The sequence below is a fragment of the Musca autumnalis genome, unplaced genomic scaffold (assembly GCF_047663935.1).
Source record: "Musca autumnalis isolate F117 unplaced genomic scaffold, ASM4766393v1 scaffold_3, whole genome shotgun sequence".
Classification (NCBI taxonomy): Eukaryota; Metazoa; Arthropoda; class Insecta; order Diptera; family Muscidae; genus Musca; species Musca autumnalis.
The window spans coordinates 156932461-157220818 of record NW_027411866.1 but is presented as its reverse complement, the minus strand read 5'-3'; positions in this window follow the sequence as shown (position 1 = coordinate 157220818).

Sequence of the window (288358 nt, the reverse complement as noted above, 5' to 3'; positions counted from 1 at the left end):
TATATTATATTCGAACAAATGCCCAACAGCTTAGGTTATATGGGCCCAAATATAGGAAAAAGTTAAAAGTTTGTACATATTTTATTTATTTTTAGTGGTATAGGAATTTACACTCGGAGCCGAACGGGAGTCGGAGCCGGAGTCGTGAAAAAACTGGTCTAGAGTCGGAGTCTATACCTCAACTCCGAAACCCTGGTTAATTCAGTAACAGAAATGTGTCAATTTATTTAAAATTATTTACTGTTTACATCAACATTATAGATTTTATTTTAACTTTTTCTTCTGAAAAAATAGGAGTGTGAAAGGAAAAGTCCAATAAATATATTTTTATTCGAATTTACGACCAAAACTGTAAATATTTTAGTTGATAGTAGTAAATCCAATAGATTTTGAAAACAAAACTCCTTTGGTAGTAGCCAAAAACAGGTTATTATCCTTGTGACGAATTTCCCGTTAATTGAACAATTATTGCGCAAATCAATGGATTTTATAGATAAAACCTTTAGTGATGAGAGTTGTTTAACACTCTGGATGTTACCTCGAACAATGATTGGGACAAGGGAGACTTCTCCATTCACATTAGCTCAATGACATGGGACCTACTGTTTATCGCCGAGTCCGAACGGTGTGTCTTAAGATACCACTTGTAGAGAAGTTTAACATATAATGATTGGTATGCCATACATTTGTATATTTTGATCTTTAACCCAGGTTAAGTCAATTCCCATTAGCACTTTATGTAAGGATCAGCTAAATAAGCGTATCTATAATGCATTTATCCCTCGACCAAAGAATGTTTTGAGACCCTCAGCATCTTATCTTGGCGCAGAACAACTAGTTTTTTCATATTTGAGAAATTGCATGATTGGCGCAGATATGATACATTTTTTACACGCTTTCTTAAAAAGAAACCTTTTAAGTAATACTTTTAATGTTGTCATACGTTTGTTAGGTTTTGCATCGTATAAAACACAGTTTTCTAATCGAACTAATCTAAATGAAGTATTTTTGAATGAAAAACGGGCTAAAGGACACATATACTTACTTACTTAGCTGGCCTTTTACAGAACATTTGTTCCATAAGCCGAACTAAGAAAAAATCTCCAATCCTCTCTGTTTGCTGCTGTATTTTCCCAATCTGGGATATGTAGCTTTGTGATATCTCGTTTCACTTGTTCGCTCCAACGAAGCTTTGGCCTTCCAGATCTGCGAGAACCTCCATGCGGCCCGTATTTATACGCCTTTTTAGCGGGTTCATCATCACTCATTCTTATAACATGGCCTAGCCATCGCAATCGTTGTATCTCGATTCGTTCAACTATATTGATGTCATTGTATAGTTGATACAGCTCGATGTTCATACGACGCCGATATTCGCCGTCAACACAGATTGGCCCGTAGATCTTTCGAAGAATTTTTCTCTCAAACACACAAAGCACTGCCTTATCTGCTTGAGCAAGTACCCATGCTTCGGAACCATACATTAGCACGGGTAGTATCAGTGTTTTGTACAGTGTTATTTTTGTTTGTCGAGAGGTGGCTTTATTCCTAAACTGCTTACTCAGCCAAAAGTAGCATCTGTTAGCCAACACTATTCTTCTTCGTATTTCACAACTGATGTTATTTGTTGTGTTTATGGCGGTGCCGAGGTAGACGAAGTCCTTTACTACCTCAAAATTATAGGTACCAACATTCACAGATGGTGCGGTGTTTATGGACATATTACGCGTCGATACCATCAACTTGGTTTTTACGCCGTTTACTGCCAGACCAACTTTAGCAGATTCTCTTTCGACTTTTGCAAAGGTGTCAGTTACTTCCTTTACCGATCGACCCATGATGTCAATGTCGTCGGCATAAGCCAGTAACATGTGGCTGTTCGTGTATATCGTTCCGTTTCTTTTGACCTTCGCGTCTCGTATGACCTTTTCCAGCAGGATGTTGAATAGATCACACGACAGGCCGTCTCCTTGTCTGAAACCTCTTTTGGTAGTAAACTCTTCGGAGAGGTTCTTTCCAATTTTAACTGAGGATCTCGTCTCAGTTAATGTCATTCTACAAAGTCGAATGAGCTTTGCAGGAATACCAAAATCAGACATGGCTTGGAACACCTTTGAACGTATAGGGCTGTCGAATGCTGCTTTATAATCGACGAAAAGATGGAAGGTGTCGATCTGCATTTCTTGGGTCTTTTCCAGGATTTGTCTCAAGGTAAATATCTGGTCAATGGTGGATTTGCCAGGTCTAAATAATTTCATTGACCATAGGCTTTAGTCTCTCACACAATATGCCAGATACTATCTTATATGCAATAGGGTCCAATAATTTCATTGACCATAGGCTTTAGTCTCTCACACAATATGCCAGATACTATCTTATATGCAATAGGGAGCAGACTTATGCCCCTATAATTGGAGCACACATTCTTATCACCGTTCTTGTGGACTGGACATAGGATGCTCACGTTCCAATCGTCGGGTACGCGTTCTTCCTGCCAGATGGTGCTAACTAGCTGATGCATACACCTTATCAGCGTGTCGCCTCCGGTTTTGAACAGCTCGGCTGGTAGGCCATCTGCTCCTGCCGCCTTATTATTCTTCAGCCGGTTTATTGCTGTCCTTACCTCATCTTGGCTGGGCGGTATACATTCAATACCATCATCTGGGATTGGATCTGTGGTATCTTCGCCGTCTTCACTGCTATCGGATACCAACAGTTTGGAAAAATGTTCTTTCCATATCCTGAGCACACTATCTGTATCAGTTACCAAATTACCTTGTTGATCTCTACAGGAGGATATTCCTGTACCAAAGCCATCAGTTTGATGCTTCACTCTTTGGTAGAATTTTCGGACTTCGTTCTGTCTCCTGTACATCTCCATTTGTTCACACTCCCTCTTTTCCATTTCTCTCTTTTTCCTGCGGAAAAGACGTTTCTCCTCTCTCCTTTTCTCCCGATACCTCTCTCGTGCGCTACGCGTTGCTACTGATTGTAAAGTAGCCCTATATGCCGCATTTTTTTCTTCGGTAGCAGCACGGCACTCCTGGTCATACCACGGATTCTTTGGTGGAGGTCTCTGGTACCCAAGTACTGATTTTGCGGCTGTTTGCATGGAGTGGGCAATATTTTTCCATTGTGCTGATATGTTATCGGGACGAGAAGCGCTATCATTAAGCAATTGGGTCAGTTGAGTGGAATGTGCTGTGGCTATCTGTTGCATTTGCAGCTTGGCGATGTCCAACTTTCGTGTTGTGTCTGTTCGTGCTTTATTTGCAACGTTTAGACGGGTACGTACCTTTGCTGCAACGAGGTAATGGTCCGAATCTATGTTTGCTCCTCGGAACGATCGTACATCCAACACGCTCGATGAATGTCTTCCATCTATCACAACGTGATCAATTTGATTTATTGTTCTTTGGTCTGGAGACAGCCAAGTGCCCTTATGAATATTGAGATGCTTAAATCTGGTACTGCTAACTACCATGTTTTTTGCCGCTGCGAAGTCTATTAGCCTCATTCCATTGTCTGATGTTTCACTATGTAGACTGAATTTCCCAACTGTTTGTCCAAAGATATTCTCCTTTCCAATTTTGGCATTAAAATCGCCTAGAACAATTTTAATGTCATGGGCAGGACAACGGTCATATGTTTCTTCTAAGCTCTCGTAGAATATATCTTTGGTCTGTTCGTCCTTGTCTTCGGTTGGGGCATGAGCGCAGATAAAGCTGATGTTGAAGAATTTTGCTTTAAATCGAATTGTAGCAAGTCTTTCATTCACTGGGGTGAAGCTGGAGACCAGATGTTTTAACCTCCGACCAACTACAAAACCGCAACCAAACTCATGCTTTGTGTCATGGCAGCTATAATACAGTGCGCCACCTTTAGGTGTTGTTGTGACATCATTCCCAGTCCATCGTATTTCCTGTATGGCAGTAATATCGGCTTTGTACTTTCCAAGTACGTCTGCCAATGCGAAGACTGCACCTTCTCTATAAAGAGTGCGAACATTCCAGGTGCAGATGCGCAGATCATGGCCCTTAAAACGTTTGCGGGGTTCGTCAACTTTAGAGGGGTTTGTTTTTCTTTTCTTTCGTTTTTTCATAGTAGGCTGTTTTTTTCTAGGGGAGGGTTACTAACCCGACGCCCAAACCCAAGTTTTTAACGTTCTTATGGGTGAACGCGCGGCACATGTTAGCTCACTACCTTTAACGGGTGTTAAAGGCAGTTCCCCTGGTGACACCACGGGGAGGACAGTGTCCACTTGAGATGAAAGAGGGACCAAGATAAATCATGGGCTTTGCCATGTTAAAACCGGTCAGGACCGTTCCTTGGTATCTTCCATCCCCTACGTCACCCAAATACATACACACATATATGGGATTCCAATCATTATGTACAGTTCGCGGTAACATCCAGAGCATTAAACAACGCTAATCAATAAAGGATTTGTTTATAAAATCCATTAAATTGCCCAATTAGTGCTCAATTTATGGGAAAAATCGCTGCAAGGACAGTAGCCTGTTTTTGGCCAACTCCAAAGGACTTTTGTTTTCAAACAGCCTTCAAATCTATTGAATTTAGTACTAATATCAACTAAAATATTTTCAATTTTGGTGTTAAACTCAACTAAAAACATTTTTATTGTCCTTTTTTGAATAAAAAGTGTAAAAACGATTTATAATGTTGCTGTAAATAGTAAATAATTTAAAACAAATTGCAATGTCAACAATGTTAAGCATTCCATTATTTTGAACACCGCTGTACATAAACAATTTGTCTGAGAATTCAGGTTTTGTTTCATCTTCATCAACTCCATTTAGGGTACCTATGTATATATGAGGGCTATAATAAAACGGGTACCATTTACTAAGAACACAAAATACCAACATCCGGCGAAATTCGTAAGAAAATAGGTTTGTCTGGTTACCCTAAAATTATTAACAATTTGTACCAATTGTTTCTGGAAGTCGAATCGAGAAAGACATTTTGACCGTTTTTTTTACTGAGAGTTCGCAAATTGTTGCCGGACAAATTTCTTCTAACAAGCAATTGAACCTCTTCTTCTACTAGCAGAGAACAAATCAGCTGTGTTAATTATTCGGTGATTTATGTTTTCTCTGGTCATATTCTTTTTTTATTTTTAATAAAATTAAAAATTTTTGCTTGTTTGGTTCCTTTAATGGCGGACTAATTGTTGCGTTTCGGCAAATCAGATGCATTTCGGCATTTCGAAAATATTTCATTGTGGTTATATACATATTTTGTACCGATAGAAATAACTAATAATGAATAGAAATTCAAATAATTTGCATGCAAACAAATTTATAAATCCCAACATTATTCATATTCAATTACACAACAAGTAAGATATTATAAGTCAGCTCTGCTAAGGGTGATATACCCTCAGCATCTAACCAAAAAATAAACAAACACAATAATTATGCCGTAAAAAAATATATATATTTTGTATTTTGAAGGTATCGGAATGTAAGGCTATACCAAATCAAGTGTAGTAAGCTAACTTCTGATTTTTGAAAAAGTTTGAGAATTATGTTTTGGAAATTTTGGACCATTATCTCAGGAAGTATGGACTTACTCCGAAAAATTGTACCGTTGCAATAGGTACAGTGAAAAGAACCTTCTTCAAAAAATTCAAATAGATCCGAGACTGGTCCTCAAACTGCACTTTTCCCAAATTTTGTGTAGGAGGTACTCGAAGGACGGGACCGATATAGTCCATATTCCAACCTGATAATGTATCAGGATGAAATAATAGGATGTGCAAAGTTTGGACCAATCAGAAAATCCCCTTGAGAGTTATCTTGCGAATTTGCCATTTTAGTTGAGTTTCTTGCTTGTTTTTTAAAGTTTCTTGGACCTTTTTGGCCATAATCTCTGGAGGTATAGACTGGCCATTGCAATTGTACCATCGTAAAGGGGGCAGCACAGTGTTGCCGCTTCCATACAAAGGTGGACAAAAATAGAAGGAGTTGACCTAGGTTGATGCATTTTTGCACAAGTACTTATAAGGTCATAGGAATAAAAAAATTCAACTTTGGTCCATATCGGTTAAGATTTGGTTATAGCACCCATATATATCTTTTCCCGATTTTGCTATAACTCGGTCAATTTTGATCGAATAGCCTTGAAATTTTATATGTGATATTTTCTTATGCCCGAGTAGTTTCACCGAACAGGGGCTTGAGGAACAGTCCATGTTAAATTTGAAGGCTACTCATCAAAATTGAGCGAATTATAGCAAAATCGGGGAAGATATATATGGGAGCTATATTCAAATCTGAATCACACATAAAATTTGAAGGCTATTCGATTAAAATTTACCGAGTTATAGCAAAATCTGGGAAAGATATATATGGGGGTTATATCCAAATCTGAACCGATTTTTGTGAAAATCGGTGTAGCTATTCAGGGGTCTAAGAAAATAACACGTACTAAATTTGAAGGCTATCCGATCAAAATTGAACAAGTTGTAGCAAAATCGGGAAAAGATACATATGGGGGCTATATAAAATCTGAACCGATATATCTCAGAAGGTTGCAGGAATGGGTAGAATGTTTTTACACATTTCGCTTCGGAAGATATGTCCAATTAATGGAAATCAAGAGCCAAGGTGGCAATCAAAAGATATACTCTACTAAATATTAAGAATTTATATTTTTTTTTATCAAATTTAAATTTTTAATTCTTGATAACGGTACTTTGCCCATGTGCAGTTGATGTCAACTTTTTGTACTAAAATTTTATATTTATAGCCCACCCATCAAATCCCCATCCAAAACTTTTAATATTATCAACAAACCTTTCAGAAAATATTATTTTAAATGTAGTCTAATTTTCATATGATTATCGCTTTAGATTACCTGGGAAATATTTTTCATATTTAAAGAGCTATAACTTCATTATGGGCGCACATATCGACAAAATTCTTTCAGATTCGTTGTATCGAATGTGTTTACTGTAAGAAATAAACATAAACATATGTAAAAGTTAACATCACATTTTTTTCATTTTTGTCCACGCGGCAACACTGTGGGCCGCAAGGACTATCTGCTGAAAAAATCAAAACGATTCGATAGGACTTTTAAATTTCACTTTTCCACATTTTGTGTGGAAGGTACTCGAAGGTGTGGACCGATATAGTCTTACCCGATCTATATCTGGACGAAATAATAATATATAGAAAGTTTGGACCAAATCGATTGCGCACTTCGACAGTTATCGTTCACACAATTTTTCAGAAAAATTTTGAACTTTTGTGGGGGAGGTGCCAGAAGGAGCGAACCGATATAGCCCATATTCGAAATTAAACTAAGTTTGGGTAAAAAATTACGAAGCGCATAATTTGGTTAGAATCGGTAGATCCGTTCAGGAGTTATCGTGCGCACTAGCCAGCTAGACAGTAAAAGAGACAGATGAAAGGACAGGGCTAAATCGACTCCAAATTGTTGAAATGAATTTGGTCCAAACATACTTGGGCTCTAAAACCATTTTTTCGATGGACACATCTTTGGTCGTACTTTGTATATTTTGTATTAACCTAAAGGCTGAGGGTATAAAATAGGTGGCGAAGCGACCCCATGCTGCAATTAGACAACTGAACTGAAAATGTCTCTGTCATGATTGAGACTATTGTAGTATGAGAGGAAATTGGAGTTCTCTACACAAAACCCATTATATATTAGGCAGTAAGCCTGTTATCTAGCAGACACATTATTACAATTTGCATCAGGGGAAAGGTAGTTATTTTTCCACATGTAGGCTACTTTGCCGGTATATGCCCTCCAGGAATTTAAATATGTATGTACCAAAAATACAATTTGGATATTTTTCATACAAAAGTAATGATCTATGTCACCAGCTAAATAATATCAGGTCACCTTCAACAATTTTAGGCATCTTCTTCGACCTAAACCCTTACCTAGTGCAAAATTTCGTGACTATTGAGCTATGTATAATTGCGACCTCTAGTGTGCTTATGATTACACTTTAAGCAAAAAACTGGATATATTAGGCTGTAACTCTGTTATCTGACCGCGTAAATCAATATAATTGGCGTCAATGGAAAGGGCAAGAGTTGGTCTTCCAAATATTATTTACGTGTTCGGAATGTGTCTTCCAGGAATAAAGATATAACCGGTATATAAAAAATTTTCAAAATTTTTACACAAAAGTTATGGTCCATTTAACCCTCTAAACATCATCCGATCACCATCTCAAATTGCAAGCATCTTCTTTGTCATATACGGTTACCTTTTCGAGGCCATCGGGCTATTATTGTGACCACAGATTAGCTACAAAATCGGATAAAAATTATGTTTTTGGTCCATTTGACCCGCTAAATATATCACGATCATCACAAATAAGAATAGGTGTCTATTCTGGTCTAAACCCGACCTCCATGCAAAAATTTCGTGATGATCGGTCTATAAGTGCGCCCTGGAGTTTGATTACAATTTATAATGGACAATATATAATGAGGTCTCCGACGAATATTTCACGGTGTTACATGAATTTTTTCCAAAACAAACTTATAATACCCTTTCCACATAGTCGTATAGGGTATAATGAATCAAAACACCACAAAATTAATTACAGTGCAGGGCTTAAAAAACTCAGTACAGGCGGGGACCAGTGATCTGACTACGAGTCACTCATCGTCGATATCATGCGATCGTGAGCATAAATCTCCCACGATTGTGGGTGCCGTGACATCTGTGGTCGGAAGTAACGCTACAAACACACAAGCTAACGTAACAGGGGAGGAGGATAAAAGGCAGTTCAGGGAGAGGCTTAACTTGACCCAACTATCTGAGGGGCTGCTCCCACCCTGAAACCGAATCCGATAGCTCCGGAAAAATTAAAAACAAAAAATTAAATAAAAAACAAGCTCTACAACAGAATAAACAACGGGACGCTTCAAAGGATGCCTCAAATACCCCTCCACTGATTCGTAAGCGGAAAAGAGAATAAAGAGATAGAAATTTTAAAACAAAAACTCCTCCGAAAATCATTTAAACATATATATTTCAGAATTTTCTGAAAATTTCATGGAAATTGATTCAGAGGTTTTGGAAGTATAATGCATTGAAAAGAGCGAGAATTCAGATATAACGTAGAATGTGTTCGGGTCTTTCGACCCCAAATAAGTACGCAAAATCGGACACACGACCAGAAATTAATTTTTAAGCCGATTTATTCATAATTTTTGCAAATATTGCGTTTTTTTAAGAAATAAGGAACCCCGTTTTAACGTAATTAAAAGAATTTATTTTGAATCGCCAGTTCACCAGTCGCCACCCCTGTATTTTCTCTAGCATTTCAGGTAAATCGGTTTAGCCGTTTTGGATTGATTTATATAAGATATTGCAAATATTAAAAAAAAAAATAGCCCAATCGGCCCAGGTGTTCTGTCATTTTATATATTTTATTTTATATTGGATTTAAATAAAGAATTAGCAGATCGGTGTATAAATCGAACAAAGTGGGCGTAAAACTCGAAATCGAAAAAGTTGTCGTGATAAATTTTTCTTTCCGTACACGCAGAGAAAAAATATTTTTCGGTTTTGTTGGAACAAAAATATCTATTTTGGTTCCAAAAATGTGTTTGTTTTGTACAAACATTGTAATCCAAATCCAAAAATACCATCTTTTGTTCCGAACATAGAAAACAAATACAACTTTCGAATTTCCGCAATATTGTAAAAATCGTTAACAATACCGATTTTACGAACAATCATAATCTAAATTTTTTACAAAACATATTGTCAGCCCTGAAAAACAGATACTAAATTTTTTGATTTGAGTGTATATACTTCTCATATACACTTTTCACATAACTTGGATATAAATGTCGCGTATAATATTGCAATCATTGATGAACACAATACATGTTTTGCTACTTTAGCTGACAACAAAGACAAACAAAAAGCCACAAGCAGCCACCACCACAGCATAAGGAATAATTAAACACCATAACAAATATGAAAAGGAAAGAAGAATGAAACAAAACAGAAAAAAATAAAAACAAGAGTCTCATTGTTGGTATACATCACACAAAAACAAAGATAAAGGCAGCATGTCATACAAACACCCCAACTCACAAACATTGTTTTTTCAACACGGCATCGAATAGCTAGAGAAGAGAAAAACAATTTCGAAGAAAAGAGAGAAATATTGTTCAGTTGACACAAACTGTTTTTGGATTCACAATACTACGTAAGGAATCCAACAATATGTTAACAATACATATTTTGCTCTTGGAATATTGTTGGATCAAACATTTTTTTCTCTGCGTGTAAAAACACAAAATTTATCCAAATCGGTTCAGCTGTTACCAATTGACAAACGAAAGATGTTTGATTATAACCTCAGCATTTATGCTAACGACGGTATATACACATTCGAAATAATGGTTTTAGACCCCGTTTCAGAAAAATTGGAGTCGATTTATCGATGTCCGTCTGCCTGGCTGACTGGAACGCACGATAACTCTCTGACGGATTAACCGATTTGGTCAAAAATGTCTCTTTGGTTATTGGTCATAGACTTCTGTACCATTTTTAAACCAACCAATTTGAAATCTAGCATTAGTCCTTTAAATGATTTCATATGAACATTTCTTGGAATCAAAACTTTCCCATATATTAACATTAAAAAAGCTTAATTAGGCTTGCAGGAAAAAATGAAAAAACAACGCCATTGACGTATTATTTTCCTTTTCACACTCAATAACACTTTGGATGTGGTAATTATTCCCGAATATTTAATGGTCCTCACTCCACTCCCACCATTTCGTACGGCAACCGTTGACAAACATAATAAATTATGCTGATGCAAAGCAAACAATGAATGGCTTTTGAAATTGACAGAAGTTTGAGTTTTTAATTCGCATCGACCGGAAATTGTTTATGGCGATAATGACGATGTCAACAAGGACCATCTTCGTCCTACGAAAGGAAAATTCAAAACGGAGAAATCTTGCAACCACAGATATGGTCTAATTACGACAGTGTTTAATGCGAACGTAAATATGTCTTATGTACTCTCATATGTATGTAAGCAAAAACATTGCTTTCTGTACGAAAACGAATTCGCAGAAATAATAAATATGCATAAATAACAAGTCCGGAGTACAGCTTCAGGGATGTGGATTAGTATTTCAAAATTATGATAATCTTAAAATAAATTTTGTTAACAACAAGTAAGTAAATAAGTCATACTGATTTTCTCTATACTAAAACTGTCATAATTTTTTAATAAACCCTTTCGTTCCCAACCACTTCACCCATCGTAATTCAATAGACCGCTTGCGTTTTGTCACAAAACAAGTCAGCAAACAACTGCAATTAAAGCAAATGTATTTCACTCTGATGAAATGGAAGGAGAAATGAAGCCAAAGAAAAACAAAGACACAACGAATAAAAGCTAAAGCCAAAAAAAAAAAAGAAACCTGAAATGTTTTCAATTGACAATCTGACAGGAAGAATATCCTAATGATTCTAAGATTACACATGGTATAATTGTCAAATCCATTCAAATGTAGGCGTAAAAATATATTTGTACACTCTCACACCCACACAGTTGTTAACACAATTTCACATAAAGATACTTAAATGCATGCACACACACGTATATATATGTACATATACTCGTATATGGTCTTAATAGCATCCAAGGCATCCATCTATGTTTGTATGGTGTTGGAGTGTTTTCTTTGTCGTTTGGTTTCCTTTTTTCATTTGTAAATCTTTTCAATCTGCTTTACTTTTGTCTGGTCTGTGTATTTGCTGCCTTTGACTAAATTTTTCAAGTGACATTAACACATTTTCAGACAATGAAAGTAGGCCGTATCAGACAGTGGGTAAGATATAATATGTTGTAGAAATTACGGAATTGACGAGAAGCCTCCTCCAACGGAGGTCTTCTATTCTATAGAAGCCTCCTCCAACGGAGGTCTTCTATTCTATAGAAGCCTCCTCCAACGGAGGTCTTCTATTCTATAGAAGCCTCCTCCAACGGAGGTCTTCTATTCTATAGAAGCCTCCTCCAACGGAGGTCTTCTATTCTATAGAAGCCTCCTCCAACGGAGGTCTTCTATTCTATAGAAGCCTCCTCCAACGGAGGTCTTCTATTCTATAGAAGCCTCCTCCAACGGAGTTCTTCTATTCTATAGAAGCCTCCTCCAACGGAGGTCTTCTATTCTATAGAAGCCTCCTCCAACGGAGGTCTTCTATTCTATAGAAGCCTCCTCCAACGGAGGTCTTCTATTCTATAGAAGCCTCCTCCAACGGAGGTCTTCTATTCTATAGAAGCCTCCTCCAACGGAGGTCTTCTATTCTATAGAAGCCTCCTCCAACGGAGGTCTTCTCTTCTATAGAAGCCTCCGCCAACGGAGGTCTTCTCTTCTATAGAAGCCTCCGCCAACGGAGGTCTTCTCTTCTATAGAAGCCTCCTCCAACGGAGGTCTTCTCTTCTATAGAAGCCTCCTCCAACGGAGGTCTTCTCTTCTATAGAAGCCTCCTCCAACGGAGGTCTTCTCTTCTATAGAAGCCTCCTCCAACGGAGGTCTCCAACGGAGGTCTTCTTATCTATAGAAGCCTCATCCAACGGAGGTCTTCTATTCTATAGAAGCCTCATCCAACGGAGGTCTTCTATTCTATAGAAGCCTCCTCCAACGGAAGTCTTCTATTCTATAGAAGCCTCATCCAACGGAGGTCTTCTATTCTATAGAAGCCTCCTCCAACGGAAGTCTTCTATTCTATAGAAGCCTCATCCAACGGAGGTCTTCTATTCTATAGAAGCCTCCTCCAACGGAAGTCTTCTATTCTATAGAAGCCTCCTCCAACGGAGGTCTTCTGTTCTATAGAAGCCTCCTCCAACGGAGGTCTTCTGTTCTATAGAAGCCTCCTCCAACGGAGGTCTTCTATTCTATAGAAGCCTCCTCCAACGGAGGTCTTCTATTCTATAGAAGCCTCCTCCAACGGAGGTCTTCTATTCTATAGAAGCCTCCTCCGACGGAGGTCTTCTATTCTATAGAAGCCTCCTCCGACGGAGGTCTTCTATTCTATAGAAGCCTCCTCCGACGGAGGTCTTCTATTCTATAGAAGCCTCCTCCGACGGAGGTCTTCTATTCTATAGAAGCCTCCTCCGACGGAGGTCTTCTATTCTATAGAAGCCTCCTCCGACGGAGGTCTTCTATTCTATAGAAGCCTCCTCCGACGGAGGTCTTCTATTCTATAGAAGCCTCCTCCGACGGAGGTCTTCTATTCTATAGAAGCCTCCTCCGACGGAGGTCTTCTATTCTATAGAAGCCTCCTCCGACGGAGGTCTTCTATTCTATAGACGCCTCCTCCGACGGAGGTCTTCTATTCTATAGACGCCTCCTCCGACGGAGGTCTTCTATTCTATAGACGCCTCCTCCGACGGAGGTCTTCTATTCTATAGAAGCCTCTTCCAACGGAGGTCTTCTATTCTATAGGAGCCTCCTCCAACGGAGGTTGCTATTCTATAGAAGCCTCCTCCAACGGAGGTCCTCTATCATATAGTAGCCTCCTCCAACGGAGGTCTTCTATTCTATTCTATTCTATTCTATTCTATTCTATTCTATTCTATTCTATTCTATTCTATTCTATTCTATTCTATTCTATTCTATTCTATTCTATTCTATTCTATTCTATTCTATTCTATTCTATTCTATTCTATTCTATTCTATTCTATTCTATTCTATTCTATTCTATTCTATTCTATTCTATTCTATTCTATTCTATTCTATTCTATTCTATTCTATTCTATTCTATTCTATTCTATTCTATTCTATTCTATTCTATTCTATTCTATTCTATTCTATTCTATTCTATTCTATTCTATTCTATTCTATTCTATTCTATTCTATTCTATTCTATTCTATTCTATTCTATTCTATTCTATTCTATTCTATTCTATTCTATTCTATTCTATTCTATTCTATTCTATTCTATTCTATTCTATTCTATTCTATTCTATTCTATTCTATTCTATTCTATTCTATTCTATTCTATTCTATTCTATTCTATTCTATTCTATTCTATTCTATTCTATTCTATTCTATTCTATAGAAGCCTCCTCCAACGGAGGTCTTCTATTCTATAGAAGCCTCCTCCAACGGAGGTCTTCTATTCTATTCTATAGAAGCCTCCTCCAACGGAGGTCTTCTATTCTATAGAAGCCTCCTCCAACGGAGGTCTTCTATTCTATTCTATAGAAGCCTCCTCCAACGGAGGTCTTCTATTCTATAGAAGCCTCCTCCAACGGAGGTCTTCTATTCTATAGAAGCCTCCTCCAACGGAGGTCTTCTATTCTATAGAAGCCTCCTCCAACGGAGGTCTTCTATTCTATAGAAGCCTCCTCCAACGGAGTTCTTCTATTCTATAGAAGCCTCCTCCAACGGAGGTCTTCTATTCTATAGAAGCCTCCTCCAACGGAGGTCTTCTATTCTATAGAAGCCTCCTCCAACGGAGGTCTTCTATTCTATAGAAGCCTCCTCCAACGGAGGTCTTCTCTTCTATAGAAGCCTCCGCCAACGGAGGTCTTCTCTTCTATAGAAGCCTCCGCCAACGGAGGTCTTCTCTTCTATAGAAGCCTCCTCCAACGGAGGTCTTCTCTTCTATAGAAGCCTCCTCCAACGGAGGTCTCCAACGGAGGTCTTCTTATCTATAGAAGTCTCATCCAACGGAGGTCTTCTATTCTATAGAAGCCTCCTCCAACGGAAGTCTTCTATTCTATAGAAGCCTCATCCAACGGAGGTCTTCTATTCTATAGAAGCCTCCTCCAACGGAAGTCTTCTATTCTATAGAAGCCTCCTCCAACGGAGGTCTTCTATTCTATAGAAGCCTCCTCCAACGGAAGTCTTCTATTCTATAGAAGCCTCCTCCGACGGAGGTCTTCTATTCTATAGAAGCCTCCTCCGACGGAGGTCTTCTATTCTATAGACGCCTCCTCCGACGGAGGTCTTCTATTCTATAGACGCCTCCTCCGACGGAGGTCTTCTATTCTATAGACGCCTCCTCCGACGGAGGTCTTCTATTCTATAGAAGCCTCCTCCGACGGAGGTCTTCTATTCTATAGAAGCCTCCTCCGACGGAGGTCTTCTATTCTATAGAAGCCTCCTCCGACGGAGGTCTTCTATTCTATAGAAGCCTCCTCCGACGGAGGTCTTCTATTCTATAGAAGCCTCCTCCGACGGAGGTCTTCTATTCTATAGAAGCCTCCTCCGACGGAGGTCTTCTATTCTATAGACGCCTCCTCCGACGGAGGTCTTCTATTCTATAGACGCCCCTCCGACGGAGGTCTTCTATTCTATAGACGCCTCCTCCGACGGAGGTCTTCTATTCTATAAAGCCTCTTCCAACGGAGGTCTTCTATTCTATAGGAGCCTCTCCAACGAGGTTGCTATTCTATAGAAGCCTCCTCCAACGGAGGTCCTCTATCATATAGTAGCCTCCTCCAACGGAGGTCTTCTATTCTATTCTATTCTATTCTATTCTATTCTATTCTATTCTATTCTATTCTATTCTATTCTATTCTATTCTATTCTATTCTATTCTATTCTATTCTATATATTCTATTCTATTCTATTCTATTCTATTCTATTCTATTCTATTCTATTCTATTCTATTCTATTCTATTCTATTCTATTCTATTCTATTCTATTCTATTCTATTCTATTCTATTCTATTCTATTCTATTCTATTCTATTCTATTCTATTCTATTCTATTCTATTCTATTCTATTCTATTCTATTCTATTCTATTCTATTCTATTCTATTCTATTCTATTCTATTCTATTCTATTCTATTCTATTATTCTATTCTATTCTATTCTATTCTATTCTATTCTATTCTATTCTATTCTATTCTATTCTATTCTATTCTATTCTATTCTATCTATTCTATTCTATTCTATTCTATTCTATTCTATTCTATTCTATTCTATTCTATTCTATTCTATTCTATTCTATTCTATTCTATTCTATTCTATTCTATTCTATTCTATTCTATTCTATTCTATTCTATTCTATTCTATTCTATTCTATTCTATTCTATTCTATTCTATTCTATTCTATTCTATTCTATTCTATTCTATTCTATTCTATTCTATTCTATTCTATTCTATTCTATTCTATTCTATTCTATTCTATTCTATTCTATTCTATTCTATTCTATTCTATTCTATTCTATTCTATTCTATTCTATTCTATTCTATTCTATTCTATTCTATTCTATTCTATTCTATTCTATTCTATTCTATTCTATTCTATTCTATTCTATTCTATTCTATTCTATTCTATTCTATTCTATTCTATTCTATTCTATTCTATTCTATTCTATTCTATTCTATTCTATTCTATTCTATTCTATTCTATTCTATTCTATTCTATTCTATTCTATTCTATTCTATTCTATTCTATTCTATTCTATTCTATTCTATTCTATTCTATTCTATTCTATTCTATTCTATTCTATTCTATTTCTATCTATTCTATTCTATTCTATTCTATCTATTCTATTCTATTCTATTCTATTCTATTCTATTCTATTCTATTCTATTCTATTCTATTCTATTCTATTCTATTCTATTCTATTCTATTCTATCTATTCTATTCTATTCTATTCTATTCTATTCTATTCTATTCTATTCTATTCTATTCTATTCTATTCTATTCTATTCTATTCTATTCTATTCTATTCTATTCTATTCTATTCTATTCTATTCTATTCTATTCTATTCTATTCTATTCTATTCTATTCTATTCTATTCTATTCTATTCTATTCTATTCTATTCTATTCTATTCTATTCTATTCTATTCTATTCTATTCTATTCTATTCTATTCTATTCTATTCTATTCTATTCTATTCTATTCTATTTCTATTCTATTCTATTCTATTCTATTCTATTCTATTCTATTCTATTCTATTCTATTCTATTCTATTCTATTCTATTCTATTCTATTCTATTCTATTCTATTCTATTCTATTCTATTCTATTCTATTCTATTCTATTCTATTCTATTCTATTCTATTCTATTCTATTCTATTCTATTCTATTCTATTCTATTCTATTCTATTCTATTCTATTCTATTCTATTCTATTCTATTCTATTCTATCTATTCTATTCTATTCTATTCTATTCTATTCTATTCTATTCTATTCTATTCTATTCTATTCTATTCTATTCTATTCTATTCTATTCTATTCTATTCTATTCTATTTCTATTCTATTCTATTCTATTCTATTCTATTCTATTCTATTCTATTCTTATTCTATTCTATTCTATTCTATTCTATTCTATTCTATTCTATCTATTCTATTCTATTCTATTCTATTCTATTCTATTCTATTCTATTCTATTCTATTCTATTCTATTCTATTCTATTCTATTCTATTCTATTCTATTCTATTCTATTCTATTCTATTCTATTCTATTCTATTCTATTCTATTCTATTCTATTCTATTCTATTCTATTCTATTCTATTCTATTCTATTCTATTCTATTCTATTCTATTCTATTCTATTCTATTCTATTCTATTCTATTCTATTCTATTCTATTCTATTCTATTCTATTCTATTCTATTCTATTCTATTCTATTCTATTCTATTCTATTCTATTCTATTCTATTCTATTCTATTCTATTCTATTCTATTCTATTCTATTCTATTCTATTCTATTCTATTCTATTCTATTCTATTCTATTCTATTCTATTCTATTCTATTCTATTCTATTCTATTCTATTCTATTCTATTCTATTCTATTCTATTCTATTCTATTCTATTCTATTCTATTCTATTCTATTCTATTCTATTCTATTCTATTCTATTCTATTCTATTCTATTCTATTCTATTCTATTCTATTCCTATTCTATTCTATTCTATTCTATTCTATTCTATTCTATTCTATTCTATTCTATTCTATTCTATTCTATTCTATTCTATTCTATTCTATTCTATTCTATTCTATTCTATTCTATTCTATTCTATCTATTCTATTCTATTCTATTCTATTCTATTCTATTCTATTCTATTCTATTCTATTCTATTCTATTCTATTCTATTCTATTCTATTCTATTCTATTCTATTCTATTCTATTCTATTCTATTCTATTCTATTCTATTCTATTCTATTCTATTCTATTCTATTCTATTCTATTCTATTCTATTCTATTCTATTCTATTCTATTCTATCTATTCTATTCTATTCTATTCTATTCTATTCTATTCTATTCTATTCTATTCTATTCTATTCTATTCTATTCTATTCTATTCTATTCTATTCTATTCTATTCTATTCTATTCTATTCTATTCTATTCTATTCTATTCTATTCTATTCTATTCTATTCTATTCTATTTATTCTATTCTATTTCTATTCTATTCTATTCTATTCTATTCTATTCTATTCTATTCTATTCTATTCTATTCTATTCTATTCTATTCTATTCTATTCTATTCTATTCTATTCTATTCTATTCTATTCTATTCTATTCTATTCTATTCTATTCTATTCTATTCTATTCTATTCTATTCTATTCTATTCTATTCTATTCTATTCTATTCTATTCTATTCTATTCTATTCTATTCTATTCTATTCTATTCTATCTATTCTATTCTATTCTATTCTATTCTATTCTATTCTATTCTATTCTATTCTATTCTATTCTATTCTATTCTATTCTATTCTATTCTATTCTATTCTATTCTATTCTATTCTATTCTATTCTATTCTATTCTATTCTATTCTATTCTATTCTATTCTATTCTATTCTATTCTATTCTATTCTATTCTATTCTATTCTATTCTATTCTATTCTATTCTATTCTATTCTATTCTATTCTATTCTATTCTATTCTATTCTATTCTATTCTATTCTATTCTATTCTATTCTATTCTATTCTATTCTATTCTATTCTATTCTATTCTATTCTATTCTATTCTATTCTATTATATTCTATTCTATTCTATTCTATTCTATTCTATTCTATTCTATTCTATTCTATTCTATTCTATTCTATTCTATTCTATTCTATTCTATTCTATTCTATTCTATTCTATTCTATTCTATTCTATTCTATTCTATTCTATTCTATTCTATTCTATTCTATTCTATTCTATTCTATTCTATTCTATTCTATTCTATTCTATTCTATTCTATTCTATTCTATTCTATTCTATTCTATTCTATTCTATTCTATTCTATTCTATTCTATCTATTCTATTCTATTCTATTCTATTCTATTCTATTCTATTCTATTCTATTCTATTCTATTCTACTATTCTATTTCTATTCTATTCTATTCTATTCTATTCTATTCTATTCTATTCTATTCTATTCTATTCTATTCTATTCTATTCTATTCTATTCTATTCTATTCTATTCTATTCTATTCTATTCTATTCTATTCTATTCTATTCTATTCTATTCTATTCTATTCTATTCTATTCTATTCTATTCTATTCTATTCTATTCTATCTATTCTATTCTATTCTATTCTATTCTATTCTATTCTATTCTATTCTATTCTATTCTATTCTATACTATTCTATTCTATTCTATTCTATTCTATCTATTCTATTCTATTCTATTCTATTCTATTCTATTCTATTCTATTCTATTCTATTCTATTCTATTCTATTCTATTCTATTCTATTCTATTCTATTCTATTCTATTCTATTCTATTCTATTCTATTCTATTCTATTCTATTCTATTCTATTCTATTCTATTCTATTCTATTCTATTCTATTCTATTCTATTCTATTCTATTCTATTCTATTCTATTCTATTCTATTCTATTCTATTCTATTCTATTCTATTCTATTCTATTCTATTCTATTCTATTCTATTCTATTCTATTCTATTCTATTCTATTCTATTCTATTCTATTCTATTCTATTCTATTCTATTCTATTCTATTCTATTCTATTCTATTCTATTCTATTCTATTCTATTCTATTCTATTCTATTCTATTCTATTCTATTCTATTCTATTCTATTCTATTCTATTCTATTCTATTCTATTCTATTCTATTCTATTCTATTCTATTCTATTCTATTCTATTCTATTCTATTCTATTCTATTCTATTCTATTCTATTCTATTCTATTCTATTCTATTCTATTCTATTCTATTCTATTCTATTCTATTCTATTCTATTCTATTCTATTCTATTCTATTCTATCTATTCTATTCTATTCTATTCTATTCTATTCTATTCTATTCTATTCTATTCTATTCTATTCTATTCTATTCTATTCTATTCTATTCTATTCTATTCTATTCTATTCTATTCTATTCTATTCTATTCTATTCTATTCTATTCTATTCTATTCTATTCTATTCTATTCTATTCTATTCTATTCTATTCTATTCTATTCTATTCTATTCTATTCTATTCTATTCTATTCTATTCTATTCTATTCTATTCTATTCTATTCTATTCTATTCTATTCTATTCTATTCTATTCTATTCTATCTATTCTATTCTATTCTATTCTATTCTATTCTATTCTATTCTATTCTATTCTATTCTATTCTATTCTATTCTATTCTATTCTATTCTATTCTATTCTATTCTATTCTATTCTATTCTATTCTATTCTATTCTATTCTATTCTATTCTATTCTATTCTATTCTATTCTATTCTATTCTATTCTATTCTATTCTATTCTATTCTATTCTATTCTATTCTATTCTATTCTATTCTATTCTATTCTATTCATTCTATTCTATTCTATTCTATTCTATTTTATTCTATTCTATTCTATTCTATTCTATTCTATTCTATTCTATTCTATTCTATTCTATTCTATTTCTATTCTATTCTATTCTATTCTATTCTATTCTATTCTATTCTATTCTATTCTATTCTATTCTATTCTATTCTATTCTATTCTATTCTATTCTATTCTATTCTATTCTATTCTATTCTATTCTATTCTATTCTATTCTATTCTATTCTATTCTATTCTATTCTATTCTATTCTATTCTATTCTATTCTATTCTATTCTATTCTATTCTATTCTATTCTATTCTATTCTATTTCTATTCTATTCTATTCTATTCTATTCTATTCTATTCTATTCTATTCTATTCTATTCTATTCTATTCTATTCTATTCTATTCTATTCTATTCTATTCTATTCTATTCTATTCTATTCTATTTCTATTCTATTCTATTCTATTCTATTCTATTCTATTCTATTCTATTCTATTCTATTCTATTCTATTCTATTCTATTCTATTCTATTCTATTCTATTCTATTCTATTCTATTCTATTCTATTCTATTCTATTCTATTCTATTCTATTCTATTCTATTCTATTCTATTCTATTCTATTCTATTCTATTCTATTCTATTCTATTCTATTCTATTCTATTCTATTCTATTCTATTCTATTCTATTCTATTCTATTCTATTCTATTCTATTCTATTCTATTCTATTCTATTCTATTCTATTCTATTCTATTCTATTCTATTCTATTCTATTCTATTCTATTCTATTCTATTCTATTCTATTCTATTCTATTCTATTCTATTCTATTCTATTCTATTCTATTCTATTCTATTCTATTCTATTCTATCTATTCTATTCTATTCTATTCTATTCTATTCTATTCTATTCTATTCTATTCTATTCTATTCTATTCTATTCTATTCTATTCTATTCTATTCTATTCTATTCTATTCTATTCTATTCTATTCTATTCTATTCTATTCTATTCTATTCTATTCTATTCTATTCTATTCTATTCTATTCTATTCTATTCTATTCTATTCTATTCTATTCTATTCTATTCTATTCTATTCTATTCTATTCTATTCTATTCTATTCTATTCTATTCTATTCTATTCTATTCTATTCTATTCTATTCTATTCTATTCTATTCTATTCTATTCTATTCTATTCTATTCTATTCTATTCTATTCTATCTATTCTATTCTATTCTATTCTATTCTATTCTATTCTATCTATTCTATTCTATTCTATTCTATTCTATTCTATTCTATTCTATTCTATTTCTATTCTATCTATTCTATTCTATTCTATTCTATTCTATTCTATTCTATTCTATTCTATTCTATTCTATTCTATTCTATTCTATTTCTATTCTATTCTATTCTATTCTATTCAATTCTATTCTATTCTATTCTATTCTATTCTATTCTATTCTATTCTATTCTATTCTATTCTATTCTATTCTATTCTATTCTATTCTTCTATTCTATTCTATTCTATTCTATTCTATTCTATTCTATTCTATTCTATTCTATTCTATTCTATTCTATTCTATTCTATTCTATTCTATTCTATTCTATTCTATTCTATTCTATTCTATTCTATTCTATTCTATTCTATTCTATTCTATTCTATTCTATTCTATTCTATTCTATTCTATTCTATTCTATTCTATTCCAACGGAGGTCTCTATTCTATTCTATAGAAGCCTCCTCCAACGGAGGTCTTCTATTCTATAGAAGCCCTCCTCCAACGGAGGTCTTCTATTCTATTCTATAGAAGCCTCCTCCAACGGAGGTCTTCTATTCTATAGAAGCCTCCTCCAACGTAGGTCTTCTATTCTATAGAAGCCTCCTCCAACGGAGGTCTTCTATTCTATAGAAGCCTCCTCCAACGGAGGTCTTCTATTCTATAGAAGCCTCCTCCAACGGAGGTCTTCTATTCTATAGAAGCCTCCTCCAACGGAGTTCTTCTATTCTATAGAAGCCTCCTCCAACGGAGGTCTTCTATTCTATAGAAGCCTCCTCCAACGGAGGTCTTCTATTCTATAGAAGCCTCCTCCAACGGAGGTCTTCTATTCTATAGAAGCCTCCTCCAACGGAGGTCTTCTATTCTATAGAAGCCTCCTCCAACGGAGGTCTTCTCTTCTATAGAAGCCTCCGCCAACGGAGGTCTTCTCTTCTATAGAAGCCTCCGCCAACGGAGGTCTTCTCTTCTATAGAAGCCTCCGCCAACGGAGGTCTTCTCTTCTATAGAAGCCTCCTCCAACGGAGGTCTTCTCTTCTATAGAAGCCTCCTCCAACGGAGGTCTTCTCTTCTATAGAAGCCTCCTCCAACGGAGGTCTCCAACGGAGGTCTTCTTATCTATAGAAGTCTCATCCAACGGAGGTCTTCTATTCTATAGAAGCCTCCTCCAACGGAAGTCTTCTATTCTATAGAAGCCTCATCCAACGGAGGTCTTCTATTCTATAGAAGCCTCCTCCAACGGAAGTCTTCTATTCTATAGAAGCCTCATCCAACGGAGGTCTTCTATTCTATAGAAGCCTCCTCCAACGGAAGTCTTCTATTCTATAGAAGCCTCCTCCAACGGAGGTCTTCTATTCTATAGAAGCCTCCTCCAACGGAGGTCTTCTGTTCTATAGAAGCCTCCTCCAACGGAGGTCTTCTGTTCTATAAAAGCCTCCTCCAACGGAGGTCTTCTGTTCTATAGAAGCCTCCTCCAACGGAGGTCTTCTGTTCTATAGAAGCCTCCTCCAACGGAGGTCTTCTATTCTATAGAAGCCTCCTCCAACGGAGGTCTTCTATTCTATAGAAGCCTCCTCCGACGGAGGTCTTCTATTCTATAGAAGCCTCCTCCGACGGAGGTCTTCTATTCTATAGAAGCCTCCTCCGACGGAGGTCTTCTATTCTATAGAAGCCTCCTCCGACGGAGGTCTTCTATTCTATAGAAGCCTCCTCCGACGGAGGTCTTCTATTCTATAGAAGCCTCCTCCGACGGAGGTCTTCTATTCTATAGACGCCTCCTCCGACGGAGGTCTTCTATTCTATAGACGCCTCCTCCGACGGAGGTCTTCTATTCTATAGACGCCTCCTCCGACGGAGGTCTTCTATTCTATAGACGCCTCCTCCGACGGAGGTCTTCTATTCTATAGACGCCTCCTCCGACGGAGGTCTTCTATTCTATAGACGCCTCCTCCGACGGAGGTCTTCTATTCTATAGAAGCCTCCTCCAACGGAGGTCTTCTATTCTATAGAAGCCTTTTATTTATCCCTTACTTTATTTCATTTCTTTTGATTCCCTGTTAATGATGTTGGTGGCAATAATGACAATGGCGAAACGAAACTGCTGCTGTGGCTGTGGCTGGTGATGACTTTCCCAGATAATACCATTTGAAATAGCAAATGTCAACAAATACTTCTATAGCCATATCGACATAATGTCAAACAAGATTGTAACCGACATTTGTTTAACGTAATTCCCATATGACCGTGCCAACGACGACCAACCTATCAGACACAATCATCATCATATGATGTGTTTTAAATTGAGATTTAAAGTGCTTTATGGGGTGATGCTGTACAAAAATACCACAACAACCATAACAAACATATGTATTAACATTGTAATCAAAAGTAGGGCTGGTTATGGGAAATCTGTAATGTGACATTAATTGGCAAGATGTGAGGTGAATATAATTTTCGAAAGATTTCGGAAACTGGAGGTTGAGTCATAGAAAAAAAGCTGATGGCGTCAAAAAATCTAATTCACAGAATAAAATCAAATAGAACAATTGCTAAAATTGTTAGGCATGCCTGCTAACCACACCTTAAACAAGAATTGTAAATAAATAAAATAAAAAGTAGGTACATTAAAATTTTTGTAGGGTATCCTAATTCTAACAATAACTACCATATTTGACATTATTGCTTCTGTGTTTATATAGCCTCATATGCGGTATCGAACAAATATTTTTTGCTACTGTTGCTAAAATGTTGAATGACCAATCGTCGAATTTCCAACCCTCAAGCAATAACATAGATGGAAGGATGATGCTGCTCCTGCTGCGATGTGATGGTATGATTAAATGTTTAGAAGTTTAAAAGTCTATTTTATACACGGTTATCAGATACACTCAGGCCACGTTCGGTTGATACAAAATGTCTGTCTATATATGGCCAAAGGATAATTGTGTTGATATAGCAAATACAGACATAAAAGGAAAACAAAGGGAGCAAAGGGCTCCCACACAACTCGCCACTAGTAACTGAACTAGGGTTGTTGAATGAAAATAGTGTTTGACTGACAATGGCAAGGGGAGTTGGGGGTAGAAAAAAATACAATTTTGTTATTAAGCTTTTATCTGAAACTATTTGATAAAAACGCCAGAGGATATTGTGTGTAAATGAAAACAAGATTGTTAAAGTAAAATAGACAAGGGATAGTAACTTTGAACCGGCACGTTTGATGTTATTTCTTTTTTTTTTGTATTTTTTTAAAGCACAACTCATGTTGACCCATTCTCTTCAATTGTGAGGTTTTTCCAATAATTGTTTTAAATCATAGTAAAAACAGAGGTAATACTCAGGACTGGGCCTCAACACCAGCATCCCTGTACGCAAGATTTTTATTGATCAGCATTTATTTTAGGGAGATACTTTAAATCTACTTAGATGGCTCTGCAACATTTGTCCCATAAGCTGAACTAGGAATAGATGTCCACTTTACCTGATATATTGCAATCTCTTCCAAGTTTAAGCGGATACCATGGTCTACGCCATCTTTCACCTGTTCTTTCCATTGAACTCTTGGCCTACTAGCTTTTCGTTTAGAGGCTTGTGGTTCAAATGCATATGCATTTGAATTCTGATGGCAGGACCATGCCAAAGCTATCGTTATTTAATTTCATTTGAGTGCAGTTCGTACCCCATTAGTTTTTAATTACACTGTGAACACAAATTTTGGGCAGTGATAATTCCTGTTGGAGATGAAAGCCCTTGGTGAGTATATTAAGAATCCCAAAGGACAGATCCGCCGTGAGTCGAACTTCCGCGTTATGGCGTGATGAACTTTTTGCTAGAGACCTTGCAAGGCATCAGGAATTGGCGTTATATCTTTGTTCACTGTTGTTTTAGCTTATTTTTGAGATAATATTTCTGCAGTCAAATCGAATGAGGATTATTTAGTAGAGCTTATCAGGCATGTCGGATGTGAATGGCTAGAAGACAAAGGCTCAGTTAATTCAATTAATTAAAAACTTTCATAAATAATGACCTTCGTCCTAAATTAGTCAGTAAATTATTTAGAAACTGCAGATAAAACCAATGTTACAGTATTCAATAAATTTCATTACATGTTACATTACATGGTTGTTTAAACACATGCATCCCTCCGCAATTTTGCTAACAATAGCCTCCCGTGTAGACCCTAACATTTGAACATACACGGTTTTGTAGTCGGACACAAACGCTCTGTGCCTCCGAACTCATTAATTAGTAATAAGTGAAGAAAGTAGTTTTGCCTTGTAAAATTTTTGAGAAATAACCCACTATTTTTCTGCCTACTGAATGGTTTGCAGAAAGGGGCTTCTTTATATTAACTTGCTTTGGGTTACTCGGCACATGTGGCTACGATTTTTTTGCAATCCCGCAAACCATTACATCTAAGGCAGAAAGCACTGGAGGAAGCATTACAACAGCAGTTGTAATGGACAAACGCCCATCAAAAAGACGGATGGTTCACTGACAACGCAGACCTTAAAAACGCCAAGCCAGAGAAGCAATAGTTAAAAAGCATACATACCGTAATACATCTATTTCAGCAAAAGGGAACTTTAGCAGAAAAGATATAATCACGAATTTGTAGGGAGGTTCAACGAAATTCTCACTCACACAAAAATTATGCCTATCGAGCCCCTAGGGAGGTAACGAATGATGAAACCTCTTGCTGGAATAAGGATACAACTTCGTCCAAGGCGGCTTAGTCACAGGCTTCAAAAAAGCAAAGAAGGTATCCAAATCATCCCGGACGGTTTCACTTTAACTGCTTGATATACCACAAATACAACACCCCGAAAAAATGGTGATGGAAGTAATTCTGCTAATGGACAAAGCGAAACCATCCCAATTGTGTGCAAGCGCGAGCAGACGCAGCAATGATGGGTCTGTGACGGGGCCAACTGTTGCAAAGGTCGGCGGTCCTCAGTCGACCAATACCAAATCACAACCAGTAATAGTGGAGAGTACCTTATGTCCGAGAGAAATCCTCCTTCTGTGAAGAAGTTGATCCATTCGTCAGAGTCGTATGCCTCGGGAACTTACTACTCTGTGAACCGAAATTTTGGGTGTCGAAAATTCCTTTTTGGGGTGAAAGCCCTTGAAGAGTGTATACTTAACCCCAAACGGCAGATCCGCCATGAGTCGAACTTTTGAGTAATGACGTCATCGATTTTTCCCTGGAAACCCTTCAGTGAAATCTAATAAGGACATTTTTCGTAGAACATGTCGACAAAAACAAGGTAAATGCAAAAAGGACCATGAAAACGCGACATTATCGATTAGTTTTCAATGAGAGCCATACTTATAATTTTTTGAGCGACATTTTTGCAGAACATGTCGAAGCTGAAAAATTTCATCTTGTTGTACTTTTATGGCGGTTCTTGAAATAAAGGACGAAAAGGACATGGAAGGAAGTGAGTTAGAAGGTTGAAGTGTTCTACGAAAAAGATCCTTATTAGTTTTGACTGACCAAAAATAAGCCAAAACAACAGCGAACAAAGATATAACGCTAATTTCTTATGGCTTATAGGGTTTCCAGTGAAAAATTCATTACGCCATAACTCAAAAGTTCGACACACCGCGGATCTGCCCTTTAGGGTTCTGTATATACTCATCAAGGGCCCTCAGCCCCAAAAGGAATTTTCACCACCAGACCTCGAGCTCCATTTTATTGCACAGTGTTATCAACGGGAACTTATTATCAACGAAATTCTCACTCGCACAGAAGTTATGCCTATCGAGTCCCTTTTGCTGGAATAAGGATACAACTTCGTCCAAGGCGGCTTAGTCACAGGCTTCAAAAAAGCCAAAGAAGGTATCCAAATTAACCCGGACGGTTTCACTTTAACTGCTTCATATGCCTCATATCCAACACCTCGCAAAAGGGTGATGTAAGTGAGTCGGCTAATGAACAAAGCGAAAACATCCCAATTAGGTGCAAGCGCCAGCAGACGCAGCAATGATGGGTCTGTGACGGGGTCAACTGTTGCAAAGGTCGACGGTCCTCAGTCGACCAATCCCAAATCACAACCAGTGGTAGTGTAGAGGACCTTATGTCCGATACAAATCCTCCTTTTGTGGAGAAGTTGATCTATTCGCCTGCATCTTATGCCTCAGTGGCGCGAAATATTAATGACAAGATCATTACTGGAGAGACCAAAATCTATTCAATCAGTTTATCTTCTTCGAAACCTTATGCGTCTGCAAAGGCGAGTAAGGATAACGCGAAACTCAGATCTTCGCTGAAAGTAAATCGAAGCATTTTGATACTTCTGATGATTTCCGCCTAGCAATCATCGACAATGTTGATCCCAATGGCCACATCAACGATTGTAATTGGTTGCTGATGGAAGGTCATCTTAGGGACATTCTCGTCTTCGACATCGTTGACCCGAACAATGTACGCTCTGCCAGGCCGCTCTACACAAGGAAGTCAAGGTTAAAAAGTCACAAATTCATATGTCCCGCGAAGCTTTTCGCTTGTCTGCAGGATTATTACAATGTAAGTGTATACGTTTTATTATACAATATTGTTCAGTTGTAATGTTATAATTGAGGGAAAATTAAAAAACAAGAGTTATTGCGAATTTATGAAGTGGATTTTAAACAATTTCGTTCTTTTAACTTTATTTCTTATATTAAGCAATTCTAGTGGCAGCTCGTTTAGTGTTGTCGGCAGACTCACTGCTAGGGTTCGTCTGTTCTTATCTTCCTTCAGCTCGTCTTCTTGTATTTTGGGTGTGGTGAATGTGTTGTAGTAAATTAGTATCGTCAGAAAATTCGTGTAATATTGTGGTTTTGTAAAGATTTGTGATGTTTAAAATGTGTAGGTTCCTGTAATGTGCGTTATCGTTATCAGATTGGTGTTGTTGTGTTATTGCCGATTGTATGTCATTATCTCGAGTAATTGTTAGTTGATTTGCAGGTTGGTCAATTCCGATTTGGGGTTGGTACAAGTCTCGTTTTCGTAATAATTTGTGTAGGATTTTCACCACTCTGTTTTGTGCGGTTTGCAATATTCTGCGATTTGAAGCATTACCCCATGCGCTTATACCATGTCTTAAGTACGATTCAACAAGCGAGAAATAAGCTTGCCTTACGACCTGGTAAGGGGCACAATTACTCAAATGGTAGATTGCGTATGAAGACTTTCGTAATTTCTTCCTAACATTTTCAATGTGTGGTTTCCATGTGAAATGACTATCAAGAAGGATTCCAAGATATTTATATTGGCTTACAACTTCTATCTTAGTTGTGCACGTTTCAATGTCTTCGTTGAAGTTGGGATTTGTGTGTAGACAGTTGTAATTGTGAAAAGTTATGGATAGGTTTTTTTGAGAAATATGTTTAGGTCTGAAGTGCATTAATTTTGTCTTGTTGGAGTTGATAACCAAACCATTATCATGACACCATTTAGTCACCACATTTATCTCACTTTACATTCTTAATTCGGCCAATTGGATGGATTTATCAGTCACTATTAACGTTGTATCGTCGGCATATGTAAATGTTGTGCTGTCTTTCAGATATTTTACCATGTCGTTGGCATAAATGATGAACAGTATGGGTCCAAGTTTTGAGCCCTGTGGAACTCCATACTCAGACCTGTAGGCATTACTTGTATGGTTACCTACCCTTACTTTGAAACTACGGCAACTTAAGTAGTTTTCGAACCATTTTAGGCTATGTCCTCGAATTCCATTTTTTTCGAGTATATCCAATAATTTTTTATGTGATAGCGTATCAAAAGTTTTGCTGAAGTCAATAAGCATAGCTATGCTATGCTTTTGTTCGCTAAGATTTTGGTTTATTACGTTTGCAAACTGTCCCAGGAGTTGATTAATATTTTTACCTTTTGGAAGCCATACTGGTTTTTGTTTATGACTTTATATTTTGTTAGGAAAGTGTTTAATCTCCGCGTAATAACTTCACCCAACACCTTTTCTATAATTGGCAATATGGAAATTGGTCTATAATTTTCATATGCTGACTTGACGCCGTTTTTGTATATGGGGCGAATTATAGACATTTTCAATAAATTAGGAATAATACCCTCTCTCATGCTTCTATTTATAAGGTCAGTTAAAGTTTGGGCAATATATTCAACGTTGTTTTTAAGATCGATTGCTCTAATACCATCACTCTTTCTCGTGTTTATGTTTTTTATAATATTTTCCACTTCCTCAATATTAGTGTCTTCAAGAAACATTGTGTTTGGAAGGCTTGCTGGAATGCTTGGTAGAGTCTTTTTCTCACACGTATGTACAATAGTTTCAACGTTTCTTTGGAATTGTTGTGCAAAGTTTTCAGTGATATCTGTTATGCTCTTGTTAGCGAAGTTTGTTTTTATTGTTTCGTCGATGTTGGGGGTTTTCTTTCCGATGATTTGGTTTATGGTCTTCCAGGTCTGTCGCATATCACTTCTATTATTCACAAATTCTCGGTAATAGTAACAGTTTTTGGCAAAAATAATTCGTTTGTTTAGCTGATTGTTGAATGTTTTGTATATTTTTTCGTTAGCTGAATTTTTGTTTTTGCGATAATTTTTATACAGGATATCTCTTATGTTGCAGCTGTTTATCAATTCATTTGTTAACCATGGAAATCCATTACTACTTTTAGTTTTTGTTTTTCTTGTCTCAGAGCATTTTTCATAAATATCGCAAAATGTTTTGTAAATCTTATTAAATAGCTCATCAGCACCACCATTAGATATGTTAAAATTTCTCCAATCAATGTTTTTTATAAAGCTATTTACTTTATTATTGTTGAATCTAATCTTATTTTCATTATCTGTTCTCTTTGCCATGGTATCTGTTTCGATGCATCCAAATAATGTATAATGATCGGATATTGTTGTAGCGATTATAGCGGATTTAGAAATGTATTTCACATTATGCCTAACGAACATATGATCTATACATGTACTACTTCCACTACGTTCATCCTCTCTAGTTTCGCCATTAATAAGACAATTTAATCCATTTGACGCACACATATCCAAGTATTTTTTAGCAGATGTGTTATCAATGCTTATGTCGAGATTCACATCTCCGGTAAGGATAATGCCGTGTTTCTTATTGATTGCATTCAGCGATTGATCAAGTTCATTAATAAAGCTGTTTATGTTTAGATTGGGTGCTCTATAACATGGCATTAATGTGATAACTTCACCCTTATTAATTTGTAGTTCAACTTTTATGGATTCAAAGTAGTTTGTACTTGAGCTTACAGTTTTAAAGTATATACTCTCATGTATGTATACTGCTATCCCTCCTCCTCTTCCTTCGCGGTTTAAAAAAGTGGAATTGTAGCCATTTATTTGATAAAATTCTGTTTCGTTATCATTTATATTTGTTTCAGTGAGAACTATAATTTTTATTTTATAAATTAAGTTTTTTATTCATGTTAAAAATTCAGTGAAATGTTTTCTTATGGACCTGATATTCATGCATAATATTGAGATTCGATGGTTTATATCATGCTCATCAATTTCATCAAAATTGTTCAAAATGATATTTTTATTATTCATTTTTACATTTATAATTGTTGTTTAGAGACTATTGTAGATAATTATCTTTTTAACTTTTTCATAAAAAAGTTAAGAAAAAATAGGCTTTGTTGATTTGTTACTTGTAATTGAAAATGTTCGTATTAGACTTCGAACCACAAATATAAAATAATATTGTTTATTGTGATCTTGTTATCAGCTCAATATCAGCAGCGTTATTGATAATAATTTGTTGCGAGGTTTCGTTTTTTTCTAGCATAAATATGCCCATTCCTGACCCATATAAATTTCCAGCCATTTTCCTTGGCCTTGGTTTTGGCCAACCATAATAGTCTCCTATAATTCGATGTTAGTTCATCGTTAACGTATATGTACTTATTTGTGGGTATGGTACTGTCATTTAAAATGTTTTCATCTACCCTATGCCCCTTTAATTTAGCCATTATCTCCTTATTTTTGCTCAGGGTAGAGAACTCCACTATTATCTTATTCCTTGATTTCACATGGTATGCATTTTCCATATCAGCGCCGGTAACTTCGACGCCCACTGAAGCTGCAATTTTTGTTATTACAGTCTCCGCATTCATGTTGACAGCGGTAGTGGTGTTTATTTCTACATTTCTACGTATATTTTGTTGCTCAAGTATATTCATTCTCTTTTCCATCTCCCTGATCCGCATACTTTTTTCTTCGTCTTTCCTTTGAAGTTCAATGACCTGAGACGAAATATTGGACAGCGTCTCATTTATCTTACTGAGGTTTGAGTTGATACTCTCTGTCATGTTGTTGTTTGCGAGAGTAAATGCATTCATGTTTACCATCATTTGCTGCATGGTAGCCTTAATCTCTGCCATGTCTGATTTGAGTTCTACGTATTGAGTGGTGTAGTTGTTGTGATATTGAGAATCAGTTAGTGGTGTGTAGTTGTTGTTGGTGATATTTGCTGTCTGCCTATCTTTAAAACAGAGCTGAGCAAAATCGAGAGAGAGGCAAATTTAAGGGAGAATTAATATTTAATTTTTCCTGACGTTTCAGCACCTATTTCAAAATTTTTTAAACATTAATGTTGCTTAAAATCGTCCACAATACAAATTATTAAAAAATATAAATAAAAAATTGCATAAACTTTTAATTGTTTATGGTTCACAAAAAACTAAGAGTACGTTTTCACAATTTGCCTATGTGCTAGCACACAGGCGTGCTCACCCCTGCTTTAAAACGTTTGCTGTTGGTGTTGTTTTCATCATCTTCTCTCTGCTTCTGAAATTGTTTCATCATCACGTTGGTTTTGTTGTGTATGTTCACTTACTGTGTCTTGCATATCATTAGTATTGGATAGCGTGTGTGTAGTGTTGTTGGGAGATTTTGCCCTTGCTCTGCAGTTTTCGCACGTCCACTCTAATTTTCTACTTGCACCCATAGTCTTGTAACTGAGTTCGGAGAGACCACTGCAAGCTGCAAAATGATATTTCTTGTCGCAGCAGCGGCACCATACACAAGAAGTCGACGATATTGCTGCGTTACATTTGTTACAAACAACCGTAGGCACTTGTAACAACTCCATTTTTGTTTTTGTTTTTTTTAGATTTTGCAGTCAAAAATTATGAAAACAAAAAAATTTAACTCCAAAAATGAAAAATATTGATGCGATGCGCGAATTTTGAAACACTTCTGTTGGCTTTGATAGTCACAACTGAACTCAATATATCTATCTATCTATCTACATCATAAAGGACAATCGTGTAGAGAATTTGTACTGCTATAACATTTTCTTAAGTTCCATTTTGATAGGGGTTGCTGTTTCCCAGCAATATCGTGAAAAGCTAAAAATATGGGCTTTGACAACGATATATTTAAAAAGCGCTCTGGCGATTTTTGTTTTATTTTTGATTTTCTCATCTATGACAATTGTAGTTTCAGAATCCGCAAAAACTTCCTAGGTGTAAGCAACTTCCATTTAAAGTTGGTTCAAGAGCACCGTGTTAATTGATAGTCAGCTTGAATTAAACGACGGGAATCGCGTAAGCGATTATAAGCGATTGACTCATTACACATCATTTTTTCGAGTAGGAACATTCGGGCTGAAGGTAACTCTGCACTGGACGGTCTATCAATATATACAGATGGGTCCAACATGGAGAAAGGCACTGGCGTTTACAGCGAGAATACATTAATTAAACACTCATTTAAGATTAACCAAAGAAACTGAATTGGTGAAAGGACTGGAAAGTATTCTTATAGGACCAGTGACTGTATATGTCGGTAATCAGGTGGCCGTTAAGCCTCTCAAGTCATGGACCATAAACTCTCGGGTTATGATTGATTGCTGAAAGGCTCTGTATGTATAAGCAATACACTTCATCTTACATCTAATCCAGAAGAATGTAGATAGATAAATAATATGATAACAATGAAACGTAGATAGACATACCTCAACCTACAAATCTATACCGAAATCCAAAACCGTTTCTTCAGAAGGGTCTCTTAAGACATGCTTGTGTTAAAATATGTGGTAAGTAGACAGGTCGGTAAGTATTTAGTTCTATAAAAAGTAATTTATAAAGCATTATTTCTTAAGGAAATTTAGGGCTTGCTGCCATCAATTTATCCTCCCATCTAGCAGAGTTCATTCACAACTGATACCCTTCATTGCGTCACATTGACAGATTAAAGGTCTAAAGATAAGACAATGAGTCTGAAACAACAACTTCAATGTGTCACAAACTGTTGATTGAAAGTAAACATAAGTACAATATCCTCCACATAGACTATCGATACTGTTATTGCTGGAGGTAGATGTTCTTAAGATTCTTATACAAAAAGTTTTTTCTTTTCAATTTTCTTAAAAATCTATATCACTCCCCCAATTGATATATTATGTTTATTTTTTTCGATTGTTTGCTATTTGATTTTAAATAAAGATTCAATGGAAATCGAGTGTAGAAAACATAATACACCGCCGAGTTGTTTGTTTTGCTTTTCCTATGGGCAAATTGTGCAAAAGATACTATCCAAACTTATTTTTGTTTTTGTTTTATTTGTTTGTTTTAGTTTTCTGTGTGTCATGGTTTATAGTTGTTACACAGAAGTAAGTGTTGTTCCAAATGGATTACAAATCAATGGTCCATACATTGCCGACGAAAAGTTTGTTCTGCAGTTGAAATGGTTTCAAGTAAGGTTTTGCTTCGTTTATTGTGACACACGGATGAGGGGGGAAAATTTTTTTTTTTTTTTTTTTTTTTTTTTTTTTTTTCTCGATCGTTCCCAACGCCACTCTTTCCCGCCCTTGCCGACCGAGAGGGCCACCTCCCCTTAACGTAGGAAGCGCGTACACCTCATATTCCGGAATATGGGGGATTAGTAGACTAGGGAAAACCAGCTACAGCAAAACATCAGCCGGTTACAAAGTTACATTTTAAAGACAAATACATCAAAAAATAAAATAGGTCAAATCTAACATATTGCCTGGCAACTGCTACAACAATACTAAGAACGTAAGATAAAGTTTTTTATGGCATGCAGAGGTTCCGATAAAGACATCCTATTATATAATTTGTTATATTCATCACATAAAGATCGGAGTGGATTACTTATTTCATAATTAGATTTCGCTAACGTTAATTTAAGTGGTATGTAGTTTCGAGTATTACGTGAAGGTACATTAAAATTTATTTCGCCAATTAAAAACTGTGATTCAATTTGACCACGCAAAAGTTTAATAATGAATATAGATCTGAGCATTAAACGTCTTTTTTCCAACGTTGGAAGGTCAATTAACTTTAGACGGTTTTCATATGGTGGAAGAGATTCACTTGTGCTCCACCCTAAGCCTCTAAGAGCAAATAAAAGAAATTGAACTTGTACTGATTCTATCTTATCAGAATAACATTTGTAAAAAGGACTCCAAAGTACACAACCGTATTCCAATGTTGGTCGGACAAGGCTAGTGAATAAGCGTTTGGTCACGTATGGATCGTCAAATTCCTTAGACCAGCGTTTTATAAAGCCAAGTAATGACTTGGCTTTATTAACACAAGACTCTATATGTAAGTTGAAACGCAATTTACTATCTAAAATAACTCCAAGATCCACAAACGAGTCTACATTATCCAATTTGTGCGAACCTATGAAATAATCGCAAGAATCAGGACGAGATCTATAAAATGACAATTTTTTACATTTTTTTAAGTTTAATGACATACCGTTGACACTACACCAGTTGGAAAGAGAATACAAATCATGTTGCAGATTAATTGATTGATTATAAGAATCATGATTGCTAAACAGTTTAACATCGTCAGCAAACATTAATACTTTAGAGCAACGAATAACAGATGGAAGGTCATTTAAGTAGAGTACAAAAAGTAATGGACCTAAATGGCTACCCTGAGGAACACCAGAATGCACAGTTATATTTTTTGACAGAATATCATTAAAAGAAACCCTTTGGGTACGGTCCTGTAGATAAGAACGTATCCAAGACAAGAGTATTGATGGGAACCCCATAGAATCAAGCTTATATATTAACAATTCGTGTACAACGGTGTCAAAGGCCTTACTGAAATCTGTGTATATAACATCAGTTTGACATTTATTTACGAATCCACAAATCAACATTTGTTGGATTTTGTAGAATTTTAAAATGTAGGGGGAATATGTTGTGCTAATACGCTGGGCAGACGGTCTGTGGTAAATTGGTTTGGGAATAGTGTTCCTGTTTCAAATTCGACGAAAAAACAGCGCATTTTGTGGAGGACGTATTTTCACTTGAAAGGAGGATAGTTGTAAACGGGGTCGTATCAAATGCTTTTGATAATAAAGCATTCCAAATTCTACCTAGTCTGGATCGGTGTTTTTTATAGACTAGCTATTGTCTGGCCAGCAATCCCACGGCAGCTGGTTCTCTCGTACCGAATTGACCCGGAACAATATTGGTGTTACGGGCCAGCACGTTCCTCCTCAGTGTTTACATGTTTGTATTTGAATGTTTTTTTTCTGTTTTGGAGCAGCATATCCCGGAATGACTGCTCCGGATTTTTGGTCCGTGCCGGGACGGAGGAAACAGCCGGACCCATTTAGGTATATGTGCTCGATTTGCTTCGTCGGCATCCGTCGGCGGTGAGATGCAATAGTTTTCGACTTCCTTGTTGTTCCAATTCCTGAAAATTTATCTTCTTTTTGCAATTTAATTGCAATGGTCTCCGAGGTAAGATCGAGGATATAGTGGATTTCATGAGTCGAAAGAATATCATGGCAGCGGCGGTGCAAGAAACCAAGCTCAACAACAACTGCTGCTTACAGCGTTATTATGGTCAAAACGTACTGGAGAAGGATCATACCAAGAGTGGAGGTGGGGACTAGCTTTCCTTTTGCACCAGTCTGTTCAATACAGGCCTATCTCGCTTGAGCCTGGCTCTAATGACCCGTAAATGGAATGTATGGATGTAGCAGTCTGGTGTGGAACTGCCGAGGTAGAATTGGTGAACGTATACATCTCATAAGTTGTGACATTCGGCCCTCAGAAACGACCTGATTTATAGTTCTACGTTTCGCACGGTTAATGAAGCCGCCCCTAGCAGAACTAGCGGAGAGTGTAACAGCTCACCAAAAATAACCATAGTGTCACCGAGTCTGAAAAATGTCGTCACCTGATAAACCGTCGTTTCTCTTGGATCATTAGTGCGATTGTTTAAGGCATTTTTTTAATTACCGACAAAAATCGGTAAAATTAAAAAGCTTATAATTTCGGTAATTAACGAAATTTTTCGGTAAGTTAGCGACGAATAAAATGTAGTCGTAAAGTTATACCGATAGCTAGAGTGTTGTCAACCTTTATATGAACTTGTCATTCATAATTTGATTTCAATGATTTTTTTTGTCAGTAACCCGAAAAATTAATTAGAGAATCGCACTACAGAACATTTCCCCATAATTGTCTCCAGCTGCAGTCCGCACGATCTCATCACTTCTGAACGCCGCACTTTCGTCAATTATGGGAAAGCTATTTGGTCCATCTTCAGAGAGTTCGCTAATTAGAGATCTGTCCAATCCTTCTGATGTTCGGGTAGCAGAAAAGACGTTCCGATATTATCACAATTGCAGCCACTCGTCATATACCTTCTCTTCGAATACCCGAAGCGAGACCAAACTTCTCTGCTTAGGCGAAGGGTTTAGCAAATGAGCGTGCTGAGCTTCGTCGTGCCAACCCCAGTGATCCCAGAGTTGACACTAGAAGTTAACAGGTCGGTCGGTGAGCATAAACGGAACAAATGGTTAAGTCATCTGAAGAGTCGCAGCATTGGAGCTGGCATAAGTGCATTGTGGCAACAATTAAGCCACTCTCGAAGGAGGAAGATAGGACTTGTAGGACCTCAGTCACGTTTGGCGACGTTACTCTGACTGATCCGAAGAGATGTGCACGTAATTTCAATCGATAGTTTGTCGAGTACCATGGGAGTGACAGGGCGAAGAGAGGAGTACTACGTCGCATTAGATCTCTTCATGCCGAGGATGAAACACCACAATTTACGATGGACGGTGTTGCGAATGTCATCAACAACGCTAAGTCAACCAAAGCGTTGGGACAAGATGGAATCTCCATGGTAATACTGAAATAGCTGGATGTACCTTGACCACACACATCGTTTCAAAAGTCAGAAAGCCAAACAAGGATGCCAGCAAAGGTGAATCGTACAGGCTGACTTCGCTTTCATCGCCCGTAGCAAAGGCCCTTCAGGTTTTAGTCCTCCCCAACGCACAGCGCGAAATATGGGCACTTTAGTGGAACTTTACTCATACCTTTTAATTTGAAGAACGTAGGTTGCTAAAACTTCCCAAAAATGTTTTTTATAGTTGAGGGTCGTATGTGGATAAATATGGGCCACATAGACCTGCGATTTCCTCGTTTTGCTATAGCCCCAATATGAGGGCACACCCCAGTTGGGATATTTAAATGGTGTTAGGTAATTATTGCCAACCGAGTTTCGTTTACTTTAAAATTTGTCTTCATTGAATAGAAAATATTCTAAAAAACAATTCAGAGCACAGATCCTTGCTTTGGCCCCTCCCACCAAGCATCCACATACGTTAGTAAATGCATTTTTGATATAACATAAATTTTACAAATTGAACGTTTCGACTGAGCATATGTTTATCTTATTACACGGTTCTGCATATGAGAATATCACCACAACTATGATTTGTTTTAGGTACTTAACGATGTCCTGAGAAAACTGTTCAAATTTGACAATTTTTAATATAAAATGTGAATGGAATTCGCAAGAATAGTCATAAAACTTAAAAGCAACATTTCATAGTATTGATGAACCCATTTTGGGATAAACTAAACCAACATTGACTTCTAATGCCGGTTCTTTGTAACCATTGGCTATTTTCTTAGGGTTCACAACGAAACCCTCAACTCACTTCTGGCATAGACAAATGGCGATGGCATGCTTACTCCCGAAGCCTTGTTGCTCGTCGGTGGGGTGGGATCTTGCCACCGTCTATCGAAGATTATCTACATTAAATCAATTTAAAAGGTTTTGTTTAAAGCATGCTTAGTAGAGAAGAAGACAGACTTAGAGACTAGATTGATGCAAGGACTTTATTTCCCTTTATTTAAGCCGAAGGGGTATGCTGGTGTTATTGCATGACCCTTTGAAGTCCTCCCATCCATGTTACCCAGTATCCACCGATTAATCACTGGTAACCCATACGATCACCACCCCTTACCTTTACCTCAGATGCCGATTAAGTCAAACAATTGTTTTCAATTCAAAACATAGTAAATTTTACCAACATTTTAATAAAGAAATTATTCAACATCTTATACCAGAAAAATCTTAAATAAAGTTTGTTACATCCTAAGACAATTCAGTGAATGTACTTATAACTATTATTTTTGTTTTACTTTAACTAAAGCTAATACAAAATGAGGTTTTTTTAGTTCAGCACAAAGATTTAAATTTATAACCAAAAGAAAGCGTATGTGTGTATAAATGTAACAAGCGATTCATTGGTGATTTTCAAACTATAACAGCTGGTCATGCATTTGAGGTCGTTGACCGCTTTATTGAATTTTGTAAGAATATACGAAAACGGACAGACGAGAAAAACCAATGACCAAGAAACAGATCAAAATAATAGAGATCAGTTATATTGAGAGAGCCCCATAGCTACACTCTCAGTAACAAAACATAAATGTAAAAATCAGTATACCAGTTTTGGATTGAATGTGGGCAGGCTTAGCAATGACTTTAAAACTGTAACAAAAAAACATCACCAGGTTGGTAATGCCACAAAATACGTACTGCCAACATTCAAACTCCAAATTGTGGCAACTTCCAGGAAATAGAAAATTTAGATGTTTCCGCAGTAAACAAAATATATGAAAAACCAAATAATTTAAAAATACTTGGAATTCTGAACAGACTTGTCTCACCCTGAGAGTAACGGTACTGATAAAAAAACAAATGAGAGCAGCTCTAGTGCCGCTCCACAAATAAGAGCGAGGTGTGACTTTAGTTTCTCCAAACTTCCAAGAAATAATAGGAGACAAATAATAATATAGGTTTAATAAAAAAAAAACAACTTACATTACAGAGTGTCCAGCGACGAAAGCCCTTTCGATTCTAGACGCCTGTATATGATGATTTGTTGATGACGATGATATAAGGTTATGTTGAATTAGGCTGTACTGCAGGTTTCCAATGTTTCACTTGCAACAAATAATAAGGGGTTTGCATATATATTATCTTTACTGGCGGTTTTGTTATGGATGATATGGTTGCAACAAAAATAGCTACTTACTATTGTAGCTTAATATTGAAATCGTTGTATACTTATACACTCACTTGCACATTCCATATATAAAAAATGTAGTAAAGCCAAATGTAGTCTCAAATGAAAAGTTTTAAATTCTTTAAATGAAGGTTCTTAAATAAATTCTGGAGAACGATTTTTGCCTAAATATATCTGGCATTCACTTAGAATATTCTTTTTTCCGGAATATGAACGTGGTTTCTATCGATTATTTATATGAGGGAGAACTTTCGGCAACTGCTCACTAGACACCGAACAACAAAACTAATGACTCTGCCCATTCTCTCTGCCCACCGATAGGTGGTTAGAATGTAACACTGGTTGTAGAGTGTTTTATGGAACCTATGGAAGAAAAAGAAGAAGAACACCACCCTAATAAGAGTTTGCTTCCTTAAGAGAACCAGAAAAACACAAAAAGGTCTTACCCAATAACTGGAACTCCAAGACATATGAAATTGTGAAGAGATCTTTTAAACAAAGATGACATGCATACGTAGGTATGTTGTATAAATGATTCCTTGGTTTTTGTCAAACGATCAACAATTTACACACCATTTAGATAAGGGCAATACATAATAAGGAAATCATTTCGGTGTTCCAACAGAAAATCCAACACTTTAATTCGATAGAAATGGATTCATTCATTTAATTGACCATCAACGAATATTTTCGCCTTAATTACTTACACACGGTTTTATTAAGAGCAAATACATAATTAACAAAGAAAAATGTTAATATGTTTTCACTCGGATCAACTAGAACATTCATTAACTTTAAAGGAAATGTTACAATCTTTAATATGTTCCTTCAACCGAATAAAGCCAATGTGCACCAATCTAATGTCGAACAAAAATGAGGAAGCTGCTAGCTCAACTACTCCCTTTTCTAACTTCGGCTTAATGCAAAAATAAGTATGACTGCCACAAATACAAATTCATAAATTTTTAAAATGTCTGTCGCAAAAAAGAACAGATCTATTTCTATGCTAATTTAGACTCAATTATCTATGGGGTAAAGCCCTCTTTTTATTGAGCATACTTTAAGGGTGAATTTAGTTTGCAACACTGCATTATCCGCATATCTGTGAATGTATTGGCATCCGTTGAACACAATAAAATGGGAAACGGAAATGCCATCACAAGCACCACTACATCTTCTATAACATTTGCAAAAATATAGATACAGTCGGACCTCGATTATCTGTGATGGTCGGGACCGGAGGCATTACGGATAATCGATTTTCCCGGATAATGGAGGCAATGCTTTTATGCAGTTTTTGAACATATTTTGAAGTAAAAATGGCATAGTATCGGACAATAATCTACAATTTCTTTAAGTTTGTTACGGCAATCCACCAAAATTTCAAAAGATACTTAATATCATCATCATCAGATTCATCTGAATTGACTTTATCCCATGGTTTTTGTGATACCATAAATGCACAAATTGTGTAATACGGGAGAATTTCCAGTTTTTGTTTGTTTACCTTTTGTTTGCTTAATCAAATTAATTGGAAAGTGTTCTTTTATGCCGGGTAATGTAGTTTATAACGAAAAATAGAGAAAATGGAAAAAAGTCCAACCTTTCTTTTCTATCACGGATAATGGAGGTTCCCGGATAATCGATTCACGGATAATCGAGGTTCAACTGTATATGAATGACTTTCTGAAAAATTCGCATATCTCGCAAACCTGCGCGAACCTGCAGCTAATTTTTGGCTTGTCTATAGAAAAATGTCCTACATCTTAGAAAAAGTGCGATTTATTCTGCAATTCACCACAATTCATAAAGAAAACTTCAAAATTTATTAAAAAAACAAGTAAGCAAAGGCTATAGTCGGACAGGGCCGACCATGCGATACCCTACACCACTAACCTGTGAATTAGTTTTCAACAAATCAAAATTCCTTTTGGACATATAAAGTTATTGTAAGAAATAACTTTGTGGAGTCTGCCACCTTATCACGTCAAGTTTAAATAACAATATAATAATTGTTCCACAAACATCCCAGAAGGGACAGGGAGTGCACCATGATTCATATTACATACATCAATGATATGGGGCCTACAATTTATCGCCGAGTTCAGAAGGCTTGTCTTAAGACACCACCCGTAGAGCAGTTTTACATGGCTGAAATACTCAGAAAAAGTCGCCAAGTTTACTGAGGAGTATTTTGCCATCGTTGGAAATTTGATGTTGGATGGCCGGGAATCGAACCCACGACCTTCAGCGTGCAAGGCTGGTGTGCATACAATTGTACCAATATGGCACCAATAAATAATTTTACCATGGACATTTGAGGAGGTTGAAATATAGCTCCACTCTATGGCATAATAGAAACGTAGATATTTTATGATTTTTTTTTGGTATTGATCATATTAAATGTATAGGACGTATGTTCTATAAAAATCAGAAAATGTAAAATTTCCATGTTATGACATTTCTAATAGGGTGCCAGCACGGTGCAATGGTATCAAATTTTCAAAGGTGGCAAAATACCTTTCAGTAATGTTGGTGACATTTCCTGAATATCTCAGTCATTAAAAACTTATCTACAAGTAGTGACTTAGGACACGCCGTTCGAACTCGGCGATAAACAGTAGGTCCCATATCATTAGACAGCGGAATCCTATGCAAATGCATATATGGTTAGGAATTTCGTAGAGGTAATGTGATTAGACAAAATCTCGTTTTATAACAAAATAAAACGAATTATTCTGGACCTGAAATTTTGTATTATGTCTTCGTTGGGGGTATAAAACTTTCGACCTGAAATTTATCTGAATAGGTCCACTTCTTCATATAGCTCCCACAGAACAGTGCCTCCCGATATCCGGTATTTTGAAGGTTGTGGCCTCAATATCCCACTGAAATGGCTGACATTTTGTATTAAGTCTTCGTTTAGGGTATAAAACTTTCCACCTGAAATTTGTCGGTATAGATCCGCGTCTACATATACATACATAGCTCCCATAGAACGGTACCTCTCGATTTTCAGCATTTTGAAGGTTGTGGCCTCAATATTCCACTCAAATGGCTAAAATGTTGTATTAAGTCTTCGTTGGGGTATAAAACTTTCCACCTGAAATTTGTCGGTATAGGTCTACGTCTTCATATAGCTCCCATAAAACAGTACCTACCGATTTTCTGTATTTTGAAGGTTATGGTCGCAATACCCCTCCGAAATGGCTGAAATTTGGTATTAAGTCTTCGTTGGGGGTACTAAACTTTCCACCTGAAATTTATCGGTATAGATCCTTCTGATAGCTCCCCATTTGAATTGAAATTTTGAAAGTTTTCTGAAGAGAATTTTAAACAGAAAAAATGTACATTTTAGAAGATATTATTGAAATATTTATTGCATACGAAAATATGTAAAATAAATAAATTTTGCATATGCAAAAAATAATATTTGCATATGCATAATTTATACATTGTGAATATAGTTGCATATGTGATATATTTCGATTGGAATTTAATCACAAGTCAAAAATATGCCCAGTCCCAAAATTTGACAAAAATAGGGTTGCATAAAATTGCGTGTCTACATACATTGAGCTAAACTTAATCGGGGTGCATTCATTGATATGAGAAAAGGCTCACTTGCCCCTACTGGAATGTTTGTGGAACAATTATATATTATACATTTCTAATAAATATTCTTAAATTGGAAAATTGGCGTTGTTTAGCCCCTTCTGCTACATCTTTCAATTTTGGATAATTGGACAAGTAATACGCTAGGGCTCCACGCAATTTGCAAAAACTGGGAATTTCTCTGTCATGATGGACAGAATTTGTTGCATGCGAGGGAGATGTGGTTCTCTTCAAAAAACTCATTATATATTAGGCAGTAGGTCCGTTATCAAGCATGCATATAATTGCAATTTTATCAGAGGAAAGGTCAGTAGTTATTTTTCCACATAATAGCGACATTGCCGGTTTATGCCCTCCAGGAACTCAAGTATGGACCAAAAATAAAATGTTTTTATTTTTCAAACAAAAGTAATGGTCCATTCACCTGCTAAATAATATCAAATCATCATCCAAAATTTTAGGCATCTTCTTCGACCTAAACCCTTACCTCATACAAAATTTCGTGACTATTGAGCTATAATTGCGACCTCTAGTGTGCTTATGATTACACTACAAGCAAAAAACTGGATATATTAGGCTGTAACTCTGTTATCTGACGGCGTAAATCAACATAATTGGCATCAATGGAAAGGGCAAGAGTTGTCCTTGCAAATACTATGTACGTGGGCTGAATGTGTCTTCCAAGAATAAAGATATAACTGGTATATTAAAAATTTTCACAATTTTCACACAAAAGTTGTGGTCCATTTAATACGATCACCATCTCAAATTGCAAGCATCTTTTTGTCATATACAGTTACCTTGTTCGAATTTTCGAGGCGATTGGGCTATTATTGCGACCGACAGAGCAGCTACAAAATCGGATAAAAATTATGTTTTTGTTCCATTTCACCCGCTAAATATTTCACGATCATCACCAATAAGAATAGGTGTCGATTCTGGTCTAAACCCGAACTCCATGCAAAATTTCGTGGCGATCGGTCCACAATTGCGGCCTGGAGTTTGATTACAATTTATAATGGACAGACAGACGGACGGACACATATCTCAAAATCGCTTTATCTCGTCGAGATATGAAGATTGGTATACCACATTGGGGGTCTCCGACGAATATTTCGCGGTGTTACATGCATTTTCCCAAAACAAACTTATAATACCCTTTCCACATAGTGGTGTAGGGTATAACAAGTGAGAAAAGGCTATAGTCGGTACGGGGCCGACTATGTGATACCCTACACCACTACCTCTGTGCATTATCTTTTCACTCGAAAACATTTCTTTTAGGAAGATACGAAAGTTTTCACCTATCTGGCGTTGATACCAAATGACTTAAGGCGAACTGAACCAAAATAATTAATATTTAATATTATATTTGACTACTATCGACATCACCAACATCAATATGCTTCTATCTCTGTGAGAAAATTTCGTGATGATCCGATCAAAATTCCGACCTGTAGTGTGATTATTGCACAAAAAGTGCAAAAAAGGGATGTATTACCGACTATTGCGATATCTCTACTATTTAACCACCTACGCCAACCTACTTTGCATAATTAAAAAGATGGGATTTTCTACTTTCTCAGTCAGGCTTTGCTTTTAGATGGTCCCCAACCAAAGGTGTGATATCCGTCATTATTTTTAAAATCGCAAAAAATTTAAAGTTGGGTTTTATTTGCGTCTATTGTGATATCTTGTTTGTTTGATCATCACGGGAACATACTTTACATCATTAGAAAGATGATATTTTCTACTTTCATTGTCAGGTTTTGCTTTTGGTATACCCCATACAGAAGCTGAGATATTCGCTTTGGAAAAAAACGTTGTCTTTTTATCCAAATAAGTTTTTTGCCCATTACGACCCCTATATATTATGCGACCATCACCAAAATCAAAAGGCTTTTTCATCTGTGAGACCCCCATTAACCCTCAAAATTTCGTGACGATCCGATCAAAATTGCGACCTGTAGCGTGATTTGCAAAAAAATTGAAAAATGGGATGTATTACCAACTATTGCGATAACTCCGTTATTTGGTCACCTACGCCGACCTAGTTTGCATCATTGTAAAGATGGGAACTTCTACTTTCATAGTGAGGCTTTGCTTTTGGAAAGTCCCCAACCAAAGCTGTGGTATTCGTCATTATAATTAAAATCGCAAAACTGAAAATTTGGGTTTTATTTGCGACTATTGTCATATCTTCGTTGTTTGATCACCTACGAGAACCTTCTTTACATTATTAGAAAGGTGATATTTTCTATTTTCATTGCCAGGTTGAACTTTTGGTATACCCCATACAAAAGCTGAGATGTTCGCTTTGGAAGAAAACGTTGTCTTTTTATCCAAATAAGTTTTTTGCCCATTCCGGCCCTAAATATTATCCGACCATCACCAAAATCAATAGGCTTCTTCCTCTGTGAGACCACCATTAACCCTCATAATTTCGTTATTATCCGATCAAAATTGCGACCTGTAGCGTGATTTCCAAAAAAATGGATACATGGGATGTATTACCAACTATTGCGATAACTCCGTTATTTGGTCACCTACGCCGACCTAGTTTGCATGATTGTAAAGACGGGATCTTCTAATTTCATAGTCAGGCTTTGCTTTTGGAAAGTCCCCAACCAAAGCTGTGATATTCGTCATTATAATTAAAATCGCAAAACTAAAAATTTGGGTTTTATTTGCGACTATTGTCATATCTTCGTTGTTTGATCACCTACGAGAACATTCTTTACATCATTAGAAAGGTGATATTTTCTACTTTCATCGCCAGGTTGTACTTTTGGTATACCCCATACAAAAGCTGAGATATTCGCTTTGGAAGATAACGTTGTTTTTTTATCCACATAAGTTTTTAGCCCATTCCGGCCCTAAATATTATCCGATCATCACCAAAATCAATAGGCTTCTTCCCCTCCGGGACCCCCATCAACATCCGAAATTTCGTGACGATCCGATCAAAATTGCGACCTGTAGCGTGATTGCAAGGTTTAGATGGACAGACGGACGGACAGACGGACGGACGGACGGACTGACGGACGGACACACATAGCCAGATCGACTCAGCTCGTCGAGAAATTCATTTTGGTATATATAACTATGGGTCCAGGACCATTATTTCGATGCGTTACAAACTTTTTGGCCAAAACTAACTTATAATACCCTCCCCACATAGTGGTGTAGAATATAAAAATAATTCAGTAGACTCTTAAAAAAACACATTTTTGGAGAACGAATATCAACCAAACTAAATTAGATTTTACAAATCTATAAACGCCAAATAATCAAAAAATTGTCGAGAATTATAACAACAACAAAAACTATAGTCAACTAACGTATAATTTGTTTGTATCACTATATTACTCAAGCAAAGCTAGAAGCATTTTTTTAAGGAAATAAATATTGTAAAACAAAAGTGCAACTTTTAAGTGCATTTCTAGTTGTTTCGCGGGGTAAATCGCAAAACTGAATATGAGGCATTAGTCATGGGATACTTAGCAATAGAATTCAACAAGAATCTCATTAGTTTTATGTACTTTAATTTTTGAGTAAAGTTCCACTAAAGTTTCCATATTTCGCTCTGTGCAACATGTGATCCTTTTTTATATAAATTTCAATATAAGCTACCTACGAAAAATTTTCTATTTTTGAGGAGATATAACTTTTTAGTAACACCATATATCGACAAAATTCTTTCACGGTTGTCCTATTTGAAGTGTTCTCAATTAAATGAAAGCATAAGTTTATAAAAAGTCGACAACACATTTTTTGATTTTTATCCGCTGAGGCACCATTGTGCATCGTAACGTGTGAGGATGATTGTACGATCTTGCAGTCAGGCAACTTCCCTGATGAAATTTGTGGAAGTCTGAACTCCTATTTGACTGATCTTACCACCATTTCCCACGCGAGGAATATGCAAATAGCCGTCACTAAATCCACAGCCACTCTGTTCACCACATAGACGGCAGAGGTGAGAACAAAGTTGAATGTCAGGGTCGATGGTAGCAGAATTCCGACCACAAACTACCCCAAAATTAGAGCGGTCTTATTCGAAAGCATGTTCACGTCGTCCGCATATGATGCGATAGGGTGATTTGTGGTAAAATATGCGGAGCCAGTTTGGTCCGGGAATATAATTGCAGCACGATGGAAAAATATTCAAACGTGTCAGAATACCGCCTTGAGAACTAAAAATATGGCTCAACTACGCTTGGGATGGTGTAATCAACTAAATTCCTATAGGGGAAGGATCGATGACAGCGTGCAAAACATATGCCCAGGAAGCGTAACAGGCCTACACAATACACTGCATCATTTCAATTGCCCTATGGTTACATACATCCCATCGAAACATTCCTAGAACTGGAGATAGAACCAGATTAAACAGAAAAATGAACTCATAAACATATAATAAAAACACTGTTACAGCAGTCACACATTTTTGCCCGGACGGGACGAGGGAGAAATCTCCCTTATAATTGAGTGCACACAGATTTATTGTTGTTCAATGATATGTGACATATTTTTATCGCCGAGTCCGGCGTGCTCTCGTTAGGCACTTTTCACCTGTTAAACAGTTTTTCATGGCTGAAATTCCCAGGAAATTTCGCCAAATGTAAATTTCGCCATTGTTGAAAATGTGATATTGTCTGACGTGGGAATCGAACTCCGGAATTCTGTGTACAAGTTGGAAAACGGTGGCACCCAGAAGCTAATTTAAATATTAACATTGAATAACAGCCCATTTAGATTAAAAAGAAAAACTTTTGTCGCGATAAATGTGCTGTAACATAAACTCCCTTGAATATTTTCCAATTCCTGTAAATCTTCCATAAAGGAAACCTTTTTTTTCAAAATTATATGGCATATCACCAATGTCCACATGGTGGATATACATACACCGAACTGTAACTACCATCATGTGTGTTCACTGGTATGCATGACTTGTCAACTAGAAACCAGTCGAGTCAGCCAGTTGCTGATATCCTTTTCCGGTTAAATAAAAACATTCGATTGTTATTAAGGACGGGAAAGCAAGCAAATGTCAAACCTTCTGCTTGACCACCAAAGAAGCAAAAAAAAAATAAAAACTAACAACAAAAAAGGTAAATAAAAACAGATTAGCCCACATGATACTTGTTTATTTAAATTTGCTATGCTTTTTTAGTTGACCCGAGAAAAAAGTTTTAGGGAAAAAACACGAACTTCAAAATTATCTAGAAACAGGTCCATGTTTCCAATTTAACTTTATGCAAATATGCGCCCCAACAAAAAAGGATCTACTTTTCTTATTGACTTTTGGCAGAAAACATATTTTTTTTTAGATATTTTATGTTGCATAACAAACACAATATACACAGGGTAGTACGAGTAGTTCCTTGGTGATTTTCCAATTTAAATAAGTATCATCATATGTTACCGAGTCAATGTTTCATTAAAGTTTTTCCTCTTGTGCTAGTTTGTTTGTTTTTAGGCATTTGGCCCCTTTTTTGCCTTCATTCTTTCGGCAAATTGCATTTGTAATTTATGCAGAAAATTTGTGTTGTTGAAAGTCTACTTAAATTAAGATTTGCTTCAGATATGTTTGTGGTCCTTTCATTTTCTTCTCTGGGCACATTAAAAATAAATAAGAAAAAAACTTCTGTGCTTATTCATTTGTATAAAATTTATGTACATTTGTATGTTCTAATGTACGGAAGCATTATAATCGTCCATATGAATATTTTGCAACGAAATGGTAGCCTGGGGTGGAGTGATCAAAGTTATAAGCGATTGTAAGACAATATATCAAAATTGATTTAAGGAACGGATATTGGTAAATACTTTGATGATAATGGGAGCGTGATAATTAGACATTAGATTTTCGCATATTTTTGAAATGTCAACCAATTGTAACTACGTTATTATATCGATACAATGATACAAATTCGATGTCATATTGAAAATAATCAATAATACGTACGAAGCTCCGAAGCTTCCATTGTTTAAAAAAGCGAATTATTTGCATTATAATTTTCAAAAATATGCTAAAATCCGATGTCTAGTTATCATATACTCGTAATATTCCGTCTACAAGAAAGGAGATAAGACTGGGTGCTCAAATGAAATAATTGGGCCATATCGATGGTCATTAGGCCGGGGCGATTTGTATGGAAGGAAAAAAGTGTTATCGGGCGCCTGGAGTTTCTGATTCGACGAAAAGCGAGCCCCCAGATTTTGACTTGAAGTTTTTTTTCAAGGATTTTTGGATATTTTGGCATATAACAACCAAACCACTGAGATTTTCGATCCAACACACAGACAACAATTGTAGCCAATACAATAATAAAGAACTCTCTAGTACGTCGCAAAAGCATAGGAACGCTCCTTCAGGTAGTTATAGCCTCAAGAATGTGCACATTTTTCGGAAAATTTCGATAAATGACAGTGTGCTACAAAACGTGACTCAAAGTCAGTGGGTGGAAAATTGTTTTTGAAGATGAAAGACCTTGGTGAGTGTGTTAAGAACCCAAAAGGAAATTTTCACCATATGTCAAGTTTCCGAGATATTGCGTGATTAATGGTTAAATGTTGGTCCCTTAATTTGTGAGAAAATAGCTTAATATCTCTCTAAAGCGATATTGTTGCTTCATTTTGACATTACATGTCTTCAGTCAGATCGAATGCTGAATCTTTTTGTAGAATATTTCTTTCCTCTAATTCAGTTCCTTCCATGTCCTTTTCGTCCATTATTTTTTAACCGTAGTAAAAGTACCACAAGACGAGATTTTACAGCATCCAAATATTCTACAAAAAAAAAAATGTTCAGAAAATTTTAGGTACGGTTCTCATTGATGACCAATCGATATTTCCTCTTTTTCATGGTCCTTTTTTGACATTTACCCGGTTTTTGTTCAGAAAACTATGTTTTGTTTTTATGTATATTCGTTATTGGTCTGTTGTGCTTCTGAAATACTTACCATAAATAGCTCTTGTAATGACGAACACGTTAATAACAAATTTTATTGAAGGATAGATCCGGTTATCTAAATTTTTGAACCGGATATTCTGATATTAAAACCGATTTTGGAACCGGTTTTAAGTAAACGATGTACTAGAGAGTTCTTTATTATTGTCTTGGCTACAATTGTTGTCTTTGTTTTGAATCGAAAATATCAGTGGTTGGTATATGCCAAAATATCCAAAAATCCTTGAAAAAAACTTCAAGTCAAAATCCGGGGGCTCGATTTTGAGTTGAGTTTTTGCTCAGTACAATCCCAAGAATCAGAAACTCCAGGGGCCCGTGATGGTGTTCAAATCGCCTCACTCTAATGATCATCCATGGCAAATCCACAATTGGCGTGGTATTTACCTCCCGGAAAAGACCGCAGAGGGTTAGACTGGCACTTCTATCATTTTTGGTAATTATAAAGGTGCCTTCGCCAACCCTATATTACTAAGATGGCTTTTATACTAAACATAACGTCTTGTTAAATAAGCCGAACTAAGAATATATTTTCAAAAGCACTGATCTGTTGTCTTACTTCTCCAATCATGGATGCCATGTTTTGTGATATCATATTTGAGTTAGTTTATTATCCACTCTGCTGACATGATCCAGCCAACGCTATATCGATGTCGGTCGGCTGGTAAAGCTCGTGGTTCATACGACGCACAGTGTTGCCGCTTCCATACAAATGTGGACAAAAATAGACGGCGTTGACCTAGGTTGATGAATTTTTGTAAAAGTAATTGTGAGGGCACAGGAATGAAAAATATCAACGTTGGTCCATATCGGTTCAGATTTGGATATAGCTCCCATATATATCTTTCCCCGATTTTGCTATAACTCGGTCAATTTTAATCGATTAGCCTTCAAATTTAATATGTGATATTTTCTTAGGCTCCTGAGTAGCTTCACCGATTTTTGTGAAAATCGGTTCAGATTTGGATATAGCTCCTATATATATCTTTCCCGGATTTTGCTATAAATCGCTTAATTGTTGATGAATAGTCTTCAAATTTAACATGGGACACTTCCCCAGGCCCCTGTTCAGTTTTACCGATTTTGATTTGATTTCGCAAAAACCGGTACAGATTTGGGTATAGCCTCCATATATATCTTTCACCGATTTTGCTATAAATCGGTAAATTTTTGAAAAATAACCTTGAAATTTAAAATGGGATATTTTCTTAGGCCTGTGTCCTCATAAGTACTTGTGCAAACATTCATTAACCCAGGTCAACGGTAAAACTGAACAGGGGCCTGAGGAATCCCATGTTAAATTTGAAGGCTATTCATCAAAAGTTGTGCAAACTATAGCAAAATCGGGGAATGATATATTTAGGGGCTATATCCAAATTTGAACCGATTTTTGCTAAAATCTGTGAAACTACCCAGGAGCCTAAGAAAATATCACATATTTAATTTGAAGGCTATTCGATTAAAATTGATCGAGTTATAGCAAAATCGGGGAAAGATATATATACCAGCTATATCTAAATCTGAACTGATTGTTGTAAAAATCGGTGTAGCTACTCAGGGGCCTAAGAAAATAACACATACTAAATTTGAAGGCTATTCGATCAAAATTGAACGAGTTGTAGCAAAATCGGGAAAAGATATATATGGGGGCTATATAAAATCTGAACCGATATATCTCAGAAGGTTGCAGGAATGGGCAGAATGTTTTTAGACATTTTGATTTGGAAGAGATGTCCAATTAACGGAAAACAGGAGCCAAGGTGGCAATAGGTGGCAATCACAAGATCTGTCTACTAAATATTAAGAATTTTTTTTATCAAATTTAAATTTTGATTTCTTGATAACGGTACATTGCCCATGTACAGTTAATGTCAACTTTTTGTACTAAAACGTTATATTTATAGCCCACTCATCAAATCCCCATCCAAAACTTTTAGTATTATCAACAAATTTTTCAGAAAATGTATTTTTAAATGTCGTCTAATTTTCATATGATTAGATTACCGGGAAATATTTTTCATATTTAAAGAGCTATAACTTCATTATGGATGCACATATCGACAAAATTCTCTCAGATTCCTTGTATCGGATGTGTTTACTGTAAGAGAAAAACATAAACATATGTAAAAGTTAACATCACATATTTTGATTTTTGTCCACGCGGCAACACTGTGCGACGTCGGTATTCACCGTCAACGCATATTTGTCCATAAATCTTTCGAAGATTTTTTCTCTCAAACACACCAAGTTCTGCCTTATCTGTTTTCAAAAGTACCCATGCTTCAGATCCATACATAAGTGCGGGTAGTATCAACGTTTGGTAGAGTGTATGTTTGGTCTGACGAGAAGTGGTTTTGCCCACTTGTTTACTTAGGCCAAAATAGCATATGTTGGTCAATATTATTCTTCTCTTGATTTCATAACTGATGTTGTTACCTTTATTTATTGCGGCGCCGAGGTAGATAAAGTCATTTACTAGTCATTTAGTTTACTACCTGAAAATTTTAATTCTGAACATCCACAATGTGTTGATATCATAAATGTTGTCTTATCGCCGTTGACTGACAGACCCACTTTGGCAGACTCTTTCAATTTTCGCAAAGGTGGCTGTTACGGATCCAGTTGATCGACCTATAATGTAAATATCGTCAGCGTAGGCCCGTAACATTATATCCTTATTGTATATACTGCTATTTTCATCTCTATCCACATATACATAACTCGCTTCTGGTATGACATTTTCCAATAGAATGTTAAATAGGTCACACGATAGACTGTCACCTTGTCTGAAACCTCGTTTTGTTTCAAAAGGTTCGGAGAGGTTCTTTCCGATTTTAACAGCTGATCTTGTGTTAGCCAATGTCATCCTGCATAATCGTATAAGTTTTGCAGGGATACCAAACACAGACATGGCTTGGAACACCTTTGATCGAATTGGGCTGACGAAGGCTACCTTATTGTCGACGAACAGGTGTCGATCTGCCCTGGGTCTTCTCCAGTATTTGGCGCAGTATGAAGATTTGATCAATTGTCGATTTACCACGTCTAACACCGCATTGGTATGAACCACCGACGTAGCCAGCCCGAAATTATTTTCGTTCCCATAGGATATTAGCTTATGTTACACATTTTTTTAATTTTTGAGTAAAATTTTAAAATGTTTTAGATTTTTAAAGAGATATGAAAAGTTAGGTTTTTTGAGCAATTTTCTGCATAGTTGTTGGTAAGTTTTAAGGTGTTGTTTAAGCGTTTAATAGTAATTTTAGGCTGACTCAAAGTGTTGTTGAGTTCAGAACAAGATGTTTACTGGCTTGTAAACAATATCTAGAAAAAAAACAATCTTGTGGTCCTTATTCTTTATTTTGTTTCAAATTTGCAAAAAAAGAACTATACCAACCATTTTTTATGACAAAACTTCTGTTCCACCGCAGTCTCGTTCCTTGAGATTATTAGAAACTGGTAAATATCTATTGTACAAAAAAGGATTTTTCTGTCGTACTTTTATGTTTTGTTCTACCTTTCGAATGTTAATAAAACCAAGATTAATGAGCTTGAGGTCAATATTTATATTTTATTTATTGCATATTATTTCCAATATTTCGAAATTACATTGAATTTCAACTTCAGGGATTTTTTTCTGTCGATTACACTGTGCAACATTTTTAATGTGATCTTGTGCAAACAATTCGAACTGATGATTTTTTTAAAAGTACAGACCCAAACGACAAGAAACCTTAGTTGGGTTTTGTTGTGCGAGATCCAGCTCGAATTTTATGGCCCCATCTAAACATGGTTAAATATTGACTTTTTAAAGAAATTCGGCGCTATATATCTGAAACCAATGCGAATCTTCTTTTGACATCTGAAGCAAATTTGTAGATAAGGACAAGAATAAAATATTTGGAGAAATAATGAACTCGAAAAACTCCACTTATTGCCTCAAATTTCAAAATATATGCAAAAATTCCACAATTTTTCAAAATATCCCCTGGAATGTAATACATAACTCTTCAGAACATGTCATTGTTTTAAAATACCTCTATGCGGTTGTTTTCAGTAAATTTTTCAACGACGATTTAATAAAAATATCAATAATGTAGTGAAATCCGAAATGCGGGAATAAACTGTTGGTGTGAACTGTGTTTGAAATCTTCTTCTTTATTTGCAAATCCGTATTCGGATATTAGCGATCATACAATGTTGATTATTACAGGGTTGTTTGATTGTATATGTATAATAAAATAAAAAAAAATATTTCATTCAATTATAGCTAGATCTCTATTTCTGGCGGCGCTTAAAAGGCTTGTTTCATCTTGGTGTCCTGTCCATTCCTGAATGTTTTTGATCCATGTTATTTCTCGTCTTCCTCTCGGACGGCGTCCTTCTATTTTGGATCTTATGATAGCTTGGAGGAGATTATATTTTCTGTTTCTCATAAGATGTCCCAAATAAGCAGTTTTTCTCGTTTTTATCATTCTGATCATTTGACTTTCGGTATTCATTCGCCTCAGTACTTCATTATTTGAAATGTGATCTATCCAGGATATCTTTAAGATCCGTCGGTATATCCAAATCTCAAACGAGTGCAGTCTTCTCTCGTCTGCTGCTTTTAGTGTCCATGTTTCTGCCGAGTATAATAGTACTGACCATATGTAGCATTTAACAAATCGTTTTTTTGTTTCCAGGGTTATGTCATGGCTCGTTAATATTTTTCGATACTTAAAAAAAGAGTTTCTTGCCATTTCAATTCGACATTTTATTTCCATTGGTGGATCCCAGTTTTCATTAATTTGAACTCCGATATATTTGAATGTTGAGACTCTTTCTATTGGAGTACCATTGATGCTTAAAAGAGTGTTGGATTCGACGCCTCTTCTACTTATAATCATGAACTTTGTCTTTTTTATATTAATTTTTAAGGCATATGACGTACTTGCATGTTCAAGAGCATCTATTAGTTTTTGTAGTCCTGCGAGGCTGCTTGCAATTAGGGTGGTGTCGTCGGCATAACGAATATTGTTTATAATTGTGTTGTTTATTCTTATTCCGATATTTTTCCCACATATTGACTCCTCAAATATTTTTTGAGAGTACAGATTAAACAGAAGGGGCGATAGTATGCACCCCTGCCTTACACCTTTTGAAATTGGAACATTTCCAGTAATTTCACCATCTACTTGAATGTTTGCGGTCTGTTGCCAGTATAGGTTTCTGATGCATTTTATGTCGCTATCCTCTAACCCAATTGAAATCAAAATTTCCATTAATTTGTGGTGGTTGACCGTGTCGAATGCCTTTTCGTAGTCGACAAAACATACGTAGACATCTTTTTGTACATCGCGGCAGTTTTGTATGAGTACATTCAAACTAAGTAGGGCCTCTCGAGTTCCCATGCCTTCCTTGAAACCAAATTGCGTTTTCCCCATATGTGCTTCACATATTGGGTATATGCGCCTATGTATTATCTTTAAAAATATTTTTAGGGCATGACTCATAAGGCTTATCAATCTATAATCTCCGCACGTCTTCGCATTGTTTTTCTTGGGAATCATAATAAACGTAGATTTTAGCCAATCTTGAGGGTATTGTCCTGTTTCATAAATTTGGTTGTATAACTTCAACAATAGTTGTGTATTTCTTCCATCTAGTAATTTAAGTAATTCAGATGGGACTTCATCCGGCCCGGTAGCTTTGTTGTTTTTCATTGAATTTATGGCCACATCTAATTCGCTTTCTGTAATGCGTCTTCCCCCAAAATTGGCTTCTCCATCAGTGCTATGCATTTCGGTTCTTGCGGTATCTGTGAACAGACTTCTAACATATTTTTCCCAGTGTTTTTTCTTTTCTGCAGTTTCATATATGGCTGTATTATTCTCATCGAAAATAAATGTAGATGATCTTTTTGAATATATTCCAGATGCCTCTTTTAACTTTTTGTGGAGATTGAAATCGTCATGTAAGATTTGGAGTCTTTCAATTTCCTGGCACTGTTTGTTTAATTGCGCATTTTTTGCGGCACGAGTTGCGACTTTTATTTCTTGATTAATTTCCCAATATCTTTCATAGTTTGAATTCTTATGTTTGCTCCTTTCTATGCGAAGTGCGCGTATCTCGTCGGTCATCCATGTGTCCTCTCTTTTAGATGTTGTGGTTCCAAGGATATTGCTGGTTATAGTATTTATGGAATTTTTTACATTGTTCCATAAGGTCTCGACATCATCTCCATCAATATGTTGTAGTCCTGCATTAAGGTGATCTTTCATGGATTGTTTAGTGGAAGGATCGTTTAATTTTTGAATGTTAACTCTTCGCTTTGGTGTTTTCTTTCGGATAGTAGTTAGCTTTATCTGTAATTTCCCTAACAGAAGATTATGGTCCGAGGGAACATCAGCTCCTGGATACGTAGAACATTTATTTATGCAGGAGGAATATCGCCTATTTATTAAAATGTAGTCAATTTGGTTTCTAACAATGTTTCTGTTATTGTCTTGTGGCGATTTCCAGGTGTAAAGTCGTCTTGGATGGAGGCGAAACATAGTATTAGCAACCTTAAAACTGTGTTCTTGACAGAATTGTATTAGTCGTTCTCCTCTTTCATTCCGTTGTCCTAAGCCAAATTTTCCGGTGATTCCGGTTGTTTCTTCTTGCCCAACTTTAGCATTAAAATCTCCCTGGATTATTGTAATATCGTGTGGTTTTGTCATCTTTAATAAATTTTCAACGTCGTAATAAAACTTTTCCAATTCATCATTATCGCTATCACTTGTAGGTGCATATACTTGTATTATGTTCATGTTTATTGGTTTTGCAGATATTTTTATCATCATCGCCCTATCAGAAATTGGAACATATCCAGTGACACAGGTCGCTATGTGGCTTTTTACTATAATAGCAACGCCCTTTCTATGAATTCCCTCTCTATTTCCGGAATGATAAATTTTTACGTTCTGGGAAATAAATTCCGCATCCTCCACCCACCACGTTTCACTGATACCCAGAATATCAATTTGTAGTCTTCCCATTTCGCTTATGGTGTTGTCTAGTTTTCCAAGCTCATAAAGACTTCTCACATTCCAAGTTCCTATTCTAAGTCTGGTTTTGGTTTTACCTCCGGGGATTCTTAGCACCCTCTGATTGCCGGAGACTGAGGGCCGTAGGTTATTTTCTGTATTCATTGTAATTGTATGATTTTTCTAGGCATTATACTTCAGTGGTTTGCCGAGGCCTTCTGAAGGGTTTAGAGTTTTCCGTCTCCGTATTCAGCCGCTCCTCCTGGAGTTCAGACGCTGTTTGCTGCCGCCAATCCTTTGGTCAGACGCTGCCATTTTCCATTTTTTTCTTTTGGTTCGCCCCGCATATTTTATTTCTGCGGTACCCGCCATATCTGATGAGCGTTCCCCTATCCACCACCTGGGGAGGCGTCCGATGGGAGAGAAAAAAAGGAAGAAAAAAAATTAACTCCGCACGGAGTAAAAGATATGATGCAAAATACTGCTGAAACGACATGAAGTAAGCATTTTAGAGTTCCAGAATGTTCTAAAGAGTTGTTGAGAACGTTATTTGGAAGATTTTTGCAAAAGGTTACTTGGTTCAACTCCCAATAGTTTAGCCCATACTGACCAGAATTTCAGCAGTTATGTAAAATTTTCTATATTTTATAGATTTTGATGCCGTAGATGGAGTTTTTCTTATGTGGGTTTTTCAGAAGATAAGTTCTACTAGTACAGGCCTACAATTCGTTTCTGAGATAAAGGCCTGATAAATGCAAAAACGTGTAGATGTAGCCCGGTTTAGATGAGGCCTCAAAATCCGAACTGGATCTGACAGTACAAAACCCTACTAGGGTGTTTGTAGTCTAAATACGTATTTTCAAAAAAATCATACTAGAAGTTGTTTGCATTTTTAGTGTTGCATAGTGTTACTCTTTGAATTGTATTTTGGGAATTATGGATGCACATTTGTAGAAATGTTCCTTTTTCCTGCTTTGACAAAGGAATTTGTGACGAAAAACGAAATAAAAAAAAAAACTGATCGGAAACAGATTCTCTTCTTCGTCAAAATCTCAACAAGAATCAGTCGGCTTTGCGGACAGGAATATACCCTGAGTCTGTGTGAACTGAAATTTTCATCTACGGACAGATCGAATAGGGGCCACACAACCAAAATCCTTTAACCCAAAGCTATGTATTAGGAGATTTTCAGAATTGTGTAGCCATTTTCGGACGTATGAACTTGGCGACAAAATGTGGATTATATCATTGATCACAAGATATGAACCGGACCGACATAGTTCATTTTGGAAGTAGATTTTATTTTGGAAGTCATTCCTTTTAAAAGATTTTGCTCCCACCAGTCATTTCAGTTCGTCACAAAATATTTTTCAGTTTTTTTTTCAGGAAATATGGACTTGCCCACGAAAAACACAATACCGTTCTAAACAAAAGGAATACCTTCAGTAAATATTTCTAAGGATCCTCGAGCAGACCTTAAACTGCATTTAACAACTATTTTGATGGTTTTTGAAGGATATACCGCAGTATAAGGTTCGAAAGTTGTAGTGCGCACCAGTGACTACACATGACGGCCGTAGGTGTTTTTTACAGCTTTCGGGCCATTTTTCTGAAAGTATGGACTTGCCCCTGAAAAACATGTACTGTAGTAATAGTGGCCCCGAGAACACTTGTTGCAAAAAGGAAAGTGTTTCCAGTAGTGCGATTCTCTAACACATTTTTTGAGATACCGACAAAAATCGGTAAAATTAAAACGCAAAATTTTGAATGAAAAGTTCAAATAAAAGTTGACAACACTCTTGCTGTCGGTAGAACTTTACTACTGCTTTTTATTCGTCGCTAACTTACCGAAAAACATCGGTAATTACCGAAATTATAAGCATTTTAATTCTACCGACAATTGTCGGTAACTCCAAAAATGAGTTAGAAAATCGCACTACAGAGAGGTCTTTTTATTTATTAATTTATTTATATTATATTTTTACTTATAACTAAATTATTAGCAAAAAGGAAGTGAAACCATGACTACTTAGGTCTTCAGCTTACACTTATCCACTTATTTATTGTCGAGAGAGGTCTTAAACTGCACATCTCTGAACATTTTTGAAATACTCTGTGGAAGGTTACAGAAAGAATGGATTGATATGGTCCATCTTCGAAGTTGATCAAAATTTGTACAAAATAAAACGAAGGCCAAATTTTGGACCGATCTGTTCGAGAATCATCGTGTCCTCCACCAAGACGGACGAACATAGCTAAGTCGACGTCAAGTTTTCTGAAACAGATTTCTTCCAAACACACTTTGGCCCTAAAACCATTATTTCGATGAGGTTTATTTTGACTAAAGGCTGAGAGTATAAAAAATTTAGATTGGGAAACATTTTGTTCATGGATTTTTGCTAAAAGAATATATACATGTATTGATCTCGGATTGAACGCCAGAATTTAATTTTAAAAGAATTCGAGACTGGTTGCTATAGTTTTCCTAGTTCCTGATCAATTTATGAGAAGATCCACGATCGGAAACCAGAATTTCTATAAGAGAAGTCGGACGATTGGTCGCCAAAATAGTCTATTTACATGCACGATTGGGCAATAGAATTCGTCATTTACATACCCGCGATTAGGTGCTAGAATTTCATGATTGATAGACTCACTATTGCTCAGAATATTTTTTTTTATCAAGAAAACCACTATCGGCCTTCAGAAATTCTTTGTGATAAGATCTACGATTGGACACCAAAATATCTTTAGGGAAATAACGATAGTTGGTTTCTTTATGACAATAAAAACAATTGGACACCTGAATTTCCGAAATTGAAAAATTGACCATACTCTGGAGTGGAAAATTGAAGCCTGCAACAAGGGGAAATTGGCCAAGAAATCTTACGCCACTTTAATTAAAAAATAGTAATGAAAATTATTTCATCAGTAAAATAAGCCTAAAATAAAGTTTAAATCATTGCTAAATAATAAATTTTCGCTAACATGAACTTCAAAAATTTTGCTCAGGTGCACCCCCCCCCCCGTATTTAAATCCTGGCTACGTCCATGGTATGAACTGACTATTTTATTGACCATGAGTTTTCGCACTTTGTATGCGATTGGTAGCAGACTTATGCCTGTGTAGTATGTACACAGCGCCTTGTCTCCTTTCTTGTGTACGGGACATAGGAGGCCAAAGTTGCAATCATTGGGTATGCTCTCTTCCTGCCAAATTTCGGCAATTAAGTGATGCATACTCCTTATCAATCAACATTTCGCAACCGGTCTTGAACAGTTCGGTGGGCAGCCCATCAGTTCCTGCTGCTTTATTGTTTTTTCAGCCGATTAATTGTTGTTATGACCTCGCTTTGGCTAGGTGGTAGACATTCAAGAGCTTCATAAAATGCACCTTCCAGATCCTCAGAACGCTATATGTATCAGTTACAAGATTCCCCATGATCTTTGTAGGAGAATGTGCGTCCACCATACCCTTCAATCTGTTGTTTTACACTCTGGTAGAATATTCGGACTTTATTCTGATTCCTGAACATCTCGAGTGTCTCACGCTCACGTTTTTCTTGCTCTTCTTCGCGCTTCGTGTTGCTACTGAATGCACGGTTGTTCTGTATGAAATCTGGTTTCTTGTTCTCCCATCTGGGGATATCCACGTGGCCTTGTGGCCTTGTGTATGTGTATGGAATCTAGTACTGCTCACTACTATGTTTTTGCCGCTGCAAAATCGATCAGCATCATTCCGTTGTCGGGACTAAAGGTATTTTCCCTCCCAATTTTAGCATTAAAATCTCCTAGAAGTAGAGTATATCCTTGTTCTGTTCATCTTTCTCTTCGGTCGGGGCATGGTATAATCGATTATGCAATTTTCCCTGCAGCCAAAAGTCGCCTACGATTTTAAAACCTTTGACTGAAAAAGTCGATTAATCGATTATTCGAAAGTCGACTTACCCATCCCTATTCGCAGATCATGGTCCTTACCTTGTTCTTCATTTTCTTTGTTTTTTCATAGTAGACGGTGTTTTGACGGGTTGAGTTACTGTTTAACGTAACGCGCGGCACACGTTAGCTCACTACCTTTAACAGATGTTAAAGACAGCTCCCCAGGTGACACCACGGGGAGGTCAGTGTCCACTTGAGATGAAAGAGGGACCAAGATAAATCCTGGGCTTTGTCATGTTAACGCCGGTCAAGACCGTTAATTACCGCAAAGCTCATTCGGTTTTGTAAGATGACATTACCAGTTAAAATAGGAAAGAACATATACGAACAGATTAGTACCGAAAACGTTTTCAGACAAGAGAGAGTATTTTTATAACCTCTTTAAAATCTTCTTGGAAATGTTTATACGAAATTCAAATGTTATAAGTAATTACATAATATACACAAATAGCCGCTTATTGCTTGCTTGCTCAAGGTCTAAAAGGAGTAACTGATACCTTTAAAAAAAGACGGAGAATCTGCTAAATTGAGTGTCCAAATTAACTGGTATGATAGCGGACGCACGTGGTTTTGTGTTTCAGGGTATTGGAAAAAATAATTATGGTAGATATTTTTTGTGATATCTTCTTTACCTTTTGTGATATCACAACACATTTTATACCGTTAGAAGACAACTACTGAAGAATATAAATCCAAATAATTCGCATGAAAAAAGCAATTGCAAATGTCAATATATTAATATTATGAAATATGTGAGGGGTGGGGCGCCTACGCCATGATAGGAGCGTGGTGGGTAGATGTTAGAAATTTGTCATGTTTAATTTAACTTATTTATTCCATAGATATACCACACTATAATGTTAACCGCTAGAATCGGTTACTTTTTGTGAATTTTAAGATCATTTTTGATTATTCAATAGACAACATGTTCCTTTTTAGCATAATGTTGATACTTAAGGAAGAAGTATTGTCAATTACAGTTTTAGAGTCAGTTGGAGAATGTTCAATATCGATGGCGAAGCTGCCCCATGGGTGGAGAGGCTTCGCCACTTTCTAGACATTTTTTAAATTCTCAAAAATAATACAGTTGAACCTCGATTATCCGGGAACCTCCATTATCCGTGATAGAAAAGAAATGTTGGACTTTTTCCATTTCTTCTATTTTTCGTTAAAAACTTCATTGCCCGGTAGTTAAAACACACTTTCCAATTAATCTGATTATGCAAACAGAAGGTAAACAAACGAAAACTGGAAATTCTCCCGTATTACACAATTTGTGTATTTATGGTATCACAAAAACCATGGGACAAAGTCCATTCAGATGAATATGATGATGATGATATAATGTGTCCTTCTAAAATTTGGCGGATTGCCGTAACGAATTTAATAAAAATTGCAGATTTTCATATTATTGCACAATATTATGTCATTTTTACTTAAAAAATATGTTAAAAAACTGCGTAAAAGGATTGCCTCCATTATCCGGGAAAATCGATTATCCGTAATGCCTCCGGTCCCGACCATCACGGATAATCGAGGTCCGACTGTATTTTAAAAACAACATTATAACATTATAATAACATATAACATTATAAACATTTATATATCAAAACTTATAGTCAAGATATGCTAATATTTGTACGCAAAATAATATTTGAAAACACTTGAACGGTGTCGGTATGAGGACATTTTGAACAAAAATGTGGCGAAGGCGCCCCATGTTACCATAAGTGTCAAATTACACATGTGAAGAAGTAAGCCGCGTAAGAATATCATGAGGTGAGCTTTTAAACGATACCCACTTTGCAGTAATCGGTTAAGAGAACCGGGTCTAACCCTGTTTTAAATGTGGCTATCGGGTCAAATAACCGGCGAAACGTTTCCGCCGCCATGAAATTTATACATTTCCGTAATCAGCGTAACAAACCCTACCTTTTGTCAAAAATTCAAAAAATCGGAAAGTTTTCGTTGGGCTTATTCCCGTTGGGCTTTTGATTACATATGTGGGTTAAACGGGCTATGTTTGCATAAAATTACTCTGGCATGGAATAACTCTACTAAACACGCTCCGATTTTGTTGGATTTTTTTAAAAGATACACGCAGAAAAAAAATGGCCTCTCTTACATATGTCCCAAACATATTTTGCAGCAAACAAATATATATTTGCAACAGTCCCAAACATAACATAGGTTTGGGTGCAAACAAATATATCTTTGGGTGCAAACAAATATATGTTTGGGTGCAAACAAATATATGTTTGGGTGCAAACAAATTATATGTTTGGGTGCAAACAAATATATGTTTGGGTGCAAACAATTTATATGTTTGGGTGCAAACAATTTAAATGTTTGGGTGCAAACAAAAACAAACCCAAAAGCCACAAAAAAACAAACACATGCACCAGTGGTCGATTACTGAGAGCAAGGGACCGTAAGTTTCAATGTAAAACACTTCGAAATGTATTCTCTCTTGCTCTCAGCAAGCGCTCACTGGCTATTTCTAACATGTAAACCAGCGACGACCACAGAAATACAACCAAAGCGAATACATGTATGAACGTATGAGTGAAAAAAGCAACAACCATATTATGTTTTTGTTTGTTTTCATTCATTTACACTGTTCGTGAGAGAGAGAAGCAAATGCAAAAACAACTCAGTGGGCGCCCTCACTATACGATCTAAGCAAAGAAGCTCGTCCCTGATGTAAACACATTTATAAAGGGGGTTGTTTTTTATGGAAGGGAATAGAAAAAAAGCAAAGCAACAAAGACACATGGGTACATACAGAATTCCAAGGAAATACATAACACAATTTATTAAAAGAAAAACTGATTGAAATAATTTGTAAATAGTCACACTTTTAAAAAGAAAAATATATAGAAACGTAGTTGAACGCTTCTCCTTAGTTGTGAACTAAAACAAATTTTACTCAAAGTTGACATCATCAGTGGGGAATCGGCATCTGGAATCAAATGATTATGTAATAAATAAATATGGATATACCATATTTCGAATATACATATGTATGTAATTACCAATATTAAATGCGATTTCTTCCTTGTCCAATAAAATAATTCCATTCAACTTTTTGATTCAATTATATTCTTTAAGAAAACACAAAACACTGATTTATTCACTCACTTTACCGTCTTGACGCTACGCTGGCAACTAAAACACTGAAGAAAGAAAAAAAAAACAAAATAATTCATACCATTTCTTTTTATCATCTTCGCCTAATACGTTGGTTAACAACAACAAAACAAGAAACACACGAGTTTGACGCATACCCGCCATCAAAGCACCAAAGCCCCCTTCTTCGCTTCCACGTCTTCTATTATACAATACACACAACTCTTTATTATAAAACAGCATTCCGCAGCCGCGAGAGCACTGTTGTTACTCTCGTTGACAAACATCCTCTTTCCACCCATGAAAAAGATGTTCTAACATAAAAATATGTTTTACCCAAACATATCAAATTGAGATATGTTACAAAATGTTGCAAACATATATTTGTTTGGACCCAAACATATTATGTTTGGATCCAAACATATATTTGCTTGCAACCGGTCCCAAACATATATTTGTTTGGATCCAAACATATTTCTAACATAAATTTTTCTGCGTGTAGGTATAATTTCGCTCTACAAGGAAACATATATTTTTTGGCCGTTTCACCTGAATATGTGCGAATATCATTTATAAGTGCATATAAATGATGTGTTTTTTAGAACCGATATATCTCAGAAATGGTTCCTTCTAGGAATAATTATAAACACCAAACTTGTAGAGAATTTTTCTGTCTATAATATTTGATTTATTCACATTTTGATTAAACCCACTTTTTTCAAGGAAAAATCCGAAAAACCAAAAAAATCCCTAAATTTTTACTTTTGACCCCCAATTACTGTTTTTGCAGACTTGGGATTAATGGGGACTTTTGGGACATTGCTTCTAATGTTAAACCCTAGCTCTCCACCAAACTTCAGCTTTGTGGGAATTTTTTGCTATTTCACTGTCTATTTTGATTGGACTGTTAGGCCTTATACATACAAGGGGAACTTCTAAAGGGTGATCGATTTAGAGGTTCCTACTTTCATTAAAGAAAAGACACAGATAAATCAAATTCATAGAGGAATGCTTATTTTCAATTGAAAGAACATTCGATGACATTTTTTTGCAGATTATGTCTAACAAATATTGGCCGAGGCTACGTCTCAGACGGTCCATACGTTGAGTCCAATTTTCAATGACTCGTTCAAGCTTTTCGACTGGTAACTGGCGAATGGCACGTCTGATCTTTTCCACCAAGACCGGAATCGAAGCAGCTTTATCAGGATACAATTTTGACTTTACCTATTCTCAGAGGAAAAAGTCTAACGGAGTGGTATGAGACGATCTTGGTGGCCAATCGACTGGTCCAAAACGTGCTCACCGAAGTGTTGACTGATGCGATCTGTGGGAAGTGGCGCCGTTTTGTTGAAACCAAATGTCGCCGAGATTACGAGCATCTATTTCAGACATCAAATAGTCGGGTATCACGGCGCAATAACGGTCGATGAAGTCTTAATAGGGTCCGACGATTCCACCGACCCACAAACCGTTATTTTTCTGGATGAAGTGGCAGCTCTTGAATCTCTTTAAGTTGCTCTTCTTCCTAAATGCTTCTTCACATACCTAAAAAGACAGAAATGTGCCTCATCATTGAACGAAATTAGGCTCGAAACGGACGATTTGTTAACCGTTGTAGAGCGTAAGCTTTTCCATGATAAAATGTAAAACATTACTAAACAAAAATAACATGAAAACTGACCTTTTGGTAGCAACTTTTCTGCTATAAATTAGAATACATTCTGCTCTTCTAATAGGAAACCATCAGACTTTGTATAAGAAGATCTTATGGCCTTCAATTAGAATACATTCTAATAATCTATTAGAACTATGTCTGGCGTTCTACAGAAACACATTTTGGACTTTTGATTGAAGTCTTTCTGGGTTTTTGCTAGAATAACTTCTTTTCCTCTATTAGAAGACCTTTTGGTGTTGTTTTAGGAGATCTGTTGGTCTTGTACCTTCCGACCTTCTCTTTGAAGGTGTCTGACCCTAATCGAAATGGTTTACCCAAGAAGAGCTGATATCTTCTTAATATCCTACATCCGTTCATATCCTACATTTGTTCGAAATTTGGTCCAAGAAAAAATTTGTCGTAGATTAGATTAAGTTCGAAGATGGATGTCTCTCCTTGTTGTCCATTTTCGTTGGCAATTCCATGTTTGCAGACATAATAATCCAAAGTGTCTTAAAATCCTACGGTGGCCGACTTAAATGCATGGTGGTCACGATAATCGTAATATTTGTTCAAGTTTCAAGAAGGAATATATCAGACAACAAAAAAGTTCAAGATGTTCGTTCATTTTCAAATTGAGAGCCGATTGTCCTGACATTTTCATTGAAGTTAGATCATGTGATTTTGATTACAATGTATAATTTGTTCGTGTGCTACTCCATAAACGCCTAACTTGGAGGGTACACAGAAAAACCAAAATTATGATTTTTTTACTAATTCCGTTCATAATCTATTTGTCCATAATTTGAACGCACCTCTTTTAAAGTGAATGAAACATTTGTTATTCATGTACAAACTTCTATTTTTCTTCTATTTTTGAAAGTATGAATGATTTTGTAAAATACAAAAATAAATTTCCTAGTTTCCCCTACTTTCCCCATTATTTGCTATTTGTTCTTGTGACTCTCTCTCTCTCTCGAGATTCTCTTGTCATGCAAAAACCGGTTTTTGGGTTTTTTAGATAAATCAATATGAAAAACAAGTGAGAAAAGGCTATAGTCGGTACGGGGCCGACTATGTGATACCCTACACCACTACCTCTGTGAATAATCTTTTCACTCGAAAACATTTCTTTTATGGAGATACGAAAGTTTTCACCTATCTGGCTTTTATACCAAATGACTTAAGGCGAACTGAACCAAAATAATTAATATTTAATTTTATATTTGACTACTGTCGACATCACCAACATCAATAGGTTTCTATCTCTGTGAGAAAATTTAGTGATGATCCGATCAAAATTCCGACCTGTAGTGTGATTGCAGAAAAAGTGGAAAAAAGGAATGCATTAACGACTATTGCGATATCTCTATTATTTGACTACCTACGCCAACCTACTTTGCATAATTTCAAAGATGGAATTTTTTTACTTTCTTATTTTGGCTTTGCTTTCAGAAGGTCCCCAACCAAAGGTGTGATATCCGTCATTATTATTAAAATTGCAAAAATGAGAAGTTGGGTTTTATTAGCGACTATTGCGATATCTTCGTTGTTAGACCACCTACGACAACCTACGTTACATTGTTGTAAAGGTGATATTTTATACTTTCATTGCCAGGTTTTGCTTTTTGTAGACCCCTTATAGACGCTGAGATATTTGCTCTGGAATAAAATGTTGACTTTTTCTCCAAATAAAGTGTTTGCTCATTCCGACCCCTAAATATTATCTGACCATCATCAAAATCAATAGGCTTCTTCCTCTGTTAGACCCTCATTAACCCTCGAAATTTCGTGACGATCCGATCAAAATTGCGGCCTGTAGCGTGATTTCCAAAAAATGGAAAAATGGGATGAATTACCGACTATTATAATATCTCCGCTATTTGGTCACTTACGCCGACCTAGTTTGCATCATTGTAAAGGTGGAATCTTCTACTTTCATAGTCAGGCTTTGCTTTTGGAATGTCCCCAGCCAAACCTGTGATAATCGTCATTATAACTAAAATCGCAAAAATAAAAATGTGGGTTTAATTTGCGACTATTGTGATATCTTCGTTGTTTGATCACCCACGAGAACCTACTTTACATCATTAGAAAGGTGATATTTTCTACTTTCATTGTCAAGTTTTGCTTTTGGTATACCCCATATAGAAGCTGAGATATTCGCTTTGGAAAAAAACGTTGTCTTTTTATCCACATAAGTTTTTTGCCCATTCCGACCCCTAAATATTATCCGACCATCACCAAAATCAATAGGCTTCTTCCCCTCCGGGACCCCCATCAACACCCAAAATTTCGTGACGATGCGATCAAAATTGCGACCTGTAGCGTGATTACAAGGTTTAGATGGACAGACGGACAGACGGACAGACGGACAGACGGACGGACGGACGGACGGACGGACACACATACCCAGATCGACTCAGCTCGTCGAGACATTCATTTTGATATATATAAGTATGGGTCTACGACCATTATTTCGATGCGTTACAAACTTTTTGGCCAAAACCAACTTATAATACCCTCCCCACATAGTGGTGTAGGGTATAAAAATGCTGCCAGAATTCAAACAATGCTATTTAATGCTGCCACCGCATTATGACTTAATGTATTGCATTGTTGCAAAATAAATGTGTGTTAACTTCTTTGAACGAAGAAAAAAAAACTGAAATCTGTATACAAGAATGTTTATTGCTGGTGTGCAAACAGTGTACTGATTCAGAATAAGTAAGCCATATAGGGTTGTTGAGAAAAGTAGTACAAAAAATGTAGAAAAACTCCATGCACAATATATGTAAGTGAATGGACCAGTATATGAAGATTAGAAACAACATTTCAATATGTTTGGATATAAATATTTCTTATAGAGGGTATAAACACAATAGACCGCATTTAATATCCCAATACATTTGTACATACATCATTCAATGCACTTATTTAGTAATGTATGTGTGGAGGAAAATTTTATTTTCTTTCAGTTTATGTTTTTACAGGGAGCTCAAACATACATCTTCGTTAAAAAAATTAACGTTGTTTCTGATGGCATACATATACGTATGTACATTCGTAACGTTTGCTATGTGATATTGTAGGAAAATGTAGAGAAATGGAAAAAAATCGGGCATCTTTGTGGCAACAAATTCCATAAATCAGGCACAGTTTCACACTGACTTTGCTGCTATGCTACACTTTGCCAAATATTCTGCTGTTTCTTCTTCTCTTTTTTTCAACACATAAAAGCATTGTTGGTAATATCTACCAAAAAAATACATTTTAAGCTTGGTTACGACTGCACTAGGAAGATATGTTATAAAGCAACCAACAACCACATAAATATCTCACATTAAATACATTCAGGTTGCATTCGTTGTTTGGCAATGCATGAAAAGATCTTTTACACCTTTTGTTTTATGGTGATAAGTAAAACGAAATTGTTAGCATTTCATAAAATTGCATTGGAATCTGAGTGCTACGTTCTTATTAAGGAAATTTCACAATAAACGCATTAAGTGAATAATAACAATCACTTTTGTAAATATTGTCTTCATAAGAACTGCAATATGAAATGTTCTACTTGAAGAATATAGGTAAGTAACTAAAATTAAGCGAGGTGCTCTTGTTGAATTTTTTAAGGAAATATAAAATTAAGATTTAAATTTTTTTAAGGAAATATAAAATTATTATGCAATAGTATTTTTTAAAGGTAAACGAAGAAAGTGTTATTGAAAATATCGTTTGACAATAAATACAATTGTTTATATCCTCCACCATATTACGGAGGGTATAATTAAATTTATAATTCCGTTTGTAACACATCGCAATATTCTTCGGAGACCCTATAAAGTATATATATTCTCGATCAGGGTAAATTTCTAAGTCGATATAACCATGTCCATCCGTCTGTTGAAATCAAGATACAGCTTGCAATTTTGAAGATAGAGCTTTGTAATTCGGTACAGAAGTTTCTACTACTCATAGGATGTTGGTATTACAAATGGGCTATATCGGTCCACGTTTTGATATAGCCTCATTATCACACCGAAATGACTGAAATTTGTTATTTAGTCTTCGTTGTGGGTATAAAACTTTCCCCCAGATTTGTCGCTACATATAGACCCCATAGAACGGTACCTCCCGAATTTCGGTATTTTGAAAGTTAGCCACATGGATTTACAGAAATTTTTGAAATTTGATATTTAGTCTTCTTCATAAACGAAAGGAAACTAATTGTTCAATTTTACTGCAATACAACTCGTGGTGAAGGGCAAAACAAGTTCGGCCCGGCCGAACTTAAGGCCGTTCTTATTTGTTTAAAAATCTTCAGGAAAATACGGGAATGTTTCTCTCAACTTATTTCATTACCAACCAAAGCAAATCCGAAATACACAGGGGTCATTACTAGAATTTTACATTCTATTGGAAAAATATTAGTTACCTTATTTTATACCCTCAGTATTTACATGCTAACGAGGGTATATGGCAAAAACCAAAAATATTTTACAATCGATGAATCCGAGTTTCACCCATTCAGAATTCGCGAACTGTTAACATATTCTATATAGTATGATTGAAATTATTTAAAATGATGTGTTTTAGGAGGAATCCCATAAGGTCAACCATTAAAATTAATTTACGTGGAAACTGTGTTGACATCAATGTAGAAAAATAGGTAAAAATGGGTTGAAGCCAACAAGTTTTTTTATGCTCCCTTCCGATTTCTGGCTTAACCTTACATTTTATAGACATATGCCCAAAGAGAGACTCAAAGAATACTTCATGGACAATATGATACTAGTGTATCATTATTCGATATATCCACTGCATCCACCTAAAATTGATGCTGGCATTTTGAAGCCGGAATTTGGGGGTTTTTTGAATTTTTTTTAATAATTCGGACGCGCAACAAGATAATATTCAAAACTCATAATAGGATTATAGAACTCGTGATTTTACATCGTTTAATGTATATCTCATGAGTGCGTTCCTTACAGCATCCTAGTAATTGGAGTCTAAAGGCCAATATTTAATGCGTGAATATTTATATTATATTATAAGTTAAAAGTTGGTTTTGGCCAAAAAGTTTGTAACGCATCGAAATAATGGTCGTAGACACATACTTATATATACCAAAATGAATGTCTCGACGAGCTGAGTCGATCTGGCTATGTGTGTCTGTCCGTCCGTCCGTTCGTCTGTCCATATACACCTTGTAATCACGCCACAGTTCGCAATTTTGATCGGATCGTCACGAAATTTTGGATGTTGATGGGAGTCCCGGAGGGGAAGAAGCCTATTGATTTTGGTGATGGTCGGATAATATTTACGGGTCGGAATGGGCAAAAAACTTATGTTGATAAAAAGACAGGGTGACGTAGGGGATGGATGAAACCAAGCAACGGTCCTGACCGGTTTTAACATGGCAAAGCCCAGGATTTATCTTGGTCCCTCTTTCATCTCAAGTGGACACTGACCTCCCCGTGGTGTCACCTGGGGAACTGCCTTTAACACCCGTTAAAGGTAGTGAGCTAACATGTGCCGCGCGTTCTCCCATAAGAACGTTAAAAACTTGGGTTTGGGCGTCGGGCTAGTAACCCTCCCCTAGAAAAAACAGCATACTATGAAAAAACGAAAGAAAAGAAAAACAACCCCCTCTAAAGTTGACGAACCCCGCAAACGTTTTATGGACCATGATCTGCGAATCTGCACCTGGAATGTTCGCACTCTCTATATAGAAGGTGCAGTCTTCGCATTGGCAGACGTACTTGAAAAGTACAAGGCCGATATTACTGCCATACAGGAAATACGATGGATTGGGAAAGGCGTCACAACAACACCTAAGGGTGACGCACTGTATTATAGCTGCCATGACGTAAAGCATGAGTTTGGTTGCGGATTTGTAGTTAGTCGGAGACTAAAACATCTGGTATCCAGCTTCACTCCAGTGAATGAAAGACTTGCTGCAATTGGAATAAAAGCTAAATTCTTTAACATCAGCTTTATTTGCGCTCATGCTCCCACTGAAGAAAAGGTCGAACAGACCAAAGATATATTTTACGAGCGCTTAGAAGAAACATATGACCGTTGCCCTGCCAATGACATTAAAATCATTCTAGGCGATTTTAATGCCAAAATTGAAAAGGAGAATATCTTTGGCCCAACAGTCGGGAAATTCAGCCTCCACAGTGAAACATCTGACAATGGTATGAGGCTGATAGACTTGGAGCTGCAAAAACATGATAGTTAGCAGTACCAGATTTAATCATCTCGATATTCATAAGGGCACCTGGCTGTCTCCAGATCCGAAAACAAGAAATCAAATTGATCATGTTGTGATAGATGGAAGACATTCATCGAGCGTGTTGGATGTACGATCGTTCCGAGGCGCAAACATTGATTCGGACCACTACCTTGTTGCAGCAAAGGTACGCACCCGCTTAAACATAGCAAACAAAGTACGAACAGACACAACACGAAAGTTAGACATCGGTAAGCTGCAATCACAACAGATAGCCACAGCATATTCCACTCAACTAGCCCAATTGCTTAATCAAAGCACTCCTCATCCCGATATATCAGCACAATGGCAAAGCATTGCCCACTCCATGCAAACAGCCGCAAAATCCATACTTGGATACCAGAGGCCTCCACCAAGGAATCCATGGTATGATCAGAAGTGTCGTGCTGCCACCGAAGAGAAAAATGCGGCATATAGGGCTACTTTACAATCCTTAGCAACGCTAAGCGCACGAGAGAGATACAGGGAAAAAAATGAGAGAGGAGAAACGTCTTTTCCGCAGGAAAAAGAGAGAGATGGAAAAGCGGGAGTGTGAAAAACTCGAGATGTACAGGAGCCAGAATGAAGTTCGAAAATTCTACCAAAGAGTCAAGCATCAAACTGATGGCTTTGGTACAGGCACATCCTCCTGTGGAGACCAGCAAGGTAATTTGGTAACTGATACAGATAGTGTACTCAGGATATGGAAAGAACATTTTTCAAAACTGTTGGTATCCAATAGCAGCGAAGACGACGAAGATACCACAGTCCCAATCCCAGAAGATGGTATGGAATGTATACCCCCGAGCCAAGATGAGGTAAAGACAGCAATAAATCGGCTGAAGAATAATAAGGCAGGAGGAGCCGATGGCCTACCAGCCGAGCTGTTCAAAACCGGAGGCGACACGCTGATAAGGTGTTTTCATCAGCTAGTTAGCACCATCTGGCAGGAAGAACGAGTACCCGACGATTGGAACCTGAGTATCCTGTGCCCCGTCCACAAGAAAGGAGATAAGACTGTATGCTCTAACTATAGGGGCATAAGTGTAACTCCCTATTGCCTACAAGATCGTGTCAGGGATACTGTGCGAACGACTAAAGCCAATGGTCAACGAGATAATTGGACCATACCAATGCGGCTTTAGACCTGGCAAGTCCACCATTGACCAGATATTTACCCTGCGGCAAATCCTGGAGAAGACCCAAGAGATGTAGATCGACACCTAACACCTTTTTGTCGATTATAAAGCAGCCTTCGACAGCCCGCTGCGTTCAAAGGTATTACAAGCCATGTCTGAATTTGGTATCCCCGCAAAGCTAATCCGGCTTTGCAAAATGACTTTAACTGACACGAGGTCCTCAGTTAAAATAGGAAAGAACCTCTCCGAAGAGTGTGGTACCAAAAGAGGTTTCAGACAAGGAGACAGCCTTTCGTGTGATCTCTTTAACATCCTGCTGGAAAAGGTTATACGAGAGTCAAAAGAAGTGGCACAATCTACACCAATAGTCACATGTTACTTGCTTATGCTGATGATATAGACATCATGGGCCGATCAGTAAAAGAAGTAACTGATACCTTTATGAAGGTCGAAGGAGAATCTGCTAAAGTGGGTCTGGCGGTAAACGGCACCTCCGTAAACACAACAAACGACATCAGTTGTGAAATAAAAAGAAGAATTGTATTGGCCAACAGATGCTTCTTTGGTTTAAGTAAGCAGTTTAAAAACAAAGCCACATCTCGCCAAACAAAAATAACGCTCTACAAAACACTGATACTACCCGTGCTGATGTACGGCTCCGAAGCCTGGGTACTTGCGCAAGCAAACATGGCAGTGCTTGGTGTGTTTGAGAGAAAAATTCTTCGAAAGATCTACGGACCAATCTGCGTTGACGGTGAATATCGACGTCACATGAACCACGAGCTGTACCTGCTGTACAACGACATCAATATTGTTAAACGTATCGAGATGCAGCGATTGAGCGATGATGACCCCGCTAAAAAGGTGTATAAACTCGGACCGCTTGGCGGTGCACGCAGAATTGGCAGGCCAAGGAATAGATGGCGCAAACAAGTGGATGATGAGATGAAAAGACGCGGTATTCCAGAAAGCGAAGCAACAAATAGAGAGAATTGGAGATCTTTTCTTAGTTCGGCCTATAGAACAAATGTTCTGTAATGGGCCAGCTAAGTAAGTAAGTAAGTGATAAAAAGACAAGGTTTTTTTCCAAAGCGAATATTTCAGCTTCTATATGAGGTATACCAAAAGCAAAACCTGATAATTAAAGCAGAAAATATGACCTTTCTAATGATGGTGATCAAACAACGAAGATATCACAATAGAAACAAATAAAACCCAAATTTTCATTTTTGCTATTTTAGTTATAATGACGAATATCACAGCTTTGGTTGGAAACGTTTCAAAAGCAAAGCCTGACTATGAAAGTAGAAGATCCCATCTTTACAATAATGCAAACTATGTCGGCGTAGGTAACCAAATAACGGAGATATCGCTATAGTCGTTAATACATCCCATTTTTCTATTTTTTAGAAAATCACGCTACAGGTCGCAATTTTGATCGGATCGTCACGAAAATTTAAGGTTAATGGGGGTCTCACAGATGAAGAAGCCTATTGATTTTGGTGATGTTCGGATAATATTTAGGGGTCGTAATGGGCAAAAAACTTATTTGCATAAAAAGACAACTTTATTTCCAAAGCGAATATCTCAGCTTCTATATGAGGTATACCAAAAGCAAATCCTGACAATGAAAGCAGAAAATATCACCTTTCTAATGATGTAAATTCGGTTCTCGTAGGTGATCAAACAACGAAGATATCACAATAGTAGCAAATAAAACCCAAATATTTATTTTTGCGATTTTAATTATAATGACGAATATCACAGCTTTGGTTGCGGACTTTCCAAAAGCAAAGGCTGACTATGAAAGTAGAAGATCCCATCTTTACAATGATGCAAACTAGTTCGGTGTAGGTGACCTACTAACGGAGATATCGCAATAGTCGGTAATACATCCCATATTTCCATTTTTTTTTTTGGAAATCACGCTACATGTCGCAATTTTGATCGGATCGTCACGAAATTTCGAGAGTTAGTGGGGGTCTCACAGGAGAAGAAGCCTATTGATTTTGATCATGGTCGGATAATATTTAGGGGTCGGAACGAGCAAAAAATTTATTTTGAGAAAAAGTCAATATTTTATTCCAAAGCAAATATCTCAGAGTCTATAAGGGGTATACAAAAAGCAAAACCCTGCAATGAAAATAGAAAATATCACCTTTACAACGACGTAACGTAGGTTGTCGTAGGTGGTCAAACAAAGAAGATATCGCATTAGTCGCTAATAGAACCTAACTTTTCATTTTTGCGATTTTAATAATAATGACGGATATCACATCTTTGGTCGGGGACCTTCTAAAAGCAAAGCCTGACTAAGAAAGTAGAAAAATCGCATCTTTAAAATTATATAAAGTAGGTTGGAGTAGGTGGTCAAATAATAGAGATATCGCAATAGTCGGCAATGAATCCCTTTTTTCCACATTTTCTGCAATCAAACTACAGGTCGGAATTTCGATGGAATCATCACGAAATTTTCTCACAGAGATAGAAGCGTATTGATGTTGGTGATGTCGATAGTAGTAAAATATAAAATTACATCTTAATTATTTTGGTTCAGTTCGCCTTAAGTCATTTGGTATAAAAGCCAGATAGGTGAAAACTTTCGTATCTCCCTAAAAGAAATGTTTTCCAGTGAAAAGATTATGCACAGAGGTAGTGGTAACTAGTGTAACTAATTGGCGTATTAAACCGCGATTTTCTTTAACATTTTTTACATAAATGGAATCCTTTTTACCCGATTATAATAGCTCTGTTCCTTTACTTACCTGAGGTTACCATTTTTACCATTTCTTCCCATTTTTAACCTGAGAATAAAAACCGAACAGATTTGAAACCAGAATTTGTTCTTAACCTTTATGCCAAAAACTGTAGATGTGCTCGCAAAAATTTTTTTTTAATTTTTTTCAAATGGAATTGCAAAGGATTTTTGTTTTTTGCCATTTACACTTTCAAAAGGGCTAAATGTGCCTTATCGAAATAATGGTTTTAGACCCCAAGTATGTTTGGACGAAATGTGTTTCAGACAATTTGGATTTGATTTAGCCATGTCCGTCGTCTGTCTGTCTGGCAGGCTGGAGAGCACGATAATTCTCGAACGGGTCTGGTACAAAATTTAGCTTTCGTAATACTTTGTCCAAACTTAGTTCAAGTTCGAAGATCGATTATATCGGTCCACTCCTTCCGGTACCTCCCCCACAAAAGTTCGAAAATGTTCGGAAAATTTGTGCGCACGATAACTCTTAAAGGAAATAACCGATTTGGTCCATACTTTGCACATCGTGAAATTTCTACCAGACTTAGGTGTGGTTCCAATATGGGCTCAATCGGTCTACTCCTTTGGGTACCTCCTACACAAAATTTCCGAAAAGTTCAGTTTAAGGCCATCTCTCGAATCGCTTTGATTTTTGCTGTAACAACTTGTATTCACTGCCGCCCATACCACGGTACAAGCTTTATCAGGGGCAAACCCATACTTCCTGACAAAATAGCCTGAAAGTTGTAAAAAACCTATGACACCGTGTGTAGTTGTTGGATCGCATGATAACTCTCGAACGGATCTTCCGATTGGGTCCAACATTTGGCCTTCGTAATATTTTGTCCAAGCTCAGTTTAAGTTCGAAGATAAGCCATATCGGTCCACTCCTTCAGATACCTCCCCCACAAGAGTTCAAAAATGTTCGGAAAAATTGTGCGCACGATAACACTTGAAGGTAGTGGCCGATTTGGTCCATACTTTACACATCCTAATATATCTACCAGGTATAGATCAGGTTCGAAGATCCTTTGGAAATGTATACCGATGTTAATCGTTGTGGTCCTGTTTACAGCGATATTATGTTTTCCGTGGACAAGTCAATGCTTCCTGGCATACTGGTCTAAGATTTAAACGATGACCCACTGAAATGACTAGTGGGTGCGATATATAGCGAAAAGATATGACTCTCAAAATAAGATCCACTTTCATAATGGACTATGTCGGTCAATTTCTTAAAGTACCTCCTCCGCAACACTATTGAACTTTAATCCTAATCCACATTTTTGTCTGTAAATACAAATGTTCAAAATGGGCGTCAAAATTCTGAAAAGACCCTAAATACATTCGATCTATCCGTAGATGAAAGTTTCAATTCACATAGGCTTAGGGTATATCTCTGTCGGCAAAGCCGACTGATACTTTTTTATTCACACTGCATTTTACCCGCTAAATATGTTGATTTGCAGGCTTATACATATAATCTTACAACCCCTAATCTCTATTAAAATTTCGCGCCTATTTCGAAATCGCATAAAAAATTAGTTTTTAGTAGATTTCACACGCAAACAACTTTACGATCATCATGAAAAACTATAAGTGTCCTTTCTGGTTGAAATTTGACAATTAAAATTTTCAAAATTTTGTGACGATGCGCTTGATTACAATTTTTTAATTTTTTTAAAAAACGAGTTCGGTTAAAATTGTTAATGGACGGACTTTCAGACTTCCTTTTAAACAGTGAAATTATGGCATTGCATAAAATTTTGCTGGGTAGGAACATATTTTTCCAATAGTAGATTATTTTCTAGTCTCCAACGATTTATTAATACTTATGGACAAGAATTTCGTATTGAATTTCCTTAACTAATTGCTTCAATCGTTTTCATTTAATATACATACGCATGTATCTTTAACAATTGCTACTTACATTATCTGCCAACAATCCCATTTAATTTGCAATATGATCATTGTCTTGTCGATGAATAACCAATTAATTGATTATTTATTTATGTGTGAAGTTGGAAATTAATGAATTCTCAGAATTAAATTGCTGAGCAGGAAATTATTGTTAACGTGAACATTAAGTGCATAATTATGTTCATTATTACGTAAAGTTTCACACAAAATTAACATTGTTTCGAAATTAAGGAAATAAGAATGATATTCTTAAAATAGAAATAAGAAGATAAGTTCTTAATAATTGTATTGTGTAGGTGCCCGGACATAACTCCCAAAATGATAACTCCCAAAGAAATCGCGGAGATAACTCCGAATTTTTTTTATTAATTTTCTCGTTTAGAGTTAAGCTTGATGATCGAAAATTTTTTGCAAGTGAAAAAGGAAAGCCAAGGGCTCGAACCCACATATTCACCAAATTACGTGACCTGTTTTCGCTGTTAGTTGAGCAGCTCTTCAGACGTATCGACTGTGGGATGGCTTCTCTGTCCTAGAACTTTTGGTTTTTCAAATGCAAATGTGTTTTTATACAACCACGGATATTTGGCCGTTGAATTGTATTTCTTCATGACAAACGCTTTTTTGCGCTGCCTTTGAAGTTATGAGTTTGCCTTTGAACGGTAACACGCCGTGATAAAATTTTTTTCATATGTTTTCAAGTAGGCGGGTTTAAATCCCAGCAGGGCTCAGCCTGTTTTTTTTAATTTTTATACCCTCCACCATAGTATGGAGGGTATATTAAGTTTGTCATTCCGTTTGTAACACATCGAACTAATCATTTGCGACCCTATAAAGAATATATATTCTTGATCAGGATAAAATTCTAAGACGACCTAGCCATGTCCGTCTGTCCGTCTGTTGTAATCACTCTAGCGTCCGCAATAATTGAGATAGAGTGCTGAAATTTTGCACCCGAGGGTCTTTTTTCCATAGGCAGGTCAAGTTCGAAGATGGGCTGTATCGGACCACTCTTTGGTATAGCCCCCATATAACGGTACCTCCGGATTTGAGATATTTTGACGTTCTCCACCACATTTGCATACCGAGTTAGCTATAATTTGGCACTCAGAGTTACTAGTGATCAACAAACTTATATCCCAAAGGATATGGGCATAGGTCTATGTTTTGGTATAGTCTCCATATAACGGTACCTCCCGATTTTCGGTATTTTGAGAATTTTAGCTAAAATTTTTAACCGAACTGGCTGTAATTTGCCATTTGAGGTTCTCAGTGGTCATGAAATATCTCCACCAAGCATCGTCAACATAGGTCCATGTTTTGGTATAGCCCCCATATAACGGTACCTCCCGATTTTCGGTATTTTGAGAATTTTAGCCACAATTTGTAACCGAACTATCTGCAATTTGACATTTGAGGTTCTCAGTGGTCATGAAACATCTCCACCAAACATCGTCAACATAGGTCCATGTTTTGGTATGGCCCCTCTTTCCCAAATTCCTCTTGGGGAAGAAAGGCCTTGGTGAGTATATTATGAACCCCGAAGGACAGATCCGCCGTGAGTCCAACATTTGTGTTCACAGTGTAATTTAAGCAATAGTGGGAGGCAGTAGGAGTCTATCCATTGTCGAAAAGTTGTTCCACCTAAAATTGTAAAAGGACACTAATTGTTCCATTTTAATTAAGACTTTTTTATGGTGGAGGGTATAAAAAGTTCGGCCCGGCCTTTTACTTGTTTTTCTTAATTTGGAGTAGCGATTTTTAAAGTATTTGCATATTTTCTTTCTTAAATTGTGAAAACATTTGTCATGAAAATCTCGCGATTGTTTTCAAACAATTTCTCGCCTGCGGCGCTTTTCGTTTTTCAGAAAATATTTGAATATTTTTACAAAAACTTTTTATCTGGTTAAATTGTGAAAATATTTTTGTAAACAATCGTGCGATTTTTGTCTAAAGTATTTTCGCCTGTGGCACATTTTGTTTTTCTGAAAATGTTTGCAAATTATAACAAAAACTTTTTATTTTTTTAAATAGTGAACATATTCTTGTAAAAATCGCGCGACGTTTTTAAAAAATATTTTCGCCTGTGGCGCTTTTTGTTTTTCAAAAAGTATTTCCAAAATTAAGAGTTTTGTCCGCAATGCCAGGCGGATATAACTCACAAAATCGTTTTGGAAGTTATGTCCGTTGGGAGTTACGTCACGGCACCATTGTGTAATGTGCAAATGAATTAATGAATGAAGGCATTACCATAGGGTTCAGAGGTTCAATAGCTTTGGAGTAGAGTTGGGCAATCTAGTTCCCGGAGCGAATCGATCCTCCTTGTTCCTTTTCCCCAAAGGAACTAGTTCCTTAATGTATTTCCATAGTTCCAAATAGTTCCGAGATCGATATAGTTCAACGAATCTTTCTCTTTCATCGTTCTTTTCATTCCAAATAGTTCCGAGACCGAAATAGTTCAACGAATCTTCCTCTTTCGTCGCTCTTTTTGTTTCCTTTATTCCAAATAGTCCCGATACCGAAATGTTTTCATGGTTTGGTGGATAATGACATAAAAATAAATAAATTCAAGCGAAAAATAGCATCGACGGAAGATTTACGTAGGCTTTAAATTGAAGGAACGAGAAGAACGAAAGGAACTATATGAACTAAAAGAAACTATATAAACGCAAGAACTGGATATAGTTCCAATAGTTCCTTGGAACTAGTTCGTTCCAGAACTACACAACTCTTCTTTGTAGAAACAAAGCATCGAATTAAATAAGCATCAGCGGATATCACAGCAAATAGAGTGCCTCGAAGTAAATGTCGGAATATTTGTCCACGGCTAGTCCCTCTATACACGTAATATCCATAACATAGGTTGCTCTTTATACCATTAGGCAGACGTTCGCCGGAGAAAACTTATTGTTATCAATGTACATTGGTAGCAGGTGCGATTTTTTTCGGCCAAAAGTAAATTTTTTTATACGAGTGCGAACATTTACCATAAAAAATAGTTCTATTGCTTTCTTAAGGAGCCTCCAGTATGATTTATACACATTTTCATGCGCTCAAACCAATTGTTGAAGCACTTTTCCCACTCGGATTGAGGCACCTCCAAAACATGGTTTTTGAACGCTTTTATAGCATCTTCTGGCCACAAAAATCGTTGACCACGCCTGTGTTTCTTGATGTGCTGGAATCAAATAAAGTCATTGGATGCCCAGTCAAGGCTGTACGGCGGGTGACCAAACAATTCCACGTTTTGTCCGGTCTAAAAGGCACTGGTTTGAATCGATGTGTGAGAGCTCGCATTGTCATGATGCAGAATGACTGTTGTTGTTGTGACAGTGTTTTATTACTATGTTTGTATTTTCGTTCTCCTGTTAAATCTGGATCTGGGTCTATCTCCAGTTCCAGGAAAGTGGCTACTTCGATGGGATGTAACCACAGATCCACTGGAGTTAGATGAGTAGGATTGGTGGGGCAGTTGAATAGTTGAATAGAATCGTGCGGGCCCATGCCGCATACTGGGCAGATGTCTTGCACGTTGCGATCGATTCCCGCCCAATAGGAATTTAGGCGACTGAAATATCCCGAGCGTAATTGAGCCAAAACTACTCTGGTTTGTCGTGGCAGCTGACACTCTTCAGCTGCGATAGATGGGGGATGTACTCCGGTGACTGCATTCACACAATAATTGCTTATGGCCTTAGCAACTGTGTCCGTGTAAATGCTTTTCAAACCTGCCTGATATGCCTGTTGATCTAGAGGTTCTCTCCTATGTTGTTGGACCTCCGTCTCTAGAGCATGAATATCCTTCTTGATATGCCTGGGTATATCGGTGCCCAGCAGATTGTGATTGGGATGGCTCTCACGATAACACCCGAGAAAGTACTGCAACGATAGCATCTCATTATGTTGTTATACTGGAAGAATCTTTGCCTCCTCATGTAGATGGTCCACTGTAGATTTGTGGAGGCACCCTGTTGCTGCTCTCAGGGCGGCGTTCTAAAAAATTTGAATCTTATCCCACTACGTGTCACATAAGTTCGGGGACCAAACTGGCGCCGCATAGCTAACCACAGACCGACCTATCGCTTTATACGTGGTCAACAAGGTTTCTTTATCTGCACCCCAAGTGCTGCCGGCTAGGGACATGAGGACCTTGTTGCTACATTTCAGTTTATCGCAGATAGCTGTGGCATGCGGGGACGACGTGAAAGTGGTGTCGAATGTGACCCCTAGAATTTTGGGGCAGCTTGTGGTCGGAATTCTGCTACCATCTACCCTGATATTCAACTCTATTCTATACTGCGCCGTCCATTTGGTTAACAGAGTGGCCGTCAATTTAGTGGCGGATATCTGCATATTCCTCGCGTGGAAAAATTTGGTAATATCGGTTAAATAGGAGTTCAGTCTCTCACAGATGTCATCAGGGTAGGTACCTGACGCCAGGATCGTACAATCATCCGCATACGCTACGATCTCAATACCGTCTGGGGGCGGAATACAGGAAAGGTAGAGGTTAAACAGCTCCGGAGATATCACCCCTCCTTGGGGAACTCCCTGTTTCACTCTACGGGGCATGGATTTCTTGTTCCTGAATTCCACATACGACTGGCGACCACACATATAGTTGATTATCCAACGTTTCAGACTTGGCCGGAGGGTTGTCTGCTCGCTGTCCTCTAACAGCGTGGAGTGCTTGACAGTATCAAAGGCTTTTGATAAGCCAAGCGCCACCATCACTGTTCTATCACACGGCCGCTCCTGGTTGAGTCCTCGACAAAAATGTGTGGAGATGGCGTGCAGCGCTGTTGTCGTGCTGTGCTGCTTACGGAATCTATGCTGATGATCCGCAACTTGATAGCTATTTCTAATGCTGGGAAGGACTAAGGCCTTAAGGGTCTTCGCTACAGGTGACAAAAGCGAAATCGGACTGTACGATTCACATTTGCTGGCATCCTTGCCTGGCTTCAGTAGCGGGGCCACCCTGCCCATTTTCCAGACTTCGGGAACAATAAGGTTGGCTAGCGACAGGTTGAGAACTTTAGTGAGATACTCTACTCCCGGCTCATCCAGCTGTTTCAGCATTACCATGGAAATTCCGTTAGGGCCCAACGCTTTGGATGATTTAGCGTTCCTGATGGCATTCGCAACATAATCCATTGTAAATTGTGGTGGTTCATCCTCGGCAGGAAGAAATCTAATGCGACGTAACACTCTTCTCTTCGCCCTGTCACTCTCGGGGTGCTCGACAAACTGTCGATTGAAGTAACTTGCACACCTCTTCGGGTCAGTCAACGTAACGTCGCCAAACGTGACTGAGGTCCTGTCATCCCTCCTTCCGGGGTTCGAGAGTGACTTAACCGTTGCCCACAATTTACTTATACCGGCTCCAATGTTGCAACACTTCAGATGATTTAACCACTTGTTCTGCTTATGTTCGCCGACCAGCCTGTTAACTTCCAGTGTCAGCTCCCTGATTCTGGGGTCGTTGGGGTTGGTTCGACGAAGCCTATCACGCTCATTTGCTAATCCCGTCGCCTCTACTGGGAAATTTGGTAATACTTCGGGTATTCGAACAGCAGGTATATGGCGAGCGGCTGCAGCATTGATGATGTCTCGGAACGTCATTTCCGCTACCCGAACATCAGAAGGATTTGACAATTCTCTGAAGCGGTGATTGGTTTACTCTCTGAAACTCGGCCAATCAGCTTTCCGATGATTGACGAATGTGCGGCGTTCAGATGTGAAGAAATCGGGTGGTCTGCTGATGGAGACAGTTATGGGGAGATGGTCTGATCCAAGGGAAATGACGGGTTGCCAGGTGACGTCATTTGTCAGATCAGGTGACACGATGGTTATGTCTGTCGAACCGTGACACGCTCCTCTAATTCTGGTAGGGGCGTCCTCATTGACCGAGCAAAACCTAGAACTATCAATCTGCTCAGCCAGCGCTATATCCCTCTGCTCGTTTCCGAGAGCCGAATGCCGCATCTCATGATGCGCATTAAAGTCCCCCAGGACCAGACGATTGTGACCTTCCAAAAGCGGGCTAATGTCAGGCTTATAATCTGAGGTACAGCTATTTCTCGGCGGGATGTATACGCTCAGCAACTCTAAATCGGCAGTTTCACACCTGACTGCTGCTCAAGCGAGATAGGTCTGTATTGGACAGACTGGTGCAAAAGGAAAGCTAATCCCCCACTTCCACATCTGGTGCGATCCTTCCTTATTACGTTGAAACCATCACAACGTACTGAGCTGTGGTCGTTCAGCATGGTTTCCTGCACCGCCGCGACCTTGATCTTCTTCCGATTCATAAATTTCACTATTTCATCGATCTTACCTCGGAGCCCATTGCAATTAAATTGCAAAAAGGATTCATTTTCTGTGATTGGAACAACAACGGCTGGTGTTAAGTGCTGCACGTGCGGCTGCTGTTGGGGGGACTGCGGGGGAGTTTCGTAATCTGACGACAACGACTCACTGGGGGCTGTGTTCGCGCAGCATGCAGCAACATAGTTCCTATCGTAGTCCCTCGCGTGGGCAAGTCCAGAGCAAACCCTTAAATGCACCCACTCCTGACATCTATTGCATCTCACCGAAGATTGGATATGGGCGAAGATGTGGATGTGACAAATCGAGCACAAATATATTGGTCCTGGGTTTTCCTCCGTCCCGGCACGGACCAAAGAATCCGGAGCAGACATTCCGGGATATGCTGCTTCCAGCACAGAGAAACGAAACAAATACAAACACATGTACACTGAGGTGGCAGCCGCTGGCCGGAACGCTGATGTTGAATGGTCCCGGGTCAATCCGGTACAGAACCCGCTGCCGTGGGATTGTGCTGAATGATTCGTCTTCTCTTGTTCGTTTTTCGAATTTCTTAGGAAACCTTTGGCAAAAAACTTGTAGTGGTAAATAATGTGTAGTGAGTTAACAGTCCTGCATTTCTGAAGTCGCCACACGTTCAGTTTTGCCGAAGAAGCAGGCGACCATTTGCTTCCAAGTGCTTCTTACATGAACAACTTTTGTTAGATTTGGCTCGTGAACGTAAAACGTAAACGGCACAACGATCGTATTTATTCACGATTTCTTTGCAGCAATCCACGAGAGCCTCTTTTAGACCGATTGTCCAATTTTGCTGGATCTTACGAGCAAAATCCATTTTTTCGGCCAGGTGTTCATGCAATATCAAGTGTTAGTTGGTGGAAGAAATTCCCAAGGATGCCTCTATTTCACGGTACATAACATGCGGCTTAATTTTTCTGGCACAACGACCGATTTTGGCGACCCTCACGACCTTCGTCTTTGGCAAGAGTCGGCCACGACTGAATTCATTAAACCAGTTTTTCATAGTGGTATATGATGGCCCTTTATCTACATACAAAGATTCATGCACTCTTGACGTGATTATCAACGGATGTCGTCATCATCGGAACAAAATGTTCGCATGTGATTTTCAAAGTGATTTTTTGAAGTCACCGTAAACAACACAAAACATGGTCGTATGACAAACTGTCGTTGTCCAAAAAATTTTTTCAAATGGCGCCTGGATAGTTTTCGGCCAGATAGTTTTCGTGCAGCCCTAGTACCCTAACACCTATCCACTAAGCAACAAATTTCCGAAAAGAATGTCCACTATCTCCATCTACAAGATGGAACACCTATGATAGTGCTGTGGGTGTTGCAACATTTTACTAAATATGCAACAACTCTATGCTGCACTGTAAATTCTATGAAATAATTTCATTTGAATAAAATCTACTAAAAAATTTAATGTTTAAACCACTTGCATTGTATCTTATCCAAGGTTTTTTTTGTTTCAATCAGTGAACATACATACATGCATGTTAGCTAGCCCGTTTGCTTTGTGGCATTGAGGCTTTTGCCAATTTGCATACTAATCACCAAACGGGAATTTGAAATTGAAATATTGCAATCGATTTCACTCCACATGTTTTTCTTAGTTTTGTTAAATTTCATTATAAATTCAATAATAATGTTAGTTGTGCTGCGTTAGACATAAAAACCACAAACAATACCATTCGACGAAATAAACAAAAATCAAATAAAAGTTCTCTGAAATACACCAGAATGAACTAAATTCAGTTTAGGTCAGGTGAAATGCCGTGAAAAACTAAAACTACAGATGACAGGTGAATTAAAAACAAGTAAAATTAATTTAACTTTCAATACATGCAATATGACGGGTTTGTCGTTGTATTTTGAATTTCTGGAAATTCGTATAGATTAGCATTCAAATTGAAAACATGTCAATCGATTGCAATGTCCACTATGAACAATACGGCTTTATTAAAATTCCCAAATGAAAAGAGTTCAATTTGCAACAAGTTTGGTGACGAAACTTAATTACAGATTTTAAGGTTGTGTTGTTCCATTGAAAATAAAAAAATGGTTAACACCTATCCACTAACCAACAAATTTCCAAAACAAATTTCCCTTATCTCCATTTAGGAGATGGAACACCTATGATATGCAACAACTCTTTGCTCCAGTGTCAATTCTAAGAAAAAATTTTATTTCAATAACCCATGAAATAAAATCGACTACAAAATTGTATACGATTCAATATTAAAAAGGACTGACACATTGTAAAAGAGGAAGAGGACTTTAGCAATATTTGCACATTCTTTTTGCGCACGACAATGATTGCGATGACAAGCCAGCATTGTTGGCAACATCCATGTTATATTCCTTATGGATCATAGCATTACCCTGTGTCAGCAATTTCATATCAACCACACGACAAATATTCTGATCCAAAAAATATAGATTTGTTGAATGCAATTGATGTGCCAGAGAGCAATGCAAAGACGTGGTCACATACATACGAGGGCTGAAACATAACTGTCTGGTCTAACAATGAAAAAGGGAATATTTACTTACTTACTTAGCTTGCCCATTACAGAGCATTCGTTCCATAAGCGAACTAAGAAAAGATCTCCAATTATCTCTGTTTATTGCTTCGCTTTCTGGAATAACGCGCCTTTTCATCTTGTCATCCACTTGAATGCTCCATCGACGCCTTGACCTGCCAGTTCTTATACGCCATTTTAGCCGGTTCATCATCGCTCATTCTTATGATATGCCCTAACCAACGAAATAGTTCCATTTCGATACGTTTATCTATACTGATATCGTTGTACAGCAGATACAGCTCGTGGTTCATATCCATCATATCCAAGTCGAAAGTTGCGAACAATTATAGGACGAAAGTGTTCCCAAGTAAATTCCATTTTTTTTGCAAAGTGATTTTTTTTCAGTCACTTTAAACAACACAGCCCATAGTCGTATGACAAACTGTCCTGAGTACGTTTAGGCAAAAATTGTCAAACTTTCCAAAAAACTTCAAATGGCGCCTGGCAACACGCGGTGTTGCCCAAGCCAGAATGTTGCATGCAGCCCTCTTACATTCATGTATGTTTTCACCCTTTATAGTCAATTTAATGGCCAACTTTCATCACATGGTATTGACAAAAATAAAGTTTATATTTTTTCCGCCAATATTGCGTTTCCATTCACATGTGTACCGCCAATCATATTTCGTTGATTGAAAATAAATTGTTGAGTATTGTAAAATGTTTTCTCTTATATAGTAATTCCACCGAATATTAATTATATTGTTTAAATTTTCAGTGCAATATTATAGATATATGGGAAAACAAACGTCTATAAATAAAAACAAATAAGAAAGAGCTATAGTCGGACCGAACCTACGCCATTACCTTTGGACACTAGTTTTCACGCACGGAGGAAAAAACCGCCTCTCTAACATATGTCCCCAAGATATTTTGAAGCAAACATATATTTGTTTGCAATCAGTCCTGCAAACAAATTATATGTTTGGGTGCAAGCAAATTATATGGTTGGGTGCAAACAAATACAAACCCAAAAGCCAAAAAAACAAACACGTGCACCAGTGGGCGCTTTCTTAGAGCAAGGGAGCGTAAATGTCAATGTGAAACACTTTGGAATGTATGCTCACCTGCTCTCAGTAAGCGCTCACTATCTATCAATGTCATATGTGCTGAAATTTTCCATCGCTATACAGTTGCTAATGTGTACAATATTGGGGAGTTTCCTTATGCCATTTACTTTTTGCGACTTTTTGGAATGTTTTTATTTCGGGTCATATGATATTGGTAGCTAGTGTAAGCTACCTCTAACATATACACACATTTATAATTAGTGGTGATTTATTGATAGGCATAGAAAAAAGCGAAAGCATCAACAGACACATATGTACATAAAAATTCCAAAGGAATACATAACAGATTTTAATAAAACAAAAACTGAATGAAATAATTTATAAAACGTCACACTTTTAAAAAGAAAAAAAGTAAAGAACTATGTGTAACGTATGGACCAAATCGGTTACTCCCTCCAAGAGTTATAGTACTCACAAATTTTCCGAATATGTACGAACTTTTGTGGGGGAGGTAGCGGAAGGAGTGGACCGATATAACCTATATTGGAACTTAAACTAAGTTTGCACAAAATATTACGAAAGCCAAATTTTGGGCCGAATAGGTTGTTCCGTTTGAGAGTTATCGTGCGCTCCAACCTGACGGACGGACATTGCTAATTCGATTCCAAATTGTCTGAAACGCATTTTGTCCAAACATACTTGGCCGTATGAAAGTGTACACTGATGTAGCCAAGGGAGGTCCGGGTGGTCTGCCCCCCAAATTTTATCTTTTTAAACATTTTTTTTGTATATTTTATATTTATATTTGTATTGTTTTCAACGACCAAAACTCTTACCTCTTTCAAAATTTGTCTATACCATTTTTCATCTGTCGACAAGAAAAAGTAATTTAGCGATGTGAACACGAAATTCACATTTTACTATATCTCAGGTATTTGAGTCCGTATGAAAGAACTATTTTGCAGTCAATAAGGTAGCCAGCTTCGCTACATAAGTCGGTATTAGAGTTTGGTGTAGGAAATTCTCGCACCGGGAATTCTCAGTATTTTGGCTACGTGATTTTTTCCGAGAAACAAAATAATATTTCCCGGGAAATCCGGAAATATGTATATAAATTTATCAAAACTGATATTGAATAAATCTAATATATAAAAGGCAATGTGTGTATGTTAGTATGTTTGTTTGTTTGTATGTTCCGAATAGACTCAAAAACGGCTGAATAGATTTTCTTGAAAATTTCAGATAATGTACTGGGAATACCGGTGATGAAAATAGGCTATATATTTTTTTAAATGGTCGTCGCGGAAGTGAAATATCGCGGTCATCCCAAATTATTCAAAAATGTATTATTTCATCAGATAATATACCTAATTTTAGTAAGCGTGACTACAAAACCGCTATAACACTGGCTTCAATATGTGGGATAACGCGGTCAACGCCATAGTTTGGAATACAGTAAAATCCCGATAACATGAGATGTCACTATATAGAAATTCTGAAAAATCGATTGGGAAATCTTATGAAATTTTTTATGTGGAATTTTTAGGTCTGAGAATAGGTCGTAATCAATTTTTTTATCCCGCTAAGTGTAGTGACCGGTGGTCCTCCCCACAAATTGTTTAAGAAAACCGCGAAATTCAAGATACTTTTTAATATATTCTTTACAAATTGTTTGCATTGCTATGGTAATTACTGTCTTGACCCTGAATGGTCGTTGCGGAAGTGAAATATCGCGTTCATCCCAAAATTTTCAAAAATGTATTATTTCAGTTAATTAGAACGGTCGTAAGCTGTTTTTTACTGCTAAAAATAGTGACCGGTGGTCCTCCCTACAATGTTTTTAAGAAAATCAGAAATCTTTGATATTTTTGAACGTATTGTTTACAGATTGTTTTCCCTGAATGATCGCGGTCATCACAAAGTTTTCAAAAATGTATTATTTCAATTAATATACATAATTTTAGTAAGCGTGACACAAAAATGATATAATCACTAGCTTGAACAAGTGGGATAGCGCGGTCGTGAGATATTTTAATACGGCTTAGTGTAGTGACCGGAGGTTCTCCTTCAAATTTTTTTTTTTTTAAATTCTGAAGTCCATGATATTTTTGAACGTATTGTTTACAGATTGTTTGCAATACTACTGTAATTACTGTCTTGACCCTGGATGGTCTTCGCGGAGGTGAAATATCGCGAAAAGTGAAATATCGCGGTCATCACAAAATTTGCAAACATTTATTATTTCAGATAATATACATAATTTTGTAAGCGTGCCTAAAAAACGCTATAAACGCTGAACACTAAACAATAAGTGGGACAGCGCGATCAACTCCACATTTTGGAATACAGTAAAATCCGGATAACTTGAGATGTCACAAGATCGAAATTCCAGAAAGATCCATTGGAAATCAGACAAAGTTATTGATATACAATACAATATCATCATTGGAATCAGAATACCGCGATCGTGTTCGATTTTTGAAAATATTATAATTACGGATAAAATCTCAAAATGTGGGAAGTGAAACTTCATGAGCATTGATTTCAGTCCTTGGAATAGCTAGGTAAAGATACATTTTTTAAATACAGCAAAATCTCGATAATAACAACTACAATTTATAGAAGTAATTTTTTTTTATGAATTATATAAATGTTGCCATACATATCCCGAAGGAACATACATTTTGCTGAGGGGTATTTTACCACTATTGCATACAGAGCGCGAAGAAAAAAGGCGTTACGTTCGATCGGGCTGAATGAGGTTAAATCCACCAAAAATAGCGAAAATCAGGCGCCACCGTTCTATGGGAGCTATATCAAAACGTGAACCTATTACTGTTACATACCGAGCGCAAATAAAAAGGCGTGTCTTTTGGTCGATACGAATATTTATGCTCTCCTCTTTAAAATATATTAAAACCAGATTTCAGCCATTTCGGTTTGATAATGATGTTAAATCCTCAAAAATAGCGAAAATCAGCCGGTACCGTTCTATGTGAGCTATATCAAAACGTGGACCTATACCAACAATTCTTTGCAGTAATAATTACGACCCCAAACGAGACCAACAATCCAATATACATATAGCAATGTTAATTGACGTGCACCGACCATTATATGTGGGTCACAAAGTGCTTTAAACTGTCGATTTATGGTGAAGGGTATAATAAAAGAGATTTTATATCTTAAATTTGGGGGATACCATTATATGGAATTTATGTCAAAACATTGATTTATATTATGAAGTTTCTAGATGGATGCCTAATTATGGGTGTATCAATACTGGATAGATAATTAAAGTTTACACGGAGAACCCAAACAACGGGCCAGCAACGCGGACCGGGTCAGCTAGTAAAGTAATAAGTTAAGAAACTATGATGAGGAATTATATGCCTCACGTCTATTCCGCAGGAAGAAGAAAAAAATGAAAGGGGGAGTGTGAAAAAATCGAGATGTACTGGAGCCAGAAAGAAGTCTGAAAGGCACAGGCACGTCCTCCTTTAGAGACCCGCAAGGTAGTTTGGTATCTGATACAATTAGTGTACTCAGGATATGGAAAGAACCATTTTCCAAACTGTTGGTATCCAATAGTAGCGATGACGACGATCGCGACGATCCAATCGCAGAAGATGGTATTGAATGTATATCGCCCAGCCAAGATGAATGAACCGGCTGAAGAATAATAAGGCAGCAGGAGTCGATGTCTTACCAGCCGAGCTTTTCAAAACCGGAGGAGACACACGGATAATGTGTATTCAACAGCTAGTTAGCACCATTTGACAGGAAGAACGAGTACCCGGCAAATCGAGACCAGGCAAATCCAAGCAGCCTTCGACAGCCCCCTACGTTCAAAGGCATTCCAGCTTTGTAGAATGACATTAACTTATAGTCGGTCCTTAGTTAAAATATGTTACTTGCTTATGCCGATGACATTGACATCAAGGGTCGATCGGTAAAAGAAGTTACTGATACCTTTGTAAAAGTCAAAAGGGAATTTGCAAAAGTGACGGTAAACGGCGAAAAGACCAAGTCGGTGATGTCGACGCGCAATGCGTCCATAGAGCTGGCACCAACTGTGGAAGTTGGTTCCTATAATTTGAGTTAGTAAAAAATTCTTCTACCTCGACACTGCCGTAAACACAACAAACAACATCGGTGGTGAAATGAGGAGAATTGTATTGGCCAACAACTTTACAAGCCACTGATATTACCCCTGCTGATGTATGGTTCCGAAGCCTGGGTACTTGCGCAAGCAGACAAGGTGTATTTGCATAAGTCTTCTCCTTATTGCGTACAAGATAGTGTCAGAGATACTGTGCGAACGACTAAAGCTTGCGGTCAATGAAATAATTGGGTCAGGCCAATGCGGCTTTATACCAGGGAAGTCCCAGCAGACTGCGACGGTCCCCTACGTTCAAAGGCATTCCAGCTTTGTAGAATGACATTAACTGATACTCGGCCCTCCGTTAATTTAGGAAAAAACCTCTCCGAACAGTTTTATACCAAAAGAGGTTTCAGGCAAGGAGACAGCCTTTTGTGTGATCTCTTCATCATACTGCTGGAAAAGGTCATACGAAAAGCAAACGTTAAAAGAAATGATACAATCTACACCAATAGCCACATGTTACTTGCTTATGCTGACTATATAGACATCATAGGACGATCAGTAAAAGAAGTAACTGATACCTTTGCGAAGGTCGAAGGAGAATCTGCTAAAGTGGGTCTGGCGGTAAACGGCTAGAAGAACAAGTTGATGGTGTCGACGTGCAATACGTACATAAAGCTCGGACCATCTGTGCATGGTGTGTTTAAAAGAAAAATGCTTCGAAAGATCTACGGACCAATCTGCGTTGACGGTGAATATCGACGTCGTATGAACCACGAGCTGTATCCGCTATTCAACGACATCAGTATACAAAGATAAACGTATCGAAATACAACGATTGCGTTGGCTAGTCCATATAATAAGAACGAGCGATGATGAACCCGCTAAAAAGGCGTATAAATATAGGCCATATGGCGGTGCACGCAGAATTGGCAGGCCTAAGCTTAGATGGAGCAAACAAGTGGATGAAGAGATGAAAGGGCGCGGTATTTCAGAAAACAACAAACAGAGAGAATTGGATATCTTTTCTTAGTTAGTCTTCTTAATATTTTTGTTCGGCTTGAGGTCATCAAAAAATAAAAAACAGCTTGTAGTGATTTTTTTATTTTATCACTTTTATTTTTCCGATATTTCGATAGTCGTCGACTATCATCATCAGGGTTGTTAAATTTGTTAGTTTTTGTTAATAAATTGACGAAAATTCTCTTCCACTCATGCTCAAACGTGTTTTCCTACTGCATGAGTGGAAGAGAATTTTTGTCAATTTATTAACAAAAACTAACAAATTTAACAACCCTGATGATGATAGTCGACGACTATCGAAATATCGGAAAAATAAAAGTGATAAAATAAAAAAATCACTACAAGCTGTTTTTTATTTTTTGATGACCTCAAGCCGAACAAAAATATTAAGAAGAGTAAGTCCAAAGGTCAACTATAATACAAAATAAATTTTCTTAGTTAGGCTTATGGAACAAATGTTCTGCAATGTGCCAGCTAAGTAAGTAAGTAGTAGACACATAAAACATTTAATATTGCTGTAAATCTTTGGAAAACGATAAATTAAATGCGTGTGGTACTTATAAAGCATTTTGTTTTTTGAAATCGTTATAAAACAATTTTATGCACATATTCGCATACATATGTACTAAATACTCGCGAGTATGTGGACCAAATGCATAAATCAATAACCTTCTGTTTAAAAACGAGCACCATGGTAAGACTTGTATATTCCAATATATTCGTATATCATTTGGAACGAATTTACAGTTCTGTTCACAAAATTGTGTTAAACAAAATACATAGATATAGAAACACCCAGGCGTACGTACACATGTATATATGTACATATGTAGATAAAAAATTGTTCGTAGATTAGATTGTAACGAGTTAGATTGTACAAAAGTAATAATGTGTACAAATATAAAATTAATCGGATAAAGGTTCTATATATTAATATAATAATTGTTCCACAAACATCCCAGGCGGGACAGGGGAGACTTCTCTCATATCAATGAGTGCACTTCGATTCATAGTAGCTCAATGATATGGGACCTACAGTTTATCGCCGAGTCCGAACGGCGTGTCTTACGACACCACTTTATAGAGATGTTTTACATGGCTGAAATACTCAGGAAATGTCGCCAACATTACTGAGGGGTTTTTGCCACCGTTGAAAATGTTGATGTTGCCTGACCGGGGAATCGAACCCACGACCTTCTGCGTGCAAGGCGGGTGTGCATACCATTGCACCACGGTGGCACCCGATTCTATAATCTTATAATATTAAATTTAATATTAATTTTTTCCTATCAAATAATAGAACCAAATAAAAATTAAAAAAAATGTTTCGCAAAGTTCAGAATGGTTCCTAAACTGCGTCCTGATGTGGCGTTGCTTTTATTCGCTCCAACGAAGCCTTGGCCTTCCAGTTCTACATGTGCGGTCATGCTGCCAGTTTATTCGCCTTTTTACCGGGTCCATCTTCACTCATTCTTATGACATGGCCTAGCAAATGCAATCGTTGTATCTCGATTCGTTCAACTATACTGATGTCGTTGTATAGTTGATACAGCTCGTTGTTCGATATTCGCCGTCAACGAAGATGGGTCCGTAGATCTTTCGAAGAATTTTTCTCTCGTACACATAAAGCACTGCCTTATCTACTTGCGCAGGTACCCATGCTTCGAAACCATACATTAGCACGGGCAGTATCAGTGTTTTGTAAAGTATCACTTTTGTTTGACGACATGTGCTTTATTGTTTAACTGCTTACTTAGCCCAAAGTAGCATCTGTTGGTCAACAATATTCTTTTTCGTATTTCTCAACTGTTGTTGTTTGTTGTGTTTATGGCGGTGACGAATTAGACGAAGTCTTTAACTACCTCAAAATTGAACGTACCAACATTCACAGTTTGTGCGAAATCTATGGACGTATTACTCGTCAATACCATCAACTTAGTTTTATGCCGTTTACCGCCAGACCGACTTTAGCAGATTCCCTTTCGACTTTTGCAAAAGTATCAGTTTCTTCCTTTACCGATCGACCCATGATGTCAATGTCGTCTGCATAAGCAAGTAACATATGACTGTTTGTATATATTGTTCCACTTCTTTTGACATTCACATCTCTTATAACCTTTTCCAACTGGATGTTGAAGAGATCACACGACAAGCCGTCGCTTTGTCAGGAAGCTCCTTTGGTAATAAACTCTTCGGAGAGGTTCTTTCCTATTATAACTGAGGGCAGGGTATCAGTTAATGTCATCTAACAAAGCCGAATATGCTTTTACGACAAAAATATGGCATCGATCCGTATTTCTTGGGTCTTGTCTCAAGGTAAATATCTGGTCAATGGTAGCACTTATAGGGTCCAGTTACTCCATTGGCCATAGACACACACACAATATGTCAAATACTATCTTATATGTAAAAGGGAGCAGACTTATTGCCCTGTAGTAAAAGCACGCAGTTTTATCTCCCCTCTTGTGGACGGGACACAGAACGCTTAGGTTCCAATCTTCGGGTATGCGTTGTTCCTGCCAGATGGTGCTAAATAGCTGATGTATACACCCTACCAACGCCTCCGGTTTTAAACAGCTCTGCTGGTAGGCCATCGGCCATCCTGCTGCCTTATTATACTTCAGCTGGTTTATTGCTGTCCTTACCTAATCTTGGTCGGGTGGTATACCTTCAATATCATATTCTGCGATTGGATCTGTGGTATCTTCGTTGTCTTCATTAGTATTGGATACCAACAGATGGGAAAAGTGCTCTTTCCATATCCCGACCACACTATTTATATCAGTTACCAAATTACCTTGCTGGTCTCTACAGGAGGATTTGCCTGTACCAAAGCCATCAGTTTGATGTTTCACTCTTTGTTAGAACTTTCGGACTTCATTCTGGCTCATGTACACCTTGATTTTTTCCCACTCCGGTTTTCCATTTCCATATTTTTACTGCGGAAAGGACGTTCATCCTCTCTCCTTTTCTCCTGAAACCTCTCGTTCGAGGAGAGCTTTCATTAAGCAATTGGGATAGTTGAGTGGAATATGCTGAAGCTATCTGTTGTGATTGCACCTTACCGATGTCTAACTTTCGTGTTGTGTCTGTTCGTACTTTGTTTGCTACGTTTAACCGGGTGCGTACCTTTCCTGCAACAAGGTCCGAGTCTATGTTTGCTCTTTGGAACGAACGCACGTCCAACACGATCGATGAATGTCTTCCATCTATCACAACGTGATCAATTTGATTTCTTGTTTTCTGATCTGGAGACAACCAAGTGCTCTTATGGATGTCGAGATGTCAAAATCTGGTGCTGCTAATTACCATGATTGTTTTCCGCTGCGAAGTCTATCAGCCTCATACCATTGTCAGATGTTTCACTGTGGAGACCGAATTTCCCGACTGTTGGGCCAAAGATATTCTCCTTTCCAATTTTGGCATTAAAATCGCCTAGAATAATTTTAATGTCATGGGCAGGGCAGCGGTGGGTCGTAAAATATATCTTTGGTCTGTTCGTCCTTGTCTTCAGTGAGCGCAAATAAAGCTGCTGTTGAAGAATTTTGCTTTTAATCGAATTGCAGCGAGTCTTCCATTCACTGGGGTGAAGCTGGAGACCAGGTGTTTTAGCCTCCGACCAACTACAAATCCGCAACCAAACTCATGCCTTGTGTCATGGCAGCTATAATACAGTGCCTCATCTTTAGGTGTTGTTGTGACGCCTTTCCCGTTCCATCGTATTTCCTGTATGGCAGTAATGTCGGCATTGCACTTTTCAAGTACATCTGCGAACATTCCAGGTGCAGATTCGCAGATCATGGTCCTTAAAACGTTTGCGGGGTTTGTCAACTTTAGAGAGGTTTGTTTTTCTTTTCTTTCGTTTTTTCATAGTAGGCTGTTTTTTCTAGAGGAGGGTTACTAACCCGACGCCCAAGTTTTTAACGTTCTTATGGGTGAACGCGCGGCACATGTTGTAAAATATTCATAAGGTTGTAAAATATTCCAGAAGATATCTATCAGTATAGGTCCGCGGGTTCCTATATCCCCCATAGAAGCGTACGTTTTCGGTATTTTGAAGATTTTACCGAAATATCAAAAATTTGGTATTTTCTTTGATTTAAAAATTTTCCGCCAGAATTTTGTAGGTATAGATCGACGTTTTGATATAACCCCCATGGAACGGTAGCTCCCGAATTTCGGTATTTTGAAGGTTAGCAACATTGTTTTACCGAACTTGCAAACATTTGGTATTTAGTCTTCTAGACGAAAGGAAATAAATTGTTCCATTTTACTTCAATACAACTCGCGGTAGAGTTGTTCGGCCTGGCCGAACTTTACGTAGTTCTTATTTGTTTCATAGTAGTCTGTTTTTTTCTAGGGGATGGTTACTAACCCGACACCAAAACTCACATTCTTATGGGAACGCGCCGCGAATGTTAGCTTACTACCTTTAATGGGTGTTAAAAGCAGCTCCCCAGGTGACATCACGGAGAGGACCGTGTCCACTTGTGATGAAAGAGGGACCAAGATAAATCCTTGGCTTTGTCAACATGAAAGCCGGTCAGGACCGGTACTTGGTATCTTTCATCCCCTGCGTCACCCATGGATTAAATGTACAGACTATATTAAGCTAAAATCCAGAAGGTATATTCCAAACATCTTTTTTAATAGGAATATAAATTTTTTTTCTCTATTTTATCTGCCTACTCTTTGATAAACATATATTTGCATTTTAGCGTGTTATGTGATATGGGATTTATAGTCACAGGAGGGTTTGTATGATCTAAATGATGAATATTTATTTATACATATGTATGTTTAGGTGGCTGTGTTGTGCATAGCTTAGGATGGAAAAGGATTTGCTGCACACGTTCACAAAATATGTGAACAATCGACCGTTAATGCATTTTATGTTTGCACATTTTTGTATAAATTTGTTTAGTTTTTATTTTTGTTTTCTCATCGATTTTATGAAACGGAACACCAGTTGGAAATTTTCTCAAGCACCTTCTGTATTTTATGTCTCGTGTTTAATGACGAAAATAACTCAAATCAAATAAAACTTCAAAAAGCAGTAATTTGTGGATTGATTAAGAGTTTTGTAAAGTGATCGAGTCACCTAGATTTTTCCTATTGGTATTTTATACCGTAGCATATAATATAAAAAGTGAACGTACATCCATGGTACATGTGTATGTATGTATTTATATGCACATGTATCTACATTTATTTGCATACATTTGTAAATAAGTCAACTCTCGATGCCAAACATAAAAACTCAACACAGAAATACAACATGTAGATTTGCTTTGCTGTTCCGGATGGTAAAATGTTTAAACAATTTTCAAATATTTAGGCCAACAAATTGAGCGCATCGTTGTTTTGGTCTACATTAGTGCACGATTTCAATGGTATTTGATGTGTTTATTTGTCCACCACGGTTGACAAATGTTGATTGTTGTTTTTTTTTCGCACAAATAGAAGGCATTCAATTAGAAAAAATAACACCCACTGGTATTTTATTTCTAAATTGTTTCGAAACAATTGGAAAAAGTTCATGGCAAAGAATAAATCAATGGCAGCTTTGTGGATGGAAAGGTATTCAAGGGCAATTTAGATCGTTTAATTCGTATTTTTTAAATAAAAGAGGTCGCACCCCTCGCAAAAATATTATCACAAATTCTGATGGGATTAACGGTTTTCTAATGCGAGTAAAAAATTGTGAGTGAGTCCTTAAGTTTTATATCTTCGTTGCGTTTGTACATTTTCTCCTCTTTTCTTTCCTAAAGTAATCCTACAACGCCGAACGAGTTTTGCGGGATACCAAATTCAGACATGGCTTGGAATACCTTTGAGTGTAGGAGACTCTCGGAGGCTGCTTTATAATCGACAAAAAGGTGTTAGGTGTCGATCTGCATCTCTTGGGTCTTCTCTAGGATTTGCCGCATTGCAAATATCTGGTCAATGGTGGGCTTGCCAGGTCTAAAGCCGCATTGGTACGGTCCAATTATTTCGTTGACCATAGGCTTTAGTAGGCAATAGGAAGAGATCTTGTAGGCAATAGGAAGAAGACTTATGTCCCTATAGTTAGAGCATACAGTCTTATCTCCTTTCTTGTGGACGGGACACAGGATGCTCAGGTTCCCATCGTCGGGTACGCGTTCTTCCTGTCAAATGGTGCTAACTAGCTGATGCATACACCTTCTCAGCGTGTCGCCTCCGGTTTTAAACAGCTCGGCTGGTAGGCCATCGGCGCCTGCTGCCTTTATATTCGTTAGCCGGTTTATTACTGTCTTTAGCTCATCTTGGCCAGGTGGTATACATTCAATACCATCTTGGATTGGATCTGTGGTATCTTCGTCGTCTTCGGTACTATTGGGTACCAACAGTTTGGAAAAGTGCTCTTTCCATAACCTTGGCATACTTTCTGTATCAGTTACCAAATTACCTTGCTGTGACGTAGTGGATGAAAGATACCAAGGAACGGTCCTGACCGGCTTTAACATGGCAAGTCCCAGGATTTATCTTGGTCCCTCTTTCATCTCAAGTGGGCACTGACCTCCCCGAGGTGTCACCTGGGGAACTGCCTTTAACACCCGTTAAAGGTAGTGAACTAAAATGTGCCGAGCGTTGTCCAATACTTACTTAGCTGGCCCATTACAGAACATTTGTTCTATAGGCCGAACTAAGAAGATATCTCCATTCCTCTCTATTTGTTTCTTCGCACTCTGGAATACCGAGCCTTTTCATCTCATCATCCACTTGTTTGCGCCATCTATTCCTTGGCCTGCCAATTCGGCGTGCACGCCAAGCGGTTCGTATTTATACGCCTTTTTAGCGGGTTCATCATCGCTCATTCTTATGATATGGCCTAGCCAACGCAATCGCTGCATCTCGATACGTTTAACAATATTGATGTCGTTGTATAGCAGATACAGCTCGTGGTTCATGCTACGTCGATATTCACCGTCAACACGGATTGGTCCGTAGATCTTTCGAAAAATTTTCTCTCAAACACACCAAGCACTACCTTGTCCGCTTGTGCAAGTACCCTTGCTTCGGAACCATACATCAGCACGGGTAGTATCAATCTTTTGTAAAGTGTTGCTTTTGTTTGACGAGATGTGGCTTTGTTTTTAAACTGCTTATTTAACCCAAATTAGCATCGGTTAGCCAATATAATTCTTCTTTTTATTTCACAACTGACGTTGTTTGTTGTGTTTACGGTAGTGTCGAGGTAGACGAAGTCTTTTACTACCTCAAAATTATAGGAGCCAACTTCGACAGTTGGTCCGAGCTCTATGGACGCATTGTGCGTTGACACCATCAATTTGGTCTTCTCGCCGTTTCAAGCCAGACCCACTTTAGCAGATTCTCCTTCGATCTTCGCAAAAGTATTAGTTACATCTTTTACTGATCGTCCTATGATGTTTATATCGTAAGCATAAGCAAGTAACATGTGGCTATTGGTGTAGATCGTGCCATTTCTTTTAACGTTTGCTTCTCGTATGACCTTTTTCCAGCAGTATGTTGAAGAGATCACACAAACGGGTGCCTCCTTGTCTGAAACCTCTTTTGGTATAAAACTGTTCGGAGAGGTTTTTCCTATTTTAACTGAAGACCGAGAATCAGTTAAAGTCATTTTACAAAGCCGTATTAGCTTTGCGGGAATACCAAATTCAGACATAGCTTGGAATACATTTGAACGTAGGGAGCTACCGAAGGCTGCTTTATAATCGACAAAAAGGTGTTAGGTGTCGATCTGCATCTCCTGGGTCTTCTCTAGGATTTGCCGCAGGGCAAATATCTGGTCAATGCTTACCAGGTCTAAAGCCGCATTTTTACGGTACAATTATTTCGTTGACCATTGGCTTAAGTCGTTCGCTCAATATCCCTGACATTATCTTGTAGGCAATAGGAAAAAGACTTATGCCCCTATAGTTAGAGCATACAGTCTTATCTCTTTTCTTGTGGACGGGATACAGGATGCTCAGGTTCCAATCGTCGGGTACGCGTTCTTCCTGCCAGATGGTGCTAACTAGCTGATGAATACACCTTATCAGCGTGTCGCCTACGGTTTTGAATAGCTCGGCTGGTAGTCCATCGGCTCCTGCTGCCTAAATATTCTTCAGCCGGTTTATTGCTGTCTTTAGCTCATCTTGGCTGGGCGGTATACATTCAATACCATCTTCTGGGATTGGGACTGTAGTATCTTCGTCGTCTTCGCTGCTATTGGATACCAACAGATTTGAAAAATGTTCTTTCCATATCCTGAGTACACTATCTGTATCAGTTACCAAATTACCTTGCTGGTCTCTACAGGAGGATGTGCCTGTACCAAAGCCATCAGTTTGATGCTTGACTCTTTGGTAGAATTTTCGGACTTCATTCTGGCTCCTGTACATCTCGATTTTTTCACACTCCCGCTTTTCCATCTCTTTCGTTTTCCTGCGGAAAAGACGTTTCTTCTCTCTCCTTTTCTCCCGATACATCTCTCGTGCGCTACGCGTTGCTACGGATTGTAAAGTAGCCCTATATGCCGCATTTATCTCTTCGGTGGCAGCACGACACTCCTGATCATACCTTGGATTCCTTGGTGGAGGTCTCTGGTATCCAAGTATGGATTTTGCGGCTGTTTGCATGGAGTGGGCAATGATTTGCCATAGCGTTGATATGTTATCGGGAATATGCTGTGGCTATCTGTTGTGATTGCAGCTTACCGATGTCTAACTTTCGTGTTGTGTCTGTTCGTACTTTGTTTGCTACGTTTAAGCGGGTGCGTACCTTTGCTGCAACAAGGTAGTGGTCCGATTCAATGTTTGCGCCTCGGAACGATCGTACATCCAACACGCTCGATGAATGTCTTCCTTCTATCACAACATGATCAATTTGATTTCTTGTTTTCTGATCTGGAGACAGCCAGATGAATATCGAGATGATTAAATCTGGTACTGTTAACTACCATGTTTTTTGCAGCTGCAAAGTCTATCAGCCTCATACCATTGTCAGATGTTTCACTGTGGATACTGAATTTCCCGACTGTTGGGCCAAAGATATTCTCCTTTCCAATTTTGGCATTAAAATCGCCTAGAATGATTTTAATGTCATGGGCAGGGCAACGGTCATATGTTTCTTCTAAGCGCTCGTAAAATATATCTTTGGTCTGTTCGTCCTTTTCTTCAGTGGGAGCATGAGCGCAAATAAAGCTGATGTTGAAGAATTTAGCTTTTATTCGAATTGCAGCAAGTCTTTCATTCACTGGGGTGAAGCTGGATACCAGATGTTTTAGTCTCCGACTAACTACGAATCCACAACCAAACTCATGCTTTACGTCATGGCAGCTATAATACAGTGCGTCACATTTAGGTGTTGTTGTGACGCCTTTCCCAATCCATCGTATTTCCTGTATGGCAGTAATATCTGCGTCACCTTTAGGTGTTGTTGTGACGCCTTTCCCAATCCATCGTATTTCTGTATGGCAGTAATATCGGTCTTGTACTTTTCAAGTGCGTCTGTCAATGCGAAGACTGCACCTTCTCTATAAAGAGTGCGAACATTCCAGGTGCAGATTCGCAGATCATGGCCCTTAAAACGTTTGCGGGGTTCGTCAACTTTAGAGGGGTTTGTTTTTCTTTTCTTTCGTTTTTTCATAGTAGGCTGTTTTTTCTAGGGGAGGGTTACTAACCCGACGCCCAAACCCAAGTTTTTAACGTTCTTATGGGTGAACGCGCGGCACATGTTAGCTCACTACCTTTAAGGGGTGTTAAAGGCAGTTCCCCAGGTTACACCACGGGGAGGTCGGTGTCCACTTGGGATGAAAGAGGGACCAAGATAAATCCTGGGCTTTGCCATGTTAAAACCGGTCAGGACCGTTGCTTGGTATCTTCCATCCCCTACGTCACCCGAGCGTTCTCCCATAAGAACGTTAAATAACGCTAATATACACATCTACCTCGCCGTAATGTACATATGTACATCGTTAGTCCCACACTTTACTGCTAACCCCGTGAATTACAGGAACAATACATTTCCTGGGCCTTGAACAACATCATGTGGTATTAGATGCTGCGGTTGGGGTGACTGCTGTGGTGTTTCATATTCCGATGATGATTCTGGCGACGAAGTTGGAGACATGTTTGAGCAGCAAATGGCAACATAACTCCAGTCGGAGTAGTCCTGCAGGCGGCTAAGGCCACATACATTACATCTCAGAGAGAACATATCCATGGCCATTGGTTTTTTCTCTATCCCGTCACGAGTCAAAAGAGCTTGGAGTAGCACTCCAAAATATATTGGCGCTCCCTTGGTGAAAAAAATATACGAACACAAACAAATAATTCTTAAGGTGACGGCCTCTGATCGAAGATTCCTCCGAATCACCCTGGTGCATAATACCAATAAAAGTATTCCGTGCATATTTCATATGCAGGCTTCAAATGCCCGCACGTATGTATGTGAGAGCAAAAATTCCATCGACAACTGTAGAAATAATGTAATCGCATCAACGACCACAACATTTTTGTAATTGTTTTCGATTCTATAAAATAATGGACTAAATTATATTTTCTGCCCGTCATGGTTTGCTTGATTGAACATTTTATGCAATTCTCTTTGTGTCTACAACTTTGCGGGTTTATTTTTTCCTAACAAACTTTATTTTTTTACATAACTCCTCCACTCAAAAGTTAAGTAGGCTATCTGACATCCATATCTGTGTAAAACTTTTATTCAACGCCACTCCCTCTCAGAGCATATCACTGCACACCATACAGAAAAAAAGTATAAAACAACAATATTGGTTGAAATTTAATTGCAAAAGTTTTCCTTTGCTTTATAAAATAAAATATCGGTCATAAAAATCTGAAAACAGAAAAAAACTGAAATAAAACACTTCAATATGTACGCATGGTGCGTATCCACTTAGCCAACGTTGTAGTTGGATTGTGGTCGTTCGTTCTATAGCTGTAGCTGAGTGAGTGGTGGTTGCGTGTGGTTGTACAATTGTTGTACGAGTTTTAAAGCAATAAATGGTAATGTTTCTCTTTTATTAGCAAACATTTGTTACAGTTACACCCTTCTTCCGTTTCAAGACAGTTCCGTTCCATTCTGTTCAATATAACAAAGGAAAAAAATCTGTTTAACGTAAATCTTTGTGCTTGGCCAAACATTCATTCATTGTACATGCATACATACAACAGAAAGCATGAAAAAAGTTTCCCTTTCGCAGAAAATTGAAAAATTTTGTAGTGATTGGTTATTGTATAGGGATGCCGATGTGTAATAAATTCGAAAAATATTTCCCGGCAATTTGAACCTTTATACTCTGCTTATATTTTATATACATACTGTTTGCTGCTTTAACCAAGATGGAAAGTTAAGATCTAACGTTATATTATATGCAATAATAAGTGAGCAAAGGCTATAGTCGGGACGGAATACCCTGCACTACTACTCCTGTACATAGGCTTTTCACTGGTAAATATTTTTTGGTATATACTAAAGTTTTTACCATCCTGGCTTTTATACCAAGTGACTTATAATAATTAATAATTTTATAATTGACTACTGACGATAATGTTCTTGGTACTGATTGAACGCTTTGCAGAAGAAACAAGAAAGAACGGAGTTAAGTTCGGCCAGGCCGAACTTGTTATACCCTCCACCACGAGTTGTATTGAAGTAAAATGGAACAATTAGTTTCCTTTCGTTTATAGAAGAAGACTAAATACCAAATTACAGCACGCTCGGTAAAACAATGTGGCTAACATTTAAAATACCGAAATTCGGGAGGTACCGTTCCATGGGGGCTCTATCAAAACGTCGATCTATACCTACAAATTTCTGACGGAAAGTTTTTGGTATCAAAGAAGACTAAAAACCAAATTTCCGATATTTCGGTAAAATCTTCAAAATATCGAAAATCAAGAGGTACGCTTCTATACGGCATATAGGAAATCGCGGACCAATACTGATAATTCTCTTCGGGAATATTTTATAACCACATGGAAGACTAAATAACAAATTTCAGTCTTTCGGTGAGATATTGACGTCGACCGTCAGATTTACGAAAATCGGGAGGTACTGATCAATGGGGGCTATATGGAGACGTAATCAACGAATTTCAGTCCAAAAGCTTTTACCTCCAACAAAGACTAAATACCAAATATCAGCCATTTCGGTGGGTTGCTGTGGCCACAACCTTCAAGATATCAAAATCGGGGGGTGTCGTTCTATGGGGGCTATATGAAGGCGTGGACTTATACCGACAATTTTCATATGGATCTTTTAATACCTCAAATGAAGACCAAATACCAAATTTCAGCCATTTCGGTGGAATATTGAGGCGACAACCTTTAAAAATTCGCAAATAGGGAGGTACCGTTCTATGGGGGATATACTAAGGCGCGGACATGTACCGACAAATTTCTGGGGGAGGGTTTTATACCGCTAACTAAGACTAAATACAAAATTTCAGCGATATGAGTGGTCCTTAACCTTAAAAATGCAGAAAATCGGTCTATAGGGGCTATATAAGAACGTGGACCTATACCGAAAAATTTAAGGTGGAGAGGTTTATAACCCCAACGAAGCTTAATATCAAATTTCAGCCATTTCGGTGGGATATTGAGGCCACCACATTCAAAATGCAGAAAATCATCATATGAGTACGTGGACCCATCCCGAAAGCTTTCAAGTGAAAAATTTTATACCTCCAACGAACACTAAATACCATTCAGCCATTTCGTTGGGACATTGTGGCCTCCATTTTCAAAACATCGAAAATCAGGAGGTACCGTTCTATGGGGGTTATATGAAGACGCGGACATACACCAACAAATTTAATGCTGAAAGTTTTATACACCCAACGAAACCTGAATACCAAATTTAAGGAATTTTGGTGGGATATTGAGGTCTCTAACGAAAATCGGCAGGTACCGTTCTAATGGGGAGGGGGGTTTGTTGGCTATATTAGAACGTGGACCGATATAGCTCAACACCAAACTTTCTAGAAGTAATAGAAATTTCTAGACCAAATCATAAAGCTCTATCTTTAAAATTGCGAGATGTATCTTGATTTCAACTGGCAAGCGGACGTATGGACTGACGAACGTGGCATATCACATTATGCAGTAAGGTGAACAAGCCACCTTCTGCATGGGCAGCTAAAACATAATAGGTTACTTCTTTAAAATTTTGGTGGCACAGATCTTGTGTGTGGACGACTACAAAACCGAGAATTGTCAGTTCAACACTTACTGTCGGCAAAGAAGTAAGAAACGACTTTAGTCGGAGGGGGTCGATCATGTAATAAACTACCTACACCACAAAAACAAAACAAAATACTCAAACAAAAAAACAAGTAAGCAAAGGCTATAGTCGGACGGGGCCGACCATGTGATACCCTACACCACCACCCCTGCAAATTAGCTTTCAACAAATCAAAATTCGTTTATGGAACAAATAAACTTATTGTAAGAAATTACTTTGTGGATTCTGCCACCTATCACATCAAGCTTAAATAATAATATAATAACACTGTGCTACAGTGAAAATTTGCAGGGGTTCTAATGCATAAATTCGGTTTTGTGGGAGTTCATAGAAGACGAAAATACCTTTGGTTTCTTTGTGTCACTTCGGTTTTTGATTTTATAACGGTAAATGCAGTGAAAAATGGGCTTTCTTGGATTTTCAACTTTAAGCGAACATTACTTCTTTTTTCCACAACCGATTTGCACACCCCATTTTTTATTGGAAACGGGAGAATAATGTCTTTCGAACAAGCCATAGATTTTTAAAATCGGTTAACAAATGGCTAAGTAATAGTGGTTTAAGTGTAACAAAAACGCATTAAAAAACAGTAAAATGTTTTTCCTTGTGATCTAGGATGCGTAAACGATACCTAACGGTACTATTATTTACTGTTAGCAAGTAGGAAATTTAGTTGGCTTTCCAAAATGGGAAAAACCAACGAAAACGGTTGAAAAATGAATGCGTTATGGCATTTTTTGTGTTTTAACTTTTTGATTTTTTTCATATTTTCCTTTATAAAAGATTAGTGCCTTGTGCGTAATTGTAAAGCAAGATAATCACAATTAAAATCATACATGCTAAGGTTCCAATCTTTTATAAAGGGAAATATGAAAAAAACCAAAAAGTTAAAATACAAAAAATGCCATAACGCATTCATTTTTCAACCGATTTCGTTGGTTTTTCCCTTTTTGGAAAGCCAACTAAATTTCCTACTTGCTAACAGTAAATAATTGTACCGTTAGGTATCGTTTACGCAGCATAGAGCACAAGGAAAAACATTTTACTGTTTTTTAATGCGTTTTTGTCACACTTAAACCAATATTACTTAGCCATTTGTTAACCGATTATAAAAATCTAGGGCTTGTCCGAAAGATATTATTCTCCCGTTTCCAATAAAAAATAGGGTGTGCAAATCGGTTGTGGAAAAAAGAAGTAATGTTCGTTTAAAGTTGAAAATCCAAGAAATCCCATTTTTCACTACATTTACCGCTATAAAATCAAAACCCGAAGTGACCCAAAGAAACCAAAGGTATTTTCGCCTTCTATGGACTCCCATAAAACCGAATTTATGCATCAGAACCCCTGCAAAAAAATTTTGTCAACATTTGTATCACAGTGTAATTGTTCCACAAACATCCCATAAGAGACAAATGAGACTTCTCTCATATCAATGAGTACACCCCGATTCATATTTCTAGATATGGGGACCTACTGTTTATCGCCGATTCCGAACGGTGTGCCCTAAGCCACCACTTGTAGATAAGTTCTCTACCAAACTTATTATTGCAATTTGTATCAGTGGAAAGGTCAGTCGTTCTTTTTTCATATGTAGGCTACATTGGCGGTATATCCCCTCCTGGAATTAAAATATGGACCAAATATCAAATGTTTATATTTTTCATACCAAAGTAATGGAAACGAATATTTCGCGGTGTTACATGAATTTTTACCAAAACAAACTTATAATACCCTTTCCACATTGTGGTGTAGGGTATAAAAAACAAATGAAAGCATGTTGGAACAGGATGTTTTACCTGCTAGGCGCGTACCCACCGGCGAATACAGGAAAGCGGATGGTCAAATTTTTTTTGTTCCGCACTAGGAAAATCTCATGTCAATTTTGTGAGAGCAGGAGTAGCTGCCATCATTATAGTATTTAGGACAATGCCAAAATCATGGATGTTAGGACTCGTATGTCGGATATATTCACAGGACAATTGCCGCAGACTATCCCCGCATTTTCACATACAATATCAGGAACCTATGGCTTATCCTGCTGACGTTATTTTAGTTTATAATACTAAAATACGTAATTTTACAAATATTTTCTTGATATATATTGTAAATATATATTTCATTTATTCGGCGACTTAAAATTTGATGGAGAATATTTTTGTCTTTGACGTCTTCTATCTAGAATGAAGTTTTGTGGGACAAAACTTAATAGAATCAGATAAAGTACAACATTAACCCTAAATGTGATTTTGTTTTTGGCATATTCCTGGCGTTTATGTACTGTTTAGAGATGTAGTCGGGGACCTATAGTAAAATTTTATGACAAATAATTTTGTAGAATATTTTGATCTGATGCGATCACATGTTAAAGGAGTTTTTAAACATTTTTGAAAAATGGGACAAAAAGACCCGTTTAGTGACTCGCATGAGGACTAAAAAGATACCCCGTATTGTTGTCAGTAATATTGCCATAGACACTTTATACCTAAAATGCAAGTATTCCAAGGAATCTGAAGTCGAAAATTTCCAAACCTGTAGAAATGGAGGGAACTTGCCACGCGTATCTAGGTTGCTTCCCGACGTAAACTTTCAAAACGCCGATACACGTGTCTTCTTTTTTTCGGTCCTCTTTCATAATCTGGCCGAATTGTCTTGTAATTATTTTTTGTGTTGTACAGTGTTATTATAACTGCTAATACTTCAATGTTTAACTTCTATGACTTCACTGAGATCGTCCGGGTGGCACGAGTTAAGATTAACCGATCGCCATAAAATTCCATATATAACGTTTTTGAATAAAATGGAACAAATTTAGAGGGTGGGAGTTCAAAAAAAATTTGTTTTGGGTCAGTCTATTGGAGTTGCTTTTTTTCCAGTGGGTCTGTAACATTTAAGAGCTATTGGGTAGTCAGACAGATAAATCATCAAAATCGTCAACGCGGAACACTTGACTACTAAGCAAATAAGTAACACTTGACTACTAAGCCAATAAGTATTTTACGCAACGTGTTCCGGATTTCAGGCATAAGAATAAATGCAATAAGAATGAATGGCACGAGGTCTAGCGTGCATTGCAGATGTTTGGAATCTACTTAAACTTTACTTAGGGGACCTCACTCATGTTAGTGAAGTGACCAAGGCACGAACGAGATTGAAGAGAAGCTTTATGCCGTCGATGCATCGGTTTCCTTTATTAGTATTTTAATATCTGTGAACGTGTTTTTAAATGGTCATAATTGCTTATTAAATCCTGCATTAAGAAGTACTCTATGTTTGGTGAATTTGGTCGATCCATGGAGATCTATGTCCGTGACCACGCGAAAACTCTACCCTGCACATGACGCTGTTAACTGATGAAGTTGTATCGGCAAAAATCATCACAATTGATTCCCACAAGTTGAATCTGGCAAAATTTGGAGTTCTTCTGCGATTGTTTGAAATTCCCCATCTTTCAATCTGAGCGCAGCCAATTTAATTTTTTTTAAATTCATTTTGTAGGACCAAAGTTTATGCTCTCCAGATAAAGCGTGCTTTCCAAATACTCATTCACCCGGGAAGCTTCCTTGTCGATAATGTTATGGATTTTCGAGCTTTAGTCGACACCGCATAACGCTTTGTTAAAAAAAAGGGAGTAACCCCTTAAGGTGCCATCAGACCATCTGCTTTTTTACGTATGTTATGTAGCTTGTATATTCACATGTTATTGCATATATACAACAAAATTGTCATTTTACGTATAGTTTATGATTTTTGCTATCATACTTGGTTATGTTTTTTGTATGACATAACCTCATTTTGATTCATTAAAATCTTTTATGTATCACACGACGAGAACAACTTACATATCTGCAAAACAGATACATAACATACGAAAAACAGATGGTCGGATGGCAACTTTAATGAGGTGGTCACTGAGAACCATAAATAACATGTTCGTTTGCAAGCCTCTGCAGCTGGCACCTTTATATATTTGAAGTACTCACTTTTCACAACTCAATCAGTAAATAATGTAAATTTTATAAAACTTTTTCCACTCCACTAATATAATAATATAATATTATAATTTGCTACACAAAACTGATGATTTAAGAACTAATGGCCTGGGTACTGTAAACACCATATCATCGCAAGATAATAAATATTGTTAATTTTGGGAAAATATGGAGAAAATGCACATTGCCAACAATTATCGGATTTCAACCCTCATATAAACAAACTTACTTGACGTTTCAGTACCAAAATTCGAAAAACTTCCCAGCAAAATAAATTGGAAGTAGTGCAATGTGGACTAGTTCTGTCACGGCATGTTTTGATGCAGTTCAACCGGAGTCGTGAAAAAGGCACTCCAGTCCTCACATTTTAACCGCATTTGGATGCAATCCAAAGAATCACATCCACTTGTCACATTTTAATAACATCCGGATGCAGTTCAACGGAGTCGTGAGAAAGGCACTCCAATTCCTCACAATTTAACAGCATCCGGATGCAGTACAAACGGAGTCGTGAAAAAGGCACTCCGTTCGCTACATTTTATTAGCAGTTGTTAGAGATCCCTACATGTACACAGTGTTTGAATTTGCTACCAGCACAGCACTGAAATCACTTAAAATATGTTATTGCTATGCTGTGCTGTTTTCAAAAACAAAATCGAAAACTGTTGCTGTGCTATTCTGCGAACATAAAAGTAGCACAGCACATGGTCTATGCTGTGCTTCTGAAATCTTCATAGCACATAGCATAGCATAGTCATCCAAAATAAAAACGAAAACTGTTGCTGTGCTATGCTGCGAACATAAAAGTAGCATAGCACATGGTCTATGCTGTGCTACTGAAATCTGCGAAGCACATAGCATAGCATAGTCATCAAAATCAAAAACGAATGCTATTGCTGTGCTGTGCTGCAGACATTTTAACAGCATAGTAAACAGCCGCAGTCAAGAAAACAAAAACGAAAGCTTTTGCTGTACTGTGCTATGAACAAAATCAACAGCATAGAATCAAACATAACCCAGAAAAATGTTTGATGGCAAAGAAGTATGTATTTGAAATATAACAGAATTTCCTATTGAGCTGTGAAACCATGACTAATTGCACATTTCGATATTTTTAACACACTACTATTATTTTGACCGGAACTATTGCTCTGTTCCATAACCTGCAACAGTCTACTATTTTTGAAATGTTGACACTTTTTCTTTAAAAAATTGTCAAAAAAAAATCAAAAATAGTAGATACTTTAGGTTCTGGAACAGAGAATATTTTTCTACCCTATGGATCTTTTATAGACAGACTACTTACCAAATAGCCAGTTATATAACAAACAGCAAATTGGTGAAAATATTCAACTGCTGCTCAACTATAAGAATGTATTTGTCTGAGCGCTTAGATACACAAATAAATATATCTTTACAGTAAGGAACATTTAGAATGTTTAACGGAAATTAGAAAAATGCATAACGATGGCTAATTATAAAAAATTTGCACTAATCTTCTTGATTCTCGTCTTCAAAAAGGGACAATTTGTTTATAGCTTCGTTTATAAAGGCTGAATTTAGCTTTACTAATAATATGTCTTCTAGAGTTTCGTGATTCATTCGGTTTCGCCTGTTTTGTTAAAAATTAAGATTGTCAGAATTTGAGCACAATCGGAGTATGTTAAAACTTGCCACTGGGACCTTAAAGTTTCCATGGGCCCTTTATATAGCCAAAATTAAAATCTGACCCGATTTTCAAAAATGTTTGTGGGATTACTTGTTTAGCAACTTGTAAACTGTTTTCATCGATTGGACAATAATTGTGATCTGTAAAGTGATTTTGTGAAAATTCGCCAATACAAATTAAAATTAAAATAGGGCCAATGGCGAATTTTCACAAAATCACTCTATAGACCACAATTATTATCCAATCGATGAAAAAAGTACCATGTAGGCACCTTGTAAGCAATAAACAACACTGAACTACTCATAGGGTCATTATTATATGTTTTCTTTTACTATTGGATGTATTTGAAAACGCAAAATAAACGAATTTGAAGATATTAAAAATATAATTTTCACATTCTAAGTTAATGCCAAGAAAGTTCTCCTTGAAATTAAATGATCCCTTTTAATATTATTTTAAATGATCCCTTTTTAATATTATTTTAACCGGAACGCCCCGTGTGGGGCTTGCTAGATCCTCCATCGGGACCCTCCCATTGGCGAATTGGGGACGTTCGGTGTGTTTCAACAACATACAGGACACCGGGGAAATAAAATACCCGGGGGTGACCAAAATCTAGCCTAAGGGACGGCAGCTGGTCCCTTAGTATCACTGGCGGGCAGATGTCGAGTCGACTAATATGGTCGCCTTTGGAGAGTGGGTGGCGTAGCAGAAACTGCGAAAGCGGCACACACACAGCGAAATGTGAATATCGGTTTGGAGCAAGCCAAGCACATTCCATTTTCATCGGTAGCGTCTGACCCATATTGGGCGGCTACAAACAGCGTCTGTATTCCAGAGGAACGGCTGAACAAAAAAGACGGAAAACTATAAACCCTTCAGAAGGCAACGGGAAACCACTGAAGTATAATCCCTTGAAAACCATACAATTACAATGAATACAGGAAATAACAAACGGCCCTCAGTCTCCGGCAATTCGAGGGTGCTAAGAATCCCCGGAGGTAAAACCAAACTAAACATAGGAACGTGGAATGTCAGAAGTCTTTACGAACTTGGGAAATTGGACAATACCATAAACGAGATGAAAAGGTTACAGATAGATGTGTTGGGCATTAGTGAAACTTGGTGGACGGAATATGGAGAATTTGTATCTCATGATATAAAAGTTTATCACTCCGGAAACCCGGAAGGAATTCATAGAAGAGGTGTCGCAATTCTGATCAAGAACAAAATAGCTGCCAGCGTCGCTGGATGGGTTCCAATATCAGATAGGGTCATGATGGTGAAAATATCTGGAAAACCAATTAATATAAACATAATACAAGTTTATGCACCCACCTCTGATAGCAATAACGACGAAATAGAACAGTTCTACAACGACTTGGAAAAATTGTTGAAAATGACAAAACCGCACGACATCACAATAATCCAAGGGGATTTTAATGCCAAAGTCGGGCAAGAAGTAACAGCTGAAGTTACAGGCAAATTCGGACTGGGAAAACGGAATGAAAGAGGAGAGAAATTGATTCAGTTTTGCCAAGAATATAAATACAAAATCACCAATACATTATTTTGTCTTCACCCTAGGCGACTTTATACGTGGAAATCACCTCAGGATAATAATGGCAACATAGTAAGAAACCAAATAGACTACATTTTGATAAATAAGAGGTACTGTACGTGTGTGTCAAAATGTTCTACCTATCCTGGTGCTGATGTCCCCTCAGACCATAACCTTTTAATGTGCAATTTAAGAATTAAACTTGCTACCACTCGCAAGAAAAAGCCGGAACCAAGAATCAATATTGAAAAACTGAATGACCCATTAACGAAACAAACTATAAAGGAACAATTAAATGCCGACCTCACTGAAATAAATGCAACAATATGTAATGTCGAAAACCTATGGAACCAAGTGAAAAAATCCATAAAAGATGTCACAAAAAATATAATCGGAACCAACATGCGCAAAAAAGAAGATCCATGGATAACGGATGAAATTCGAGCACTTCGGAAAGAAAGAAGCAAACACAGAAATGTAAACTATGAAAGATATTGGGAGATAAACCAAGAAATTAAAATCGCAACACGTGCTGCAAAAAATGAGCAAATAAATAAGCAATGTCAGGAAATTGAACGACTTAAAATACTTCATGACGACTTCAATCTCCACAAAAAATTAAAAGAGACATCTGGTATTTATCCAAAGAGATCGTCAACATTTATCTACAATGATAATAAAGTAGCAATTTATGAAACTGCAGAAAAGAAAAAACTATGGGAAGAATATATTAAGCAATTATTTATCGATCACCAACGAACATCCTTATCCAACTCTGGGGATGAAATTAATTTTACAGGGACACCCATTACTGAGAATGAATTACAACTAGCTATTACGTCAATGAAGGAAAAAAAGGCAATGGGTCCAGACGAAATACCTGCCGAGGTACTTAAGTTAATAGACGGAAATAACACCAAGCTTCTTTTAAAATTATTCAACAATATATATAAAACAGGACAATATCCCCAAGATTGGCTCAAATCAACATTTATTACAATACCCAAGAAAAATAATGCGAAGACCTGCAGCGACTATAGACTAATAAGTCTAATGAGCCACGCTCTTAAAATATTTTTAAAAATAATACATAGACGAATCTATTCGATCTGCGAAGCACACATGGGACAAACACAATTTGGATTCAAGGAAGGCATGGGGACACGAGAAGCGTTACTAGCTGTACAAGTATTAATACAAAATTGTCGAGAGGTACAAAAAGATGTATTCTTATGTTTCGTAGACTACGAAAAAGCGTTCGATACGGTAAATCATGATAAATTGATAGAGATCCTACTTTCAATCGGATTGGAAGACAGTGACATAAACTGCATTAAAAACCTATACTGGAAACAGATAGCAAACATTCAAGTAGATAATGAATTAACTGACGATGTTCCAATTTCAAGAGGTGTAAGACAAGGCTGCATATTGTCCCCTCTTTTATTTAACATATATTCCGAGAAAATATTCGAAGAATCTGTACGTGGAAAGAATATTGGTATCCAACTAAACAACACCTTAATAAATAACATACGCTATGCTGATGACACCGTATTAATAGCAAGCAGCATAGCTGGACTACAAAAATTAATAGACGCAGTAACACAAAATAGCGAAATATACGGATTAAAAATCAACGTTAAGAAAACAAAATATATGGTAGTACGCAGGAATCATACCGACAATAATACGCCACTAAAGATAAATAACGATGAAATAGAGCGAGTGACAACCTACAAATACCTCGGTATTCAAATCAACGATAAATGGGACATATCAAGAGAAATTAAATGCCGAATAGAAATGGCAAGAAACAATTTTTTCAAACATAACAAAGTTTTACTTAGCCACGACATAAGTCTTACTACAAAAATACGATTTGTAAAATGTTACATATGGTCCGTTTTATTGTACTCTGCGGAAACATGGACTTTGAAAGCTGTAGATGAAAAAAGACTGAACTCGTTCGAAATATGGATATATCGTCGAATTTTAAAGATCCCATGGACCGAGCGCATTACAAACGACGAAGTGTTAGAACGCATGCAAGTCGAACGCCAATTAATAAAAATTATAAAAACACAAAAAACCGCATATCTTGGTCACATTATGAGGCATGAAAAATATAAGCTTCTGCAAACAATTATCCAAACAAAAATCGATGGGAGAAGACCGAGAGGGCGTCGGGAAACATCATGGCTCAAAAACATTCAAGACTGGACTGGACACCATAATGAAAGAACTCTTCTGAATGCCGCTAAAAACAGAAACCTATATATAAATTAATAAACTGATTTGTTAAATATACCAAATTATCATTATGTAATTGTATGATCGCTAAAACCCGAATACGGAATGGCAAATAAAGAAGAAGAACCGGAACGCTAAAAAAATCTGATCGAAAAATCCAAACTATAACCAAAGAAGGCTTATTTATAATAATGGGGGTTAGTGAGTTTGCTGGGTTAACATTAATTATGCTATGCTATGTAGAAATGTTTACAGCATAGCAGAGCACAGCAATCGTTTTTCGATTTCATGACTATGCTTTTGCAGTGCTGTGAAAAACTAGTAGCAAATTGAAACACTGCATGTACATAAATCAGATTGTACATCTCTACAGGCAGCGGCATACATTTTCCAAAAAGAGATAAGCGTGTTAACATTTCCAAACATTTGTTAATACAGACTAAATAATATTTAATTTGTGAACATTTTTCCGGCAACTCACGAGAAGAAAATTTCCGAATGGAGTGCTGTTGGAGTACATGTCGAAATCTTAACTGGTGATGGGAAGACAACCCATTTAGCAAATGAAGCAAAAACAGTTCAGCTTGAAACAAATGCAAGCGGAGGAAACACGCATGTTTGCGATTGAATTCAGTGGAGAATTTTCATAATTTGTGTTAATGTAATAAAGTTGTTAATATTTTTGTTTTACACAAATAATAAATGCATTTTATTTGTTCTGGCACATTTTGTAATGGCTTGCACAACTTCCGCAGAATGCCTGTATAAAAACACGTGCTTTGGACTGCCTCCTATTCTACCCCAAAGGGTTAGTTAAAATGCAATGCCAAAGGGTCAGTTAAAATGCAGTGCAATGGAGTGCCTCTTTCAGTAGTCACGCTCTTGTAAAAATCATGAGTGAAAATGCATAATTTGATGCACTTCCATTTCACATGTACATATCATTTAACTGCCTCTTTGGAGGCAAACTTTTTGCTGGGTTCTAATTGGAATGTTTTCTATCGACTCCCATCAATATATTTGTACACCGAGGTACTTGGTTTTGACCATTTTTCACCGCTGTCGTGACACTGTGCGGCGTTTCTTACGAAGCCTTTTGTAGAGAAGTTATTCAGGAAATGTAAGCCAGCATTACAAAGTGGGGAATTGCCATCGTCGAAAATATTGATGTTCTTATCAGGGATTGAACCATAGACCTTCTAAGTGCAAGGCGGATTTGCTTAGCACTGCACAACGTGTCCTCCAAAAAGCCTTTAAAAATATGCCAATATCCTCCAGGAAGCCTTTATAAATCTATCTCTCATCGACATCCCTACATATTTACGAGAAAAATGGGTAACTGCTGTTATATTCCAAGAAATGCATTAACAAAATATTTGTAAATATTTTGTTTGTAATTGTATGTGTGTGTATGTGAGCAACATCCAAAAGCATAAGCATTCCTTGTTGCCGCTGTCTGGCAACAATATTAATGTTGTAATTCGTACACACACAACAAAACAAGTTTTCTTTCTTTGATTATCGTTTTTCATGTTGTTGTTGCTGCTGTTGTTGTTTTGTGTTTGCATTGTAATGAGCACTTTACCATAATTTGTTTGTAATTGCAGCAGTTTACGAGTAATTGGTGGAAAACAAGCGATTCCATCAAAGAAAAAAATTGTTTTATGTATTGTTTTTAGGTCCATCTGCCCGGCCCCATTTAAGAACAGCAACAGAGGGTGGTCGTCGCTACTACGTAAAACCCAAATGTTGAACATAAACTACACAAAAGTTTTCCATGTTTGAAATTTTGTAGCCGACTCAATCAGTTGCAAAAAATACATGGAGAAGTAGCATGATTGACTTTCGCGGTTTCCGCCACATACACAAGATCCGATAGGCAAATCAAAGTAGTAAATAATATTGTTGTTGAGTGCGGTTTCTTACCACACAACAAAATGAAATTTAATTTCACTTTGAAAAAGAAGAGTAAAACTTTATTTTTTTATGATTCGTTTGAAATTTGTTTTTCAAAAGTATTTTCAGACCACTTGTTATGGTGGTAGACATACAAAATTATTTTCTTTATAATTTATTTCAATTAATGGGATACAATTCAAAGATAAAGTGGGTAAGGGGAAATCAATTTTCCTCCCAAATGTTCTACCATCAGAGGAAAACAGTCATAATAATAAAGATTTTTTTGCAGATTAGTAGATTGAAGAGCTTTGATCATTCTTCTATAGTTTGAAAAGGTTTAATCCGTCTTATTAAAGTTGAAGGCCTTTCAAGGGTTTCCCACATATTGATGATCTTTGAACAGTTTTCTATATATTGAAGAGCGTTCAACGGGTTTCTATATAGTCAATGGTCTTCCTTCAATAGAAGACTTTAAATGGTATTCTGTGCGTTGAAGAGAAGGCTGCAGATCTTTGAACGGACTTCTGAAGCTTGAATGCCTTAGAACGGTCTTATATATTTTGATCTTCAGCTTTGATCTGTCTTTTTTAGGATGTCGACCATTGATCGCTTTTCTGTAGGTTGAATATCTTTTAACGGCCTTCTGGAGGTTGCAGGCCAATTAACGGTCTTATGTAGATTGAAGACCGACTTCTTTAGATTGACGACCTTGGAACGTTCTTCTGTGGTTTGAAGATTTTTAAACGTTTTTCTGAAGGTTCAAGATCTTTGAACGGCATTCTATAGACAGACGTTGTTTTAAAGAACTTCTTTAGATTGAAGTCTTCTGTGGACTAAATACTTTTGAACGGTCTTCTGCGGGTCGAATATCTTCGAACAGACTTCTGTGGGCTGTAGACCTTTCTCCTGTAGACGGTCTCCTACAACTAAAAGACCAATGAACGATATTCTCTAAGTTTAAGACATTTTATCGAGCTAGTGTAAGTAAAAGATCTATGAACGGTTTCTAAATTCAGCTGTCTCCTGCAGCTAGAAGACCTGCGAACAGTATTTTGTAGCGAGAAGACTTATGAGCTGTCTTTTACAGAATGAAGACATTTCAGCTAGAAGACCTATGGATGGTCCTATATATCTTGAAGATCTTTCAACAGTCTCCTGTAGCTCAAAGAATATTCAACTGTCGCTAGACGAGCTACGAACGGTCTTCTATATGGTGAAGCCTTTCAACGGCCTACTGCAGCTAGAAGACCTATTAACGGTCATTTATATAATGATGATAATTCAACGGTCTACTGCACACTGGTCCCAACCTGCGACAAAAATCGAAAAATCGATATCATCAAATGTCAGCGGCAATGCAGCAAATTATCTCTAAACACATCATAGTTTAATATTCCAACACTGTTTTTGTACTTCATAACGGTATTTAACAAAGGAAATCAGAAGAAGATGACATTTACGTATGATCTTTCAAAAACTTTAAAATCATCAGTAAGGTTGTGACTTTTTACAAGGCAAATAACTCAAAATTGAAAAGATAAATATTTTGTGTTTGAAATGGAAGTTTTAGTTCAAGGTATTCTAATTACTTTTGCATAAAAATTTTTACATATTGCTCGAATAAAACGTGCTGGAAATTAAATTTTTTATAATACTTTTTTTGTGAAATTTTTTCCAAGTCCTTAAAATTGAAGTTGAGTTTTACTAACTTCGCCATCCTTCGCCACTCTCAGTTTTATTTTGGAGAATGTTCGAAATAGTGTCAAGTTTACAACAAAATTGATTCCAGCTGCATATATTTGCGCTTCCGTGTGTGACATCAAAAATACTGATGGTGCCTCTGGTCGTTTTAGTTACTACTGCAGTATTGTTGTGTTGTTTTGTGTTGTGTTCTATTTTTTTGTGTTATTTGTTTTGGTTAGTTCAAAATTTCTATACTTTTATTTTAGGATCTACTTATGAGTGCATTTTCTCGCATCTGTATATTTCTGAAATATGGTTTTCTATGCAAAGTGAAACAAAAAACTTCAAAGCAGAGGAAGTATGTAATGAAGTTTTGCACATGTTCAAGTGGAGACTGAAGAGCACGTCTTCAATATATTTGTAGTCGTATATATAATATTTGCAAAGGATTGTCGAAATATTGGAGAGATTGCAATAGACACAGATCTGTTCTCTTAAAACGACATGCGAATTTGATTGGACTAAAAGAAACAATAACCATTGAAAAAAGAGTGTCACACTGCCAATCATCTTCTACGAAAAGAACTAAAGAACGGCGTCTAAATAAATTAGCTGAAGTGGACGAATCAGCTGCTGCTGCATTGCGCGATGTATGTTTCCAAGCAGAATCGAACATATCGGAAGTGAAAGTTGTTGAGGTACTTTCACTTATAATGGAAACCAATCTAACCAAACATCAATATTTATTGATTCGGAAATTTATAAATTCAAAATTGTCATATGTATAAGCTGTTGCCCAGATACCAAACAATTCTTTCTGAAAAGGAAAAAAGCTACCCAAATGCAAACTCCATTAGTGTTACCGAATCAAAAGCGGAGGTAGAATTACAAGATCTTATGAACCACACCGCCTCTCGAATCTTGGAACTACAAAGGGAAACGCCAAATAAAATAACGGAAGATAATGGAACCAAGCTTGTTCTAATTGGGAAATGGGGTTTTGATGGGAGCACAGCCCATAAGGAGTATAAACAGATGTCCTCTTGTATCAAACTTAATGAGATTAGTTTGTTTGTAACATCATATGTACCATTAAAATCAATTGCATCTCCGCTTGATACGTGTGAATCTAAAGTAATCTGGACAAATCCTCGCCCTTCATCAACACGGTATTGCAGGCCAATCCGGTTCCAATTCATAAAAGAAACAACTGAATCTTCAATAGAAGAAAGAAATGATTATATGAATAAAATTGCCCAATTAGAACCTACCGAATACTCTATCAATGGGAAAAAAATATGTGTTGATCACAAACTTCAATTAACAATGGTTGATGGTAAAGTTAGCTGTGCCTTAAGTCAATCGTCATCGTCAAGATGCTATATTTGTGGAGCAAGCTCCAAGCAAATGAATGAGCTCGAGGAGTGTTCGAACAGATCGACTAGAAGAGAATACTATGAGTTTGGATTATCTCCACTGCATTCATACATACGTTTTTTTTGAATATTTTTTACATATTTCGTACAGGATAAATCTAAAAAAGTGGCCAGTAAGATCAGTTGAGGATAAGCGGGAATTTTTATCTAGAAAGAAGGAAATTAAAGCAAAATTTAGAGCGAGAATGGGGTTGATTGTTGATGAGCCTATATCAGGCGACAGTGGAACATCTAACGAACAACCGCACGAAAATATTTTAATAATGTTGCATTATCTGCCGAAATTACTGGATTAGATAAAGTACTTATTGAACGTTGTTCAACATTGTTACAAGCTATTTCATCTGGTCGAAATATAGACATTATTAAATTTAAAACATACGTCTGGGATACAGCTTGTGAACTTGTCAAAGCCTATCCTTGGTTTTACCTCCCTGCAACTGTACATAAAATTTTACTTCATGCTGTTGATATATTTCAGTATGCCTTAGTACCCATTGAGAACTCTCAGAAGAGGCAGCTGAAGCAAGGAATAAGGATATAAAAAACTATAGGTTAAACCATACGCGAAAAATATCCAGAATTTCAACTAATACGTATTTGATGAATAGACTACTTTTAAGTTCTGACCCGTTTGTAACGGAGCAAAGAAAATTACCCTGCAAACCAAAAAGGGCGCTATCTGAAGCAGTTATTGAGTTATTGGATGGAATTGAATAATGTTATGTACTTATATATACCTATTTAAATATCTTGAATAAATGTTTTATTTTTCTCTTAATAAAGTTAATTTTAAATTGCTGACAAACCAACTGAAGAATTTAGTCAAATATTTCAAAATACCTGAAATCGGGAGGGACTCTTATGTGGTGACTATTCCAATACCTGAACCTATGTGCACTAGTTTTGGTGGGGGAGTTTCTTCACTATTGGGAACCCCAAATGCCAAGTTACAGCCAATTCGGACCCAAAATGTAGATAAAATCACCAAAATACCTGAAATCGGGTAATACTGCTATATGGGGGCTATAGGAAAAAATATAACCATATTGGATACAGTCTTTTTAACTCATTTTAAGCACTTACTGCAAAAATCAGATCGATTTGACGATTAGAAATATTTTTGTCGCACCTTCCCATACAAATGGGACCACTGTGTACTGTAGCTAGAAGACCTTTCAAAGGTGTAATAGATGCTTTAAACCATTTTTCAAACCTCCCATGGCCTCCCAATTTTTCAAACTCCCATGGCAACAGAAAACGTGGATTTTTAAATAATTTGTATACCCTCCACCATAATATGGAGGGTATAATTAAATTTGTCATTCTGTTTGCAACACATCGAAATATTCATCGGACACCCTATGAACCATATATATCAAAATTATTCTTGATCAGGGTAAAATTCTAAGTCGCTATAAACATGTCTGTCTGCCCGTCCGTCTGTTGAAATCAAGATACAGCTCGCAATTTTTAAGAAAGGGCTGTGTAAGTTGGTATAGAAGTTTCTATTTTTCCTAAGATGTTTGGTATTGCAAATGGGCTATGTCGGTCCAAGTTTTGATATAGCCCCCATATAACGCTACCACTTCATTATCACACCGAAATGACTGAAATTTGGCACATAGTCTTCTTTGGGGGTATAACGCTTTTCCTCAGAATTCTGTCGGTATAGGTCCACGCCCTCATATAGCCCCCATAGAACGGTTCCTCCCGATATTCTGTATTAGGTTGTGGCCTCAATATTCCTCCATAATAGCTGAAATTTGGTATTTAGTATTCATTTGGGGTACAAAACTTTGAATATAAAATTTGTCGGTATATGTCCACGCCTTCATATAGGCCCCATAGAACGGTACCTCCCGATATTCGGTATTTTGAGGGTTGTGGCCTCAATATTCCTCCGAAATGGCTGACATTTGGTACTTAGTCTCCATTTAGAGTACAAAATTTTCCATATGAAATTTGTCGGTATAGGACCACGCCTTCATATAGCCCCCATAGTGCGGTACCTCCCGATTTTCGGTATTTTGAAGGCTGTGGCTTCAATATTCCTCTGAAGTGGCTGAAATTTGGTATTAAGACTTCATTTGGGGTATAAAACTTTCATATAGCCCCCATAGAACGGTACCTCCCGATATTCGGTATTTTGAAGGTTGTGGCCTCAATATTCCTCGCAAATGGCTAAAATTTGGTATTTATTCTTCACTTGGGGTATACAATTTTCAAAATGAAATTTGTCGGTATAGGTCCACGCCTTCACATAGCACCTAAAGTGTGCTACCACCCGATTTTCGGTATTTTGAAGGTTGTGGATTCAATATCCCTCCGAAATAGCTGAAATTTGGTATTAAGACTTCATTTGGGGTATAAAACTTTCCATAGGCCTCAATATTCCTCCGAAATGGCTGAAATTTAGTATTTAGTCTTCATTTGGGGTATACAACTTTCCAATAGAAATTTGTCGGTATAGGTCCACGCCTTCATATAGCTCCCATAGAACGATACCTCCAGATTTTCGGTATTTTGAAGGTTGTGGCCTCCGTATTCCTCTGAAATGGCTGAAATTTGGTATTTTGTCTTCATTTGGGGTATAAAACTTACCGTATGAAATTTGTCGGTATATGTCTCTGCTTTCATATAGCCCCCATAGCCACCATATTTTGAAGGTTGTGACTGAGATTTGGTAGTTTGTCTTCATTTGGGGTACAAAGCTTTCCATATAAAATCTGTCTTTATAGATCCACGCCTTCATACGGCCCCCATGGAACGGTACCTTCCGATTTGAGGTATTTAGGAAATTATGGCCTCAATATTCCCACGAAGTGGCTGAAATTTGATATTTACCACCCGATCATTGGTATTTTAAAAGTTTTAGTCTCATTAACACATCGAAATGGCTCAAATTTGGGGGTATAAACATTCCCTCAGAATGTTGTCAGTATAGGTCGACGCCTTCAACTAATTATGTCGGCATAGGTCCACGCCTTCATATAGCCCCCATAGAACGCCACATCCCAGCTTTCGGTATATTGAAGTTTGTGCCCTCAATATTCCACCGAAAGGCTGAAATTTGGTATTTAGTCTGCGTTGGGGGTCAACAGTTTCCACCTGAAATTTGTAGGCATAGGTCCACACCTTCATATAGCCAGCCCCCATAGAAGTGTACCTCCCGATTTTCGGTATTTGGGGTATTCAACTTTCCCTTCTAAATTTGTTGTTATAGTCCACGGCTTTATAAAGTCCCTATAGAACGGTACATCCCAATTTTCGGTATTTCGAATGTTGTGGCCGAAATGGCTGAAATTTGGTATTAAATCTTCGGTGGGGGGTGCAGAACTTCCCACCTTCATATTGCCCCCATAGAACTGTATTGCCACAGAAAAAAAGGGATTTTCAAACAATTTTTGAAACCTCCCATGGCCAGAGAAAACGTTGATTTTTTAAACAATTTTTCAAACCTCCCATGGCCACAGAAAACGTGGATTTTGAAACCATTTTCAGACCTCCCATGGCCACAGAAAACGTCAATTTTTTAAGCAAATGTTCAAACCTCTAATGGCCACAAAAAACGTGGATTTTTTAAACAATTTTTCAGACCTCCCATGGCCACAGAAAACGTGGATTTTTCAAACAATTTTTCAAACCTCCCATGGCCACAGAAAACGTGGAGTTTTCAAACAATTTTTCCAACCTCCCGTGGCCACAGAAAACGTGGGTTTTTAAACAATTTTTCAAACCTCCCATGGCAACAGAAGACGTGGGTTTTTAAACAATTTTCTCATGGACACAGAAAGCGTAGATTTTTTTAAACAATTTTCAAACCTCCCATGGCCACAGGAAATGTGGTTTTTTTTAAACAATTTTGCAAACCTCCCATGGCCACAGAAAATGTGGATTTTTTTAAACAATTTTTCAAACCTTCGATAGCCACAGAAAATGTGGATTTTTTTAAACAAATGTTCAAACCTCCCATCCCTCACCCTCCCTTACCTATTTGAGTGTTAAAATTTGCTTACTATGTCAGAATTGTATCTTATTTACGCTCACATTAGGGGTTCAGTTTTGGTTTAATTAAAATATTCACAATGCCGCATATCCGCAAAATGTAATTTACTACAAAAAATTAGTAGTTAAACACATGGGAATCCAAAAGTACTCCCTTCATTGTAAAATAGTATGTGATGTGTATGTTATGCCCTTAAAACTAGATACGTTTTTTATGGGTTCGTCTTTTATGTGTATTTGTTCAATACGAGAGGCGTTGCATTCCGTTTGGTGTTTCTGTCATCTTAATCAAATAAGTGTAAGCTGCACTCCGAACGACAGCAGTTTTCATGTAATGAATAATACATACAAGGGAGCTAACACTATTTGGTGTCATCCTACAGTATGATGTACATATGAGGTATTTCTGAGCAACAAGAAAAACCAAGAAATCTCTTTTTCCATACAAAAAATCGAAACTCGCTAATTCATTTTTCTTAGATTAAAAATAGGTTTAAGACTGGAAATTCGTGATCAATCACTTTCCATCTAATCGTTTATGCAAAATTTCTCATATCCAATATGTAATTGTCAGCCAAAGCATGGGAACACTTTGTTGTCAGTCATCGAAAGAACGTGAAACTCAAATACAAGCGTATAACCATTTTTGGGTGACTAAGAAGAGCTTGTCTAGTAAAACATTGTGTGGCCAAAAGTTACATTTCACCTTTTGAGTTCACACCTTGCTCTATTTAACCAAACACACATGCGAATAAAGCGAACACATTTACATGCATCCATCCATCTCTTGAAATAAGAGACAGGTATCTGTGGCTAACAACAAACACTATTTGTTGCAATATCACATTTATATTTCCAATGTTGACTATTTTAGCTTCAACAAAGTTATCTTTCTGCACAACATTACCCCCGGCATGGATGTCTGAATGGTGTTGTAGGGTTTTTGGAAATGCCATTCAATGTACCTGGCAAGCGTACATATGAATGTGCTTGCTCTGACAGTGCACAAATGACAAGCTATGACTTACATGCACATGTGGATGTGTTGTACCATAGTGAGAATCTGTATTTGCATGTGTGTGATACTTTTTTTTTTGAAAGGAACCAACTATGTCATCTACTTGTTGGTATGTATTGCGGCAAATATCCAAGCATACGTTTAACTATTTAGATTTCATTACATGCCCACACACTAGATATGTATGTATAATCGCGCGAGAACGAATGAATATTTTACTATCTGTCAGCCTGTGGCCTTGTAGGTGGAGTACAACCAAAAGTTTCCTAGATAATACAAGATAATAAAATTCGATATAGAGGCAAAATATTCTAAAATATTTTCCAGCCTCTCATGGCCAGACAAAACATGGATTTTTTAAGCAATTTTACAAGAGCCTTCTCTACCAAGACAAAACGTGGATTTTATAAACAGTTTTTCAAGCCTCCTCTACTTAGACAAAGCGTGGATTTTTTAAACAAATGTTTAAATCTTCTCTACCAAGGTAAAACCTGGATTTTTTAAACAATTTTTCAAGCATTCTTTACCAAAACAAAACGTAAATTTTTAAATAATTTTTCAAGCCTCCTCTACCAAAACAAAATGTGAATTTTTTAAACAATTTTTCAAGCCTCCTCTACCACAACAAAACGTGGATTTTTTAAAGAATTTTTCAAGCCACCTACTAAAATAAAACGTGGATTTTTTAAACAATTTTTCAAGCCTCCTCTACCAAAACAAAACGTGGATTTTTTAAAACAATTTTTCAAGTCTCCTCTACCAAAAAAGGCGGATTTTTTAAAACCATTTTTCAAGTCTCCTCTACCAAAAAAAGGTGGATTTTTTAAAACAAATTTTCAAGTCTCCTCTACCAAAAAAGCAAACGTGGATTTTTTAAAAAAATTGTTCATGCCTCCTTTACCAAAACAAAACGTGGATTTTTTAAACAATTTTTCAAGCCTCCTCTACCAAAACAAAACGTGGATTTTTTAAAACAATTTTTCAAGTCTCCTCTACTTAAAAAACCTGGATTTGTTAAAACAATTTTTCAAGCCTCCTCTACCAAAACAAAACTTGGATTTTTTAAACAATTTTTAATGCCCCTCCACCAAAACAAAAGTGGATTTTGAAACAATTTTTCAAGCCTCCTACTAAAATAAAACGTGGATTTTTTAAACAATTTTTCAAGCCTCCTCTACCAAAAAACAAACGTGGATTTTTTAAAAAAATTGTTCATGCCTCCTTTCCAAAACAAAACGTGGATTTTTTAAACAATTTTTCAAGCCTCCTCTACCAAAACAAAACGTGGATTTTTTAAAACAATTTTTCAAGTCTCCTCTACTTAAAAAAAACTGGATTTTTTAAAACAATTTTCAAGCCTCCTCTACCAAAACAAAACTTGGATTTTTTAAACAATTTTTAATTCCCCTCCACCAAAACAAAAGTGGATTTTTAAACAATTTTTCAAGCCTCCTCCACCAAAATAAAACTTGGATTTTTTAAACAATTTTCAAGCCTCCTCTACCAAAACAAAACTTGGATATTTTTTCAAGCCTCCCACACGCAGAGAAAAAATATTTTTCGCTTTTGTTGGAACAAAAATATATGTTTTGGTTCCAAAAATGTATTTGTTTTGTTCAAACATTGTAATCCAAATCCAAAAATACCATCTTTTGTTCCAAACATAGAAAACAAAAACAACTTTCGAATTTCCGCAATATTGTTAAAATCGTTAACAATACCGATTGTAGGAACTATCATAATCTAATTTTGTTTACAAAAAGTATTGTCAATAGAGAAAACCAGCCCAGAAATTTTTGATTTGAGTGCATATACTTCTCATATACACTTTTCGCATAACTTGGATATAAATGTCGCGTATAATATTGCAATCATTGATGAACACAATACATGGTTTGCTGCATTGGCTGACAACAAAGACAAACAAAAAGCCACAAGAACCCACCACAACATAAGGAATAATTAAACACCATAACAAACATGAAAAGGAAAGAAGAATGAAACAAAACAGAAACAAATAAAAACAAGAGTCTCACAAGTACATACACACAAAAACAAAGGTAAAGGCAGCATGTCATACAAACACACCACAACTCACCAAAATTGTTTTTTCAACACGGCATCGAACAGCGAGAGAAGAGAAACAAATTTTCGAAGAAAAGAGAGAAATATTGTTCAGTTGACACAAACTATTTTTGGATTTACAATACTACATGAGGAATCCAACAATATGTTAACAATACATATTTTGCTCTTGGAATATTGTTGGATCAAACATATTTTTTTCTCTGCGTGCATGGCCGGACAAAACCTATATTTTTAAACAATTTTTCAAGCCTCTCATGGCCAGAAAAAACGGTGAGTTTTATTTGGCTTAGACCCTCGTCGTTGATTTTTGTCAACACTTTTCTGCAATTCTGGTTGAAATATTACCGTACTGATATTACAACTATGTCAACAATAAGACTATCCAAACACAAGGAGCGCAAACCTTTTCCCAATGAACACACTCTCACACAAACACCGGTGTAAATGCAAATACCCTGAACATGAAAACATTTCATGTTGTCACAGTATTTGTAAAATAAACTACAAAAATTACACATGTCCAAAGGTATGTAATTTTACTTTCCATGTAATACATTTGCTCGTTAACATCTGCAACATGCACAGCTAGGCAATGTTGTGAACATCATGTGGCATCTCCACAAACCCTATATTTAGATAACAACAAACAACGCAACCCAGAATAGCAGACAGTCAAGATATATGAGAAATAGATAGGCATTAAAGTTTGTTTTATTTTGTTGGAGACAAACCAATTGCCACTGGCACTTCAATTGTCGACTAGGTAAACATGGAACGAACGTGTTACCTAGTCATTCAAACTGGAGGCAATTATTTCGCAATGTAGGCAAATCCAATTAATAGTTAATTACTTATGTAAGCAATAATGCTAAAAATTTAGACAATATTTTGTTACTGAAAGATTAGTTTAACCACAAGTTTTGTTATGAATGATTAACATTATACCAAAATGGTTTTAAATTACACTGTACAACACTGGAAATGCAAACAACTTCTAATGGGCATTTTCTGAAAGTACAAAAACACTAATTGGGTTTTGTGTTCTTAGATCGGATTTAGATTTTATGGCCTCATCTAAACCGACATAAAATGAGCCTTTTTTCCAGTGATCGGACCTTTTTCTCCGAAACTAATAAGAATTTTCCTTTGCAGTCTTCATATTGTAGCCCTAAAGTAGTAGAACTTATGTGTCAAACAGATGAACTAAGAAAAGCTGCATCTAGCGCATCAAACTCGTTAAAATATAGAAAAGTTTACATAATTTTTGAAATTCTGGTCAGTAACAACTAAACTGTTGGAAGTTGAAACAAGTAACTATTCTAAAATTTTTCCAAATTATGTGACCATCAATTCTTCAGAACGTTCTGAAACTCTAAAATTGTTATTTCACGTTGTTTAAGGGGTATTTCATAACATACATTTTACAAAACTTATTTTAAACAATGTTCACACAGGATGTTTATTGTCATGTTGAAAAAACTTGCTATAAACAAGGCGATTGAGGCATTTTACAACAATATAATGTTCTGAAGAGTTGTGTATTACATTCCAGAGAATATTTTCCTAAAAGGTAATATTAAGAAGAATTTAACATTTTGGGAGATACGCTGCGAAATATACACAAATTATAGAATTTTTAGATATCCCAGCAAAATGTTTGTAGCCAAAGAAGTAGTTAAATCATGAGTGCAAGTGATTCCGGACTACAACTTTTTACGTGAAAGAAGTCATGATTTTTACAAGGGCATGGTGCAGTGAGGATACTGTCTAATTTACTTCTTAAGCACACATTTTGCATTAGTTCTTTGTAGTGAATAAATCACAACAACATATGATTCAACTACTTCTTTGGCTACAAACAAAGATGTAGTTCGAAATCACTTTTATATTGTTTTTTGTATACAAATTACTTTTTATGGATGCAAACATATTGCTGTTATTATAATTAACAAGAAACAAATTAATTTCTTTGTCTTTTTAAGTTTATTTTTGCAAAATTTTGAAATTTCTAAAATGTGAAAAAATTATGAAATGGATTCAAATCGGACATTGTCAAAATCTGAAGAACGGACTGCATTTTTCATGACTCTGCGTGGACTGCTTCAAAAAAAGCTATTCAATCACTACTTCACAAGGAACAACTTCAAATAAATTTTGCTGGGATATTATACAATTTGAGGCAATAAATGCAGTTTTTCGAGTTCACTATTCCTCCAAATACTCGTATTTTCTTCTTGCTCTTATCTACAAGTTTACTGCAGATGTCAAATCAAGATTCGTATTGGTTTTAGAGATACAGCTCCGATTTGTTTTAAAAATTTGATCTTTAACCATGTTTAGATGAGGCCATAAAACCCGAACCCGATCTAAGAAAACAAAACACAAATATGTTTTTTGCCTGTTGCCTATTTTTGCCTACTTTCACAAAATTCTGGACAGAAGTTGTTTGCACGCGATTGGCTCAAAAATATTGCACAGTGTTATGTTAAGGAGATTCTACACACATTTCAAGTCTGCAGAATATGTGGCACATTGCAGAACATTTTTTATTAGATTTGAATACAGACAAACATGGCCCGACAAGGAAAAGTTGTGCACGGTGCTCTTGAAACAATTTTAAATGGAAGGTGCTTACAACTCGGAAGTCTTTGCGGATTCTGAAACTACAATGTTTATAGATGAGAAAAATCAAAAAACAAAAAAAAAATCGCCGGAGCGCTTTTGAAATAAATCGCGATTTAAGTTTACATTTTTAGGGGTTGTTTAGGTTTCACGATTTTGCTTAGAAACCGCAAGTCCTATCGAAATAGGTCTAAAGAGAATGTTGTAGATATGAAAATTCTCTACAAGATTGACCTTTACGATATTCTCGTCGGTTTTACCGTTTTTGAGATATAGAAGTTCAAATTGGGACAATTCAAATTCAATTCAATTCTGTATCGCCCTCTTATAAAACAATGTCATGACTGCAAATTCCCAACTTAAACTTTTATATATAAAAAAAGTTACAACTTAGGATAAGATACTTAAGCCAGTCTTGTAGAGAATTTTCACAGCTTTAAGATTTTCTCAGGTCCCATATCGATAAGACTTACCGTATTCAAGCAAAATCGCGAAACCCTAACAAAAAAACCTAAAAATGTAAACTGAGCTTCTTTATCTCAAAAAGTGTACAGGCTGGGAACAAATGATAAACGTCAATCCTCTAGAGAATTTTCACAGCTACAAGATTTTCGTTAGCTCCATATCGATTGTACTTGCGGTTTCCAAGCAAAATCGTGAAAACTAAAAAACACCTAAAAATGTGGATTTTGGCCCCGATTTATTTAAAAATCCCTACAGCGATTTTTTCTTGTTTTTGGATTTTTCTCACCTATGAACACTGCTGTTTCAGAATTCACAAAAACTTTCCCTGTGTAAGCGGTTTTCATCAAAAGTTAGTTAAGGCGCTCCCTTCATGACATTGTTTTATAAGGGGACGATACAGTCAGTGCGTTGTCTCAATTTGAACTTCTATATCTCAATAATGGTAAAAACTACGAGAATACCATAAAGATCGATCTTGTAGAGAATTTTCATAGTTACAACATCTTCTTTAGTCCCATTTTGATAGGAGTTGCGGTTTCCAAACAAAATCGTGAAAACCTAGACAACCCCTAAATATGCCAACTTAAATCGCGATTTATTTAAATAGCGCTCAGGCGATTTTTTTTTTTGATTTTTCTCATCTATGAACATTGTAGTTTAAGAATCCGCAAAAACTTCCAAGGTGTAAGCACCTTCCATTTAAAATTGTTTCAAGAGCACCGTGTGTGTGTTTTATAGTACTTTTTAGCAAAGCATTTGTCCTTTAATATAAGAATAAATTTTGAGTGCTCTATATTTCTTTGTTGCTCTACTTTCTCAATTTTGAATATCAATAATTTTCGAATAATTTTTCCCTCAAACACTCCATGTACTGTTTGCTTCGGAACTAAACTGGTACTAAGCTTATGGGAGAGTGAAACTGAGGACCTGGCATCTATTAATGTCATCTTACTTCGAGACGGAATTTGTGGGGAGATTTCCCAACAGCTTTGACTCTTTGTTATCAACGAAATCCTAGTCAAGTTTGACTGGGAAAACGTGGACGATGTAGTAATAACTTTCTATGACATGTTTCCGTCAGTGCTAAGTGACATCTTGAACGCATTGAAGACTTGGGCTGTATGCAATAACCTAGGGGTGTACTCAGGGAAAACCAAATATGCAATACAAGGATCCGCATGCTTAGGGTGACGAAGGGAATGCGAACTGGAGATATATCCTGCCAATATATATACACTTCAATGCAAATGGGACAAGTACAACGGAAAGGCTTTGAGCTGTATGAATGTGGGGCGACAGAGCATACGGACATGCCTGCATGCTTCACAAAATATCTGTAGATATAGCAATTATTACTGTTTTCTGATCAGCTTTTTCAAGTCAAATTTCCAAGCAGCAATGTATGGGGGACGTATGGGATGAAAGGTACCAAACAACGGTCCTGACCGGCTTTAACATTGCAAAGCTTTGGCCTTGGTCCCTCTCTCAGCTTAAGTGGACTCTGATCTCCTCGTGGCGTTTCCTGGAGAGCTACCTTTAACATTCGTTAAAGGTAATGAGCTAACATAAGAGCGATAAGAACTTGGGATTGGGCGTCGTGTTAGTAACCTTCCCCTAGAAAAAAGCATCCTACTATGAAAAAACAAACCCACAACCACAAACCCCTCTAAAGTTGACGGCCCCCGTAAATGTTTAAAGGTCCATGATCTGCGAATCTGCATCTGGTATGTTCGGACTTTCTATAGAGAAGGTGCAGTTTATGGACTAACAGATGTACTTGAAAAGTACAATGCCGATATAACTTCAATACAGGAAATACGATGGATTGGGAAAGGCATCCTAACAACAACAAACGTGACGCACTGTGTTGAAACTGCCATGACACAAAACATGAGTTTGGTTGCTGATTTGGAGTTGGTCGAAGGCTAAAACATCTGGCTTCACCATAGCGAATGAAAGACTGGTTACAATACGGATAAAAACAAATGAGCAATAGAATTCGCAGCGACAAAAACATGGTATTTACAAGTACCAGTTTTAAGCATATCGATATTCATAAGGGCTCCTGACTGTCTCTAGACCAACGACAATAAATCAAATTGATCTCGTTGTGATAGATGGAAAGTATTCATCGAGCGTGTTGGATGGGTCACCATCTTGTTGCAGCCAAGGTATGTACCCGATTAAAGTACAAAAGGGCACAACACGGAAGTTTGACATAAGTAAGCTGCAATCACAACAGACAGACACAGCATATTCCACTCAACTGACAAAATGGCAAAATATTGCCCACTCCATGCAAACAACTACAAAATCCATGGATACCAAAGACCTCCACCAAGGAACCCATGGTATGGCTAGGAGTGCCGTGCTGCCACCGAAGAGAAAAATGCGGCATATAGAGCTACTTTACAATCAGTAGCAACGTGTAGCGCACGTAGATACGGTATCAGGAGAAATGGAGAGAGGAGAAATGTCTTTTCCGCAGGAAAAAGAGAGAAATGGTAAAGCGGGAGTGTGATTAATAAATCTAGATGTACAGCAGCCAGAATAAAGTCAGAAAATTCTACCAAACAATTGAAACATCATATTGATAGCTTTGGTACAAGCACATCCTCCCGTAGAGACCAGCAGTTACCAAATTAACTGATACAGAAAGTTTGCTCGGGATATGGAAATATCATTTTTCATTCTGTTGGTATCCAATACTAGGGAAGACGACGAAGATCCCCCAGATTCAATCCTAGAAGATGGTATTGGATATATACCACCCGACCAAGATGAGGTAGAGACAATAATAAACCGGCTGAGGAATAAAAGTCAGCAGAAGCCGATGGCCTACATGCCGGGCAGTTTAAAACCGGAGGCGTAACGCCTTTCGTGTGACATATTCAACATACTGCTGAAAAGGGAAGTAACTGATTTCTTTAAGAAAGTTCAAGGAGAAGTGGTAAAGTGGATCTGGCAGTAAACGGCGACAAGGACAAGTTGATGGTGTCGAAGCGCAATGCGTCCATAGAACTCGGACCAACTGTGGAGGTTGGTTCCTATAATTTTGAGGTAGTTAAAACTTTCGTCTAACTTGGCACCGCCATAAACACAACAAACAACATCAGTTGTGAAATACGAAGAAGAATTTTATTGGCCAACAAATGCTTCTTTGTATGGTTCCGAAGCAATCAGATAAGGCAGTACTTGATGTACTTGAGAGAAAAATTTTTCGAAAGATCTACAGGCCAAGTTGCGTTGACGGTGAATATCGACGTCGTATGAACCATGAGCTGTATCAGCTATACAACGACATCAGTATAGTTAAACATATCGAGATACAACGATTGCGTTTGTTAGGCCATGTCATAAGAATGAGCGAAGATGAACCCCCTAAAAAGGCGTATAAATACGGGCCACATGACGGCACGCGTTGAACTGGAAGGCCAACACTTCGATGGAGCTAACAAGGGAAATACGACATCATAAAACTCGATATCCCAGATTTGGAAAATAAAGCATCCAACCGGGAGGAATTTAGATATTTTCTTAGTTCGGATTATTGAAAAAATGTTCTGTAAAGGGCCGACTACGTAAATTATGTATGGAATTCTGAGTTACGACATCTACACGCAGAAAAATATGTGTTAGAAATAAGTTTGGATCCAAACTAATATATGTTTGGGACTGGTTGCAAACAAATATATGTTTGCAACATCTTGTAACATATCTCAATGTTAATTTGGTTTATATTTTTATACCCTACACCACTATGTGGGGAGGGTATTATAAGTTGGTTTTGGCCAAAAAGTTTGTAACGCATCGAAATAATGGTCGTAGACCCATACTTATATATATCAAAATGAATGTCTCGACGAGCTGAGTCGATCTGGCTATGTGTGTCCGTCCGTCAGTCCGTCCGTCCGTCTGTCCGTCTGTCCGTCTGTCCATCTAAACTTTGTAATCACGCTACAGGCCGCAATTTTGAACGGATCGTTACGAAATTTTGGATGTTGATGGGGGTCCCGGAGGGGAAGAAGCCTATTGATTTTGGTGATGGTCGGATAATTTTTAGGGGTCGGAAAGGGCAAAAAACTTAGGTGGATAAAAAGACAACGTTTTTTTCCAAAGCCAATATCTCAGCTTCTATATGGGGTATACCAAAAGCAAAACAATGACAATGAAAGCAGAAAATATCACCTTTCTAATGATGTAAAGTAGGTGCTCGTAGGTGATCAAACAACGAAGATATCGCAATAGTAGCAATTAAAACCCCAATTTTCATTTTTACGAGTTTAATTATATTGACAAATATCACAGCTTTGGTTGAAAATTTTCCAAAAGCAAAGCCTGACTATGAAAGTAGAAGATCCCGTCTTTACAATGATGCAAACTAGGTCGGCGTAGGTAACCAAATAACGGAGATATCGCAATAGTCGGTAATACATCCCATTTTTCTATTTTTTTAGAAATCACGCTACAGTCACAATATTGATCGGATCGTCACGAAAATTTCAGGGTTAATGGGGGTCTCACAGATGAAGAAGCATATTGATTTTGGTGATGGTCGGATAATATTTAGGGGTCGGATTGGGCAAACACTTATTTGGAGAAAAGTCAACATTTTATTTCAAAGCCAATATCTCTGTTTCTTTAAGAGGTATATCAAAAGCAAAACCTGATAAGGAAAGTAGAAAATATCACCTTTACAACGGTGTGAAGCAGGTTGTCGTAGGTGGTCAAATAGCAAAGATATGGCAATAGCCGATAATGCATCCCATTTTCCGATTTTTTTGTAATCACGCTACAGGTCGCAATTTTGATCGGATGGTCACGAAATTTTGGGGGTTAATGGGGGTCCCACAGAGGAAGAAGCCTACTGATTTTAATGATGGTCGGATAATATTCAAGGGTCGGAATGGGCAAAAACTTATTTGGAGAAAAGGTCTACGTTTTATTTCAAAGCCAAAATCTCTGTTTCTTTAAGAGGTATATCAAAAGCAAAACCTGACAAGGAAAGTAGAAAATATCACCTTTACAACGATGTAAAGAAGGTTGTCGTAGCTGCTCAAACAACAAAGATATCGCAATAGTCGGTAATGCATCCCATTTTCCGATTTGTTTGTAATCACGCTACAGGTCGCAATTTTAATCGGATCGGATCGGATTGATGCGGGTCCCACATAGGAAGAAGCCTATTGATTTTGGTGATAGCCGGATAATATTTAGGGGTCGGAATGGGGAAAAACTCATTTGGAGACAAATTCAAAGTTTTATTCTTTGTGAATATATTGGCTTCTAGTAGGGGTATTCCAACGACAAAGCCTGTCAATGGAAGAAGAAAATATTACCTTTACATTGGTGTAAAGCAGTTGGCAAAGGTGGTCAAACAAAGGAGATACCACAATAGTCGGTAATGCATCCAATTCTTCCATTTTTTTGCAATCAAGCTACAGGTCGTAATTTTGATCGGATGGTCACGAAATTTTGATTGCTTATGGGGGTCCCAGAGACAAAGAGGCATATTATTTTTGGTGGTAGTCGGTTTATATTTCCTAAAAGAAATGTTTACCAGTGAAAAGCTTATGCACAGGGGTAGTGGTGTAGGGTATCACATGGTCGGCCCGTCCCGACTATAGCCTTTGCTCACTTGTTTATATTAGAACATATTTTTTTATGTGTGGAGAGCATAATAACAGGGCTCTCGCTTATTTCATAATAAAGAGCTGTGTGTAATGAAGACGTAGAAGCGACGACGGGAGGGTAAAAAAGTGTGTTCCGTTCTTTGGTGTTGTATTGCGATTTATTCATCCACAAACAGATATTTTTTTTGTAACAGTTAACCAACCTAGTAAGCGAAGAGGATAAGAAAAAAATGTTATGAATTATTTTTCCTAACTATTTGTATGTACATAAGTCAAGCTTAATCTCATATTTGTTGTTTTCAAATTTAAAAACAACAATTTGAAAGTTTGATGTAGTTAAAATTGTTTACTTTTGGGGATGGCAGAGAAGACTAGTTTCGTCCAACGCCACTTGGACTCATCAGTTCTCTTAGTTCTTCGTATTGATATTTGTGTAACGGATTTTTGTCTAGAAATAAATGTGCTAAATTATAAATAAACAAGTAAAAGAGGGCTATAGCCGGACGAAGCGGACCATGGGTATCACCACTTCCCTTGGACACTAGGTTTTCGCTGAATTTATTTCTATGATTGCGAAGTCTCCCTTGTTCCTTTGGGGATGTTGTGAGAATATATGTATGTATGATTGCGACACGTTATATATTATTTACATTATTTCGTAATGGACATATGGACCATTTTGGCCACATATACATACATACATATTTCTTCAAATTTTGTATTAAGCAAGAAAAAAAACCAAACCAATTCGATCAACGAATGATATCAATATTTCTATTTATCAAAGGTAGCATAAAAACTTCAAACACCCGTACATCATCGTAATTTGCATCAAATAAAAAACTGGGAATACCTCTATCATTTTTTTTTTTTACTTTTCTGATTTTAATACTTTTCTATCATTGTTGCGAAATTTTGTGGCATGGAAGGTAACGTAGTTTTATATTAACAAAGCAAAACTATAAAGGAAAACACACTTATACGAGGGCGGTTCGGAAACTTCTTAGGCTATCAATGAAAAATAATAGTTAGTTTTTCAAAAATATTTTTATTTTTCAATATAATCTTCTGAAACTTCAATACACTTAGTCCAACGCTTTTCTAGCAATTCTATCCCTTGATTGAAATAGTTTTCCTCAAGGTCTTCAAAATAGTGGTTTACAACTGTAATTGCATCTTCATTTGAGGTAAAACACTTGCCAGCAAGGAATTTTTTTAGATTTGGGAACAAGTAAAAGTCACTGAGAGCTAACTCAGGAGAATAAGGTGGGTGGTCAAGCAACTCGTACTTTAATTCGTTGATTTTAGCCATTTTTAAAACACTCTTGTGTGCTGGTGCGTTGTCTTGATGAAAAATTATTTTTTTGTGTTGTAAGCCAGGACCTTTTTCTCGAATTTGTACATTTAATTGATCCAAAAGGTTGCAATAGTACTCTGAATTTATTGTTTTACCCTTTTGTAGATAGTCAATCAATAAAATACGTTTGAAGTCCCAAAAAACCGTTGCCATAACCTTACCAGCCGATTGAATTGTTTTTGCCTTCTTTGGGGCACTTCCTCCAGCTTCAGTCCATTGTTTGGATTGTTCTTTTGTCTCTGGAGTATAGTGGTGGATCCATGTATCATCAACAGTTATGAAATGACGCTTAAAATCCATTTTATTTCGCTTAAAACGATCCAAACAAGCATGTTCAACAATGTCATTCTTATGCGTTTTTGATCGACTGTTAACAAATGCGGCACCCATCTTGCAGAAAGCTTTTTTATCTGTAGTTCTTCATGCAAAATTAAATGGACTCGATCATTTGAGATGCCCATGATATTAGCAATTTCACGCACTTTTATTCGTCGATCATTTAATACCATATCATGCACTTTGGCTACAATTTCTGTTGTTCTTGCTGTTTTTGGACGTCCACTACGTGGTTCATCTTCAATGCTTGTACGACCACGTTTAAATTCAGCAACCCAATTTTTTACTGTTGCATTACACATTCACCACCATTCACCTAACACATTCACCATATCATTATGAGTTTCTTGTCCCGATAAACCTTTTTTATGTTAATATTTAATGACAGCACGCATTTCTAATTTTTCTATTGTAAAAAAATTGCGGATGCGTCTTTTTAAACACCTGTTTCTATATGAAGGTGTTGCCAGATCGATACAAAATTTAACATGTGTTTATAACAGAGATGGAAGTTTCCAAAACACTTAACTTTTTTCTGTTTATACCGCGCTTTTTGTGCTAGGCTAAGAAGTTTCCGAACTGCCCTCGTATGTCACGGTGCGCCTGAACAAACTTTAAATGGAAGGTGCTTCTGAAACTACAAGATGAGAAAAATCAAAAAAATTAACCGCGATCAAAGATCAAATTTTAGGGTTTTTTTAGATTTTCACGATTATGTTTGGAAACCGCAAGTGCTATTAAAATGGGATTAGAACAAATGTTGTATGTGTAAAAATTCTCTACAAAATTGACCCTTATGACGCTGTCCTAGCTTTTACCAATTTTGAGATACAGAAGTTGAAATTGGGAACATGAACTGACTGTATCGCCTCTTTACAAAACAATGTCATGCACGGAGCGCCTTAACTAACTTTAAATGGAAGGTGCTTACACCTGGTATGTGTTTGCAAATTCTGAATCTACAATGTTCGACGAAGGGGTTTTCAAATAAATCGCGGTCAAAGGTCACATTTTTTAGGGTGTTTTCAGTTTTTCAGGATTTTGCTTTGAAACTGCAAGTCCTATCGAAATGGGACTAAAGAAAGTGATGTAGCAGTACAAATTCTCTACAAAATTTTCTTTAGTCCCATTTCGATAGGGCTTGCGGTTTCCATGCAAAATCGTGAAAACGTTAAAAACCATAAAATGTGAACTTTGACCGCGATTTATTTAAAAATCCCTTCAGCCGTTATTTCTGGTTCTTGGATTTTTCTCATCTTGCTGTTTCAGAATCAGCAAAAACTTCCCAGCTGCAAGCGGTTTTCATTGTTTTACAAGGAGGTGATTCAGTCAGTGCATTATCCCTATTTGAACTTCTATATCTAAAAAATGGTAAAACCTACGAAAATATCATTAAAGTCAATATTATAGAGAATTTTCACAGCCACTTCCATTTAAATAGGTCTTGCGGCATCCAAGCTAAATCTTGAAAACCTAAAAACCCTAAAAGTGTGACCTTAAAAAACGCTACGGCGATTTTTTTATTTTTCTCATCCATGTACTTTGTAGGTTCAGAATCTGCAAAAACGTTTCAGGTGTAAGCACCTTCCCTTTAAAGTTCCTTTATCTCACTGCCACATTGATATAATTTGCATCAAGTGAGAGGTCAAGAGTTGGTTTTCAAGTTAAGTTTTCGTAAGTTATCCCCAGAATTTAAATTACTGATTAAAAAGTAAATTTGGATATTTTTCCCACAAAATGGTCAATTTACATGCTAAATACTCCCCGATCATTATCAAGAATTATTGGCACTATACTTGACCAAAACTATTACCTCGTGCAAACATTTGTCAGAATTGAACTGTAACTGCGACCTCTTGCGTTACACTACCACTACTAAAACTGAGGGATCCATGCATATACTAGACCGTAACTCTGTTATGCAATATCTTTAGCATGTTCCTCTTCTAAATATAACTTACATGGGTTTAACATAGTTCCCAGGAATAAAGACATAGTCATTTCACTAAAAACTTTACCAATTTTCACACAAAAGTCCTGGTCAATTTAACCCACTAAATATTATCCGACCATCACGTTAAATCACAAGTTACTTCTCTGTCGTAAACCCAAACCTTACATACAATTACGCGCCTATCAGACTACCATTCCGACCTACAGAGCCGCTACAAAATTAAATAAAAAATGTTGTTTTGGTACATTTCACCACCCAAATATTTCATGATCTTCGCCAAAAACTATAGACCCCTATCTGGTCTGAATCCGACCTCCATACAAAATTTCATGAAGATTGGTCCCTAATTGCGGCCTTTAGCGTGCGTACAATTTTTAATGAACGGACGGACGGGCATGCTGTGTCGAAAAACAAACTTATAATACCATTTTCCACATTGTGGTGTAGGGTATAATTAGTTAAGATTTGCATATAGCTCTCATATACATATGGGTGACGTAGGGGATGAAAGGAACAAAGCAAAGCCCAGGATTTATCTTGCTCTCTCTTTCCTTTCAAGTGGACACGGACCTCCATGTGGTGTCACCTGGGGAGCTGCCTGTAACACCCGGTTGCGGATTTATAGTTGGTCGGAGGTTAAAACATCTGGTCTCCAGCTTCACTTCAGTGAATGAAATACTCGCTGGAATTCGATTAAAAGCAAAATTCTTCAACATCAGCTTTATTTGCGCTCATGCTCCCACTGAAGACAAGGACGAACAGACCAAAGATATATTTTAAAGCGCTTAGAAGAAACTTATGACCGTTGCCCTGCCCATGACATTAAAATTATTCTAGGCGATTTTAATGCCAAAATTGGAAAGGAGAATATCTTTGGCCCAACAGTCGGGAAATTCAGTCTTCACCGTAAAAAATCTGACAATGGTATGAGGCTGATAGACTTTGCAGCTGCAAAAAACATGGTAGTTAGCAGTACCAGATTTAAGCATCTAGATATTCATAAGGGCACCTGGCTGTCTCCAGATCAAAGAACAAGTAATCAAATTGATCATGTTGTGATAGATGAAAGACATTCATCGAGCGTGTTGGATGTAAGATCGTTCCGAGGAGCAAACATAGATTTGTTGCAGCAAAGGTACGTACCCGTCTAAACGTTGCAAATAAAGCAAGAACAGATACAACGCGGAAGTTTGACATCGGTAAGCTGCAAACACAGCATATTCCACTCAATTAGCCCAATTGCTTAATGAAAGCATTCCTTGTCCCGATAACATATCAGCATAATGGCAAAATATTGCCCACTCCGTGCAAGAGAAAAGTAGAGAGGAGAAGCGTTTTTTCCGTAGGAAAAAGAGAGAAATGAAAAGACGGGAGTGTGAAATGTACAGGAGCCAGAATGAAGTCCGAAAGTTCTACCAAAGAGTGAAACATCAAACTGATGGCTTTGGTACAGGCACATCCTCTTGTAGAGACCAGCAAGGTTATTTGGTAACTGATGGATATAGTGTGCTCAGGATATGGAAAGAACATTTCTCCAAACTGTTGGTATCCAATAGTACCGAAGACGACGAAGATACCACAGATCCAATCCCAGAAGATGGTATTGAATGTATACCATCCGGCCAAGATGAGGTAAAGACACCAAAAAACCCGCTGAAGAATAATAAGGCAACAGGAACCGATGGCCTACCAGGCGGAGGCGACATGCTGATAAGGTGTATGCATCAGCTGGTTAGCATCATCTGGCAAGAAGAACGCGTACCCTACGGTTGGAACCTGAGCATCCTGTACACCGCCCACGAGAAAGGAGATAAGACTCTATGCTCCATATTGCCTACAAGATAGTATCAGGGATATTATGCGAACGATTATCAATGCGGATTTAGACCGGACAAATCCACCACAGACCAGATATTCACCTTGAGGCAACTACTGAAAAGGACCCATGATATGCAGATCGACATCCACTATCTTTATAAAGCAACCTTCGGCAGCCCTATACGTTCAAAAGTATTTCAAGTCATGTCTGAGTTTGGTATACCCGCAAAGTTCATCCGACTTTGTAAGATGGCATTAACTTATACTCGGTTAAAATAGGAAAGAACCTCTCCGAAGAGTTTAGAACCAAAAGAGGGTTCAGGCAAGGAGACGGCCTCTCTTTTGACTTATTCAACATTCTGCTGGAAAAGGTTATACGAGATGCGAAGGTGAAAAGAAGTGACACAATATATACAAACAGCCATATGTTACTTGCTTATGCCGATGACAGTGACATCATAGGTCGATGGGTAAAGGAAGCAACTGATACCTTTGAAAAAGTCGAAAGGGAATCTGCTAAAGTGGGACAAAGTTTATGGTGTCGTCCCGCAATGCCTCTATAGGGATCGGGCCAACTATAATTTTGAGGTAGTAAGGGACTTCGTCTACCTCGGAACCGCCGTAAACACAACCAATAACATCAGTTGTGAAATACGAAGAAGAATAGTGCTGGCCAACAGATGCTACTTCGGGCTGAGTAAGCAGTTTAGGAATAAAGCCACATCTCGTCAAACAAAAACAACGCTGATACTACCCGTGCTGATGTATGGCAAGCAGACAAGGCAGTGCTTGGTGTGTTGGAGAGAAAAATTCTTCGAAAGATCTATGGACCAATCTGCGTTGACGGAGAATATCGACGTCGTATGAACCACAAGCTGTATCTGCTATACATATATCATATATCATAAGAATGAGCGATGATGGACCCGCTAAAAAGGCGTATAAATTCGGGCCGCATGGCGGTGCATACAGAATTGGCATGCCAAAGAATAGATGGCGCAAACAATTGGATGAAGAGATGACAAGGCGCGGTATTCCAGAGAGCGAAGCACTAAACAGAGAGAGTTGGAGATCTTTTCTTATGGAACAAATGTTCTGTAATGGGCGAGCTAAATAAGTCCCATATATGTACATACATATATTTTACATATTCACAGTGGTATAGTATTATATAGTCTGCCCCGCCGAATCAATTTCCTTATACGTAATAGAAGAATTTTCCTCTAAAAAAACTTAAATTTCTGTCATCACGGTCTGAACCAAATGGTAGTGGCCTAATCCATGTTTCGCGCAATTACAATTTTGTTTGGATCCACAAAAAATCCCTTTATATATTCGGAAAAAGTTGTCGCTATCCCATTAAATTTTAAAAATTTTTAAAAGCGTTCAGTAATATATAAATTTAGAAATACAAAAAAAACTTAATTTATGTAAATAATGGAAACCAATACTAAGCTCACAATTTTAACAGATTTTATCTCTAAAATGTTTAAATTAATCCATTACATTCGTCTAAAAACAAGAGTTTTTTTGTTATTCGACTTTAACTTAACTCGATTTCATAAATTAACCTCCCTGATAGGGCTAATAATTGAATTGGTTTTAGAAAAAAATATGTCATACTCATTAGGGCTGTCTACATAGCTTTGTATGCGTGTATGCATGTTGTAAAAATAATATGTCAGTTGTTTTTTGACGACAGATCCATATATATTTACACACATATATGTATACAGATACATACTTATATAAATATACATATAGCGACTTTTTCATTTGAATATTAAAATTCAGGACCATATGTGTGTGGCAATGTAATTTAATTCATATCAGCAACACTTGTCGTCAAATTTGTTTTAACCAAAAAAGAACAGGAGAAAAAATTAAATATTTTTGCCACAAACAAAAAGTTAACTTAAACTTAAATTATATATTCAGCAATTTTATCACATAAATTGTGCTTTTGGAAGTTTTTCATACATAAATGCAAAATAAATCAGAGAGAGGGGAAAAATACCCTGTTGCGATAATTTATGAAACATTGGAGGTTTAAGTTTTTTGCTAAATGAATATTTGGTAGCTGTTTGTTTAGTTATTGAAATAATTTAGCAAAGAGTGTTTAAAAGGTAAACTATGGCAAGTGAGTGAATAATGTCAATAATGGTTGATACTTGCAATTACACTACTTCAATAACAAGCAAATAGAAAGAGCTATGGTCGATTGGAGTCGATCATGTGATATCCCACACCATTATTCCCGGATATTAGCTTTTCTTTTTTCATGTTTGCGACATTTTGCTAGATAATAGAAGATTTGATATAATATATATCAGATTGCTGCAGGTTTAAGGACCAATATTTGGAAGTGTTACATTACCAACAGCAAAAAGTTGTCAGTATGAAAGGAAAATGTAGTTCTTTATACATATAATAATATAATAATAATAATTGTTCCCCAAACACTCTGAAGGAACAAGGGAGACTTCTCTCATATCAATGAGTGCACCCCGATTCATATTAGCTCAATGACATGAGACTGTTTATGGCCGAGTCCGAACGGCGTGTCTTAAGACACCACTTTGTATAGCAGTTTTACATGGCTGAAATACTCAGGAAATGTCGCAAACATTACTGAGGGGTATTTTGCCACCGCTGAAAAATGTTTGATGTTGCCTGGCCGGGGAATCGCAACCACGACCTTCAGCGTGCAAGGCGGGCGTGCGGTGGCACCCTATATCGACAAATACAAAAATAAATTTATTCAAATCGAACGTTTTATCCGTATTACTTTACGGGTGCTAAACCTGATTGATAACATCAACCTTAAATTTAAAGCTACAGTCATTTACGAATCGATACATCCTATACATATTAAGAATATATTGCACAAATGATATAAGCAATTCCGATCTCTACCAAAGTTTCAAAACCGATCCTATCACAACCATCCTAAAAAGGAGAAGGATGGAAGTGAATAGGGCACACGTTGAGTAAAAATATCAATGAACTATGCCCTCAAGCTCTAGATTTGAATCCCCATGGTAACATAAAAAACGAAAGCCCAAAATTTCCCGTAAAAGAAGTCTTGTGAAGGAGTTAGAATCCGCCGGAAAGCAATGAAGCGAAATAAAAGTAATATCAAATGACATATCATAATGCAGGATGTTTGTAGGGGCCCTGTACTGCTCAAGGTGTTAAGCGGAAAATAAGAACGCTAAGACGTGGACGTGGATATTTGTACCTGTAACAATGTTTTGTAACCTTTGCGAAGACTAAATACCAAATTTCAGTTATTCCGGTAGATTAATGTGGCTAAAACTTTAAAAATATGGAAATGGAGGTGGGGGTGGGTGTCAAGTTCTATGTGGGCTATACGAAGACGTGGAGCTAAACCGAAAATTTTCAGGTAAAACGTATAAAACGTTTGAACGAAGATTAAATATCAAATGTCAGCCATTTCGGTGGGATATTGTGGCCACAACCTTCGAAATACAGAAAATCGGGAGGCAACTAAATACCAAACTTTAACCGATACGGTGAGAAAATGTGGCTAAAACCTTCAAAATACTTAAACAAGTAAGCCAAGGCAATAGTCGGACGGGGCCGGCCATGTGATACCCTACACATTTACCACTGGGAAGTAGATTTTCACAAATCAAAATTTCTTTATGGAACATATTAACTTATTGTAAGAAATAACTTTGTGGATGCTGGTACCGTATCACACCAAGCTTAAATAATAATATAATAATTGTTTCACAAACATCTCAGAAGGGACAAGGGAGACTTCTCTTATATCAATGAGTGAGTGTACCCCGATTCATATTCGCTCAATGATATGGGACCCACAGCTTATCTCCGAGTCCTAACGGCGTGCCGTAAGACACCACTTGTAGAGAAGTTTTATATGGCTGACATACTCGTACTTAGAAAATGTCGCAAACCTTACTGAAGGATATTTTGCCACCGTTGAAAATTTGATTTTGCATGGCTGCAATGTATGTATAAAAGTCCAATGGGACAATTAAAACCTTAGGGCACCATGTAATTTGCAATAATGCAAAAACTGGGAATAGGAAAATGTGGTTCTCTACACAAAAAACATTATATATTAAGAAGTAGGCCCGTTATCTAGCAGACACATGATTGCAATTTGCATCAGGGGGAAGATCAGTAGTTCTATTGCCATATGTAGCGGCATATGCCCTCCAGGAAATAAAACATAGACCAAAATTTTTTTTTTTGTATTTTTCATACAAAAGTATTGGTCCATTTCACCCACCAAATAATATCAGATCTTCATCCAAAATTGTAAGCATCTTCTTCTACCTACCTCGTGCAAAATTTCGTGATTATTGAGCTATAATTGCGAACTCTAGCGTGTTTATGATAACTATACAAACAAATAACTGGGTATATTAGGCTGCAACTCTGTTATCTTATCATGTACACCGACACAATTCACATCAATAGAAAGGTCAAGCGTTCCTCTTCCAAGTATAGCTTGCTTGTCCGGAATGTCTCTTCCAGGAAAAATATATAAGCTGTATATTAAAAATTTTCACACAAAAGTTGTGGTTCATCTAACCCTCTAAATGTTATCTGATCGCCATCTCAAATTGCAAGCTTCTTCTTTGTCATATACTCTTACCTTATTTAAAATTTCGAGGCGATTATTACGACCTACAGAGTAGCTACAAAATCGAAAAAAAATATGTTTTTGGCCCATTTGTCCCGCTACATATTTCACGATCATCACCAATTAAAATAGCGATCTATTCTGATGTGAAACGGACCTCCATACCAAATTTCGTGACGATCGGTACATAATTGCGGCCTGGAGTTTGATTACAATTTATAATGGACAGACGGACACACATATCAAAATCGCTTTATCTCGCCGAGATATAAAGATTGGGGGTCTCCGACGAATATTTCGCGGTGTAACATGAATTTTTACCAAAACAAACTTATAATATAGGGAGTTACCGTTCTATGGAAGCTATAACAAAATGTACAACTATACTGACAAATTTCTGGGCGAAAGTTTTATAAGGAAGACTATGTGACAAATTTCAGCCATTTCGTTGAAAAATGTGGCTGGACCGATATATATAACCCATATTTAATACCAAATTAAGAGTACTACAAACTGTTAATTTAAATATTGCAAGCTGTATCCAGGTATTTCTGAGTGAAATCGGTCACTTATTCAAAAAGTGGTTTTGAATTTCTTTTTTTGCTGTGTAGATGCTGCTCATCAGCAAACATTTTAGCATACTTCCAGATTTTTTTGGGCTAACGGTTCCAGTGATATTGCGCCTTAAAAAACTGAATTCTGTAAAAATTATATGCAAAGATATATCAATAAATTATTTAGAAAAAATCTTTTTTTTTTGCATTGTTTGTTCAGCTATCCACAAAATAGAAATAAATTGGACAACAGGCTTCAAGCAGCTTTTAAAATGTTTAAGATAAATGCCCTAATAAAACAACAAAACAAATATTAAAAATGTATTTATACCCTACACCACTATGTGGAAAGGGTATTATAAGTTTGTTTTGGTAAAAATTCATGTAACACAGCGAAGAGACCCCCAATGTGGTATACCAATCTTCATTTCTCGGCGAGATAAAGCGATTTTGAGATGTGTGTCCGTCCGTCCGTCTGTCCATTATAAATTGTAAACACGCTCCTGGCCGCAATTATGAACCGATCGTCACGAATTTTGGTATGGAGGTCGGTTTCATATCAGAATAGATCTCTATTTTAATTGGTGATGATCGTAAAGTAGTTAGCGTGTGAAATGGACCAAAAACATATTTTTTATCCGATTTTGTAGCTGCTCTGTAGGTCGCAATAATAGTCCGACCGCCTCGAAATTTTAAATAAGGTAAGAGTATATGACAAAGAAGAAGCTGGCAAATTGAGATGGCGATCTGATAATATTTAGAAGGGAAAATGGACCACAACTTTTGTGTGAAAATTGTGAAAATTTATATTTTTTTCCTGGAAGAGACATTGCGGACAAGTAAGCTATATTAGGAAGAGGAAGGCTTGATGTTTCTACTGAGTTCAATTGTGTTGGTGTACATGATAAGATAACAGAGTTACAGCCCAGTTATTTGTTTGTAGTGTTACCATAATCACGCTAGAGTTCGCAATTATAGCTCAATAATCACGAAATTTTGCACGAAGTAAAAGTTTTGGTAGGAGAAGATTCTTACAATGTTGGATGATGATCTGATATTATTTAGCGGGTGATATGGACCATTACTTTTGTATGAAAAATACAAAAAAATATTTTTGGTCTATATTTTTTTTCCTGGAGGGCATATGCCGGCAAAGTAGACTACATATGGAAATAGAACTACTGATCTTCCCCCTGATGCAAATTGCAATCACGTGTCTGCTAGATAACGGGGCTACTGCTTAATAAATAATGTGTTTTGTGTAGAGAACCGCATTTTCCTATTCCCAGTTTTTGCATTATTGCCAATTACATGGTGCCCTAACGTATTAATTGTCCAATTGGATTTTTATACATACATTGCAGCATGGGTCGCTTTGCCACCTGTTTGCAAAACTATTACCCAGCCAGGCAAAATAAATTTTCAACGGTGGCAAAATATCCTTCAGTAATGTTTGTGACATTTTCTGAGTATTTCAACCATGTACAACTTTTCTACAAGTGGTGTCTCAGGGCACCCCGTTCGGACTCAGAGATAAGCCGTGGGTCTCATATCATTGAGCTAATATGAATCGGGGTACACTCACTCATTGATATGAGATAAGTCTCCCTTGTCCCTTCTGAGATGTTTGTGAAACAATTATTATCATTTACAAAGTTATTTCTTACAATAAGTTTATTTGTTCCATGAAGACATTTTGATTTGTGAAAAGCTAATTCCCAATGGTAAAGGTGTAGGGTATCACATGGTCGGTTCCGTCCGACTATAGCCTTGACTTACTTGTTTTTTATTCTTTTGGTAAAATAACAAATGTTTCACACTTGATAAAGTAAAAACTTTATTGAGAAATAAAAAAAAAAAAAAATAGAAAAAATTGTATTTACTCGAATCCCACTACCAAGTAGGACTTCACAATTTTGTAATTAATTGTATTTAAACATAAAACCGAAGAGTACAACCACTGATAAAAATTGATTTTAAATATTAAATCGAGAAAATAGCATCCAATCCCACTGTGCAAGTTTTTTCTATTTTGTTTTAGATAACTGATAAAAAAATTAAAAAATACAAAAAATATATTTTCTTTTTAGACCATTTTATACAATTCGACTTTTTCAATGCGCGATAACCCTAGAAAAATCTGAAAATATACTGAAATGTTTTGCTGATGAGCAGCATCAAGACAGTTAAAAACAAGTAAGCCAAGGCTATAGTCATATCAATGAGTGATTGTACCCTTTTCATATTAGCTCAATGATATGGGACCCACAGCTTATCTCCGAGACCGAACGGCGTGTCCTAAGACACCACTTGTAGAGAAGTTTTAAATGGCTGAAGTACTCAGAAAATGTCGCCAACATTACTGAATGGTATTTTGCCACCGTTGAAAAATTGATGTTGCCTGGCTGGGGAATCGTTTTCAAAAAACCGACCCATGCTGCAATTTATGTATAAAAATCTACAATGTAATTTGCAATAATACAAAAATTGGGAATGGGAAAATGTGGTTCTCTACAAAAAACCCATTATATATTAAGCAGTAGACCCGTTATCCAGCAGACACGTGATTGAAATTTACGTCAGGGGGAAGATCAGTAGTTCAATTTCCATACATAGTCTACTTTGTCGGCATATGTCCTCCAGGAAATAAAATATAGACCAAAAATATTTTTTTTTTTTAATTTTTCATACAAAAGTAATGGTCCATTTCACCCGCTAAATAATACCAGATCATCATCCAAAATTTTAAGCATCTTCAAACTTTTACCTCATGCAAAATTTCGTGATTATTGAGCTATAATTGCGAACCCTAGAGTGGTTATGATAACACTGCAAACAAATGACTGCGTATATTAGGTTGTAACTCTGTTATCTTATCATGTACACCAACGCAATTGAAATCAATAGAAAGGTCAAGCCTTCCTCTTCCAAGTATAGCTTACTTGCCCGGAATATCACTTCCAGGAAAAAAGATATAAGCTGTATATTAAAAATTTTCACAACTTTTACACAAAATTTCGTGACGATCGGTCCATAATTGCGGCCTATAGTTTGATTACAATTTATAATGGACAGACGGACGGACGGACACACATCTCAAAATCGCTTTATATCGTCGAGATATGAATATTGGTATACCACATTGGGGTCTAGGACCGATATTTCGCGGTGTTACACGAATTTTTCCCAAAACAAACTTCTAATACCCTTTCCACATAGCACAGTGGATCCACTTGTATGGAGAAAGTGGCCAAAAATATTTAGAGTGTAGAAGTCAAGCCAATGCGCCGGTTACCGCTTTGTGCTGCTGAGAAGAGTGTTTTAAGAAACCACGAGCGTAACATTCTCCGCCCTTTCCCCTCTGGAGGGGGTATACGGTAAGAATTGTTTTACGCTGTTAATACAAAATGACATGAACAAAGGTCCCGATTATCTTATGATGCAAAAATAGGCTTGGGGAAACAAAACAATCTCCAAAACAACAAAAAATCCAACCAATTTAGCGATTTAAAAAAAGAAACAAAATTTTTGTCTGAAAATTGGTAAAATTTTTAATGTAAATCCTTTAGCGTTTTTCCCCGAAGACACATATCGCCCACGTAAGTCATATATGGAAGAAGAATTCTTGACCTTTCTATTGATGCCAATTATGTTAACGTACGCTATCAGATAACAGAGTTATACCCTGATATATCCATAGAAACAATATTCTAGGGCAGCCTTATTCTGCGACCCACCATTTATATTCTGGCACTAGATGGCAGCTGATTTTAATACTGAATAATCTTAAACCCATGACCTATTTGGAAAATTATTCCCGAGGTGGGCACTGGTGGGCATCATGACCAAAACCTTAGGTCAAATTTAAGTATATGTTCGAATTGGCATTACCAAATACACTAAGAAAATATGCAGCTAACTAAAATTCCACAACACGCTTAAACACTATTTTTTAATGAAAACTAAGCTATTACCTCCTCCTTCAAAACCCACTATAATATTTTGCTATACCTATTAGTTTCGCGATATTTTGAATATATTTAATTGCACTTAAAATATAGATTGTACTCACAACAAAAAATATTAGTCAAATGTTCCGACTTTTGAAGCTATTCTTAAGAAGATCGCGTTCGAATGAAACAAAAACAAATATATTTTTAAAAAGGTCCATGTCATAGCTGTCAGAGTTGCCAGATGTTGTACCAAAATTTTGACATTAATTTTTTTATTTTTGGCCAATGGGTGAATCCACTGTGCATAGTGGTGTAGGGTATAATAAAGGAAATAAAAAATCGCTTCTTGCAAAAATGCCCGATTTCACTCAGAATTTCCCATATACTTTATGGGGTCTCTGGCGAATATTGCGATGTGTTATCGCTATTATGGTGAAGGGTATACAAATGTTATACCCTACAAAAACTGTTGATTCATGTGTGATATATTATTTATGTCACTGACAGAGATGTCCATGTAAATGTGTTTAACAACAACTGTCACAAACTTTATAAATATTCAAATAGGATAACATCATCGTCATCATATCAACATATTTGTGAAGATAACTTTTTCTAAATGCCAATATTATTTAGGATGGTCTATTTCATAATTGTTTACATGTGAATGGTTTTAGTCAATACTTAGTTAAGTATGGAAATGCTGCTATACATCCTCTTTACATTGAAAAGGATTATAAGCTTATGATTTGTTATCTAGTTGGCTATAAGTTGACTCTTTAAATATATTTCGTCAGATTCAACATTAATAATTCTCCAACCAATCAATGAATCGAAAACGAATGGTGGCATTTCAATAAATAAATATTTCAAGTGTACCTATATGGTTGCTTGCACTTTTTACCGATCGTTGCATTTGAATAATTGGCAACTTTTTTTATGATTGGCACACTTTTTTCGCGAATAGGAACGTGTTCATCACCATCATCCTATCAATGACTTTTATTTTTGGTGTTCATTAAAAACTTGATTTTCTGAAATATTCTGATTTGTAAATTAATGTGGTAGTTTATTAAAAATATATCGTGTTTAATTGGTAGGAAATATAGTAAAAAGTGCATATAATCTTAATAAATATAAAATCTATATAAGATATAAAAATAATTAAAAAAAAATAAGTTACAGGTTTTATATATACATGCACTGAAAACAAGAAAACAATTGTTATCGCCTCAATAAGTATATTCTTCTTTATGATGGATCGCTCAAACTAAACGCTTGGCGTTTATTGCCATTTAATTTAAATGTATGCGTTTTATTTGAGAGATCTCATTATGAAGAAGAATATACTTATTGAGGCGAGGAGAAAAATTATTTTCTAGTTTTCAGTGCATTTATAAATAAAACACTGACACTTAATTTTTTAATTATTTTTTTAGTAAATCATTTAATTTTTTAGTAAAAATTTTTAATTTTTTTGATCACTGAGAACCCCATAACCAAATTATAGCCAATTCAGGCCAAAAATGTAGATAAAAAACTTAGTATACCTCAAATCGGGTGGTACCGTTATATGGGGGCTATACCAAAACCTAGGCCTATGTCAACAATTTTTGGTGGGGAAGTTTCTGTACCGTTGTGCAAAATTTTAGTTTGACTGGTCAACTGCAACAATGTTAAAAATTAGTTACTAAATTTGAACTAAATAGATAGACAAAATCTGAAAATCGCAAATGTGAATGTACCGCTAAAGTAAATGTTTGTGTTACAAATTTAGCTTTTGTCGGAATTGAAACAACCATTTATTCACCGAAGTAAAAGTAGAACCGGACCACAAGGGAGCCTCCATCCTAAATGGAGTGGTGACACCATGATGTTCTGAAAAGATGAGATGTAAGGTCAAAAGAGGCGAATGGGTCCAAATCACAGACACCCAATCCGATTCAGAACTGCTAATCTACTACAGCCTCCGCCTGCGAAGGACTGAGAGTCGGAAATATAACACTGAAAAGTTGGCCTTTCAAGCTAACAAAAGCCAAAAGGTACCTTGTGGACCTTTTGTCACACCTAGCAACGCTGAAAAGACTACCAAAAAACATGGTTCCCGTCGCACTTCGAGTGGCATGGGAAAATCCGATATAATAGGTGGCAGCTTATCGAATATCGGCGATGGGGATTCCCCCAAATATACGTGGTTTGGTAGCGTTGCCCCCTATAGGGGAGTTAAGGTTATATGCTGTGAGAGCAAGGAATCCTTATAATTCCTTCTTAACACAGTAAGGCAAGAAAGGAAATTCTTTGTAGAACGTTAGTGTCAGGAACAGCGCCACAGAACCCTGTGGAACCTGCACGCGTAAAATCACAACCTCAAAACAATCTCATGGAAATATGTCAGCCACAATCCGGGCGCGTGATGTCAAACTGCATTTTGGGGCAGATTGGATAAGATTCCGCCTGGCACAAAAGTATTAGAAGAGCGTAGGCAGCAACCACTTCGCATCATGTCCATCAATCTAAATCATTACCAAGAGCCAACTTTAGCGTTGAAGTCGCCGAGTAAGATTCCAACAGCCCAACACCTCGACTATGTTCTTCCCCGTATGTTGGTTTTCCGTACAATATCATTGATATGTTGTATAGCGATTTGACGTCACCTCTTCTAGCAGCTAGTTCAGCTAGGTTTGCTTGTTCATCAATCAATTGTCGTTTGTCTCTTCCTGCTGATTTTTTTATATTCACTGACAGATTTTGGTAGCATCTCCATTTTCATTTGAGATTCTAATATTCAGAGCTTTACATTGTTCAATCATTTCCCACGTATTATTACTAATCCAAACTTTCCTCTTATGGCCTTTCAACCATATTGTTTGCTTGACGGTCTCATTATAGATGTTGGTGATATTTGTGTCAATATCGTTGATATTGGGGTGTCTGTTGTTCGTGACATGAGGAAGTTGAGTACTGATCGATGTAATGAAGGCATTAAAGTTTTCTTCCAATTTTAAATTTTCCACATCGAATTTGCGGTTTGCTTTTGTTGCATTTGATCTTAGGCTCGCCAAATTCAATCTGACTTTAGCCAGGACTAAGTAGCGGTCGCTGTTAATGTCAGCTCCTCGCTTTGATCGCACATCCAGTAGAGAAGATCGCCATTTGGAGTTTATCAAGACATGATCGATTTGATTTTTGGTAATGCGGTTTGGAGAAACCCATGTTATTTTATGCTGAAGTTTGTGAGGAAATATAGTTCCTTCCAATAATAGCTTCTTGTCACAGCATCACTCTACTAATCGGCATCCATTGTCGTTTCTTAGCCCGATGCCATTTTTTCCCATGTAGCGTTCAAATCCAATTTTATCTGAGCCAACTTTAGCATTGAAGTCACCGAGTAAGATTGTTATGTCGCAATCGTGAGTATTGCTATTCATCCAACTGCTAAGTGCGTCATAGAAGTTTTCTTTCTCCTCAATAGGCTGTGTTTCCGGAGGAGCGTAGGCATTTATGAAGATTAGATGGCGTGCTCTGGTTTTAATTTTCACTGCCATCAGTATCTCATTAATAGGGTCACACGGGCTTCGCCATTTTTTGGTCACCTACAGCCCAGCACCTCTATTATGTTCTTCCCCTTCTGGTCGACCGGAGTAAATAAAAGACAGTGTTTTCATTTATCAGCTCAACTTGTCCTGTCCACCTTGTTTCTTGTACGGCCAACAAGTCAATATTGTAGCGCAGCATTTGATTGGGTTGATCAAGTTTACTTGTTTCATACAACGTGCGTGCGTTCCATGTAGCAATTTTTAAAGCATTTTTCATGCCTATGCACAATAGTCCCAAATCCAAATTTTCTGGCCAAAACTATTTCAACGTCCATTTTGTATTGAAATTAATTTTTATTTTTAATAAATGTGTACAAACAGCAATTCTTACGTTTTATCGACCAAAATGACCAAAAACTGCCAAAATTTGTTGAACAGGGTGGTCCCGTTGTGTGGGGTCTAAACCAAAACATTGACCTATGTTAACAATTTTTGGTACGAAGGATTCATATCTTCCAAGAGGTCGAAATACCAAATTTCAGCCGAATCGGTCATAAAGTGTCGCTAAAATTCACAAAATATCTAAAATCGGACGGTACTTTTATGTGGGGGCTATGACAAAAAATGGACCTATTTTCAAAAAACTTACACATACTTGTTTTCTACACTCTGAAACCCTTAAATATGAATTTTGAGAAAAATCGGTTGATAGATGTAGGTATTACCGTTCTATTTCAATTGGATACTACGTACAGTCACAACAGGTATTTACAAAAAATTCTCCCATCTTAAAATAGAAAAATCCACTTTATTTTAACTGTGGCAAGTTTGAGCAAGAATTTATTTCTCAATTTATTAGTTCAGACCCCAGCTATCTTCCAAAATCAATTTGGAGGTGGACAAACTTGGACATTTTTTTAAAAGTTTAAATATATTTTAAAAATATTTGTAAAAACTAATTTTTAATATATATATAAAAATTGATTTTTTACGCTAATTTTACAAATTTCATCGCCCTTTTTGTAAATATTATGAAAGTACTCATTAACAGCTTCCCGATTCATAATAACTTTGGTCTCACTTCTGTATATTTATGCAGCGACGCAACACAACAAAAATTGTATATTTTACGGCACCAAGTCCGTTTTATTTTTATATAAAAAAGTGTCAACTTTGGTACTGCGCCAATCAACGAATACTAACGTTATTTACAAAAACTAATTATTTTCAGATGACTTGAGGTGTTTTTTATTGTTCTGTGCAAAAAAAGTTCAAATTTCGAAACTTCAAAAATAGGGTTTTGGCCAAAAATTTCCTGATTGAAACCTATGTGCTATGTTTGGTTTTTGCGTTCGGTGTCTTTGATTTGGTTCGGTTTCATTCATCGATATGTTCTTGCATAGATTAGGCACCTCGAAAATCCTTGTGTCAACTGCCAAAACAGTGGGACTTCTCATACGATTACCCCTTGGAGTAGTGTATTCTCTATAGTTGGTTCTTTCCATGCTTAAAATCATCAGTATTCTACATCGATGGGTGATGAGTCCAAAGACACGTTTTAAATATTTATATAGCGGGCCGTTAGATTCGAAGCAGGCGCCTAACATGGCAAACAGACGCTGCAGGTGTTTTACTACGCAGCCGTCCCAACATGGGAAAACAGACGCTGACCAATGAGCCGCTTGCTCCGAGACAGTCGCTCACGGGATTCACGTCCGCTGGGAATGCCCCTGCGAAAGACCTAGTACTTTCATAAACAAATGAAAATTTATTTTACTCCAAAAGTTCAGCCCGGTCGAAAATAAGGCCGTATTTATTTGTTTTCTAACCCTCTTTATATCCTCAGCCTTTAGGCTAAAGAGGGTATATACACTTTGGTACGACCAAAAATGTGCCTCTTCGAAATAATGGTTTTAGACCTCAAGTACGTTTGAACGAAATTTGTTTCAAACAATTTGGAGTTGATTTAGCCATGTCCGAAACTTAGTTTAAGTTCGAATATGGGTCATATCGGCCTCCTCCACAAAAGTTCAAAATTTGTCTGAAGAAGGGAGCAATCGAATCAGTCCAAATTTTGCACATTGCAAAATATCTATCAGACATAGATGGGATTTCAATGTGAACTCTATCGGGCCACTCTTTCGGATACTTCCCATAAAAAATTTTAGAGAAGTGCAGTTTAAGATTACCTCTCGAATAACTTTGATTTTTGTTGTAACAACTTGTATTCGGTGCCCCCATTACGATGGTACAAGTTTTTTCAGTGGCAAGTCCATAAATCCTGAGAATATGACCCGAAAGCTGTAAAAACCCGCTATGGCACCATGAGTAGTGAATGGAGCGCACGATAACACTTGAACGAATCAACCGATTCAATCCAAAATTCCATAGTCCTAATATTTCGTCCAAACTTAGTTTAAGTTCGAAGATGAGCGATATCGGTTCCCTCCATACTATACCTCCCTCACAAAAGTTCAAAACTTTTCGCTCAAACGGGGCGCACGATAAATCTCGAAGGCAGTAACCGAATTTGTCCATACTTTGCACATTGTAATATCTCTACTAGACACAGAACAGGTTCGAATATGGTATATATAGGTACACTGCTTTGGGTACTTCCCACACAAAGTTTCGTAAAAAGGCGGTTTGAGACCTCCTCTCGAATACCTTTGGCGGTACAAGTTTTTTCAGAAGTAAGTACACACTTCATGAAAAATAGTCCGAAAGCTGTAAAAATCCATATGTAGTGGCTGGAGAGCATAATAACTCTCGAACGGATCAGCCGATTCGGTCCAAAATTTGACATTCGTAATATTTTGTTCAAATTTTGTTTAACTTCGAAAATGGTCCAAAAGTTCATCATTTTTGTTAAATCCAGTTTAGGATCTGTTGGAAGATCCTTTGGAAATGTATACCGAAACTACTCCTTGTGGTCCTGTTCACAGCGTACTAATTTTTTCAACTTTCACAGGTTGGTATATCTCTGTCGGCAAAAACGACAGATACTTTGTATACTCTGTATAAAGGATATTATATGTTTGTTTTGGGAAAATTTCATGTAACACCGCGAAATATCGGCCCTAGTCCCCCAATGTGGTATTCAAATCTTCATATCTCAACGAGATAAAGCGATTTTGAGATGTGTGTCCATCCGTCCGTCTATCCATTATAAATTGTAATCAAACTCCAGGTCGTAATTATGGACCGATCGTCACCAAATTTTGCATGGAGGTCGGTTTCAGACCAGAATAGACACCTATTGTTATTGGTGATGATCGTGAAATATTTAGCGGGTGAAATTGACCAAAAACATAATTTTTATCCGATTATAGTAGTCCTATCGCTAACTAAAGTAAGAGTATATGACAAAGAAGAAACTAGCAATTTAAGATAGTGATCAGATAATATTTAGAGGGTTAAATGGACCACAACTTGTGTGTGAAAATAGTGAAAATCTTTAATATACAGCTTATATATGTATTCCTGGAAGATGCATTTCTCCAACGTAAATAACATTTGGAAGGCCATTTCTTGAGCTTTCCATTGATGGCAATTCTGTTGATTTACGTGCTCATATAAGAGAGTTACAACGTAATATATCCAGTTATTTGTAGTGTAATTAGAAGCACACTAGAGGTCGCAATTATAGATCAATAGTCACGAGATTTTGCACGATGTAAGAGTTTAGGTCGAAGAACATGCCTACAGATTTGGATGATGATCTCATATTATCTAGTGGGTTAAATGGACCTTTACTTTTGTATGAAAAATATAAACATTTAAAATTTGGTCGATATTTTACTACCTGGAGGGCATATACCAGCAAAGTAGCCTACATATGGAAAAAGAACTACTGATCTTTCCCCTGATGCAAATTGCAATAATGTGTCTCCTGGGTAACTAACGGGCTTACTGCCTAATATATAATAGGTTTTGTGTAGAATACAACATATTCCTCTCATGCTACAATTTGTCTCTATCTTGATAGAGAAATTCCCAGCATTATTGCAAATTACGTGGAGCCCTAGCATATTAATTGTCTAATTTAATTTTTTATACATATGTATATTGCAGCATGGGGTCGCTTTGCCACCTTTTTTCAAAATGCACTCGGTGTCGTTACCGTTTAGTTTTTTTGAAATATTAATTTTGTTGAAGGCACCCACCCCCTCCCGGCGTATAATTAAATATGAATACTTCTGGGAGTCATAAATTTGTTTACATGCAAATTGTTTGAATTTCTACTCATTATTAGTTGTTTTTTTACCATTTTACCATCATCTTTTTGTTCTTGCCTCTCCATAAGAAAACGGTAAAAATTACCATACTACAAAAACGAATCAAATAATTTTAGGAAAACTACAGTTGGTGAATTTTTTAGTCGGTTTTATATTATTGTTCGATTTGCAAGAGACCATCCACGACTTCTAAAGGGAGCCCAAAAAAATTAGCACGAATGTGGCACATAGTGCAGAGAGTGTCGTGCAAAATCGTGTCTTGAAAAAAGCAAGATCACGCACGGCCAAAAATTTATTCCGCCACGACACGAACAAACACGGCGGTTTTCGAGAAGGCACGAACGCACTACTTACGGCACGACACGCGCCCACCTCTGGTCCGAACGACGTGTCCTAAGACACAGCAGGTAGAGATGTTTTTATGGCTGAAATACTCAGAAAATGTCACCATCTCAGTAATGATGGTGACATTTTCTGAGTATTTTGAAATTTTCAATCATGTGGCATTCAGCGTGAAAGACGGGTGTGCATACAAATGCGCCATGGTTGCACCCAATTAGACATGTCAAAACATGGAAATTTTAAATTTTTTGATTTTTGAAGAATTGACTTCGGAGACATTTAATATGCTCAAAGCAAAAAAAAACATTAGGTATCTTCATTTCTAATATTATTCCATAGAGTGGAGCTATATTTCAACTTCACATCTGCCATGTAAGCGGAATGTCGTGGGTTCGATTCCCCGGCGAGATAACATCAAGCTTTCAACGGTGGCAAAATATACCTCAGTAATGTTGGCGACGTTTTCTGAGTACTTCAGCCATATAAAACTTCACTAAAAGCGGTGTCTTAGGACACGCCGTTCGAACTCGGCGATAAAATGCAGGTCCTAAGCTTAATGTAATAAGGTGGCAGAAGAAGTTATTTCTTACAATAAGCTTATTTGTTCCATAAAGGAAAGCTAATCCCAGGGGCAGTAGTGTAGGGTATCACATGGCCGGCCCCGTCCGGCTATAACCTTTGCTTACTTGTTTAATTGTGTTAAACATTGTTAGCATATACTTTGTTTATTATGTTTTTCCCATATCTTATAAAAAATGCAATACATACCACGGTGCTCTTGAAACAATTTTAAATGGAAGGTGCTTACACCTCGGAACTTTCTGCGGATTCTGAAACTACAATGTTCATACATGAGAACAATCAAAAAACAAAAAAAATCGCCGGAGCGCTTTTTAAATAAATCGCGATTTAAGTTGACATTTTTAGGGGTTGTTTAGGTTTTCGCGATTTTGCTTAGAAACCGCATTTCTTAGCAAAATGGGACTAAAACAAATATTGTAGCTATGAAAATTATCTACAAGATCGACCTTTATGGTATTTTCGTAGTTTTTACCATTTTTGAGATATAGAAGTTCAACTTGGGACAATGCACTGACTGTATCGCCCCCTTATAAAACAATGTCATGTAGGGTGCGCCTTAACTAACTTTTGATGAAAACCGCTTACACAGGGAAAGTTTTTGTGAATTCTGAATCAGCAGTGTTCATAGATGAGAAAAATCCAAAAACAAGAAAAAATCAAATTTTTATGTGTTTTTTAGGTTTTTACGATTTTGCTTGAAAATTGCAAGTCCAATCGAAATGGAGCTAAAGAAAATGTTGTAGCTGTCAAAATTCTCTAGAGGATTGACGTTTATCATTTGTTCCCAGCTTGTACCATTATTGAGATAAGGAAGCTCAGTTTACATTTTTAGTTTTATTTTGTTAGGGTTTCGCGAATTTGCTTGAATACGGTAAGTCGTATCGACACGTGACCTGAGTTTCAGAATCCGCAAACATTTCCGAGGTGTATGCACCTTCCATTTAAAATTGTTTCAAGAGCGCCGTGATACATGTATGTGTAAAACATGCAACTAAAAATTTTATATAACCATTTAACACAATACAAAAAATTAATAAACTTCGCACTCGGTATACCCCTTTAAAGTATATCATTAAAACACTTCATAGAATGCTACTTTTACCTTTTACAACAAAATGTAATTCAATTTCAGAAAAATGTTTTTTTTTTTTGCAAATTTACTTCATGGCATCTGGGCTAGAGATGGTTACTGCTGTTCCGTGTAGTATTGCGTACACAAAAGCCATTGTAAAGGGAATAAATGTACATGGCATGGCAACTGTTGAGAAGTTGTTAACTTTGTTGCGGTCGAATGATTGAATGAAAAATATTCACGAGCGGACAGACAGCATTTGTGAACTGAATAAGAGACCAGTGAAGAAAGCCTTTCAAAAAATGAAATAGAAGTTAGAAAAAAAGCGCATCCACTATGAAAATCAAGGAAAGAGATTTCTTTCTTATCCGGATTGAGGATTCATTAAATACAAAAAGAATAGTAAAAGTTTTTGCATTTCCTGTTGCCGTGGGGGTTTGATTGTTTGTACGACCGCCCGTGCGCTCGTCCGTTCCTTCGTTCATTCACTTTGCAAAAGTACTGTACTGTAAATCACCGGAGGACGAAAGTATTATAACGGCTTATTAGTTAATGAAATCGTTTTCTTCTGTTGCTTTTGTTAGAACTTTCTTCTGTGGAATACATTGTTATTTCACTTAACGATCTGCACCTTACTCCTTTCCACAACTTAGTGGGTTGTTCTATTAAAATGCTATTTATCAAAAGATGAAGCAGAACAACAACAAGGAGAAAAAAATGGAAAGTTAAAAGTATATGTGGTCAATAGAAAATGAACTACAGGAAAAAAACTGTTATATATTATAGGTCAAGGGATTAAGAAAAAATTAAGGACTTAATAGTTGCTACTATAAAGCAGAAAATAATAAATGTAATAGCAAACTACAATTAAATTAATTTAATTAGCATTTAACATTCATAAGCAACGGGCATAATTTTACTATTGATCACTTTGAACCAAAATAATTACAATCGTACTATTGAAATCAGGGTATTTTCATTAACGTACATCGATTATTTCTAGGCTAATTTCTATGTAAAACGCAGAGAACAAAATCCATTTTAATTTAAAGACAAAAGTCCTCTGAAAAAACTTTGACTGAAGAATGTAAAGTTTCACGGAATTCAATGTATAATTGTTTCACGTTGAAATTTTTTCTTAAAATTCATGATGATTTAAATTCAATGGCGATTACAACAAAAGTCCAAAAGTTAAATATACCAGCCGATATTCTACTCTCTTAGTCAGATATCTGTTGGTCTTTCTGATTAGCAGGTGTAGGAGCAGACATACTCGGTGTAGGAGCACAATTATTTTTCATTTAATAAAAACACCAACCTACTCACTTACTCAGAGGTCAACTGTTATTTCTGATTAGCAGGATTCACCAAGTAGAAGCAGACAGCATTATGGCTAACGAGGGTATATACACTTTGATATGACAAAAATATGTCTAATCGTAGATTTTCTGTTGCACGAGTGAATGACCTTTTGCCTATTAATGACTAAAATAATGTTTATTCTATTTAAGTATGTACTCGCACTCCCCGGTCCGCGCTGCTGGCCCATTTTCTTCGGTCCATTTTCAAAGCGAACAGGATTTTAAATCTATCAAAATATTTTGTCTGTAACCTTTCTTTTCTCTTACGGACATTGTCGGGGTTTTCGCATATTGATGCTGTCTAGGATTTATTATCGTCCATGTCCCCTGTCTTTATTTTAAAATGATCTAATTATAAAATTTAAACAAAATGGTTAAGTCGAATTCTCCCGCTTATTGAGACTTATATGTTTTAGTTTTTTCATGGCTGATGCACAGTTGGGGTGACGTAGGGGATGGAAGATACCAAGGAACGGTCCTGACCGGTTTTAACATGGTAAAGCCCAGGATTTATCTTGGTCCCTCTTTCATCCCAAGTGGACACTGACCTCCCCGTGGTGTCACCTGGGGAACTGCCTTTAACACCCGTTAAAGGTAGTGAGCTAACATGTGCCGCGCGTTCACCCATAAGAACGTTAAAAACTTGGGTTTGGGCGTCGGGTTAGTAACCCTCCCCTGGAAAAAACAGCCTACTATGAAAAAACGAAAGAAAAGAAAAACAAACCCCTCTAAAGTTGACGAACCCCGCAAACGTTTTAAGGACCATGATCTGCGAATCTGCACCTGGAATGTTCGCACTCTTTATAGAGAAGGTGCAGTCTTCGCATTGGCAGACGTACTTGAAAAGTACAAGACCGATATTACTGCCATACAGGAAATACGATGGATTGGGAAAGGCGTCACAACAACACCTAAAGGTGACGCACTTTATTATAGCTGCCATGACGTAAAGCATGAGTTTGGTTGTGGATTCGTAGTTAGTCGGAGACTAAAACATCTTGTATCCAGCTTCACTCCAGTGAATGAAAGACTTGCTGCAATTCGAATAAAAGCTAAATTCTTCAACATCAGCTTTATTTGCGCTCATGCTCCCACTGAAGAAAAGGATGAACAGACCAAAGATATATTTTACGAGCGCTTAGAAGAAACATATGACCGTTGCCCTGCCCATGACATTAAAATCATTCTAGGCGATTTTAATGCCAAAATTGGAAAGGAGAATATCTTTGGCCCAACAGTCGGGAAATTCAGTCTCCACAGTGAAACATCTGACAATGGTATGAGACTGATAGACTTTGCAGCTGCAAAAAACATGGTAGTTAGCAGTACCAGATTTAATCATCTCGATATTCATAAGGGCACCTGGCTGTCTCCAGATCAGAAAACAAGAAACCAAATTGATCATGTTGTGATAGATGGAAGACATTCATCGAGCGTGTTGGATGTACGATCGTTCCGAGGCGCAAACATTGATTCGGACCACTACCTTGTTGCAGCAAAGGTACGCACCCGCTTAAACGTAGCAAACAAAGTACGAACAGACACAACACGAAAGTTAGACATCGGTAAGCTGCAATCACAACAGATAGCCACAGCATATTCCACTCAACTAGCCCAATTGCTTAATCAAAGCCCTCCTCATCCCGATAACATATCAGCGCAATGGCAAAGCATTGCCCACTCCATGCAAACAGCCGCAAAATCCATACTTGGATACCAGAGACCTCCACCAAGGAATCCATGGTATGATGAGGAGTGTCGTGCTGCCACCGAAGAGAAAAATGCGGCATATAAGGCTACTTTACAATCCGTAGCAACGCGTAGCGCACGAGAGAGATACAGGGAGAAAAGGAGAGAGGAGAAACGTCTTTTCCGCAGGAAAAAGAGAGAGATGGAAAAGCGGGAGTGTGAAAAAATCGAGATGTACAGGAGCCAGAATGAAGTCCGAAAATTCTACCAAAGAGTCAAGCATCAAACTGATGGCTTTGGTACAGGCACATCCTCCTGTAGAGACCAGCAAGGTAATTTGGTAACTGATACAGATAGTGTACTCAGGATATGGAAAGAACATTTTTCAAATCTGTTGGTATCCAATAGCAGCGAAGACGACGAAGATACCACAGTCCCAATCCCAGAAGATGGTATTGAATGTATACCGCCCAGCCAAGATGAGGTAAAGACAGCAATAAATCGGCTGAAGAATAATAAGGCAGCAGGGGCCGATGGCTTACCAGCCGAGCTGTTCAAAACCGGAGGCGACACGCTGATAAGGTGTATTCATCAGCTAGTTAGCACCATCTGGCAGGAAGAACGAGTACCCGACGATTGGAACCTGAGTATCCTGTGCCCCGTCCACAAGAAGGGAGATAAGACTGTATGCTCTAACTATAGGGGCATAAGTCTACTCCCTATTGCCTACAAGATCGTGTCAGGGATATTGTGCGAACGACTAAAGCCAATGGTCAACGAGATTATTGGACCATACCAATGCGGCTTTAGACCTGGCAAGTCCACCATTGACCAGATATTTACCCTGCGGCAAATCCTGGAGAAGACCCAAGAGATGCAGATCGACACCTACCACCTTTTTGTCGATTATAAAGCAGCCTTCGACAGTCCGCTGCGCTCAAAGGTATTCCAAGCCATGTCTGAATTTGGTATTCCCGCAAAGCTCATCCGGCTTTGTAAAATGACTTTAACTGACACGAGGTCCTCAGTTAAAATAGGAAAGAACCTCTCCGAAGAGTTTGGTACCAAAAGAGGTTTCAGACAAGGAGACAGCCTTTCGTGTGACCTCTTCAACATCCTGCTAGAAAAGGTTATACGAGAGGCAAACGTCAAAAGAAGTGGCACAATCTACACCAATAGTCACATGTTACTTGCTTATGCTGATGATATAGACATCATGGGTCGATCAGTAAAAGAAGTAACTGATACCTTTATAAAAGTCGAAGGAGAATCTGCTAAAGTGGGTCTGGCGGTAAACGGTGAGAAGACCAAGTTGATGGTGTCGACGCGCAATGCGTCCATTGAGCTCGGACCGACTGTGGAAGTTGGTTCCTATAATATTGAGGTAGTAAAAGACTTCGTCTACCTCGGCACCTCCGTCAACACAACAAACGACATCAGTTGTGAAATAAAAAGAAGAATTGTATTGGCCAACAGATGCTACTTTGGATTAAGTAAGCAGTTTAAAAACAAAGCCACATCTCGTCAAACAAAAATAACGCTCTACAAAACACTAATACTACCCGTGCTGATGTATGGCTCCGAAGCCTGGGTACTTGCGCAAGCAGACATGGCAGTGCTTGGTGTGTTTGAGAGAAAAATTCTTCGAAAGATCTACGGACCAATCTGCGTTGACGGTGAATATCGACGTCGCATGAACCACGAGCTGTATCTGCTATACAACGACATCAATATTGTTAAACGTATCGAGATGCAGCGATTGCGTTGGCTAGGCCATATCAAAAGAATGAGCGATGATGAACCCACTAAAAAGGCGTATGAATACATGCCACATGGCGGTGCACGCAGAATTGGCAGGCCAAGGAATAGATGGCGCAAACAAGTGGATGATGAAATGACAAGGCGCGGTATTCCAGAGTGCAAAGCAACAAATAGAGAGGAATGGAGATCTCTTCTTAGTTCGGCCTATAGAACAAATGTTCTGTAATGGGCCAGCTAAGTAAGTAAGTAAGTAAGTATGTACAGTTGAACCTCACCATTTAAGAAAATTTGTAAGTATGTTGTTTTTCTTGATCGGGGCGCAACGACTGTTGTCTCGAAAATTAATTTACACGCCGATGCACTCATAGGTTTGGCAAATATAGCGATTATAAACCAATAGGCCCCCGAAATTCGTCTACAAATATATAGCATTTTGGTTCAAGGGACATTTCTGAACATTTTCTGAAAACTGCATGAAATTAGGTTCAGAAGTTTTGGAAAAATAATGTATTGAAAAGAGTGGGAGTGGTCATCAGTTTTCAAGATACAATATATTTAAAAACGTGATCGTGGTCCGGTATTTTGGCTCCAAATGTGTACCTAGGGTACACACAACCCTATTACCTCCCAAAATTTATGCTGAAACCATATAATCATAAGTTTGGCTTATACATATAGCGTTTAAAATAGGCCTGCTCACACACATACAATATAAAAGGACTTGGCGTTGGCAGATGAATTTTGGTATAAATACTTATAGTTCACTGACAATGTCGAGAGCAAAAATTGGGAAGGTCGGTCCACGTTTTGGGATAGTCCCCATGCAACGGTACTTCTTAATGTTTCGGTATTTTGAATATTTTAGCTTAACTTATCAACCAAATTGGTTGAATTTTGAGATGCGGGGTTTTCACTTTACAAAAAACTTTTCCAATAAATATTATGGACATAAGTCCACGTTTTGATAAAGACTCCATATAACGGTACCTCCCGATTTTTGGAGTTTTGAAGATTTTTCATATGTATCACGCCCAAATACGCCGAAATTTTGCATTGAGGGTTCGCAATGGACCAACAATTTTTTTTTTTTTTGATAAAAATTATGTAAATAGTTCCACGTTTTGATATAGCTCCAATAGAACGGTATCGCCCGATTTTCGGTATTTTCAAGGTTTTAGCCACATTAAACAACCAATGTAGCTGATATTTGGTATTTCGTCTTCGCCAGGTCTTGCGAAATATTTTTACAGAGAGTTGTTGGTATTGGTTCACGTTTTGATATAACCCCCGTGGAACGGTACCGCCCAATTTTCGGAGTTTTAAGGTTTTAGCCACATTATCCACCCAAAATTACAGAAATTTGGTGTTCAGCCTTCATATATTTTTGTGAGTTTATTGAATACATCAAAATTTTGTCTTCAAATAAGAGAATTTTCCTTAAAATTTTATGGCCGATTAATGGTCAATAAACGGCACATTTTTTGTTAAAAATCGAAATTTTGACTTTGTATTCTTTTCCTTGACGGTGTATTCTTTTTCGGGGACAAGTCCATACTTTTTGAGATAATGGCCCTGGAGCTCCAAAAAATATGCCGGCACTAACTAAACTTGTGCCTAACATAACAGTCGCGTACATACTTGGATTACGTCCAAATATGGAACGTACATCGTACCACTCCTTGGGTATCTCCCACACAAAATTTGGAACATGTAAAGTTTAAGGTTTTTTATACCCTCAGCATTTATGCTAACGAGGGTATATACACTTTCATACGGGCAAAATGTGCCTCATCGAAATAATCGTTTTAGACCCCAAGTATGTTTGGGCGAAATGTGTTGCAGAGAATTTGGAGTCGATTTAGCAATGTCCGTCTGTCTGGTGCGCACGATAACTCTCGAACGGATGAACCGATTTGGTCCAAAATTTGGCTTTCGCAATATTTTGTCCAAACTTTGTTTAAGTACGAAGATGGGTTATATCGGTTCACTCTTTCCGTTACCGGTTCGAAAATGTTCGGAAAATGTGTGCACACGATAACTTTTGAAGGGAGTAACCGATTTGGTCCATACTTTGCACATCGTGAAATTTCTACCAGGCCTAGATGAGGTTCCAATATGGACTTAATCGGTAAACTCCTTCAGTTTAGGACCTGCTCTCGAATTGCCTTGGTTTTTGTTGTAACAACTTGTATTCACTGTTCCCAATACGAAGGTACAAGTTTCATCAGGGGCAAGTCCATACTTCCTGACAAAATAGCCTGAAAGTTGAAAAAACCCCTATGACACCATGTGTAGTGGTTGGAGCGCAAGATAATTCTCGCACGGATATGCCGATTCCGTCCAAAATTTGGCCTACGTAATATTGTGTTCAAACTTAGTTTAAGTTCCAAGATAAGCCATATCGGTCCACTCCTTCAGATACCTCCCCCCAAAAGTTCAAAAATGTTCGGAAAAATTGTGCGCACGATACTCTTGAAGAGAGTGGTCGATTTGGTCCATACTTTACACATCCTAATATATTCACCAGATATAGATCAGGTTCGAATATGAACTATATTTGTCCACTCCATCCGGAAAATTGTGGGCGTAAAAGTGGGAGTGGTCAAATTTTCTTTGTATAAAAACCTAAGTTGGGTTATGACGAACATTTCAAAAAAGAATTATCTAAATCGGTCCAGCCGTTCTCAAAAAGACAATTGACATTTGATTTTTATTTTCCATTACCATTACCAACGAAGGACATTTGATTTTTATTTATATAGATATTTTATATTTTTTAAATGGTTTTATTTAGCTCACCCCGTTTGTTTTATTTATTATTTATTCTTGGGTCAAATTTAGTAATTCAAATTTCACCCTCTTCCTGTCAACCGATTAATCTGAAATGTTGTATACACTTTGGATTTTGGTGACAATACAATTATGTTTATTCATTATCATTATAAATTCAAGATGTCCGCCGCTACAAAATGGCGGATAACGTAGGTTTTATCAATCCCATCAATATGGGTATCAAATGAAAGGGCTCAACAAGCAGAATACAATATACTATAAAAAATTGAAATCCAAGATGGCGGCCGCTACAAAATGGCGGATAACGTAGGTTTTATCAATCCCATCAATATGGGTATCAAATGAAAGTGCTCAACCAGTAGAATACAATGTACTATATAAAATTAAAATCTAAGATGGCGGCCTCTACAAACTGGCGGATAACTTAGGTTTTATCAATCCCATCAACATGGATATCAAATGAAAGGTCTCAACAAGTAGCGATATACACAAATGACGGCGTCAGAAACGCCTGAAGAATATGAAGTCAGGTTAACAAAGCAACGTAAGCGATTCACACAGATAATAGCGTCAGAAACGCCTGAAGAATATGAAGCCAGGTTAACAAAACAACGGGAGCGATACACACAGATGTGTGTTGCCTTTAATACTATCATGGGCTTCTATAATACATAAAATGCAGGGCAGCACTGTGGATCACGCAGTCGTAGAAGGTCGAAGTCGAAGAAGGTCAAGCCTACGTGGCTCTTAGTAGAGTAAGATTTTTGCAGGGACTACGTATAGAGGAGTTGGACTGCAATAAACTAACGGGCAAGAAACCTTGCAATAATGAAGCACTAAACGAATTAAACAGAATGCGAAATAAAAACTAAAAACTAGAAAATAAAAATAGGTAAAAAAAACTTTAAACGGTTTTATGTTAAACATACATTGCAATGTTTAAGATAAATGTACTAAAAACCAAAAAAATAATAAAATAGATACAGTCGTGGGAATTATAAACATATGCATAGAATAGACTAAAACAAGTAAGAAAAGCGTTAAGTTCGGTCGGGCCGAACTTTTTATACCCTCCACCACAAATTTCAGCCATTTCGGTGGATTAATGTGGCCACAACCTTCAAAATACCAAAATTCGGAAGGTACCGTTCTATGGGGCTATATGATGGCTTGGACCTATACCTACAAATTTCTGGGGGAAAGTTTTATACGCCTAAAGAAGACTAAATACCAAATTTCAGCCATCTCGGTGTGATAATGAGGCTAAAACCTTCAAAATATCGAAAATCGGGAGATATCGTATTATGGGGGCTATATCAACACATGGGCCTATATAAACATTTTATGGTAGAACTGTTTCTTAGCCTCTGGAAACACAAAATACAAAGTTACAACCGATTCTTTGGTCAACTGGGTCTAATACATTCAAAATATATTAAAATGACGCGTACTTTATAAGGGGCCTTATGTGGGGGCTATACCAAAACGTGGACCTATATAACCCAACTTTGGTAGGATTATTGTTTGGCCTCTGAAAACACAAAGTACCAAATTACAACCAATTCGGTGATAAAATGGGGCAAATATCTTAAAAATTCCTTAAAACGACGACGCGTCACGCGTCATTTTGTATGGGGGCTATACGAAAGCGTTGACCTACATAGCCCGCTTTCAATACCAAAAGTCCTACGTAAAAATAACATATTTTCCCAAAATTTCATCAACCTACGTCAATCCGTTCGGACGCTAGAGTGATTTCCACAGACGGACAGACGGACGGACATGGCTATATCGATGTAGAATTGCACGCTGATCAAGAATATATATACTTTGTGGGGTCTACAATGGTTATTTCGAGTAGTTACAAACGTAGTGACAAACTTAATATACCCCCATCCTTTGGTGGAGGGTATAATAAAACCGTGGGGCACGTCAATTGTCTACAAATTATCGACTTAATGTGCGATAGAAGAATCGTTTAATTCGTCGTTAGGCAGTTGGCCCGCAGACTCTGAGGAAATTACTTACTATTTTCTTGCTCATGGAAATTCCAATAGTTATACACTCCATGTAAATAAAAGAGATGTTTCAACTAGTTTATCGTTGGACATTCACACTGCTGGCTGGCGAGGAATCATTTCACTGCACGTAGTTTGTCTTTAATCGACAAAGTACTACTCGCTCACGACTATGAAACACTAAAACTCGCTTATAATCAAGCTTGCTAGCTTGTTTCCACATTCTAGCCCTACTTATCACACGTCTATCGTTGTCGGTTGAACAACTGACTAATTATAGTGCAACATTACAAAACAAACATTTTAATCAACGATTGTAGACAATTGACGTGCCCCACGGTTTTATTTTAGTCTAGTCTATGCATATGTTTATAATTCCCACGACTGTATCTATTTTATTATTTTTTGGTTTTTAGTACATTTATCTTAAACATTGCAATGTATGTTTAACATAAAACCGTTTAACTTAAAAAGTTTTTTTTTTTTTTTTTTTTTTTATATATATATTTATTTTATATTTTACATTTTATATTTTCAGTTTACATTTTATTACCTCATATTTTATATTTCGTATGTCATATTTTGACAGTGATCGACATAAAAGACTTTGTAGCACTACGAAATTTGTAGATTTGACTGTAATATGCTATTTCGAATATTTCTATGATGTGAACTGAACATTTGTTGAAGAAACGTTTATCTTAAATAGTTTGCTAAATTCTTCCATTATAGTCTTTAAGAATTGAATAAAGTGCTAAAATTTGTTTGCAGTTAAATTGATTTATGGGACAAACGTATCAGTTAAGTCTATAATATTTTTAATGTATTTTCTCTTATCTTTTTACCTCTTACCCTAATTAAAAAACAAGTAAAGGAAATACAAATAAATCCCTGAACTGACATTGATGTTTGCGTAATCTTTTGGAAATGTCATAGTTTATTAAACGCGCACTGAGGGCATGTGCGCTCAGGTTACAACTTTATCTTTGCAATTGTTTCAAACTGCAATACACATTGCCAATCTGAACGGGTGTGTACCAAGAAGAAAAAGTATGAAGGATGCTATTGTACTAATACACCACCGGGCTATGGAAGCTATTCTCTGTGGTAAGATAGACAAACAACAAACAACTGCATTGAGGCAAAAGAAAAGTACATGACAATCGTAAATCAGTGTAGTGTACAACTGTTGCTTAAACTTAGAAACGTAAGAACGAAATGAAAAACTTCTTTCCAAGTAGAAATGATGTAATTGTTTGGGGAATTTCAATGCAATCTTGCGGAAATATGCCATCAGTTTGAATTTTTCTCAAGATAGTTGCATTTTGCTTCATTATTTTGATAATATTTCTTGTTGCTGCATCAAATTTAATTTATAAAAAAGTTAATGACAGTGACATTGATGACAAAGTTTTTTGAATTGAATGTAAATAATAAGTCAATGGAAAGCTCGATTAAAGGTTTTGAATGTGGCGAAGGACAAAAAACCGATGCGCTTGTGGACCTTCCATCAGCCTGGCCTCAGGAACAAATATGTTTTTGATTAAGATTATGGGATGGAACATGCGACTAGTCAGACTGGTATGTGTTTTAAATGCCTAATTCTATAGCTGCAATTCATGATTCATGCCAAAATGTTGTTGAGAACCATGATGATCCAGTGTCAGTATGTATGCAATTATTCCTTATAAAGCTTTTCGGATCCACTGTACTAAATTAGTTTCAATGAAACCTTAGTTTAATAACAATTCAAATATTATGAATATGTGCAAAAGTTACGCCATAACATCACATCGCTGCAAAACTTTATTTGAAAGCATAACATTTAATTTCACAACATGATGCATCTTTCACTAATATGGAACAAAAACGGAAAACAATACCTCAAATTGTTTGAAGGCATGTTGCCAGAAAATTTATCATATGGAACAAAATTTAACACAAATCGAATTGAGAATATTAACAAGTAAAAAAGCGTTATGTTCGGCCGGGACGAACTTTTTATACCCTCCACAATAAAAAAAGCATTAAAGTTAGTTTTCTTTCCTATTTACACTTTCAAGTGGAGATATTTTGTGACCACGGAAACCCAAATGCCTAATAAAACTCAGAAAAAGTAAAAAAATATTTTCAATTGGGCGCCAAGTTTAAATGTGTGATTTATCAACGTGTGGACCTATGTTGACAATTTTTGTTGGATCAATTCTGTTATAAAATTTTGAATATTATACCGAAACATGGACCTATGTTGAAAATTGTTGGTGGAGTAATTTTGTGACTACTAGGGACCTCAAAGTTCAAATTGTACTTTCGTCAAAAAGGAAAATAATATCCTCAAAATACCGAAAATCGGGATCTATTTCAACAATTTTTGGTGCAGATATTTTGTGACCGCTGGGAACCGCCAACGTCAAATTATTTCCGTCACAAAAGGTAGCTAAAATCCTCAAGATACCGAAAATCGGAAGGAAAGTTTAAAGGGAGTAATTTTGTGATCACTAAGAAACTCAAACTTCAATTTGTAGGTACTTCCGTCAAAAAAGTTAACTAAAATTGTCATAATTCCGAAAATCGGGTGGAACGGTTAAATTGGGTCTATACCAAAACATGGATCTGTGTTGACAATTTTCTGAGATTCTGAAATGGATAATTACAGGTAGTTCGGTGAAACAACTTTTTCAAAATGACACTTTTTCAAAATGACACTTTTTCAAAATGAGGTTTTTGATTTCCTTTAATTTTTTATGTGATGATGCTGCTCATTAACAAAACATTTCAGTATATTTTCAGAGCTATTTCATAAAAATAGAAAAAAATGCACAGTGGGCTTGACGATATAATAGTTAAAATCAATTTTAACAACGATTGACTTCTTCGATTTTCTTAATTTTTTTGTATTAAACTACAATAACAAAAATGTTAAGTCCTATTTGGTAGTGGGATTCGAAAGATTACTATTTTTTTTAATTTTTTTTTTAAATTTGTCAATAGAATTTCTTCTTTATACCAGAGTATAAAATTTATTATTTTTGCCAAAGAAAAAAAAATAAAAGTTTCATTCATAAAGATTTGTTTTGATGCTTTTTTATGAATTTATCTCAAACATCTTAAAAACTGTGTCATTTTTCGATTTTGAAAATGGTTCAGCAAAAATTTCATCCAAGTCCACTGTGCAAATTTGTTTTCTATTTTTTATGATAAATATATAATATATAATGGTAAATATGTACTCTTAGCTCCAAATTTTGAACAAAGGTATAAAGGAAAAATTGTGCTGCCATATTTTAAAAAATTAAGAAAAAATAGTAATCATTCGAATCCCACTACCAAATAGGACTTAAAGTTTTTTTAATTGGTCGTAGTTTAATACAAGATAATTTCAAGAAAGTCGAAGGTGTCAATCGTTGTTAAAAATTGATTTCAAATATTAAATCCCGAAAATTGCATCCAAGCCCACTGTGCATTTTTTTTCTATTTTTATACCCTCCACCATGATATGGAAGGTATAATTAAATTTGTCATTCCGTTTGTAACACATCGAAATATTCATCAGAGACCCTATAAAGTATATATATTTTTGATTAGGGTAAAATTCTAAGTCGATAAAACAATGTCCGTCTGTCCGTACGTCCATCCGACCGTCTGTTGAAATCAAGATACAGTTCGTAATTTTTAAGATAGAGCTTTCTAATTTGATATAGAAGTTTATATTACTTCTAGGATGTTTGGTATTGCAAATGGGCTATATGAGTCCACGTTTTAATATAGCCCCCATAGAACTGTACCAGCCAATATTCGATAGTTTGAAGGTTGTGACCACAATAATCCACCGAAATGGCTGAAATTTGTGTTTGGTCTTCATTTGGGATATTTAACGTTCCATATAAAATTTGTCGATATAGGTCCACCCCTTCATATAGCCACCCTAGAATATACCTCCCTAGTTTCGGTGTTTTGAAGGTCTTGCCCCCAATATTCCTTAGAAACCGCTGACATTTGGTATTAAGTCTTCGTTGGGAGTATAACACTTTCCCCAGAAAATTGTCAGTACAGGTCCACGCCTTAGTATAGCACCCAAGCCCACTGAGCATTTGTTTTATATTTGTATACTCCCCACCATGATATGGAGGATATAATTAAATTTGTCATTCCGTTTGTAAAACATCGAAATATTCATCGGGGACCATATAAAGTATATATATTCTTGATCAGGGTAAAATTCTATGTCGATGTAACCATGTCCGTCCGTCCGACCGTCTGTTGAAATCAAGATACAGCTCGCAATTTTTAAGATAGAGCTTTCTAATTTTTTATAGAAGTTTATATTACTTCTAGGATGTTTGGTATTGCAAATGGGCTATATGAGTCCACGTTTTAATATAGCCCCCATGGAACGGTACCACCCGAATTTTGGTATTTTGAAGGTTAGCCACATTGTCTTACCGAACTTGCTCAAATTTTGTATTAAGTCTTCTTCATAAACAAAAGGAAACTAATTGTTACATTCTACTTCAATACAAGTAGTGGTGAAGGGTAAAACAAGTTCGGCCTGGCCGAACTTTACGCCGTTCTTACTTGTTTATTAAAGAGCTGATAAAACCACAAAACATACAAAAAGATTTTTTTTCAAATTACCAATAATAAAGAAATTATGAGTATTTCTTTCTGAAATGTTTTGCTGATGACCAGCATCACCATAGCAAAAAATAAAGGAAATCGAAAACCTCATTTTGAAAAAGTGTCCGATTTCACTCAGAAATCCCCATATATACTTTAAATGGGTGACGTAGGGGATGAAAGATACCAAGCAAAGGTCCTGACCGGCTTTAACATGGCAAAGCCCATGATTAATATGACCCTGACACTTACTTCCCCGTGGTGTCACCTGGGGAGTTGCCTTTAACACGCGTTAAAAGTAGTGAGCTAAGAACGTTAAAAACTTGGGTTTGGGCGTCGGCTTAGTAACCCTCCTCTTGAAAATAAGCAGCATACTATTAAAAAATGAAAGAAACGTTTTAAGGGCCGTGATTTGCCAACCTGCACTTGGAATGTTCACACTCTTTATAGAGAAGGTGCAGTTTACACATTGGCAGATGTACAAAGCCGACATAAATAAATACGTAAACACGATGGATTGGGAAAGGCGTCACAACAACACCTAAAGGAGACGCACTGCATTATAGCTGCCATGAAACAAAGCAGAAGTTTGGTTGCGGATTTGTAGTTGATCGGCCGTTAAAACATCTGATCTCCAGCTTCACCCCAGTGAAAGAACGGCTTGCTACAATAAGGATAAAAGCACAATTCTTTAACATTAGCTTTATTTGCGCTCATGCTGCAACCGAAGACAAGGACGAACAGACCAATGATTTATTCTACGAGCGCTTAGAAGAAACATCTGACTTTTGTCCTGCCCATGACATCTCACAAGCATATCGATATTCATGAGGGCACCTCGCTGTCTCCAAATCAAAGAACAAGAAATCAAATTGATCACGTAGTGATATATGGAAGACATCCATCGAGCGTGTTGGATGTAGGATCGTTCCGAGGAGCAAACATAGATTCAGACCATTACCTTGTCGCAGCAAAGGTACGGACCCACCTGAAAGTTGCAAATAAACCATGAACTGATAGAACGCGGAAGTTGGACATAGCATATTCCACTCAACTAGTCCAATTGATTAATGAAAGCACTTCTCGTCACGATAACATATCGGCACGATGGCAAAACAATGCCCACTACATTCAAACAGGCGCAAAACCCATACTTGGATAAAAAGGACCTCCACATAGGAACCCATGGTGTGAGCAGGAGTGTCTTGCTGCTACCGAATGGAAGAATGCGGCACACAGTGTTGCAGGAATCGATTTTCCTGGCCAAAAACCTAATTTTTTGTCGTCACCCATTGTTATTTTCTATTAGGGATTCAATAGTAAACATATTGAAACTAAGGAAACCAAAAATTAGTTCAAATATTGGATGGTGTGGTCGTGGCGAGCTCCTAAAGACGACATTTTTTTTCGCAATATTTTTCAATAATAATTTTTGCACATTTCTGTAGAAAGAAATAGGTATTTCTCGGAAACTATAACACTATGCAACATTTTTAAGGTAATCTTGTGCAAACAATTTGAGCTGAGGATTTTTTGAAAGTACAGACCCAAACGACAAAACACCCTAGTTGAGTTTTGTTGAGGAAGGGGTTCCATGCGATGACGTGATTTCATGGCATCTTTTGCATTGGTTCAAACGAAGTCGTGAAAGATCCGATCTTTTCATTAGCATTTGATCCAATGCAAAGGAAGTCGTAAAAGATCCGATCTCTTCATCAGCATTTGAACCCATGCAAAGGAAGTCGTGATAGATCCGATCTTTTCATCAGCATTTGAACCCATTGGAGCCTGAGTATCCTGTGCACCGACCACAAGAAAGGAGATAAGACACTATGCTCTAACTATAGGGGCATACGTCTTTTCCATATTGCCTACAAGATAGTGTCAGGGATATTATGCGAACGACTATAGCCTATGGTAAATGAAATAATTGGGCCATATCAATGCGGCTTTAGACCGCACAAATCCACCACAGACCAGATATTCACCTTAAGGCAACCCCTGGAAAGGACCCATGATATGCAGATCGACACCTACTATCTTTATAATGCAGCCTTCGGTAGCCCTATACGTTCAAAAGCCATGTCTGATTTTGGTATACCCCCAATGTTCATCCAGCTTTGTAAGATGACATTAACTTATACTCGGTCCTCAGTTAAAATAGGAAAGAACCTCTCCGAAGAGTTTATTACCAGACAAAGAGACGGTCTGTCGTGTGATCTCTTCAACATCCTGTTGGGAAAGGTTATACGAGATGCGAGATGTATATATTGTTGAAAGTACAGATACAAACAATATATACAAACAGTCATATGTTACTTGCTTATGCCGACGACATTGACATGATGAGTCGATCGGTAAAGAAAGTAACTGATACCTTTACAAAAGTCTAAAGGGAATCCGCTAAAGTCGGTCTGCCAGTAAACGGTGATGAAACTAAGTCGATGGTATCGACGCGTAATAAGTCTACAAATTACGCGCCGACTGTGAATGTTGGTACTTGCAATTTTGAGGTAGTAAAAAACTTCATCTACCTCGGCATCGCCGTAAACACAACGAACAACATCAGTAGTGAAATACGAAGAAGAATAGTGTTGGCTAACAGATGCTACTTTGGGCTAAGTAAGCAGTTTAAGAATAAAGCCACATCTCGTCAAACAAAAGTAACACTTTACAAAACACTGATACTGCCCGTGGTAATGTATGGTTCCGAAGCATGTGTACTTGCGAAAGCAGATAAGACAGTGCTTAAGGTGTTCGAGAGAAAAATTCTTCGAACGATCTACGGGCCAATCAACTACACAATGGCATCAGTATTGTTGAATGAATCGAGATACCACGGGGACTAGAAAACGTTGTCGCCAGGCGTCATTCGACGATTTCTTTTTAAGTTTCAAGTCGATAGCCTGTGTTGCTAGTGCTTTATTACTATAATTTTATTATAATTTGTTATTATAATAAATATTTTAAATAAATAAATAAATATTTTTTTTAAGTTTGACTGTTTTTAGTCTAAGCTTACTCAGGTCTGTTTGACATATCGTCGGTGTCATGCTTAAGTGTTCCATACGCCATTTTTGACATTTTGAGATAAAGGTACCATACAAAGTTTTGAACCATGCCCATTCAGATTTTTTCGTCGGGTTTTCTCTATCTATTATAGTTTCTGAGATATTTAGATGCCAGTATGTTCCATATCCGCTTTGTGACCCAAAAAATCTTGTCGTTTTGTTCCATATCCGTAAAGCCTGGAGTATGAAACAAAACAACTTTGAACGTTTTAGTTCCATATCCATGTCGTTTGGCGTATGGAACACAAAGAGACAAAACGAATTGTTCCGCATATGGAACAAATTGTTTTAAATGGCTTGGTTTAAAAACTGAAGAATAATAGTTTCTAAATCCAAATATTTTTGAATATTGTATTGTTGCATGAAAACGAAAATTTATCAACCGTTTAAACAAAAAATCTCTAGTTTAAAGACAAAATTTTGATGTAAGTGCACAAAAATATACGCAAAACGTTCATTCGACTTGAAGCTAACCGACTACAAAAATGGTATTATAAAAAAAATCGCGTTTAAATGTTTTATGTTACCTTAGAAATGCAAAATATCAATCCGTTTTGTCCGATCGAAATTTTTACCACAAAAAAATAGTGATAAGTTGAGGCAATCCCTTAAATAAGTCTTAGGGAAACCTTTAATTATGGTCCTTATTGTATTTATATGAGAAAAATAAATGTTTCATTTAAAGTCCTGATTTTTAAACTCCACAGTAGCACTTCATATAAGGGAGGTGGAACACGATTGATAAAAAGTGTTTTGGTTGAAATGTGACAAAATGTGTTCCATGTGACACAAACTGCCAAAAACATGAATAAAAGATTCCATGGAACAATTCAGCAACTTTTTGCAATTATAAAAATTGGCCGCAACTTCTAGACTATCACAGATATCTGACTAAAATAAACTACTGATATTCTATGAGTTTAGTTAAGTAGAAATGAGCTCTTAAAATATTGGATTATTGCACCATTTTTATCCTGTATGGCTTTAAACATTAACTTGAGTTTTTCTCAAATCAGGCAAATGGCGTATGGAACACTTAAGCATGACACCGACAATATGTATGACTATGTGTTGGGGTGTTTAAATTGGCTTGATTGAGACACCTCCAAAACATCGTTTCTGAACGCTTTTACAGTATCTTCTGGCGACAAAAATTGTTGATCAAGCCTTTTTTTCTTGATGTGCTGGAATCAAATGAAGTCATTGGATCCCCAGTCAGAGCTGTACGGCGCATGACCCATCAATTCCATGTTTGGTCCGCTCAAACAGGCGATGTGTGAAAGCTCGCAATATCAGGATGCAGAATGATTCGTCTTCTCTTGTTCATTTTTCGAACTTCTCTCGAGATTTCAGGCAAACAAATTGTAGTGTACCACGCAGAAAAAAACGTCCTACATTTCCGAAGGCGTATAGTCGGCACACGGCCAATTTTGCTGTAGAAACAGGCGACCATTTGCTCCGAAGTGCTTCTTACATGAACAACTTTCGTTGGATTTGGCTCGCTTTCGAAGACCCAAACGGTCGATTCCTGTTTTGTTTTTGGTTCCTAGTCTCGTCGCCTGTGACAATCTTAATAATGTCGTTTGAAGTACCGTGATTGTTTTTTCGCAATTTCTTTGCACCAATCCACAAGAGCCTTTTTTTCAGCGATTGACCAATTTTGTTGGATCTAGAGAGAAAAATTCATTTTTGCGGCCAGGTGTTCATGTAGTATCAAATGTTAGTTGGTGGAAGAAATGCCCAAGGATGCCTCTATATCACGGTATATAAAATGGCGATCTTGCATTATCCGTTCACACACGGCTTATTTTTTTCTGACACAACAGACGTTTTTGACGACCCTCAGGAACTTGGTTTTCTTAGCGATTGTCTGCCATGATTGAATTCATTAAACTATTTTTTCATAGTGCTATAGGTTGGTCCTTTATCGACATACAAAAATTAAATATGATCGATGCACTCTTGCCGTGATTATCCACGTTCAAATTTGTAAAATATTATCGGACGAAAATGTTCACAAGTAAACTCCATTTTTTATACCCCCAGCATTTATGCTATCGAGAGTATATGGTAATATTCAAAAAAGTTTTTCAATCGTTGAAGTTGAGGTTCACCATTTAATAAGTCGCGAACTGTTAATATATTTTATAAAATATGAAAATATTTATATTAATTGAAGTGCTTTAGCCACGATCTCATAATATGGACCATAACAAATAATTTTCGTGGAAGCTGCGTTGGTGGTAATATCAAACAAGTAAAAAAGCGTTAAGTTCGGCCGGGCCGAACTTTTCATACCCTCCACCATAAAATATTCTGAACTAAAATGGAATAATTAGTTTTCATTCCTGTCCCCAACTTTAAGTGGGTACGTTAAAAAGTCAGATAATGTACATAAAATGCTTCATTCGGGATGCCCTTTTTTATGGTGCCTATATCTAGCTATGTATGTTGACAATTTTTGGTGGGCGAGAAATTGGGAGGTACCGTTATATAGGGGTTAAAATAAAACATGGACCTATGTTGACAGTTTTTGATGGGAGCCTTTAATGTCAAATAACTCCTAATTCGGTTAAAATTTTTAGCTAGAATCCTCAAAATACCGAAAATCGGTACATAACGTGGGAACTTCAAATGTCATTAACAGCTAGTTCGGAGGTATGTAGGCTATACGAAAATATGAACTTAAATGAACACTTTTTGTTGCAGAATTTTTGTTGGCTTTTAAATTTCAAATTACAGAAAGTTCGCCCAAAAAATAAAGCTAAGGTACCGAAAATCGGGAGGTTTCTTTTGGGGCTATACCAAAACATGGACCTACGTGGTTAAACATTTTAAGTAAAATCCTCAAAGCACCGAAAATCGGGAAGTATCGTTATATTGGGGCTATGTTGAAAATTGTTGATGCAGATGTGTGGTGACCACTACAACCTTCAAATGTCAAATTACAGTTAGTTCGATTAAAAATTGTAGCTAAAATTGCCAATTACTGAAAATTGGGAGGTACCGTTATATGGGAGCTATATCCGAACATGGACCTATGTATGTTGCCAATTTTTTATGGAGAGGTGTTGTGACCACTAAGAACTTCAAATGTCAAATTATTGCTAGTTCGGTTTAATATTGTAGCTAAAATCATCAAATTACTGAAAATCGGGAGGTACTTTTATATGGGAGCTTTATCAATACATCGACCTTTCTTGACAATTTTTGGTAGAGAGGTGTGGTGACCACTAAGAATTTCAAATGTCAAATGTTCAAATTACCGAAAATCCGTTATATGGGGATACCGCAATCCGTTATACCGAGGTACCGTTATATGGGGCTATACCAAAACACGGACCTACGTTCACAATTATTTCGAATATAAGTTTTTTGGTGACTAAGAACCCTAAATATCAAATTATAGCTAATTCGGTCTAGAAATGCGATTTAAATCGTCAAAATACCTGAAATCGGGCGGTCACGTTATATGGGGGCTATTCCAAAACATGGACCTATGTCCACTAGTTATATAAGTTTATTGACATTTAAGAACCCTAAATGTCAAATTATAGCTTAATCGGTCTAACAATGTAGCTAAAAACGGCAAAATACCGTAAATCGGGGGGTACAGTTATATGGGGGCTATACCAAAACGTGGACTTATGTTCACAACTTTTGTTATATAAGTTTATTGACACTTAAGAACCCTAAATGTCAAATTATAGCTAAATAGGTCTAAAAATGTAGCTAAAAACGGCAAAATACCGTATAGCCCCCATATAACGGTACCCCCCGATTTACGGTATTTTGCCGTTTTTAGCTACATTTTCAGACCGATTTAGCTATAATTTGATATTTAGGGTTCTTACTTGTCAATAAACCTATATAACAAAAGTTGTGGACATAGGTCCACGTTTTGGTATAGCCCCCATATAACGGGGGTACCGTTATAGGGGGGCTATACCAAAACGTGGACCTATGTCCACAGCTTTTGTTATATAAGGTTATTGACACTTAAGAACCCTAAATGTCAAATTATATCTACATCGATCTGAAAATGTAGCTAAAAACGTCAAAATACCGTAAATCAAGAATATATATACTTTATAGGGTCGCAAATGAGTATTTCAATGCGTTACAAACGGAAAAACAAACTTAATATACCCTCCATACTATGGTGGAGGGTATAAAAATGGGAAAAATGTGTTGAAGTAAACATGTTTTTTTGTGTTCTTTTTTGATTTCTGGCCAAACCACGCAAAACTCGAACCTGTGCTCAAAGAAAGAACTAAACAATACCCCTTGGGCAACATGGTTTAGTGTATGACTTTTGGATATAGACACTACATCCCCCTAAAATCGATGCTGACATTTTGAAGTTTTGATTTCAGTGTTTTTCGAATTTTTCTTATAATTAGAGGGTGCAACTAGATAATAATCCAAACTAGTTAATGGGATTGTAGAACTCGCGATTCCACGTCGTTCGATGTATATCTCATGAGTGTGCTTCCTAGTACAGCTTCCTAGTAATAGGAGTCCAAAGGCGAAAATTTGGTGCGTACATTTTCTGAAAAAACCTATTTTTTGGCTTTGAAATTTACAACTGTCGTACAGGTACCCCTGAACCCCGCGTGATTTTAGTTTTTTTACGTGCCTGATCTAATAAGCTCTTCCGCGGTCAAATCCATCCACTAAAACGCCGGATATAGATACCTTGTAAGTAGGAAAATCTTCAAAAATATATTTTGACAATTCCGCGAATTGAACCGCGATTTTCTTTGATTATTTTTGCATAAATGTAATCCTTTATTTATTTATTTTATTTATTTATTTCAAAAATTCATTTGTGATACAAAGCCAAAAGGCCAATAAATGTATCAATTAACAACAAATAATATATCCTGAGTTTAATGTATTTACAATACTCATAATTATTACTAAAATTTAAATATATTTAATTACTTTTAATTCTTCAAAAATGAAAAAAAAACAAGTGCGGCTCCCCAGCCATAAAAAATATGTATTTATATAAATACTATGATATAAGAATGTCCAATAAGCGGCAACTCTCTATACAATTAGCGATAACTATCAGGCCTTTGAAAAAATTGAAGAACTTTCAAACGAAAAACATTGTTGCTATGAGAAAAAACACGTAGTTCAAGAGGAAGTACATTCCAACTTCTCGCAACTCGAACCAAATACGATCTTGCAAAAATATCTTTAACTATTCTGGGAATATAAATCTGAGGGTTCCTAAATGAATGTATAAAAGAAAATAACATCCTTAATGAATATGGAGAATTATGTTTGATAATATTATGGAACAAGATTAAGCAGCGATAGTTAATGAACTTATCAAATGAACACCCTAGAAATCGCGTAACATCTGCTGTTATATGACTATCTCGTCGGAGATTATATACAAAGCGTGCGATTGTATTCACAATCCGATTTAGCTTATCGAAATGCGACCCTATAGTCCCAGAAAACACCTCAAGACCGTACAAAACTTGTGACATCAAAAGAGAATTTGCCAGTGTTTGTTTTACATGTTGAGTTAAGTACAAGTTCGTAGAGTAAATCCGACGTAAGGTAGCATATATTTTCCCAGTCAGTGCATCAATATGATTTTTAAAGGAAAGTTCGCAATCTATTATAACACCCAGACACCTGTGCTGTTCAACAAACTCGATTCTGGCTTGGTCTATAAATATATTTAATGATTGTGATAGTCGATTGCTTAATCGAAAATCTAAAGCCTTAGTTTTTGACGGATTAACTTTTAAAGAATTTCTGGATGCCCAGCCAACAAAGCGATTAAGATACATGTTTATGTCATTCTCAAGCGCTTTAGGGGATTCACGACAACCATTGAAAAGCATGAAAATGTCATCAGCAAATAAGTATGTTGAGCACCTTGAAGAGTTAGTGTGAAGCGGTAGATCGTTTACATATAAAATGAAAAGAAGTGGACCAAGGACAGAACCTTGAGGTATACCTGAGAATAAGGGATATGTATTAGACATAACATCATTTAATATAACAAATTGACAACGATCTTTTAAATAAGAAAGAATTAGCCTACAGGCAGATTTGGAAAAATCAAAGTAATATTTAAGTTTCCATACAAGTTGGTAATGGTCAATTGAACTAAATGCTTTTGACAAGTCTAATGATACCAGAACACTTAACTTATCATCATTTAAATTTTTCCGAATAGAATCAGTTAGGGTAAGAAGCAAGTGGGTGGTATTATACCCTTTGCGGAAAGCATATTGAGAATCGCTTATTTTATGTGAGCAAGCCTGTAGCATTTGTTTCTTAATAATAGATTCTACAACCTTTGACAATGCTGGTAAAATTGATATGGGTCTGAGATCACTTGGTTCGTGGACCGAACGACATTTTGGAATTGGCACCACTCGAGCAGTTTTCCAGCATAAAGGAAATGTAGATGTAGTTAATATGCTATTAACGAAGTCCAACATGACTTCAGAGATGTATGGAAACACTTTCTTAATAAATGTAATAGGAATCCCATCAACACCAACTGATTTGGACTTAACTCCACATAAAGCCTCTACAAGTTCCAATTCGTCTACACAACGAAAAGAGAAAGATGAATCTGAATCTGGAAAATCATTTATATTAAGAGACGAAGTATATATGCTCATAGAAGTACTGCAGAAAAAGTTATTTATGCTATCGACATCAATATCTACATTATCGTGATCATTTCCAACACATCCGGAACCTTTAAGTACTTTCCATAACCTACGAGAATCTAATCCACTAAAAAGTCTGGAATAGTGAAGTCTTCTTCCTCTGCGAATGGCCGATTTTGCTCTATTGCGATATTTACAATAGATACGCCAATTCTCATGCGAATGAACATTTTGGAAAGACGAAAAGGCTAAATCCCTTACAGATATAGCAAATCTAACATCCCTTGACATCATCCAGGGATCAACCGAATATTTAATCTTCTTCAACTGGAACAAATGAAAATAGAGAATTTAAAAGAGAACTAATGCAGGCACATTTAGCATCCACACCTACACTTCTAAAAACCAAATTAGGATCGAAGGAGGCAAGGAAGGACCATAAACCACTCCAGTCAATATTTTCGAGGTCTCTATATTCAACATAATCCGGAGAACTCCTAAATCTTAATGAAAGTGATCCAAAAATTAAGGCATGATCTGATATGGCCGGGCATTGAATTTGGCCAGTATAAACTATAATGGAAGAATCACTGGTTAAAATAAAGTCAATTAAGGATGTTGAACCGCTACCGATGTTAAAATGAGTAGGCCTAGAGTTATGGACAATTGTCAAATTTAAGCGTGTGCAAAGTCCACGAATCAGATTCGCTTTAGCAGGGTCAAACATATTGCTGTTAAAATCACCAAAAATTACAATGTTGTTGTATTCTGCAAGAATGTCACAATGGAGGCTTTCGAACAAATCAATATCACCTGAAGGCAAATAAATAACACCAAAAAGGATGTTTATATGTCCAAACTGTAATTCTAAGAACAGTGATTCGCAATGTCGAACTGACGTTTTAAAAACAAACTTAAACTGAAGATTCTTAGATAGGTATATTCCAACACCACCACCTCTTGTAGTGTCTGGTGTCTGGCGATCACTACGTACGAAGTTGTAGCCCGGAATAGAAACCGCTGTGTCTAATATCTCAGGAACAAGCCAAGTTTCAGAAACAGCTAGGATATCAAAGGTATTATTTCCCACAAGGTTTCTTAGCTCATCCAGCTTAGTAATAGGCCGAATGCTTCGACAATTCAAGTGTCCAACATTTAAGTTATTGACATAAGGAGACAATAGATCTTTTAAGTAAGAGCCACCACTTACTATTGGACCAAGGTTTTCATTAGAAAGCATCAAAATAGATAAAAAGTGCAGAGGCGGGGAACCAAATAAAGAACAATAATTGCAATAGGCAAAGTAAATAAAAACTTAAATTCATCTCTAATATAAAAAACTTTACTATCTTAACACAGCTAATCGCTTATTAAAAATAAAATGTGAGATCAAAAATAAAACATCGAATTTATAAAAGAATGGACAATAATGCTTTACCAAGATGTAGCTAATATTTATGTACACCTCAAGGAGGCTATATGAAAGAATTCAATAGGAAAATAACTACATCCAGGTTTACATGAAAAATATGCATGTAGGGAAAAGTGATAAAACTTCAATTAGAGTTTGTAGCCTGATCAGTAAGCAGCGATGAACATCCACTTGCATCTCGCACAAGTACAGAACCTTCTGGCATTATAATTCGAGCTTTGGTGCCATTATCACCGTTTAATATTCTATATTTTGCAATAATATTCTGTTTACGAAGCTTAGCACAAATAGAATTCAATTTGCTGGCAGCAGGAGAGAAGTGGTCGTTTAAATATAACCGACTGTTGATATCCCCAGCAACATCAGGTAAAACATCTCCAAGTTTTAGAGAACGATTTTTGAAATATTTTCGCATAATTTGGTCACGAAATTCCGCACAATTCAGCTTCACTAGAACATTCCTCTTTTTGTTAATATAGCAAACTAAACCAATATCACGGCGTGTTAGCTCCACATCAAAAATAGCAGCAATTGCAATAATCACACCCACTAAATCATCTAAGCCATCAGGCAGGCCAATCGAGGAAATCTGAACGATTTAGCCTGTGGTGCAAGGAATTATTTTCTAACCACAAGGCTTTATTTTCCTCCTCCAGGGTGGACACAGAGCTCTCAACCCTAACAACACGATCATTACACTTCGAAATATCTGCTTTGATTTCTGCTAGACATGACGTCATCTGGGTGTTCATGTTTTCTATAGCCACCTTGATATCACTCAATTCATCATGATGCTTAGCAGTAAAAACATCCAGTTTCTTGTTAAGTTTAACAAAATCACCCGTTGAATTATTACGACCAATGTTACAATCACAAGATTGGCATATAAACGCACTGTTCTTTATTGCCTTAAGTGCCGAAAGGTCTTTGTCAGATAGGTTGACACAAGCTCCATGAAAATAAATAGAGCAAATGTTGCATTTTATGGATCCTTGAGTTTTTGTCACAGATTTGTCACAAGATCCACAAATAAATGTTCTAGTAGATGGCATATTTAATGTCCACAGCAGCAACAACAGATAAATTCCAGAAACAGGTAACAGCAAAAACAGCAGTAGCAACAACAACAATTCGTATCCAGCGAAAGGAAAAATGGCACAATGGTGTTATGTAATTGCCGTTTATCATAAATAAGAATAATCCTATTTATGCCAAAAAATATTAAAAATTTCAGCTTATCCGAAATAAATATACTCTTAGCACGAGATTTCAATAGCGAACATCAGCAGACAATCGATATTTAAGAATAAACAATAAACTCGCGATCAGCTGCAGTCAAAACACGTTTACTCAGGCATAGGGTTGCCAACCATATTTCATATTTCATTTTCATATTTATACGCGATTATAATATTTGCCAAAAAGAGGTGTCACAAATTACAAAGATTCAGGAGTAATATCCCTATTTATCCCAAAATAGAATGCGGTGGCACATCCGCAGTTCTTGACGAATCTGTCTAAAATAATTTATATTGACGTATTTTTAATGGGGGGCCATTGAAATCGGATGCACCTTATAATCATATGCACATCGCGTAATTTTTGCCCACTTGAAGGTTTTTTGAATAGTAAGATGCAACTGATGGCACACTTTGGCCGCTGAATGAAACATGGGAAAATCCATGCATATTGATAGACATGGACTCCCTGTATCCGAAAAGCTCATGCATCTCAACCGAATTAAACAAATTCGCGAATTATACGGTTTTTAACTTCTATGTTTTTTCTTTGATTGTAATTTCAATATTACTCTCTACTTCATATTTCTATTGCTTATCACAGAAAGCAAATATACTTTCACGATGACTAATTACTTTTCTCGTAGAAGTTTAAGCAAAATACTTCAGGATTTGGATCGAAATTTAGCGAAATAATAGAATAACTCCCAACATTTATTTTTCAAATTTTTCGTATTTAACCAAAAATATATTTTTGAAATAATTTCCAACAATAAGTTTACGTTCTTTTGTTGTTGCTGTAATATGCAAGTTATAAGCGCGATCTTTATAATTTTGGTCTCACATTTTTCTACGCGTTGTCTAGATTCTGTACGTATTTTTAAATTATTTTTTTAAAGTTGTCGATTGTTTGAGTGGAGTATTCCCCCATTGGCTCAACTTCATTTATTACCCTCTATTACAGAGAGTAATGTTTTTCAAAACGAACTGACAGTGTTGCAAAATTTTTCTGATCGCTACCAATATCATGATTTCATCCCGGCGAAGGGAATTATCAATTGGCTTCTCAGTTTTTGAAATGATGCCTTTTTAGCGAAAAACCGAACTCTTTAAGTGTCTAGTATTCTTTTTTTTAAAGATTTTTGGACTCCGATTTAGAATAAATAAAATTTATTCCAAGATTTCTTTAATATTTTTTGATTTTGCGCGAAAATAAAAATAAATTTAGCAACTATTTTATCATCTACGGATAGATATCAAATTCTGCTAACGATTCATATATACATGTTCTTATTACAACACAATAGGAATTTTTAAATATTTTTTTCTTTACAAGAGAGTAAAACCGCATATAACTTTTGAGTGCAGCATCCAATTTTGTGAACGCGAACAGATTTGAAACCACAATTTTTTTCGTAACCCATGTACCAAAAATGGCGGATGTGCTCGCCAAAAAAGTTTTTAATTTTTTTTCTATGTATTTGTAAAGGAAATTTGAAATTTACCATACACACTTTCATACGGACAAAAAGTGCCTCATCGAAATAATGCTTTTGGACCCCAAGTATGTTTGGACGAACTATGTTTCAGACAATTTGCTATGCCCGTCCGTCTGTCTGTCTGTCTGGTTGGAGCGCACGATAACTCTCGAACGGATCAACCGATCCGGTCCGATTCGGCTTTCGTAATATTTATACCCTACACCACTATGCGGGGAGGGTATTATAAGTTGGTTTTGGCCATAAAGTTTGTAACGCATTGAAATAATGGTCGTAGACTCATACATATATATACCAAAATAAATGTCTCGACGAGATGAGATCTGGCTATGTGGGTTCGTCCGTCCGTCTGTCCAACTAAACCTTGTAATCACGCTACAGGTCGCAATTTTAATCCGATCGTCACCAAATTTTGGGTGTTGAAGAAGGTTCTGGAGGGGAAGAAGCCTACAGATTTTGGTGATGGCCGGATATTTTTCAGGGGTCGGAATGGACAAAAAACTTCTTTGGAGAAAAAGTCAACGTTTTATTTCACAGCAAATATCTCCGCTACTATAAGGGGAATATCAAAAGTAGCTACACATCGCAATTTTGATTAGATCGTTACAAAATTTTGGGTGTTAATGGGGGTCCCCTATTGATTTTGGTAATGGTCGGTTATTATTCAGGAGTCAGAATGTAAAAAAACTTATTTAGATAAAAGGCCAACGTTTTATTTCAAAGCGAATATCTCTCTTCTGTAAGAGGTATATCGAAAGCAAAACCTGGCAAGGAATGTGGACCATATGACCTTTACAACGATGGGAAATAGGTTGTCATAGGCGGTCAAACAACAGAGATATCGCAATAGTCGGTAATGCATTCCATTTTTCATTTTTTGTGTAATCACACTACAGGTCGGAATTTTGATCGGATCCTCACGAAATTTTGGGGGTTGATGGAAGGTCTCACAGATAAAGAAGCCTATTGAGGATTGGCTACATCCCACTTTTCCATTTTTTATTTGAATTGTACTGACTATGCACTTAAATGCGTTTCAACAAAATTTACCTGTATAAATAAAGACATTCAGAGCAAAGGCGCTAAGCTATCCCAATTTTAATATTTTGAATCAGTCAAAAGCTTATGCACAGATGTAGTGGTGTATGGTATTACATAGTCGGCCCCAACCCGACTATAGCCTTGGCTCACTTAAACTAAGTTTAAGTTCGAAGATGGTATCTCCCAACAAAATTTCGAAAATGTTCGCAAAATTTGTGCGCACGATAACTTTTGAAGGGAGTAGCCATTGTGGTCCTTATCGTGAAATTTCTACCAGACTTAGATGAGGTTGTAACATGGACTCAATCGGTCCTTTCCTTCGGGTACCTCGCACACAAAATTACGAAAAGTTAAGTTTTGGATCTGCTCTCAAATCGCTTTGAATTTTATTGTAACAACTTGTATTCACTGCCCCCATACGTCGGTACAAGTTTCATCAGGGGCATGTCCATACTTCCTGAGAAAATAGCCTGAAAGTTGCAAAAAAAACCCTATGCCACCGTGTGTAGTGGTTGGAGCGCAAGATAACTCGCGAACGGATCTGCCAATTCTGTCCACAATTTGGCTTTCGTAATATTTTGTCCAAACTTAGTGTAAGTTCGAAGATAAGACATATCGGTCCACATCTTCATCTACCTCCCACACAAAATTTCAAAAATGTTTGGAAAATTGGGCAGACGATAACGCTTGATGGGAGTGACCGATTTGGTACATACTTTACACATCGTAATATGTCTACCAGATTATATCCGGTTTGAATATGGACTATATTTGTCCAGTCCTTCGGGTACCTCCCTAACAAAATTTCGGATCAGTTCACTTTAAGACCAGCTCTCGAATCACTTTGATTTCTGTTGAAGCAATTTGCATTCGCTGACTGAATTACGACGGTAAAAGCTTTTTCAGGAGCAAGTCCATACTTCTTGAGAAAACAGACCGAAAGGTGTAAATGCCCCTATGGCACCACTTCTAGTCGCTGGAGAGCACTTTAACTCTCTAACTGATTCACGGACTTGGTCCAAAATTTGGCCTTCGTCATATTTTTCCAAATGTAGTTTAAGTTCGAAGATCGGCAACAACTTCCGATACTTCCCCCCAATATTTACAAAATGTCACTAAAATGATATGCACGATATTTCTTGAACGGCGCAACTAATTTGGTCCTAACTTTGGATCTCCTAATATTTTGGCTCAAATGTGGTGGGCGCGATATCTATCAAAAAGATATGACTCTAGAATAAGATCCACTTCCATAATGTAATATGTCGGTCAATGCCTTTAAGTACCTCCTCCGCAACACTTTTGAACTTTAACCCTAATTCAGATTTATGTTGGCAAATTCAAATGTCCAAAAAGGGCCACACAATTGTGGAAGGACCCTAAATACTTTCGATCTGTCCGTAGATGAAAGTTTCAATTCACATAGGCTGAGGGTATATATCTCTCGGCAAAGCCGACCGACACTTTTTTACTTGTTTTTTGTTGTTTGCAAAGTGTTTTTTTTTTTTCAAGTCACTGTAAACAACCCAACACATGGTCGATGACTGCCTAGGTCAGAAAGTTTTCTAGTTCCCCTCGTACAATGATTGCGTTGGCTAGGCCATGTTATAAGAATTTGTTATGATGAAGCCGCTAATACGGCGTATAAATACAAGCAGAACTGGAAGACCAAGGCTTCGTTAAAGCGAGCAAGTGAAACGCGACATCAGAAAGCTCCATATCCCAGACTTGGAAAATACAGCAGCAAACAGAGAGGATTGCAGATCTTTTCTTAGTCCGGCTTATGGAACAATTGTTCTGTAAAAAGTCAGCTTAGTAAGTAATGGTCGCAAGTGTTTATTTCAGTGCGTTACAAACGGAAAAACAAACTTAATATACCATACTATGGTGGAGGGTATAAAAATTGAACATACACACCCACAGAGACACACAAAATATTTATTGAATTTACAATTTTGATTTTATTACGACTATTAAATTATTTTTCAAAATCTCTAACAAAGTTGGGTGTTTTGTAAACATGCTACCGTGCATACTAAACAAACATTATAAGTTATTCCCAATACCATAACGAACAACAACAACAGCAAACTTTTGGCTTACTTCATATGATATGCAAAGCGGATGTTGAAAATCAAATGTGTATGTAAACGTAGTAAAACTTTGTTAAGTTTAAAATTGAATGTTTTGTTGTTCTTGTTATTGTAATTGATTGCAAAGTGAGGAGAAATTTGTAGCTGTGAGGACACAATGCTTTCAATTAGTATACTGTCAAATAGGGTGCATAATACTTGTACACATGAATCAATTTTATAACGTTTCTGCTTTAAACATTTGAAACCTTTGTAATATAACTTTTAAATTGATTTAAAAATCGGTAACTTTTTTATATAAAAAGATCACATAACCGTTTTTGGTTTACCAGTTATTTTCACATTTGAGAAGGTTGTGCCCGGACATATTTTGATTTATTTGCCAAGGTGTGTAACTCAACAGCAATAAAACGAAGAGGAAAAGCAAAACTGAATAAAAACGCTGAATACGTTCATGTGGGTGGAAATGAGTCTGTGTGTGTTCGTGTAAACATGGAAAAAATGTCCTATAAAACACAGCTCAAATGCGAAAAATATACATATCTATTCCGGTAGGGGTACAAAAGGGATGAAAGCTTGATTTGTTGACTCTGCCGTTAATCAACTATGTAAGAATTTATTCGCCTCCCATCCTTCCAACAACTACAACTTCATAACACAACTGGTGGGTATTCCTTGTGGAGTTGAAGAAAGGCAACAGATTGCCAAAGGGGTGGTAGGTGGGTGTATGGCGGCGAGAAGAAATGACTATTTGTCATTTGGCCAAAAACAAACTTTATTTATTAATCCTTATTGGTTTCTTCTAGTCATCCCAAACTTCTGGAATATCACAGCTGACCATATATTTGGTCTTTTTCTGCGAAAAGACAAATAGTCAGCAGATATGGTCCATATGTCGTAGGCCATGACTTATATCAATATCAACCAAAATCGCACTTTTCATTGCCGCTGCAGATTTATTTCCCTCTATGCAAATGTTGCTTATCTTTTTTTTTTTTTTTTTTTTGTTTTTTGAGAAGTTATTTTCCTGACATTTGTCGTTTAATATGTTTTCTTCTTCTTTTTGCAACATTAGCATTTTTGATCAATATTGACAGTTGGAATTGTATGGGTATGTTCGTTCATGACAGAAAACATATATAAAAGTCGTCTATATGAGAGTATGTATGTGTGTCCAACAATTGCAATCAATATTAAAAACATTGTGACATATATAATGTATGTTTCTGTGAATGTACTTGATATTTGAAAAGCTTGTATTTTGTAGATGTTCTGTAATGCATTTTTAGTGCTGTATGTTTTGTATTTGTTTTATTGCTAATATTATTAACAAGTCCAAGGAAATGAAAATGTTAGTAGATGAACAGTAGGGAGTCTTAACATAAAGCAAAATAAACCCACAAAGTCCTCTAACAAAGATGTAAATATATTAAGATTGGAAAACTCAATTGTTAACATTTGTCAATAGATAGAGTTAAGCTCTGTCGTTAAGATATCATAACAGCATTCTGTTAAGTAGTTAACCATTTCATGCGATTTTAACCGCTAAGTACATAACCAATTAACTGAAAACTGCTATGGAATACAATCCTGAGTCAAATTTTTGCTTCCCTACAATTTGTATAAACCGAAATGCGCTCTAATTGGGTTTTTAACATTATACTTTGTTTCATAAACATTTTTGCAATATCCATCTTTTGCCTCTAATTGACGTAGAGACTTACAATTTCGTAAACTAATTCTATATTTTTTAAGTCTCAATGTGGATAAAGATGTACCAGCTGTAGATGCAATTATAAAACTATCTAAAGATATGGGTGTTGAGTTGGCAAAAGATAATATTGAAGATGCGTTCTTTTTGCGAAATAATAGGAATAATAATCGGAAAAGAGTTGCCAAAGATAAACTAATGTCGTTGAAATCCAAATTAGCCAGTGATGAAGCTAGTAGTGTGTACGTAAATGACCTGCTCAGCAAGGAAACATTAGACTTGTTTAACTATGCCAAAACGTTGAAGGAAGTTGGATATCGTTTTGTATATGCCAGAAATGGTCGCGTGTTCTACAAGGGTGGTGAACTATCCAAGGCTCAAATCATACATTCATTTGAAGATGCTAATAAAATAATGTTGAATGCTACAACAAATAAACGTTTTCGAGAAATCAATATGGAAAATGCTGCGCGAGTCACTGATGGTGATGGTTCTGGTGATGAAGATGAGGATAAAATGGTGCTGAGTATGCATCTCCAAATCAATAGAAATAGCATATTTAAATTTACAATAGAGGGAATTTTGAGAATTTTTAACTATAAATATGGTTCAAAATAACTATTTTACAAATATATCATTGTTAAATAACAGTATTCAAAAGACAAATTTTCCATTTTTGGATATAGTTTCTATCAACATAAGAAGCATATCATCACTCGGTAAATTTAATAAGTTCAAATCTTTAATATCCAGTCTATGCAGAATACCAGATATTATTGTAGTACAAGAAACGTGGTTTAAAGAGGATCTGTTGAATGTTTATTCCATACCAGGTTTCAAAAGTATTCACTGTTGTAGAGAAGATTCATATGGTGGCGTTTCATTATATATTTCCGAAAGATTAAATTATTCAGTTACTTCTTGCAAAAGCGAAAAGTACACTGAATTAATATCTGTGTCTTTTCGTAACATTCGTATTAACCACCAGCCACTTCGAGTCATTTCCTATTACCGATCTCAAAAGTGTTCTGTAGTAGATTTTCTGTCTCTAATGGAGGCAGAATTGGAATCATCACTTGGGAAATCTATTGTTGTCTTGGGCGACACAAATATTGATCAGTATTGTGGTGCTCATTTCAAAGATTTAGAGGAGTTATTTTTGTGTTTTGATTGCCATAGTTGCCATAATCTTATAACGCGACCTGTTAGCTTTAACAGTATTGATCATGTCTTTTGCAACTCGCCCAATAAAACATATGTTGACTCTGTTGAATGTCTGCTATACGATCACAATCTTATATCATGCAAAGTGAAATGTGATTATAGTTCTTTTGACTATACTGAAAAAACCAAATCTTGTTGTGATATGAACAAAGTCAAGAGCAGTCTTGATGCAAATCTAGTTATAGATTTTAATACACTTGATACCAATGAAAGTACAAAGAAATTTATTGAAGTCTTAAGTTCTTCTGGATGCGACAATAGAAATAAAATACAAAAAACTGTTGACATTTGAGTTAACACAGTGGGTAAACAAAAATTTATAAAATTTAATACTTTATAAAGAAAAATTACTGAAGATGAGAAGGAAGATGAATAACTTTAAACATGGTAACACCTTAAAGCTAATCAGTAAAGTTATAAAGAGCGCATCAAGAATAGCTAGGCAAAATTATTATCACGATTGTATTATGAAAACAGGAGGTGATCAAAGAGGTGTTGGTCCTTCATCAATAAGACGTTGGGGAGGAACATTAATAACGATGTGAAGCTTTGCACAGTTGAAGGTATTGAAGTTAATAGTGACGAGGAAAAGGCAAGTAGGTTAAACAGTTATTTGAAAAATTCGGTGCTTGAATTGCGGCGAAATATTCCAGGAAGCCGAGGTGATCACTGGAATGGGCTTAGGACCTTAAGTGAAACTACATCTACATTCGTATTGGATCCAGTTGATAATACTGACATATTAGATGTTATAAATTGTTTAAATTGTCCATCTTCTTCTGGCTATGACGAAATAGGTGTACATGTTATTAAGGAATGCAAGGATAGAATTGTTTCACCAATAGTAACTCTTTTTAATAAAATTTTCCAAACGTCAGTTTATCCAGATATTTTGAAAATCAACAAAATCGTACCTATCCCAAAGGTTAAAGATGCTGAATCAGTGCAAGCATATAGACCTATATCCGTTTTGCCAATTGTGGATAAAATTTTGGAAAAGATTATTTACAAAAAATTGGATAACTATTGACAAACGAACAATCTTCTATATAAGTTTCAATTTGGATTCAAAAAAGGCTGTGGTGCTGAAGAAGCAGTAGTTAATGTAGTTAATTTTATTTGTAAAGGCATAGATTGTGGGTTAGTTGGAGTGGCCGGATTATTCTTAGATTTTACGAAAGCCTTTGATCTGGTCGATCACAACATTATTCTTAATAAGTTAGCTTGTTATGGTGTCAGAGGGAATGAGTTGTTACTTTTTAAAAGGTATCTTTCAGGAAGATTTCAGTACGTACAGGTGTGCAAAGCTTCAAGCGATATGCTAGCTGTCGATTGCGGTGTGCCACAAGGTAGCTTTTTGGGTCCACTGTTGTTTTTGATATACCTAAATGATTTATCAAATTTGAAATTATGTGGTCGTCTTTTTATGTATGCAGATGACGTCTCGTTATTTTGTCCGTACAAAAATCTAGACACACTTAAAATTTGTATTGAAAGAGATGTATCTCTAATCACAGAATACGCCAGACTAAATAAACTTGTTCTAAATATGAACAAAACAAAAGTAATTCGATTTAGGTTCCACTCAAGTTCTACTGATAGGCCATTTAGTATAACACTAAATGGAAATACAATTGTGGAAGACAGCAGTGTAAAATATTTGGGAATGGTATTTCAAAACAATATGTCATACGATTCACATATTGCAAGTATAAAAAAAATTGCACCAGCTATGGGCATCCTGAAAAAAATGAACTATATCGTCTGCTCCGTCGGAAAAGGTCGTAAGTCCCTTTCAATAAATTTTTCAGGAGGAAGAAAAAACATTACAGAGCTTTCTGTATTAAAGATTTTATTATGGTGGTAAAGGCAGTATTTTTCGTTTATTTATTCCGCTTCAATACCTGTACTTTGTTTGATAAAATTCCGTCGCGTTTGGGAGATAATTGGATGTCTTTGGACTTACGACCTTTTCCTTGTACAGTTTTGTATTTTTGTAGGGACTTACCACCTTTTCCTACAATTTACGGACGTTTTTAAAATAAAATATTTATACTTTACAAAACAATGTGGAAATGGTATTATAAGCTTGTTTTGTCCAATATTCGTGTAACATCGCGAAGTATTCGTCGTAGACCCCCTCCCCTTGCCATTTTTTCATATCTTGACGAGATAAAGCGATCTAGCTATGTGTGTCCGTCCACCCATTAACATTTGTAATAAAACTCCAGGCCTCAATTTTGGACCGATCGTCACGAAATTTTGTGGAGAGGTCGGGTTTCGACCAGAAGTGACCCCATTAGATGTTGATTATGATCGAAAGGTCTGAAATGGACCAAACCCCACAACTTTTACCCGACTTTGTAGCTGTCCTGTAGATCGCAGTAATATTCCGATCGAAGCGAAATTTTAAGAATTATTTGAGTTTAAGACAAAGAATAAGCTTGCAATTTAACATGGTGATGAGATAATTATTAGCGAGTTTAATGGACCAAAAATTTTGTGTGAAATCTAATATATAAAAGAGAATGTGTGTATGTTCCGCATAGACTCAAAAGCGGCTAAACCGATGTTTTTTGAAAATTTCAGAGTATATACAAGGAACAACCGAGGTGAAAATAGGCTTTATATTTTTTGAATTTCGGAGGGGGTGGGGCAGGCCATATTTTTTAAAAAAACGCATTTTTGCAAAAGTTATGAAAGTATCGGTCAGAAAATTAATTTGCGAGGCAACGGTTGTTGAATCTCCGACCCTATTACTTCTAGGATGTTTGGTATTTACTCTATCATATAGCCCCCATAGAACGGTACCTCCCGAGTTTCGGTATTTTGAAGGTTAGCCACATTGTTTTACCGAAATTGCTGAAGTTTGGTATTTAGTCTACTTCATAAACGAAAGGAAACTAATTGAAGTAAAATTCAATACAACTCATGGTGGAGGGTATAACAAGTTCGGCCTGGCCGAATTTAACGACGTTCTTACTTGTTATTGATATTCACTTGCATATCCCAACTAATTTGCAATGCAATAAAATTTAATTGACATAAGAAAAGGTAACATAAACTGTTCCAAGGGCCAGCAACGTGGACCGGTTCGGCTAATATTTAGTATAAAACATGACACGTTGTACTTATGACCTTGTATTTTTGCCTTACGACCTTTTCCTTCAATTAAATATCATGATTAATTCCGTTAATGTACGTGGTTTCTTAGCTACATTGTAATCCCAAATAGTGTCCTTTTTTGTCTTCCCAAGTATTTCTGCCCCAACTCACTGCATCTTTTGTTTTTGTCTGCAAACCATGTAGAATCTTCAGCATGTAATGTCTTCCTGCGTTTAGGAAGTTTATCATCAGAGCTTTCAGAATCACCGTGAAAACCATAGGGAACTAGACCCATGACACCATCGTCTAATTCCATTCCAAATTCATACTGCTCTTTGTTAGCAAAAATCATGCCTTCTTAGTTTAATATCATTTCAATTAATTATTATTTTAGAATCATTTAATAATATAAACATTGCAGTTACCCGTCCGTTAGAAGGTATTACTATATTGAATTCAGAATACAAACTATAACGAGTGGTTTTACCGAAGGCTGAGGTTAGCTCAGCCGTTTCCAGGGTCGTCTTAAGGACCCACAAACCTTAAGGAAGGAAAACACTTAGTTAAGTTTTAATGCTTTATTTACACAGTTACGAAGTATTCAGAATATTCAATGTTTCAGTATTAACAGTAGTGGTTGGTGGAATTGGGAACAGTCACGGATTGCTCGCTGGTATTCGAGTTCGGTTTGCAGTCGGCTCGTTAGCCTTCGGATGTAGAGGTCGGTTCGGTGATATTCGGTTGGCTGTCGGCTCAACAGTCGTCGGATATGTGGATCGGCTCGGTGATATTCGATTGTTGGTTGCTCGTCGGCAATCGTCGGATGTGTTGCTCGGCTCTGGGTAATCGGATGCCGTCGGATACGGTCGGCTCGTGGGTAGTCGTCGGGTGTGTTTGCTCGGTTCGGATGCTCTCGGCAGTACTCGGCTCGGTATTGGATCGACAATCGGCTGGGCGGCTTTCGGGTGATTGATCGTACTCGGCTGTTGACGGTCGGTTCTGCTACTCTGCAAAGAGAAGAGTCGGAAATGGTTAGGTAACGGAGCGAACGAATCGCCAGGAGCGAACGAATCGTCAGGAGCGAACGAATCGCCAGGAGCGAACGAGTCGACAGGAGCGAACGAATCGACAGGAGCGAACGAGTCGACAGGAGCGAACGAATCGACAGGAGCGAACAAATCGCAAGGAGCGAACGAATCGCAAGGAGCGAACGAATCGACAGGAGCGAACGAATCGACAGGAGCGAACAAATCGCAAGGAGCGAACGAATCGGCAGGAGCGAACGAATCGGCAGGAGCGAACGAATCGACAGGAGCGAACAAATCGCAAGGAGCGAACGGATCGACAGGAGCGAACGAATCGCAGGGCCGACGGCTGTTGCTAGGTTCGGTTCAAGTGACTGCGGACAATGCCACACGTCTTATCTTGTACTTCGTTTAACGCCAGCACTCGACAAATTCGGCCACCACAACCAGATATTATATCCGTCTGGTTGTCTGAAGTAATTGAGAATTACTCCAGAACATAGCTAATCGAGTGGGCATTGAAATTAAAATTATGTATGCATTTGGTGATAAAATATAGTTTTGTGTTGATGAGGGGTAATATTTAAGAAGCGGCTATGCAATGTAGCGGTCACGTTACAAAACTTATCTCGTTATGTGAATAAATGTCCCTAGAGAAACCACAAATTACCAGTTGATAAAGTTAAGTAAGATATACGACAGTAAAAACAGCAAAAATTTTGATTTTTTTACAAATTTTTCAATATATGAGGTATTTGAACACATACAGCAATTTGTATCAAAGCAAAGGCCAGAAGTCCATCTTTCATAATCAGTTCGCTTATAGGGGAAAATAGATTTCAAATGTAAATTTTCATTGCAATATAGAAATTATCACATTTTTGTTCAAAAGTTTGGTCCACAGGCTCCGCCAAATATCATCCGATTATCATCCAAGGGGGTAGGCTAGTTCTTTACATTGTACCCCAACCATGGATGACGTTAAACATTGTATCTGAACTACATTAGCTGTAGTATTCTTTTAAAGTATACATTTTCCTGTGGACTTACGACCTTTTCGTACTCAAATTTGTACGTTTTGTGGACTTACGACCTTTTCCGACAAGGGCAAAACATATAGAAAAACGCGACATACTACCATTTTCTTTGTATCATACGACGTGTTTTGACGTATACTATCATCCTGTAACAAAAACGCGATTTCCAAAAAAGTGGACCCACGACCTTTTCCGACGGAGCAGACGATATTATGAATACCGAAACAAAATTGTGTTTTTTTTTTATCGTGCACTGATCCAAAGTCATATTGATTATTTGATTCCTATATATGGATATAAGGATTCAGCAGCTTTTAAATATTTACAAATCATGCAAAATCGAGCAATGAAATCAATACACAGTGCCCGTGAGGTTTCCGACAGAACAACTGTACTCTAATATCTGCAAATCTGTTTTGCCAATCAAAATATTATACAAATATAAGTTGCTATTATCAATAGGCTTTCACACCCTAACATTTAGTCAAAATCAAACTGCATTTGAAACAAGAAATCATCATGATTTAAGAATAGTGAGGTGCAGATTGGAGTTGACGAAACAGCGTATTGAGTATATCTGTTTAACACTTTACCTCAGTACCTGAGATTTGAAACCCGTATATCAACATTCAAAGTAAATTTAAAAGATTACTTACAAAACAGTTGATGAATGCTCTAATGTTGAAATGATAATTTTTCTTCTATTACTTTTTTTATAATTAAAATCAATTTATAATTATATCAATCTATGAATATTATGTTTTATAACTGCCAGCTTGCCTCATTCATGCCTTTTTGGCGCTGAGGCCACAACATTTTGTATTTATATTTACAATAACTGAATTAAAAATAAAAAAAGTTCGGTTTATCTGCATAATTTTGAGATGTACTATTTTGACTTTTGCTAAACAAAAAATATTTTTGCGGGTTAAGGATTGTTTGGCTGCAGGCTTTTTAAATAAAAATCTGATGTTCCGATTTTAATTTCCCTTATTTTCCAATATTTCGATTGGAACCTCCAATCATCTTCAGAGAATTGATAGAGAGTTGTGGTAAGTTTGCTGCCAAGTATTTTCTTCAACTGTATATTCTTCCGAAACTATATTCAAAATTCTATAAGTAAATTGAATGCAAAAATTTGGTATTATTTCATTTGGTATTATTGTTGTAAAATGTGTAATTTGATCAATATTATAATTATCTAATATATTGTTAATATAATTCCGGTTTAACTAATCTCCGTGTAAACGTTGTTTTATTCCCCGATACGATTTGTATTAACAAAAAATAGGGTTCTTTAAGATTACGACTTCACAATGCTTTATTAACGCTACTTCACTTCTTCGCTTTAATTAATTCACGATTTACTTCTTTACTAGCTGACCTTCTTGGTTTGCGAGTAGATTTACAAGGTAAATGCTGTCTCGAAATTCTCTCGCATTTATAGCCAATACATTCTCTTAACCGTTTTTTCTAGAACATCTGGTAACATCTCCCCAAGTGTACAACAAACACACATTTGCACACTCGCGCTAACAACAATACACTCATATACGGGTAACAAACACAAGAGGACACAAAGACAGCATGACGTCATTGAATTATCAAAATAACAAGTAAAAAAGTATCAGTCGGCTTTGCCGACAGAGATATACCCTCAGCCTGTGTAGATTGAAATACTTTTTTACATTTATTGGGGTTTTCAAAATGTTGGGCGTATGAACCGACAAAAGTATGGACAGGATTAATGCTCAACAATTTGCGGGGATATCGATAGATAGAGCTTTATTATCAGACTAGGCTACGAAAAACATAATATCGCTGTAAAGAGGGCCACTAGGAAAACCTTCGGTAAAAATGTCAAAAGGATCCTCGAACAGACCCTTAACCACACAAAAACGTTGAACATTTGTGTGTGTGGTTCCCCAAGGATTGAACAGATAGGGCCCAAATTAGAACATAAACTAAGTTTCGACAACATTTAGAGATCCAAAGTTTGGACCAAATCTGTTGCTACGTCTATGAGAAATCGCGCGTACCGTCTTAGCGAATATTTTCGAACTTTTGTGGGGAGGTACCGGAAGGAGTGGACCTATAAGCACCCATTTCGAATTTCATCCAATATTCGAAGAAATACGTAGGGGATGAATGATACCAAGCAACGGTCTTGACCGGCTTTAACATGGTAAAGCCCAGGATTTATCTTGGTCCCTCTTTCATCTCAAGTGGACACTGACCTCCCCGTGGTGTCACCTGGGGAACTGCCTTTAACACCCGTTAAAGGTAGTGAGCTAACATGTGCCGCCATAAGAACGTTAAAAACTTGGGTTTAGGCGTCGGGTTAGTAACCCTCCCCTAGAAAAAACATCCTACTATGAAAAAACGAAAGAAAAAAACAAACCCCTCTAAAGTTGACGAACCCCGCAAACGTTTTAAGGACCATGATCTGCGAATCTGCACCTGGAATGTTCGCACTCTTTATAGAGAAGGTGCAGTCTTCGCATTGGCAGACGTACTTGAAAAGTACAAGGCCGATATTACTGCCATACAGGAAATACGATGGATTGGGAAAGGCGTCACAACAACACCTAAAGGTGACGCACTGTATTATAGCTGCCATGACGTAAAGCATGAGTTTGGTTGCGGATTCGTAGTTAGTCGGAGACTAAAACATCTGGTATCCAGCTTCACCCCAGTGAATGAAAGACTTGCTGCAATTCGAATAAAAGCTAAATTCTTCAACATCAGCTTTATTTGTGCTCATGCTCCCACTGAAGAAAAGGACGAACAGACCAAAGATATATTTTACGAGCGCTTAGAATAAACATATGACCGTTGCCCTGCCCATGACATTAAAATCATTCTAGGCGATTTTAATGCCAAAATTGGAAAGGAGAATATCTTTGGCTCAACAGTCTGGAAATTCAGTCTCCACAGTGAAACATCTGACAATGGTATGAGGCTGATAGACTTTGCAGCTGCAAAAAACATGGTAGTTAGCAGTACTAGATTTAATCATCTCGATATTCATAAGGGCACCTGGCTGTCTCCAGATCAAAGAACAAGTAATCAAATTGATCATGTTGTAATAGATGGAAGACATTCATCCAGCGTGTTGGATGTACGATCGTTCCGAGGCGTAAACATTGATTCGGACCACTACCTCGTTGCAGCAAAGGTACGTACCCGTCTAAACGTTGCAAATAAAGCACGAACAGACTCAACGCGGAAGTTGGACATCGATAGGCTGCAAACACAACAGATAGCCACAGCATATTCCACTCAACTAGCCCAATTGCTTAACGCGAGCACTCCTTGTCCCGATAACATAACTACACAATGGCAACATAATGCCCACTCCATGCAAACAGCCGCAAAATCCATACTTGGATTCCAGAGACCTCCACAAAGGAATTCATGGTATGACCAGGAGTGTCGTGCTGCTACCGAAGAGAAAAATGCGGCATATAGAGCTACTTTGCAATCAGTAGCAACGCGTAGCGCGCGAGAGAGATATCGGGAGGAAAGGAGAGAAGAGAAACGTCTTTTCCGCAAGAAAAAGAGAGAAATGGAAAAGCGGGAGTGTGAAAAAATCGAGATGCACAGTAGCCAGCATGAAGTCCGAAAATTCTACCAAAGAGTGAAACATCAAACAGATGGCTTTGGTACAGGCACATCCTCCTGTAGAGACCAGCAAGGTAATCTGGTAACAGATACAGATAGCGTGCTCAGGATATGGAAGGAACATTTCTCCAATCTGCTGGTATCCAATAGTAGCAAAGACGATGATACCACAGATCCAATCCCAGAAGATGGTATAGAATGTATACCGCCCGGCCAAGATGAGGTAAAAACAGCAATCAACCGGCTGAATAATAAAGCAGCAGGAGCCGATGGCTTACCAGCCGAGCTGTTTAAAACCGGAGGTGACGCGCTGATAAGGTGTATGCATCAGTTAGTTAGCACCATCTGGCAGGAAGAACGCGTACCCGACGATTGGAACCTGAGCATCCTATGTCCCGTCCACAAGAAAGGAGATAAGACTGTATGCTCAAACTATAGGGGCATAAGTCTTCTCTATTTCCTATAAGATAGTGTCAGGGATATTGTGCGAACGACTAAAGCCAATGGTCAACGAAATAATTGGACCATACCAATGTGGCTTTAGACCTGGCAAGTCCACCATTGACCAGATATTTACCCTGCGGCAAATCCTAGAGAAGACCCAAGAGATGCAGATCGACATATTTCACCTTTTTGTCGATTATAAAGCAGCATTCGACAGTCCCCTCCGATCAAAGGTATTCCACGCAATGTCTGAATTTGGTATCCCCGCAAAGCTCATCCGGCTTTGTAAGATGACTTTAACTGATACTAGGTCCTCAGTTAAAATTGGAAAGAACCTCTCCGAAGAATTTTGTACCAAAAGAGGTTTCAGACAAGGAGACAGCCTTTCGTGTGACCTATTCAACATTTTGCTGGAAAAGGTAATACGAGATGCAAATGTCAAAAGAAATGGCACAATTTACACCAATAGCCACATGTTACTTGCCTATGCTGATGACATAGACATCATGGGACGATCAGTAAAGGAAGTAACTGATACCTTTAGGAAGGTCGAAGCAGAATCCACATGTTACTTGCCTATGCTGATGACATAGACATCATGGGACGATCAGTAAAGGAAGTAACTGATACCTTTAGGAAGGTCGAAGCAGAATCTGCGAAAGTGGTTCTGGCGGTAAACGGCGAAAAGACCAAATTGATGGTGTCGACGCGCAAAGCGTCCATAGAGCTCGGACCAACTGTGGAAGTTGGTACCTACAATTTTGAGGTAGTTAAAGACTTCGTCTACCTCGGCACTGCCATAAACACAGCAAACAACATCAGTTGTGAAATAAGAAGAAGAATTGTATTGGCCAACAGATGCTACTATGGTCTAAGTAAGCAATTTAAAAACAAAGCCACATCTCGTCAAACAAAAATAACACCATACAAAACGCTGATACTACCCGTGCTAATGTATGGCTCCGAAGCATGGGTATTTGCGCAAGCAGATAAGGTAGTGCTTGGTGTGTTTGAGAGGAAAATTCTTCGAAAGATCTACGGGCCGATTTGCGTTGACGGTGAATATCGACGTCGTATGAACCACGAGCTATATAAGCTATACAAACACATGAATATAGTTAAAGATATCGAGATGCGGTGCACGCAGAATCGGCAGGCCTAAGCTTAGATGAAGCAAACAAGTGGATGAAGAAATGGAAAGGCGCGGTATTCCAAAAAGTCAAGCGAAAAACAGAGAGGAATGGAGATCTTTTCTTAGTTCGGTCTATGGAACAAATGTTCTGTAATGGGCCAACTAAGTAAGTAAGTAAGTATTCGAAGAAATATTACAATATCCAAAGTGTGGACGAACGCAGTATTCGGTTCGAGCTCTCCACCCACTACATATGGTGCCATAGGAATTTTTTACAACTTTCGGGCTGTCTTCTCAAGAAGTATGGACTTGCTTTAACAAAAGCTAAAGTGATTCGAGAGCATGTCTTAAAGTGAATTTATCTAAAATTTTGTGTGGGAGGTACCCGAAGGAGTGGAACCTGATCTATGTCTGGTAGATATATTAAGATGTGTAAAGTGTTGACCAAATCGGTCACAATTTTTCAGAATATTTTTGAACTTTTGTCTGGGAGGTACCGGAAGGAGTGGACCGATATAACCTATCTACGAACTTAAACCAATTGGGACAAAATATTACGAAAGCCAAATTTTGGACAGAATCGGTTCGAGAGTTGTCGTACGCTCCAGCCAGACAAACTGACGGACATGGCTAAATCAACTCCAAATTGTCTGAAACGTATGAAAGTGTATATACCCTCGTTAGCATAAATGCTGAGGGTATTATCATGGAAAGGCACCAAAATAGCAAACAAGTAAGAACGGCGTTAAATTCGACCGGGCCAAACTTGTTTTACCCTCCACTACGAGTTGTATTGGGAGCTATATTAAGACATAGACCCGTACCGTCAAAATTCTGGGGGAATGTTTGTACCACTAACGAAGACTAAATAAGAAATTTTAGCCATTTCGGTGGATTTTTTGAGGCCACAACCTTCAAAATACCGAAAATTGGGAGGTACCGTTCTATGCGAGCTATATGAAGGCGTGGACCTATACCGACAGATTAAGAGGAGAAAGTTGAATACCCCTATGCCGACGAATTTCATATGGAAAGTTTTATATGCCAAATGAAGACTATGTACCAAATTTCAGTCATTTCGGTGGATTATTGTGACCACAACTTTCAAAATACCGAAAATCGGGAGGTACCGTTCTATGGGGGCTACATAAAGGCGTGGACCTATAACGACAAATTTCTGGCGGAAAGTTGTATATCCCCAACGAAGACTAAGTACCAAATTTCAGTCATTTCGGTGCATTATGGTGGCCACAAATTTGAAAATACCGAAAATCGGGAGGTGCCGACAAATTTCTGGGGGAATGTTTTATACACCCAACGAAGACTAAGTACTAAATTTCAGCCATTTTGGTGGATTATTGTGGCCATAACCTTCAAAATACCGAAAATTGGGAGGTACGGTTCTATGGGGGCTATATGACGGGGTGGACCTATACCGACAAATTTCTGGGGGAAAGTTTTGTACCACCAACGAAGTCTAAGCACCAAATTTCATCTAGTTTGGTGTGATAATGAGGCTAAAACCTTCAAAATACCGAAAATCGGGTGGTACCGTTCTATGGGTGCTATATTGAAACGTGGACCGATATAGCCCATTTGCAATACCAAACTTCCTAGGAGCAGTATAAACTTACATACCAAATTACAAAGCTCTATCTTACAAATTGCGAGCTGTATCTTGATTTAAACTGACGGACGGACGGACAGACGGACATGGTTATATCAACTTAGAATTTTACCCTGATCAATAATATATATACTTTATACTGTCTCCGATGAATATTTCGATGTTTTACACACTGAATGACAAATTTAATTATACCCTCCATATTATGGTGGAGAGTATAAAAAATATACATCAAAATAAAGAGGAAAAGAAAGAACTTGAAGAATGAGAAAATAGTTGTTTAAAACAAGTAAGAAAAGCGTCAAGTTCGGTCGGGCCGAACTTTTTATACCCTCCACCACAAATTTCAGCCATTTCGGTGGATTAATGTGTCCACAACCTTCAAAATAACGAAATTCGGAAGGTACCGTTCTATGGGGGCTAAATGATGGCGTGGACCTATACCTACAAATTTCTGGGGGAAAGTTTCATATGCCTAAAGAAGACTAAATACCAAATTTCAGCCATCTCGGTGTGATAATGAGGCTAAAACGTTCAAAATATCGAAAATCGCGATATATTGTATTATGGGGGCTATATCAACACGTGGACCTATATAAACATTTTATGGTAGAAATGTTTCTTAGCCTCTGGAAACACAAAATACAAAGTTTCAACCGATTCTTTGGTCAAATGGGTCTAATACATTCAAAATATATTAAAATGACGCGTACTTTATAAGGGGCCTTATGTGGGGGCTATACCAAAACGTGGACCTATATAACCCAACTTTGGTAGGAATGTTTTCTGGCCTCTGAAGTCACAAAATACCAAATTACAACCAATTCTGTGGTCAAATGCGTCTAATACATTCAAAATATATTAAAATGACGCGTACTTTATATGGGGCCTTATATGGGGGCTATACCAAAACGTGGACCTATATAACCCAACTTTGGTAGGAATATTTTTTGGCCTCTGGAGACACAAAGTACCAAATTACAACCAATTCGGGGTAAAATGGGCCAAATATCTTAAAAATTTCTTAAAAAGACGACGCGTCAAGCGTCATTTTGTATGGGGGCTATACGAAAGCGTGGACCTACATAGCCCGCTTTCAATACCAAAAGTCCTACGTAAATATAACACATTTTCCCAAAATTTCATCAACCTACGTCAATCCGTTCGGACGCTAGAGTGATTTCCACAGACGGACAGACGGACGGACATGGCTATATCGATGTAGAATTGCACGCTGATCAAGAATATATATACTTTGTGGGGTCTACAATGATTATTTCGAGTAGTTACAAACGTAGTGACAAACTTAATATACCCCCATCCTATGGTGGAGGGTATAAAAGTAACTGCGTACGTGGGCTCCGCGATAACTATCTGGCTAACAAAGAAAACGCAAATATTTACCATTAAAAATAGTTTTATCTTTTTCTGAAGTACTCTCTAGCATGAATTATTTCCTTTTTCAGCCGCTTAAACCATTTGTTCAAGCACGTTTTTCACTCCGATTTAGACACCTCCATGATTTTTGAACGCTTCAACAGCAACTTTTGGCGACGAAAATCGTTGACTACGCCTCTTTTTCTTCATATGCGGGAATCAAATCAGGTCATTGGATCCTCAGTCAGGGCTGTACGGCGCATGACCACGTTTTGTTCGGTCAAACAGGCGCTGCACGGTGGTCGAAACTACTGATCTAGCGGCGCGAAATTAATAACTGGCAAACTAATAGAGATACGTTACTGAAATTTTGCACAAGCTTAGTCTGTGCCTGTGGGTAATAATAGGCCAAATATGAACAATATCGGCTAATGTTTTGGTATAGCCCCCATATAACGGTACTTTCCGATTTTCTGTATTTTGAGAATTTAGCCACATTTTCGTAGCAAATCAGTTGTAATTTGGTACTTAGGGTTCCTAGTGGTCACAAAACATTTCCAAAAAAATTATGGACATAGGTGCACGTTTTGATATAGCCCCCATGTAACCGCACCTCCCGTTTTAAGGTGTTTTGAATATAATGACCACATTTTTCAACCGACTTGGCTGTAATTTTGCATTCCGTTTTCTCACTGCGTATAAAATCTTCTTATAAAACCGTTTTCAATATAATTTTATGTTTCGATGTAGATAGGTCCATATTTTGATACAGTCCCATACAAATGCACAGCTAAATTTGTATAAATTTCATGCAAAATCCTTTATTTTAAAAGTGCAGTCATCAGAAGATTTGCAAATATTTGCTGCCCAAATGTGGTTATTCCGTACCTAGAGAGTCCAATTTAATTCCCCAAAAAATAATCGAACCCAAGTTCGGCCAAGTTTACAAGATGCACTCTATGGAACAAGATCGGACAACCAATAAAAACACTAAAAAAAATAATTTTTCGAAAATTTATTGCTATATAACTGAGTACCTACAGATCCCAAACTATTTTTTATAATTTAAATCACACCCTCTTCTATTAATTAAAAATAAGTTTTGTCCAGTTTTATTACAAATTTATTTAACATTTAAACAAATATGAAGTTAATTTTTTAGCAACAATTTTTTAAAAGCTGATGCAACAAAAATTCTTGTATTTAATAGTGAATAACTGAGTGAATTTTTACAATCTGTAATCGATACAATGGAAAATATTTCGCAATTTTATAGTTCGATTTTTTGACTTTCGCGCCACTAGATCAGTGGTTTCGACCAGTGTACGCTGGTTTGAATCGATGTGTGAGAGCTCGCATTGTCGTGTTGCAGAATGATTCGTGTTCTCTTGTTCGTTTTTCGAATTTCTCAGGAGACTTCAGGCAAACAAATTGTAGAGTATTACTCAGAATTAACCGTCCTACATTTCTCAAGCCGTATAGTCGCCACACGGTAAGTTTTGCCGAAGAAACAGGCAACCATTTGCTTCGAAGTTCTTCTTACATGAACAACTTTCGTTGGATTTGGCTCGCTTTCGAAGACCTAAACGGTCGATTCCTGTTTTGTTTCGGGCTCCTAAGCATAGGTTCTAGATTCGTCTGTGAATATTTTATAAAGATATAAGAGCCTTTTTTAGAGATTGTCCAATTTCGCCGGATCTAACGAGAATAATCGTTTTTTGCGGCAATGTGTTCATGCAATATCGAATGTTAGATGGTGAAAGAAATGCCCAAGGATGCCTCTATCTCAGGGTATTTGGTATTGAAAATACCAAAGGTACCTCCAGATCTTGTGTATTTTGAAAGTTGTGGCCTCCATATCCCACCGAAAAGGCTGAAAGTTGGTATTTAGTCTTTGTTGGGGTAATAAAACTGTCCACCTGAAATTTGTCGGTATAGGTCCACGCCTTCATATAGCTCCCATAGAACTGTACCTCCCGATTTTCGGTATTTTGAAGACTTAATTGACATTATCAAACTAAAATGGATGAAATTTGGTATTTCGTTGGAGTTACAAAACTTTACTCCCGAAACTTCTCGGTACGTTTTGATGCTGCCCCAAAAGAACGGTACTCCCGATTTTCGGTATCTTGAAAGTTTTAGCAAAATTGTTCAGCCGGGTAGCTGAAATTTGGTATATAGTCTTCGCACGTTTTGGCGGAAGAACTGCCTATTTTCATACGTATATCCAGGTTTAAGTTTAGCCGGAATGCCCAATTCTGCGCACTTCGACGATTTTTGAAAAATTTTCGAACCCGAGGTTGCTGTAATATAATATTTTGTAATGCCAGAGGATACAAAAGCTCAATTTGGAAAGTTGTAAATATTGATCCATGTTTGGGAAAGAATAAAGATGACGCCCCATATTAGCTTTTAGTATTAACAGTTAAGATATTCTGCTTCTGCTAGGAATAAAAAGACGAGCCTTAGTACTTTCATAAACGAAAGGAATATAATTGTGCCATTTCACTTCAATACAACTCATGGTAGAGGGTAAACAAATTTCGGCCCAGCCGAACATAACTCCATTCTTGTTTGTTTCATAACCTAGCATTCGCAAGAACCCATATGCAGTGAAAACCTTGTACTATGGAGACAGTAAAATGTCACCTTCAATCAAATGGGGCTTATATACAGACTTCATAGTGCTTCCATTATTAACTGTTGCCAGCGTTCCTGATACCCTCCATGATGCATTTTGGTCCTCATTTAATGAGAAAATGCTTTTCCCTGATTTAGTATGTAATTGAAAAATAATTTCATTGGAAATGAACCAATTATCCATTCAATAAAATTGAACTCCTGACATTCGCAAACACTTTGGAAGGATACACGTGATTAATTGTATTATTTTATTAATTTTTAAATATTTATAAATATAATTGAAAGTTTATTGATTCACTTAAATGTATGAATGCATGTGTACATATTTACATTCAGTGACCCCTTTTATACAGTAAAAAATGGTTTATTTACAAAACACTCATATGTAAATATACATACAGTGTCGGCCAAAACTAAAGCACCCCTCAGTACATTTTTATACCCTACACCACTATGTGGGGAGGGTATTATAAGTTGGTTTTGGCCAAAAAGTTTGTAACGCATCGAAATAATGGTCGTAGACCCATACTTATATACACCAAAATGAATGTCCCGACGAGCTGAGTCGGCTATGTGTGTCCGTCCCTCGGTCTGTCCATCTAAACCTTGTTATCACGCTATAGCTCGCAATTTTGATCGGATCGTCACCGGAGGGGAAGAAGCCTATTGATTTTGGTGATGGTCAGATAATATTTAGGGGTCGGAATGGGCAAAAAACTTATTTGGAGAAAAAGACAATGTTTTTTCCAAAACAAATATCTCAGCTTCTATAGGGGGTAAACCAAAAGAAAAGCCTGACAATGAAAGTAGAAAATATCACCTTTTTAACGATGTAAAGTAGGTTGTCGTATGTGGTCAAACAACGAAGATATCGCAATAGTCGCTAATACAACCCAACTTTTAATTTTTTCGATTTTAATTATAATGACGAATACATTGCTTTTTGGGGACTTTTCAAAAACAAAGCCTGGCTATGAAAGTAGAAAATCCCGTCTTTACAATGATGCAAAGTAGCGTATGTGGCCAAATAACGGAGATATCGCAATAGTCGATAATACATCCCATTTTTCCACTTTTTAGGAAATCACGCTACAGGTCGTAATTTGGATCGGATGGTCACGTAATTTTGGGGGTTAATGGGGGTTCGGGTGGGGAAGGAGACTACTGATTTTGGTGATGGCCAGATAGTATTCAGGGGTCGGAATGGGCAAAAAACTTTGGAGAAAAAATCAAAGTTTTTTCGAAGCCGAATATCTCAGCTTCTATAAAGGGTATGCCAAAAGCAATACCTGACAATGAAAGAAGAAAATATCAAATTTACAACGATGGTCGCAATTTTGATCGGATCGTCACGAAATTTTGAGAAAACAAGGGTTATATTCTCTAAAAGAAATGTTTACTAGTGAAAATCTTATGCACATGGGTAGAGGTGTAGGGTATCACATAGTCGGCCTTTGCCCACTTGTTTAAAATGATACTTTTTTAGAAAGCAAAGTTATAAAGTTATTTTTTATTTTTCTTTTTATTATACCCTACACCACTATGTGGAAAGGGTATTATAAGTTTGTTTTGGAAAAAAATCATGTTGGTTGGTGGTATACCAATCTTCATATCTCGATGAGATAAAGCGGTTTTGAGATGTGTGTCCGTCCGTTCGTCTGTCCATTATAAATTCTAAACACGCTCCAGGCCGCAAATATGGACCGATCTTCACGAAATTTTACATGGAGGTCGGGTTCAGACCAGAGTAGACACCTATTGTTATTGCTGATGATCGTGAAATATTTAGCGAGTGAAATGGACCAAAAACATAATTTTTATCCAGTTTTGTAGCGGCTCTGTAGGTCGCAATAATAGTCCGATCGCCTCGAAATTTTATATAAGGTAAGAGTATATGGCAAAGAAGAAGCTTGCAAATTGAAATGATGATCAGATAATATTTAGAGGGTTAAATGGACCACAACTCTTGTGTGAAAATTCTGAAAAATTTTAATATACAGCTTAATTCTTTACTTCTGGAAGAGACATTCCGGGCAAGTAAGCTACATTTGGAAGAGGAACTCTTGACCTTTCTATTGATGCCAATTGTGTTGGTGTACATGGTCAAATAACAGAGTTACAGTTTAATATATCCAGTTATTTGTTTGTAGTGCAATCATAAACATGCTAGAGATCGCAATTGTAGCGCAATAGTCACGAAATTTTGCGCGAGGTAAGAGATTAGGTAGAAGAAAATGCCTACAACTTTGGATGATGATATGATATTATTTATCGGGTGAAATGGACCATTACTTTTGTATGAAAAATATAAAAATTTTATTTTTCGACCATGTTTGAATTTCTGAGGGGAATATACCGCCAAAGTAGTCTACATATGGAAAAAGAATTACTGACTTTTCCCCTGATGCAAATTACAATAATATGCAAATTATGCGTAATCGCGAGTACTTTAATCCTATTATAATAATAATAATAATTGTTTCACAAACATCCCATACGTGACAAGAGAGGCTTGACCTATTACCTATTATTGATTTTTCAAAATAATCGAATGCGCGTCCCAGTAAAATCAAAAATAGAAAAAACAAGTAAAAAAGTATCAGTCGGCTTTGCTTACAGAGATATACCCTCAGCCTGTGAATATTGAACAATTTTCCCCAAATTTTTTGTGTAGGAGGTACCGGATGGCGTAGACAAATATAGTCCATATTTGAACCTGATCTATATCAGGAAGATATATTAGGATGTGTAAAGTATAGACCAATTCGTCCACTCCCTTCAAGAGTTATCGTACGAACAATTTTTCCGAACATTTTTGAACTTTTGTGGGGGAGGTACCTGAAGGAGTGGACCGATATGGTTTATCTTCGAACTTAAACTATGTTTGGACAAAATATTACTAAGGCTAAATGTTGGACCGAATAGGCAGATCCGTTCTAGAGTTATCTTGCGCTCCAACCACCTCACACAGTGTCATAGGGGTTTTATGAAACTTTCATGCTATTTTCTCAGAAAGTATGGACTTGCCCCTAATGAAATTTGTACCTTCGTATTGGGGGCAGTGAATACAAGTTGCTAAAATAAAAATCAAAGCAATTCGAGAGATGGCCCTAAACTGAAAGTTTCCGAATTTTTATGTTGGAAGTACCCGAAGGAGTGGACCGATTGAGTCCATATTGAAAACGTATCTAAGTCTGTGTACACATTTCAGGATGTGCAAACATTTTCGAACTTTTGTGTGGGGGTACCGGAAGGAGTGGACCGACATAGAACATCTTCGAACTTAAACTAAGTTTGGGCAAAATATTACGAACGCCAAAATTTTAACCGAATCGGTTCATCGGTTCGAGAGTTATCGTGCGCTCCAGCCAGCCAGACAGACAGACGGACGGACATTGCTCAATCGACTCCAAATTGTCTGAAACACATTTCGTCCAAACATACTTGGGGTCTAGAACCATTATTTCGATGAGGCACATTTTGCCCGTATGAAAGTGTATATCACCAATATTTGATTTTGAAATTTTAATATTATACTATAATATTATAATTATACAAATTAAATACTTTTGGATAAAATGAAATGGGTTTGGACGTGGCAAAAAATATTGGCCTTAAAAGATAATTTGCGAGGAAGCTGTGGCTATATTTATGTTAAAAAATTGGTGAAGATGGGTTGAAGCCACCATGTCTTTTTTTGTTATCTCTCTATTTGTGAGTAAACCACACTTCTCTCGAGTTTCTTGTCAAAGTAAAAGCAGAAGCAAACTAAAAAAGGATCATCTCACTAATGTATTACTTTTTAAAATTTCGTCTGCTTCTACCATCAAATGATGCTGACATTTTGAAGCCAGATTTACAGTGTTTTTTGAAATTGTCTTCTAATTTCATTCCGCAAACAGATTTTTATAAAAACCATATATAGGATGGTAGTACTTGCGATTCTGAGTTATTTGATAGGAATATTGTGAATGTAGTCTGCACAGCTTCATAGAAATCTGCATCCAAATGCGAAAATTTTGTGCGAACATTTTTCTAAAAATCATATTTTTCGGGCCTAATTTTAACAATTGTTATTCGATTTCTTCGTACTTGATTGCACATTTTAGTTTTTTACGTTCCTGATCCAATAAATCATTCCCCGTAAAAATCCATCTACTAAAACGCGAGTTACAAGAAATTCCAAAGTAGAAAAATCGTCTAAAATTGTTGTTGGAAATATCGCGTATTTTATCGAGTTTTCTGCGGTTCGTTTCCACTGCAATGAAACAACTAGTACAGCATCTTCGTTTTAGCGGAATCAGAGATTTGAAAACTTCACTTATACGGGAGCTACATTCATTTTATCTCAAAAAATAGTGTGTGATGCTACATCCACGGTTCTTGATTGATCGCCTTGAAATAGATATGTATCGATATGGATTTTCATGGTGAACACTGAAATCGGATGCGGACAAAAAATGTATGCACTTTGCGCAAATTAGAGATATTTTATAGGTTTTTTAATGCTCCAATGTAATTTCAAAAAATATATATAAATTAAAAGATATGGTCTTGCTGTACATGAAAATCACATGCGGACAAAATGATTTTAATAATTACGCATTTTACAAGTATTTTAAAATGCATATAAATTAAAATGGGTTATTTGACCTCTGTTTCCATTTCAGAAGCTTTGAGATATATCCTCATCAACCCAATTACCTTCCCTAATGGGAAAGCTTTAATATGAATGTCAATTAAGCAAAATCCGTCTATTTTATTGGGAGATTTAAGCAAAATGAAAGAAATATTCCTATAGATTTTTCCAATATTTTCTACTACATAATGCATGTGAAAAAATATTTTGTCAAATAAAAAATTGTTTTTTGACCAAAATAGGTGCTTATTTTGGCTGTAACATCAAAACTATAACACCAATCTGTATGATTGTAGTCTCATTTGATTCGCCGTGAAGTTTAGATCCACAACAAATTTTTATGTAATTTTATGACCACTAAACTGGCCTTAATTTTGAAAAAAGTTGACTTATATTCAATAATTTATCAATTTTATGTACATTCCGCGGATTCTGTGTAACATTTTGCAGGTATTATGCAATCTACTCGCTGAAGTCACTTCGAGAGAACTTTTTTGTAACAATGGTGCTCATTAAAATAATTAGCGTTTTTATAATATTTTCTTTCTAAAAAAGCGAAAGAAAAGCGCCATAACTTTTGTGCGCAACAACGAAAAATTGGCTCGCGACCAGATTCGTACTGGCAATTTTTTTCTTAACCTACATATCAAAAATCTTTGATGTAGCGCGAAAAAAATTATCCTTTTTTTTTCTGAAATGGAATATGAAATAATTGACAATATTCCTGAGATACCCTCGTTAGCATAAATGCTGAGGGTATAACAAGTACATAAAAAAGTATCAGTCAGCTTTGCCGAGCGAGATATACCCTCAGCCTGTGTGAATTGAAAATTTTTATATATTCACAATATCAAATATAATACCGGCTGTACATTTCCAAAGGATCTTCGAACAGATCCTGAACTGTCCTTAAAAAATTTTGAACTTTTGTAGATGAAGACCGATATGGACCATTTCTGAAGTAGAACTACCTTTAGACAAAATGTTAGGAGATCCAAAGTTTTACGGTTGCTCCGTTCAAAAGATATACATAGCTCGTAGCTTTTTAGTGACATATTTTGGGGGTGGGGATGGTACCGGAAGTTGCGCATCGATAGTGCCCATCTTCGAAATTAAACAAAGCTTGGAAAAATATTACGGAAGCCAAATTTTGGAACGAATCGGTTGATCCGATCGAGAGTTATCGTGCGCTTCATTCAGCCACTTTACATGGTTTCATAGTGGTTTATATAACTTTAGGGCTATTTTCTCATGACGAATGGATTTGCGTCCTAAAAAACTTGTACCGTCGTAATGGCGGCAGCGAATGCAATTTATTACAACAAAGATCAAAGTGATTCGAGAGAAGGCCGTAAACTGCACTTTTTTTGAAATTTTGTGCGGGAGGTACCCGAAGGATTTGGCATATACAGTTCATATTCGAATCTGATCTATGTTTTGTAGAAATATTACGATGTTCAAAGTACGGACCGAAACGGATACTCTCCTCCAGAGTTATCGTGCGCACAAGTTTTCCCGAACATTTTTGAACTTTTGTGGGGGAGGTACCGGAAGGAGTGTACCGATATAACTTATCTTCGAACCTAAACTATGATTGAACAAAATATTACGAAGTCCAAATTTTGGATCGAATCCACAGATCCGTTCGAGAGTTATCTTGCGCACCAACCATTACAAACGGTGTCAAAGGGATTTTTTGCAACTTTCAGGTTATTTTCTCAGGAAGTATGGTTTTTGCTCTAATGAAACTTGTACCGCCGTATGGGGGGTCGTAAGTACAAATTGTTACAACAAAAATATAAACGATTCGAGAGCAGGTCCTGAACTGAACTTTTCCGAAATTTTGTGTGGGAGCTACCCGAAGCCGTGGACCGATTGAGTCCATATTGGAACCTCATCTAAGTTTGGTAGAAATTTCAAGATGTGCAAAGGATGGACCAAATCGATTAATCCCTTCAAGAGTTATCGTACCGGAAGTAGTGGACCAATATAACCCATCTTCAACTTAAACTAAGTATGGACAAAACATTGCGAAAATTTTGGACCAAATGGGTTCATCCGTTCGAGAGTTATCGTGCGCACCAGCCAGACAGACGGAAGGACATTGCTAAATCGACTCCAAATTGTCTGAAACACATTTCGTCCAAACATACTTGGGGTCTTAAACCGTTATTTCGACGAGGCACATTTTGCCCGTATGAAAGAGTATATACTCTCGTTAGCTGAGTGTATAAAAACTGGATATATTATGCTGCAACTCTGTTATCTGATCACATACATCAACATAATTGACATCAATGGAAAGGTCAAGAGATCGTCTTTCAAGTATAACTCACGAGGGAGGAATGTGTCTTTCAGGAACAAAGATATAAGCTGTATATTAAAAATGTTCACAATTTTCACACAAAAGTTGTGGTCCATTTAACCCCCTAAGTATTATCTGATCGCCATCTCAAATTGCAAGTTTCTTCTTTGTCATATACTCTTACCTTATTTAAAATTTCAAGGCGGTCGGGCTATTATTGCGACCTACATTTCACCTGCTAAATATTTCACGATCATCTCCAATAAAAATAGGGATCTATTCTGGTCTGAACCGGACCTCCATACAAAAATTCGTGACGATCGGTCCATAATTGGGGCCTGGAGTTTGATTACAATTTATAATGGACAGACGGACGGACGGAAGGACACACATCTCAAAATCGCTTTATCTCGTCGAGATATGAGGATTGGTATACCACATTGGGGGTCTCCGACGAATATTTCGTGGTGTTACATGCATTTTTTCCAAAACAAACTTATAATACCACTTCCACATAGTGGTGTAGGGTATAATTATCGTTTTAAAAAATGTACTGAGAGGGTGATTTAGTTTTGCCCGACACTGTACATATATACATACATAAGTGAATCCAATTTTATTAATAAAAGGGGAAAATCCATTTTTTCCATTAGAACAAAAAAAATTCACCCAATATCCACCCATTCACACATAGCACACAAAAGGACGACAACAACTATTAATCAATAGGCGTCAATCGAATACCAATCTCATCTTCTCCTACCCAACCAAAACAAAACAAAAACAATTATATTTAAATAAGGAAATACGTGCAAATGTTTATAATGTCTTTATGTGATTAACTTTCCAAAGAAAACAAATTTATAAGGCAAAGTTTTTCTTCCCTTTTTGTTCTCTTTCGTATTATGTTTTCTAATGGAGCTGAGCCAGTCGGTAAAAGATATTCAGCGGAAAATATATTCTAAGCAGAACTTAGAAAACTGCAAAGAACTACTAAAACCCACTAATCTCTTAAAACAAAAGGGAACTTTTTCTTCTTATGCCGTTGTCGTTTTTTCATGGTGCTTTATTTCCTCCCTTGACGGAGGCGAACGAAGATGCCATGATTTTCCAATGTAATAATAGATATTTGAATGGAATAATAGGGAGAAGCACCATTTGGTAAACTTTATCATGAGAAAACTAAAGTTTCATTTGTCTATTTGTTAGAGTTGCCATAACCAATTTTGAACTATATTTTCCAATGCAAATTGAGGTTCCTGTCTGTACAATGAATATTTCATTCATTTGCCAACCCTAATTTTTATACCTTCCTGACAGCTCTGGCAATCTAATATTGCTTTTTTACGCCCTGTCACTGTTGCAAACGCATAATTTGATGCCTTTTGAGACAGGCAAATAAATGACTGAATGAACATTAAAATAGCCGTTGATACAAAAGGAAAAGAAACTATTTTTGTGCCCAAAAATAACAAAACGAAAAAGTTTCTTTGACTACTCTTTCATCCATCTCTATCAGCATTCACAAAGTCTACCATAACTTGAAGGCTCTTTTCCTTGAACTAATAAAATAATTAAGAAGAATAACCAAAGACATCCGACATTACAATGGCAAACAGAAATAGGGTAAAATGAATTGAAAAACGAACAGTCACATGAATCACTGATGATAAGTTAGACTCTTTGAACAGGAAAAACAATAAAAGAAAACTTTTTCTTCCTTCACTGCTATGTAGGAGTATATACATCGAACTGACTTAAAATCCTTCCAAAAGTGGGCTGCAAAAAATCATTTCAATTTCAATAGATAATTTTTATGATTCCTAATTGTAATAAATTACAAATGATAAGCAAATGTTACCGGCGCCTAGCAATACATAGCGAATTGTTGTTTGCCGATTTTTTAATTGAAATTCAAATTGTGCACACGTATATATACTTATGTATGTGTATATAGGCTCATAGCCGGAAACATTTTATTTATGCAATGTTCTTCCTGATTTTTACAACATATTTTACGACCTCCACAATGATATTTACCGAAGAATTGTTTATATCTATTCATGTAAATCTTTCTGGCATCGGTAGGTATTGTTTTGTTTATATGTTATTTTTTTTTTTGTGGAGTCGTTTATGTTCTTGGAATTCCAAATAAGGAAATCAAAATAACTTTCTTATTGTGTTGAATAAAGCCTGCGTGTGATGACGGGAATAATATGTAGATAAAACTGTCCTAAATTGAAATCAAAATCTACGTTGAGTTACCACTAAAACCAGTTAAAGATAGTGAGGATCACTCATAAAAACTATAAAATGTTGGTGTGTGGCTTTGGAATAGTTATATTACTTACTTACTTAGGTGAACCTATACAGAATGTTTGCACAGATATACAAAAGAGACATGTAAGGACGGCATTAAGTTCGGCCAGGCCGAACTTGTTATACCCTCCAACACGAGCTGCATTGAAGTAAAATGGAACAATTAGTTTCCTTTGCTTTATGAAGAAGACTAAATACCAAATTTCAGCAATTTCAAAATACCGAAATTTGGGAGACACCGTTGTATGTGGGCTGTATCAATACTTCGATCTATACCGAAAAATTTCTGGCGGAATATTTTTAGACTCAAAGAAGATTAAATACCAAGCTTTTGATATTTCGGTAAGGTAACCTTTAAAATACCGAAAATCGAGAGGTACGCTTCTATGGGAGATATAAGAAGATGTGAACATATACTGACAATTCTTATCTGGAATATTTCATAACCCCATGGAAGACTAAATAACAAATTTCAGCCATTTCGGTGGGATATTGACGCCACAACCCTCGGAATTACGAAAATCGGAAGTTGGCGAAACGTGGACCTATACCGACGAATTTCAGTCGGAAAAGCTTTTACCTCCAACAAAGTCAAAATACCAAATTTCAGCCATTTCGCTGGGTTGCTTGGCCACAACCTTCAAAATATCGAAAATTGGGAAATTATGTGGGTTTATGAAGGCGTGGACTTATACCTACAAATTTAGAGGGGAATGTTAAATACTCCAAACGAAGACTAAATACCAAATTTCAGCCATTTCGTTGGATTATTGTAGTCACAACCTTCAAAATACCGAAAATCGGGAGGTACCGTTCTATGGGGGCTATATGCAGGCGTGGACCTATACCGACGAATTTCATATGGGAAGTTTTATACCCCCTAGGAAGACTAAATACCAAAGCCATTTCGGTGGACTATTGTGGCCACAACCTTGAAAAAACTGAAAATTGGGAGGTACCGCTCTATGGGGGCTATATGAAGGCGGGGATCTATGCCGACAAAATTCTGGGGAAAGTTTTATACCCCCAACGAAGACTACGAAATTTCAGCCAATTCGGACGAATATTGACGCCACAAACTTCAAAATTCCCAAAATCGGGAGGTACCGTTCTATGGGGGCTATATGAAGGCGTGGACCTATAACGACAAAATTCTGGGGGAAAGTTTTATACCCCCAACCAAGACTAAGTACCAAATTTCTGCATTTCGGAGGAATATTGAGGCAACAACCTTCGAAATACCGAAAATTGGGAGGTATTGTTCTTATAGGGCTATATGAAGGCGTGGACCTATACCGACGAATTTCATATGGAAAATTTTATACCCCCAATGAGGACTATTTCAACAATTTCGGGAAGTACCGTTCTATGGAGGCTGAAATATGAAGGCGTAGACCTATACCGACAAAATACCGAAAATCGGGTGGTACCGTTCTACGGGGGCTATATCAAAACGTGGAACGATGTAGCCTATTTACAATACCAAACATCCTAGGTGTAATAGAAACTTCTATACCAAATTACAAAGCTCTATCTTAAAAATAGCGAGCTGTATCTTGATTTCAACAGACGAACGGATATGGTTATATCGACTTAGAATTTTAGCCTGATCAAGAATATACACTCTATAGAGTCTCCCATGAATATTTCGATGTGTTACAAATGGAATGACAAATTTAATTATACCCTTCTTATTATGGTGGAGGGTATAAAAATAGAACACCTTAATAGATAAAATCTGCTGTTACGGTACAAGGGCTGTACGAAAATTTTCTTGCGTAGGCAACACCGCATCTGGTCAGGCGCCATTTGACATTTTTATACTCTACACCACTATATGGGGAGGGTATTATAAGTTGGTTTTGGCCAAAAAGTTTGTATCGCAACGAAATAATGGTCGTAGACCCATACATATATACCAAAATGAATGTCTCGACTAGCTGAGTCGATCTGGCTATGTGTGTCCGTCCGTCTGTCCATCTAAACCTTGTAATCAGGCTACAGGTCGCAATTTTAATACGTTAATGAAGGTCCCGGAGGGGAAGAAGCCCATTGATTTTGGTGATGGTCGGATAGTATTTAGTTGTCGGAATGGGCAACATGTGGAGAAAAATGCAACGATTTTCCAAAGCGAATGTTTCAACTTATTTAAGGGGTATACCAAAAGCAAAACCTGACAGTGAAAGTAGAAAATATCGCCTTTCTAACGATGTAAAGTAGGTTGCCGTAGGTGATCAAATAATGAAGATATCGCAATAGTCGGTAATACATCCCATTTTTAAATTTTTTTGAAATCACGCTACAGTTCGCAATTTTGATCGGCTCGTCACAATGGTTAATTTGGGTCCCGGAGGGGAAGAAGACTACTGATTTTGGTGATGGCTGGATAATATTGAGTTTTTCGCTGCACCATTTTTTTAAAACCTAATATTTTTTAACTGTGCCCACTTTAAGGTTATAAAATGGGGAGAAATGTGTTGAAGCAACCACATTTTTGTTTGTTATTGTCCAATTATTGGCTTTAGAACCAGGGACGTACGCAGGATTTCATTTCAGGGGGGGGGGCCCAACTTGACTAAAATCATGAAAATTTGAAATGTTGTATAGCGTTACGTAATGCTGTTTTAAAGGGTTTGTTAGTTGATTTTATATTAAATATTGACACAGAGCATATACATTCAGTAGTATTTAGGGAACAATTATAATTTCTTAAAGAGTATAAAATATAAGTCCTCGTATATTTAGAATTGAAAATAAACAAGTAAAAAAGTATCAGTCGGCTTTGCCGACAGAGATATACCCTCAGCCTGTGAATATTGAAACAATTTTTTCCCAAAAAACGCATTTATTTAGGGAGTTTTTAAAATGTTGGGCGTTTGAACTGACAAAAATGTTGATTAGGATTAAAGATCAAAAGTTTTGCGGAGGAGATACTAAAAAGAATGGATCTCCAGCCACTACATATGGTACCATAGGGGTTTTTTACAACTTCAGGGATGTTTGCTCAAGAAGTATGGACTTGCCCCTGAAACAACTTTTACCATCGCAATTGAGGCAGCGAATGCAAGTTGCTTCAACAAAAATCAGAGTGATTCGAGAGCAGGTCTTAAAGTGAACATGTATCCGAAATTTTGTGTGGGAGGTACCGGATGGAGTGGACAAATATAGTCCATATTTGAACCTGATCTATATCTGGTAGATATATTTGGATGTGTAAAGTATGGACCAATTCGGCCACTCCCTTCAAGAGTTACCGTATGAACAAATTTTCCGAACATTTTTGAACTTTTGTGGGGGAGGTACCTGAAGGAGTGGACCGATATGGCTTATCTTCGAACTTAAACTATGTTTGGACAAAATATTACTAAGGCCAAACTTTGGACCGAATCGGCAGACCTGTTCGAGAGTTATTTTGCGCTCCAACCTTCTCACACGGTGTCATAGGGGTTTTTTGCAACTTTCAGGTTATTTTCTCAGGAAGTATGGACTTGCCCCTCATGAAACTTATACCGTCGTATGAAGGGCAGCGAATACAAGTTGCTAAAGCAAAAATCAAAGCGTTTCGAGAGATGGTCCTAAACTGAACTTTTCCAAATTTTTATGTGGGAGGTACCCGACGGAGTGGACCGATTGAGTCCATATTAAAACCTGATCTAAGTCTGGTACACGCTCCACGATGGGCAAAGTGTGGACTAAATCGGTTACTCCCTTCAAGAGTTATCGTGCGCACAAATTTTCCGAACATTTTCGAACTTTTGTGGGTGAGGTACCGGAAGGAGTGGACCGATATAGCTCATCTTCGAACTTAAACTAAGTTTGGGCAAAATATTACGAAAGCCAAAATTTGAACCGAATCGGTTCATCCGTTCGAGAGTTATCGTGCGCTCCAGCCAGCCAGACAGGCAGACAGACAGACGGACGGACATTGCTCAATCGACTCCAAATTGTCTGAAACACATTTCGTCCAAACATACTTGGGGTCTAAATCCATTATTTCGATGAGGCACATTTTGCCCGTATGAAAGTGTATATGGGCAAAACTGCCAATTATTTCATATTCCATTTCCAAAAAATTGAATTTTTTCTTTTCGCGCTACATTAACGATTTTTGGTACATAGGTTAAGAAAAAATTCCACAGTACAAATCCGCTCGCGAGCAAATTTTTGGTTGTTGCGGACAAATGTTATCGCGGTTTTACTTCTGCTTTTAAGAAAAAATTATTATAAACAGGCTAATTATTTTATTGAGCACAATTGTCACTAAAAAGTTATCACGAAGTGACGTCATTAAGTAGATTGCATAAAACTTGTAAAATGTTTCTCAGCATTCGCGGAATTTCCAAAAAATTTACAAAATTTTAAATGTAATCCGAATTTTTTGAAAATATAGCTCCATATACCCGTCAAAAATTACAAAAAAGTAACAGTTTTAAATAAGGACTTCACGGGGAATCAAATGAGACCAAACTTATAATCATCGGGATAGTATTTAGGATATTATAGCCAAAATAAGCACATATTTGTGTTACAAAAAACTAATTTTGGTTTGGAATAATAGTTTTCACACGCATTCTAGAGTCGAAAATATTGGAAAAATTCTATAAGAGTGCTTCTTTTATTTTTCTTGAAACTCCCAAGAAAATGGGTGGATTTTGCTTTATCTACATTCACATAGAAGGTTTCCCATTGAGGAAAGTTATCGGGTTGTTGAAATAAATCATTAGACTTCTTAAACGGAAACAGAGTTCAAATAAACCGCTTTAACTTATATGCATTATTGAAATATGTGTAAATCGCGTAATTATCAAAATCGTTTTGTCCGCATGTGATTTTCATGTACAGCAAGACCATATCTTTTAATTTTATATATTTTTCGAAATATAATTTGGACGCTAAGATGTAGCATCGGCTGCATCTTAGCATTAAAAAACCTATAAAACATCGCTAATTTTCCCAAAGTTCATACAATTTCGTTCCGCATCCGGTTTTAGTGTCACCATGAAAATCTGCATCGATATATACCTATTTCAAGGCAATCAGTCAAGAACCGTGGATGTAGCATCACACACTATTTTTGGGATAAAATGAATGTAGTTCCCTTATCAGTGAAGTTTTTAAATCTCTGTTTCCGCAAAAAGGAAGATGCTGCACTAGTTTTTTCATAGCAGTGCAAGCGGCCGACAGAATACGCGATAAAATGCGCGATATTTTCAAAAACAATATTAGGTGATTTTCCTACCTTGGAATTTCTCGTATCTCGCGTTTTAGTAGATGGAATTTCACGAGTATTGATTTATTAGATCCGCAACGTAAAAATCAAAAATTTGCAATCAAGTACGAGTAAATCGAATGCCAATTGTAAAAATTAGGCCCGAAAAATATGATTTTTAGAAATTTGTTCACACAAATTTTTTGTATTTGGATACAGATTTCTCTGAAGCTGTGTAGGCTACATTCACGACACATATATCAAATAAATCAGAATCGTGAATTCTTCATTCCTATATATGATTTTTTGAAAAACCTGTTTGCGGAACGAAATTATAAGAAAATTTCAAAAAACACTTAAAATCTGGCTTCAAAATGTCAGCATCATTTAATGGTAGACGCAGATCAAATTTTGAGAAGTTATACACTAGTGAGATGATCCTTATTTAGTTGCCTTCTACTTTTACTTTAACGGGAAAATCGTAAAAAGTGTGGTTTAATCACAAATCGAGAGAAAACAAAAAAAGACACGATGGCTTCAACCCATTTTTACCCATTTTTTAACATAAATATAGCCACAGCTTCCACGCAAATCAACTTTGAAACCCAATATTTTTTGCCAAGTCTAAAAACATTTCATTTTATCCAAAAGCATTTAAATTGTACAATATACAACCACTATTCGCGAGTTATAAAGGGGTAAACCTTGGCTTCAACGATGTTAAGTTTTCAATAATATTGCCCATATACCCTCGTTAGCATAAATGCTGAGGGTATAACTATGTTTATCGAAGTTTTTAATCATGTAGGTCTACGGTATGGTATACCCCAGAATTTTACAACAGCATATAATTGCAATTGTTTTTGCTATCACAAGATTTTCAGTATTTCGAAGATCATAGATTACATTTTGCGATTTCTCTTCATCCAATCCCTATATAACTCTATTCGCGAGTAGGACGAATTAAGTTATACACGGGTATAATGTATTGGAGGGTATACCCGATCATAACCCCTTTTTCTATTTCTATGAATTAAATACCTCGAAAAAGAAGAATAACTTGAATCAGCGAGTGCAGCTTGGACTTCTATATTGATATTGTGTCGGTAGCCTAAGAATTAAATATTATTTGATGTCATAAAAACGTCATATTTGTTTCTTTACTAGAAGTGATAGAGTCTGTGCACGACAATTAAAAACTCCAGAAATTTAAAATCGGACGATACAGACTACGACTCATATACTCCGAATCCTTCTCGCAGTACTGTATGAACTGTATAAGGCTACAAAACTCGTGTTTGGGCTACGCCAAAGCATGGTCGAACAAATATCTCAGAAACCAATATCAGACATCAATCGGTAAACTCTTAGCTAAATCGTTACAAAACACTTTAAGTCGCAAAATTACACGATTGTTGTTCCGGCTGTATTCTCTACTTTCAGTATAATGTTACAGAAGAAGCATTCATTTTTTTAATTGTACGAGTGGACGTTTTTGGACTCGATGATATTAAACACTTTGCTGGACTCAGTTCTTGCAACTTATTGGAACTAGAATTTAAATATTTCTTAATTTAAATGTATTGCTTCAAATGTTACATAGTTTTGACAAATAACAATCGATCCTTTAAGAATCCCACATAATTATTCGCTAATAATCAGCAAATTAATCAAGAAGGATCACTTGTGTCCAAAAGAGTTTTATATTTGTCATAACTTGTAATCGGTTGGAAACGAAGTGAAAAAATCGTATTTTGAGCTTTATCAGGAAGACTACGAGTGTCAACAAAAAGAATTGTCCAAAGGATCCTCGAACAGTCTTTAAACTGAACAGTCTTTGAACTTTTGTGAGGGATATAAGTGTAAATGTTGTTCAAACATATTCTCTTGGAACTTGATGTACATTTGGAAGTAATTTTACGATATTTGAAGGAGTGCACCGATATAACCCATATTTCTCGATCTATGTTAAGGAAGAAATATTGCGATGTGCAAAGTATGGATAGAATCGATTGCTCTCTTCGAGAGATATAGTATGCACCATTTTATCGTAAAATTTTGAACTTTTATTGCGGAGGTACCGATATGACTTAAACTTAAAATATTACGTGATCCAAAACTTTGACCAAATCAGTTGATCCGGTCGACAGTTATCATGCGCTCCATCCTGCCAGACAAACAGAGATACAGACAGACGTATTGTACTGAAGGCCCTAAAAACTGAGGATACAATTATACTGTGCAACACTAAAAATGCAAACAACTTCTAATAGATATTTTTCGTTTCGACTTTTCATATCCGGTTCGAATTTTATGGCTTTATCTAAACCAGTCTTAAACGACATTTTCCGCATTATTTGTTTTCCAGTCTTTAGCAATATTGTAGCCCGCCCTCAGGCAGCAGAACTTATATGTCATAAAAAATCGATCAAATATAGGAAATTGTACACTAATTTATTAGTTTTGATTTATCGACCTTTTTTGTTTTCAAATTTGGGAATAAGTTATTCAAGCTCGAGGTCGTAATGTTTGATATATTTAAATCATTTATTTATTGGTATATCAATATTTCGCATTTACTTGAATTGCATCTTCAGGATAAGTGATCTAGTTCGCAATAAACACGTCAAATATAAACTTAAAATATTTACTTAAAAACAGGCGTAGTTTAACTACCATCGTCATGCGTTGTAAATATTGCACATATCAGGGACGTAGCCAAGATTTCATTTAGGGGGGGGGGGGGGCACCTGACCAAAATTTTGAAAGTTCATGTTAGCGAAAATGACTTATTTAGCAAAGATGTAAACCTTATTTTAGACTTATTCTACTGATGAAATAATTTTCAATGCAATTTTTTAGTTCATATGGCGCAAGACTTCTTGGCCAATTTTATCTTTTTTTAGAACTTTTTTGACAATAACAATGAATATATTTATAATGAAATATATCAGTGATGGCCACCAACAACAACTTTCCTATGCCCGCGGGCATACGACACACACGTACACTGTAAACACATTCGTTCGGTTAACGCATTGTTTACGTTTCCACTCACACTAGCGCAAGTTATAATCTGCAAATGTGTGATTTTGGCCATCACTGCCATATATAATTAATATAATTGTTGTGGCGATGTAGTAAAACTCTGGCCAACACCACTTTAAAATTAATTTTTAAAAATTAAAATTTAAAATAATTAATATAATTCACATCTACAGTGAATGTTATGAAATTCAGTGATATCACTTCAGTAAGGCCAAAAGAAAGCGAATACAATGGAAAACCTTAGAAATATCATAACATTTAATTTTCAAATATCTTAACATTATAATTTTCAGAAATATGCAAAAATCCGATGTCTGCATATCGCAAAGAATTTCTGAAGGCCGAGAACTAATGCTGAGCAATAGTTAGTCTATCCATCAAGGAATTCTAGCACCTAATCGCGGTTATGTAAATGACAAATTCTGTCGCCTAATCGTGCATCTGTCAAAAGACTAATTTTGGCGTCTAATCGTCGGACTTCACTTATAGAAATTCTGGATCTTCTCATAAATTTATCAGGAACAAGGGAACATCTGGAATACAGTCTTAACTTCGTTTAAAATGAAATTATGTCGCCCAATCCAAGGTCTATACATGTATACTAGGGTTATAACTTTTTTAACTTTTTTGCAAATATCAAAAATACCACCACATAGCCGTGTAGAGCATAGAAAAATATTATGAAATGCGTTGTCAATTTTTCACTACCGCGAAAAAAGTTTCCGCACCAAATGCATTGAAGTTCAGTAATGCATTTTTTAATTTTATCTGTTATAACAACATATTTGCTTTTCATTAAAATTTTTATTTTTTTGTAATCTAATTTAAAATCATTATCAAACCGTTCTGGACCAATTTTCTCTCAAATCGCGCTATTTCGGAGCATATTAGGAACTTTTGACACTATTGCAATTTTTGCTTTTTCTTTATAAACTCGTGAATCGATCTTAGAACCGCGTTTTCATTATTAGGACAAAATTCCCCACATTGGTCCAGAACGGTTTGATAATGATTTTAAATTAGATTACAAAAAAAATAAAAATTTTAATGAAAAGCAAATATGTTGTTATAACAGATAAAATTAAAAAATGCATTACTGAACTTCAATGCATTTGGTGCGGAAACTTTTTTCGCGGTAGAGAAAAATTGACACCGTATTTCATAATAGTTTTCCATGCTCTACACGGCTATGTGGTGGTATTTTTTTGGTTATAGCCCTAATGTATACATTCTTTTAGCAAAAATGCATAAACACAATTTTTCCCAATCTACATTTTTAATACTCTCAGCCTTTAGCCAAAATGTGCTTCATCGAAATAATGGCTTTAGGGCCAAAGTGTGTTTGGAAGAAATCTGTTTCAGAAAACTTGGAGTCGACTTAGCTATGTCCGTTCATCTGGGTAGCCGCCTGGGGGCACGATAATTCTCAAATAGATCAACCGATTCGGTCCAAAATTTGGCCTTCGTGATATTTTGATCTATCTACTCTTTCGGCAAACTTCCGCAGAGTATTTCAAAAATTTTCAGCGAAGTGCAGTTTAAGACCTCTCTGGATAAGCTGTGTAAGCTTAAGACCTCAATGGTCATGACTTCACTTGCTTTATGCTAATAATTAGTTATAAGTAAAAATATGAAATAAATAAATTAATAAATAAAAAAACTCTCTGGAAACGCTTTGCTTTTTTGCAACAAGTGTTCTCGGGGCTCCTATTACTACCGTAATAGGAGGCAAGTCTATACTTCCAGAGAAATGGCCCGAAAGCTGTAAAGAACTCCTAAAGCAATCATGTGTAGTGGCTAGTGCGCACGACAACTTTCGATCCGGATACTGCGTTGGTCCAAACTTTGTTTATGGCAATATTTCAGCGAGCCTTATATATACAAAATTCGAAGATGGTGCTTTTCGGTCTACTTCTTCAGGTATTTTCCCCCAAATTTCAAGAATTTTAGCTAAAGTGGCATGCGCGAGTTTTCTTGAAAGGAGCAATAGATTTGGTTCAACCTTTGAATTTATAAATATATTTTTCCCAAACTTAGTTTTTGTTCGAAAATGGGCCGTACTGGGGTACCTCCCTCACAAACCTTCAAAATAGTTGTTTAAATGCAGTTTAAGGTCTATTTGAGGATCATTAGAAATTACTGAAGGTATTCCTTGTGTTTAGAGCGGTATTATGTTTTTCGTGGGCAAGTCCATATTTCCTAACATAAGGGTCAAAAGATGAAAATTATACTGTGGCGAACTGAAATGACTGGTGGGCGCAATATCTTTTAAAATGAATGACTCCCAAAATAAGATCTACTCCCAAAATGAACTATGTTGGTCCAGTTCATTTCTCCATACCTCCTCTGCATATTTTGTTTGCAAGTACATACGTCCAAAATGGCTACAAATTTCTGAAAATCTCCTAATACATAGTTTTTTGGTTTAAGTATTTTGGCTGTGTAGCTGCTATTCGATCTTTCTATAGATGAAAGTTTCAATTCACACAGGCTCAGGGTATATTCCTGTCCGCAAAGTTGAAGGTACTACCCAAAATACAATTGCTGTGGGTTTATATGACGTTTTCTTCTGGTTTTATTCAAAGAGTAATCGACAGAAAAATCATTGAAGATGAAATTCATTGAAATTTTGAAATATTGGAAATAATATGTAATAAATCATCAATATATATAAAGTAGAAAAATGTTTGTACTTTGTTTGTTTGAAGTTTATGGATTCAAAAACCGCTGAACTGATCTTCCTGAAATTTTCAGAGTATATCACTACATGGTCTGAAAGTAACATAGGCTATAAAATTGTCTGAAATTCCGCGTTGATCCGGAAAAATAGCATCAGAATCGGAGGTACCTCCAAAAATTTAGATTTTTTATGCAAATATCTATAGAATGGTAACAGATATTGTCTCCAAATTTTGGATGTGTGCAGGAATTTGGTCTAGAAATCAATTTGCCAAATTATATTGAAATCGGTTCAGATTTGGATATAGCGCCCATATATATTTTCGTTCGATTTGATGTATTTGATGCACCAAACACGCTTTATATACCCGATTTTAATGAAAGTTGGAATGAGTGACGAAAATTGGCCTACAAATAAAATTGTCAAAATATATTTTACCTTATTCGGGGTAGCGAAGCGCACCGGGTTCAGCTAGTAAAATACAAACATTGACCTCAAGCTCAATAATTTTGATTTTGTTAACATTCGAAAGGTCGAACAAAACAAAATTCGACAGAAAAATCTTTTTGTCCAATAGACATTTACGACACTGCGGTGGAACAGAAATTATATCATAAAAAATGGTTGATATAGTTTTTCTATTGCAAATTTCAAACATAATAAAGAATTTGTAATTGTTATGAATTTCAAAATAGTTCATTATAAAAACGTGTTAGAGAAAATATACAAACACTGCTGAATTGCTCTTATAAAAATTGTCAAAAACAAAATATCGCAAAAATGTTTTTTTTGGATGTTGTTTATAAGCCAAAGTTTTGGACGAAATATGTTACAAACGTTCAATAAATACAAATATACGTTTTGTTCTGAACTCAGTAACACTTACAGTCAGCCTAAAACTCCGATTAAACGCTTAAACAACACCTTAAAACTTAACAAGAACTATGCATAAAATTGATCAAAAAGCCTAACTTGTTCATTATTTTTATATTTTCAAATATGATGGATAATAAGTATACCAATGTAGTTAAATAATTATCTGTAATACTTTCAACTACTTTACATATTTCTTGAACAATTTAAAACAGTTTAAAATTTTACTCAAAAATTTAAAAATGTGTAACATAAGCTAATATCCTATGGGAACCAAAAACATTTCGGGGGGGCCCGGGCCCCCCTGGCTACGTCGGTGCTACATATATTTTTCGGTGGAACATTTTTGTAGAAAATTTCTTTTGTTTTACTTTTTGAGTTCAAGAACAAAAAAGAAGGACAGCATATTCGACAGAAAGGTTCTTGATTCTATTTAACTGGAACATGCCATCTAAAAATTATGAAACAATATCTCCAAACAGAGATATAAAGCTATTTTCTCAATGATTGGTGGGAGTCATTAATTATGTCATAACTCAGAAATTTCAGCTATGGGATCCTTTGCGGGTTCTCCATTGGCGCTTTCGTTCCGAACAGGAATTTTTCCACCCCTAGATCTTGACTTCCATTTTGTGTCACAGGGTATTCAGTAAGATTTCCCATAGAGACCACAATGTCTTTAATAGAAGACAAGGTTGACTTCTCATAAAAACAAGATGAGAATACTAATAGACCTTTGTGAGAAAACCAGTAACACTTCTTGGGGGTATAATAATTGTTCCACAAACATCCCAGATGAGCCTTGTCCCATTTCCCTCATATCAATGAGGGCACCTCAATTCATATTAGCTCAATGATATGGGAGCTACTGTTTATTGCCGAGTCCGAACGGCATGTCCTAAGACACAACTTGTAGAGAAGTTTAGATGGCTTAAATACTCAGGAAATGCCGCCAACATCACTGAGGGGTATTTTGCCACCGTTGAAAATTTGATGCTGCCTGGCTTGGGAATCGAACCCACGACCTTTACGTTGCAACGCGTTGCACGCTAAACGTCGAGGTGTGCATACCATAGCATTGCACCATGGTGGTACCCACATGGGGTATACGACGAATATTTCGCGATGTTTTGTGAATTTTTCGAAAAACAAACTTATAATACCCTTTCCACATTTTTTATAGCAAAACTGATGTTATCTCTTTTGTTGTTGCTAGCACTACTGCTATTATCTTCTTGTTTTTCCCCATCGATCTCCTAAATATTCAAAGTTTTCACAAAACATTGTATGGTAACATGGCGCGCCTTCGTCACGATTTTGTTAAAAATGTTTTTATATCGATACCGTTAATATATATTAAAAATCCAACAACTTCTTTAAAATGATGACAAGTTTTTCATCTATCAAAGATACATATTGAATTGCCCTCTTGGTGGAATCGTCCCAACGAATTACTTCTTACTTCTTCGCCATACTATTTTCTCCCTATTTCTACAAGCATCTGCACTCACAAAAACGGAAACTAATTGATTTTTATTATTAGTCTCAAAGCAAATACCCCAGAGTATATTTCCCGAATGAACGAAAATTTTATTAGCAGCATAGAAAAATAAATTAGAGAACAAAGCGTTATGGTTATGGTCACATGAGCCTTCAACCTAATGAACCAAACACCAGCAACATTTACTCCTACCTAATTGTACGATAAAAGTGTTGATTTGCTATTGCCATTGCGCCCACACGCAGCCATGGTAAGGGCAAACGCAATCTATTTACCCTATCTGTGGCAGCGATTGCAATTCTCTTGGGGGTATCGCAACAAACCAAGCTGTTGGTTGGTTGTTTGGTTATTTGCTCCGGTTGTGTTGTGTCCGGTTCCACCCCAAGAATATTGTAATTAATTTTACTTTCCCCGTTTAGTACATGAATGTTGTTGTTTTCGTTATTTGCTTTTAAATTCTCAGAATTGTTACAATCTATGATGCTGAACATTCATACATTCCTTTAGTTACATTCATCGTTTGTTGTTATTTTTAGAGGCCTTGTAGCTGATTACTATTTGCTTTGAAGCAGGGTAGGGCGATTCGAATAAACAACAAACTCCTTGGACAATTAATTCCAAAACATACAACAAATTTCTTTTCTATTTGTATCACCACAGACCTCTTCTGTTGATAGAAGTACGACACCAGCATCAGGATATTAGATGTGTCTTATATTTGTAATGTAGTGTGGCGGGCGAACTCATATTTGTGGCATGTAATGAAATTAGAACACTTCCTTAATTTAGCTAAATTCGACACGAATCTCTTACTCTCTTCTTGTTGAGTTTTAACTTAAAGGCAATTGTTTGTGTTAAATTATAAGTGAACGAGGAAATTCTATACTTGCTTGTACTACTCGAGTATTGCGTATGGAGAAGAAAACTCTAAGAAAATGTCTTCCGCATTGCAAATTTGGATTATTTTCCCTCAAAAGTTTTATAACGTCGTCGTTTGAGATCTTGCTTTTATGAAACAAGTTAGGCTTATTGGTCGGATGCTTCGTAATGTTTTCACAATATACCGACACATATGTACATATGTCTGTACTGTATAGCTCAGAGGAAAATATGTATTAATGAAATTTCATTTTTTAGAAATTTATAGGTTTCGGCGGTGACATCGTACAATCCTTATATACAGGTGCTCTTCCGAGAACCTCCCATTCTGCACTTCGAGCTAATAACTATGTTCAATACCTCTTCCTTAATTTTGTTAACATAGTTGGGGACTACGCAATGTGGTGTGAGCTAGCACCGCGATCTGTTAATACACGAGCAGGTGAGCTTGTGTTTCGACGCAGGTATTATTATCAGCCAGTCTTGTTGACGAGAGGTATATGTTGACATAATATAAAATTTATCAGCCGAAACTACCCATTTCCATAAACAACTTGGTAATTTATATGGTTCAGTCCAGAGACCCTGTTCATTTGCTCCATCAGGGCAATGGATGTCGTCTCACTTCGATCTGAAAGTGTATCTGGATGACCTTGATACACTTCCACGGAAGCGATATCGTCAGTACGATAGACCGTCACTACCAACAACGTTGAAACATATGCACACCTGCTCATGCACTAACAGGTAGCGGTGCTAACGCATATCACATTGCGTAGGTTAATAATAATACTAACAAAATCAGCGAAGCCCTTTTACAATCGGCGAAGCCCTCATAGTTCCTCCAGTAAACGGGATCCTTAGGAGTCACTGATTTCAGTTTCGATTCCTTTTACTTTCCTGCTTCCAGGTTTACCTTCTCGCTGTTTTATTGACTTCTTTGTCTACGCCGATACTCGCCTTTAACGCTTTGAAGCAGACGTTTGAGACAAGATTATGAAGAGATGGTTAATTCTAGAGTTGGGTCAATTGAACTATATTGAACGACCTAGTTCACTATCTAGTTCAATGTACACAGGTCGTTTGTATGAACAAACTGCGTATAATTAATATCTCACGTTAGTTTGTATGATGTTACTCATACGAGTTTGAACTAGGACAGTGAACTAGGTCGTTCAATTGCCCACCTCTAGTTAATTCCGAAAATAAGAAGAGTACCATCCACTTGTTCCTTCTTGTGGAAGACTTTCAATACCTTCATGTCCAAAGTTCTGTTTTGGCGACCAAAGAATTGGGTCATGCGTACCGTCTCGAATTTGGTTCCCCAACCAATGACAAAAACGGATGCTACCTTGGTGTATGATGGTGGATCCCGTTGTCCGCGGGAATAGAGATTCCGCTTATGCCAGATCTGGGATTTCTTTGCAGACGATTCCGATTCTTCAGCAGGCGATTCCGCGGCTGGGTACATTTTCTTCATGTTCGAGGTCACCATGTTGCCATCTGCCACAGTATTGCCAAGACTGTCAACTTTGCGTGGTCCTTAACACGATTGGTCCAGTGTTATGCTCTTCAGGAGATCCGATCGGTACGGATGTGTATATTACCCCTAGGATGTTTGGTATTGAAAATTAGCTATATCTGTCCACGTTTTGACATATCCCCCATATAACGGTACCTGCCGAGTTTCGGTATTTTGTAGGTTTTAGCCTCATTATCGCACCGAAATGGCTGAAACTTGGTATAGCCCCCAAAGAACGGTACCTCCCGATTTTCTGTATTTTGAAGGTTGTGGCCTTAAAATCCCACGGAAATGACTGAAATTTAGGTGTATAAAACTATCCTCCTGAAATTGCTTGGTATAGGTCCACGTCTTCATATAGCCCCCATTGTACGGCACCTCCCGATTCTCGGTATTTTGAAGGTGGTTGCCACAATATCCCAATGAAATGAAATGAATGAAATTTGCAATTTAGTCCTCGTTAAGGATATTAAACATTTTACCTGAGCATCTTTATATTGCCTCATAGAACGGTACCTCCCGATTTTCGGTATTTTTAATGTTTCATACTCATGGCTGAAATTAAGCATTTAGTCTTAGTTGGGGTATAAAACTTTCCACCTGAAATTTGTCGGTAAAGGTCTACGTCTTCATATAGCTCCCATAGAGCGGTACCCCCCGATTTTCGGTATTTTGAAGGTTGTGACCCAATATCCCATCGAAACGACAGAAATTTATTACTCAGACTTTGTTGGGTGTACAGAACTTTCCACCTGAAATGTTTCAGTATTGCTGCATGTCTTCGTATAGCCCCCATAGAACGGTACCTCCCGATTCTCGGTATTTTGAAAGTTGTGAACTCAATATCCCACCGAAATGGTTAAAATTTTGTCTTCGTCTACAATTTTTCAACTGAAATTTTTCGATATTGCTCCAAGTCTTCATGTAGGCTCACATTATCCAACCGGAATAGCTGAAGTTTGGTATCTACATAGTCTTCGCTAAACATAGAAAACATTTTTACTAGAACACTTCCGTTGCAAGAACCAGACAGTATATCTCCACGTTTTGGTATACCCCTCATACAAAGTGCCCCCATTTAAGATGTTAAGAAGATCTTAGTCACATTTTTCAACTGAATTTGTTGTTAATTAGAATTTTGTGTTCTCAGAAGGTAGAAAAATCGCAAAAAAAAACTATGCATGGTTTTCGTCTAGCCGGTATTTTCCAATTTTATGTATTTCGAGAATTTGTTTGTCAACTTTTCGAACTGAGATTGCTCTAATTTAATACTGTGTGTTACTATAGGATACAAAAGCTCCATTTGGAAAATTGTAAATATTGGTGCATGTTTTGGAAAGAACAGCGATGATGCCACATATGAGCTTTTTTAAAGATAGTACATATCATCAGTTAATATAGTCTGCTCCTGCAAGGAATGAGAGGAAGAGCTTAGTACTTTCATAAACGAAAGCATACTAATTGTTCATATTCACTTCAACACAGTTCGTCGTGGAGGGTATAAAAAGTTCGGCCCTGCCGAAGTTGACGGTGTCCTTAATTGTTCTAATTTGGCATTTTCACGACGGTTGAATTTGCTTTGCTTTTGCTATCAAATCTAAAGTCTGGCTGGGTTTACCTTGAACTTCGCCTGAGTTTCTCAGTCTCTTTCTACCTGTAGTTGACCTAAGGCTGTGTGCTTCGATTGCATATGCCACGACCATTTGATGACGAAGGAGTGTGAATTGTAAGCATATCAATAATACCCGAAGGTATTGTGTAGTTTCGGCCCTGCACAGTATCATTTTTAAATTTTCTGATATTCTCCAGTTTTGTTTTAGTGAAACATCCGAGTCTAGTTTCGGATACCATTTTTATCGTGGCAAAGGTTATATACCCTCAACAGCCCAATGGCTGAGGGTATCGATATTTATGTACATGAAATAATTTTAATACAAATCAGTTTTCAATAAGAATTAAGATACCAAGAAGTGTTTCTTCCTGCGATGTTTTAAATATCTCAAATTCTTATTTCTAATTTAAAGCATTTCTTCTTGCCACTTGCTGTCGGTTTTACAGTCTTTAGTAATTTTACAACATTACGTGTTCTTCCCCATTTGCTGAATAACCATTGAATACTACAAAATGATTTCAATTCAATTCAAACATTCATTTCAACTACTAAATAAACCTTAGGGGGAGTTTTAGGGAAATTTTAATTATCACCAAAAAGAAAATAATGCTCACTGGAAGCAGCCTCCCTTTGGCTGTTTACAGCATCATTAATTTTTTAATACATTTACTGTGGCCAGCCTACAAAATTTGAAGCTTACACACCGACGCACACACACAAATGCCGCTAACGAACAAAAGCACAAAGCGACAGTTAGCCTTGAAGTAAAGCTCAACAAGACAAGGGTTCTGGCGTATATATTTTCAATTATTTTTTGTTTGTTTCATGAAATTAGCTACAAAAATATGTTTAATTACTTTAATAATTACATCGATAAAAATTACTTTAATGTCGGAACATTAAGAATATACATATATTTCGTAATTTTCGTAATTAAAATAAATTATGGGGATATACATATGTAGGGATGTGGTAGGTAATATGGGGAATGATTCGACAATTTATTAATGTCATATATGTTGTGAGTATTATATGAAGGAACTTGGGCAAAGTATGATTGTGATGTATTATGTGAATCCATGCCACATGCTGGTTGCTTGGTCTGTTAATGATGACAATGACATGATGAGAAGCTGTTTCCCAGTTGCCCAACATCAACATGGTTTCCGGCCAGTCGAAGACTGAACCAGAAAAACAATTGAACCGAGGAGTCACAGTGGTGTATAGAAAGCCTTCGGTAAAGTCAAGCAGTTCAAAGACAAAGAGAAGATGACTCACAACACGTGGATTTTTTAAACAATATATTTCAAGGATCAGCGTGTAACAACAGGTGCATTTTGTTAACACATAGGTTTTTTAAACAATATTTTTCAAACATCAACCTATCACAAAACGTGGATTTTTTCAACAATATATTTCAAGGATAAACCTATCACAACACGTAAAATTTTTAAACAATATTTTTCAAGGAACAACCCATTACAAAACGTGGATTTTTTAAACAATATTTTTCAAGGAACAACCCATTACAAAACGTGGATTTTTTAAACAATATTTTTCAAGGAACAACCCATTACAAAACGTGGATTTTTTAAACAATATTTTTCAAGGAACAACCCATTACAAAACATGGATTTTTTAAACAATATTTTTCAAGGAACAACCCATTACAAAACGTGGATTTTTTAAACAATATTTTTGAAGGAACAACCCATTACAAAACGTGGATTTTTTAAACAATATTTTTCAAGGAACAACCCATTACAAAACGTGGATTTTTTAAACAATATTTTTCAAGGAACAACCCATTACAAAACGTGGATTTTTTAAACAATATTTTTCAAGGAACAACCCATTACAAAACGTGGATTTTTTAAACAATATTTTTCAAGGAACAACCCATTACAAAACGTGGATTTTTTAAACAATATTTTTCAAGGAACAACCCATTACAAAACGTGGATTTTTTAAACAATATTTTTCAAGGAACAACCCATTACAAAACGTGGATTTTTTAAACAATATTTTTCAAGGAACAACCCATTACAAAACGTGGATTTTTTAAACAATATTTTTCAAGGAACAACCCATTACAAAACGTGGATTTTTTAAACAATATTTTTCAAGGAACAACCCATTACAAAACGTGGATTTTTTAAACAATATTTTTCAAGGAACAACCCATTACAAAACGTGGATTTTTTAAACAATATTTTTCAAGGAACAACCCATTACAAAACGTGGATTTTTTAAACAATATTTTTCAAGGAACAACCCATTACAAAACGTGGATTTTTTAAACAATATTTTTCAAGGAACAACCCATTACAAAACGTGGATTTTTTAAACAATATTTTTCAAGGAACAACCCATTACAAAACGTGGATTTTTTAAACAATATTTTTCAAGGAACAACCCATTACAAAACGTGGATTTTTTAAACAATATTTTTCAAGGAACAACCCATTACAAAACGTGGATTTTTTAAACAATATTTTTCAAGGAACAACCCATTACAAAACGTGGATTTTTTAAACAATATTTTTCAAGGAACAACCCATTACAAAACGTGGATTTTTTAAACAATATTTTTCAAGGAACAACCCATTACAAAACGTGGATTTTTTAAACAATATTTTTCAAGGAACAACCCATTACAAAACGTGGATTTTTTAAACAATATTTTTCAAGGAACAACCCATTACAAAACGTGGATTGTTTAAACAATATTTTTCAAGGAACAACCCATTACAAAACGTGGATTTTTTAAACAATATTTTTCAAGGAACAACCCATTACAAAACGTGGATTTTTTAAACAATATTTTTCAAGGAACAACCCATTACAAAACATGGATTTTTTAAACAATATTTTTCAAGGAACAACCCATTACAAAACATGGATTTTTTAAACAATATTTTTCAAGGAACAACCCATTACAAAACGTGGATTTTTTTAACAATATTTTTCAAGGAACAACCCATTACAAAACGTGGATTTTTTAAACAATATTTTTCAAGGAACAACCCATTACAAAACGTGGATTTTTTAAACAATATTTTTCAAGGAACAACCCATTACAAAACGTGGATTTTTTAAACAATATTTTTCAAGGAACAACCCATTACAAAACGTGGATTTTTTAAACAATATTTTTCAAGGAACAACCCATTACAAAACGTGGATTTTTTAAACAATATTTTTCAAGGAACAACCCATTACAAAACGTGGATTTTTTAAACAATATTTTTCAAGGAGCAACCCATTACAAATCGTGGATTTTTTAAACAATATTTTTCAAGGAGCAACCCATTACAAAACTTGGATTTTTTTAAACAATATTTTTCAAGGAACAACCCATTACAAAACGTGGATTTTTTAAACAATATTTTTCAAGGAACAACCCATTACAAAACGTGGATTTTTTAAACAATATTTTTCAAGGAACAACCCATCACAAAACGTGGATTTTTTAAACAATATTTTTCAAGGAACAAACCATTACAAAACGTGGATTTTTTAAACAATATTTTTCAAGGAACAACCCATTACAAAACTTGGATTTTTTAAACAATATTTTTCAAGGAACAACCCATTACAAAACGTGGATTTTTTAAACAATATTTTTCAAGGAACAACCCGTTACAAAACGTGGATTTTTTAAACAATATTTTTCAAGGAACAACCCATTACAAAACGTGGATTTTTTAAACAATATTTTTCAAGGAACAACCCATTACAAAACGTGGATTTTTTAAACAATATTTTTCAAGGAGCAACCCATTACAAATCGTGGATTTTTTAAACAATATTTTTCAAGGAGCAACCCATTACAAAACGTGGATTTTTTAAACAATATTTTTCAAGGAACAACCCCATTACAAAACGTGGATTTCTTAAACAATATTTTTCAAGGAACAACCGATTACAAAACGTGGATTTATTAAACAATATTTTTCAAGGAACAACCCATTACAAAACGTGGATTTTTTAAACAATATTTTTCAAGGAACACCCCATTACAAAACGTGGATTTCTTAAACAATATTTTTCAAGGAACACCCCATTATAAAACGTGGAAATTTTAAACAATATTTTTCAAGGAACAACCCATTACAAAACGTAGATTTTTTAAACAATATTTTTCAAGGAACAACCCATTACAAAACGTAGATTTTTTAAACAATATTTTTCAAGGAACAACCCATTACAAAACTTGGATTTTTTAAACAGCATTTTTCAAGGAACAACCCATTACAAAACGTGGATTTTTTAAACAATATTTTTTAAGGAACATCCCGTTACAAAACGTGGATTTTTTAAACAATATTTTTCAAGGAACAACCCATTACAAAACGTGGATTTTTTAAACAATATTTTTCAAGGAACAACCCATTACAAAACGTGGATTTTTTAAACAATATTTTTCAAGGAACAACCCATTACAAAACGTGGATTTTTTAAACAATATTTTTCAAGGAACAACCCATTACAAAACGTGGATTTTTTAAACAATATTTTTCAAGGAACAAGCCATTACAAAACGTGGATTTTTTAAACAATATTTTTCAAGGAACAACCCATTACAAAACATGGATTTTTTAAACAATATTTTTCAAGGAACAACCCATTACAAAACGTGGATTTTTTAAACAATATTTTTCAAGGAACAACCCATTACAAAACGTAGATTTTTTAAACAATATTTTTCAAGGAACAACCCATTACAAAACGTGGATTTTTTAAACAATATTTTTCAAGGAACAACCCATTACAAAACGTGGATTTTTTAAACAATATTTTTCAAGGAACAACCCATTACAAAACGTGGATTTTTTAAACAATATTTTTCAAGGAACAACCGATTACAAAACGTGGATTTATTAAACAATATTTTTCAAGGAACAACCCATTACAAAACGTGGATTTATTAAACAATATTTTTCAAGGAACAACCCATTACAAAACATGGATTTTTTAAACAATATTTTTCAAGGAACAACCCATTACAAAACATGGATTTTTTAAACAATATTTTTCAAGGAACAACCCATTACAAAACATGGATTTTTTAAACAATATTTTTCAAGGAACAACCCATTACAAAACGTGGATTTTTTTAACAATATTTTTCAAGGAACAACCCATTACAAAACGTGGATTTTTTAAACAATATTTTTCAAGGAACAACCCATTACAAAACGTGGATTTATTAAACAATATTTTTCAAGGAACAACCGATTACAAAACGTGGATTTATTAAACAATATTTTTCAAGGAACAATCCATTACAAAACGTGGATTTTTTAAACAATATTTTTCAAGGAACAAACCATTACAAAACGTGGATTTTTTAAACAATATTTTTCAAGGAACAACCGATTACAAAACGTGGATTTATTAAACAATATTTTTCAAGGAACAACCGATTACAAAACGTGGATTTATTAAACAATATTTTTCAAGGAACAACCCATTACAAAACGTGGATTTTTTAAACAATATTTTTCAAGGAACAACCCATTACAAAACGTGGATTTTTTAAACAATATTTTTCAAGGAACAACCCATTACAAAACGTGGATTTTTTAAACAATATTTTTCAAGGAACAACCCATTACAAAACGTGGATTTTTTAAACAATATTTTTCAAGGAACAACCCATTACAAAACGTGGATTTTTTAAACAATATTTTTCAAGGAACAACCCATTACAAAACGTGGATTTTTTAAACAATATTTTTCAAGGAACAAGCCTTTACAAAACGTGGATTTTTTAAACAATATTTTTCAAGGAACAACCCATTACAAAACATGGATTTTTTAAACAATATTTTTCAAGGAACAACCCATTACAAAACGTGGATTTTTTAAACAATATTTTTCAAGGAACAACCCATTACAAAACGTGGATTTTTTAAACAATATTTTTCAAGGAACAACCCATTACAAAACGTGGATTTTTTAAACAATATTTTTCAAGGAACAACCCATTACAAAACGTGGATTTTTTAAACAATATTTTTCAAGGAACAACCCATTACAAAACGTGGATTTTTTAAACAATATTTTTCAAGGAACAACCCACTGCAAAACGTGGATTTTTTAAACAATATTTTTCAAGGAACAACCCATTACAAAACGTGGATTTTTTAAACAATATTTTTCAAGGATCAACCTATCACAACACGTGGATTTTTTAAACAATATTTTTCAAGGATCAACCTATCACAACACGTGGATTTTTTAAACAATATTTTTCAAGGATCAACCTATCACAACACGTGGATTTTTTAAACAATATTTTTCAAGGAACAACCCATTACAAAACGTGGATTTTTTAAACAATATTTTTCAAGGAACAACCCATTTTCAAGGATCAACCTATCTCAACACGTGGATTTTTTAACAATATTTTTCAAGGATCAACCTATCACAACACGTGGAGTTTTTAAACAATATTTTTCAAGGATCAACATATCACAACACGTGGAATTGTTAAACAATATTTTTCAAGGATCAACCTATCACAACACGTGGATTTTTTAAACAAAATTTTTCAAGGGTCAACCTATCACAACACGTGGAGTTTTTAAAGAATATTTTTCAAGAATCAACATATCACAACAAGTGGAATTGTTAAACAATATTTTTCAAGGATCAACTTATCACAACACGTGGATTTTTTAAACAATATTTTTCAAGGATCAACCTGTCACAACACGTGGATTTTTTAAACAATATTTTTTAATGATCAACCTGTCACAACACGTGGATTTTTTAAACAATATTTTTTAAGGATCAACCTGTCACAACACGTGGATTTTTTAAACAATATTTTTCAAGGATCAACCTATCTCAACACGTGGATTTTTTCAATAATATATTTCAAGGATCAACCTGTCACAACACGTGGATTTTTTAAGCTATATTTTTCAAGGATCAACGTGTCACAACACGTGCATTTTTAAACAATATCTTTCAAGGATCAAAATGTCACAACATGGATTTTTTTAACTATATTTTTCAAGGATCAACCTATCACAACACGTGGATTTTTTAAGCAATATTTTTCAAGGATCAACCTATTACAACACGTGGATTTTTAAACAATATTTTTCAAGGATCAACCTATTACAACACGTGGATTTTTAAACAATATTTTTCAAGGATCAGTCTATCACAACACGTGGAGTTTTTAAACAATATTTTTCAAGGATCAACCTATCACAACACGTGGATTTTTTAAACAATATTTTTCAAGGATCAACCTATCACAACACGTGGAGTTTTTAAACAATATTTTTCAAGGATCAACCCATTACAACACGTGGATTTTTTAAACAAAATTTTTCAAGGGTCAACCTATCACAACACGTGGAGTTTTTAAAGAATATTTTTCAAGAATCAACATATCACAACAAGTGGAATTGTTAAACAATATTTTTCAAGGATCAACCTATCTCACCACGTGGATTTTTTAAACAATATTTTTCAAGGATCAACCTATCTCAACACTTGGAGTTTTTAAACAATATTTTTCAAGGATCAACCTATTACAACACGTGGATTTTTAAACAATATTTTTCAAGGATCAACCTATCACAACACGTGGATTTTTTAAGCAATATTTTTCAAGGATCAACCTATTACAACACGTGGATTTTTAAACAATATTTTTCAAGGATCAACCTATTACAACACGTGGATTTTTAAACAATATTTTTCAAGGATCAGTCTATCACAACACGTGGATTTTTTAAACAATATTTTTCAAGGATCAACCTATCACAACACGTGGAGTTTTTAAACAATATTTTTCAAGGATCAACCTATTACAACACGTGGATTTTTTAAACAATATTTTTCAAGGATCAACCTGTCACAACACGTGGATTTTTTAAACAATATTTTTTAATGATCAACCTGTCACAACACGTGGATTTTTTAAACAATATTTTTTAAGGATCAACCTGTCACAACACGTGGATTTTTTAAACAATATTTTTCAAGGATCAACCTATCTCACCACGTGGATTTTTTAAACAATATTTTTCAAGGATCAACCTATCTCAACACTTGGATTTTTTCAATAATATATTTCAAAGATCAACGTGTCACAACACATGGATTTTGTTAACAATATTTTTCAATCATCAACTGATCACAATACGTGGATTTTTTAAACAATATTTTTTAATGATCAACCTGTCACAACACGTGGATTTTTTAAACAATATTTTTTAAGGATCAACCTGTCACAACACGTGGATTTTTTAAACAATATTTTTCAAGGATCAACCCATCTCAACACGTGGATTTTTTCAATAATATATTTCAAGGATCAACCTGTCACAACACGTGGATTTTTTAAGCTATATTTTTCAAGGATCAACGTGTCACAACACGTGCATTTTTAAACAATATCTTTCAAGGATCAAAATGTCACAACATGGATTTTTTAAACTATATTTTTCAAGGATCAACCTATCACAACACGTGGATTTTTTAAGCAATATTTTTCAAGGATCAACCTATTACAACACGTGGATTTTTAAACAATATTTTTCAAGGATCAACCTATTACAACACGTGGATTTTTAAACAATATTTTTCAAGGATCAGTCTATCACAACACGTGGATTTTTTAAACAATATTTTTCTGAAGTATAAACCTATCACAAAACGTAGATTTTTTAAACAATATTTTTCTGAATGATCGACCTATCACAACGCGTGGATTTTTTAAACAATATTTTTCAAGTATCAACCCATTACAACACGTGGATTTTTTAAACAATATTTTTCAAGTATCAACCCATTACAACACGTGGATTTTTTAAACAATATTTTTCAAGGATCAACCAATCACAACTCGTGGATTTTTTAACCAATGTTTTTCAAGGATCAACCAATCATAACTCGTGGATTTTTCAAACATCAACCTATCACGGCACGTGGATTTTTTAAACAATATTTTTCAAGGATCAACCAATCACAACTCATGGATTTTTTAAACAATATTTTTCAAGGATCATCCAATCACAACTCGTGGATTTTTTAAACAATATTTTTCAAGGATCAACCAATCACAACTCGTGGATTTTTTAAACAATATTTTTCAAGGATCAACCTATCACAACTCGTGGATTTTTTAAACAATATTTTTCAAGGATCAACCAATCACAACTCGTGGATTTTTTAAACAATATTTTTCCAGGATCAACCAATCACAACTCGTGGATTTTTTAAACACTAGTTTTTTAAGGATCAACCAATCACAACTCGTGGATTTTTTAAACAATATTTTTCAAGGATCAACCAAATCACAACACTTGGATTTTTTAACCATTATTTTTCAAGGATCAACCAAATCACAACACTTGGATTTTTTAACCATTATTTTTCAAGGATCAACCAAATCACAACACTTGGATTTTTTAACCATTATTTTTCAATCATCAATTTATCACAGCACGAGAATTTTTTAAAGAATATCTTTCAAGGATCAACCTATCACATCACGTGGATCTTTTAAACAATATTTTTCAAGGATCAACCTATCACAACACGTGGATTTTTGAACAATATTTTTCAAGGATCAATCTATCGCAACACGTGGATTTTTTAAGCAATATTTTTCAAGGATCAACGTTTCACAACACTTGGATTTTTTAAGCAATATTTTTCAAGGATCAACGTTTCACAACACTTGGATTTTTTAAACAATATTTTTCAAGGATCAACCTATCACAACACCTGGATTTTTTAAACAATATTTTTCAAGGATCAACTAATCACATCATGTGGAGTTTTTTAAGAATATTTTTCTAGGATCCAGGTATCACAACACGTGGATTTTTTAAGAAATAATTTTCTAGGGTTAAGCTATCAAAACACTTGGCTTTTAAATAATATTTTAAAAGATTTGCTTAGGATCCATCTATCACTCACTTCTTGTCCGAATATAAATATTACACATTGCAAAGCTTTTAAAAGCTGTCCAACAGTGATAGTCATCATTGTAGTTTCAGCAATGATTAAATAAATGACATAACATTAAAATTTAATTTTATAACATCAATCAAATGATATTCGTATGTGTGGTAGAAATGACATATCATTTGCAAATTTCCCTACAACTACCGAGACACTATACATGTCACAACATACATACATTCTTACATCGAATATTCAATGTTTAAATATATTACATGTACTCAAGTAACACCCTTCGGCCTATAGTTACATACATGTGTCTGTCTGTGGCTAAAGGACAACTTCCGAGAGTTTTTAAAACAATAAAATGTACACGTGTATGTATATGTAAATAGATTTGTACATATCTGTCCTTATGTTGTACGGTTTTTATATTTCAAATGACAAATCATATGTTGCGTGTGTTATTCACTTTTAATTTGTATTTTTGAGGATGATATTTTCGTTTTGACAATGACAACTTGCGGTTTTTATTGTAATTTTCTTAATAACATATCTCAAACTACATTAATCTGTATATACATTTGTTTATCGTACATGTTGTAGGTAGACACATGCTTCATGTTTAAGTTCACATGTGTACACTTATAAAATCGTACAATATTTGACACATCAGTGTTAAGTGGAAAATTAAGCAAATGTGTTGCTGTTGTTATTGTTCTCTGCCTGTCATCAGATTTTGATATCAATTATATGAACGAATATACATACATATTGTATATTCAAATTAGATTTGAGAAATTTTGAGAAATTTTGTAATAGGCAAAACCGCAACAAATTTGTTTAGTCGAAATAAATAAACAATTTAATTTATTTTTTAATTATATGAAAGATAGTAATGTAAACTGATAGCTTAACCTCAGTAATATTACGAATACCACGGAAGATATTAACTCATCCTATAACTATATTATACACCACAATACCCTACAACAACCTAATTTTTCCACATTGAAATGTGGAGAGGGTATTATAGTTTGTTTAAACTCCCCATATGTTTTAGAAATAACACAATAATGATTTGAAGCCACGTCCTCGAAAATTTTATCACGACGTGTTAGCGTTTAAAACCAAACTCATAACTTCCGAAGGTTGCGCTAAACAGCGTTGGTCATGGAAGCGTTTGTCAAGATTGAAACGGGGAAAAGTCTCATTACAAAAACACCTTGCATTTGAAAAATCAAATTTCGATGGCAGTTACAATATTGATATAACTTCGGTATAATTTTAAAATTCGAATCCGTTTCCACAGCTGATATTTAATTTATTTATTACAGAAACATAGACCATAGGGCCATGAGCGGTTCCAAAAAAACATCTAAACATTAACTACTCGCAGATATGGCTGATGATCTGCGTAACAAACAGCGAAAGTCGTGTCATAATTTTGTGGTTGTTTGGGAAACTCTTCGCCTTTCATTTTTTTAGGCAAAAAATCGTCGATCATTCAGTTCAACTCTAACGATAAATTCATAAAAAAAGCAAGTAAGAACGGCATTAATTTCAGCCAAGTCGAATTTTGTATACCATCCACAAGGGACTGTATTGAAATGAATAGGAACAATAAGTATTCTTTCGTTTAATAAAAGTATTAAATTCTTTCCCTTATTCCTTGCAGGGGCAGCATATCTTATTTGATAGTGCTCAATTTAAAAGAGCTCATATGTGTCATCATTGTTGTTCTTTCCCAAACCATGGACCACATATTTACAATTTTCCGCGTGCAGTTTTGTATCCTCCGGCTAGACTAACCCGGGACATACTTGGTAGTTTTTTGCGAGTAAGTTTTATATCTTCTGGGTACACAAAATTCCTATTAACAACGAATTTGGTAGAAACGTGTGACTAAGATCTTCAAACCATCTTGAATGGGGATACACTTGAATAAAGGCTAAACCAAAACGTGGACCAGTACTGTCTGATGTTTTGCAAGAATCGTTATGTACCCCTAAATAATAGCGAAAACTAAACTTTCAAAGTACGGAAAATCGGGAGGTATCGTTCTATAGGGGATACATAAAGACCTATACCGACAAATTTCAGGTGGAAACTTATATATCCCTCACGAAGACTAAATACCAAATTTTGGCCATTTCAAAATACAGTTCTATGGGGCCTATATGAAGAAGTAGATCTATATCGAGCAATTTTAGGTGGCAAGTTTTATACACCCAAAGAAGCCTGACTACCAAATTTCAGCCATTTCGGTGGAATATTGCTGTCCCAACTTTCGAAATGACGAAAATCGGCAGATACCGCTCTATGGGGCTATACGAAAGCGTAGACCTATACCGACAAAGTTCAGGTGGAAACTTGTATATCCCACACGAAGACGTAATACCAAATATCGAGGCCACCGCCTTCAAAATACCAAAAATGGGGAGGTACCGTTCTATCGGGCTATATGAAGAAGTAGATCTATACCGAGCAATTTCAGGTGACAAGTTTTATACACCTAACGAAGCCTAACGAATGGGGAGATACCGTTCTATGGGGCCTATATGAGGAATTAGATCTATACCGAGCAGTTTAAGGTGGCAAGTGTTATACAACCAACGAAGCCTGAATATCAAATTTCAGCCAATTCGGTGGAATATTGAGGTCACAAACTTCGAAATGCCGAAAATCGGTAGGTACCGCTCTATGGAGCTATACGAAGGCTTAGACCTATATCGGCAAAGTTCAGGTAGAAACTTTTATATACCCCACGAAGACTTAATACCAAATTTCAGCTATATCGGTGGGATATTGAGGTACCGCTCTATAGGGGCTATATGAAGACTTGGAACTATACCGGAACTATCAGGTGGAAAGTTTTATAACTGAGGCTAAAACTTTCAAACTACCGAAAATCGAGAGGTAACCTTCTATGGTGGATATATGAAGGCGTGGACCGATATAGCTCATTTTTAATACCAAACATCCCGGGAATAATAGAAAGTTCTATCATAAATATTGCAAGCTGTCAACAGACAGCCGGACGGACGGACAGACGGACATGGTTATGTTGAAATAGAACTTAATGTTGACGAATATTTCGATGTATTACAAACGGAATGACAAATTTATTTATATCCGCCATATTATGGTGGAGGGTATAACAAGTAAAAAATCATTATGTACGGCCGGGCCGACCTTTTAATACCATCCCTCCACCATGAAATATTCTGAGCTAATATGGAATAATCTGTTTCTTTCTGTTACGAAGGCGTTTTCGGACAACTAACCAATCATACCCTAAATACCAAATTACAGCTAATTAATTAAAATAACTGAAATCTGGTGCAACCAAATCATGGATCTTTGCCCACATGAAGAAATATTTGACCAATTCGAACTTTAACTGTTAAACTTTATCTAATTCGGTCTGAAAATGTCAAAATACCTGAAATAGGTTGGTACCTTTATATTGTGTAGAAGTTTCATTATGGCAAACTCGCTGTGAAAATGTATCTAAAAACGTCAAAGCACTTTAAATGGGGTGGTCTATTATATGGGGACTATACCAAAACGTAGACCAGTATAGTCAGTCTCGGAACGTGCCCTGCCTGCAAACAAAAGACGGATTTTTTTTCAAAATTTCAACGTCCTATCTAAGTTTTTTTAAAGCTAGAGTGCTCTAAACAGACGGAGATTTTATCCTAATCAATGGACGCAAACGATTACAAACGGAAAAACAAACTTAATATACCCTGCATACTATGGTGGAGGGTTAAATATATAAAGCCGTCTTTTCAGTATAAATTACACTGTACAACACAAAAAATAATTACAAGATAATTCGGCCAGATTATGAAAGAGGACCGAAAAAAGGAAGACGGAGTAACCTAAATAGGCGTGGCAAGTTCCGCCCATTTCTACAGGTTTTGAAATATCCGACATCAGATTCCTTGAAACCCTTGCATTTTAGGTACAAAGTGTCATCGGCAATATTACTGACAACAATGCGCGGTATACTTTTATAAAAAAAAAAAACAAGTAAAAAAGTATCAGTCGGCTTTGCCGACAGAGATATACCCTCAGCCTGTGTATATTGAAACAAATTTTTCCCAAAATATTTATGGAGTTTTAAAATGTTTGGGCGTTTGAACCGACAAAAATGTTGATTAGGATTAAAAATCAAAAGTTTAGCGGAGGAGATCCTAAAACGAATGGATCGACATTGACCGTTATGGAAGTGGATCTCCAGCCACAACATATGGTGCCATAGGGAGTTTTTACACTCTTCGGGCTGTTTGCTCAAGAAGTATGGACTTGCCACTAAAAAAACTTTTGCCATCGTAATTGAGGCAGCGAATGCAAGTTGCTTGAACAAAAATCAAAGTGATTCGATATCAGGTCTTAAAGTGAACTTATCCGAAATTTTGTGTGGGAGGTAACGGATGAAGTGGACAAATATAGCCCATATTTCAACCTGATCTTTATCTGGTAGATATATTAGGACGTGTAAAGTATAGACCAATTCGGCCACTTCTTCAAGAGTTACCGTGCGAACAATTTTTCCGAATATGTTTGAAATTTTGTGGGGGAGGTACCTGAAAGAGTGGACCGATCTGAGTTATGTTCAAACTTAAACTATGTTTGGACAAAATATTACTAAGGACATATTTTGGACCGAATCGGCAGATCCGTTCTAGAGTTATATTTCGCTCCAACCACCTAACACGGTGTCATAGGGGTTTTTTGCAAGTTTAATGCTATTTTCTCAGGAAGTATGGACTTGCCCCTGATGAAACTTGTACTGTCGTATGGAGGGCAGTGAATACAAGTCGCTAAAACAAAAATCAAAGCGATTCGAGAGATGGCCCTAAACTGGACTTTTCCGAAATTTTGTGTGGCAGGTACCCGAAGGAGTGGACCTATTGAGACCATATTGAAACCTCATATTACTCTGGTAGAAAGTTTACGCTATACAAAGTATGGACCAAATCGGTCACTCCCTTCAAGAGTTATCGTGCGCACAAACTTTCCGAACATTTTCGAACTTTTGTGGGGGAGGTACCGGAAGGAGTGGACCGATGTAGCTCATCTTCGAACTTAAACTAAGTTTGGGCAAAATATTACGAAAGCCAAAATTTGAACCGAATCGGTTCATCCGTTCGAGAGTTATCGTGCGCTCCAGCCAGCAGGACAGACAGACAGACGGACGGACATGGCTAGATCGACTCCATATTATCTGAAACACATTTCGTCCAAACATACTTGGGGTCTAAAACCATTATTTTGATGAGGCACATTTTCATCGTATCAAAGTGTATATACCCTCCTTAGCCTAAAGGCTGAGGGTATAATTAACCCTCACGCTAATCATTAAATGGGTCTTTTTGGTCCCTTTTTTCAAAAACGTTTAAAAACTCCTTTAAAATGTGATCGTATTCAGATCAATATATTCTACAAAATTGTTTGTTATAAAATTTTACTATAGGTCCCGGAAAACACGAAAACTCCAAATCGTACCTGCCAAAAGTAAAATCACGTTTAATGTTGTACTTTATGTGAGTTTATTAAGTTTTGTCCCACAAAACTTCATTCTAGATAGAAGACGTCAAAGACAAAAATAGTCTCCATCAAACTTCAATATAAGTCCCCGAATAAATGAAAAACGTATTTACACTATATATGAAGAAATATATACATCAAGTTTGCCAACAAAACAACCAAATATTGATACCCTATACCACAATGCGGAAAAGGGTATTATAAGTTTGTTTTGGTAAAAACTCCTGTAACGCCGCGAATGTGGTATAGCAATCTTCATATCTCGACGAGATAAAGCGACTTTGAGATGTGTGTCCGTCCGTCCGTCCGTCTGTCCATTATAACTTGTAAAGACGCTCCAGGCCGCAATTATGGAACGATCGTCACGAAATTTTGTATGGAGCTCGGGTTCAGATCAGAATATATCCCTATTCTTATTGGTGATGATCGTGAAATATTTAGCGGGTGAAATGAACAAAAAAACATAATATTTATCCAATTTTCAAGCGCTCTGTAGGTCTCAATAATAGTCCGATGAACGCGTAAATTTAAACAAGGTAAGAGTATATTACAAAGGAGAAGCTTGCAATTTGAAATGGCGATCGGATAATATTTAGAGGGTTAAATGGACGAAAACTTTTTTGTGAAAATTGTGCAAATTTTTAATATACAGCTTATATCTTAATTCCTGGAAGTGACATTCCGGACAAGTGAGATATACTAGAAAGTGGAACGCTTGACCTTTCAATTGATGCCAATTATGTTGGTGTGCATGATCAGATAACAGAGTTACAGCCTAATATATTCCGTTATTTGTTTGTAGTGTAATAATAAACTCGCTAGAAGTCGCAGTTATACATCATTTGCAGCGGGTAAGAGTATAGGTCGAAAAGATGCCTACAATTTTGAATGATGATCTGATATTCTTTAGCGGGTGAAATGGACCATTCCTTTGTATGAAAAAAATATGAAAATTTTATTTTTGGTCGATATTTAAATTCCTTGAGGACATATGGTAATATTCAAAAAAGTTTTACAATCGTTGAAGTTGAGTTTTACCATTTAATAAGTCGCGAACTGTTAATATATTTTATAAGATATGAATATATTTATATTAATTGAAGTGTTTTAGCCACGATCTCATAATATGGACCATAACAAATAATTTTCGTGGAAGCTGCGTTGGTGGTAATATAAAAAAATTGGAAAAATGTGTTGAAGTAAACATGTTTTTTTGTGTTCTTTTTTTATTTCTGGCCAAACCACGCAAAATTCGAACCTGTGCTCAAAGAAAGAACTAAACAATAACCCTTGGGCAACATGGTTCTAGTGTATGACTTTTGGATATATACACTGCATCCCCCTAAAATCGATGCTGACATTTTGAAGTTTTGATTTCAGTGTTTTTCGAATTTTTCTTATAATTAGAGGGTGCAACTAGATAAATATCGAAACTAGTTTATAGGATTGTAGAACTCGCGATTCCACGTCGTTCGATGTATATCTCATGAGTGTGCTCCGTACAGCTTCCTAGCAATAGGAGTCCAAAGGCGAAAATTTGGTGCGTAAATTTTCTGAAAAAGCCTATTTTTTGGCTTTAAAATTTACAACTGTCGTACAGGTACCCCTGAACCCCGCGTGATTTTAGTTTTTTTACGTGCCGGATCTAATAAGCCCTTCCGCGTTCGAATCCATCCACTAAAACGCCGTATATAGATACCCTGAAAGTAGGAAAATCTGCAAAAATATATTTTGACAATTCCGCGAATTGAACCGCGATTTTCTTTGATTATTTTTGCATAAATGTAATCCTTTATACGCGATTATAATATTTGCCAAAGAGGTGTGTCACAAATTACAAAGATTCGGGAGTAATATCCCTATTTATCCCAAAATAGAATGTGGTGGCACATCCGCAGTTCTTGGCGAATCTGTCTAAAATAATTTATATTGACGTATTTTTAATAGGAGGACATTGAAATCGGATGCACCTTATAATCATATGCACATCGCGTAATTTTTGCCCACTTGAAGGTTTTTTGAATAGTAAGATGCAACTGATGGCACACTTTGGCCGCTGAATGAAACATTGGAAAATCCATGCATATTGATAGACATGGACTCCCTGTATCCGAAAATCACGTGCTCCTCAACTGATTTAAACGGATTCGCGAATTATACGGTTTTTAACTTCTATGTTTTTTCTTTGATTGTAATTTCAATATTACTATCTACTTCTTATTTCTATTGCTTATCACAGAAAGCAAATATACTTTCACGATGACTAATTACTTTTTTCGTAGAAGTTTAAGCAAAATACTTCGGGATTTGTATGGAAATTTAGCGAAATAATAGAATAACTCCCAACTTTTTTTTCAAATTTTTCGTATTTAACCAAAAAATATATTTTTGAAATAATTTCCAACAATAAGTTTCCGTTCTTTGTTGTTGCTGTAATATGCAAGTTATAAACGCGATCTTTATAATTTTGGTCTCACATTTTTCTACGCGTTGTCTAGATTATGTACGTATTTTTAAATTATTTGTTTAGAGATTTTAATGGACTCTGAGTTAGAATAAATAAAATTTACTCCATGATTTGTCCAATATTTTTTGATTTTCCGTGAAAATAAAAATAAATTTAGCAACAATTTTAGCCTCTACGCATAGATATCAAATGCTGTTAACGATTCATATATGGCGAAAAACAAAAATTTTTTACAATCGATGAATCCGAGTTTCACCCTTTCAGAATTCGCGAACTGTTAACATATTCTATATAGTATGATATACATTCTTTAAACTGAAGTGTTTTAAGAGGAATCCCATAAGGTCGACCATTAAAATTAATTTACGTGGAAGCTGTGTTGGCATCAATGTAGAAAAATAGGAAAAAATGGGTTGAAGCCAACAAGTTTTTTTAGGCTCCCTTCCGATTTTAGGCTTAACCTTACATTTTATAGACATATGCCCAAAGAAAGACTCAAAGAATACTTCATGGGCAATATGATACTAGTGTATCATTCGATATATCCACTGCATCCACCTAAAATTGATGCTGACATTTTGAAGCCGGAATTTCGGGGTTTTTTGAATTGTTTTAATAATTCGGACGCGCAACAAGATAATATTCAAAACTCATAATAGGATTATAAAACTCTTGATTCTACGTCGTTTAATGCATATCTCATGAGTGTGCTCCTTACAGCATCCTAGTAATTGGAGTCTAAAGGCCAATATTTGATGCGTGATTTTTTTTAAAAAACCTATTTTTTGCGTTTAAAATTTGCAAGTGCCATTCAATTTCCTTTGTACCCAGCGTGAATTTAGTTTTTTTACGCGACGGATCTAATGAGACCTTCCGCGATCGAATCCATCCACTAAAACCGCAGATATAGATACCCTGAAAATAGGAAAAACAGCAAAAAAATATTTCGACAAATCCGCGTACTAAACCGCGATTTTCTTGAAATTTTTTTACGTAAATGGAATCCTTTATACGCGATTATAATATTTGCGAAAACGCGTGTCATAAATTACAGAGATTCGCGTGTAATATGGGTTTTTCACCAAAAATACAATGTGGAGGCACATCCGCGGTTCATGAAGAATCTAATTAAAATTGGTATATTTGAACGTATTTTTGATAGGCGCTGACGAAACCGGATGCGCATCAAAATCGTATGCACATTGCGCGACTTTTACCAACTTTAAGGTTTTTTGCCGTGTATGATGCAACTGGTGGCACACAATGGCCCCTGAGTGAAACATCGAAATATGCATAAATTTTGACAGAGATTGATTCGCTGTATCCAAAAACGGATGCGCATCAACCGACTTTAACTAATTCGCGAATAACAGGGTTTTTAATTATAATATTAATTGAATGATTGTAATTTCAATATTACTCTTAATTTCCTACCCTTATAAGTTATCACAGTAATCAGTTAAACTCTCGCGATGTTAAACCATATGTTTTGATGAAGTTTTAACTGTATACATTCATTATTCTATGGGATTTTAGCAAAATAGTTGGAGAACTCCCAAATATTTTTTTCTAATTTTTAGAATCAAACCAAAAAAATATTTGCAACAATATTTTCCAACAATAAGTTTTTCTCTTTTGTTGTTGCTATAATATGCAATTTATGTACCCAATCTCTATAAATTTGGTATCATATTTTTCTACGCATTGTCTAGATTCCATATATATTCTTTAATTTATTTTTTGAGGGTTTGTACGGATTCTGGGACAGGATAATTTGGATTTACTTCAAAATTTTTTTATTATTTGTTGACTTTCCTCGAAAATAATAATAAATTTAATAACTATTTAAACATCTACGAATAGATATGGACTGCTGTTAACGATTTATGCATACATTTTCTCATAACAACAAAAAAGATATTTTTAAATATTTTTTCTTTATATGAGAATAAAAACCGCTATAACTTTTGCGCGCATTGGCCAATTTCGTGAACGCGAGCAGATTTGAAACCGGATTTTTTTTCTTTACCTCTGTACCAAAAATCGTAGATGTGCTCGTAAAAAAAATTTTTAATTTTTTTCAAATGGAATTGTAAAGGAATTTTGTTATTCGCCATATACATGTTCTTATTACAACACAATAGGAATTTTCAAATATTTTTTCTTTATAAGAGATTAAAACCCTCCATAACTTTTGAGTGCAGCATCCAATTTTGTGAACGCGAACAGATTTGAAACCACGATTTTTTTCGTAACCCATGTACCAAAAATAGCGGATGTGCTCGCCAAAAAAATATTTAATTTTTTTTCTATGGAATTTTAAAGGAAATTTGAAAATTACCATATATATTTCCTTCCTTGAGGATATATCAGGAATATTGCCAATTATTTCATATTCCATTGCAGAAAAAAAGGATAAATTTTTTTCGCGCTACATCAACGATTTTTGATATGTAGGTTAAGAAAAAGATTCCCAGTACGAATCTGGTCGCGAGCCAATTTTTGGTTGTTGCGGACAAAAGTTATGGCGCTTTTATTTCGCTTTTTAAGAAAGAAAATATTATAAAAACGCTAATTATTTTAATGAGCACAATTGTTACAAAAAAGTTCTCTCGAAGTGACTTCAGCGAGTAGCTTGCATAATACCTGCAAAATGTTACACAGAATTCGCGGAATGTACATAAAATTGTTAAATTATTGAATATAAGTCAACTTTTTTCAAAATTAAGGCCCATTTAGTGGTCATAAAATTACATAAAAATTTGTTCTAGATCAAAACTTCACGGCGAATCAAATGAGACTACAATCATACAGACTGGTGTTATAGTTTCGATGTTACAGCCAAAATAAGCACATATTTTGGTCAAAAAAATTATTTTTTATTTGAAAAAATATTTTTTCACATGCATTATGTAGTAGAAAAAATTGTAAAAATCTATAGGAATACTTCCTTCATTTTGCTTAAATCTCCCAATAAAATAGAGGGATTTTGCTTTATTGACATTCATATTAAAGCTTTTCCATTAGGGAAGGTAATTGGGTTGATGAAGATATATCTCAAAGCTTCTGAAATGGAAATAGAGGTCAAATAACCCATTTTAATTTATATGCATTTTAAAATACGTGTAAATCGTGTAATTATCAAAATCATTTTGTCCGCATGTGATTTTCGTGTACAGCAAGACCATATCTATTAATTTGTATATATTTTTCGAAATATAATTTGGACTCTAAGATGTAGCATCGGCTGCATCTTAGCATTAAAAAACCTATAAAATATCGCTAATTTGCGCAAAGTGCATACAATTTTTGTCCGCATCCGATTTCAATGTCAACCATGAAAATCTACATCGATATATATCTATTAGAAGGCGATCAATCAAGAACCGCGGATGTAGCATCACACACTATTTTTTGGGATAAAATGAATGTAGCTTCCTTATCAGTAAAGTTTTCAAATCTCTGTTTCCGCTAAAACGAAGATGCTACACTAGTTTTTTCATTGCAGTGGAAACGATGCGCAGAAAACGCGATAAAATACGCGATATTTTCAAAAACAATTTTAGGTGATTTTTCTACTTTGGAATTTCTCGTAACTCGCGTTTTAGTAGATAGATTTTCACGAGGAATGATTTATTGGATCCGAAACGTAAAAAACTAAAATGTGCAATGGAGTACGAAGTATTCTAGAGACAATTGCAAATATTAGACCCGAAAAATATGATTTTTAGAAAAATGTTCACACAAAATTTCCGCATTTGGATGCAGATTTCTATGAAGCTGTGCAGACTACATTCACAATATACGTATCAAATAACTCAGAATCGCAAGTATTACAGTTCTATATATGATTTTTTGAAAAACCTGTTTGCGGAATGACATTAGAAGAAAATATCAAAAAACACAGTAAATCTGGCTTCAAAATGTCAGCATCATTTAATGGTAGAAGCAGACGAAATTTTGAAAAGTAATACATTAGTGAGATGATCCTTATTTAGTTTGCTTCTGCTTTTACTTTGACAGGAAACTCGAGAGAAGTGTGGTTTACTCACAAATCGAGATATAACAAAAAAAGACATGGTGGCTTCAACCCATTTTCACCAATTTTTTAACATAAATGTAGCCACAGCTTCCACGCAAATTATCTTTTAAGGCCAATATTTTTTGCCACGACCAAAAACATTTCATGTTATCCAAAAGTATTTACTTTGTATAATATACAATCACGAGTCGCGTTTTCTAAAAGGGTAAACCTTGGCTTCAGCTATGTTAAATTTTCAAAAATATTGGTGATATATATTTCAGTTTTTTACTGACGTTTCCTCTGATGTAAATTGCAATAAAGTGTTTGCTAGATAACGGGCCTACTGTCTAATATATAATGGGTTCTGTGTAGAGAACCACATTTTTATCCCATGCTACATATTGTCTCTCCAAAAGTTTATGTAACACCACGAAATATTCGTCCTAGACCCCTTATTTGGCCAAAATTCATATCTCGACGAGATAAAGCGATTTAGCGATGTGTGTCCGTCCATTAAAAATTATAAACAAGCTTAATGCCGCAATTATGGACCGATTGTAACGAACTTTTTAAGGAGGTTGGGTTCGGGCCAGAATAGAAATTATTAGTTTTTGGTGATGATCTTGAAATGTTCAGGGGATGAAATGGACCAAAAACAAAATTTTAACCAAATTTTGTAGCGGCTCTGTAGGTCAAAATAATAACCCGCAAAATTTTAAACAAAGCTTGAGTTTATGATGAAGAAGAAGCGTACAAACCAACGTTAAGATCAGATAATATTTTGTGTGAAATTGGTAAAAATTTCAATAACGTAGCGGTTAAAGAACGGAAGTAGTAGCACTACATAAGTGGGTTTCATTACATTTTAGTTTGTGTGAACTAAATTTTCCTTTCCTGCTACAAAAATGTCTTCGTCATGCTAGATAATTTTTTTGGTTTTGGTCAAGTATTATACATTAGATCTCTGATATTTGATAATTAAATTTTCACAATCATCGAAAAGAAGTTCGGTGGAGAGCGATTGTCCAGGGATAGTGGTATAGGGTATCCCATGGTCGGCTCCGTCCGACTATAGACTTTGCTTACTTGTTTTTGAATAAATTTGTTTTGTTCTTTTTTCAAGTTGATGCATGAAAGTAACATGAAGTTTAGTTTTAGGTGAAAGGTGTTAAAGGAAGAAATATTCTACACAAAATGTCGCTGTAAGTCCCAGAACAAACTAGATATCTAAGTAAAATACTTTGTTAGGAAAATGACGTTAGAAAATTAGATATTATAGGTAGAAATTATTTGTTAAACTTTTAGACTCTTAATTAAAATTTGTTCCATACTCAGCCAAAATCTCCTAAATACTTCACTTTTTGGGTTTTGCGTCAAAAGAAGAAATGTTTCAAATCAAATTTCATTATGAGTGTCTGAACAAAAGAAATGTGTAGGTATAATATTCTGCATCTCCAGAAGATTTCGCTTTTTATATATGATTAAGGAACATATTCTACCGTTTTTATTCAGATTTTCGTTATCTGCGGTGACAAAATATATTTTATAGATGTTTTTCATAATAAATTCTTTCAGAAGATTTTGTGTGCTCGACCCAAACTGTTTTTGGAATATCTGTGATGCATATATATATAGGGAAAGTATTGATAAACCAGATCAGACTTTGTAAAATTACGCATTTTAGTACTATAAACTAAAATAACGTCATCAGAATAAGTCATAGGTTCCTGATATTGTATGTGAAAATGCGGGGATAGTCTACGGCTATAGTCCAGTGAACATATCTAACATACGAGTCCTAACATCCATGATTTTGGCATGGTCCTAAATACTATAATGATGACAGCTACTCCTGCTCTGACAAAATTTACTTTTATAATTGCCAATTTCTTACCGATTTATCAAAACATTTATTTCTTCTATCCTCCCTATAGGTATCATGTTGACACAAATATCCACCTACCATTGTGTGGATATTTCATTAATGTCATATTTTCATATTAGGCAGCTTGTAATAATAAAATTACATAAAATGTAATATCATTGTGATTTGATTCGTAGAAAGTTGTTCTAACTATAATTGAATTACTTTCGAGCTACAAAAAGGGGAGAAGTGTTGCAGGTCAGATTTTCAAAATTATTGTTGACGTTACTAACTTGCCAAGTGAAACGAAAAGACTTGTGTTTAATGATTTTTAATTAGACGTTGCTACATGCATACCTACAACTGACAACGACACTGCAAATTATTCAAAATCAAAAGGACTGATGGAGGTGCTATATAACTAATTAGAAAATAAATGCAACGATGAGGAGACGCATGGCATACATACATATTTATGAGAAGGTTAGTTGAATTGGATTCTTGTATTTTAATAAATTAATGTCCACAATGTATTAAATGCAGTTGTAGAAGTGGCATAAATATTGCGATCGAGACAATGAACAAAAATCAAAGCCAATTCGAACGAGAATGCTGTAGCACACTGATATGAATCAACCACAATAACATAGCCATTTAATAAACAATTTTAGCAAAAAATGGTTTATTCGAAAGATACTATTCACCACCCATTTAAAACGAAAAAGGGCCAATAAAAATCCATTGTGAAAAAAATGAGATATGCCCCTTTAAATTTGAAAATGTAATTAACCCAGATTTTTACTACTTTTATCGTTATAAAATAATAAAACGGAGTGACCCAAATAAACCAAAGGCATTTTCGTGTTCCATGGACCCAACACGATAGAATTTTGTAACAGAACGCTTGAATATTTTTCTGGTCAACTTTTGTAACACAGTGTCATTTATCGGTATTTTCGGAAAAATGTACACTTTCCCAAGAATTAGTTGTCAATAAGAACCGTACCTAAAATCTTCTGAGCAACATTTTTGTAGAACATTTGTATGTTGCAAAATCTCATATTGTAGTACTTTCCATACGGCTCAAGAAATAAAGGAAAAACATTGAGATAGAATAATGAAATGTTCTACAAAAAGATTCGCCAATCGATTTGAATGAAAACATGTGATCTCAAAGCGAAGCTACATCAACGCCAAACTAAGATATAAAGAAAAATTGTAAAAATAGCTCTACCTTTTCAATATTTATAGAATTGGCCAGAAAAAAGCTATTTTGAACCACTGGGCGTCCACTAAACCCAATGGGACTTTTCTACGTTTCTAGTGCGCAAAACCTGCGTACTGCTACTTACTTAGCCCAACTTAGCCCATTACAAAACATTTGTTCCATAAGCCGAACTAAGAAAAAAATCTCCAATTCTCTCTGTTTGTTGCTTCGCTTTTTGGAATACCGTGTCTTTTCCATCTCTTTTTCCACTTGTTCGCTCCATCGAAGCTTTGGTCTGCCAGTTCTGCGTGTACCATGTGGCCAGTATTTAAACGCCTTTTTAGCGGGTTCATCATTGCTCATTCACGATTATCTATACTGATGTCGTTGTGTAGCAGATACAGGTTGTATTCTTGTTTGAAACCTCTTTTGGTACTGAATTGTTCGGAGAGGTTCTTTTCTATTTTAACTGAGGACCTAGTATCAGTTAAAGTCATCTTAAAAAGCCAATCGAGCTTTACGGGTATACCAAATTCAGACATGGCTTGGTAATCCCTTTAGGCGTAGGGGGCTATCTGAGGCTGCCTTATAATCGACAAATAGTTGGCAGAATTTGCCTCAAGGTAAATATCTGGTTAATGGTGGACTTGTCAGTTCTAAAGCCACATTGGTATGATGCAATTATTTTATTGACCATAGGCTTTAGTCGTTCGCATAATATCCCTGACACTATCGTGTAGGCAATAGGGAGAAGACTTATGCCTCTATAGTTAGATCGTACAGTCTTGTCTCCTTTCTTGTGGACCGGACACAGGATACTCAGGTTCCAATCGTCGGTTACGCGTTCTTCCTGCCAGATGGTGCTAACTAGCTGATGCATAATATACCGGTTTGGAGAAGCTCGGCTGGTAAGCCATCGGCTCCTGCTGCCTTATTATTCTTTACCCGGTTTATTGCTGACTTTACCTCATCTTGGCTGGGCGGTATACATTCAATACCATCATCTGGGTTTGAATCTGTGGTATCTTCGTCGTCTTCGCTACTATTCGACACCAAAAGTTTGGGAAAATTTTCTTTCATATCCTGTACACACTATCTGTATCAGTTACCAAATTACCTTGCTGATATGCCTGTACCCAAGCCATCAGTTTGATGTTTACTCTTTGGTAGAACCTTCGGACTTCATTCTGTACATATCGATTTTTTCACACTATCGCTTTTCCATTTCTCTCTTTTTCCTGCGGAAAAGCCGTTTCTCCTCTCTCCTTTTCACCGGATACTTCTCTCGTGCGCTACGCGATGCTACTGATTGTAGTACCACATTTTCTGTTTGGTAGCAGCACGACACTCCTGGTCATACCATGAATTCCTCGGCGAAGGTATCTGTTATCCAAGTATGGATTTTGCGGCTGTTTGCATGGAATGAGCAATACTGCACCATTGTGCTGATATGGTATCGGGACGAGGAGTGCTTTGATTAAGCAATCGGGTCAGTTGAGTGGAATACGCTGTGGCTATCTGTTGTGATTGCAGCTTACCGATGTCTAACTTTCGTGTTGTGTCTGTTCGTACTTTATTCCCTACGTTTAACCGGGTACGTACCTTTGCTGCAACAAGGTAGTGGTCCGAGTCTATGTTTGCTCCTCGGAACGACGTACATCCAACACGCTCGATGAATGTCTCCCATCTATCACAACGTGATCAATTTGATTTCTTGTTTTCTGATCAGGAGACAGCCTTATGAATGTCGAGATGCTTAAATCTGGTGCTGATAACTACCATGTTTTTTGCCGCAGCAAAGTCCATCAGCATCATTCCGTTGTCCGATGTGGAGACTGAATTTCCCAACTGTTGGGCCAAAGATATCTCCTTTAGTTTAGTTAATGTTGAAGAATTTTGCTTTTATCCGTATTGTAGCAAGTCTCTCATTCACTGGAGTGAAGCTGGAGACCAGATGTTTTAACTTCCGACTAACTACAAATCCGCAGCCAAACTAATGCTTTGTGCCATGGCAGCTATAATACAGTGTTTCATTTAGGGCGTTGTTGTTACGCTTTTCCCAATCCATCGTATTTACTGTATGACAGTTATGTCGGCTTTGTGCTTTTCAAGTACATCTGCCAAAGCGTAAACTGCATATTCTCTATAAAGAGTGCGAACATTCCAGGAGCAGATTCGCAGATCATGGTCCTTAAAATGTTTGCGGGGGTCGTCAACTTAAGAGGGGTTTGTTTTTCTTTTCTTTCGTTTTTTCGTAGTCTGCTGCTTTTTTCTAGGGGAGGGTTACTAACCCGACGCCCAAACCCAAGTTTGTAACATTCTTATGGGTGAACGCGTGGCACATGTTAGCTCTCTACCTTTAACGGGTGTTAAAGGTAGCTCCCCAGGTGACACCACGGGGAGGCCAGTGTCCACCTGAAATAAAAGAGGGATCAAGATAGATATTGGTCCTTGTCAAGTTAAAGCCGGTCGGGACCGTTCCTTGGTATTGTTCATCCCCTACTTCACCCTGCGTACTGCAAGATACATTTTTGGGTTATAAGTTCAACTATTTCTTCCAACGCAAATACGTTATTCAATAATTAACTAAGCAATTTTATTTGTAAAAGTTTTTTTTTAATAATAGCAATTTTCACGAATAGCTTAAATAAAGCATTATATTTTGTATTACACAAATCCTTCTACCTATGCCCACTTTTAATCTTGATAATTTAATCACGATACGTTTTTTTTCCAACCATTTTTCCGTTTATTTCGCATGCTCCTCATTAATCTCTGCTGTAAATCAATATCATTTAATTTAACATATTATCCAAATTAGTTCTTGTGCTGTTTGAGTGGTAAAAATGTCGGCACGTTTTCTTTATACGAAATTAAGTGAATCCCATTTATTTATTTGACACTTTCTTTTTATTTAGACATCGTATCAACCACATTGGGCACCAATTATGTGAATGGAAGAAGACGAAGAAAAAAGAGGAATCCTTATAATTTGACTCTAATCTCATTTGGTCGGGTAATATAATCACACAAACGAGATGCTAATATGTTAAGGGTCAGACATTAGACTGACATTTAGGACAGCTATTTTTTCTGGTTTTATTAACATACCGAACCCATTTGTTGTTAATGGTTATGGAATACTTTTACAATTTTTTTCAATTAATTGTCAAGTCAAGAGTGAGACTTATATATCTGGTATTAAAGTTTCAAATAACTATGGGGTTTAGTGTACATAGTTATCATTATAAGGTTTCGTTATTATTGTATGCGACAGATGATATTAACGATTCAAGCGAATTTATTGTGGCACATTTTCTTCTAGTGTATATTTTGAAGAGACTTACAAAAGTAATAACAAATTCTAAAAAAATGATGGAAAATTATTCCAATGAACGATGGCTTATGCATGTTATCGATAATTCATTTGCTATCCTTTATCAATGCATCTTGTCATCATCGGGTATCGAGTTTTTAAACATACTTGGAATTTGTGATTGTTGGGAGATGGTTGTATCTTAATCACAAATTCCAAGTATGTTTAAAAACTCGATACCCGATGATGACAAGATGCATTGATAAAGGATACCAAATAAATTATCGCAAACATGCATAAGCCATCGTTCATTGGAATAATTTCCCAGAATTTTTTAGAACTTTTTATTACTTTTGTAAGTCTCTTCTCTGATTTGGTGAATGAATTTACGCCGTGGAAAAGAGTTACACCGCTTTTGATAGGGTGTGAATCGAGTTTGTTGTTGCTACATGCTTTTTGTTTTACCCTACTTCACAATGTGGAAAGGGTATTATTATTTTGTTTTGTTAAAAATTCATATAACACAGCGAAATATTCGTCGTAGACCCCCAATATTATATACCATTCATATCTCGACGAGATGAAGCGATATAGCGATGTGTGTCCGTCCGCCCGTCCGTCTGCCCATTATAAATTGTAATCAAACTTCAGGCCGCAATTATGGACCGATCGTCACGAAATTTTGTATGGAGGTCGGTTTCACATCAGAATAGATCGCTATTGTTATTGGTGATGATCGTGAAATATTTAGGGGGTGAAATGGACCAAAAACAAAATTTTTATCCGAATTTGTATCTGCTCTGTAGGTCGCAATTATAGTCCGAAATTTTAAATAAGGTGTGAGCTTATGACAGAAAAAAGCTTGCAATTTTACATGATGATCAGATAATTTTTAGGGAGTGAAATGGACCGAATCTTTTGTGTGAAAATTGGAAAAAAATTTAATATATATCTTATATCTCTGGTATACACATTCCGTCCTTGTGAGCAGTGATGCCAGGTAGGATTGGTCGAAAATCGTCAATTTTCCGGAGCCAAAAACGTCAAATCGGCAAAATAGTTTTTCAAATAGTCAAAAAATCGCCAAATACAATCACCCTTATTACGGTTGGCGTAGTCGTAGACGTTCAAGTGACGTAGACGTTGTCGTAGGCGTAGTCGTAAATTACATTTTTTTATGTGATGAAAAATGATATACAACGACAATTTTCGACTTTTATAGCATGTTATATCCTTAAAAGATCGAAAGAAATACATTAGTAATTCCCAAAACGTATTTTTCGTTTTAAATATAACATTTTTTTTTTTGATACGACAAATCGGTATTACGTATGGCGTAATACTACAAATGGGTATTACGTATGGCGTTGAATACGAGGAAAGAGTCGTGACCGATTTTGTAAACGACAGCATATAAAAATAGAAACAAATCAATTTCAAAAGATTTTTTGGCAATGATTATTAAAATATATCTATATACACACAGAGAAGAGAAATTGCAGGAGCAATCATATTCTAAGAACAAAATAGTGTATTTTAAAAATCTGAAAATATATATTGTTTTTCCAACAATATATTTTGTGTTAGGAAACATATTTTCACAAAATATATTGTTGCTCCAAAAATATGTATTTTCAGATTTTTAAAATACACTATTTTGTTCTTAGAATATGATTGCCCTACCATATCTCCTCTCTGCGTGTATAAAATTGAAATTTGTTTGTACGTTTGTTTGTGCCTTATAGACTCGAAAACCGTTGAACTGCTCTTACTGAAATTTTTAGGGTACATTGCTACATGGCCTGGAATGAAAATAGGTAATATAATTTTTTGAAATTTCGCGTTGATCTGGAGATAAAGCATCAAAACCGGAGGTACCTCCAAAAAATTTAGATTTTGTATGCAAATATCTTTAGAACTGTTACAAATACAATCTCCAAAATTTGTATGTGTGACGGAATTTGATGTAGAAATAAATTTATAAAATTATATTCAAATCGGTTCAGATTTGGATATAGCTCCCAAATACATATATTTTCGGCCGATTTCCTTATTTTATGTACCAAACATGCTATTTATGTGCAATTTCAATGAAATTTGGAATGTGTGACGGAACTTGGTCTGAAAAAAAACGTGCCAAATTATATCAAAATCGGTTCAGATTTGGATATAGCTCCCATATACAAATATTTTCGGCCGATTTCCTTATTTTATGCACCAAACACGCTATGTATGTCAAATTTCGCTGAAATTTGAAGGGTCTGACGGAATTTGTTCTAGAAATAAATGTGCTAAATTATATCGAGATAGGTTCAGATTTGAATATAGCTCCCATATATATTTTCAGCCGATTTCCTGTATTTTATGCACCAAGCACGCTATATATGTCCAATTTCGCTGAAATTTGGAATGTGTTACAAAATTTGGTCTAGAAATATATGTGCCAAATTATATCGAAATCGGTTTAGATTTGGATATAGCTCCCGTATATATTTTGGGCCGATTTTCCGCATTTGATACACCCAACATCCTATATATGACCAATTTCGCTGAAATTTGGAATGTGTAACGGAACGGTCTAGACATAAATGTGCCGAATTATATCGAAATCGGTTCAGATTTGGATATAGGTCCAATATATATTTTCCGCCGATTATCTGTATTTGATGCATCAAACACGCTATATGTGTCCAATGTCGCTGAAATTATGAAATTATATCGAGACCGGTTTAGATTTGGACACACTGAAATTCTCTGAAATTTGGAAAGCGTGAAGGAATTCGTTCTAGAAATAAATGGGACAAATTATATCGAAATCGGTTCAGATTTGAATATAGCTCCCATATATATTTTCGGTCGATTTCATGTTTTTGTTACGTATGTTCAATTTCAATGAAATTTTGAAGACTTAGCAGTCAGTAAAAGTCATCATTATTTACAGAAGTACTTATAGTTGGGAAGTTGGGAATTGACCAAGGCTACAGCTATTAAGAATCTTATCTTTGAGAGACTTCTTTTCTTATGATATATCTAAATCATTTGGAATACTTATAAGCGTAGTTGCTTTCGGGGGAGTGTTACCTCCTGAAACATACAAAAATACCATAGTAGCTCCATAACAACCCTGAGTAGGTATATAGCGCCTTCATATCTCCTATATTTATTCGTTAAAATATAAAAAACGTTAATATAATTATGGCATTCCATTACATTTTATCGTAGTTGGGGCAGCAAAGCGCACCGGGTTCAGCTAGTTGGAAAATATATATTGGAAACTATAATAAATACAAACTTTCCGACTTTTATTCATTTGCATAAGATAATTTTCTCGTTTTTATCAGATGACAAACTTTCTATTGAAAATCTGTTAGAGTGCTCACATAACGATTCATGCATGCAATGCAAATTTCTTAGTTTTTGTTCAAGAGATGATTTCATATTTTTTAATTTTTTATGAGAAAAAAATTGTCGTTGTCGTAAATGTTACGTGGTACCAAAAAATATCCCTACGACAACGACTACGTCAACGACCACAAAAACGTCTACGCCGAGCACTTATTTTGATTGTAAAAACTTTAGGTTTAGTTGTTCTTCTGAATAAATAGTTTAAAAATTATTTACTAATAATTCTATTAATTGTTGCTACCAAAAGAATTCTTTAACAATATAAATGTTTGCTTTTTTTGTAGAAATACATACATAATACCAATTAGACGTTACGACAAGTCAGTTGCAATTTTGGATACGACAACGCCAACCGTAATAAGGGTGAATAACTTGTATTTCAATAAAAATTATTACTATATACGATAAAAAATAAAATGTTAAGTAAAAAAACAATTACCAATCCATAAAACAAAACAATTTTGTGACAAATGACAACCTACGAAACACTGTTTTTAAAAAAACGGTGTTCTCTATACGTCGGGAAGGACTGTACCGATCATCATATATTTTTGTGGGCTTATTGAGTACAACACCAGCCCAACCCTCACTTGCCGCTTCTGGGATGTGTGTGGAACAATTATACTATATTATTAAGTATATAAAAATTTTTTCTTTAAAGAAGAGATTTTTTTATGTTAGAATTTTAAAAGTCCTCAATCTTTTCATTGATATTTTTCAAATTCACTCGTCTAAAGAAAAGATTATTAGATAATTAATAAGCCAATAGAAATATGTGATGATCCGTCCAGTCGTTTTCGAGATAGAGCGGACACCGCAAAACTTTTTTAAATAAAATTACTATTTGCCGCAAAACTATGCTATATTATTCAACAAAAAAATTACCGAAGGTAGATCAGAATTTTCCTTTCCTCATAAAAAAATATCTGTTAAAAAAGTCTGATACTAATGAGGCAAAAAAAATAAATTTTTTTTCTTTTTTTGATCTGCTTTATTAAATTCGGTTATATAAACGTATTAAAATAAGGTGATCGATTCAGAGATCATTGCTACATATCATAATATTCACACAAAACGCAAATTGTATGTGAAAGAGTTGCCATAATAAAGAATCGGCATTTTAGGGGTTAAAATCGTCAAATCGGCATTTCTGCTATTTTGGTCTAAAAATCGTCAAAATGCCGATAAATCGGCAAATCTGGCATCACTGCTTGTGAGTTATTTTGAAAGATAGATGCGAACAATGCCAAATCTGTTCCACTAATAAAATAGTTGTTTTAAAATATTAAAACAACAACAATGGGATTAAGCCAGACTATTTTGAAAAAACAAAATTGCAAACGCTATCCCAATAAAAAAAAAAACGCCACAATGCTTCAAATTGAAGACACTGGCACGACGTGTGTTGTTTTTGCTGTAAAGCTGACCAACCAAATTTTGGTGTGTGCATTCGTCAAAATTCGACGATACATACAAGTGGAAGAGGTTTGAATTGTTTTCGCAGACACTTTCGTCGGAGTTGTATGAGGTTGCCAAGGAAAAACTTCTCATTGAACTTTTTTCTTTGCTTACCTTTATACTTCGAGCTGACGATTGATGTTTGGGTATAAAAAGTTTCTTGTTGAAGAAGTTATTGAAAAATAACTTCGGTGGAGAATATCCACAAACAAGAAACAAGGGAACTGATGAGATCCAGTGGCGTGGATCGAAACTATAGTATTCCCTGCCTTACCCCTTGGCGAACAATGCCAAATCTTTTCCACTAATAAAATAGTTGTTTTAATATATTAAAACAACAACAGTGGGATTAAGCCAGACTATTTTGAAAAAACAAAATTGCAAACGCTATCCCAATAAAAAAAAACGCCACAATGCTTCAAATTAGATAGTCAATTTTTTCTGTGTGTACCTCATATTGGGGGGTTGCTTTCGTTTTGTCCGCTTTTATTTATAATATTCTGAATTCATTATGCTTGTATTTTCTAATAATATAGATATAAATAAATAAAAAAAATTAAAACTTTGTTTTCTTAAAAAAAATTATCATTTTAAACAAGTGAACCAAGGCTATAGTCGGTACGGGGCCGACTATGTGATACCCTACACCAATTCCCCTGTGCATAAGCTTTTGACTGGTAAAATTCAAAATAAGAAAATTGGGATAGCTTAGCGTCTTTGCTCTGAATGTCTTCATTAATACAGGTCAGTTTTATTGAAACGCGTTTAAGTGCATCGTCAGAATAACTCAAATAAAAAAATGGAAAAGTGGGATGTATGCCAAGCATCAACCATCACATTCCGACCCCTGAATAATATCCGACCATTACCAAAATCAATAGGTTTGTTCCCCCATTAACACCCAAAATTTCGTGACGATCCAATCAAAATTACGACGTGTAGCGTGATTACAAAAAATTAAAAAAATATGACGTATTACCGACTATTGCTATATCTCCGTTATTTGGCCACATACGCCAACATGCTTTACATCATTGTAAAGATGGGATTTTCTACTTTCATAGTCGGACTTTGCTTTTGGATGGTCCCCAACCAATGCTGTGCTATTCGTCATTATTATTAAAATCGCGAAAATGAGAAGTTGTGTTTTAATAGCGGCTATTGCGATATCTTCATTGTTTTACCACCTACGACAACCTACGTTACATCGTTGCAAAGGTGATATTTTCTACTTTCATCAGCAGGTTTTGCTTTTGATATACCTCTTATAGAAGCAGAGATAGTCGCTTTGAAATAAAACGTTGACTTTTTCTCCAAATAAGTTGTTTGCCCATTCCGACCCCTGAATATTATCCGACCATCACCAAAATCAATAGGCTTCTTCCTCTGTAGAACTCCCATTAACCCCCAAAATTTCGTGACGATCCGATCAAAATTGTGACCTGTATCGTGATTACAAAGAAATGGAAAAGTGGGATGTATTAACGACTATTGCGATATCTCCGTTATTTGGCCACCTACGCCAACCTACTTTGCATCATTGTAGAGATGGTATTTTCTACTTTCATCGCCAGACTTTGTTTTTGGAAGGTCCCCAACCAAAGCTGTCGTATTCGTCATTATTATTAAAATCGCAAAAATAAATAGCGGCTATTGCGATATCTTCGTTGTTTGACCACCTACAACAACCTGCTTTACATCGTTGCAAAGGCGATATTTTCTACTTTCATCAGCAGGTTTTGCTTTTGGCATACCCCCTATAGAAGCTGCGATATTCGGTTTGGAAAAAAACATTGTCTTTTTCTCCAAAAAAGTTTTTTGTCCATTCCGACCCCTAAATATTATCCGACCATCACCAAAATAAATAGGCTTTTTCCCCTGCGGAACCCCCATCAACACCCAAAATTTGGTGATGATCCGATCAAAATTACGACCTGTAACGTGATTTCTTTAAAAGTGGAAAAATGGGTTGCATTACCGACTATTGTGATATCTCCGTTATTTGGCCACCTACGCTAACCTACTTTGCATGATTGTAAAGACAGGATTTTCTACTTTCATAGCCATGTTTTGTTTTTGGAAAATATCCAACAAATGCTGTGTTATTCGTCATTAGAATTAAAATCGAATAAATGAAAAGTTGGGTTCTATAAGCGACTATTGTGATATCTTCGTTGTTTGACCACCTACGACAACCTACCATACATCGCTGTAAAGGTGATATTTTCTGCTTTCATTAGCAGGCTTTGCCTTTAATATATCCCTTATAGATACGGAGATATTCGCTTTGAAATAAAACGTTGACTTTTTCCGCAATTAAGTTTTTTGCCCATTCCGACCCCTGAATATTATCCGACCATCACCAAAATCAATAGGCTTCTTCCCCTCCGGGACCCTCAGCAACATCCAAAATTTGATCTGATCAAAATTTCGACCTGTAGCGTGATTACAAGGTTTAGATGGACAGACGTACAGACACATATAGCAGATCGACTCAGCTCGTCGAGACATTCATTTTGGTATATATAAGTGTGGGTCTACGACCATTATTTCGATGCGTTACAAACTTTTTGGCCAAAACCAACTTATAATACCCTCCCCACATAGTGGTGTAGGGTATAAAAATGTTCTGAGGGGTGCTTTAGTTTCGTCCGACACTGTATGTATATTTACATATGAGTGTTTTGTAAATAAACCATTTTTTCTGTATATAAGGGGTCACTGAATGTAAACATGTACACATGCATACATACCATTAAACGAATCAATAAACTTTCAATTATATTTATAAATATTTAAAAATTAATAAAATAATACAATTAATCACGTGTATCCTTCCAAAGTGTTTGCGAATGTCAGAAGTTCAATTTTATTGATTCAAATTATGAATGGATAATTGGTTCATTTCCAATTAAATTATTTTTCAATTACACACTGAATCAGTAAAAAATATTTTCTCATTAAATGAGGACCAAAAAAGCATCATGGAGGGAATCAGGAACGCTGGCAACAGTTAATAATGGAAGCGCTATGAATTCTGTATATAAGCCCCCATTTGATTGAAGGTGACATTTACTCACTGCATATGGGTTCTTACGAATGCTAGGTTATGGAAACAACAATGTTTTGTTCCATAGAAAGAAAACAAGTAAGAATGGCGTTAAGTTCGGCTGGGTCGACATTTTTATACCTTATACCATGAGTGGTATTAATGTAAAATGGTATAATTAGTTTCCTCTCGTTCATGAAAGTACTAAAGCTCGTCTTTTTATTCCTATTTCTAACTGATTATACTCCTTTTGTAAAAGTTCATATGGGGCATCATCGTTGTTTTTTCCCAAATGTGGATCAATAGTTACAACTTTCCGAATTGAGCTTTTGTATCCTCTGACAATATAATTGTTCCATAAACATCCCATACGGGACAAGGGAGACTTCTCTCATATCAATGGGTGCACCCCGATTCATATTAGCTCAATGATAAGGGACCTACTGTTTATCGCCGAGTCCGAACGGCGTGTCTTAAAACACCACTTTGTAGAGAAGTTTTACATGGCTGAAATACTCAGGAAATGTCGCCAACATTACTGAGGGGTATTTTGCCACCGTTGAAAATTTTGATGTTGACTGGCCGGGGAATCGGACCCACGACCTTCAGCGTGCAAGGCGGGTGTGCATACCATTGCACCACGGTGGCACTCATCCTCTGACAATACAGAATATTAAATTACAGAAACCTCGGGTTCGAAAATTTGTCAAAGTACGTAGAATTGGGCATTCCAGCTAAACATAAACCTGGATATTCATATGAAAATGGGTAGTTCTTCTTCCAAAACGTGCGAAGACTAAATACCAAATTTTAGCTACCTTTGTTGAACAATTTCGATAAAACATTCATGATACCGAAAATTAGGAGTACAGTTCTATTGGGGCAGCTGGGACAGCGTATGACAAGCTGTCCTGAGTACCTTTGGGCTAAAAACTGTCAACCTTACCAAAAACATGTCAAATTTGCGGCCTAGCCAACACGAAATGTTGTTTATAGTTCTCCTCGTAGTATGTGTCAATCTGTTCTACATTGGTCCTGTCTACGATTCAGCGTAGGGTGAAGATTGTTCTATTGTAGATTTTCCAAGTCTAAGTCCGCATTGGTATGACCCGATTTTTGCAGTGACCATAGGTATTAGCATTTCATACAATATACCCGAAAGTATTTTATATGCGTTGAGTAAGAGACTTTTGCTTCTGTAGTTGGCACAAATGGTATTGTCTCCTTTATTGTGCAAGGACTGAGGTTCCAATCGTTGGGTATGCATTCCTCCAGCCAAACTTTGCTAATGAAGTGATGCATGTTCCTTATCAGTCTGTCGCCACCGGTCTTGAACAGTTCGGCAAGCAGCCTGCTGCTGCATTATTGTTCTTCAGCCGATTAATTATTGTCTTAACCTTACTTTGGCTAGGTGGCAAACACTCAATGCCGTCATTTGGGATTGGTTCTGGGCACCGACGTAGCCAGGGGGGGGGGGGGGGGCCCGGGGGGCCCGGGCCCCCCCCCGAAATGATTTTCGATCCCATAAGATATTAGCTTATGGTACACATATTTTTAATTTTTGAATAAAATTTTAAAATGTTTTAAATGTTTCAAGAAATATGTAAAGTATCTGGAGGAAGTATTACAGAGAATTATTTAAATACATTGGTATACTTATTGTCCAACATATTTGAAAGTATAAAGACTAATGAACGTGTTCATTGAACACGTTAGGCTTTTTGAGCAATTTTCCGCGGAGTTGTTGTTAAGTTTTAAGGTGTTGTTTAACCGTTTATTCGTAATTTTAGGCTGACTGCAAGTGTTACTGATTTCAGAACAAGATGTTTATTTGTATTTGTTGAACGTTTGTTGCATATTACGTCCAATAATTTGGCTTATAAACAACATCTAGAAAAAACATTCTTGCGATCTTTTGTTTTTTTAATTTTTGATAAGAGCAGTTCAACAATAAAAGATAAAATCGTTGCTTAATTTTGTGGTTTTAAATTTTTGTATATAGTTTCTAACACGTTTTTGTAATGAACTATTTTGAACATCATAACAATTACAAATTCTTTATTATGTTTGAAATTTGCAAAAACAAACTATATCAACCATTTTCTTATGATATAATTCTTTTTCACCGCAGTGTCGCCCGTTGAGATTATTTGAAACTGGTCTCTTGCTAAACATTAGTAAATGCCTATTGTACAAAAAGGATTTTCTGTCCTATTTTTCAGGGTGACTATGAATGTAAACTCCTGTTGATATTCATAATTGGGCTGTTTATGTTTGGTTCGTGAGTTTTCTCACGGGGAGTTGATATTCATAATTGGGCTGTTTATGTTTGGTTCGACCTTTCGAATGACAATAAAATTAAGATTATTGAGGTTAAAGTTTATATTTTATTTATTGCATATTATTTCTAATATTTCAAAATTACATTGAATTGAATTGTATTTTGGGACGTACTTTCAATGGATACACATTTCTAGAAATGTTCCTTTTTCCTTCTTCGGCAAAGGACTTTGTGACGACAAACGAAATCAAACAAGTGAGCAAAGGCTATAGTCGGGACGGGGCTGACCATGTGATACCCTACACTACTACCCCTGTGCATAAGCTTTTCACTGGTAAACATTTCTTTTAGGGAATATAATCCGACTACCATAAGCAACCAAAATTTCGTGACTATCCGATCAAAATTACGACCTGTAGCGTAATTAAAAGGTTTAGATGGATAGACAGACGGACGGACACGCATAGCCAGATGAACTCAGCTCGTCGAGACCAACTTATAATACCCTCCCCACATAGTGGTGTAGGGTATAAAAAAACTGGTCGGAAACAGATTCTTTTTCGTCAAAATCTCAACAAGTATCAGTCGGCTTTTGGGGGTCATTCCTTTTAAAAGATATTGCGCCCACCAGTAATTTCAGTTCTTCACCAATGTGGTTCATTTTCGAGCTAAAACTAAGTTTGGACAAAATATTACTAAATCCAAAATTTGGCCCAAATCTATTGCTCCATTCAAGAAAAATCGCACATAACGCTTTAGCTAAAATTCTTGAAATTTGAGGGGAAATACCAGAAGGAGTAGACCGAAAATCACCATCTTCGAACTTCATATAAGGCTCGCAGAAATATGGCGCTAAACAAAGTTTGAACCAACGTAATATCAGGTTCGAAAATTGTTGTGCGCACATGGTAGGTGCCGTAGGTGTTCTTTACAGCCATTTTCTCTGGAAGTATGGACTTGCCCCTGAAAAAACTTGTACTGTAGTAATAGCGGACCCGAGAACGCTTGTTGCAAAAAAGCAAAGCGTATATTTATTTCATGTTTTTACTTATAACTAAATTATTAGCATAAAGGAAGTGAAACCATATTTACTAATTATCCAGAGAGGTCTTAAACTGCACTTTTCTGAAAATTTTAGAAATACTCTGTGGAAGGATATCGAAAGAGTGGATCGATATTGTCCATATTCGAAGTTGATCGAAATTTGGACAAAATATCACAAAGGCCAAATTTTGGACAGAATCGGTTGATCTGTTCGAGAATTATCGTGTTCTCCAGGCAGGCACCCAGATGGACGAACATATATAAGTGGACTCCAAATTTTCTGAAACACATTTCTTCCAAACACTCTTTGCCCTTAAAACCATTATTTCGATGAGGCACATTTTTACTAAATGCTAAGAGTATAAAAAATTTAGGTTGGGGAAAAATGTGTTTATGGATTTGTATACATGTATAGACCTTGGATTGGCGCCAGAATTTCATTTTAAACGAATTCAAGACTGGTTGCCAGAGATTTCCTAGTTCCTAATCAACTTATGAGAAGATCCACGATAGGAAACCAGAATTTCTATAAGAGAAGCCCGACGATTGTCCCGCGATTGGGTGCTAGAATTTCATCATGGATAGACCCACTATTGCTCAGCATTAGTTCTCTATCAAGAAAACCGATAAACGATAAGATCTACGATTGAACACCAAAATATACTTAGGGAAATAACTACAATTGGTTTCTTTATGACAATAGCAACGATTGAATTTCCGAAATTGACCATATTCTGACTCGGCAGCGTGATAAAAGACAAAAAAGAAGACGCGTGTCTCGGCGTTTTTTCCTTTATTTATATAACTGCTAAATAGACCTGTAAATATAAAAAATACTACTGGATAACGTCATGATATCCGCACGCATAAATCAATTCTCTACTAATCTCATTTTCCTTCCACAAATTTCTCAATAAAATTGGAGTGGAAAATTAAAGCCGTGATTTTGAACTTTTGTGAAGTAGGAGATAAAGGAAAGGTCCTCAATATTCCATGTAAACAAAAAAGTTAAATCTTAAGATATTTCTAAGGGTTTCCGATTGTATACTCCTTATTTTGATCTTACCGAAGTGATATCACTGAATTACATAACATTCACTGTAGTTGTGAGTTATTTGATAAATGATACACCCAAAAATATATGCGATGATTAATATATCTATTGTTTTGAACATATATTAACTCTGATATATTGTCAAAAAGACAAGGGACATTGGCCAAGAAGACTTACGTCATTTTATTTAAAATATAGTAATGAACATCAGTAATATAAGTGTAAAATAAGGTTTACGTCTTTGCTAAATAAGAAATTTTCGCTAACATGAACTTTCAAAATTTTGGTCAGGTGGGCCCCCCCCCCCGAAATGAAATCCTGGCTACGTCCCTGGTTCTGGGATATCTTCATCGCCGCCCATATTCAACACCAAATGCTGGATGAAATGCCCCTTCCAGATCCTCAGTATACTATCTATATCAGTTACCTGATTCCCTTCATCTTCTTTACAGCAGATCGTGCCTGAGTCATACCCTTCGGTCCGGTGTTTTACATTCTAGTAACATTATTGAACTTATTCTGAATCCTGAACATCACGAGTTTCTCACGCTCACGTATTTCTCCTGAAAATACGATTTTCCTCTTGTCCTCTTGTGTTACTACTGATTGCAGGGTTTCTCTGTATGCCGCGTTCTTTCCTTCAATAGCCTTTCGTGACTACTGATCGTACAATGGATTTTTAGATTGTGGTTTTTGGTACCATGTGTAGATTTTGCGGTAGTTTTACTAAAGCGTATTTCAGCAAGTATGCTAACGAGGGTATATACACTTTCATACGGGCAAAATGTGCCTCATCTAAATAATGGTTTTAGACCCAAAGTATGTTTGGACTAAATGTGTTTCAGACAATTTGGAGTCGATTGAGCAATGTCCGTCCGTCTGTCTGTCTAGCTGGAGCGCACGATAACTCTCGAACGGATCAACCGATTCGGTTCAAATTTTGGCTCTCGTAATATTTTGCCCAAACTTAGTTTAAGTTCGAAGATGGACTAGATCGGTCCCACAAGAGTTCGAAAATGTTCGGAAAATTTGTGAGCACGATAACTCTTGAAGGGAGTAACCGATTTGGTCCATACTTTGCCCATCGTGAAATGTGTACCAGACTTAGATAAGGTTTCAATATGGACTCAATCGGTCCACTCCTTCGGGTACTTCCCACACAACATTTCGGAAAAGTTCAGTTTAGGGCCATCTCTCGAATCGGTACAAGTTTCATCAGGGGCAATTCCAACCCCCATACGACGGTACATGTTTCATCAGGGGCAAGTCCATACTTCCTGAGAAAATAGCATGAAAGTTGCAAAAAACCCCTATGACACCGATTCGATCCAAAATTTGGCCTTAGTAATATTTTGCCCAAACATAGTTTAAGTTCGAAGATAAGCCTTATCGGTCCACTCCTTCAGGTACCTCCCCCACAAAAGTTAAAAAATGTTCGGACAAATTGTTCGTAGGGTAACTCTTGAGTGGCCGAATTGGTCCATACTTTACACATCCTAATATATCTACCAGATATAGATCAGTTTCAAATATGGACTACATTTGTCCACTCCATCTGGTACCTACCACACACAATTTCGGATAAGTTCACTTTAAGATCTGATATGGAATCACTTTGATTTTTGTTGAAGCAACTTGCATTCGCTGCCTCAATTACGATGGTAAAAGTTTTTACAGGGACAAGTCCATACTTCTTGAGCAAACAGCCCGAAGGGTGTAAAAACTGCCTACGGCACCATATGTAGTGGCTGGAGATCCATTCCTCCGCAAAACTTTTGATCTTTAATCCTAATCAACATTGTTGTCGTTTCAAACGCCCAATATTTTTAAAACCCCCTAAATACATAAGTTTTTTGGAAAAAATTGTTTCAATATACACAGGCTGAGGCTATATCTCTGTCGGCAAAGCCGACTGATACTTTTTTACTTGTTTTCATTAATCTTCGATATTATCGGGACAAGAAGTGCCGTCTTCCAGCGTTTTTGTCAGTTAAGCAGAGTAGGCTTGTGCTATCTGTTATGGTTGCAGCTTCTCCACATCCATCTTCCGTCCTGTCACTTTTGCTGCAACAGTAAGACAAGTGCTTACATTGGCTGCTTCAAGGAAATGACCGAATTGATCTTCGCTGATCTAATCTATCGACATATAACGCACTGGAAAAGTGTCTTCTGTCTATTACAACATTATCTAACAGGTTTTCCCATCTCGGGACATCCATCTGGCCTTGTGTATGTCGTTGTGTTGGAACTTGTTGCTTCTTACTACCATGTTGTTGTTGTTGTAGCAGCAGAGTGTTGGGTTGGCATCCGCTGGCAAAAACACTTTTGGTTTCGGGTCATCCGCTACGAAAGAACCATTTCGCTACCATGTTTTTGCCCTTGCAAAATCAGTCTGCTTCATTTCGTTGTCGGATGTTACATCATGAAGGCTAAACTTCCCGACCGTGTCGATTTCAGCATTTAAATTTCCAAGAACAGTCATAATGTCATGGTTAGGGAAGCGGTCATGTGCTCTCTCTAGGCGCTCGTAGAATATATCCTTGGTCTATTCATCATTCGGTCGGGTCATGATCGCAGATAATACTGATGTTGCTTTTATTCGGATTGTGGTCACTCCAATTTTAATGACATCGTTTTAATGCAAAAGTCTAAAAACTAAAATATCTCAATTTTTGTATAATTAAATTGTTATCTATTGTCTTTTAAATCCAATAGGAAATCATCTATTAGACCTTAATAAGTAATAAGATGTTCTTCTTCTTCTACATAATAAACACTGAAAGCTGAGACACCGCCAATAGGCCACTAGCTATGGCAACCACAAGCAATAAAATATGCTTTCGCCTTAAGAGCCTTAAGCGTCTTTGTTGTTAGCCATAAATTGCGGTTGTGTACTGAATATCTACTTACGTTACTTATAATTATGTATGATATATGTGTGTATGTAAACACTAACACATAATCAAACTGTTACATATTCATTCATTCACCTAATTGTGAAATGCGAAGTCCCTAAAACATACAGATGTACATATAAAAACACAATGTATTTATATGTTCCACACTAAGTTATGTATATGTATGTGGGTGTGTGCGGTTTACAGGAAATCGTGTTTTTTTTTTTACGATAACAGTGGAGACCTATGAAATTGGAGAGGTAAATTTTTTGTTAGAAAAAATCCATGGAAAAACGATAAACCGGAATAGTAATGACACATTAGAGTAAACAAAGTCAGAATGGCATCAAAACACTGCACTGTGGTTTAGCTTGTTTAGGAAAGTGTGACAAACATATTTATATAAAACATATTGATCCAAATTTTTAAAAAAAATAATTTTTTGGCCAAGTTAACTCCTCCTGGCAAAAGTTACACAAGATATAATTAATGTGAATAGAGGTGAAACACGACAGTACTTTCTGTACAATAAGCATGACGCTTCTTCATTTGAACCCTATCTCAACCTTTCAGAAAATTTCTTTATTTTCCCGTCTGCCGAAATTATAAAATAATTTGCAACTCATATTTTTACCGGCTACTGTTAAGACCTTTTTACTTCTTATACGCCACCGTCATGAATCGTTAGTCACAGCAGCACCCACAACAATTGCTTGTAACGTCACTCACTCACCAATGTCTGCGTAGTGGGTGTGTCAGTTTATATGAGTTGTTTGTGAATTTATCCCAACACAACAATGCTTTTTACTTAATATTCATTATGCGGCAATAAAATTTTATTGACCACGTTTTTGTTCGCTAAATAAAACTTATGTTTAGCGCGCTTTTTTGCGGTTGCAATTCATAAAACTACAAATAACCAAATGTTATTGGTTTCTTTATGGCAGTGAATGTCTTGACTATTTAATAGGTTTTCGCAAATGGCTGCATTAAAATAAATTTTTTTTCCGCAATTATGGGAATTTATTTTGGAAGGAAGTGAAGGCTTCTAAATAACGAATTTATTTTATATATTTTTATCCTAAATGCATCACTTACTTTCATTTGGCCACTATCTAACCTTCCACATCTGTAAATTAACAAGTTAGAAAATATCAGTCAGCTGACGGAGATATATTCTCAGCCACTGACAAAAAAAAAAAAAAAAAAAAAAAAAACAGACACAATAATTATGCCGTATATAAAATATATTGATTTTGTATCACGAGTTCGCTTTAAAATCTGAATGTACCGTAATATAAATCATTGACATTTACCAAACATTTTAATAACCAAACTTCTTCATAAAGGACTCGAAATATTAAATTACGTTACACTAAGTTTGAAAGAAATTTTTGAAAAAATTTTAGAGTTAGTTATCTTGCACAATAACCATTTTAGAAGGGGGGGGGGGGGGGGTGGGTGGTTTTTGGTGCTTGGACCTCAGGTAGTATTGACTTACTCCGGAAAAAGATTGTACCGTTGAAAATGAGGCCGCTAGAACAACCTACTGAAAAAAGAATCAAAACGATGCGAGAGGAGCTTTTTTCGAATTTTGTGTGGGAGGTACCCGAAGGAGAGGGCCGATATAGCCCATATTTCAACCTGATACATGACTGGATAAAAAAATATGATGTGCAAAGTCTGCACCAATCAGAAACTCCTGCGAGAATTATCTTGTGGGTTTGCCATTTTGGTTGGTGCCGTCAGGGTTTCTTGGAACATTATGGACAATATCTCAGGAAGTATATACTTGCGGAAGAAAACAATTGTACTCTCATAAAGGGAGTAGCAAGGACAACCTGCTGAAAAAAAAATTCAAGACGATCCGAGTGGAGCTCTTAGACTTCACTTTAACCGAATTTTGTGTGGGAGGTACCCAAAGTAGTGGACCAATATACTCCATATTCCAACCCGATCTATATCTAGAAGGAATAATACGATGTGCAAAGTTTGGACCAAATCTATTGCTCCCTTCGAGAGTTATCGTTCACACTATTTTGAACTATTGTGGGGAAGGTACCCGAAGGAGTAGAACGCCCATCTTCGAACTTAAACTAAAGGCCTCGACACAGAAGAAGCATGGCAATCTTGCTGAAGTCATATCTGATAAAAATCTAAAGACCAAGTTCGACAAAAAAAAAAAAAAAAAAGATTTCAGAATCACATTTGAATTAGGTCGAACTCGGTCTTTAGTCATTTACCAGATATGACTTAAGCAAGAATGCCATGCTTCTTATGGGTCGAGGCCTTAAGTTTGGACAAAATAGAACGATATCCAAAATTTGGTTCGAATCAGTTGATCCGTTCGAGAGTTATCGTGCGCACCAGCCAGACGGACGTGGCTAAATCGGCTCCAAATTGTCTGAAACGAATTTCTTCCAAACATAATTGGCACATTTTTGGTCGTATCAAAGTGTATATTACTAAAGGCAGAAGGTACAAACATGTTGCACACAACAATCATTACTTCGGTTTTGAGAAACAGTTCCTGTAAAATTTAAGGCTTATACATTATTTTATCAGAGCCACATGTTCTAGGAAGTGGAAATTATATTAATTTTTATTGGCACCAAACATCCCGCTTTCACAGATTTTGTTGTCTCCCTGATTTTGTCAAGGAGAAGCAGGATGGGATTTTATACCCTCCACCATATGGAGGGTATAATTAAATTTGTCATTCCGTTTGTCGTCGGAGACCCTATAAAGTATATATATTAGTGATCAGCATAAAATTATATGTCGATTTAACCATGTTCGTCTGTCCGTCCATCCGTCTTTCTGTGGAAATCAAGATACAGCTCGCAATTTTAAAGATAGAGCCTCAATATTTGGTACAGAAGGTTTTATTACTTGCAGGATGGTCGGTATGGAAAATGGGATATATCGGTCCACGTTTTGATATAGCCCCCATAGAACGGTACCTCACGATTTTCGGTATTTTGAAGGTTCTATCTTTATTATCACACCGAAATGGCTGAAATTTGGTACTTAGTCTACGTTGGTGGTATAAAACTTTCCCCCAGAACTTTGTCGGTATCGGTCCATGCCTTCATGCAGCCCCCATAGAACGGTACTTTCCGATTTTCGGTATTTTGAACGTTGTGGCCACAATTTTCCACCGAAATGGCTGAAATTTGGTATTTAGACTTCGCTGGGGGTACTCAAACTTCCCCTTTAAATTTGTCGGTATATGTCCACGCCTTCATATAGCCCTCATGGAAAGGTACCTCCCGATTTTCCGTATTTTGAATGTTGTGGCTTCAATATCCCACCAAAATGACTGAAATTTGGTATTTAGTCTTCAATGTGATATAAAACTGTTCGCCAGAAATTTGTGTGTACAGGTCCACGCTTTCATCTTTCCCCATTTCCGACTAAAATTCGTCGGTATAGATTGACGTTTTGAAATAGCCCCCATAGAATGGTGCCTCACATTGTTTTACCGAAATTGCTGAAATTTAGTATTAAGTCTTCTTCATACACGAAAGGAAACTAATTATTCCATTTTACTTCAATACAACTTGTGGTGGAGGGTATAACAAGTTCGGCCTGGCCGAACTTATCGCCGTTCTTACTTGTTAACTACCTCATTTCCCTCAATATTGCAGTGGGACCACTGCACTGGAACTGTTTGGTGCCAATGAAAATTAAAATGTAACAACCCTACAATAAGCTTTATATCCATTGCAGAATGCTGCATCCCCAAACAGTGAACGTTCCACTGCAGCAGGTTCTTTCGCACCGGATTGACTCGAAACCATAGTGTTTCGGCCAGCATATGTCCACCCAGCATCAAACTTATGCTTCTATGTATGTTTTGTTTGCTGCTACAACAACAAAGCATTTAGCTCCCTGGCCATCAAAGTGCCTCTGGATTCGAACTTTTTTATGTATGTTACAAATATTACGATATCCAAATTAGGGACTAAATCGGATAGTCCCTTCGAGAGTATTCGTGCGCATAATTTTTGCCAAAAAATTGAACTTTTTGGGGAGGAACCTGAAATATTACGAAAGCCACATGTTGGACTAAATCGGTTAATAAAAGGCGGATGGACATTGGTAAATCGACTCAAAATTGTTTGAAATGAAACATATTTGGGTTTTAGACCCCATTATTTCGATGAGGGACATTTTCCCTGTATGAAAGTGTATATACCCTCATTAGCAGAAAGGCTAAGGGTATAAAAACAAACTCCTCTAAAGTTGCCGACCCCCGCAAACGTTTTATGGACCATATTTTGCAAATCTGCATCTAGATTGTCAGGACTCTCTACACAGTAGGTGCAGTTTGCGCACTGGTGAATGTACTTTGTAAGTAATAATTGTTCCAAACATCCCATATGGGACAAGGGAGACTTCTCTCATATCAATGAGTGCACTCCGATTAATATTAGCTCAATGATATGGGACCTACTGTTTATCGCCGAATCCGAACGGCGTGTCTTAAGACACCACTTTGTAGAGAAGTTTTACATGGCTGAAATACTCAGCAAATGTCGCCAACATTACTGAGGTGTATTTTGCCATCGTTGAAATTTTTGATGTTGGCTGGCCGGGGAATCGAACCCACGACCTTCAGCGTGCAAGGCGGGTGTGCATACCATTGCACCACGGTGGCACTTTGTAAGTAAACAGCTTATATTACACTGGTCAACAGGACTTTTGTTTCAACCGAAGTTGCAGTTGTTTCTAGATGAAATCGGCGAGTTATTTTCAAATCCGGCCCCGGTTTTTCTCCATCAGCTCTTGTTTTTGAGATATAGCTCAAAATCGGTTTTTACGAGTTTAACCCAGACTTTCGTTATTTTCGGATACAAACAAATATTTTTTTGTGGGGTTTTCCACATTATTATATTAAGGAGATGTTGCTCGCTCGATACAAATCGTTTTTGACATAGTTATGGTGAGTATATATCAAAAAAATATAGAAAATATACGACGGACCTTGTAAAAATTGCATAATTTGAGTACTTTAAGCTGTAATTACGTCATCGGGGGAAGTCATAGGATCTTCATATGGTACCCCGGATATGCTTAGGGTGTCTACTATATAATCCAGTATTCAAATGTATAATATAAAGTTCATAGCCCCCATGATTCGGCCATAACCTAAAAATCGCCATGAAGACTGCTAAAGGGAAATCATTTGCCAGTGATATCATTACCACATAAGCCATTTACTTTTCAATGGCAGTCTTCATGATGATTTTTAGGTTATGGTCGAATCATGGGCGCTATGAACTTTATATTATATATTTGAATACTGGACTATATAGTAGACACCCTAAGCATATCCGCATTGCAATATGAAGATCCTATGACTTCCCCCGATGACGTAATTACAGCTTAAAGTACTCAAAATAAGCAATTTTTACAAGGTCCGTCGTATATTTTCTATATTTTTTTGATATATACTCACCATAACTATTTCAAAACCGATTTGTATCGAGCGTACAACATCTCCTTAATATATTAATGTCGAAAAACCCACAAAAAAATATTTGTTTGTATCCGAAAATAACGAAAGTCTGGGTTAAACTCGTAAAAACCGATTTTGAGCTATATCTCAAAAACAAGAGCTGATGGGGAAAAACCGGGACCGGATTTGAAAATAACTCGCCGATTTCATCTAGAAACAACTGCAACTTCGTCTGAAACATTCAACTTTTTCAATTTTGTTGAGCAGTGTTATCGTTTTACACAAAGTGCGATGGAATCGGTCAGACATAAAGATCTCAAACGATCTGCTTTGTATTTATGGTAAATCAGAGGCTTAAAAACATTGTTTCCAGCTTCAATCCGGTTGATGAGAGTATTGCAACATCAGTCTCATCTACGCCCATGCTCCGCTGAAGAGGAATAGAAAAAAACATATATTATAGGAGCGCCTATAGAGAGCATATGGCCGCTGACATGGCTATGAATATGAGATTGTTCTAGGAGATTTTAATGTAAGTTCAGCCTTCATGAACAACGGAATGAGGCTGATCCATTCTGCAGAGACAAAAACATGGTAGTGAGTAGCACCAGGTTCCAACACCTCGACATACCCAAGGACACGTAGATGTCTTTGGATGGGAAAACCAGAAAGCAGATCGATCATGTTGTGGTGGATGGAAGACAC